Source organism: Carassius gibelio, chromosome A1, assembly GCF_023724105.1.
Source record: "Carassius gibelio isolate Cgi1373 ecotype wild population from Czech Republic chromosome A1, carGib1.2-hapl.c, whole genome shotgun sequence".
NCBI lineage: Eukaryota > Metazoa > Chordata > Actinopteri > Cypriniformes > Cyprinidae > Carassius > Carassius gibelio.
This window is the reverse complement of record NC_068371.1, coordinates 37,614,659-37,903,016: the sequence shown is the minus strand read 5'-3', so window position 1 is coordinate 37,903,016 and position 288,358 is coordinate 37,614,659. Positions and strand designations below refer to the sequence as shown.

General features: G+C 38.1%; 17 protein-coding genes, 4 long non-coding RNA genes and 1 other non-coding gene across 42 annotated transcripts in view; 17 read left to right on the top strand and 5 right to left on the bottom strand.

Annotated features, from left to right (window-relative positions):
* Nucleotides 1-46,591: 46,591 nt before the first annotated feature.
* On the top strand, nucleotides 46,592-63,291 carry LOC127947240 (integumentary mucin A.1-like; the record flags this gene model as incomplete). Its single annotated transcript, XM_052544606.1, has 6 exons — nucleotides 46,592-46,816; nucleotides 47,960-48,074; nucleotides 50,766-50,854; nucleotides 51,473-51,562; nucleotides 52,292-52,351; nucleotides 63,142-63,291. Coding segments are annotated over 6 exons (729 nt in total), but the record flags the coding sequence as incomplete, so codon positions are not given.
* LOC127947318 (mucin-5AC-like) lies at nucleotides 62,344-70,804 on the top strand. The gene is made up of 7 exons (XM_052544387.1): nucleotides 62,344-63,922; nucleotides 64,211-64,272; nucleotides 65,167-65,324; nucleotides 68,680-68,948; nucleotides 69,044-69,105; nucleotides 69,965-70,122; nucleotides 70,348-70,804. Exons 1-7 carry the CDS (start codon nucleotides 63,509-63,511, stop codon nucleotides 70,485-70,487), a joined length of 1,263 nt encoding a protein of 420 aa, XP_052400347.1. The 5' UTR covers nucleotides 62,344-63,508; the 3' UTR covers nucleotides 70,488-70,804.
* Nucleotides 70,805-77,153: 6,349 nt separating this feature from the next.
* On the top strand, nucleotides 77,154-78,840 carry LOC128020582 (uncharacterized). The gene is made up of 3 exons (XR_008185369.1): nucleotides 77,154-77,246; nucleotides 78,325-78,396; nucleotides 78,529-78,840. It is a non-coding gene; the product is annotated as an uncharacterized LOC128020582 (long non-coding RNA).
* A 1,511-nt stretch (nucleotides 78,841-80,351) lies between these two features.
* LOC127946507 (mucin-22-like) lies at nucleotides 80,352-84,504 on the top strand (the record flags this gene model as incomplete). Its single annotated transcript, XM_052543509.1, has 4 exons — nucleotides 80,352-83,138; nucleotides 83,228-83,289; nucleotides 83,874-84,031; nucleotides 84,144-84,504. Coding segments are annotated over 4 exons (3,186 nt in total), but the record flags the coding sequence as incomplete, so codon positions are not given.
* A 17,574-nt stretch (nucleotides 84,505-102,078) lies between these two features.
* Nucleotides 102,079-106,928, top strand: LOC127945854 (mucin-2-like). The gene is made up of 4 exons (XM_052542355.1): nucleotides 102,079-102,373; nucleotides 103,604-104,023; nucleotides 104,606-105,225; nucleotides 106,890-106,928. Exons 1-4 carry the CDS (start codon nucleotides 102,079-102,081, stop codon nucleotides 106,926-106,928), a joined length of 1,374 nt encoding a protein of 457 aa, XP_052398315.1.
* A 6,221-nt stretch (nucleotides 106,929-113,149) lies between these two features.
* On the top strand, nucleotides 113,150-116,214 carry LOC127947241 (uncharacterized). Its single transcript, XM_052544267.1, has 4 exons — nucleotides 113,150-113,609; nucleotides 113,734-113,795; nucleotides 115,139-115,296; nucleotides 115,754-116,214. The coding sequence occupies exons 1-4, from the start codon at nucleotides 113,283-113,285 to the stop codon at nucleotides 115,927-115,929; spliced, it is 723 nt and encodes a 240-aa protein (XP_052400227.1). The 5' UTR covers nucleotides 113,150-113,282; the 3' UTR covers nucleotides 115,930-116,214.
* A 17,144-nt stretch (nucleotides 116,215-133,358) lies between these two features.
* Nucleotides 133,359-138,173, bottom strand: LOC128020556 (coiled-coil domain-containing protein 86). The gene is made up of 5 exons (XM_052607206.1): nucleotides 137,287-138,173; nucleotides 136,123-136,252; nucleotides 135,615-135,689; nucleotides 134,501-135,504; nucleotides 133,359-134,335 (listed from the first exon to the last, which is right to left on the bottom strand). Exons 1-4 carry the CDS (start codon nucleotides 137,811-137,813, stop codon nucleotides 135,367-135,369), a joined length of 870 nt encoding a protein of 289 aa, XP_052463166.1. The 5' UTR covers nucleotides 137,814-138,173; the 3' UTR covers nucleotides 133,359-134,335; nucleotides 134,501-135,366.
* Nucleotides 138,174-138,385: 212 nt separating this feature from the next.
* Nucleotides 138,386-144,940, top strand: glb1 (galactosidase, beta 1). The gene is made up of 16 exons (XM_052607205.1): nucleotides 138,386-138,603; nucleotides 139,288-139,457; nucleotides 139,809-139,959; nucleotides 140,279-140,339; nucleotides 140,449-140,543; nucleotides 140,909-141,089; nucleotides 141,261-141,319; nucleotides 141,420-141,541; nucleotides 141,644-141,684; nucleotides 141,765-141,877; nucleotides 141,987-142,061; nucleotides 142,206-142,295; nucleotides 142,424-142,537; nucleotides 142,896-143,027; nucleotides 143,778-144,032; nucleotides 144,158-144,940. The coding sequence occupies exons 1-16, from the start codon at nucleotides 138,547-138,549 to the stop codon at nucleotides 144,425-144,427; spliced, it is 1,986 nt and encodes a 661-aa protein (XP_052463165.1). The 5' UTR covers nucleotides 138,386-138,546; the 3' UTR covers nucleotides 144,428-144,940.
* A 475-nt stretch (nucleotides 144,941-145,415) lies between these two features.
* cldnd1b (claudin domain containing 1b) lies at nucleotides 145,416-149,808 on the top strand. Its single transcript, XM_052607204.1, has 5 exons — nucleotides 145,416-145,548; nucleotides 146,371-146,886; nucleotides 146,997-147,104; nucleotides 148,017-148,154; nucleotides 148,242-149,808. Exons 2-5 carry the CDS (start codon nucleotides 146,592-146,594, stop codon nucleotides 148,460-148,462), a joined length of 762 nt encoding a protein of 253 aa, XP_052463164.1. The 5' UTR covers nucleotides 145,416-145,548; nucleotides 146,371-146,591; the 3' UTR covers nucleotides 148,463-149,808.
* On the bottom strand, nucleotides 149,567-154,940 carry LOC128020508 (N-acyl-aromatic-L-amino acid amidohydrolase (carboxylate-forming) B). Its single transcript, XM_052607203.1, has 8 exons — nucleotides 154,760-154,940; nucleotides 154,462-154,666; nucleotides 151,845-152,080; nucleotides 151,326-151,521; nucleotides 150,900-150,993; nucleotides 150,710-150,817; nucleotides 150,519-150,631; nucleotides 149,567-150,186 (listed from the first exon to the last, which is right to left on the bottom strand). The coding sequence occupies exons 3-8, from the start codon at nucleotides 152,078-152,080 to the stop codon at nucleotides 149,989-149,991; spliced, it is 945 nt and encodes a 314-aa protein (XP_052463163.1). The 5' UTR covers nucleotides 154,462-154,666; nucleotides 154,760-154,940; the 3' UTR covers nucleotides 149,567-149,988.
* Nucleotides 154,941-159,180: 4,240 nt separating this feature from the next.
* Nucleotides 159,181-162,565, top strand: LOC127947182 (uncharacterized). The gene is made up of 6 exons (XR_008151244.1): nucleotides 159,181-159,415; nucleotides 160,118-160,217; nucleotides 161,186-161,301; nucleotides 161,420-161,504; nucleotides 162,010-162,137; nucleotides 162,258-162,565. It is a non-coding gene; the product is annotated as an uncharacterized LOC127947182 (long non-coding RNA).
* A 2,081-nt stretch (nucleotides 162,566-164,646) lies between these two features.
* LOC127947134 (uncharacterized) lies at nucleotides 164,647-167,388 on the bottom strand. Its single transcript, XR_008151234.1, has 3 exons — nucleotides 166,892-167,388; nucleotides 166,090-166,189; nucleotides 164,647-165,127 (listed from the first exon to the last, which is right to left on the bottom strand). It is a non-coding gene; the product is annotated as an uncharacterized LOC127947134 (long non-coding RNA).
* A 1,037-nt stretch (nucleotides 167,389-168,425) lies between these two features.
* Nucleotides 168,426-184,285, top strand: tacr3l (tachykinin receptor 3-like). Its single transcript, XM_052607202.1, has 5 exons — nucleotides 168,426-168,989; nucleotides 170,451-170,639; nucleotides 171,132-171,282; nucleotides 174,766-174,962; nucleotides 182,833-184,285. The coding sequence occupies exons 1-5, from the start codon at nucleotides 168,622-168,624 to the stop codon at nucleotides 183,107-183,109; spliced, it is 1,182 nt and encodes a 393-aa protein (XP_052463162.1). The 5' UTR covers nucleotides 168,426-168,621; the 3' UTR covers nucleotides 183,110-184,285.
* Nucleotides 184,286-191,850: 7,565 nt separating this feature from the next.
* On the top strand, nucleotides 191,851-224,651 carry abca1a (ATP-binding cassette, sub-family A (ABC1), member 1A). Of its 2 annotated transcripts, none has more exons than XM_052607195.1 (50): nucleotides 191,851-192,046; nucleotides 193,924-194,029; nucleotides 194,733-194,826; nucleotides 195,638-195,779; nucleotides 195,871-195,989; nucleotides 199,442-199,563; nucleotides 200,474-200,665; nucleotides 201,716-201,805; nucleotides 205,139-205,382; nucleotides 205,465-205,604; nucleotides 205,811-205,927; nucleotides 206,969-207,163; nucleotides 207,289-207,494; nucleotides 207,601-207,777; nucleotides 208,972-209,194; nucleotides 209,275-209,496; nucleotides 210,145-210,349; nucleotides 210,422-210,535; nucleotides 211,198-211,369; nucleotides 211,454-211,585; nucleotides 211,669-211,808; nucleotides 212,188-212,325; nucleotides 212,406-212,638; nucleotides 212,752-212,824; nucleotides 213,698-213,900; nucleotides 213,992-214,040; nucleotides 214,119-214,232; nucleotides 215,105-215,253; nucleotides 215,339-215,463; nucleotides 215,548-215,646; nucleotides 216,297-216,486; nucleotides 216,604-216,698; nucleotides 216,805-216,837; nucleotides 216,935-217,040; nucleotides 217,135-217,209; nucleotides 217,671-217,840; nucleotides 217,929-218,106; nucleotides 218,192-218,307; nucleotides 218,895-219,039; nucleotides 219,141-219,264; nucleotides 219,567-219,696; nucleotides 219,796-219,916; nucleotides 220,248-220,310; nucleotides 220,419-220,525; nucleotides 220,699-220,840; nucleotides 220,930-221,064; nucleotides 221,461-221,564; nucleotides 221,640-221,732; nucleotides 221,825-222,068; nucleotides 223,092-224,651. In XM_052607195.1, the coding sequence occupies exons 2-50, from the start codon at nucleotides 193,964-193,966 to the stop codon at nucleotides 223,230-223,232; spliced, it is 6,807 nt and encodes a 2,268-aa protein (XP_052463155.1). In that variant the 5' UTR covers nucleotides 191,851-192,046; nucleotides 193,924-193,963; the 3' UTR covers nucleotides 223,233-224,651. The 2 variants fall into 2 exon arrangements, with proteins under 2 accessions (XP_052463155.1, XP_052463156.1); XM_052607196.1 differs by having other exon boundaries at nucleotides 191,877-192,046; nucleotides 214,119-214,223.
* Nucleotides 224,652-225,024: 373 nt separating this feature from the next.
* On the top strand, nucleotides 225,025-225,096 carry trnaa-ugc (transfer RNA alanine (anticodon UGC)). Its single transcript has one exon. It is a non-coding gene; the product is annotated as a tRNA-Ala (tRNA).
* Nucleotides 225,097-225,749: 653 nt separating this feature from the next.
* Nucleotides 225,750-235,834, top strand: slc44a1a (solute carrier family 44 member 1a). Of its 2 annotated transcripts, XM_052607198.1 has the most exons (17): nucleotides 225,750-225,898; nucleotides 225,998-226,094; nucleotides 227,404-227,490; nucleotides 227,839-227,981; nucleotides 228,089-228,225; nucleotides 228,302-228,395; nucleotides 228,873-229,042; nucleotides 229,924-230,013; nucleotides 230,124-230,263; nucleotides 230,343-230,529; nucleotides 231,521-231,689; nucleotides 231,772-231,928; nucleotides 233,032-233,115; nucleotides 233,189-233,326; nucleotides 234,008-234,244; nucleotides 234,356-234,433; nucleotides 234,907-235,834. In XM_052607198.1, exons 2-17 carry the CDS (start codon nucleotides 226,071-226,073, stop codon nucleotides 234,925-234,927), a joined length of 1,956 nt encoding a protein of 651 aa, XP_052463158.1. In that variant the 5' UTR covers nucleotides 225,750-225,898; nucleotides 225,998-226,070; the 3' UTR covers nucleotides 234,928-235,834. The 2 variants fall into 2 exon arrangements, with proteins under 2 accessions (XP_052463158.1, XP_052463157.1); XM_052607197.1 differs by having other exon boundaries at nucleotides 225,752-226,094.
* Nucleotides 235,835-235,906: 72 nt separating this feature from the next.
* On the bottom strand, nucleotides 235,907-240,184 carry aptx (aprataxin). 2 transcript variants are annotated; one of them, XM_052607199.1, is made up of 9 exons: nucleotides 240,020-240,184; nucleotides 239,787-239,920; nucleotides 239,653-239,699; nucleotides 239,479-239,532; nucleotides 238,744-239,010; nucleotides 237,632-237,691; nucleotides 237,112-237,338; nucleotides 236,917-237,020; nucleotides 235,907-236,165 (listed from the first exon to the last, which is right to left on the bottom strand). In XM_052607199.1, exons 2-9 carry the CDS (start codon nucleotides 239,914-239,916, stop codon nucleotides 236,011-236,013), a joined length of 1,044 nt encoding a protein of 347 aa, XP_052463159.1. In that variant the 5' UTR covers nucleotides 239,917-239,920; nucleotides 240,020-240,184; the 3' UTR covers nucleotides 235,907-236,010. The 2 variants fall into 2 exon arrangements, with proteins under 2 accessions (XP_052463159.1, XP_052463160.1); XM_052607200.1 differs by lacking the exon at nucleotides 240,020-240,184 and having other exon boundaries at nucleotides 238,744-239,062; nucleotides 239,787-239,889.
* Nucleotides 240,185-241,497: 1,313 nt separating this feature from the next.
* Nucleotides 241,498-259,711, top strand: osbp (oxysterol binding protein). 14 transcript variants are annotated; one of them, XM_052607158.1, is made up of 21 exons: nucleotides 241,498-241,659; nucleotides 242,627-242,796; nucleotides 246,404-246,612; nucleotides 246,715-246,871; nucleotides 247,782-247,893; nucleotides 248,021-248,219; nucleotides 249,162-249,276; nucleotides 249,449-249,512; nucleotides 250,023-250,190; nucleotides 250,274-250,519; nucleotides 250,597-250,717; nucleotides 251,452-251,555; nucleotides 251,943-252,038; nucleotides 252,191-252,378; nucleotides 253,388-253,638; nucleotides 253,745-253,783; nucleotides 254,645-254,692; nucleotides 254,787-254,825; nucleotides 255,403-255,441; nucleotides 255,808-255,837; nucleotides 256,915-259,711. In XM_052607158.1, the coding sequence occupies exons 2-21, from the start codon at nucleotides 242,663-242,665 to the stop codon at nucleotides 257,055-257,057; spliced, it is 2,502 nt and encodes an 833-aa protein (XP_052463118.1). In that variant the 5' UTR covers nucleotides 241,498-241,659; nucleotides 242,627-242,662; the 3' UTR covers nucleotides 257,058-259,711. The 14 variants fall into 14 exon arrangements, with proteins under 14 accessions (XP_052463118.1, XP_052463122.1, XP_052463137.1 ...); XM_052607146.1 differs by lacking the exon at nucleotides 241,498-241,659 and adding an exon at nucleotides 242,049-242,075; XM_052607162.1 differs by lacking the exon at nucleotides 253,745-253,783 and having other exon boundaries at nucleotides 241,499-241,659.
* A 1,097-nt stretch (nucleotides 259,712-260,808) lies between these two features.
* On the top strand, nucleotides 260,809-283,242 carry LOC128020288 (uncharacterized). Its single transcript, XM_052607135.1, has 2 exons — nucleotides 260,809-260,946; nucleotides 282,184-283,242. The coding sequence occupies exon 2, from the start codon at nucleotides 282,193-282,195 to the stop codon at nucleotides 282,769-282,771; it is 579 nt and encodes a 192-aa protein (XP_052463095.1). The 5' UTR covers nucleotides 260,809-260,946; nucleotides 282,184-282,192; the 3' UTR covers nucleotides 282,772-283,242.
* LOC128020300 (uncharacterized) lies at nucleotides 273,600-275,001 on the bottom strand. The gene is made up of 2 exons (XR_008185340.1): nucleotides 274,820-275,001; nucleotides 273,600-274,083 (listed from the first exon to the last, which is right to left on the bottom strand). It is a non-coding gene; the product is annotated as an uncharacterized LOC128020300 (long non-coding RNA).
* A 1,400-nt stretch (nucleotides 283,243-284,642) lies between the features above and the next one.
* Nucleotides 284,643-286,919, top strand: LOC127947068 (uncharacterized). Its single transcript, XM_052544036.1, has 2 exons — nucleotides 284,643-284,663; nucleotides 285,524-286,919. The coding sequence occupies exon 2, from the start codon at nucleotides 285,537-285,539 to the stop codon at nucleotides 286,590-286,592; it is 1,056 nt and encodes a 351-aa protein (XP_052399996.1). The 5' UTR covers nucleotides 284,643-284,663; nucleotides 285,524-285,536; the 3' UTR covers nucleotides 286,593-286,919.
* Nucleotides 286,920-287,558: 639 nt separating this feature from the next.
* Nucleotides 287,559-288,358, top strand: part of LOC128020238 (uncharacterized) — an 8,322-nt gene continuing 7,522 nt past the window's right edge. For 3 of the 5 annotated variants that reach the window (XM_052607052.1, XM_052607048.1, XM_052607024.1), the window contains exon 1: nucleotides 287,559-287,714. In XM_052607052.1, the coding sequence (XP_052463012.1) occupies nucleotides 287,587-287,714 (128 nt within the window). In that variant the 5' untranslated portion in view covers nucleotides 287,559-287,586. The remainder of the gene's footprint in view (nucleotides 287,715-288,358) is intronic. The other 2 variants (XM_052607042.1, XM_052607032.1) reach the window with 1 other exon arrangement.

Sequence of the window (288,358 nt, the reverse complement as noted above, 5' to 3'; positions counted from 1 at the left end):
AGTGTTGCCGAAACATCTACAACAACAGAGCCCTCCACAATCACAACAACTCCTGCTTTAACATCCACAACTATTGTAGCAGAAACATCTACAACAATAGAAATTTCGACAATTACAACAACTCCAGTTGAAACATCCACCATTATCACAGCAGAAACATCTACAACAACAGAGCCCTCCACAATCACAACAACTTCTGCAGAAACATCTATCACTAGTGCAGCAGAAACATCTACAAAAATAGAGACTTCGATAATTACAACAACTCCAGTTGAAACATCCACCATTATCACAGCAGAAACATCTACAACAACAGAGCCCTCCACAATCACAACAACTTCTGCAGAAACATCTATCACTAGTACAGCTGAAACATCTACAACAACAGAGACTTCCACAATCACAACAAATCCTGTTGAAATAACCACTTCCATTGCAGCAGAAACATCTACAACAACAGAGATCTCCACAATCACCACAACTCCTGCAGAAACATCTATCACTAGTGTAGCAGAAACATCTACAACAAAAGAGACTTTAACAATTACAACAACTCCAGTTGAAACATCCACCATTATCACAGTAGAAACATCTACAACAACAGAGCCCTCCACAATCACCACAATTCCTGCAGAAACGTCTACCACTAGTTCAGCAGAAACGTCTACAAGAACTACTGCAGAAACATCTATCACTAGTACAGCAGAAACATCTACAACAACAGAGACTTCCACAATCACAACAACTCCTGCAGAAACACCAACTTCCATTGCAGCAGAAACATCTACAACAAAAGAGACTTCAACAATTACAACAATTCCAGTTGAAACATCCACCATTATCACAGCAGAAACATCTACAACAACAGAGCCCTCCACAATCACAACAACTTCTGCAGAAACATCTATCACTAGTACAGCTGAAACATCTACAACAACAGAGATCTCCACAATCACAACAACTCCTGTTGAAACACCCACTTCCATTGCAGCAGAAACATCTACAACAATAGAAACTTCCACAATCACAACAACTCCAGTTGAAACATCCACCATTATCACAGCAGAAACATCTACGACAACAGAGCCCTCCACAATCACAACAACTCCTGCTTTAACATCCAAAACTAGTGTAGCAGAAACATCTACAACAACAGAGCCCTCCACAATCACAACAACTTCTGCAGAAACATCTATCACTAGTACAGCAGAAACATCTACAACAACAGAGACCTCCACAATCACAGCAACTACTGCAGAAACATCTACCACTAGTTCAGCAGAAACGTCTACAAGAACTACAGCAGAAATATCTACCACTAGTGCAGCAGAAACATCTACAACAATAGAGACTTCGATAATTACAACAACTCCAGTTGAATCATCCACCATTATCACAGCAGAAACATCTACTACAACAGAGCCCTTCACAATCACAACAAATTTTGCAGAAACATCTATCACTAGTACAGCAGAAACATCTACAACAACAGAGATCTCCACAATCACAACAACTCCTGTTGAAACACCCACTTCCATTGCAGCAGAAACATCTACAACAATAGAAACTTCCAAAATCACAACAACTCCAGTTGAAACATCCACCATTAAAACAGCAGAAACATATACAACAACAGAGCCCTCCACAATCACAGCAACTACTACTGCAGAAACATCTATCACTAGTGCAGCAGAAACATCTACAACAACAGAGCCCTCCACAATCACAACAACTCCTGCTTTAAAATCCAAAACTACTGTAGCAGAAACATCTACAACAACAGAGCCCTCCACAATCACAACAACTTCTGCAGAAACATCTATCACTAGTACAGCTGAAACATCTACAACAACAGAGACTTCCACAATCACAACAACTCCTGTTGAAATACACACTTCCATTGCAGCAGAAACATCTACAACAATAGAGACTTCGATAATTACAACAACTCCAGTTGAAACATCCACCATTATCACAGCAGAAACATATACAACAACAGAGCCCTCCACAATCACAATAACTACTGCAGAAACATCTACCACTAGTGCAGCAGAAACATCTATCATTAGTACAGCTGAAACATCTACAACAACAGAGCCCTCCACAATCACAGCAACTTCTGCAGAAACATCTATCACTAGTACAGCAGAAACATCTACAACAACAGAGATCTCCACAATCACCACAACTCCTGCAGAAACATCTATCACTAGTGTTGCAGAAACATCTACAACAACAGAGATCTCGACAATCACCACAATTCCTGCAGAAACGTCTACCACTAGTTCAGCAGAAACATCTACAAGAACTACAGCAGAAACATCTATCAATAGTGTTGCAGAAACATCTACAACAATAGAGACTTCAGTAATTACAACAACTCCAGTTGAAACATCCACCATTATCACAGCAGAAACATCTACAACAACAGAGCCCTCCACAATCACAATAACTACTGCAGAAACATCTACCACTAGTGCAGCAGAAACATATACAACAACAGAGACTTCCACAATCACAACAACTCCTGTTGAAATACCAACTTCCATTGCAGCAGAAACATCTACAACAATAGAGACTTCGATAATTACAACAACTCCAGTTGAAACATCCACCATTATCACAGTAGAAACATCTACTACAACAGAGCCCTCCACAATCACAACAACTTCTGCAGAAACATCTATCACTAGTACAGCAGAAACATCTACAACAACAGAGATCTCCACAATCACCACAATTCCTGCAGAAACGTCTACCACTAGTTCATCAGAAACATCTACAAGAACTACAGCAGAAACATCTATCAATAGTGTTGCAGAAACATCTACAACAATAGAGACTTCAATAATTACAACAACTCCAGTTGAAACATCCACCATTATCACAGCAGAAACATCTACAACAACAGAGCCCTCCACAATCACAATAACTCCTGCAGAAACATCTACCACTAGTGCAGCAGAAACATCTACAACAACAGAGATCTCCACAATCACCACAACTCCTGCAGAAACATCTATCACTAGTGTTGCAGAAACATATACAACAATAGAGACTTCAATAATTACAACAACTCCTGCTTTAACATCCACAACTATTGTAGCAGAAACATCTACAACAATAGAGACTTCGACAATTACAACAACTCCAGTTGAAACATCCACCATTATCACAGCAGAAACATCTACAACAACAGAGCCCTCCACAATCACAACAACTTCTGCAGAAACATCTATCACTAGTACAGCAAAAACATCTACAACAACAGAGATCTCCACAATCACCACAATTCCTGCAGAAACGTCTACCACTAGTTCATCAGAAACATCTACAAGAACTACAGCAGAAACATCTATCAATAGTGTTGCAGAAACATCTACAACAATAGAGACTTCAATAATTACAACAACTCCAGTTGAAACATCCACCATTAACACAGCAGAAACATATACAACAACAGAGCCCTCCACAATCACAACAACTTCTGCAGAAACATCTATCACTAGTACAGCTGAAACATCTACAACAACAGAGCCCTCCACAATCACAACATCTACTGCAGAAACATCTATCACTAGTGTTGCAGAAACATCTACAACAAAAGAGACTTTGACAATTACAACAACTCCAGTTGAAACATGCACCATTATCACAGCAGAAACATCTACAACAACAGAGCCCTCCACAATCACAACAACTTCTGCAGAAACATCTATCACTAGTACAGCAGAAACATCTACAACAACAGAGATCTCCACAATCACCACAACTCCTGCAGAAACATCTATCACTAGTGCAGCAGAAACATCTACAACAATAGAGACTTCGATGATTACAACAACTCCAGTTGAAACATCCACCATTATCACAGCAGAAACATCTACAACAACAGAGCCCTCCACAATCACAACAACTTCTGCAGAAACATCTATCACTAGTACAGCTGAAACATCTACAACAACAGCGACTTCCACAATCACAACAACTCCTGTTGAAATACACACTTCCATTGCAGCAGAAACATCTACAACAACAGAGATCTCCACAATCACCACAACTCCTGCAGAAACATCTATCACTAGTGCAGCAGAAACATCTACAACAAAAGAGACTTCAACAATTACAACAACTCCAGTTGAAACATCCACCATTATCACAGTAGAAACATCTACAACAACTGAGCCCTCCACAATCACAATAACTACTGCAGAAACATCTATCACTAGTAAAGCAGAAACAACTACAACAACAGAGCCCTCCACAATCACCACAACTCCTGCAGAAACATCTATCACTAGTGCAGCAGAAAAATCTACAACAATAGAGACTTCGATAATTACAACGACTCCAGTTGAAACATCCACCATTATCACAGCAGAAACATCTACAACAACAGAACCCTCCACAATCACAATAACTACTGCAGAAACATCTATCACTAGTACAGCAGAAACATCTACAACAACAGAGACTTCCACAATCACAACAACTCCTGCAGAAACACCAACTTCCATTGCAGCAGAAACATCTACAACAAAAGAAACTTCAACAATTACAACAACTCCAGTTGAAACATCCACCATTATCACAGCAGAAACATCTACAACAACAGAGCCCTCCACAATCACAACAACTTCTGCAGAAACATCTATCACTAGTACAGCTGAAACATCTACAACAACAGAGATCTCCACAATCACAACAACTCCTGTTGAAACACCCACTTCCATTGCAGCAGAAACATCTACAACAATAGAAACTTCCACAATCACAACAACTCCAGTTGAAACATCCACCATTATCACAGCAGAAACATATACAATAACAGAGCCCTCCACAATCACAACAACTCCTGCTTTAACATCCAAAACTACTGTAGCAGAAACATCTACAACAACAGAGCCCTCCACAATCACAACAACTTCTGCAGAAACATCTATCACTAGTACAGAAGAAACATCTACAACAACAGAGATCTCCACAATCACAATAACTACTGCAGAAACATCTACCACTAGTGCAGCAGAAATATATACAACAACAGAGACTTCCACAATCACAACAACTCCTGTTGAAATACCCACTTCCATTGCAGCAGAAACATCTACAACAATAGAGACTTCGATAATTACAACAACTCCAGTTGAAACATCCACCATTATCACTGTAGGAACATCTACTACAACAGAGCCCTCCACAATCACAACAACTTCTGCAGAAACATCTATCACTAGTACAACAGAAACATCTACAACAACAGAGATCTCCACAATCACCACAACTCCTGCAGAAACATCTATCACTAGTGTTGCAGAAACATCTACAACAACAGAGACTTCGACAATCACCACAATTCCTGCAGAAACGTCTACCACTAGTTCAGCAGAAACGTCTACAAGAACTACAGCAGAAACATCTATCAATAGTGTTGCAGAAACATCTACAATAATAGAGACTTCGATAATTACAACAACTCCAGTTGAAACATCCACCATTATCACAGTAGGAACATCTACTACAACAGAGCCCTCCACAATCACAACAACTTCTGCAGAAACATCTATCACTAGTACAGCAGAAACATCTACAACAACAGAGATCTCCACAATCACCACAACTCCTGCAGAAACATCTATCACTAGTATTGCAGAAACATCTACAACAATAGAGACTTCGATAATTACAACATCTCCAGTTGAAACATCCACCATTATCACAGCAGAAACATCTACAACAACAGAGCCCTCCACAATCACAACAACTTCTGCAGAAACATATATCACTAGTACAGCAGAAACATCTACAACAACAGAGCCCTCCACAATCACAACAACTTCTGCAGAAACATATATCACTAGTACAGCAGAAACATCTACAACAACAGAGCCCTCCACAATCACAACAACTTCTGCAGAAACATATATCACTAGTACAGCAGAAACATCTACAACAACAGAGATCTCCACAATCACCACAATTCCTGCAGAAACGTCTACCACTAGTTCATCAGAAACATCTACAAGAACTACAGCAGAAACATCTATCAATAGTGTTGCAGAATTATCTACAACAATAGAGACTTCAATAATTACAACAACTCCAGTTGAAACATTCACCATTATCACAGCAGAAACATCTACAACAACAGAGCCCTACACAATCACAGCAACTTCTGCTGAAACATTCACAACTATTGTAGCAGAAACATCTACAACAACAGAGCCCTCCACAATCACAACATCTACTGCAGAAACATCTATCACTAGTGTTGCAGAAACATCTACAACAAAAGAGACTTTGACAATTACAACAACTCCAGTTGAAACATCCAACATTATCACAGCAGAAACATCTATGACAACAGAGACTTCCATGATCACAACAACTCCTGCTTTAACATCCACAACGATTGTAGCAGAAACATCTACAACAATAGAGACTTCGATAATTACAACAACTCCAGTTGAAACATCAACCATTATCACAGAAGAAATATCTACAACAACAGAGCCCTCCACAATCACAATAACTACTGCAGAAACATCTATCACTAGTGTTGCCGAAACATCTACAACAACAGAGCCCTCCACAATCACAACAACTTCTGCAGAAACATCTATCACTAGTGTTGCCGAAACATCTACAACAACAGAGCCCTCCACAATCACAACAACTCCTGCTTTAACATCCACAACTATTGTAGCAGAAACATCTACAACAATAGAAATTTCGACAATTACAACAACTCCAGTTGAAACATCCACCATTATCACAGCAGAAACATCTACAACAACAGAGCCCTCCACAATCACAACAACTTCTGCAGAAACATCTATCACTAGTGCAGCAGAAACATCTACAACAATAGAGACTTCGATAATTACAACAACTCCAGTTGAAACATCCACCATTATCACAGCAGAAACATCTACAACAACAGAGCCCTCCACAATCACAACAACTTCTGCAGAAACATCTATCACTAGTGCAGCAGAAACATCTACAACAATAGAGACTTCGATAATTACAACAACTCCAGTTGAAACATCCACCATTATCACAGCAGAAACATCTACAACAACAGAGCCCTCCACAATCACAACAACTTCTGCAGAAACATCTATCACTAGTGCAGCAGAAACATCTACAACAAAAGAGACTTCAACAATTACAACAACTCCAGTTGAAACATCCACCATTATCACAGTAGAAACATCTACAACAACAGAGCCCTCCACAATCACCACAATTCCTGCAGAAACGTCTACCACTAGTTCAGCAGAAACATCTACAACAACAGAGACTTCCACAATCACAACAACTCCTGCAGAAACACCAACTTCCATTGCAGCAGAAACATCTACAACAAAAGAGACTTCAACAATTACAACAACTCCAGTTGAAACATCCACCATTATCACAGCAGAAACATCTACAACAACAGAGCCCTCCACAATCACAACAACTTCTGCAGAAACATCTATCACTAGTACAGCTGAAACATCTACAACAACAGAGATCTCCACAATCACAACAACTCCAGTTGAAACATCCACCATTATCACAGCAGAAACATATACAACAACAGAGCCCTCCACAATCACAGCAACTACTACAGCAGAAACATCTATCACTAGTGCAGCAGAAACATCTACAACAACAGAGCCCTCCACAATCACAACAACTTCTGCAGAAACATCTATCACTAGTACAGCAGAAACATCTACAACAACAGAGACCTCCACAATCACAGCAACTACTGCAGAAACATCTACCACTAGTTCAGCAGAAACGTCTATAAGAACTACAGCAGAAATATCTACCACTAGTGCAGCAGAAACATCTACAACAATAGAGACTTTGATAATTACAACAACTCCAGTTGAATCATCCACCATTATCACGGCAGAAACATCTACTACAACAGAGCCCTTCACAATCACAACAAATTCTGCAGAAACATCTATCACTAGTACAGCAGAAACATCTACAACAACAGAAGCTTCCACCACTAGTGTTGCAGAAATATCTTCAACAATAGAGACTTCCTCACTCACAACAACTGAGGCTGAAACATCCGTTACTACTGCTTCAGAAACATCTACAATGACAGTGACTTCCACATTCACAACTACTGCTGAAATATCCACTGCTAGTGTAGCAGAATCATCTACAACATTGGAGCCAGTAAATGAAGTGAAAATTAAGCTGGAATTCCACTCTAAAGATTCTTTCATAGATGACCTCAATGATCGACAGTCTCTTGCTTTCATAAACAGGGCTATGCTTGTTGAGGATATTGTGAGTTCAAACCCACATACTGTATTCACTATATAATCATTCAAATTATGAACGTATGAATTATTTACATTTAATGAATTATAAATAGTTTCATCGTAACTTTCTGTACTTTATTACAGCTTACGCTTAATTTGAAGAAGTTCCATTCCTTCCTCAGAGTCACTGTGCTAAAATTCAGGTAAATACTGAATACTTTACTGCTGATCATTTTAAATGCAATGCCTTTGTGTATGTTTTCAACTGTGAGAGATAACTCATACATGTGACTTACCCATTTATTAGTCCAATATGACAGTATTTCTAAAAATGTATTTCAGCAAGGGATCGGTCATTACCACATCAGAACTTGCTTTCAACTCTATGCAGACTGTGCCATCAGAACTCCAAATTGCAGAAGCATTACTGAGTGATGATGCAACTCTCAATGCCCTGAATATAACTTCATTTTCAGTTAATAATACAGGTTTGTCTGACAATATATTTAAAGCAAAAGGTTTGGAAAAACGTTGTATTGTTCATATGTGAGACATTGAACAGACTGTAAAAAATGTTCAGATTAGACATGGATTTACATAAACTTTGGTGTTTCAGAAATATTCTATTAAAATATGCATTCAAAATGTACACACAATTAATCTCTTTTGTTATTACTATTGAGAGTGCCTTCTAAACTGATAAGCATTTTTTATGAACCACAACAGAATACCTATCAATAACAACAACTCCTGCTACAACATCTAAAGCAACAACAGAGCTGTCCACAATCACAACTACTGCAACTGAAACATCCACTACTAGCGCAGAAGAAACATCTACAACAGCAGACACTTCCTCAATCACAATAACTCCTGAAGAAACATCTTTCACTAGTGCAGCAGAAACATCTACAACAATAGAGACTTCAACAATTACAACAACTCCAGTTGAAACATCCACCATTATCACAGCAGAAACATCTACAACAACAGAGATCTCCACAATCACAATAACTACTGCAGAAACATCTAGCACTAGAACAGCAGAAACATCTACAACAACAGAAACTTCCACATTCACAACAGCTCCTGCTGAAATATTCAACACTAGTGTAGAAGAAACATCTACAACAACAGAGCCCTCCACAATCACAAAAACTTCTGCAGAAACATCTATCACTAGTACAGCAGAAACATCTACAAAAACTGAGACTTCCACATTCACAACAGCTCCTGCTGATACATCCACCACTAGTGCAGCAGAAACATCTACAACAACAGAGACTTTGATAATTACAACAACTCCAGTTGAAAAATCCACCATTATCACAGCAGAAACATCTACAACAACAGAGACCTCCACAATCACCACAACTCCTGCAGAAACATCTATCACTAGTACAGCAGAAACATCTACAACAACAGAGATCTCCACAATCACAACAACTCCTGCTGAAACATCTATCACTAGTACAGCAGAAACATCTACAACAACAGAGATCTCCACAATCACAACAACTCCTGTTGAAACATCTATCACTAGTACAGCAGAAACATCTACAACAACAGAGATCTCCACAATCACAACAACTCCTGCTGAAACATCTATCACTAGTACAGCAGAAACATCTACAACAACAGAGATCTCCACAATCACAACAACTCCTGCTGAAACATCTATCACTAGTACAGCAGAAACAGCTACAGCAACAGAGATCTCCACAATCACAACTCCTGTTGAAACAGCCACTTCCATTGCAGCAGAAACATCTACAACAATAGAGACTTCGATAATTACAACAACTCCAGTTGAAACATCCACCATTATCACAGCAGAAACATCTACAACAACAGAGACCTCCACAATCACCACAACTCCTGCAGAAACATCTATCACCAGTGTTGCAGAAACATCTACAACAAAAGAGACTTCCACAATTACAACAACTCCAGTTGAAACATCCACCATTATCACAGCTGAAACATCTACAACAACAGAGACTTCCACAATCAAAACAACTCCTGTTGAAATACCCACTTCCATTGCAGCAGAAACATCGACAACAATAGAGACTTCGATAAGTACAACAAGTCCAATTGAAACGTCCACCATTATAACAGCAGAAACATCTACAACAACAGAGCCCTCCACAATCACAACAACTACTACTGCAGAAACACCTATCATTAGTGTTGCAGAAACATCTACAACTACAGAAATTTCCAAAATCACAACAACTCCTGTAGAAACATCTATCACTAGTGTTGCAGAAACATCTACAACAATAGAGACTTCCACATTGACAACAACTCCTGCAGAAACATTTACAACAACAGAGCCCTCCACAATCACAAGAACTCCTGCAGAAACATCTATAACAACAGAAACTTCCACGATCACAACAACTTCTGCTGAAACAATCACAACTAGTGTAGCAGAAACATCTACAACAATAGTGACTTCAATAATTACAACAACTCCAGTTGAAACATCCACCATTTTAACTGAAGAAACATATACAACAACAGAGCCCTCCACAATCACAGCAACTTCTGCAGAAACATCTATCACTAGTACATCTACAACTACAGAAACTTCCACATTCACAAAAACTCCTGCAGAAACAGCTACAACAACAGAGCCTTCCACAATCACAACAACTCCTGCAGAAACATCTATCACTAGTGCTGCAGAAACATCTACAACAACAGAGATCTCCACAATCACAACAACTCCTGTTGAAACACCCACTTCCATTGCAGCAGAAACATCTACAACAATAGAAACTTCCACAATCACAACAACTCCAGTTGAAACATCCACCATTATCACAGCAGAAACATCTACAACAACAGAGCCTTCCACAATCAAAACAACTACTACTGCAGAAACGTCTACCACTAGTTCTGCAGAAACGTCTACAAGAACTACAGCAGAAATATCTATCACTAGTGCAGCAGAAACATATACAACAACAGAGCCATCCACAATCACCACAACTCCTGCAGAAACATCTATCACTAGTGCAGCAGAAACATCTACAACAAAAGAGACTTCGACAATTACAACAATTCCTGCAGAAACATCCACAACTATTGTAGCAGAAACATCTACAACAATAGAGCCCTCCACAATCACAACAACTCATGTTGAAACACCCACTTCCATTGCAGCAGAAACATCTACAACAATAGAGACTTCGATAATTACAACAACTCCAGTTGAAACATCCACCATTATCACAGCAGAAACATCTACAACAACAGAGCCCTCCACAATCACAACAACTACTGCAGAAACATCTACCACTAGTGCAGCAGAAATGTCTACAAAAAGTACAACAGAAACATCTACCTCTAGTCTAGCCAAAACAGCTACAACAACAGAGCCTTCCACAATCACAAGAACTCCTGCAGAAACATCTATAACAACAGAAACTTCCACGATCACAACATCTTCTGCTGAAACATTCACAACTAGTACAGCAGAAACATCTACAACAACAGAGATCTCCACAATCACCACAACTCCTGCAGAAACATCTATCACTAGTATTGCAGAAACATCTACAAAAATAGAGACTTCGATAATTACAACATCTCCAGTTGAAACATCCACCATTATCACAGCAGAAACATCTACAACAACAGAGCCCTCCACAATCACAACAACTCATGTTGAAACACCCACTTCCATTGCAGCAGAAACATCTACAACAATAGAGACTTCGATAATTACAACAACTTCTGCTGAAACATTCACAACTAGTGTAGCAGAAACATCTACAACAATAGAGACTTCGATAATTACAACTCCAGTTGAAACATCCACCATTATCACAGCAGAAACATCTACAAAAACAGAGCCTTCCACAATCACAGCAACACCTGCAGAAACATCTATCACTAGTACAACAGAAACATCTACAACAACAGAGCCCTCCACAATCGTAACAACTTCTACAGAAACATATATCACTAGTACAGCAGAAACATCTACAACAACAGAGACCTCCACAATCACCACAACTCCTGCAGAAACATCCACCACTAGTGCAGCAGAAACATCTATGACAACAGAGACTTCGATAATTACAACAACTCCAGTTGAAACATCCACCATTATCACAGCAGAAACATCTACTACAACAGAGCCCTCCACAATCACAATAACTACTGCAGAAACATCTATCACTAGTACAGCAGAAACATCTACAACAACAGAGATCTCCACAATCACAACAACTCCTGCAGAAACACCCACTTCCATTGCAGCAGAAACATCTACAACAAAAGAGACTTCAACAATTACAACAACTCCAGTTGAAACATCCACCATTATAACAGCAGAAACATCTACAACAACAGAGCCCTCCACAATCACAATAACTACTGCAGAAACATCTACCACTAGTGCAGCAGAAACATCTATCACTAGTGTTCCAGAAACATCTACAACAATAGAGACTTCAATAATTACAACAACTCCAGTTGAAACATCCACCATTATCACAGCAGAAACATCTACAACAACAGAGCCCTCCACAATCACAACAATTTCTGCAGAAACATCTATCACTAGTACAGCTGAAACATCTACAACAACAGAGACTTCCACAATCACAACAACTCCTGTTGAAATACCCACTTCCATTGCAGCAGAACCATCTACAACAATAGAGACTTCGATAATTACAACAACTCCAGTTGAAACATCCACCATTATCACAGCAGAAAAATCTACAACAACAGAGCCCTCCACAATCACAATAACTACTGCAGAAACATCTATCACTAGAACAGCAGAAACATCTACAACAACAGAGCCCTCCACAATCACAACAACTTCTGCAGAAACATCTATCACTAGTACAGCAGAAACATCTACAACAACAGAGCCCTCCACAATCACAACAACTAGTGCAGAAACATCTACCACCAGTGCAGCAGAAATGTCTACAAGAACTACAGCAGAAACATCTACAACTAGTGCAGCAGAAACATCTACAACAACAGAGCCCTCCACAATCACAATAACTACTGCAGAAACATCTACCACTAGTGCAGCAGAAACATCTATCACTAGTATTGCAGAAACATCTACAACAATAGAGACTTCAATAATCACAACAACTCCAGTTGAAACATCCACAATTATCAAAGCAGAAACATCTACAACAACAGAGCCCTCCACAATCACAACAACTTCTGCAGAATCATCTATCACAAGTCCAGCAGAAACATCTACAACAACAGAGACTTCAATAATTACAACAACTCCAGTTGAAACATCCACCATTATCACAGCAGAAACATCTACAACAACAGAGCCCTCCACAATCACAACAACTCATGTTGAAACACCCACTTCCATTGCAGCAGAAACATCTACAACAATAGAGACTTCGATAATTACAACAACTCCAGTTGAAACATCCACCATTATCACAGCAGAAACATCTATAACAACAGAGCCCTCCACAATCACAACAACTTCTGCAGAAACATCTATCACAAGTACAGCTGAAACATCTACAACAACAGAGCCCTCCACAATCACAATAACTTCTGTAGAAACATCTATCACTAGTACAGCAGAAACATCTACAACAACAGAGATCTCCACAATCACCACAACTCCTGCAGAAACATCTATCACTACCGAAACTTCCACATTCACAAAAACTCCTGCAGAAACAGCTACAACAACAGAGCCCTCCACAATCACAACAATTCCTGCAGAAATATCTATCACTAGTGCAGCAGAAACATCTACAACAATAGAGACTTCGATAATTACAACAACTTCTGCTGAAACATTCACAACTAGTGTAGCAGAAACATCTACAACAATAGAGACTTCGATAATTACAACTCCAGTTGAAACATCCACCATTATCACAGCAGAAACATCTACAAAAACAGAGCCTTCCACAATCACAGCAACACCTGCAGAAACATCTATCACTAGTACAACAGAAACATCTACAACAACAGAGCCCTCCACAATCGTAACAACTTCTACAGAAACATATATCACTAGTACAGCAGAAACATCTACAACAACAGAGACCTCCACAATCACCACAACTCCTGCAGAAACATCCACCACTAGTGCAGCAGAAACATCTATGACAACAGAGACTTCGATAATTACAACAACTCCAGTTGAAACATCCACCATTATCACAGCAGAAACATCTACTACAACAGAGCCCTCCACAATCACAATAACTACTGCAGAAACATCTATCACTAGTACAGCAGAAACATCTACAACAACAGAGATCTCCACAATCACAACAACTCCTGCAGAAACACCCACTTCCATTGCAGCAGAAACATCTACAACAAAAGAGACTTCAACAATTACAACAACTCCAGTTGAAACATCCACCATTATAACAGCAGAAACATCTACAACAACAGAGCCCTCCACAATCACAATAACTACTGCAGAAACATCTACCACTAGTGCAGCAGAAACATCTATCACTAGTGTTCCAGAAACATCTACAACAATAGAGACTTCAATAATTACAACAACTCCAGTTGAAACATCCACCATTATCACAGCAGAAACATCTACAACAACAGAGCCCTCCACAATCACAACAATTTCTGCAGAAACATCTATCACTAGTACAGCTGAAACATCTACAACAACAGAGACTTCCACAATCACAACAACTCCTGTTGAAATACCCACTTCCATTGCAGCAGAACCATCTACAACAATAGAGACTTCGATAATTACAACAACTCCAGTTGAAACATCCACCATTATCACAGCAGAAAAATCTACAACAACAGAGCCCTCCACAATCACAATAACTACTGCAGAAACATCTATCACTAGAACAGCAGAAACATCTACAACAACAGAGCCCTCCACAATCACAACAACTTCTGCAGAAACATCTATCACTAGTACAGCAGAAACATCTACAACAACAGAGCCCTCCACAATCACAACAACTAGTGCAGAAACATCTACCACCAGTGCAGCACAAATGTCTACAAGAACTACAGCAGAAACATCTACAACTAGTGCAGCAGAAACATCTACAACAACAGAGCCCTCCACAATCACAATAACTACTGCAGAAACATCTACCACTAGTGCAGCAGAAACATCTATCACTAGTATTGCAGAAACATCTACAACAATAGAGACTTCAATAATCACAACAACTCCAGTTGAAACATCCACAATTATCAAAGCAGAAACATCTACAACAACAGAGCCCTCCACAATCACAACAACTTCTGCAGAATCATCTATCACAAGTCCAGCAGAAACATCTACAACAACAGAGACTTCAATAATTACAACAACTCCAGTTGAAACATCCACCATTATAACAGAAGAAACATCTACAACAACAGAGATCTCCACAATCACAACAACTCCTGCAGAAACATCCACAACTATTGTAGCAGAAACATCTACAACGATAGAGAATTCAACAATGACAACAACTCCAGTTGAAACATCCACCATTATCACAGCAGAAACATCTACAACAACAGAGCCCTCCACAATCACAACAACTCATGTTGAAACACCCACTTCCATTGCAGCAGAAACATCTACAACAATAGAGACTTCGATAATTACAACAACTCCAGTTGAAACATCCACCATTATCACAGCAGAAACATCTATAACAACAGAGCCCTCCACAATCACAACAACTTCTGCAGAAACATCTATCACAAGTACAGCTGAAACATCTACAACAACAGAGCCCTCCACAATCACAATAACTTCTGTAGAAACATCTATCACTAGTACAGCAGAAACATCTACAACAACAGAGATCTCCACAATCACCACAACTCCTGCAGAAACATCTATCACTACAGAAACTTCCACATTCACAAAAACTCCTGCAGAAACAGCTACAACAACAGAGCCCTCCACAATCACAACAATTCCTGCAGAAATATCTATCACTAGTGCAGCAGAAACATCTACAACAAAAGAGACTTCAACAATTACAACAACTCCAGTTGAAACATCCACCATTATCACAGCAGAAACATCTACAACAACAGAGCCCTCCACAATCACCACAACTCCTGCTGAAACATCTATCACTAGTGCAGCAGAAACATCTACAACAACAGAGACTTCAACAATCACAACAACTCATGTTGAAACACCCACTTCCATTGCAGCAGAAACATCTACAACAATAGAGACTTCGATAATTACAACAACTTCTGCTGAAACATTCACAACTAGTGTAGCAGAAACATCTACAACAATAGAGACTTCGATAATTACAACTCCAGTTGAAACATCCACCATTATCACAGCAGAAACATCTACAAAAACAGAGCCTTCCACAATCACAGCAACACCTGCAGAAACATCTATCACTAGTGCAGCAGAAACATCTACAACAACAGAGCCCTCCACAATCACAACAGCTTCTACAGAAACATATATCACTAGTACAGCAGAAACATCTACAACAACAGAGACCTCCACAATCACCACAACTCCTGCAGAAACATCCACCACTAGTGCAGCAGAAACATCTATGACAACAGAGACTTCGATAATTACAACAACTCCAGTTGAAACATCCACCATTATCACAGCAGAAACATCTACTACAACAGAGCCCTCCACAATCACAATAACTACTGCAGAAACATCTATCACTAGTACAGCAGAAACATCTACAACAACAGAGATCTCCACAATCACAACAACTCCTGCAGAAACACCCACTTCCATTGCAGCAGAAACATCTACAACAAAAGAGACTTCAACAATTACAACAACTCCAGTTGAAACATCCACCATTATCACAGCAGAAACATCTACAACAACAGAGCCCTCCACAATCACAATAACTACTGCAGAAACATCTACCACTAGTGCAGCAGAAACATCTATCACTAGTGTTGCAGAAACATCTACAACAATAGAGACTTCAATAATCACAACAACTCCAGTTGAAACATCCACAATTATCACAGCAGAAACATCTACAACAACAGAGCCCTCCACAATCACAACAACTTCTGCAGAAACATCTATCACAAGTCCAGCAGAAACATCTACAACAACAGAGACTTCAATAATTACAACAACTCCAGTTGAAACATCCACCATTATAACAGAAGAAACATCTACAACAACAGAGATCTCCACAATCACAACAACTCCTGTTGAAACACCCACTTCCATTGCAGCAGAAACATCTACAACAATAGAGACTTCGATAATTACAACAACTCCAATTGAAACATCCACCATTATCACAGCAGAAACATCTACAACAACAGAGCCTTCCACAATCACAACAACTCCTGTAGAAACATCTATCACTAGTACAGCAGAAACATCTACAACAACAGAGATCTCCACAATCACCACAACTCCTGCAGAAACATCTATCACTAGTGTTGCAGAAACATCTACAACAAAAGAGACTTCGACAATTACAACAATTCCTGCAGAAACATCCACAACTATTGTAGCAGAAACATCTACAACGATAGAGAATTCAACAATGACAACAACTCCAGTTGAAACATCCACCATTATCACAGCAGAAACATCTACAACAACAGAGCCCTCCACAATCACAACAACTCATGTTGAAACACCCACTTCCATTGCAGCAGAAACATCTACAACAATAGAGACTTCGATAATTACAACAACTCCAGTTGAAACATCCACCATTATCACAGCAGAAACATCTATAACAACAGAGCCCTCCACAATCACAACAACTTCTGCAGAAACATCTATCACAAGTACAGCTGAAACATCTACAACAACAGAGCCCTCCACAATCACAATAACTTCTGTAGAAACATCTATCACTAGTACAGCAGAAACATCTACAACAACAGAGATCTCCACAATCACCACAACTCCTGCAGAAACATCTATCACTACAGAAACTTCCACATTCACAAAAACTCCTGCAGAAACAGCTACAACAACAGAGCCCTCCACAATCACAACAATTCCTGCAGAAACATCTATCACTAGTGCAGCAGAAACATATACAACAAAAGAGACTTCAACAATTACAACAACTCCAGTTGAAACATCCACCATTATCACAGCAGAAACATCTACAACAACAGAGCCCTCCACAATCACAACAACTCATGTTGAAACACCCACTTCCATTGCAGCAGAAACATCTACAACAATAGAGACTTCGATAATTACAACAACTTCTGCTGAAACATTCACAACTAGTGTAGCAGAAACATCTACAACAATAGAGACTTCGATAATTACAACTCCAGTTGAAACATCCACCATTATCACAGCATCTACAAAAACAGAGCCTTCCACAATCACAGCAACACCTGCAGAAACATCTATCACTAGTGCAGCAGAAACATCTACAACAACAGAGCCCTCCACAATCACAACAGCTTCTACAGAAACATATATCACTAGTACAGCAGAAACATCTACAACAACAGAGACCTCCACAATCACCACAACTCCTGCAGAAACATCCACCACTAGTGCAGCAGAAACATCTATGACAACAGAGACTTCGATAATTACAACAACTCCAGTTGAAACATCCACCATTATCACAGCAGAAACATCTATAACAACAGAGCCCTCCACAATCACAACAACTTCTGCAGAAACATCTATCACAAGTACAGCTGAAACATCTACAACAACAGAGCCCTCCACAATCACAATAACTACTGCAGAAACATCTACCACTAGTGCAGTAGAAACATCTATCACTAGTGTTCCAGAAACATCTACAACAATAGAGACTTCCACAATCACAACAACTCCTGTTGAAATACCCACTTCCATTGCAGCAGAACCATCTACAACAATAGAGACTTCGATAATTACAACAACTCCAGTTGAAACATCCACCATTATCACAGCAGAAACATCTACAACAACAGAGCCCTCCACAATCACAATAACTACTGCAGAAACATCTATCACTAGAACAGCAGAAACATCTACAACAACAGAGCCCTCCACAATCACAACAACTTCTGCAGAAACATCTATCACTAGTACAGTAGAAACATCTACAACAACAGAGCCCTCCACAATCACAACAACTAGTGCAGAAACATCTACCACCAGTGCAGCAGAAATGTCTACAAGAACTACAGCAGAAACATCTACAACTAGTGCAGCAGAAACATCTACAACAACAGAGCCCTCCACAATCAAAACAACTCCTGCAGAAACACCCACTTCCATTGCAGCAGAAACATCTACAACAATAGAGACTTCAATAATTACAACAACTCCAGTTGAAACATCCACCATTATCACAGCAGAAACATCTACAACAACAGAGCCCTCCACAATCACAATAACTACTGCAGAAACATCTACCACTAGTGCAGCAGAAACATCTATCACTAGTGTTGCAGAAACATCTACAACAATAGAGACTTCAATAATCACAACAACTCCAGTTGAAACATCCACAATTATCACAGCAGAAACATCTACAACAACAGAGCCCTCCACAATCACAACAACTTCTGCAGAACCATCCATCACAAGTCCAGCAGAAACATCTACAACAACAGAGACTTCAATAATTACAACAACTCCAGTTGAAACATCCACCATTATCACAGCAGAAACATCTACAACAACAGAGCCCTCCACAATCACAACAACTCATGTTGAAACACCCACTTCCATTGCAGCAGAAACATCTACAACAATAGAGACTACCACAATCACAACAACTCCTGTAGAAACATCTATCACTAGTACAGCAGAAACATCTACAACAATAAAGACTTCAACAATCATAACAACTTCTGCTGAAACATTCACAACTAGTGTAGCAGAAACATCAACAACAAAAGAAACTTCCACGTTCACAACTCCTGCAGAAACATTTACAACAACAGAGCCCTCCACAATCACAACTTCTGCAGAAACATCTATCACTAGTACAGCAGAAACATCTACAACAACAGAGATCTCCACAATCACAACAACTCCTGTTGAAACACCCACTTCCATTGCAGCAGAAACATCTACAACAATAGAGACTTCGATTATTACAACAACTCCAGTTGAAACATCCACCATTATCACAGCAGAAACATCTACAACAACAGAGCCCTCCACAATCACAACAACTCATGTTGAAACACCCACTTCCATTGCAGCAGAAACATCTACAACAACAGAGCCCTCCACAATCACAGCAACTTCTGCAGAAACATCTATCACAAGTACAGCTGAAACATCTACAACAACAGAGCCCTCCACAATCACAACAACTTCTACAGAAACATCTATCACTAGTACAGCAGAAACATCTACAACAACAGAGATCTCCACAATCACCACAACTCCTGCAGAAACATCCACCACTAGTGCAGCAGAAACATCTATGACAACAGAGACTTTGATAATTACAACAACTCCAGTTGAAACATCCACCATTATCACAGCAGAAACATCTACTACAACAGAGCCCTCCACAATCACAACAACTTCTGCAGAAACATCTATCACTAGTACAGCAGAAACATCTACAACAACAGAGATCTCCACAATGACAACAACTCCTGTTGAAACACCCACTTCCATTGCAGCAGAAACATCTACAACAATAGAGACTTCGATAATTACAACAACTCCAGTTGAAACATCCACCATTTTCACAGCAGAAACATCTACAACAAAAGAGCCCTCCACAATCACAATAACTACTGCAGAAACATCTATCACTAGTGTTGCAGAATTATCTACAACAAAAGAGACTCCGACAATCACCACAACTCCTGCAAAAACATCTATCACTAGTGTTGCAGAATTATCTACAACAAAAGAGACTTCGACAATTACAACAATTCCTGCAGAAACATCCACAACTATTGTAGCACAAACATCTACAACAATAGAGACTTCGACAATTACAACAATTCCTGCAGAAACATCCACAACTATTGTAGCAGAAACATCTACAACAATAGAGCCCTCCACAATCACAACAACTCATGTTGAAACACCCACTTCCATTGCAGCAGAAACATCTACAACAATAGAGACTTCGATAATTACAACAACTCCAGTTGAAACATCCACCATTATCACAGCAGAAACATCTACAACAATAGAGCCTTCCACAATCACAACAACTCCTGTAGAAACATCTATCACTAGTACAGCAGAAACATCTACAACAACAGAGATCTCCACAATCACCACAACTCCTGCAGAAACATCTATCACTAGTGTTGCAGAAACATCTACAACAAAAGAGACTTCGACAATTACAACAATTCCTGCAGAAACATCCACAACTATTGTAGCAGAAACATCTACAACAACAGAGCCCTCCACAATCACAAAAACTCATGTTGAAACACCCACTTCCATTGCAGCAGAAACATCTACAACAATAGAGACTTCGATAATTACAACAACTCCAGTTGAAACATCCACCATTATCACAGCAGAAACATCTATAACAACAGAGCCCTCCACAATCACAACAACTTCTGCAGAAACATCTACCACTAGTACAGCAGAAACATCTACAACAACAGAGATCTCCACAATCACCACAACTCCTGCAGAAACATCTATCACTAGTATTGCAGAAACATCTACAACAATAGAGACTTCGATAATTACAACATCTCCAGTTGAAACATCCACCATTATCACAGCAGAAACATCTACAACAACAGAGCCCTCCACAATCACAACAACTCATGTTGAAACACCCACTTCCATTGCAGCAGAAACATCTACAACAATAGAGACTTCGATAATTACAACAACTTCTGCTGAAACATTCACAACTAGTGTAGCAGAAACATCTACAACAATAGAGACTTCGATAATTACAACTCCAGTTGAAACATCCACCATTATCACAGCAGAAACATCTACAAAAACAGAGCCTTCCACAATCACAGCAACACCTGCAGAAACATCTATCACTAGTACAACAGAAACATCTACAACAACAGAGCCCTCCACAATCGTAACAACTTCTACAGAAACATATATCACTAGTACAGCAGAAACATCTACAACAACAGAGACCTCCACAATCACCACAACTCCTGCAGAAACATCCACCACTAGTGCAGCAGAAACATCTATGACAACAGAGACTTCGATAATTACAACAACTCCAGTTGAAACATCCACCATTATCACAGCAGAAACATCTACTACAACAGAGCCCTCCACAATCACAATAACTACTGCAGAAACATCTATCACTAGTACAGCAGAAACATCTACAACAACAACAGAGATCTCCACAATCACAACAACTCCTGCAGAAACACCCACTTCCATTGCAGCAGAAACATCTACAACAAAAGAGACTTCAACAATTACAACAACTCCAGTTGAAACATCCACCATTATAACAGCAGAAACATCTACAACAACAGAGCCCTCCACAATCACAATAACTACTGCAGAAACATCTACCACTAGTGCAGCAGAAACATCTATCACTAGTGTTCCAGAAACATCTACAACAATAGAGACTTCAATAATTACAACAACTCCAGTTGAAACATCCACCATTATCACAGCAGAAACATCTACAACAACAGAGCCCTCCACAATCACAACAATTTCTGCAGAAACATCTATCACTAGTACAGCTGAAACATCTACAACAACAGAGACTTCCACAATCACAACAACTCCTGTTGAAATACCCACTTCCATTGCAGCAGAACCATCTACAACAATAGAGACTTCGATAATTACAACAACTCCAGTTGAAACATCCACCATTATCACAGCAGAAACATCTACAACAACAGAGCCCTCCACAATCACAATAACTACTGCAGAAACATCTATCACTAGAACAGCAGAAACATCTACAACAACAGAGCCCTCCACAATCACAACAACTTCTGCAGAAACATCTATCACTAGTACAGCAGAAACATCTACAACAACAGAGCCCTCCACAATCACAACAACTAGTGCAGAAACATCTACCACCAGTGCAGCAGAAATGTCTACAAGAACTACAGCAGAAACATCTACAACTAGTGCAGCAGAAACATCTACAACAACAGAGCCCTCCACAATCACAATAACTACTGCAGAAACATCTACCACTAGTGCAGCAGAAACATCTATCACTAGTATTGCAGAAACATCTACAACAATAGAGACTTCAATAATCACAACAACTCCAGTTGAAACATCCACAATTATCAAAGCAGAAACATCTACAACAACAGAGCCCTCCACAATCACAACAACTTCTGCAGAATCATCTATCACAAGTCCAGCAGAAACATCTACAACAACAGAGACTTCAATAATTACAACAACTCCAGTTGAAACATCCACCATTATAACAGAAGAAACATCTACAACAACAGAGATCTCCACAATCACAACAACTCCTGCAGAAACATCCACAACTATTGTAGCAGAAACATCTACAACGATAGAGAATTCAACAATGACAACAACTCCAGTTGAAACATCCACCATTATCACAGCAGAAACATCTACAACAACAGAGCCCTCCACAATCACAACAACTCATGTTGAAACACCCACTTCCATTGCAGCAGAAACATCTACAACAATAGAGACTTCGATAATTACAACAACTCCAGTTGAAACATCCACCATTATCACAGCAGAAACATCTATAACAACAGAGCCCTCCACAATCACAACAACTTCTGCAGAAACATCTGTCACAAGTACAGCTGAAACATCTACAACAACAGAGCCCTCCACAATCACAATAACTTCTGTAGAAACATCTATCACTAGTACAGCAGAAACATCTACAACAACAGAGATCTCCACAATCACCACAACTCCTGCAGAAACATCTATCACTACAGAAACTTCCACATTCACAAAAACTCCTGCAGAAACAGCTACAACAACAGAGCCCTCCACAATCACAACAATTCCTGCAGAAATATCTATCACTAGTGCAGCAAAAACATCTACAACAAAAGAGACTTCAACAATTACAACAACTCCAGTTGAAACATCCACCATTATCACAGCAGAAACATCTACAACAACAGAGCCCTCCACAATCACCACAACTCCTGCTGAAACATCTATCACTAGTGCAGCAGAAACATCTACAACAACAGAGACTTCAACAATCACAACAACTCATGTTGAAACACCCACTTCCATTGCAGCAGAAACATCTACAACAATAGAGACTTCGATAATTACAACAACTTCTGCTGAAACATTCACAACTAGTGTAGCAGAAACATCTACAACAATAGAGACTTCGATAATTACATCTCCAGTTGAAACATCCACCATTATCACAGCAGAAACATCTACAAAAACAGAGCCTTCCACAATCACAGCAACACCTGCAGAAACATCTATCACTAGTGCAGCAGAAACATCTACAACAACAGAGCCCTCCACAATCACAACAGCTTCTACAGAAACATATATCACTAGTACAGCAGAAACATCTACAACAACAGAGACCTCCACAATCACCACAACTCCTGCAGAAACATCCACCACTAGTGCAGCAGAAACATCTATGACAACAGAGACTTCGATAATTACAACAACTCCAGTTGAAACATCCACCATTATCACAGCAGAAACATCTACTACAACAGAGCCCTCCACAATCACAATAACTACTGCAGAAACATCTATCACTAGTACAGCAGAAACATCTACAACAACAGAGATCTCCACAATCACAACAACTCCTGCAGAAACACCCACTTCCATTGCAGCAGAAACATCTACAACAAAAGAGACTTCAACAATTACAACAACTCCAGTTGAAACATCCACCATTATCACAGCAGAAACATCTACAACAACAGAGCCCTCCACAATCACAATAACTACTGCAGAAACATCTACCATTAGTGCAGCAGAAACATCTATCACTAGTGTTGCAGAAACATCTACAACAATAGAGACTTCAATAATCACAACAACTCCAGTTGAAACATCCACAATTATCACAGCAGAAACATCTACAACAACAGAGCCCTCCACAATCACAACAACTTCTGCAGAAACATCTATCACAAGTCCAGCAGAAACATCTACAACAACAGAGACTTCAATAATTACAACAACTCCAGTTGAAACATCCACCATTATAACAGAAGAAACATCTACAACAACAGAGATCTCCACAATCACAACAACTCCTGTTGAAACACCCACTTCCATTGCAGCAGAAACATCTACAACAATAGAGACTTCGATAATTACAACAACTCCAATTGAAACATCCACCATTATCACAGCAGAAACATCTACAACAACAGAGCCTTCCACAATCACAACAACTCCTGTAGAAACATCTATCACTAGTACAGCAGAAACATCTACAACAACAGAGATCTCCACAATCACCACAACTCCTGCAGAAACATCTATCACTAGTGTTGCAGAAACATCTACAACAAAAGAGACTTCGACAATTACAACAATTCCTGCAGAAACATCCACAACTATTGTAGCAGAAACATCTACAACGATAGAGAATTCAACAATGACAACAACTCCAGTTGAAACATCCACCATTATCACAGCAGAAACATCTACAACAACAGAGCCCTCCACAATCACAACAACTCATGTTGAAACACCCACTTCCATTGCAGCAGAAACATCTACAACAATAGAGACTTCAAAAATTACAACAACTCCAGTTGAAACATCCACCATTATCACAGCAGAAACATCTATAACAACAGAGCCCTCCACAATCACAACAACTTCTGCAGAAACATCTATCACAAGTACAGCTGAAACATCTACAACAACAGAGCCCTCCACAATCACAATAACTTCTGTAGAAACATCTATCACTAGTACAGCAGAAACATCTACAACAACAGAGATCTCCACAATCACCACAACTCCTGCAGAAACATCTATCACTACAGAAACTTCCACATTCACAAAAAGTCCTGCAGAAACAGCTACAACAACAGAGCCCTCCACAATCACAACAATTCCTGCAGAAACATCTATCACTAGTGCAGCAGAAACATCTACAACAACAGAGCCCTCCACAATCACCACAACTCCTGCTGAAACATCTATCACTAGTGCAGCAGAAACATCTACAACAACAGAGACTTCAACAATCACAACAACTCATGTTGAAACACCCACTTCCATTGCAGCAGAAACATCTACAACAATAGAGACTTCGATAATTACAACAACTTCTGCTGAAACATTCACAACTAGTGTAGCAGAAACATCTACAACAATAGAGACTTCGATAATTACAACTCCAGTTGAAACATCCACCATTATCACAGCAGAAACATCTACAAAAACAGAGCCTTCCACAATCACAGCAACACCTGCAGAAACATCTATCACTAGTGCAGCAGAAACATCTACAACAACAGAGCCCTCCACAATCACAACAGCTTCTACAGAAACATATATCACTAGTACAGCAGAAACATCTACAACAACAGAGACCTCCACAATCACCACAACTCCTGCAGAAACATCCACCACTAGTGCAGCAGAAACATCTATGACAACAGAGACTTCGATAATTACAACAACTCCAGTTGAAACATCCACCATTATCACAGCAGAAACATCTACTACAACAGAGCCCTCCACAATCACAATAACTACTGCAGAAACATCTATCACTAGTACAGCAGAAACATCTACAACAACAGAGATCTCCACAATCACAACAACTCCTGCAGAAACACCCACTTCCATTGCAGCAGAAACATCTACAACAAAAGAGACTTCAACAATTACAACAACTCCAGTTGAAACATCCACCATTATCACAGCAGAAACATCTACAACAACAGAGCCCTCCACAATCACAATAACTACTGCAGAAACATCTACCACTAGTGCAGCAGAAACATCTATCACTAGTGTTGCAGAAACATATACAACAATAGAGACTTCAATAATCACAACAACTCCAGTTGAAACATCCACAATTATCACAGCAGAAACATCTACAACAACAGAGCCCTCCACAATCACAACAACTTGTGCAGAAACATCTATCACAAGTCCAGCAGAAACATCTACAACAACAGAGACTTCAATAATTACAACAACTCCAGTTGAAACATCCACCATTATAACAGAAGAAACATCTACAACAACAGAGATCTCCACAATCACAACAACTCCTTTTGAAACACCCACTTCCATTGCAGCAGAAACATCTACAACAATAGAGACTTCGATAATTACAACAACTCCAATTGAAACATCCACCATTATCACAGCAGAAACATCTACAACAACAGAGCCTTCCACAATCACAACAACTCCTGTAGAAACATCTATCACTAGTACAGCAGAAACATCTACAACAACAGAGATCTCCACAATCACCACAACTCCTGCAGAAACATCTATCACTAGTGTTGCAGAAACATCTACAACAAAAGAGACTTCGACAATTACAACAATTCCTGCAGAAACATCCACAACTATTGTAGCAGAAACATCTACAACGATAGAGAATTCAACAATGACAACAACTGCAGTTGAAACATCCACCATTATCACAGCAGAAACATCTACAACAACAGAGCCCTCCACAATCACAACAACTCATGTTGAAACACCCACTTCCATTGCAGCAGAAACATCTACAACAATAGAGACTTCGATAATTACAACAACTCCAGTTGAAACATCCACCATTATCACAGCAGAAACATCTATAACAACAGAGCCCTCCACAATCACAACAACTTCTGCAGAAACATCTATCACAAGTACAGCTGAAACATCTACAACAACAGAGCCCTCCACAATCACAATAACTTCTGTAGAAACATCTATCACTAGTACAGCAGAAACATCTACAACAACAGAGATCTCCACAATCACCACAACTCCTGCAGAAACATCTATCACTACAGAAACTTCCACATTCACAAAAAGTCCTGCAGAAACAGCTACAACAACAGAGCCCTCCACAATCACAACAATTCCTGCAGAAACATCTATCACTAGTGCAGCAGAAACATATACAACAAAAGAGACTTCAACAATTACAACAACTCCAGTTGAAACATCCACCATTATCACAGCAGAAACATCTACAACAACAGAGCCCTCCACAATCACAACAACTCATGTTGAAACACCCACTTCCATTGCAGCAGAAACATCTACAACAATAGAGACTTCGATAATTACAACAACTTCTGCTGAAACATTCACAACTAGTGTAGCAGAAACATCTACAACAATAGAGACTTCGATAATTACAACTCCAGTTGAAACATCCACCATTATCACAGCAGAAACATCTACAAAAACAGAGCCTTCCACAATCACAGCAACACCTGCAGAAACATCTATCACTAGTGCAGCAGAAACATCTACAACAACAGAGCCCTCCACAATCACAACAGCTTCTACAGAAACATATATCACTAGTACAGCAGAAACATCTACAACAACAGAGACCTCCACAATCACCACAACTCCTGCAGAAACATCCACCACTAGTGCAGCAGAAACATCTATGACAACAGAGACTTCGATAATTACAACAACTCCAGTTGAAACATCCACCATTATCACAGCAGAAACATCTATAACAACAGAGCCCTCCACAATCACAACAACTTCTGCAGAAACATCTATCACAAGTACAGCTGAAACATCTACAACAACAGAGCCCTCCACAATCACAATAACTACTGCAGAAACATCTACCACTAGTGCAGCAGAAACATCTATCACTAGTGTTCCAGAAACATCTACAACAATAGAGACTTCCACAATCACAACAACTCCTGTTGAAATACCCACTTCCATTGCAGCAGAACCATCTACAACAATAGAGACTTCGATAATTACAACAACTCCAGTTGAAACATCCACCATTATCACAGCAGAAACATCTACAACAACAGAGCCCTCCACAATCACAATAACTACTGCAGAAACATCTATCACTAGAACAGCAGAAACATCTACAACAACAGAGCCCTCCACAATCGCAGAAACATCTATCACTAGTACAGCAGAAACATCTACAACAACAGAGCCCTCCACAATCACAACAACTAGTGCAGAAACATCTACCACCAGTGCAGCAGAAATGTCTACAAGAACTACAGCAGAAACATCTATCACAAGTACAGCTGAAACATCTACAACAACAGAGCCCTCCACAATCACAATAACTACTGCAGAAACATCTACCACTAGTGCAGCAGAAACATCTATCACTAGTGTTGCAGAAACATCTACAACAATAGAGACTTCAATAATCACAACAACTCCAGTTGAAACATCCACAATTATCACAGCAGAAACATCTACAACAACAGAGCCCTCCACAATCACAACAACTTCTGCAGAAACATCCATCACAAGTCCAGCAGAAACATCTACAACAACAGAGACTTCAATAATTACAACAACTCCAGTTGAAACATCCACCATTATCACAGCAGAAACATCTACAACAACAGAGCCCTCCACAATCACAACAACTCATGTTGAAACACCCACTTCCATTGCAGCAGAAACATCTACAACAATAGAGACTACCACAATCACAACAACTCCTGTAGAAACATCTATCACTAGTACAGCAGAAACATCTACAACAATAAAGACTTCCACAATCATAACAACTTCTGCTGAAACATTCACAACTAGTGTAGCAGAAACATCAACAACAAAAGAAACTTCCACGTTCACAACTCCTGTAGAAACATTTACAACAACAGAGCCCTCCACAATCACAACTTCTGCAGAAACATCTATCACTAGTACAGCAGAAACATCTACAACAACAGAGATCTCCACAATCACAACAACTCCTGTTGAAACACCCACTTCCATTGCAGCAGAAACATCTACAACAATAGAGACTTCGATTATTACAACAACTCCAGTTGAAACATCCACCATTATCACAGCAGAAACATCTACAACAACAGAGCCCTCCACAATCACAACAACTCATGTTGAAACACCCACTTCCATTGCAGCAGAAACATCTACAACAACAGAGCCCTCCACAATCACAGCAACTTCTGCAGAAACATCTATCACAAGTACAGCTGAAACATCTACAACAACAGAGCCCTCCACAATCACAACAACTTCTACAGAAACATCTATCACTAGTACAGCAGAAACATCTACAACAACAGAGATCTCCACAATCACCACAACTCCTGCAGAAACATCCACCACTAGTGCAGCAGAAACATCTATGACAACAGAGACTTTGATAATTACAACAACTCCAGTTGAAACATCCACCATTATCACAGCAGAAACATCTACTACAACAGAGCCCTCCACAATCACAACAACTTCTGCAGAAACATCTATCACTAGTACAGCAGAAACATCTACAACAACAGAGATCTCCACAATGACAACAACTCCTGTTGAAACACCCACTTCCATTGCAGCAGAAACATCTACAACAATAGAGACTTCGATAATTACAACAACTCCAGTTGAAACATCCACCATTTTCACAGCAGAAACATCTACAACAAAAGAGCCCTCCACAATCACAATAACTACTGCAGAAACATCTATCACTAGTACAGCAGAAACATCTACAACAACAGAGATCTCCACAATCACCACAACTCCTGCAAAAACATCTATCACTAGTGTTGCAGAATTATCTACAACAAAAGAGACTTCGACAATTACAACAATTCCTGCAGAAACATCCACAACTATTGTAGCAGAAACATCTACAACAATAGAGACTTCAACAATTACAACAACTCCAGTTGAAACATCCACCATTATCACAGCAGAAAAATCTACAACAACAGAGCCTTCCACAATCACAACAACTTCTGCAGAAACATCTATCACTAGTACAGCAGAAACATCTACAACAACAGAGATCTCCACAATCACCACAACTCCTGCAGAAACATCTATCACTACAGAAACTTCCACATTCACAAAAACTCCTGCAGAAACAGCTACAACAACAGAGCCCTCCACAATCACAACAACTCCTGCAGAAACATCTATCACTAGTGCAGCAGAAACATATACAACAAAAGAGACTTCAACAATTACAACAACTCCAGTTGAAACATCCACCATTATCACAGCAGAAAAATCTACAACAACAGAGCCTTCCACAATCACAACAACTTCTGCAGAAACATCTATCACTAGTACAGCAGAAACATCTACAACAACAGAGATCTCCACAATCACCACAACTCCTGCAGAAACATCTATCACTACAGAAACTTCCACATTCACAAAAACTCCTGCAGAAACAGCTACAACAACAGAGCCCTCCACAATCACAACAACTCCTGCAGAAACATCTATCACTAGTGCAGCAGAAACATATACAACAAAAGAGACTTCAACAATTACAACAACTCCAGTTGAAACATCCACCATTATCACAGCAGAAACATCTACAACAACAGAGCCCTCCACAATCACAACAACTCCTGTTGAAATACCCACTTCCATTGCAGCAGAAACATCTACAACAATAGAGACTTCGATAATCACAACAACTTCTGCTGAAACATTCACAACTAGTGTAGCAGAAACATCTACAACAATAGAGACTTCGATAATAACAACTCCAGTTGAAACATCCACCATTATCACAGCAGAAACATCTACAAAAACAGAGCCTTCCACAATCACAGCAACTCCAGCAGAAACATCCACCACTAGTGCAGCAGAAACATCTATGACAACAGAGACTTCGATAATTACAACAACTCCAGTTGAAACATCCACCATTATCACAGCAGAAACATCTACTACAACAGAGCCCTCCACAATCACAACAACTTCTACAGACACATATATCACTAGTACAGCAGAAACATCTACAACACCAGAGACCTCCACAATCACCACAACTCCTGCAGAAACATCCACCACTAGTGCAGCAGAAACATCTATGACAACAGAGACTTCGATAATTACAACAACTCCAGTTGAAACATCCACCATTATCACAGCAGAAACATCTACTACAACAGAGCCCTCCACAATCACAATAACTACTGCAGAAACATCTATCACTAGTACAGCAGAAACATCTACAACAACAGAGATCTCCACAATCACAACAACTCCTGTTGAAACACCCACTTCCATTGCAGCAGAAACATCTACAACAATAGAAACTTCCACAATCACAACAACTCCAGTTGAAACATCCACCATTATCACAGCAGAAACATATACAACAACAGAGCCATCCACAATCACCACAACTCCTGCAGAAACATCTATCACTAGTGTTGCAGAAACATCTACAACAAAAGAGACTTCGACAATTACAACAATTCCTGCAGAAACATCCACAACTATTGTAGCAGAAACATCTACAACAATAGAGCCCTCCACAATCACAACAACTCATGTTGAAACACCCACTTCCATTGCAGCAGAAACATCTACAACAATAGAGACTTCGATAATTACAACAACTCCAGTTGAAACATCCACCATTATCACAGCAGAAACATATAAAACAACAAAGCCCTCCACAATCACAACAACTTCTGCAGAAACATCTATCACTAGTGCAGCAGAAACATCTACCACTAGTGCAGCAGAAATGTCTACAAAAAGTACAACAGAAACATCTACCTCTAGTCTAGCCAAAACAGCTACAACAACAGAGCCTTCCACAATCACAAGAACTCCTGCAGAAACATTCACAACTAGTGTAGCAGAAACATCTACAGCAATAGAGACTTCAATACTTACATCAACTCCAGTTGAAACATCCACCATTATAACAGAAGAAACATCTACAACAACAGAGATCTCCACAATCACAACAACTCCTGTTGAAACACCCACTTCCATTGCAGCAGAAACATCTACAACAATAGAGACTTCGATAATTACAACAACTCGAGTTGAAACATCCACCATTATCACAGCAGAAACATCTACAACAACAGAGCCCTCCACAATCACAACAACTAGTGCAGAAACATCTACCACCAGTGCAGCAGAAATGTCTACAAGAACTACAGCAGAAACATCTACAACTAGTGCAGCAGAAACATATACAACAACAGAGCCCTCCACAATCACAACAACTCCTGCAGAAACATCTACCACTAGTGTAGCAGAAACATCTACAACAACAGAGACTTCCACAATCACAAAAACTTCTGCAGAAACATCCACCACTAGTGCAGCAGAAACATCTACAACAATAGAGACTTCAATAATTACAACAACTCCTGCTTTAACATCCACAACTATTGTAGCAGAAACATCTACAACAATAGAGACTTCGACAATTACAACAACTCCAGTTGAAACATCCACCATTATCACAGCAGAAACATATCCAACAACAGAGCCCTCCACAATCACAACTACTTCTGCAGAAACATCTACCACTAGTGCAGCAGAAACATCTACAACAAAAGAGACTTCGACAATTACAACAACTCCAGTTGAAATATCCACCATTATCACAGCAGAAACATATACAACAACAGAGCCCTCCACAATCACAACAACTACTACTGCAGAAACATCTATCACAAGTCCAGCAGAAACATCTACAACAACAGAGACTTCAATAATTACAACAACTCCAGTTGAAACATCCACCATTATCACAGCAGAAATATATACAACAACAGAGCCCTCCACAATCACAACAACTTCTGCAGAAAAATCTATAACAACAGAGCCCTCCACAATCACAACAACTAGTGCAGAAACATCTACCACCAGTGCAGCAGAAATGTCTACAAGAACTACAGCAGAAACATCTACAACAACAGAGCCCTCCACAATCACAACAACTCCTGCAGAAACACCCACTTCCATTGCAGCAGAAACATCTACAACAATAGAGACTTCAATAATTACAACAACTCCAGTTGAAACATCCACCATTATCACAGCAGAAACATCTACAACAACAGAGCCCTCCACAAACACAATAACTACTGCAGAAACATCTACCACTAGTGCAGCAGAAACATCTATCACTAGTGTTGCAGAAACATCTACAACAACAGAAACTTCCACCACTAGTGTTGCAGAAATATCTTCAACAATAGAGACTTCCTCACTCACAACAACTGAGGCTGAAACATCAGTTACTACTGCTTCAGAATTATATACAATGACAGAGACTTCCACATTCACAACTACTGCTGAAATATCCACTACTAGTGTAGCAGAATCATCTACAACAGAGGAGCCAGTAAATGAAGTGAAAATTAAGCTGGAATTCCGCTCTAAAGATTCTTTCATAGATGACCTCAATGATCCACAGTCTCCTGCTTTCAAAAACAGGGCTATGCTTGTTGAGGATATTGTGAGTTCAAACCCACATACTGTATTCACTATATAATCATTCAAATTATGAACGCATGAATTATTTACATGTAATGAATTATAAATAGTTTCATCGTAACTTTCTGTACTTTATTACAGCTTACACTTAATTTGAAGAAGTTCCATTCCTTCCTTAGAGTCACTGTGCTACTATTCAGGTAAATACTGAATACTTCACTGCTGATCATTTTAAATGCAATGGCTTTGTGTATGTTTCAAATGTGAGAGATAACTCATACATGTGAATAACCCATTTATTAGTCCGATATGACAGTATTTCTAAAAATTTATTTCAGCAAGGGATCGGTCTTCACCACATCAGAACTTGCTTTCAACTCTATGCAGACTGTGCCATCAGAACTCCAAATTGCAGAAGCATTACTGAGTGATGACGCAACTCTTAATGCCCTGAACATAACTTCATTTTCAGTTAATAATACAGGTTTGTCTGACAATATATTTAAAGCAAAAGGTATGAAAAAACGTTGTATTGTACATAGGTGAGACATTGAACAGACTGTAAAAAAATTTCAGATTAGACATGGATTTACATAAACTTTGGTGTTTCAGAAATAATCTATTAAAATATGCATTCAAAATGTACACACAATTTATTTATTTTGTCATTACTTTGGAGAGTACCTTCTAAATTGATAAGCATTTTTTATGAACCACAACAGAATACCTATCAATAACAACAACTCCTGCTACAACATCTAAAGCAACAACAGAGCTGTCAACAATCACAACTACTGCAACTGAAACATCCACTACTGTCGCAGAAGAAACATCTACAACAGCAGACACTTCCTCAATCACAAAAACTTCTGCAGAAACATCCACCACTAGTGCAGCAGAAACATCTACAACAACAGAGACTTCGATAATTACAACCACTCCAGTTGAAACATCCACCATTATCACAGCAGAAACATCTACTACAACAGAGCCCTCCACAATCACCACAACTCCTGCAGAAACATCTACCACTAGTGCAGCAGAAACATCTACAACAAAAGAGACTTCGACAATTACAACAACTCCAGTTGAAACATCCAACATTATCACAACAGAAACATCTATGACAACAGAGACTTCCATGATCACAACAACTCCTGCTTTAACATCCACAACGATTGTAGCAGAAACATCTACAACAATAGAGACTTCGATAATTACAACAACTCCAGTTGAAACATCAACCATTATCACAGCAGAAATATCTACAACAACAGATCCCTCCACAATCACAATAACTACTGCAGAAACATCTATCACTAGTACAGCAGAAACAACTACAACAACAGAGCCCTCCACAATCACAACAACTTCTGCAGAAACATCTATCACTAGTGTTGCAGAAACATCTACAACAACAGAGCCCTCCACAATCACAACAACTAGTGCAGAAACATCTACCACCAGTGCAGCAGAAATGTCTACAAGAACTACAGCAGAAACATCTACAACTAGTGCAGCAGAAACATCTACAACAACAGAGCCCTCCACAATCACAACAACTCCTGCAGAAACACCCACTTCCATTGCAGCAGAAACATCTACAACAAAAGAGACTTCAACAATTACAACAACTCCAGTTGAAACATCCACCATTATCACAGCAAAAACATCTACAAAAACAGAGCCTTCCACAATCACAGCAACTCCTGCAGGAACATCCACCACTAGTGCAGCAGAAACATCTATGACAACAGAGACTTCGATAATTACAACGACTCCAGTTGAAACATCCACCATCATCACAGCAGAAACATCTACAAAAACAGAGCCTTCCACAATCACAGCAACTCCTGCAGGAACATCTATCACTAGTACAGCAGAAACATCTACAACAACAGAGCCCTCCACAATCACAACAACTAGTGCAGAAACATCTACCACCAGTGCAGCAGTAATGTCTACAAGAACTACACCAGAAACATCTACAACTAGTGCAGCAGAAACATCCACAACAACAGAGCCCTCCACAATCACAACAACTCCTGCAGAAACATCTACCACTAGTGTAGCAGAAACATCTACAACAACAGAGACTTCCACAATCACAAAAACTTCTGCAGAAACATCCACCACTAGTGCAGCAGAAACATCTACAACAATAGAGACTTCGACAATTACAACAACTCCAGTTGAAACATCCACCATTATCACAGCAGAAACATATACAACAACAGAGCCCTCCACAATCACAACTACTTCTGCAGAAATATCTATCACTAGTACAGCTGAAACATCTACAACAACAGAGCCCTCCACAATCACCACAACTCCTGCAGAAACATCTATCACTAGTGCAGCAGAAACATCTACAACCAAAGAGACTTCAACAATTACATCAACTCCAGTTGAAACATCCACCATTATCACAGCAGAAACATCTACAACAACAGAGATCTCCACAATCACCACAACTCCTGCAGAAACATCTATCACTAGTGCAGCAGAAACATCTACAACCAAAGAGACTTCAACAATTACATCAACTCCAGTTGAAACATCCACCATTATCACAGCAGAAACATCTACAACAACAGAGATCTCCACAATCACCACAACTCCTGCAGAAACATCTATCACTAGTGCAGCAGAAACATCTACAACCAAAGAGACTTCAACAATTACATCAACTCCAGTTGAAACATCCACCATTATCACAGCAGAAACATCTACAACAACAGAGAACTCCACAATTACCACAACTCCTGCAGAAACATCTAAAACAACAGAGCCCTCCACAATCACAACAACTAGTGCAGAAACATCTACCACCAGTGCAGCAGAAATGTCTACAAGAACTACAGCAGAAACATCTACAACTAGTGCAGCAGAAACATCTACAACAACAGAGCCCTCCACAATCACAACAACTCCTGCAGAAACACCCACTTCCATTGCAGCAGAAACATCTACAACAAAAGAGGCTTCAACAATTACATCAACTCCAGTTGAAACATCCACCATTATCACACCAGAAACATCTACAACAACAGAGATCTTCACAATAACCACAACTCCTGCAGAAACGTCTACCACTAGTGCAGCAGAAACATCTACCACTAGTGTTGCAGAAACATCTACAACAATAGAGCCCTCCACAATCACAACAACTTCTGCAGAAACATCTATCACTAGTACAGCAGAAAAATCTACAACAACAGAGACTTCCACAATCACCACAACTCCTGTTGAAATACCCACTTCCATTGCAGCAGAACAATCTACAACAATAGAGACTTCGATAATTACAACAACTCCAATTGAAACATCCACCATTATCACAGCAGAAACATCTACAACAACAGAGCCCTCCACAATCACAATAGCTACTGCAGAAACATCTATCACTAGTACAGCAGAAACATCTACAACAACAGAGCCCTCCACAATCACAACAACTTCTGCAGAAACATCTATCACTAGTACAGCAGAAAAATCTACAACAACAGAGCCCTCCACAATCACAACAACTAGTGCAGAAACATCTACCACCAGTGCAGCAGAAATGTCTAAAAGAACTACAGCAGAAACATCAACAACTAGTGCAGCAGAAACATCTACAACAACAGAGCCCTCCACAATCACAACAACTCCAGTTGAAACAACCACCATTATCACAGCAGAAACATATACAACAACAGAAACTTCACTGATCACAACAACTTCTGCAGAAACATCCACCACTAGAGCAGCAGAAACATCTATGACAACAGAGACTTCGATAATCACAACAGCTCCTGTTGAAACACCCACTTCCATTGCAGCAGAAACATCTACAACAAAAGAGACTTCAACAATTACAACAACTCCAGTTGAAACATCCACCATTATCACAGCAGAAACATATAAAACAACAGAGCCCTCCAAAATCAAAACAACTTCTGCAGAAACATTTCTCACTAGTACAGCAGAAACATCTACAACAATAGAGACTTCAATAATCACAACAACTCCAGTTGAAACATCCACCATTATCACAGCAGAAACATCTACAACAACAGAGCCCTCCACAATCACAACAACTCCTGCAGAAACATCTACAACAATAGAGACTTCCACATTGACAACAGCTCCTGCTTTAACATCCACAACTATTGTAGCAGAAACATCTACAACAATAGAGACTTCAATAATTACAACAACTCCAGTTGAAACATCCACCATTATCACAGCAGAAACATATACAACAACAGAGCCCTCCACAATCACAGCAACTACAGCAGAAACATCTACAACTAGTGCAGCAGAAACAGCTACCACTAGTGCAGCAGAAACATATACAACAACAGAAACTTCACCGATCACAACAACTACAGCAGAAACATCCACCACTAGTGCAGCAGAAACATCTATGACAACAGAGACTTCGATAATCACAACAGCTCCTGTTGAAACACCCACTTCCATTGCAGCAGAAACATCTACAACAAAAGAGACTTCGACAATTACAACAACTCCTGCAGAAACATCCAAAACTATTGTAGCAGAAACATCTACAACAATAGAGACTTCGATAATTACAACGACTCTGGTTGAAACATCCACCATTATCACAGCAGAAACATCAAAAACAACAGAGCCCTCCACAATCACAACAACTCCTGCTGGAACATTCACCACTAGTGCAGCAGAAACATATACAACAACAGAGATCTCCACAATCACAACAACTCCTGCAGAAACATCTACAACAATAGAGACTTCCACATTGACAACAGCTCCTGCTTTAACATCCACAACTATTGTAGCAGAAACATCTACAACAATAGAGACTTCGACAATTACAACAACTCCAGTTGAAACATCCACCATTATCACAGCAGAAACATATAAAACAACAGAGCCCACCACAATCACAACAACTACTACTGCAGAAACATCTACCACTAGTTCAGCAGAAACGTCTACAACAACAGAGCCCTCCACAATCACAACTACTACAGCAGAAACATCTACCACTAGGGTTGCAGAAACATCTACAACAAAAGAGACTTCGACAATTACAACAACTCCAGTTGAAACATCAACCATTATCACAGCAGAAACATATACAACAACAGAGCCCTCCACAATCACAACAACTACTCCAGAAACATCTATCATTAGTACAGCAGAAACATCTACAACAGCAGAAACTTCCACGATCAAAACAACTTCTTCTGAAACATTCACAACTAGTGCAGCAGAAACATATATGACAACAGAGACTTCCACAATCACAACAACTTCTGCAGAAACATCTACAACAACAGAGCCCTCCACAATCACAACAACTTCTGCAGAAACATCTATCACTATTACAGCAGAAACGTCTACAACAACAGAGCCCTCCACAATCACAACAACTTCTGCAGAAACATCTATCACTAGTACAGCAGAAACATCTACAACAACAGAGCCCTCCACAATCACAACAACTCCTGCAGAAACATCTATCACTATTGTAGCAGAAACATCTACAACAATAGAGACTTCGATAATTACAACAACTCCAGTTGAAACATCCCCCATTATCACAGCAGAAACATCTACTACAAAAGAGCCCTCCACAATCACAACTTCTGGAGAAACATCTATCACTAGTACAGCAGAAACATCTACAACAACAGAAACTTCCACATTCACAACAACTCCTGCAGAAACAGCTACAACAACAGAGCCCTCCACAATCACAACAACTCCTGCAGAAACATCTACAACTAGTACAGCAGAAACATCTACAAAAACAGAGACTTCCATCATCACAACAGCTCCTCCTGAAACATCCATTTCCATTGCAGCAGAAACATCTACAACAACAGAGCCCTCCACAATCACAGCAATTACTACTGCAGAAACATCTACCACTAGTTCAGCAGAAACATCTACAAGAACTACAGCAGAAACATCCACCACTAGTGTAGCAGAAACATCTACAACAACAGAGACTTCTGCAATTACAACAACTCCAGTTGAAACATCCACCATTATCACAGCAGAAACATATAAAACAACAGAGCCCTCCACAATCACAACAACTACTACTGCAGAAACATCTACCACTAGTTCAGCAGAAACGTCTGCAACAACAGAGACTTCTGCAATTACAACAACTCCAGTTGAAACATCCACCATTATCACAACAGAAACATCTACAACAACAGAGCCCTCCACAATCACAACTTCTGGAGAAACATCTATCACTAGTACAGCAGAAACATCTACAACAACAGAAACTTCCACATTCATAACAATTCCTGCAGAAACATCTATCACTAGTGCAGCAGAAACATCTACAACAACAGAGACTTCCACAATTACAACAACTCCAGTTGAAACATCAACCATTATCACAGCAGAAACATATACAACAACAGAGCCCTCCACAATCACAACAACTTCTGCAGAAACATCTATCACTAGTGCAGCAGAAACATCTACAACAACAGAGACTTCCACAATTACAACAACTCCAGTTGAAACATCAACCATTATCACAGCAGAAACATCTACAACAACAGAGCCCTCCACAATCACAACAACTCCAGTTGAAACAACCACCATTATCACAGCAGAAACATATACAACAACAGAAACTTCACTGATCACAACAACTTCTGCAGAAACATCCACCACTAGAGCAGCAGAAACATCTATGACAACAGAGACTTCGATAATCACAACAGCTCCTGTTGAAACACCCACTTCCATTGCAGCAGAAACATCTACAACAAAAGAGACTTCAACAATTACAACAACTCCAGTTGAAACATCCACCATTATCACAGCAGAAACATATAAAACAACAGAGCCCTCCAAAATCAAAACAACTTCTGCAGAAACATTTCTCACTAGTACAGCAGAAACATCTACAACAATAGAGACTTCAATAATCACAACAACTCCAGTTGAAACATCCACCATTATCACAGCAGAAACATCTACAACAACAGAGCCCTCCACAATCACAACAACTCCTGCAGAAACATCTACAACAATAGAGACTTCCACATTGACAACAGCTCCTGCTTTAACATCCACAACTATTGTAGCAGAAACATCTACAACAATAGAGACTTCAATAATTACAACAACTCCAGTTGAAACATCCACCATTATCACAGCAGAAACATATACAACAACAGAGCCCTCCACAATCACAGCAACTACAGCAGAAACATCTACAACTAGTGCAGCAGAAACAGCTACCACTAGTGCAGCAGAAACATATACAACAACAGAAACTTCACCGATCACAACAACTACAGCAGAAACATCCACCACTAGTGCAGCAGAAACATCTATGACAACAGAGACTTCGATAATCACAACAGCTCCTGTTGAAACACCCACTTCCATTGCAGCAGAAACATCTACAACAAAAGAGACTTCGACAATTACAACAACTCCTGCAGAAACATCCAAAACTATTGTAGCAGAAACATCTACAACAATAGAGACTTCGATAATTACAACGACTCTGGTTGAAACATCCACCATTATCACAGCAGAAACATCAAAAACAACAGAGCCCTCCACAATCACAACAACTCCTGCTGGAACATTCACCACTAGTGCAGCAGAAACATATACAACAACAGAGATCTCCACAATCACAACAACTCCTGCAGAAACATCTACAACAATAGAGACTTCCACATTGACAACAGCTCCTGCTTTAACATCCACAACTATTGTAGCAGAAACATCTACAACAATAGAGACTTCGACAATTACAACAACTCCAGTTGAAACATCCACCATTATCACAGCAGAAACATATAAAACAACAGAGCCCTCCACAATCACAACAACTACTACTGCAGAAACATCTACCACTAGTTCAGCAGAAACGTCTACAACAACAGAGCCCTCCACAATCTCAACTACTACAGCAGAAACATCTACCACTAGGGTTGCAGAAACATCTACAACAAAAGAGACTTCGACAATTACAACAACTCCAGTTGAAACATCAACCATTATCACAGCAGAAACATATACAACAACAGAGCCCTCCACAATCACAACAACTACTCCAGAAACATCTATCATTAGTACAGCAGAAACATCTACAACAGCAGAAACTTCCACGATCAAAACAACTTCTTCTGAAACATTCACAACTAGTGCAGCAGAAACATATATGACAACAGAGATTTCCACAATCACAACAACTTCTGCAGAAACATCTACAACAACAGAGCCCTCCACAATCACAACAACTTCTGCAGAAACATCTATCACTATTACAGCAGAAACGTCTACAACAACAGAGCCCTCCACAATCACAACAACTTCTGCAGAAACATCTATCACTAGTACAGCAGAAACATCTACAACAACAGAGCCCTCCACAATCACAACAACTCCTGCAGAAACATCTATCACTATTGTAGCAGAAAAATCTACAACAATAGAGACTTCGATAATTACAACAACTCCAGTTGAAACATCCCCCATTATCACAGCAGAAACATCTACTACAAAAGAGCCCTCCACAATCACAACTTCTGGAGAAACATCTATCACTAGTACAGCAGAAACATCTACAACAACAGAAACTTCCACATTCACAACAACTCCTGCAGAAACAGCTACAACAACAGAGCCCTCCACAATCACAACAACTCCTGCAGAAACATCTACAACTAGTACAGCAGAAACATCTACAAAAACAGAGACTTCCATCATCACAACAGCTCCTCCTGAAACATCCATTTCCATTGCAGCAGAAACATCTACAACAACAGAGCCCTCCACAATCACAGCAATTACTACTGCAGAAACATCTACCACTAGTTCAGCAGAAACATCTACAAGAACTACAGCAGAAACATCCACCACTAGTGTAGCAGAAACATCTACAACAACAGAGACTTCTGCAATTACAACAACTCCAGTTGAAACATCCACCATTATCACAGCAGAAACATATAAAACAACAGAGCCCTCCACAATCACAACAACTACTACTGCAGAAACATCTACCACTAGTTCAGCAGAAACGTCTGCAACAACAGAGACTTCTGCAATTACAACAACTCCAGTTGAAACATCCACCATTATCACAACAGAAACATCTACAACAACAGAGCCCTCCACAATCACAACTTCTGGAGAAACATCTATCACTAGTACAGCAGAAACATCTACAACAACAGAAACTTCCACATTCATAACAATTCCTGCAGAAACATCTATCACTAGTGCAGCAGAAACATCTACAACAACAGAGACTTCCACAATTACAACAACTCCAGTTGAAACATCAACCATTATCACAGCAGAAACATATACAACAACAGAGCCCTCCACAATCACAACAACTTCTGCAGAAACATCTATCACTAGTGCAGCAGAAACATCTACAACAACAGAGACTTCCACAATTACAACAACTCCAGTTGAAACATCAACCATTATCACAGCAGAAACATCTACAACAACAGAGCCCTCCACAATCACAACAACTCCAGTTGAAACAACCACCATTATCACAGCAGAAACATATACAACAACAGAAACTTCACTGATCACAACAACTTCTGCAGAAACATCCACCACTAGAGCAGCAGAAACATCTATGACAACAGAGACTTCGATAATCACAACAGCTCCTGTTGAAACACCCACTTCCATTGCAGCAGAAACATCTACAACAAAAGAGACTTCAACAATTACAACAACTCCAGTTGAAACATCCACCATTATCACAGCAGAAACATATAAAACAACAGAGCCCTCCAAAATCAAAACAACTTCTGCAGAAACATTTCTCACTAGTACAGCAGAAACATCTACAACAATAGAGACTTCAATAATCACAACAACTCCAGTTGAAACATCCACCATTATCACAGCAGAAACATCTACAACAACAGAGCCCTCCACAATCACAACAACTCCTGCAGAAACATCTACAACAATAGAGACTTCCACATTGACAACAGCTCCTGCTTTAACATCCACAACTATTGTAGCAGAAACATCTACAACAATAGAGACTTCAATAATTACAACAACTCCAGTTGAAACATCCACCATTATCACAGCAGAAACATATACAACAACAGAGCCCTCCACAATCACAGCAACTACAGCAGAAACATCTACAACTAGTGCAGCAGAAACAGCTACCACTAGTGCAGCAGAAACATATACAACAACAGAAACTTCACCGATCACAACAACTACAGCAGAAACATCCACCACTAGTGCAGCAGAAACATCTATGACAACAGAGACTTCGATAATCACAACAGCTCCTGTTGAAACACCCACTTCCATTGCAGCAGAAACATCTACAACAAAAGAGACTTCGACAATTACAACAACTCCTGCAGAAACATCCAAAACTATTGTAGCAGAAACATCTACAACAATAGAGACTTCGATAATTACAACGACTCTGGTTGAAACATCCACCATTATCACAGCAGAAACATCAAAAACAACAGAGCCCTCCACAATCACAACAACTCCTGCTGGAACATTCACCACTAGTGCAGCAGAAACATATACAACAACAGAGATCTCCACAATCACAACAACTCCTGCAGAAACATCTACAACAATAGAGACTTCCACATTGACAACAGCTCCTGCTTTAACATCCACAACTATTGTAGCAGAAACATCTACAACAATAGAGACTTCGACAATTACAACAACTCCAGTTGAAACATCCACCATTATCACAGCAGAAACATATAAAACAACAGAGCCCTCCACAATCACAACAACTACTACTGCAGAAACATCTACCACTAGTTCAGCAGAAACGTCTACAACAACAGAGCCCTCCACAATCTCAACTACTACAGCAGAAACATCTACCACTAGGGTTGCAGAAACATCTACAACAAAAGAGACTTCGACAATTACAACAACTCCAGTTGAAACATCAACCATTATCACAGCAGAAACATATACAACAACAGAGCCCTCCACAATCACAACAACTACTCCAGAAACATCTATCATTAGTACAGCAGAAACATCTACAACAGCAGAAACTTCCACGATCAAAACAACTTCTTCTGAAACATTCACAACTAGTGCAGCAGAAACATATATGACAACAGAGACTTCCACAATCACAACAACTTCTGCAGAAACATCTACAACAACAGAGCCCTCCACAATCACAACAACTTCTGCAGAAACATCTATCACTATTACAGCAGAAACGTCTACAACAACAGAGCCCTCCACAATCACAACAACTTCTGCAGAAACATCTATCACTAGTACAGCAGAAACATCTACAACAACAGAGCCCTCCACAATCACAACAACTCCTGCAGAAACATCTATCACTATTGTAGCAGAAACATCTACAACAATAGAGACTTCGATAATTACAACAACTCCAGTTGAAACATCCCCCATTATCACAGCAGAAACATCTACTACAAAAGAGCCCTCCACAATCACAACTTCTGGAGAAACATCTATCACTAGTACAGCAGAAACATCTACAACAACAGAAACTTCCACATTCACAACAACTCCTGCAGAAACAGCTACAACAACAGAGCCCTCCACAATCACAACAACTCCTGCAGAAACATCTACAACTAGTACAGCAGAAACATCTACAAAAACAGAGACTTCCATCATCACAACAGCTCCTCCTGAAACATCCATTTCCATTGCAGCAGAAACATCTACAACAACAGAGCCCTCCACAATCACAGCAATTACTACTGCAGAAACATCTACCACTAGTTCAGCAGAAACATCTACAAGAACTACAGCAGAAACATCCACCACTAGTGTAGCAGAAACATCTACAACAACAGAGACTTCTGCAATTACAACAACTCCAGTTGAAACATCCACCATTATCACAGCAGAAACATATAAAACAACAGAGCCCTCCACAATCACAACAACTACTACTGCAGAAACATCTACCACTAGTTCAGCAGAAACGTCTGCAACAACAGAGACTTCTGCAATTACAACAACTCCAGTTGAAACATCCACCATTATCACAACAGAAACATCTACAACAACAGAGCCCTCCACAATCACAACTTCTGGAGAAACATCTATCACTAGTACAGCAGAAACATCTACAACAACAGAAACTTCCACATTCATAACAATTCCTGCAGAAACATCTATCACTAGTGCAGCAGAAACATCTACAACAACAGAGACTTCCACAATTACAACAACTCCAGTTGAAACATCAACCATTATCACAGCAGAAACATATACAACAACAGAGCCCTCCACAATCACAACAACTTCTGCAGAAACATCTATCACTAGTGCAGCAGAAACATCTACAACAACAGAGACTTCCACAATTACAACAACTCCAGTTGAAACATCAACCATTATCACAGCAGAAACATCTACAACAACAGAGCCCTCCACAATCACAACAACTCCAGTTGAAACAACCACCATTATCACAGCAGAAACATATACAACAACAGAAACTTCACTGATCACAACAACTTCTGCAGAAACATCCACCACTAGAGCAGCAGAAACATCTATGACAACAGAGACTTCGATAATCACAACAGCTCCTGTTGAAACACCCACTTCCATTGCAGCAGAAACATCTACAACAAAAGAGACTTCAACAATTACAACAACTCCAGTTGAAACATCCACCATTATCACAGCAGAAACATATAAAACAACAGAGCCCTCCAAAATCAAAACAACTTCTGCAGAAACATTTCTCACTAGTACAGCAGAAACATCTACAACAATAGAGACTTCAATAATCACAACAACTCCAGTTGAAACATCCACCATTATCACAGCAGAAACATCTACAACAACAGAGCCCTCCACAATCACAACAACTCCTGCAGAAACATCTACAACAATAGAGACTTCCACATTGACAACAGCTCCTGCTTTAACATCCACAACTATTGTAGCAGAAACATCTACAACAATAGAGACTTCAATAATTACAACAACTCCAGTTGAAACATCCACCATTATCACAGCAGAAACATATACAACAACAGAGCCCTCCACAATCACAGCAACTACAGCAGAAACATCTACAACTAGTGCAGCAGAAACAGCTACCACTAGTGCAGCAGAAACATATACAACAACAGAAACTTCACCGATCACAACAACTACAGCAGAAACATCCACCACTAGTGCAGCAGAAACATCTATGACAACAGAGACTTCGATAATCACAACAGCTCCTGTTGAAACACCCACTTCCATTGCAGCAGAAACATCTACAACAAAAGAGACTTCGACAATTACAACAACTCCTGCAGAAACATCCAAAACTATTGTAGCAGAAACATCTACAACAATAGAGACTTCGATAATTACAACGACTCTGGTTGAAACATCCACCATTATCACAGCAGAAACATCAAAAACAACAGAGCCCTCCACAATCACAACAACTCCTGCTGGAACATTCACCACTAGTGCAGCAGAAACATATACAACAACAGAGATCTCCACAATCACAACAACTCCTGCAGAAACATCTACAACAATAGAGACTTCCACATTGACAACAGCTCCTGCTTTAACATCCACAACTATTGTAGCAGAAACATCTACAACAATAGAGACTTCGACAATTACAACAACTCCAGTTGAAACATCCACCATTATCACAGCAGAAACATATAAAACAACAGAGCCCTCCACAATCACAACAACTACTACTGCAGAAACATCTACCACTAGTTCAGCAGAAACGTCTACAACAACAGAGCCCTCCACAATCTCAACTACTACAGCAGAAACATCTACCACTAGGGTTGCAGAAACATCTACAACAAAAGAGACTTCGACAATTACAACAACTCCAGTTGAAACATCAACCATTATCACAGCAGAAACATATACAACAACAGAGCCCTCCACAATCACAACAACTACTCCAGAAACATCTATCATTAGTACAGCAGAAACATCTACAACAGCAGAAACTTCCACGATCAAAACAACTTCTTCTGAAACATTCACAACTAGTGCAGCAGAAACATATATGACAACAGAGACTTCCACAATCACAACAACTTCTGCAGAAACATCTACAACAACAGAGCCCTCCACAATCACAACAACTTCTGCAGAAACATCTATCACTATTACAGCAGAAACGTCTACAACAACAGAGCCCTCCACAATCACAACAACTTCTGCAGAAACATCTATCACTAGTACAGCAGAAACATCTACAACAACAGAGCCCTCCACAATCACAACAACTCCTGCAGAAACATCTATCACTATTGTAGCAGAAACATCTACAACAATAGAGACTTCGATAATTACAACAACTCCAGTTGAAACATCCCCCATTATCACAGCAGAAACATCTACTACAAAAGAGCCCTCCACAATCACAACTTCTGGAGAAACATCTATCACTAGTACAGCAGAAACATCTACAACAACAGAAACTTCCACATTCACAACAACTCCTGCAGAAACAGCTACAACAACAGAGCCCTCCACAATCACAACAACTCCTGCAGAAACATCTACAACTAGTACAGCAGAAACATCTACAAAAACAGAGACTTCCATCATCACAACAGCTCCTCCTGAAACATCCATTTCCATTGCAGCAGAAACATCTACAACAACAGAGCCCTCCACAATCACAGCAATTACTACTGCAGAAACATCTACCACTAGTTCAGCAGAAACATCTACAAGAACTACAGCAGAAACATCCACCACTAGTGTAGCAGAAACATCTACAACAACAGAGACTTCTGCAATTACAACAACTCCAGTTGAAACATCCACCATTATCACAGCAGAAACATATAAAACAACAGAGCCCTCCACAATCACAACAACTACTACTGCAGAAACATCTACCACTAGTTCAGCAGAAACGTCTGCAACAACAGAGACTTCTGCAATTACAACAACTCCAGTTGAAACATCCACCATTATCACAACAGAAACATCTACAACAACAGAGCCCTCCACAATCACAACTTCTGGAGAAACATCTATCACTAGTACAGCAGAAACATCTACAACAACAGAAACTTCCACATTCATAACAATTCCTGCAGAAACATCTATCACTAGTGCAGCAGAAACATCTACAACAACAGAGACTTCCACAATTACAACAACTCCAGTTGAAACATCAACCATTATCACAGCAGAAACATATACAACAACAGAGCCCTCCACAATCACAACAACTTCTGCAGAAACATCTATCACTAGTGCAGCAGAAACATCTACAACAACAGAGACTTCCACAATTACAACAACTCCAGTTGAAACATCAACCATTATCACAGCAGAAACATCTACAACAACAGAGCCCTCCACAATCACAACAACTCCAGTTGAAACAACCACCATTATCACAGCAGAAACATATACAACAACAGAAACTTCACTGATCACAACAACTTCTGCAGAAACATCCACCACTAGAGCAGCAGAAACATCTATGACAACAGAGACTTCGATAATCACAACAGCTCCTGTTGAAACACCCACTTCCATTGCAGCAGAAACATCTACAACAAAAGAGACTTCAACAATTACAACAACTCCAGTTGAAACATCCACCATTATCACAGCAGAAACATATAAAACAACAGAGCCCTCCAAAATCAAAACAACTTCTGCAGAAACATTTCTCACTAGTACAGCAGAAACATCTACAACAATAGAGACTTCAATAATCACAACAACTCCAGTTGAAACATCCACCATTATCACAGCAGAAACATCTACAACAACAGAGCCCTCCACAATCACAACAACTCCTGCAGAAACATCTACAACAATAGAGACTTCCACATTGACAACAGCTCCTGCTTTAACATCCACAACTATTGTAGCAGAAACATCTACAACAATAGAGACTTCAATAATTACAACAACTCCAGTTGAAACATCCACCATTATCACAGCAGAAACATATACAACAACAGAGCCCTCCACAATCACAGCAACTACAGCAGAAACATCTACAACTAGTGCAGCAGAAACAGCTACCACTAGTGCAGCAGAAACATATACAACAACAGAAACTTCACCGATCACAACAACTACAGCAGAAACATCCACCACTAGTGCAGCAGAAACATCTATGACAACAGAGACTTCGATAATCACAACAGCTCCTGTTGAAACACCCACTTCCATTGCAGCAGAAACATCTACAACAAAAGAGACTTCGACAATTACAACAACTCCTGCAGAAACATCCAAAACTATTGTAGCAGAAACATCTACAACAATAGAGACTTCGATAATTACAACGACTCTGGTTGAAACATCCACCATTATCACAGCAGAAACATCAAAAACAACAGAGCCCTCCACAATCACAACAACTCCTGCTGGAACATTCACCACTAGTGCAGCAGAAACATATACAACAACAGAGATCTCCACAATCACAACAACTCCTGCAGAAACATCTACAACAATAGAGACTTCCACATTGACAACAGCTCCTGCTTTAACATCCACAACTATTGTAGCAGAAACATCTACAACAATAGAGACTTCGACAATTACAACAACTCCAGTTGAAACATCCACCATTATCACAGCAGAAACATATAAAACAACAGAGCCCTCCACAATCACAACAACTACTACTGCAGAAACATCTACCACTAGTTCAGCAGAAACGTCTACAACAACAGAGCCCTCCACAATCTCAACTACTACAGCAGAAACATCTACCACTAGGGTTGCAGAAACATCTACAACAAAAGAGACTTCGACAATTACAACAACTCCAGTTGAAACATCAACCATTATCACAGCAGAAACATATACAACAACAGAGCCCTCCACAATCACAACAACTACTCCAGAAACATCTATCATTAGTACAGCAGAAACATCTACAACAGCAGAAACTTCCACGATCAAAACAACTTCTTCTGAAACATTCACAACTAGTGCAGCAGAAACATATATGACAACAGAGACTTCCACAATCACAACAACTTCTGCAGAAACATCTACAACAACAGAGCCCTCCACAATCACAACAACTTCTGCAGAAACATCTATCACTATTACAGCAGAAACGTCTACAACAACAGAGCCCTCCACAATCACAACAACTTCTGCAGAAACATCTATCACTAGTACAGCAGAAACATCTACAACAACAGAGCCCTCCACAATCACAACAACTCCTGCAGAAACATCTATCACTATTGTAGCAGAAACATCTACAACAATAGAGACTTCGATAATTACAACAACTCCAGTTGAAACATCCCCCATTATCACAGCAGAAACATCTACTACAAAAGAGCCCTCCACAATCACAACTTCTGGAGAAACATCTATCACTAGTACAGCAGAAACATCTACAACAACAGAAACTTCCACATTCACAACAACTCCTGCAGAAACAGCTACAACAACAGAGCCCTCCACAATCACAACAACTCCTGCAGAAACATCTACAACTAGTACAGCAGAAACATCTACAAAAACAGAGACTTCCATCATCACAACAGCTCCTCCTGAAACATCCATTTCCATTGCAGCAGAAACATCTACAACAATAGAGACTTCGATAATTACAACAACTCCAGTTGAAACATCCACCATTATCACAACAGAAACATCTACAACAACAGAGCCCTCCACAATCACAACTTCTGGAGAAACATCTATCACTAGTACAGCAGAAACATCTACAACAACAGAAACTTCCACATTCATAACAATTCCTGCAGAAACATCTATCACTAGTGCAGCAGAAACATCTACAACAACAGAGACTTCCACAATTACAACAACTCCAGTTGAAACATCAACCATTATCACAGCAGAAACATATACAACAACAGAGCCCTCCACAATCACAACAACTTCTGCAGAAACATCTATCACTAGTGCAGCAGAAACATCTACAACAACAGAGACTTCCACAATTACAACAACTCCAGTTGAAACATCAACCATTATCACAGCAGAAACATCTACAACAACAGAGCCCTCCACAATCACAACAACTCCAGTTGAAACAACCACCATTATCACAGCAGAAACATATACAACAACAGAAACTTCACTGATCACAACAACTTCTGCAGAAACATCCACCACTAGAGCAGCAGAAACATCTATGACAACAGAGACTTCGATAATCACAACAGCTCCTGTTGAAACACCCACTTCCATTGCAGCAGAAACATCTACAACAAAAGAGACTTCAACAATTACAACAACTCCAGTTGAAACATCCACCATTATCACAGCAGAAACATATAAAACAACAGAGCCCTCCAAAATCAAAACAACTTCTGCAGAAACATTTCTCACTAGTACAGCAGAAACATCTACAACAATAGAGACTTCAATAATCACAACAACTCCAGTTGAAACATCCACCATTATCACAGCAGAAACATCTACAACAACAGAGCCCTCCACAATCACAACAACTCCTGCAGAAACATCTACAACAATAGAGACTTCCACATTGACAACAGCTCCTGCTTTAACATCCACAACTATTGTAGCAGAAACATCTACAACAATAGAGACTTCAATAATTACAACAACTCCAGTTGAAACATCCACCATTATCACAGCAGAAACATATACAACAACAGAGCCCTCCACAATCACAGCAACTACAGCAGAAACATCTACAACTAGTGCAGCAGAAACAGCTACCACTAGTGCAGCAGAAACATATACAACAACAGAAACTTCACCGATCACAACAACTACAGCAGAAACATCCACCACTAGTGCAGCAGAAACATCTATGACAACAGAGACTTCGATAATCACAACAGCTCCTGTTGAAACACCCACTTCCATTGCAGCAGAAACATCTACAACAAAAGAGACTTCGACAATTACAACAACTCCTGCAGAAACATCCAAAACTATTGTAGCAGAAACATCTACAACAATAGAGACTTCGATAATTACAACGACTCTGGTTGAAACATCCACCATTATCACAGCAGAAACATCAAAAACAACAGAGCCCTCCACAATCACAACAACTCCTGCTGGAACATTCACCACTAGTGCAGAAGAAACATATACAACAACAGAGATCTCCACAATCACAACAACTCCTGCAGAAACATCTACAACAATAGAGACTTCCACATTGACAACAGCTCCTGCTTTAACATCCACAACTATTGTAGCAGAAACATCTACAACAATAGAGACTTCGACAATTACAACAACTCCAGTTGAAACATCCACCATTATCACAGCAGAAACATATAAAACAACAGAGCCCTCCACAATCACAACAACTACTACTGCAGAAACATCTACCACTAGTTCAGCAGAAACGTCTACAGCAACAGAGCCCTCCACAATCACAACTACTACAGCAGAAACATCTACCACTAGGGTTGCAGAAACATCTACAACAAAAGAGACTTCGACAATTACAACAACTCCAGTTGAAACATCAACCATTATCACAGCAGAAACATATACAACAACAGAGCCCTCCACAATCACAACAACTACTCCAGAAACATCTATCATTAGTACAGCAGAAACATCTACAACAGCAGAAACTTCCACGATCAAAACAACTTCTTCTGAAACATTCACAACTAGTGCAGCAGAAACATATATGACAACAGAGACTTCCACAATCACAACAACTTCTGCAGAAACATCTACAACAACAGAGCCCTCCACAATCACAACAACTTCTGCAGAAACATCTATCACTATTACAGCAGAAACGTCTACAACAACAGAGCCCTCCACAATCACAACAACTTCTGCAGAAACATCTATCACTAGTACAGCAGAAACATCTACAACAACAGAGCCCTCCACAATCACAACAACTCCTGCAGAAACATCTATCACTATTGTAGCAGAAACATCTACAACAATAGAGACTTCGATAATTACAACAACTCCAGTTGAAACATCCCCCATTATCACAGCAGAAACATCTACTACAAAAGAGCCCTCCACAATCACAACTTCTGGAGAAACATCTATCACTAGTACAGCAGAAACATCTACAACAACAGAAACTTCCACATTCACAACAACTCCTGCAGAAACAGCTACAACAACAGAGCCCTCCACAATCACAACAACTCCTGCAGAAACATCTACAACTAGTACAGCAGAAACATCTACAAAAACAGAGACTTCCATCATCACAACAGCTCCTCCTGAAACATCCATTTCCATTGCAGCAGAAACATCTACAACAACAGAGCCCTCCACAATCACAGCAATTACTACTGCAGAAACATCTACCACTAGTTCAGCAGAAACATCTACAAGAACTACAGCAGAAACATCCACCACTAGTGTAGCAGAAACATCTACAACAACAGAGACTTCTGCAATTACAACAACTCCAGTTGAAACATCCACCATTATCACAGCAGAAACATATAAAACAACAGAGCCCTCCACAATCACAACAACTACTACTGCAGAAACATCTACCACTAGTTCAGCAGAAACGTCTACAACAACAGAGACTTCTGCAATTACAACAACTCCAGTTGAAACATCCACCATTATCACAACAGAAACATCTACAACAACAGAGCCCTCCACAATCACAACTTCTGGAGAAACATCTATCACTAGTACAGCAGAAACATCTACAACAACAGAGACTTCCACAATTACAACAACTCCAGTTGAAACATCAACCATTATCACAGCAGAAATATATACAACAACAGAGCCCTCCACAATCACAACAACTTCTGCAGAAACATCTATCACTAGTAAAGCAGAAACATCTACAACAACAGAGCCCTCCACAATCACAACAACTCCTGCAGAAACAACTATCACTAGTGTTGCAGAAACATCTAAAACAATAGAGACTTCCACATTGACAACAGCTCCTGCTTTAACATCCACAACTATTGTAGCAGAAACATCTACAACAATAGAGACTTCGACAATTACAACAACTCCAGTTGAAACATCCACCATTATCACAGCAGAAACATCTACTACAACAGAGCCCTCCACAATCACAACTTCTGGAGAAACATCTATCACTAGTACAGCAGAAACATCTACAATAACAGAAACTTCCACATTCACAACAACTCCTGCAGAAACAGCTACAACAACAAAGACTTCTGCAATTACAACAACTCCAGTTGAACCATTCACCATTATCACAGCAGAAACATATACAACAACAGAGCCATCCACAATCACAACAACTCCTGCAGAAACAGCTACAACAACAAAGACTTCTGCAATTACAACAACTCCAGTTGAACCATTCACCATTATCACAGCAGAAACATATACAACAAAAGAGCCCTCCACAATCACAACAACTACTCCAGAAACATCCACTTCCATTGCAGCAGAAACATCTACAACAACAGAGCCCTCCACAATCACAACAACTACTGCAGAAACATCTATCACTAGTACAGCAGAAACAGCTACAACAACAGAAACTTCCACGATCACAACTTCTGCTGAAACATTCACAACAAGTGTAGCAGAAACATCTACAACAACAGAGCCCTCCACAATCACAACAACTTCTGCAGAAACATCTATCACTAGTACAGCAGAAAAATCTACAACAATAGAGACTTCTGCAATTACAACAACTCCAGTTGAAATATCCACCATTATCACAGCAGAAACATCTACAACAACAGAGCCCTCCACAATCACAGCAACTTCTGCAGAAACATCTATCACTAGTACAGCAGAAACATCTACAACAACAGAAACTTCCACGATCACAACAGCTCCTGCTGAAAAATCTACAACAACAGAGACTTCCACAATCACAACAACGCCTGTTGAAACACCCACTTCCATTGCAGCAGAAACATCTACAACAATAGAGACTTCGATAATTACAACAACTCCAGGTGAAACATCCACCATTATCACAGCAGAAACATCTACAACAAAAGAGACTTCGACAATCACAACAACTCCTTTTGAAACATCCACTTCCATTGCAGCAGAAACATCTACAACAACAGAGCTCTCCACAGTTACAACAACTACTGCAGAAACATCTATCACTAGTGTTGCAAAAACATCTACAACAACAGAGACTTCTGCAATTACAACAACTCCAGTTGAAACATCCACCATTATCACAGCAGAAACATCTACAACAACAGAGCCCTCCACAATCACAGCAACTACTGCAGAAACATCTATGACTAGTGTAGCAGAAATATCTACAAAAACTACTCCAGAAACAACTATCACTATTGCAGCAGAAACATCTATTACAACAGAGACTTCCATGATCACAACAGCTCCTGCTTTAACATTCACAACTATTGTAGCAGAAACATCTACAACAATAGAGACTTCAACAATTACAACAACTCCAATTGAAACATCCACCATTATCACAGCAGAAATATATACAACAACAGAGCCCTCGACAATCACAACAACTCCTGCTGAAACATCCACCACAAGAGCAGAAGAAACATCTATAACAACAGAGCCCTCCACAATCACAACAGCTCCTGCAGGAACATCTATCACTAGTACAGCAGAAATATCTCCATCAACAGAGACTTCCACAATCACAACAACTCCTGTTGAAACATCCACTTCCATTGCAGCAGAAACATCTACAACAACAGAGCTCTCCAAAATCACAACAACTACTACTGCAGAAACATCTACAACAATAGAGACTTCTGCAATTACAACAAATCCAGTTGAAAAATCCACTATTATCACAGCAGAAACATATACAACAACAGAGCCCTCCACAATCACAACAACTACTACTGCAGAAACATCTACCACTAGTGCAGCAGAAACATCTACAACAACAGAGACTTCTGCAATTACAACAACTCCAGTTGAAACATCCACCATTATCACAGCAGAAATATATACAACAACAGAAACTTCACTGATCACAACAACTTCTGCAGAAACATCCACCACTAGAGCAGCAGAAACATCTATGACAACAGAGACTTCGATAATCACAACAGCTCCTGTTGAAACACCCACTTCCATTGCAGCAGAAACATCTACAACAAAAGAGACTTCAACAATTACAACAACTCCAGTTGAAACATCCACCATTATCACAGCAGAAACATATAAAACAACAGAGCCCTCCAAAATCAAAACAACTTCTGCAGAAACATTTCTCACTAGTACAGCAGAAACATCTACAACAATAGAGACTTCAATAATCACAACAACTCCAGTTGAAACATCCACCATTATCACAGCAGAAACATCTACAACAACAGAGCCCTCCACAATCACAACAACTCCTGCAGAAACATCTACAACAATAGAGACTTCCACATTGACAACAGCTCCTGCTTTAACATCCACAACTATTGTAGCAGAAACATCTACAACAATAGAGACTTCAATAATTACAACAACTCCAGTTGAAACATCCACCATTATCACAGCAGAAACATATACAACAACAGAGCCCTCCACAATCACAGCAACTACAGCAGAAACATCTACAACTAGTGCAGCAGAAACATATACAACAACAGAAACTTCACCGATCACAACAACTACAGCAGAAACATCCACCACTAGTGCAGCAGAAACATCTATGACAACAGAGACTTCGATAATCACAACAGCTCCTGTTGAAACACCCACTTCCATTGCAGCAGAAACATCTACAACAAAAGAGACTTCGACAATTACAACAACTCCTGCAGAAACATCCAAAACTATTGTAGCAGAAACATCTACAACAATAGAGACTTTGATAATTACAACGACTCTGGTTGAAACATCCACCATTATCACAGCAGAAACATCAAAAACAACAGAGCCCTCCACAATCACAACAACTCCTGCTGGAACATTCACCACTAGTGCAGCAGAAACATATACAACAACAGAGATCTCCACAATCACAACAACTCCTGCAGAAACATCTACAACAATAGAGACTTCCACATTGACAACAGCTCCTGCTTTAACATCCACAACTATTGTAGCAGAAACATCTACAACAAAAGAGACTTCGACAATTACAACAACTCCAGTTGAAACATCCACCATTATCACAGCAGAAACATATAAAACAACAGAGCCCTCCACAATCACAACAACTACTACTGCAGAAACATCTACCACTAGTTCAGCAGAAACGTCTACAGCAACAGAGCCCTCCACAATCACAACTACTACAGCAGAAACATCTACCACTAGGGTTGCAGAAACATCTACAACAAAAGAGACTTCGACAATTACAACAACTCCAGTTGAAACATCAACCATTATCACAGCAGAAACATATACAACATCAGAGCCCTCCACAATCACAACAACTACTCCAGAAACATCTATCATTAGTACAGCAGAAACATCTACAACAGCAGAAACTTCCACGATCAAAACAACTTCTTCTGAAACATTCACAACTAGTGCAGCAGAAACATATATGACAACAGAGACTTCCACAATCACAACAACTTCTGCAGAAACATCTACAACAACAGAGCCCTCCACAATCACAACAACTTCTGCAGAAACATCTATCACTATTACAGCAGAAACGTCTACAACAACAGAGCCCTCCACAATCACAACAACTCCTGCAGAAACATCTATCACTATTGTAGCAGAAACATCTACAACAATTGAGACTTCGATAATTACAACAACTCCAGTTGAAACATCCCCCATTATCACAGCAGAAACATCTACTACAAAAGAGCCCTCCACAATCACAACTTCTGGAGAAACATCTATCACTAGTACAGCAGAAACATCTACAACAACAGAAACTTCCACATTCACAACAACTCCTGCAGAAACAGCTACAACAACAGAGCCCTCCACAATCACAACAACTCCTGCAGAAACATCTACAACTAGTACAGCAGAAACATCTACAAAAACAGAGACTTCCATCATCACAACAGCTCCTCCTGAAACATTCATTTCCATTGCAGCAGAAACATCTACAACAACAGAGCCCTCCACAATCACAGCAATTACTACTGCAGAAACATCTACCACTAGTTCAGCAGAAACATCTACAAGAACTACAGCAGAAACATCCACCACTAGTGTAGCAGAAACATCTACAACAACAGAGACTTCTGCAATTACAACAACTCCAGTTGAAACATCCACCATTATCACAGCAGAAACATATAAAACAACAGAGCCCTCCACAATCACAACAACTACTACTGCAGAAACATCTACCACTAGTTCAGCAGAAACGTCTGCAACAACAGAGACTTCTGCAATTACAACAACTCCAGTTGAAACATCCACCATTATCACAACAGAAACATCTACAACAACAGAGCCCTCCACAATCACAACTTCTGGAGAAACATCTATCACTAGTACAGCAGAAACATCTACAACAACAGAAACTTCCACATTCATAACAATTCCTGCAGAAACATCTATCACTAGTGCAGCAGAAACATCTACAACAACAGAGACTTCCACAATTACAACAACTCCAGTTGAAACATCAACCATTATCACAGCAGAAACATATACAACAACAGAGCCCTCCACAATCACAACAACTTCTGCAGAAACATCTATCACTAGTAAAGCAGAAACATCTACAACAACAGAGCCCTCCACAATCACAACAACTCCTGCAGAAACAACTATCACTAGTGTTGCAGAAACATCTAAAACAATAGAGACTTCCACATTGACAACAGCTCCTGCTTTAACATCCACAACTATTGTAGCAGAAACATCTACAACAATAGAGACTTCGACAATTACAACAACTCCAGTTGAAACATCCACCATTATCACAGCAGAAACATCTACTACAACAGAGCCCTCCACAATCACAACTTCTGGAGAAACATCTATCACTAGTACAGCAGAAACATCTACAATAACAGAAACTTCCACATTCACAACAACTCCTGCAGAAACAGCTACAACAACAGAGCCATCCACAATCACAACAACTCCTGCAGAAACAGCTACAACAACAAAGACTTCTGCAATTACAACAACTCCAGTTGAACCATTCACCATTATCACAGCAGAAACATATACAACAAAAGAGCCCTCCACAATCACAACAACTACTGTTGAAACACCCACTTCCATTGCAGCAGAAACATCTACAACAATAGAGACTTCGATAATTACAACAACTCCAGGTGAAACATCCACCATTATCACAGCAGAAACATCTACAACAAAAGAGACTTCGACAATCACAACAACTCCTTTTGAAACATCCACTTCCATTGCAGCAGAAACATCTACAACAACAGAGCTCTCCACAGTTACAACAACTACTGCAGAAACATCTATCACTAGTGTTGCAAAAACATCTACAACAACAGAGACTTCTGCAATTACAACAACTCCAGTTGAAACATCCACCATTATCACAGCAGAAACATCTACAACAACAGAGCCCTCCACAATCACAGCAACTACTGCAGAAACATCTATGACTAGTGTAGCAGAAATATCTACAAAAACTTTTCCAGAAACAACTATCACTATTGCAGCAGAAACATCTATGACAACAGAGACTTCCATGATCACAACAGCTCCTGCTTTAACATTCACAACTATTGTAGCAGAAACATCTACAACAATAGAGACTTCAACAATTACAACAACTCCAATTGAAACATCCACCATTATCACAGCAGAAATATATACAACAACAGAGCCCTCGACAATCACAACAACTCCTGTTGAAACATCCACTTCCATTGCAGCAGAAACATCTACAACAACAGAGCTCTCCAAAATCACAACAACTACTACTGCAGAAACATCTACAACAATAGCGACTTCTGCAATTACAACAAATCCAGTTGAAAAATCCACTATTATCACAGCAGAAACATATACAACAACAGAGCCCTCCACAATCACAACAACTACTACTGCAGAAACATCTACCACTAGTGCAGCAGAAACATCTACAACAACAGAGACTTCTGCAATTACAACAACTCCAGTTGAAACATCCACCATTATCACAGCAGAAATATATACAACAACAGAACCCTCCACAATCACAACAACAACTACTGCAGAAACATCTATGACAACAGAGACTTCCACGATCACAACAGCTCCTGCTGAAAAATCTACAACAACAGAGACTTCCACGATCACAACAGCTCCTGCTGAAAAATCTACAACAACAGAGACTTCCACAATCACAACAACGCCTGTTGAAACACCCACTTCCATTGCAGCAGAAACATCTACAACAATAGAGACTTCGATAATTACAACAACTCCAGGTGAAACATCCACCATTATCACAGCAGAAACATCTACAACAATAGAGACTTCGACAATTACAACAACTCCAATTGAAACATCCACCTTTATCACAGCAGAAACATATACAACAACAGAGCCCTCCACAATCACAACAGCTCCTGCTGAAACATCCACCACCAGTGCAGCAGAAACATCTATAACAACAGAGACTTCCACAATCACAGCAACTACTACTGCAGAAACATCTACCACTAGTGCAGCAGAAACATCTACAACAACTCCAGTTGAAACATCCACCATTATCACAGCAGAAACATATACAACAACAGAGCCCTCCACAATCACAACAACTACTACAGCAGAAACATCTACCACTATTGCAGCAGAAACATCTACAAAAACAGAGACTTCCACATTCACAACAGCTCCTGCTAAAACATCAACTACTAGTGTAGCAGAAACATCTACAACAACAGAGACTTCAACAATTACAACAACTCCAGTTGAAACATCCACCATTATCACAGCAGAACCATATACAATAACAGAGCACTCCACAATCACAACAACTTCTGCAGAAACATCTACCACTAGAGCATCAGAAACATCTACAACAAAAGATTCTTTCCCAATCTCATCTCCTCCTGCAAACTCCACCTTTAGTGCAACTGAAACATCAAAAACAATAGAGACTTCCACAGTCACAACACCTGCTGAAACAACCACCATTAGTGTAGCAGAAACAGCTACAACAACAGACACTCCCACAATCATAACAACTGCAGCTAAAACATCTATCACTAGTATAGCAGAAAAATCTACAACAGACACTTCCACAATCAGACCTGTAGTTGAAACTACAGGATTTTCCACAACATCTCCACAAACAACATCTACTGCAGTTACTTCTTTGATCCCCACTTCAACCACTATTGAAAGCAGCACTCTCAGTGTAGCCAAAACATCCACAACACCAACAGCTATAACAACACATTTTTCAACAGTGACATCAACTCCTGCTAGAACTACTACTGCAGTAGTTTCCACAACAGCACGACAGACAACAACTACTGCAGAATCTGTTGTGAGTGCTTCTTCAACTACTATTGAAACCACCACTGTGAGTGCAGCCACAACACCAACAGCTACAACAAATCATTCTTCAACAGTGACATCTACTGCTGCTGGAACTACTACTGCAGTAGTTTCCACAAAAGTGCCACAGACAACATCTACTACAGTTCCTTTAGTGAGTACTTCTCCAACAGCTATTGAAAGCACCACTGTCAGTACAGCCACAGCATCAACAGCTACTACAACACATCCTTCAACAGTGACATCAACTGCTTCTGGAAATACTACTGCAGGAATTTCAAGAACAGCACCTCAAACAATATCTTCTGCAGGAACTTCTGTGATTCCCTCTTCATCCACTATTGAAAGTTCTGCCGTCAGTACAATCATAACATCCACAATACCTACATATACAACAACAGGGCCAACTACCACAACAACTTTTGCTGAAACAGCCACAACCAGTGGAATATTTATCACATCAGTGCCACAAACACAAACATCTTCTCATGCCTCAGCCACTGAATTTTCAACAGTTACAACATCATTCATACCAGGTTCTGCTACTAGTGGAGCAGTAACCATGACTTCACCACCAACTTTTATTTCATTCTCTCCATCATCAAATATCTCTGACAGCTCAACTGTTAGTAGCATTGAAACATCCGCAACAACATCAACAACAAACGGATTCTCTGCACTAAAAACTGAAAGTTCTGTTTCTAATTCAGCAACTCCCTATTCAACTACCATTAACACTATGCCTGGTAGCACAGCTGGAACATCAACACATTCATTTGCATCAACCACTAAAAAAACTACTCTCTCAACCAGTAATGCAACAAGACCCTCTACATTTATAGCGCCTACGACTACAAAATTTGTACCTGTGTATCTAACAGATCTGGTGTTCCGCTCTTTGGACATATTTATAGTGGAACTCAATGATTCAAACTCGCAGGCCTTCAAGTCAAGAGCTGAGCTTGTCAGATCTCAGGTGAGTTAAAATAAACTTAAAAGATTCACAGGTGACACACAAAAATATCTTTCCTGTATTTAAGAGTACAGACAGCAGACATGTTAATCCAAAGCCAGACATATACAGTGGTTTGTTTTGGGTATTGTTATTATTTAAATGGTAATAATGGTTTACCATTAATGAATGACAGTTTATGTGCATCTCAATCAGCTCCCTCATAAAGTATAGAAATCATCAACATTAATAAATAAATATTTAATACATCTAATGATCATGGTTGTGATTGCCTGGTATTGTATGTTACAGCTTAGACCAGTCTACAGAGCAAAATATCCTTCCTTTATTGAAGTGATTGTCTTGCGTTTCAGGTAAATATGGAATGTATGTGCTTTATGTGTTTAAAAAACAAACAAACAAGATGATGCAGTACACTTATTTTATATTGGTAATATGCTCATATTAAAGGAAGACTCCACCCCAAAATGAAATTTATTTTCATTAATCACTTACCCCCATGTCATCAAAAACATTTCAAATCTGTGTTAATTTTCGGAATACAATTTAAGATATTTTGGATGAAAACCGGGAGATTTGTGACTGTCCCATAAACTGCCAAGTAAAATACACTGTCAAGGTCCAGAAAAGGATGAAAAGCATCGTCAGAATAGACCATCTGTCATCAGTGTATCAACCATAACGTTATAAAGCGATGAGAATACTTTTTGTATGTGAAGAAAACTAAAATAACAACTTTATTTGTATTCTCTGACTCTCCCCACACCATCCTAGCACCATTTTGGAGAATATGAGCTGACACAGGCTGTGTACGCTCTTCTGTGTCAGCCGCAACAGAAGACAGAAAACAGAAGGGCCTACGCTGCCTGTGTCAGCTCATATTCTACAAAATGCCACTACGGTAATGTGGGCAGAAACAGAAAAGACAAATTGTTGGATAAAGTCGTTATTTTTGTTTTCTTCTCATAATGTTCATAAAGTTACGGTTGAACCATTGATGGCAGGTTGACTATTCTGACTTTTTCATACTTTTCTGGACCTTTACAGTGTATTTTACTAGGCAGTCTGTGGGACAGTTACAAAGCCTCCTGGTTTTGATCCAAAATATCTTAAATTGTTTTCTGAAGATGAAGAAGCTTTTATTAGTTTGGAACAACATGGGGGTAATTGATTAATAACACATTTTTCTTTTAGGGTGGAGCTACCCTTTAAGGAATATTATGTGACATTCTTTCTATATTTTCCAGACCAGGGTCAATCATCACCGAAACACAACTAATTTTCAACTCCACACAATCTATTCCAACCATTCAAGAGATTTCAGACACCCTCTTTACAGCAGTGATAAAAGGAGATGTCAACCCCCTGAATATAACTCCTTATTCAATTTCAGTCAATGGTTCAGGTAAGTTTGCTTGCATTTCAGAAAACATCATGAAAATTCTGAAAGTCTTAGAAAAACTGTGCCTATCAGAGATATCACAGACCAAGTATCATCTCTGTACAAGCTTATAAATCCTTGGTGACCCTTGCCTTTAAGTCATGACCAGGACACTTAAAAGCATGTGCGGTGGATACAGTGTCAGCTTCTGGGAAATGAAGTAAGCAATCACAGGGATGCCTGAAGTATGGCACTGAAGTATGGCTTCTCATTCTCTTGGGGAAACATGGTTACATGCGTACCTTAGAGACGTTCCCCTTCAGGAACTCGAGCTGCATCAGAATGCTTTTGGATTGAGTATGCCCACGCTGCCAGACTTACAAATCCCTGCCTAGTGTAGAAGAGCACAGCTAAGGCATGAGAAAATGAACCAGGAGTGGCACAGAATGCAGGTAGGCAACTGATAAATTAAGCAGGGTGGACATCCCACAGCATCCTGAAGACCAACTTCTGAAGGACTGAGCCTTGACCTCCAAAGGAGAGGGGAGATCAGAGGACTCAAGGCTATGGAATACAATCCCGATCCACCGCTTAGCATAATTAGACCTTATGTAGGCCTTTAAGGTGGAGTGGGTCATCCCTGCAGAGAATCGGGCCTGCAGGAACTCCAGTAATGTACCATCTGGCCAGTTACTGGGTAACTGAGAAGATTTTCTCCTGGGAAAACACAAGGATCTGGTGCACCAGCCTGTAAAAGGGGTGCAAACGCAGACCTCCTTTGTGGTTGTTATAATAGACCACTGCTGTGTTGTCAGTGCGCAACAACACATGGTGATCTCTTAGGAGGAGTACAGTAAGTGTTTCAATACTTAAAACATGGCCAACATCTCCAGGCAGTTGATGTGATGGTGACCACTCCACAGACTGTGGGCCGAGCAGCTACTCGTGTGTCCGTTGCTAACATTATGCGGTGACAAGGTGCTCCCAGCATGTCTAAGCCCAGCATTTCTCCACATGTCTAAGGCACGAAGGCATAGCCACATGATTTTGAGCATGTGGAACGGGTTTCCCCTCAGGCAGAATCCCTTGGACTTGAGCCACCACTGTAGTGTCTTATGTACAGCAGGCCAAAAGGTATCATGTTTGAAGCAGCTGCCATCAGACCCAGCAGTTGTGCTTGACATTGAGTGACTGGCCTTCTCTCATTCTCCCGAGTGCAGTAAGGATCGACTCGATCCGAGCAGGAGACAGACATGCCTGCATAGTGGTCAAATCCAACACCACACCCAGATAACTGGTTCTCTTGGGCTTGAAAATGAAAAAAAAAAAAATTAATCGGTTCACTCTGAGCAGAATCGATATTGATTAATGTTTCTGTTTCTGCGTTTCTCTGATATTATTACCTTTCAGAAATCGGTTCGGGTGGAAGAAATACCGGTTAATATTGTTATTTTTGTTATATTTTCCATATAATTTGCCTAATAATAATAAAAGTACAGCATTTTCTTTACTCAAAAAGGAAAAGATAAAAAAGAGAGATCTGCTAACGTTAGCCAATAACCCTCTGATTTAAGTTACAGCCAACTCCTTCTTTTCTAGATTTTGGCCAAATGTATACAGGCTACTAAAGAAACAAACAAACAAAAAATCTCTCAACACTTTAAAGACATTAAAGTATCTGGATGCTAAAATATGATTTATTATATAGTGTTTGTACTTTCATCGACATAAAACATCGTCCTTCACATCGGCTTTATCAGCACAGTGAGGCACAGTCACGCTGGATGCATCAAATTTTGTACAACGGAGCACTGTAACTTTTTTATTTATAAAGAAAGATAGTTGAAACAGCAAGCTCTCACTCAAGGTGGAGAAGAGACTGCAGCGCGGGCTTCTGAACCTAGAGAGAGAGAGAAAGATCTAGATCTAGTGAATGTGGTTGGAGAAGGTGAACCTGTCTCCAACCCATCCAATAGATCCATGTGCGATCATGGATCTCAATCGCTGCTGTGCCTCAGCAGCAGTGGGACCGGAACTGCTAGATTACAGGCATGAACACTGCAGGACGGGCTTCCAATCCCAGACAGCGGGCACTGGATCTGGTGTGCAAGGAAGATGCACCCATCTCCATTCCCTCCACCAGATTAATCTGCAATCCCCACGAGTGCAATCGCTACTACCCCTTGACCCAAAAAGCAGGCACAGCAGTGTGAGCAATGCTAGTAAAGTCTCCCTCCTCAAATTACAATAAATGGACAAACAACACCATATTAGACTTGCAGAATTTACAGGTGCATCTCAAAAAGTTAAAATATCATGGAAAAGGTATTTATTTTTTGTAACTGGATTAAAAAAGCAAACTTTCTTATATCCTAGATTAATTGAACACCATTTTGATGGTTATGACTTATATCTTTGGGGAAAAAAAATTAAGAATCAGTATCTCAAAAAATTTGAATATTCCATTTTGAGCTTGATTAATTTGATTTTGAGTATAAATACTGGGTACCTCTTGGGCTCAAGGAGGGTAAGCCACAGAAGGTCAATGGAGAGGCACAGATTCCAGGGTCCAGTATGAAGTGTCTGAAGTCAGTGATGATTTGGGATGCCGTGACGTCTGCTGGTGTTAGTCCATTGTGTTTTATCAAGTCCAAAGTCAGTGCAGCCATCTACCAAGAGATTTTGGAGCACTTTGGAATTTCATTTTTCAGCAGGACTTTAGTACCTGCCCACAGTGCCAAAACCACTTCCAATTGGTTTACTGACCATGATATTACTGAGCTTGATTGGCCAGCCAACATGCTTGACCTGAACCTCACAGATAATTTATGGGGTATTGTGAAGAGGAAGATAAGTAACATATGACATACAACACAGAGGAGCTGAAGGCCACTTTTCAAGCAACCTGGGCTTCAAGAATGCCTCAGCAGTGCCACAGGCTGATCGCCTCCATGCCACGCCATATTGAAGAATTAATTCATGCAAAAGGAGCCCCAACCAAGTATTGATTGCAATCTTGAACATTTCTGTTTTGTAAATCTTTTATTGATTGGTCTTTGAGAAAATATTCAAATTTTTTGAGAATTTTCCTAAGCTGTAAAGTGATAACCATAAGAATTAAAAAAAACTTTTGAAATATTTCAGTTTGTGTGTAATGAATCTAGAATATAAGAACGTTTGCTTTTTTTTTTATTAAATTACAGAAAATAAAGAACTTTTCCATGATATTCAAATTTTCTGAAATGCACCTGTATAATATAGTACTAGTCTCATGTGTATAGAATGACACACAAACAACACAGTACATTAAAACTATAATGAAACAAACAAAAAGGTTTTTGACATATTTTATCAAATATTTTCATCTTCTTTATTACAGTTATAAACATGACTACTTCAACTACAGCATCAACAACAACAACAGCAAGGACAGTGATGACAACAACAACAACAACAACAACAACAACACTGATGACAAAAAGAAGACCCTTGACATCTACAACTAAAGTGCCTACAACTACAACTACACAATTTATACCCGTCTATCTAACATCTCTGGTGTTTCGCTCTTTTGACATATTTATAGTTGAACTGAGTGATGTAAACTCTCAGGCCTTCAAGTCAAGAGCTGATCTTGTCAGATCTCTGGTGAGTTAGAATAAACTTACAAGATTTACAGATGATACAGATAGAAGATATGATGACAGATGAAAATACAGACTGCCTGTTATTATACGTTTCAGCTTGAACCAATCTTCAAAGCAAAATATCCTTCCTTCATCAGAATAATTGTCTTAAGTTTCAGGTAAATATGGAATTTATGTTCATTGTTTTAGTACAAACACACGCACACACACACACACAAACATACAGTGGGGAAAATATTAATTTGATCCCCTCCTGATTTTCTAAGTTTGCTCACTTACAAAGAAATGAAGGGTCTGTAATTTTTTATGTTAGGTTTATTTTAATAGAAACAGAATACCAACCAAAAAAATCCAGAAACAATATATACAGGTTAAAAATTGATTCGCATTTCAGTGAGAGGAATAATTATTTGATCCCTGAGCAAAACATGACTTAGTACTTAGTGTAGAAACCCTTGTTGGCAAGCACAGAGGTAAGACGTTTTTTTGTAGTTGATCACCAGGTTTGCACACATCTCAGAAGGGATTTTGATCCACTCCTCTTTACAGATCCTCTCTAAATCCTTAAGGTTTCTTGGCTGTAATTTGGCAAAAAAAGGTTTTTAAGCTTCCTCCACAGATTTTCAACTTTTAAAAGTGGCAGTACTAATCTGTGTTCCACAAGGGCACATAACCAATCTGTGAGAGACAGAATTCTTGCTGGTTGGAACTGGGTCAAAAACTTATTTCTCTCACTGAAATACATGATGGGTTGATATTCTGTGTCTATCCGTTAAAATAAACCTACCATAAAAATCCCAGACCATTCATTTCTTTTTAACTGTGCAAACTTTTCCCCACTGTGTGTGTGTGTGTGTGTGTGTGTGTGTGTGTGTGTGTGTGTGTGTGTGTGTGTGTGTGTGTGTATATATATATATATATATATATATATATATATATATATATATATATATATATATATATATGATATGCTCATATTAAGGAATCCTATTTGACATGCTTTGATTTTTTTTCCAGACCTGGGTCAATCATCACGGATACAGAACTAGTTTTTAATGCCACGCAAGCTCTTCCTACCGTTCAAGACATTGCAAACGCTCTCTGGACAGCAGTGGTAACAGGATCTGTCGATCCACTGAAAATAATCCCTATAACAGTTTCAGTCAATGGTTCAGGTTAGTGTGATTGCATTTCAAATCATATCTTGCAACATGTTCTGAAAGTATTACAACAACTGCACCTAGCACTTTTGCTCAATAGATATTGTGGAATTTCTAACCTTCTTTAACATTAGTCACTAGTTGATTATATGTATATAAGAATAACAAGCAAAACATACAGTACATTTTGTCTGAATGAAACAAAACAAAAAAGTTAAATTGTTCATCTTTTTCTCTCAGTTATAGCTACGACTGCGGCTGCAACTACAACTACAATTGCAGCAACAACTACAGCTTCAAGTGGACTGAAGATTGAATCCAGCCTTCTCCAAGCAACATGGCTCATTTTTATGGCAAAAATATTAAAACTTTTCCTATAGATCCCTTAACAATGATTGCAAGTTGCGAGAAATACAAGGCATGTGCACGGCACGAATCATACTTGTAAATTAAAATATTTTTGTATTAGTATGTGTATTATGTTTATTTAGTATTGTAGCACACTCTCAAAATAATGGTGATGGCAATATAAAGTTTAAAATATGATAAAATAAAAAGGTATTTATATATAATACTGAGATATATCAGAAAGTTGTAGAAATCAATCAAAAAAGTTAATTTCCTCAGTATTTTAAATGTAATGCTTTTGTTCACTTTTCTGCAGGTTAAAGACTGTTTATACTGTTATCTTTCTTCTAGTATGTGTTAACATTGCAAGATCATAATATATCTTATTGTATTCAAATAAACATATTTATTAAGTTCATATCGTCCAATATTGCATGATTGATTGAAGTATTTACATTTATTTAAAAAGTAAAGGGTTTTCTATTAATTGAATTGAATGAAGTCTTAATGCAACTTTATCCTTCACAATTCTTCCATTGCAAACACTTTAAAGCTCATTTGTCAAAACTGGCCATTTAAAATATAATCACAAATTCAGGATAGTATGATTAATGAGGCCTATTTTGTTCTTAATTACATTGCAACATGACAAGTAATGAAGACACATTTGGTATCAATGAGTTTTACTAAACAATAACATTTTTTTTTTTTTTACTGAAATGTCACATCTGATAGCTGGGTGGCCAACATACTTTGCATAATAATATATGCAAAGTATGTTGTACAAGTTTATATGTATAGCGCTTTTCACTATACAACTGCTGCAAAGCAACTTCACAGAAAATTAAGTTTCTATAATATTTAGTAGTAGCTTATCAGAAATGACTGTCTGTTAACGTACATATCGCAGAAATGTACAGAAAATTAAAGACGTAATCACAGACAACAGACAATGAACACTATTAACAACAAATATTATATGATGCAATCAAACTTATAGCAAAATTGGGTAGTTCTGTACTTTATGTTGTTTCAGGGGCATCATCTGAGGTCCTCTGAATGGTTGGCATCATCTCTTCTCAGGTGTTCTGGATTCAGAATGAAGCATGTGTAAATCCTAGTTACCATGGGAGGTAAATGCTTGGCAAAAACAGATAAACAAATACAGACATTATTAGTGTAGCTGGTGTTCCACCCAAGCAAAATTATGCAATTTTCGTCAGCTATAACCGCAGTACAAGATTATGAGATGCATTATTTGAATGCTTGGCTGAAGAGATTTGTCTTTACCCTAGATTTGAACAGAAAAAGTGTGTCTAAACCCTGAATGTTAATTTGGGAGCCAAATACAAAAAAGTTTTACCTCCTTTTTAGTGGACTTTGCTATCCTAGGTACCACCAGAAGTCCAGAGTTTTGCGACCTAAGGAAGCGTGATGGATTGTAGCATGGTAGAAGATTAGTTAAGTATGCAGGAGATAAATCATTAAGGGCCTTTTGGGTAAGTAATAATATTTTGGAACATGGGAAATATGATTTTCAAAAGACAAGTTACTGTCTAATATAACATAACACCCAGATTTTGACTGTAAATGGGCAGTCTAATGGTTAGAGAGTTGGACTTGACCCTGAAGGTCACAGGATCAAGTCTCAGTGCTGGCAAGAGTTGAAGGTTGGGGGAGTGAATGAACAGCGCTCTCATCCACTCTCAATACCCATAGCTGAAGTTCCCTTGAGCAAGGCACTGAACTCCCAATTGCTCCCCGGGGCGCTGGAAAAAATAGCTGTCCACTGCTCTGGGTGTGTGTTCACGGTGTGTGTGTGTGTGCTCTTGTTTTTGTGACATATCAGGACACAACTCTGTATAATGACATGGGTATGACACAGGTATTAATTACAAGGAGAGGATGACTTATGAGGACAGGGATAGGATGTTGATTGTTTCCAAAAACTGGATCTAAAGCATTTTTCACTTGTCTCTCAATAAAATTTACAATATCAATGAATTTAGCTCTATGTCCACTTCTTTCTTGCAGATCACATGCAGTATTCCTCCATTTTTTTTAGTTTGTAATGAAGTTTTTAAATGATACTCCGCATGTTAGATGGTAAGTCCAGTTCCCTCATATACATTACTTGTTCTGATAGGTTTGAACATCCTCAGAGAAACAAAGAGAATGATTGTAATAATTTTACATCTTCACCTTTAACGGATGTCCAGTTAAATATTTTTTCCATGTAAGCAGATGTATTCCACCTTCAGCTTGTATTCCATCATTAATGCATCCTGTGTCGATAGATTCCTTTGGCTGTATGTATGGATAACCAGCCTTAGACAGCCACTCCTTCACATCTTCAATAAATGCATGACATGATTTCATCTTCTCCTCAAAGTTTTTAGTTTTAGTGATAAGTATTTGTTCACTGTGTCTGTATTTTCATTTAATTCTATTAAGGCATGGATTTTATCCATAAACTTTTTAGCCTTTACCGCTTTGATTCCGGCCTCTCCACATCTGACATTTTGTTGCAAACTTATAGCCTAATTGTTTATTATATCAGTGAATTTTCACAATCGGGCAACAAGGCTAGCAAAAGAAGGCAATGTTTATTGAAACAACTTAGTTTTAGAAATCAAATCCTCTTCATCCAAACAAGGGCACACTGCACTGGCTTTATATTTTTTATGAATATAGACCACCCGATGCCTCGATAATTCAACAAGTGCACAGCCAATTAAAGCAGTCCAAGTTTTAGGTTCATGTAACTTTTCATGAAACCGTTTTCCCATAAGACATTTCTAGCAGTACATACCACCTGGAGATTTCTTAGCTCAGATCCGGCCTCTGTCTCATGCCAGCAGATACTCCATGAATGCTGATTAAAACAATGCATGCTGATTTTCAATCGGGTATCCCAATAATATCCGAAACGAATTCCAAGAATATTCTCACTTGGTAAAATCAGGTTCTGCGGTACAAGCCACCTCCTACTTCCTACCTATATTTACCTTAACCTGTGCCCACTACTGCCCTCAGGTGTCTAACTCAAACATTGTAGTTATTAAATTAACCAAAAATAAAAACTAAACATATAAATAAAAACAATTAACTAAACAAACAAACAAAATAATATTACCAGAATATATATTACTAATATGAGCAAAATCATAATAGTAAGCAAATTAATTAACAGAATTACCACTACCGAAAAAACTAATGTAGCTCAAATATATAAATAAATAATGTTCAGTTTCACATCAGTGTGTCATCACAAGTCGCAGGGTTTAATTTGGTTTTATTTATTTATTTATTTTATTGTATGTTCTAGCCGTGATTCCCATCCACTTCCATTATAAGACTGACAGTCTGCAATGGTTTGAGTTCAAAATCTCTGTCTGTGTTGTGTTGTGGTGGACTATATCTGTTTCAATATCAGTGTTTCAATATCAGTATTACAGGTGCTAATAAGACATGAAAGGGTCCGGGGAAGTCATGTCCTAGTGGTTAGAGTGTTTGATGACTCCTAATCCTAAAGTTTTGGTTTTGAGTCCCAGACCAGCAATACCACGACTGAGGGGCAATGCACGGAACCCCGTGTGTGCACTTTGGATGGGTGAAATGCAGAGCATGAATTCTGAGTATGGGTCACCATACTTGGTTGTATGTCACTCACTTTCACTTTCAAGAATATGTAGTCAGGATATTTAGACAAAAGCAGCATTTTACAGCAAATTCAAGCCTGCCATCTGCCATCTTTTTTTTTAAAGCCCAAGAGTAGGACATATGAGGGACAGAGAGTCAGCGAGTAACTGGGGCATGCTGACACATTTCTGCAATTTTGTATCAAAAGTGCAAGTAGTGAATGTAATAAATAATAACACTGCTGATTAATTTAAGGCTATGTTATGGTGATATGTTAAGCTGTCACTGGGGTAGTACCCTTTAAAAAGGTACGGATATGTACCAATCAGGTATTAATATGTACAATTTAGGTACCCTTTTGAAAAGGTACTGTCCCAGTGACAGCTTTTGTGCCTTTTTGATGGAGAGTGTAGAATATTTGCTCAGAAAAGTTGCAATGATAATTTTTCTTCAGAAAATTCTAATCTAAAACGATGTTCTTTCGTTGATTAGCAATAATAGTTGATTTATTTTCTGCATTAGTTCTTACAGTCTTCCAAGTCCACCTGCACTGTGCCAATTTCGCCAGTAGATGGCCCTTTTGCTCCCTGAATCTCTTTTAATCGAGCCATGTACGTGGGTATGTTGGTGGGTGGAGCAAAACAAATTTGACCAAAAAAGAAAATTAATATAGAAAGAAAATTAAGATACAGTTTATATGAGTATACTAATCATCAAGTTTTATATTCTTCTTATTCAGTATTTATTTATTTATTTTACTATTGAGATTTTGAATCCAGGAAGGAGGAAGAAAGCCTTTTTTTTATTTGATTTGAAATGTCAGTAAATGTCTGCATTGGAATTACTATAATAAATTTAAATTAAACACCTACATCCAGAATGAGAAAGAGAAAAACTCCACATCTATTGGACAATGGCTGCCATGGATGAAAGCAAATAACTATGCTGATTAACAATCTTTTCATGCTGTTATCCAGAATCCACTGATCATTTAAATTATTTTCTTAACAAGGCAAACATGATTCCACATTTATTTCTTTGCTACAGTTTAACTATAATTAGACTGTATAAGGCTTTTTCAAAAAAAATTTTAGCATATTTCATAATACAGTTTTTATCATAAAAATCATAAAAATAATCCATTCAGACCACCAAGTAAATGCAGTAGGTGGCACTACGCCTTTTAAACGCTTACTTGCATATATTTGTTTATCAAGAGACTATGAATAAATTATAGCATCACCTGATTTTTAACCCAAGGGTGGGATAAATATAGGATAGAATATGTGTTGGGTTAATTTTACCCAGCAAATTGGTTTATTTAACCCATAATGGGTTGATGTAACCCAGCTGATGGTCTGATTCATTTTAGAACTATAGCCTAATTATTTTATTTTTCATTTTTTTATTTTTTTAACTTTATATATGAAATTATATAAATTGTATATAAATTGTAAAACAAATGACAGGATTGGTGTTTTTTGTTTGCCTGTCATTTTGTTTTGTTTTTTGTTTGTTTGTTTTTTTGTTTTTTGTTTTTTTGATTACAAGCATCACTGAACAGTTTCTGTGAATATAGTGTTATATAATGGGTTAACTTCTACCACACCACACCCAAGGATTCATTTCTTAAACTTGATTGTAATGTCGGGAATGACAACAATTTCACTTATCTTGATTATCAAAGAGGGCTCTTAAGATAAAATGACTGTACTTATGCTATAGCCTACTTATTTACTAGCATAATTATAAATAAATAAATAATATTTTGGTTTTTTTCTATTATAACAAAACACATTTCAAGAAGATTCTTTAAAAACATTAATTGTCTCTTCGATAAAGTAGCCATAATTATAATATAAATATAAATATAATTTTCTGGAAGTTGTTGAGCTCGCTGAAACCCATCCGCACCCCACAGCCACAGAAATGTTCAATAGCCATAACGATTTTATCGAAAAAAAATCCAAATAGGTCGCAACTGAAAACAAATTACGTGAAACGAGCACAGCAGCAAATGTTACTGATCAGTCATCAAAAATACACATTAAACTATTGTGTATTGAAACATCAGAAGTTCCACCGATTTGTTTTTCAAGGTTTCTACTTTTGTTAAGAAACAAAAAACCACGTATCCTTTTATTTCAAATAGTTAAGCAGATTCAAATATAGCCTATTGTCCGTCTGAATTATTATTATAGGTCTAAAATACCTATATTGTATACTATCTTTCTTTCTTGTTATTGGTATTTTTGACCTGAAACCGTTAAATTTATTATGTGATCCGCAATGCTTATCGGCAGGAAAATAAATATGTAAGGGAACAGGTTCATTCTAAATATGCGCGTCTCGGCACTACGAGTTCAGTTGTTGAGTAGGGCTAGTGACGACTGAGGCGAAACATTCTCAAAAACGTCAAAGAGGCCAGTGAAACGAAGTCTCAGTATGCAAAGAATGCATGGGAAAACCTAGTGTCTTTTGTGTCGGTCTCTTTTGACATCTAACGTGTGGTAATCATGATCAGTTGACGTAGGATTCATACGAAGATCATGAGCTATGAGCCAAATTATTAAACTCATAAGAAGCTGTATGTTTGATGTTGTAGGCTATTTTATTATTTATTTATTTTTAACTGCCATTCTATTCTCTATTGTTTCCACAAGCATCCATGAAGTAATATCTACATTAAGAGATATATTATTTATTATTAATGTGTCCTCAAAGAAATCGTTCCATCCCGCGAATTTTGGATACATTTAAAATAATTTCTTAAATTAAAACAATTATGTCATGTAAGTTGCATACGCCTATAAATTAAAAAAGTGCAACTAGGCTATGTGGCTTTATCGTTCCACTTAACAGTTTCTATAAATAAACACGCCTATAATAAATTGTTGCACGCGACAGACACTTAAGGCACAATACAAAAGATAAACGCAAAAAAAAAAAACATTCCATATACTTATCAGTGCCTATCAATGAAGTAACAAACCACAAATCAGTACGTCACTAAGTGGTATTTAAGAGGCAACGCCAGTCCTCACCATTCAAGAGAAGTGGAAGAACTGGAGCATTGAATAACTATTGGACCACTGAAACAACAGCGGATTACCGGTCAAGTTGTTGAATTATTATTTGCTCAAGGATTGGTAAGGGCGTTTTATTTCACAAAATATATTTGTTTTAATTATATGTATATGATAAAGTATTTTAATTGCTGGGAATATTGCACCTAGGGCATAATAACAAAACATTACTATTTTAATATAATTTAAATATATGATACAATTTAAATTTTTTGTCATTTTTGAAGTTGTCTGTATTCTATTACTTTTAAATTTATTTTTTTTAATGAAACGTATGTAGTCAGAATATTGAAGCAGTCACAGTAAATTGCAGTCATAGTATAACATTCTGTTCACAAAGTAATTAATAATATAATTATTTAAAATAATTCTATACTTATAATAATAAGTAATTATTTATCTATATACAGCACATTCCTATTATCAAGGACCTCAGTTCGTTTACAAAACCATTTGTGTTAAATATTAAGGAGTGATAATAAAATAATATTTAGTGGAACTTGATTTTAGTTTTGTGAAATCTCGTGATAATTTTAACTGGACTAATCATGATTTAAAAATGTATGGTGTCCAGTTTTTTCCAGATGGAGTAGATAATTTAGTTGATAACTTAAATCAAGAATGCAAGCTTTTGCATGGTACTTTGCTGAAACCATGAAAATAATGTCTGTAGATTAGGTTTATCCTCTTCCTCTTCTGATGCAGGTATGTCAATATCATTTGGATGCATTGATTGTTTATATATATGTGTATATATATATATATATATATATATATATATATATATATATATATATGAATGTTTTCTTTTCTTTTCTTTATTACTACATTATTATATAATACTGGTCAAAAGTTTGGAAATATTCCGTTTGTTCATGTTCTTGAAAGACATCTTCTATGCTTTTGAAGAATTAAGTGACACTAAAGACTTGAGTAATGGATGCAAACAGAAACTTTAGCTTTGCATTACAAAATTACTGTTTTACTGTTTTTATTATTATTATTATTATTATTTTACATTAATCAAATAAATTCAGACTTGGTGATAGGTGGCTTATCAACAACATTATAAAACGTTTACCTGATATATTCATGTATATGTGTGTGTATTTAAACTTTATGTTTATTGCTTCCTTTGCAGTTTCTAATTATCACCATTGGATTCTTTCCAGAATGGAGGGAAAAGCTTTTATTATAATGTGCATTTTTATTGGTAGGTGAATCAAATGTAAAAAACTAATCCTACAAGAACAACAACAATAATACCACATTTCACTTAAATAAAGTATATATATATGTTCAGAATAAGTACTTAAACACCACACCAATGTTTTGTCTTCTCTAGCAACAACGTATTCAACAACCACTACAACTCTTGCTGAATCATCAACTAGTACTGCAGGAGTTACCACAACAGCACAAGAAACTACTGTTACAACAGCTGAATCCTCCACAACAGCTACAACAACAGCAGTGCCCACAACAACCTCTACAACTCTTGCTGAATCATCCACTAGTACTGCAGGAGTAACAACAGCAGCACAAGAAACTACTGTTACAACAACAGAATCCTCCACAACAGCTACAACTACAGCAGTTCCCTCAACAACCTCTACAACTCTTGCTGAATCATCCACTAGTACTGCAGGAGTTACCACAACAGCACAAGAAACTACTGTTAAAACAGCCGAATCCTCCACAACAGCTACAACAACAGCAGTGCCCACAATAACCTCTACAACACTTGCCGAATCATCCACTAGTACTACAGGAGTAACCACAACAGCACAAGAAACTACTGTTACAACAACAGAATCCTCGACAACCGCTACAACAACAGCAGTGCCCACAACAACCTCTACAACACTTGCCGAATCATCCACTAGTACTGCAGGAGTTACCACAACAGCACAAGAAACTACTGTTACAACAACCGAATCCTCCACAACAGCTACAACAACAGCAGTGCCCACAACAACCTCTACAACTCTTGTTGAATCATCCACTAGTACTGCAGGAGTTACCACAACAGCACAAGAAACTACTGTTACAACAGCTGAATCCTCCACAACAGCTACAACAACAGCAGTGCCCACAATAACCTCTACAACACTTGCCGAATCATCCACTAGTACTGCAGGAGTAACCACAACAGCACAAGAAACTTCTGTTACAACAACCGAATCCTCCACAACAGCTACAACAACAGCAGTGCCCACAACAACCTCTACAACTCTTGTTGAATCATCCACTAGTACAGCAGGAGTTACCACAACAGCACAAGAAACTACTGTTTCAACAACTGAATCCTCCACAACAGCTACAACAACAGCAGTTCCCACAACAACCTCTACAACTCTTGCTGAATCATCCACAAGTACAGCAGGAGTTACCACAACAGCACAAGAAACTACTGTTACAACAACCGAATCCTCCACAACAGCTACAACAACAGCAGTGCCCACAACAACCTCTACAACTCTTGCTGAATCATCCACTAGTACAGCAGGAGTTACCACAACAGCACAAGAAACTACTGTTACAACAACCGAATCCTCCACAACAGCTACAACAACAGCAGTGCCCACAACAACCTCTACAACTCTTGTTGAATCATCCACTAGTACTGCAGGAGTTACCACAACAGCACAAGAAACTACTGTTACAACAGCTGAATCCTCCACAACAGCTACAACAACAGCAGTGCCCACAATAACCTCAACAACACTTGCCGAATCATCCACTAGTACAGCAGGAGTTACCACAACAGCACAAGAAACTACTGTTACAACAACCGAATCCTCCACAACAGCTACAACAACAGCAGTGCCCACAACAACCTCTACAACTCTTGTTGAATCATCCACTAGTACTGCAGGAGTTACCACAACAGCACAAGAAACTACTGTTACAACAACCGAATCCTCCCCAACAGCTACAACAACAGCAGTGCCCACAACAACCTCTACAACTCTTGCTGAATCATCCACTAGTACAGCAGGAGTTACCACAACAGCACAAGAAACTACTTTTACAACAACCGAATCCTCCACAACAGCTACAACAACAGCAGTGCCCACAACAACCTCTACAACTCTTGTTGAATCATCCACTAGTACTGCAGGAGTTACCACAACAGCACAAGAAACTACTGTTACAACAGCTGAATCCTCCACAACAGCTACAACAACAGCAGTGCCCACAATAACCTCTACAACACTTGCCGAATCATCCACTAGTACAGCAGGAGTTACCACAACAGCACAAGAAACTACTGTTACAACAACCGAATCCTCCACAACAGCTACAACAACAGCAGTGCCCACAACAACCTCTACAACTCTTGCTGAATCATCCACTAGTACTGCAGGAGTTACCACAACAGCACAAGAAACTACTGCTACAAGAGCGGAATCCTCCACAACAGCTACAACAACAGCAGTGCCCACAACAACCTCTACAACTCTTGCTGAATCATCCACTAGTACAGCAGGAGTTACCACAACAGCACAAGAAACTACTGTTTCAACAACTGAATCCTCCACAACAGCTACAACAACAGCAGTTCCCACAACAACCTCTACAACTATTGCTGAATCATCCACTAGTACTGCAGGAGTTACCACAACAGCACAAGAAACTACTGTTACAACATCTGAATCCTCCACAACAGCTACAACAACAGCAGTGCCCACAACAACCTCTACAACACTTGCCGAATCATCCACTAGTACTGCAGGAGTTACCACAACAGCACAAGAAACTACTGTTACAACAACCGAATCCTCCACAACAGCTACAACAACAGCAGTGCCCTTAACAACCTCTACAACACTTGCCGAATCATCCACTAGTACTGCAGGAGTTACCACAACAGCACCACAAACTACTGATTCAACAACCGAATCCTCCACAACAGCTACAACAACAGCAGTGCCCTCAACAACCTCTACAACACTTGCCGAATCATCCACTAGTACTGCAGGAGTTACCACAACAGCAGCACAAACTACTGATACAACAACCGAATCCTCCACAACAGCTACAACAACAGCAGTTCCCTCAACTACCTCTACAACTGTTGATGAATCATCCACTAGTACTGCAGGAGTTACCACAGCAGCACAAGAAACTACTGTTACAACAACAGCTACAACAACAGCAGTGCCCTCAACAATCTCTACAACTGTTGCTGAATCATCCACTAGTACAGCAGGAATTACCACAACAGCACCACAAACTACTGTTACAACAACTGAATCCTCCACAACAGCTACAACAACAGCAGTTCCCTCAACTACCTCTACAACTGTTGATGAATCATCCACTAGTACTGCAGGAGTTACCACAGCAGCACAAGAAACTACTGTTACAACAACAGAAACCTCCACAACAGCTACAACAACAGCAGTGCCCTCAACAATCTCTACAACTGTTGCTGAATCATCCACTAGTACAGCAGGAATTACCACAACAGCACCACAAACTACTGTTACAACAACTGAATCCTCCACAACAGCTACAACAACAGCAGTGCCCACAGCAACCTCTACAACTCTTGCTGAATCATCCACTAGTACTGCAGGAGTAACAACAGCAGCACAAGAAACTACTGTTACAACAACTGAATCCTCCACAACAGCTACAACAACAGCAGTGCCCTTAACAACCTCTACAACTGTTGCTAAATCATCCACTAGTACTCCAGGAGTTACCACAACAGCACAAGAAACTACTGTTACAACAACAGAAACCTCCACAACAGCTACAACAACAGCAGTGCCCTTAACAACCTCTACAACTCTTGCTGAATCATCCACTAGTACAGCAGGAGTTACCACAACAGCACCACAAACTACTGTTACAACAACAGAAACCTCCACAACAGCTACAACAACAGCAGTGCCCATAACAACCTCTACAACTCTTGCTGAATCATCCACTAGTACAGCAGGAGTTACCACAACAGCACCACAAACTACTGTTACAACAGCAGAATCCTCCACAACAGCTACAACAACAGCAGCGCCCACAACAACCTCTACAACTCTTGCCGAATCATCCACTAGTACTGCAGGAGTTACCACAACAGCACCACAAACTACTGTTACAACAACTGAATCCTCAACAACAGCTACAACAACAGCAGCGCCCACAACAACCTCTACAACTCTTGCTGAATCATCCACTAGTACAGCAGGAGTTACCACAACAGCACCACAAACTACTGTTACAACAGCGGAATCCTCCACAACAGCGGAATCCTCCACAACAGCTACAACAACAGCTACAACAACAGCAGCTCCCACAACAACCTCTACAACTCTTGCTGAATCATCCACTAGTGCTGCAGGAGTTACCACAACAGCACAAGAAACTACTGTTACAACAACAAAAACCTCCACAACAGCTACAACAACAGCAACTTCGACACCAACAGATTCATCCACAGTCTTAACATCTATAACTGGTACATCCACCAGTAGTGAGGCAGTCACCACAAATGTGACACAATCTAAACCTGTGGTGTCTACAGCTGCAATAGTTTCTAATTTATCTACCCCTTCTACAGAATCTAAAACATCTACAACCTCTACAGCATCTACAAATTCTACAACATCTATAGCCTCAACAGCATCTACAACCTCTACAGCATCAACAAACTCTACAAAATCTATAGCCTCTACAGCATCTACAACCTCTACAGCATCAACAAACTCTACAAAATCTATAGCCTCTACAGCATCTACAACCTCTACAACATCTAAAACCTCTACAACATCTATAGCCTCTACAGCATCTACAACCTCTACAACTTCCACAGCAACTACTGCAAAAATACCAACTGAAGTGCTAACAAATCTAGAGTTTAGCTCTAATGAGACATTTATCAGTGCACTCAGTAATCAAACCAGTGAGGAGTTTAAGAGTAGATCTAAACTTATCAAGGATGAGGTTAGTTAAACTAGAACACACTTTTGACAAACAACTCAACTAGATTCTCAAACTATATGATGTATCTAATTATTTGATATTTATTCCAGCTTGAGCCTGTCTACAAAACTAAGTATTCTAACTTCCTCAGATTGATTGTCCTAGGATTCAGGTAAATACAGTGTATTGCAATATTGATTATTTTCCCTGTTTGTGTGTGTGTGTGTGTGAGTGGTCCTGGTGTGCTTTAATCATGGGAACCAAATGTCCCCACAAGGAAAGTAACACCAGTAAAATTTAAACCTTTTTTGGTCCCCATCAGAAAACTGTCTTAAATCATACAGATTATTATCTGTAAAAAAAAAAAAAATAAAAAATAAAAACAACTACAATAGTAGAAAGTATTTTGTGAGGGTTCATAGTAGGGTTAGGGTAAGGTTATAGAAAAGTCTAAAAATCATAACACCTATGGAATGTCCCCAAAACATGGAAACATGTGTGTGTGTGTGTGTGTGTGTGTGTCTACTTGACCATATTTTGAAGAGTCCACTGAGTTCTTAATCCAGGCCTGCTTAGAGTTAGTTTACAGGATTAAAAACTAGCTATATTATGCTGTCCTCATTTAGATAGCTAAGTAAACGTGTGTGTGTGTGTGTGTGTGTTTGTTTGTTTGTGAAAGAGGGGGGAAAAGAAACCTGCAATAAACAGAATTTTTAAAGGTAACATTTATTAATTTTTAACTTTTTTATATTCTAGACCAGGCTCAATCATCGCATCAACACAACTAGCTTTCAGCTTGAACGAAACTATCCCATCCGTTCAAGATATTTCAAAGACTCTCTTGACAGCAGTGGCAACAGGAAATGTGACTCTATTGAAGATAATCCCCGAATCAGTGTCAGTCAATGGTTCAGGTAAGATGTACTACACACTAGATTTATAGTCTTCTATACCTGTAACTAGTCTATAGCTATGAATCTATAGGGATGTCCAGCTAATTTGCTAATGTTTTTATTAATGCTTTAGCTACAACTGTTGCTCCTGCAGCAAGTACAGCAACTACAACAACCACAGCAACCACAGCAACCACAGCAAAGACAGCAATCACAGCAACTACGGCTTCGAGCGGATTAAAGATAGAATCCACTCTTTTCCAAGCAATATGCCTCATTATTATGTCTAAAATATTAAGCTTTTTCCTATAGATCCCTTAAACATATATCAACCAAACATGAAAACTGTAACAATGTAACAAATTTATTTAACACAAAATGTATTTATTATTATTATTAAATGGTATTTAGTGTTTCCCATTTTAGCACACACAGCAGGCTGTTTTCTGGGAGGGAGAAGTAGATCTTTTCACTCATGCATTTCCTTTAAATATAAACATCATTTTTATGTTAAATACTGACTATCCTACTTCTTTTTGTTTGTCTAAGTTCTAAAATTGTAATGTGTACTATTTTACTAAATAAAAATATTTATTAAATATTACTATGTTGTTCAAAATATTTTGCTTTCATGAAAAGAAACTTCAATAAATACTATAAACCTATCTTTTTATGGCGTTCACTGCTCAATTATATTGAAAGTGACCTGACATGATATACAGCCAAGTATGGTGACCCATACTCAGAATTTGTACTCTGCAGTGAACAGCCATTTATTCTGCAACACCTGGGGAGCAGTTGGGGTTCAATGCCTTGCTCAAGGAAACTTAAGTAGTGGTGTTGCTGGCCCATGACTTGAACCCACAACCTTAAGGTTAGGAGTCATACTCTCTAACCACTAGGCCCAACTTCCCCTCAGGGCGTGTCCAAATCCACTTTTGCTATTTTAAAGTTTTTACATTTTTATATTTATGTAGCCTACAAAATCATATTCTTTTACACTGTAATCCTTTAGTTTTTAATCAGTGGTGGACAGTAACGGAGTATCTTTACTTCGTTACTGTACTTAAGTACATTTTTCAAGTATCTGTACTTTACTGGAGTAGTTTTATTTTGAGCAACTTTTACTTTTACTTCACTACATTCCAAAGCATAAAATCATACTTTTTACTTCACTACATTTCATAAAACATATCGTTACTCCCTATAATATCATGTGCTCCGACACGCAGAAGCGGTGTCTGAATCATCATGAACGAACTGAATCTTTTCAAAATAAACTTTTAAATCGGATCGCGAATCACACCAAACGATTCGTTTACGAATTAGAATGATCCGATTGCAGCTGTTCTGGAGTCTACCACTCACTGATTCAAATGAACCGTTTAGTGCGAGTCTCCAGAAGTAAGAACCGGGAGATTTTGTGAGCGCGCGTGCGTCTGACGTTGCTAAAAGTAAGTTATTAATGTCGAAATTTTGGATTAATTATTGTAACTGAAAATCATATTTAGGTCAAAACTGTCAGTGGTTTATGAACTAAATCCGTTGTAAAGAGTGATCTATTTAAGCCCACTGAAATGCTCGAGTGCAGACGATGCAGACACATCAATTCTAGGTAAAAAAAAACAACAACAACAAAAAAAAACATAAAATAACACAGATTAAATACAATAACTCGTGCACGTTCAAATTCACCGCTGCCGTAATGTTAACAGTTTAATTAAAATGTCCTATGTGACGTCTGTTTTTATATTGTTTATCGACAGTAACGTTATACATATGTATATTGTTTGGATTAACTAGACGAGTAGACAGACATGAATGTTCATCGTACTGAAAATAAGTAAATATTGTTAGCTGACGCTAACTGTCTAGCTAACAAGCTTGTTGGTGCTAAGTTGATGTAATTTTTATAAATAATGGTCAAATATTTTTATTCAGCCACATATATATATATATATATATATATATATATATATATATATATATATATATATATATATATATATATATATATCTGGTTAGAAGAGAAAGGATGTGATGTTCAGAACATGGTAACTACAGTAATTATCAGTGGGAAGAGATGCACCCCATTTGGCCAGGGGTGTTTTTAAACCACAGACAAGATTTGAGAAGGAAAAAATCATTATGAAAATTTTTTTATTATTTTTTTCCTTAAAATGTTCTTCCTAACTTCAGGCCTTATTATCATGTCATATATACAGTACAGACCAAAAGTTTGGACACACCTTCTCATTCAAAGAGTTTTCTTTATTTTCATGACTATGAAAATAGTAGATTCACGCTGAAGGCATCAAAACTATGAATTAACACATGTGGAATTATATACATAACAAAAAAGTGTTAAACAACTGAAAATATGTCATATTGTAGGTTCTTCAAAGTAGCCACCTTTAGCTTTGATTACTGCTTTGTACACTCTTGGCATTCTCTTGATGAGCTTCAAGAGGTAGTCACCTGAAATGGTCTTCCAACAGTCTTGAAGGAGTTCCCCGAGAGATGCTTAGCACTTGTTGATCCTTTTGCCTTCTGTCTGCGGTCCAGCTCACCCCTAAACCATCTCGATTGGTTTCAGGTCTGGGGACTGTGGAGGCCAGGTCATCTGGCGCAGCACCCCATCACTCTCCTTCTTGGTCAAATAGCCCTTGATGCCTTCAGTGTGACTCTACAATTTTCATAGTCATGAAAATAAAGAAAACTCTTTGAATGAGAAGGTGTGTCCAAACTTTTGGTCTGTACTGTAACTTTGATGTTCTGTAAAACAACTAACTTTAAAATACTTTGTTCTTACTGGTGAAAATCAGATGGCCATCTCTGTTTTCTCTCAGGTACATCACAGTGTAAGCTTCACAGTGAACATTACTCTCGTCAGCGTAGTCCATATCAACTACAAAAATATATCTTGACTCCATATAGTGGTTATTTTGAAAAAATCCAAGGTATTTTGAGCAGTAGGATTATAAAAAAATGTGCTAATATAAAATTAAATTAAGTAGCCTATATAAAATTGCAAACATCTATCTTGCAGTACTTTTTTACTTAAGTACATAAAAAATTGAGTACTTTTGTACTTTCACTTGAGTAAAATTGAAAAAGGAGTACTTTTACTTTTACTTGAGTAATATTTTACCATATGTATCTGTACTTTTACTCAAGTACTTGATTTGTGTACTTCGTCCACCACTGTTTTTAATATTTGGCATATTTGTGTGATGCACATTGCTGTGTGTAATAAGCAAAGTCAACGTGCTGACCCGCCCAGATGTGCATTTTTCTACCAACGCATTCTTTAAATAACAAAAAAATATTGACTTTAGACTTTAGACCAGGTTTGAGTTGGTCTATGGCGCAGTCTATTTTCAGCTCCTTAAAATAGCAATGTGCCAGCAATGTGCCTGAACACACCTCTTTTTTAGACCAGCACACCCCTGGATGCACAAATGGGCTCAAATGCATTTGCTAATTAAACGACGTGGTGCTGGATGGGAAAATGCAAATGGCGCCGGACTAAAACTAGCAAACACATTTGTGCTGCCCCTTGTGTCGCATTGCATGAGGTCCAGAATTTTGTCCAGTGGTGTGATAAACATTTCCTTAGTATTAACACAAAGAAGACAGTGGAGATGATGTTTGATCCTAAATCCACCGGAGACCACTCACCAGTGGTCATTAATCGTCAGAATATAGCCCAGGTGGACTCTTACAGATATCTGATATAGCAGCAGCTATACTGTGTGTCCAAAACAAACTTCCTTCGGGACAATAAAGTTTATCTCATCTTATCTTATTGTGCTGGTTGTATGATAGGGCCCTTTAACTGAAAACAACTAATAAAAAAGATGCAATATGGATAAACAAATGATAAAGCTTCGCTTATTGAATAGCAGATCTCTTTCTACGAAAGCACTTTTTGTAAATGATATGATCACTAATCATAATCTAGATGTGCTCTGTTTAACTGAAACCTGGTTAAAACCTGATGATTTAATTATTTTATTGTTATTATTATTATAATTATAATTATAATTATTATTTATTTTTATTCTACCCCCCAAGATTACTGTTATAAACATGAGCCGCATCCAAAAGGTAAAGGGGGAGGTGTTGCTTCAACTTTGAACTTCCACTTTATTTATTTGTAAAGCACATTTTAATATAATTTTGTTGCCCAAAGTGCTTCACAAAATAATAGAAAGCATATAAAAAGATTAAAAACAATAAAATCGAACATAATTAAGAAGAATAAACAACCAACCAATGACAACTACCCTGTATCCTTTGTGAAAAGGTCTCTACAAAAGCTAATGTAAAAAGATGAGTTTTCAACTGAGACGTAAAAACTTTTAAGGATGGAGCCTGTGGGATATGAAGTGGAAGACTCTTACACAATTTGGGGACCACAACCATAAATGCTCTATCAACTTTGGACTTTCTTTTGGAGCGAGGAACTGCCAGTAACAGTTTATCTGCTGATCTCAATGTACTAGCCGATGTATGGTACTTTAAAAGACTGGTAATATAACTTGGGGACATGTTATGAAGCACTTTATACCATCAATAAAATCAATAAAATCTGAAAATCGCTCCTGTACTGAACTGCTTCAATTTATAACAATGTACTCTGTATTTCTCAGAGGGCGGCTTCAAGTATAACTTGTTTGAAGTTATGGTGCTTCATATAACATTATCCAGAGAAACAAATGTTACTGATAAATCCCCTGTGATGTTTGTATTGGCTACTGTATACAGGCCACCGGGGCACCATACAAACCTTATTAAAGAGTTTGCTGATTTTACATCTGAGTTAGTGCTGGCTGCAGAAAAAGTTTTAATTGTTGGTGATTTTAATATCCATGTTGATAATGAAAATTTATAGAAATTCTGACAACACGTCTCAGGACCTACTCATTGTCAAAATCATACTCTAGATGTAATACTGTCACATGGAATTGATATTGATGGTGTTGAAATTATGCAGCCAAGCAATGATATCTCAGATCATTATTTAGTTTTGTGCAAATGTCATATAGCTAAAACTAAATTCTACTTCTTTTCACAAGTATGGTAGAACTAGAGCTGTAGTCATGTCCAGCTTTGTCGAGTCCAAGTCAAGTCCAAGTCCAGGACTAGTCGAGACCGAGTCAAGACCAAGTCCAAAGAGGTTCGAGTCCAAGTCAAGTCCAAGTCCAAAAGTTTCGAGTCCAAGTCAAGACCGAGTCCAAATAAGAGAAAAAAGGGTCCTCTTCAAGACCACATACTTAACTACTGATAATGTATGTGATGCGAGAGACAGCATATCTCTTATTCTAAGAAAATAATTTTACATTATTATTTGTAATGATCAAAAAGCATGTGCAAAGTAACAACTCTGTAGGACAGGGATCTCCAAACTAGATCCTGGAGGGCCAATGTCCTGAAAAGTTTAGCTCCAGCTGGCCTTAACACACCTGGAAGATTAGTGTGTCTAGTAAGAGCTTGATTAGCTGGTTCAAGTGTGTATAATTAGGGTTAAAGCTAACAGGGGCGTTACACAAGATCCCGGGCCCTATGCATAGGCAGTCCTGATGGGAATGAAAAAATATCCAGGTAAAATAAAATATATTTCAGATTCATACTTTTCAAAGGCCCTCTCTTCCTTTGGGGCCCTGGTAATGAGTACTGGTTTTACCCCCAGTCTGACCCTGGGAGCTAAACTATAAAGGACACTGGCCCTCTAGAACAAAGTTTGGAACTGTAAGGTCAAATAATTTTTATGTACTTTATTTTCATTTTATTTACTTAATAATGCTGCTTTTGCTGACATTATGTCTGTGGTCAGAAATGAATATGACTGATGCCTTGGCACAGTGCATAGACACACGCAAAGCTCGGGATATGACAAATGCACACAGCAAGGCTAGAAGGGATACGTTTGGCTCTACTGCACATGCGCACATAAATACAGCGATATTTTTGTCCTACTCTGCTAGTGCTTGCATAGACTACTTGGAGCTGTCGGAAACAATCGACTACTCCAGCATGCATAACCATAATGCATACAAAGTGTTTGCAAATACGACGTGAATTTTAGAATAACAATATTGCGTGGAGCTGTTACTAGACCTTATCTATGTTGCATGTAAAAAATAAAATATGTAATGTAATTATTAGGGTTGTGCCTGAAGCCAAATACCTTATTCGGAATGGCACGGATAATGGCTTAAAAAACGAATAACGGACAAGGAATAATTCTGCCTGAATACTCGGCTGAAGCTGACACAGTCTGGTGTTTGATAACAGTGTGATAACAGGTGAGCCAGGGGATCAGCGCCAGAAGTGAATGAATGTAAACTTTATGAATGAAAAGAGCGCAAATCAAACACCGCATTGTTGTCGCCTCTCTGTGCATCTCTCAGAAATCAGAGCATTGCAAGAGTAATTTTACCTTTAATAATACATCATACACGTTATAGTATTTGTATATATTTAAAAGGCAAATATTTAAAGCTTAGGCTACGATATGATACGAATGAATGGAATAAGCACAGCGCGCTGACCAATCAAACAGCAGTGTTGCGCGTCTCAGTCTCTCAAAAAACAAATCAGTTATCTCTCAAGAGTAGGCTAATAATCAGCTTAGATACGGATACATTGTATACTTGTCCAACATGTTTACATCTTTATGTTTTGCTGGTTTGCGCGGCACACGCACATTTGTTTAGTGAAGTTCACTTAACATTAAGACTCGCTCAAGTGTTCTGCATAATGAATATGTGCGCATTAAATGGATTCAGTCGTGTTCAAATGATCACTAAACATTTGTCATGACATCTCTCTGCTTGCATGATAAATATTATTTTAGAAATTAATAATTATTTTAGTTTAACACGACGTACTTGTTCAGCGATAACAACGAAAAAATATATTAAAAAGTCTTAACAGTCTTATCAAGTAACGATGTTGAATCCGAATGCAGATAGGAAAAATGTTGTGACTGTTACAGATACAAATAACAGATAACTGGCTGTTACATGACAATTTAAATATGTAATGTCATAATTATAAAGTTTTAAAAATTTGCATATGTAATTGTTGCATAAGGCTATACATTAATACGCGTTTATTGATAAAAAAAACTATTTAATGTGTTTTCATTTACAATAGCATGAACCACGTGTAGCCGAGTAACTCAAGGATTTTTTTATTAAAAAAATCGACTAGTAGAAATCAGTAGTCTTGCAACCCCTATACTGTACAACAATAATGAGTATTTCATTATTGTAAAGGGTACGTTTAAGGCTATCTAGGTGTAGATGTAAATAAAACACAATCTAACAGGTAGAAAATTAAATTAGAAACAATTAAACTTTTCAGGCCGCAGTAAGTGCACCGCTGGTCATGCACATCCTTTCTAGGAACAATACTGAAAGATAAAATGGAGAAACAGATGATCATAGCTGTACAAGGATAGCAATTTTTTAATGAATCTATTAGCAGAGCTACTACAAGGGATGTTTAGTACTGGAAATCAATTTATTCTTTGCTGAAACTTCTGCGTCTTCACGGAGAGCGGGTCATGGTTGCCCAGCAACAGAAGACGCCACTGGAGCACGAGCGTAGAGTGCAGGCTACAGGGCTACAGAGTGCTTTGGAAAAAAGGAGAGCGGCACGCCTAGCGTTTTCCAAACTTTTTCAGTCGCGACATCATGCAAATGTGGTTTTGTTTTGAAGGAGAATTTTTTTATTTTTTTGCTGGACTCAGTCGAGACCAACTAGAAGACTTGGCGAGTCCAATGGCCAAGTCCGAGACAAGTCCGAGTGCAACTGCAAAGAGTTCGAGACAAGTCTGAGACGACAGAAAAATGTCTCGAGTCCGGACTCGAGTCCAAGACCGGACTCGAGTACTACAGCCCTAGGTAGAACCATCACTTCTACCACAAAAGACCGCTTTGTAAGTTATCTTCCTGATGTATCCCAATTCCTAAGCACATCCAAAACCTCAGAAAAACTTGATGATGTAACAGAAACTATGAACTCTCTTTTTTAGCATTTTAAAAACAGTTGCTCTAAGGAAAACATTTTGACACCATGGTACAATAAGCACACTAGCACCCTATAGAGATCAGCCTGGAAAATGGAGCACAGCTGGAGGAAAAGAAAACTAGAGATATTTTGTATTGCTTGGCGGGAAAGTAACCTATCCTACAGAAAAGCGTTAAAAACTGCTAGATCTGATTACTTTTCATCTCTTTTAGAAGAAACCAACATAACCCCAGGTAATTATTCAATACAGTGGCTACATTAACAAAAAAGAAAGCCTCAACAAGTGTTGAGATTTCACAACATCACAGCATTAATGACTTTATGAGTTACTTTACTTTTAAGATCAATACTATTAGAGATTAAATTGTAACCATGGAGCTGTAAGCTACAGTATCGCATCAGACAGTGCATTATTGACCCCCTGAGGAACAGTTCCACTCATTCTCTACTATAGGAGAGAAGGAATTGTATAAACTTGTTAAATCATCTAAACCAACGACATGTATGTGTGACGGTGGGATGAAGGAAAGGAGGAAGCAATTGTGAGTAATGGTTATTTAATGAAATAGAATAAACAAATAAACACAAGGGAACAACACAGCTGAGAAGACGACACTCCGAGATGGTGGTGAGGAGGTGAGGAATCCAGATGATGACGGTGAGTAGGCAGCAGGAGACGATGGCACAGGAACTGCAGGGAATAGAGCCGTAGGTAAGTGTTTGTAGCTGAGTGGTGGTGCGTAGAGTGGATGAGGTTCTGGGGAAACACAGACATCCAACGTAGACGACACTAAAGCAGACAAACAGGATACATGACATTAAACAACAATCTCACAAACACTAGACGTGAGACAAGCCAATATAAAGGAAATGAGTAATGAGTGACAGCTGTTGCTGATGACAATTAGTGGAAACGCCCACAAACTAATCAGTGCAGACGCGAAACACACAGACTTCACCACAAAGTGCAAACACCCCGAGATCAGTACCCCCCCCCCCCCCCCCCCCCCCTCTAAGAACTCCTCTTGGAGTTCCCAGAAGGGCCTACCTGTTGATTGTAGTCATCAATAAGGGAGTGATCCAATATGTCCCTAGCAGGTACCCAACTCCTCTCCTCCAGACCGTAACCTTCCCAGTCCACCAGGTACTGGAATCCTCGTCCCCTCTGTCTCGAGTCCAGAATACGATTAACCGAATAAGTCGGTTCCCCATCTACGAGATGCGGCGGCAGGGGAACCGGAGTAGGCGGATTAATACCTGCATAAAACACGGGTTTAATTTTGGACACATGGTGTATCCTCTTGTATGCAGGAGGTAGTTTAAGGCGGACTGTCACCGGACTAATGGTCTTGGTGATAGTAAACGGGCCGATAAATTTGGGAGCTAATTTATTAGAAACGGAACGCAGAGGAATGTTACTAGTAGAATGCCACACCTTTTGACCCAAGACGTAAACGGGAGGCTTTGACCGGTGGCGATCGGCCTTGGCCTTAGTGCGCTCCCTCATCCAGAGCAGAGTCTCGTGGGCTCTGGTCCAGGTGCGGTGGCACCTCTGGACAAACGCGTGAGCGGAAGGGACCGCGACTTCAGATTCCAGACTGGGAAAAACTGGTGGCTGGTAACCTAAACTACACTGAAACAGAGAAATGCCCGTAGCTGACACTGGCAACGAATTGTGGGTGTACTCCACCATAGAGAGTTGTTGACTCCAGGAAGAAGGATTCTTAGAGACCAAACATTGCAATGTCCTCTCTAAATCCTGGTTGGCTCCCTCAGATTGTCCGTTACTTTGGGGATGATAACCTGAAGACAAGCTAACTGACGCTCCTAACAATTTGCAAAACTCTTTCCAAAATTTGGATATGAACTGAGATCCCCTCTCAGAAACCACGTCTAACAGGAGGCCATGAAGCCGAAAGACGTGATCTAGGACAGTGACCGCTGTCTCCTTGGCTGTAGGTAATTTGGACAAGGGAATGAAATGTGCCGCCATCGAGAACCGGTCCACTACAGTCAAAACGACCGTCATGCCATTAGAGGGCGGGAGGGCGGTAACAAAATCTAGAGCGATGTGGGACCAGGGTCTCGAAGGGACAGACAGCGGTTGAAGAAGCCCATCAGGAGGTCAGTTAGATGACTTACCATTGGCGCAAACTGAGCAAGCCAAAACAAAATCGCGGACGTCACGAGCCATACGTGGCCACCAGAATCGTTGTCTAACCAACCCATTAGTTCTACTTATCCCTCGGTGACAAGCTACATTAGAACAATGACCCCACTGGACAACCTCGGACCTCGGACCAACCTCCACCACGAACTGCTGTGTGGGATCAGGGGCCACAAGGATGGGAGCCGAAACGAAGCAGCACTTGAGATTAGCGAACGCAGCCTCAGCTGCGTCCGACCACCTGAACGGAGTACTGGGGGAGGTCAAGGCTGTCAGGGGTGAGGCTAGTTGGCTGAAATTGCGAATGAAACGCAGATAGAAATTGGCGAACCCCAGAAACCGCTGTAGGGCCTTGCAGGAATCTGGAGATGGCCAATCTATCACAGCCCTAACCTTGTCAGGGTCCATACGTATTCCCTCGGATGAGATGATATACCCTAGGAAGGGAACAGACTGTGCATTTCTCTGCCTTGACAAAAAGCCCATTCTCAAGTAACCTCTGGAGCACTCGTCTGACGTGTTGAACATGTTCCTGGAGAGATGAAGAAAAAATCAGTATGTCATCCAGGTAAACATATATAAACTGATCTACCATATCTCTCAACACGTCATTAAGGAGTGCTTGGAAAACCCCGGGCAAGTTGGAGAGCCCGAACGGAATCACCAAGTACTCAAAGTGCCCTCTAGGGGTATTAAAGGCAGTTTTCCATTCATCCCCCTTCCTGATGCGGACCAAATGATAAGCATTACGTAAATCCAGTTTTGTGAATATGGATACTCCCTGCAACCTCTCGAAAGCTGAAGACATGAGTGGTAAAGGATAGGTGTTCTTTATCGTGATGTTGTTCAGCTCTCGGTAATCAATGCAAGGTCACAGGGAACCATCCTTCTTACCCACAAAAAAGAATCCCGCCCCCACTGGAGAAAAGGAAGGACGGATGAACCCAGAGGCAATGGAATCAGAAATGTATTTCTCCATGGCCTCCCTCTCAGGAATAGACAGAGAATATAACTTGCCCTTAGGCGGAGACTTACCTGACACTAAATCTATGGCACAGTCGTAGGGACTATGCGGAGGAAGAGAAGCAGCACGGGACTTACTGAACACTTCCTTCAGGTCCAGATACTCTACGGGCACATTTGGCAACACCATGTTCACCTTCTGAAAGACAGAAACAGGGACAACAGGACAAGCAGAAACCAAACAAGACTCATGACACATTTCACTCCACAATGTGACAGTGTTTGAACCCCATTCCACTTGTGGATTATGTTTGATTAACCAGGGGTGACCTAACACAATGTGAGCAACAGGGGAGTCCATAAGAAAAAAGGATATGGTTTCGCGATGGTTTCCAGACGTGAGCGGTGTGAAGGGTTCAATATGGTGAGTGACGTGAGGCAGTTCCTGGCCATTGAGTGCAGTGACATGAATGGGGAGAGACACAAGAAGGACAGGAATGTTCAAGTGAAGTGCCAGTGAAGAATCAATGAAGTTACCTTCGGCTCCGGAGTCCAGAAGGGCGTGACATTCATGAGATTGATTCCTCCACCGCAGTTTCACCGGAAGGAGGGTCGATGATGTAGTTGAGGACTTCCCAGCGGAGATCCCACCCGATAGTAGCCTCAAGTTTACTAGCGGGCTGGCTCTTTTAACCGGGCATGAGTCGATGTTATGAGCTGAGCCTCCACAGTAGAAACACAGTCCTTGGGACCTCCGCCGTTCCCTCTCCCTCCGGGACAGCCGAGCTCTACCCACCTGCATGGGCTCGTGGTCGTCGACGGGACCGACCGCGTTCTCTCGACTCAAGTGCCCCCTGGCAGGAGAGATGGAAGACCGTGTAGGATTGGGTTGGCGACCCAGGCGGTTAATCTGTGCGTCTACTCGTAGACCCAAATCTATGAGTCCATTGAGTGTGGGGGGCAACTCTAGGAGGTAGATCTCCTTATGAACACGGTCGGCTAACCCATGCAGGAATCGATCCCACTGCGCGGCCTTGTTCCACTGGCACGCGACCGGCATATTTGTAATTTTAAGATTATAATATAAAGACAACATGCACTTGCACATTATGTGACTTTTTCTGCCAGTTGCAAACAGCAACTGAGTCCAACTGGAACAAACCCCATCTTACAAGGCACAATCTGTCATCAAAACCAAATTCATTCATAATCAGCCTGACAGTGGTTTAGTCTGTTCTCGGCTTTAGTCACACCTGTTCTGTTTCGCCTCTCACTAGTTTTGCATACCTAGTCCTCACTTTGTGCTCTAGTTTGTCCATTATTATTATTATGTTGGTTGCTCTGTTTTTGCTTGTAATAATTAGTGTTTTGTTTTCATTTGAGTTCATTCAATAAAAACTGCTGTGCCTAAATCCAGCTTTTACTACACCCTGCTGCAACCTACATGTGACACATTTACTCACCCTCATGTCATTCCAAATATATTAATTAAACCAATTAAAGTCAACTGACTCTTAAAAATACCATCCTTTGTGTTCCACAGTTTGGGTGCACTTTTTGTTTTTTTCTTTTGTGTTTTCTAATTCCCCTTGTTCAAAGTTGTGTCCCATATAACCAGTGTTGCATAAAGGAAGTTAAACTAAAGGCACTTTTTTATGAAAGGTGAATATGTATATATATATATATATACATATATATATATATATATATATATATATATATATATATATATATATATATATGTAACAGACACGCCAGGCTCCAACACCAACCAATCACAGCGCACACCCTATTTACTAATCCTAAATACTAATACTAAAGGGTGGGCTGAGTACGCACCGAACTCCCTACGACAGCCTACCACTGGACTCACTCCATTCCAGTGCGTACTTGGCTACCAGCCACAACTCTTCCCATGGTCAGGAGAACCCTCGGACATTCCTTCGGTCAACTACTGGTTCTGAGAGAGCGAGAGGGTCTGGGACGCGGCCCACCACCAGTTACATAGATGCAGGATGACAGCTGACCTTCGCCGCTCTGAAGCCCCAGCATACGAACCTGGACAGAAGGTCTCGCTGTCAACCTGAAACATCCGCCTGCGTCTACCATGCCACAAACTGAGTCCCAGATTCATTGGCCCATTCACCATCGCAGAGCAGATCAACCCAGTCACCTTCAAACTCAACCTTCCCCTTGAGTATCGGATCCACCCCAAATTCCATGTGTCACTCCTTAAACCTCACCATCCTTCTGTCTCCCTCTCCACAGAGCCTGGCATAGCCCAAGCCCCCCTGCCACTCATCCTTGATGATGGAGCTGCCTGCAAGGTTCATGACATCCTGGACTCCTGGTGTCATGGTGGACAGCTTGAGTATCTAGTGGACTGGTAAGAATATGGTCCAGAGGAACGCTCATGGGTCCCACGCAACGACATCCTGGATCCGAACCTGCTAGAAACCATCCATTCCAACCACCCTGACAGACCTGCTCCATGGGGAAGAGGACATCCACCACGTCATCGAGGTCCCCGGCCCTCAGGAGCAGGCCGTGGGGAGGGGGGTACTGTAACAGACACGCCAGGCTCCAACACCAACCAATCACAGCACACACCCTCACTGGAATACTAATCACACCCACCTGCTCCTCATCCACGTACAATCAACCACCACGAAAACCACACACACACACTCAGTCACCGTCTGGTTTCGTTCGCAACTAGGTCAGTACCTACCTGCTAAATCTAAGGACTAACCTATTACCCAGCGTCTCCATCGTGTGTGTTTGTGTGTTTGTCAGCTATCTCCAGCGTCTTGTGTTCCTACCCTCCGGATCAACTCACCTCTCCAACCTCCAGCACCATATCCTCACTATTCACTACCTGCTCCTCTGCTTGTGCCTTAATCAACCGTGTTCTCCTGTTATTCCAGTCTCCTGTCCCTGATTACCATAACAATATATATATAAGCAATAAATTATCAAAAGCACAAGTTAGTGCATAGAATAAATAATGACAGCTCAGCATAGCTGTGGCAACGTAGGCAACAGTGGTATAACATCTGGTTATGCAGGTGCATATGGGCCCGGGCAGATTGGGGGTCTGCCGAGAAGAGAGGAACTTTCCCAGCAATTCCCCAGAATTTCCCTTTTCTGTCAGTTTATCAGAATTCTCAACTATGTTTGGAACATTTTATGTTTGTTAAATTCAGGTTTTTGTTTTGACCAAGAGGCCAGCGGCAGACAGTGGGTTGAGCATGTGTTGGATCAAATCAACCTTCTTAAATCAACACACGCTTTGCCTAAAATAAACTTTATAGACATAAAAAAACTTTGTGCATTTCACAGCATTAAACATTACTTTTAAACAGAAAAAGATGGAATATTTATCTACATATTTACATCTAGTCTATTCACATGGCAATCTCTTTTTCCAGACCTTTTTCCAGAAGGTTAAACTCATTTATTCAATATTGTTACTGTGTATGCAAGTATTACAAGAACTTGTCCTATCCCTTTAAACTAGACCAAATTTTTTTAAGTAACGTCAATAATGTTTGATTGAAATTATGAAATCAATGAAAACGATAAAAGACAATCAAGAATAAAGTAAAAAATGTTCAATAATATTACATTAGACAGCTCTAAAGTGTGAGAAACAAATCCTCAAAGAATCTGCCATACGGACATTCCATTTACCTTCTCCGATTTCATTGGTGGGGGGGCGGGGGTGCCAGGACATTACTGCATGCTATTTAAGAGGTAAGCATTGCCACAGGTGATTGAGAAGAAGTGAGAAACTGGAGCAACTGAAGAAACAGCAGATTACTAGTCGTGTGTGTTCATAATAAAATACCTGCTCAAGCATTGGTAAGGACATTTCATGAGACTAAATATATTTGTAATAATTATATTTATAATGTAAATTATAGTTTAATTGCGGCAAATATTTTTGCAAGTTTTACTAAATTAAATTAAAATACTAAATGATTTGAGATGTTGCATGTTTGTGTGTGTGTGTGTGTGTGTCATAATCATAATTAGTTAATCATAATTAAATCATAATTAAAATAAAGGTATGTTTGTTTTTTAACTCTTATTTTTTATTTTATTTTCCACAAAGGAAGTGAACATAGTTTTGTAATATCCATAAAATAATATAGATAAACTCAGATTTATTCATAAACCTGTAAGCATTTTATCAAATTTTGGCCAGATTTTGAAAATTGCCATTACTGTCTGGAAATTAATGAAAACCATGAGATATAAATTGATGAATGACCTAAAACTAAGTATATATGGAAACATTTAAAGGTATGTTTAACAGTTGTGTAACTGCGCAAAACAGACAATTTAGATGGTTCTAATTCAAAAAAGAAAAGAAGTTAAAAAAAAAAGAAGTGAGAAACAAATCTTTACGGTATCTGCCATAGGACATTCCATTTAGCTTATTTTAATTCATTGAAGGGGATAAAAACACCAGGACATTACTGCATGCTATTTAAGAGGTAGAAATGCCCACAGGTGATTCAGAAGAAGTGAAAAATTGGAACCACTCAAGCAACAGTAGATTACTAATCAGTGTGTTCAGTGTAAAATACCTGCTAAAGGATTGGTTATGAGACACCATTATGCTAGTGTGATAAATATAGTAACATTGGCTTAGGAGTACTTTGGAAATCCATTGTCACTTGACACAGTCATTGCACCAAAATGCAACTTAAATCTCTGTTACACAAGGAGAAAGCCATACATCAGTGCTACGCTGAACTGCTGTCGAGTTCTCTGGGAGTTCTCATTCCACAAAATGTCCAAAATTTGCTGGAAGTGGGGTTGTTATTATTGTTCTAGAAAAGTTAATGGTTTAATGGTGTTAAAAGATTACTTATATATATATAGAAACACACATTAACTCTTCAATAATATATTGCCTTGCAGACTCTTATCACCACTGGACTCTTTCCAGGATGAACAAATATTTTTTTATTATTTTACATATTTTGTTCGGTAGGTGAATCAGTGTAATTCCTTATAAAAACAATCAACTTATGAATAAATGTATTAAGTATAATAAAATATGTCTATAAAAACAAAACAATTCTTTGATTAACCAATATGTCAAATGTTAATGTAGAAAATATAACTGTTTCAGCAACCACAGAAAATGCTGCAATTCAATCCACAACAACAGACTCAACATCATCACCATCATCTTCTTTCACAACCACTGCACTTAGAGTACCTGCCAATGTTTCTTGGAAAGTGATTGAGCTCCACTCTTCAGACACATTCATACCTGAATACAGTGATTCAAAATCTCAGGCTTTCCAGGATAGGGCTAAGCATGTTAAGGATGTTGTGAGTTAAAACCCACTTTACTGATTAACTACCAAGACATTTTACATTTACATTTTACATTAAGTTCAGTCATAAAAACACATCATATCAAATTAAATGTACTTATTGGAACTGCATGTTAATTTGTTACAGATTGAGACAATCTACAAATTGAAATATCCTTCCTTCATAGGAGTTCTTGGCTTAAGTTTCAGGTAAATATAGAATATGTTAATGTTTCATATTGTGTGTGTGTTTGATATTGATATTTGATAGTATAAATCATATTAAATTATATATTCTTTCTATAAGGGTTAGGTTTAAGAGTGGTTAGGGTTAGGAGAATTCAAAGTTTGTACAGTATGAATTTCAATATGTCGATGAAGAGTCCTCATAAAACACAAACACCCAGTATGAATACAGTATGAGATTGTTTCTGAAAATTTAATTCCAGAGCTGGGTCGGTCATTACCACAACAGACATCGTTTTCAACTCTACAGAGATTCTCCCATCAGATCTCGAAATTGCAGGAACATTACTGAATGAAATTGAAACTCTCAATGTTCTGAACATAACTTCTATCACAGTTAATGATGAAGGTATATTTTTTTTTAAATCTTGTTTTGTACATGTCTGAGACTTTGTACCAACCGGACAATGGTCAGATTAGACATGGTTTCGCTTAAACTATAGTTTTTCATAAATAATTTGTAAAAACACACATACAAAATGTACACACAGTTGTTTATTTATTTATTTATTTTTGTCATTGCTTTTGTAAGTGCCATCTAAACTGAAAAAAAAATTTCTTATGAACCAACAACAGAATATTTATCAGACATAACAATTCCTGCTTCAACAACGAGAGCAACAACAAAGACTTCCGCAATCACAATAGCTCCTGCTGAAACATCCACCACTAGTGTAGAAGAAACATATACAACAACAGAGACTTCCACAATCACAACAAGTGCTACTGAAAAATCAATGATTAGTTCAACAGAAACATCTACAACAACGGAGGCTTCCACAATCACAACAAGTGCTACCGAAACATCCACCACTAGTTCACCAGAAACATCAACAACAACAGAGACTCTCACAATCAATACAATTCCTGCGGAAACATCCACCACTAGTGCTGCAGAAACATCTTCAACAACAGAGCTCTCCACAATCACAACGAGTGCTACTGAAACATCAACGACTAGTTCACCAGAAACATCTACAACAACAGACACTTCCACAATCACAAAAACTCCTGTGGGAACATCCATCACTGTTGCTGCAGAAACCTCCTCAAACACAGGGATTTCCACAATCACAATGAGTGCTACTGAAACATCAACGACTATTTCACCAGAAACATCTTCAACAACAGAGACTCCCACAAATGCAAAAACTCCTGCGGAAACATCCATCACTGGTCCTGCAGAAATATCTTCAAGAACAGAGACTCCCACAAACGCAAAAACTATTGCGGAAACATCCATCACTAGTGCAGCAGAAACATCTACAACAACAGAGCCCTCCACAATCACAGCGAGTGCTATGGAAGCATCAATGACTAGTTCACCAGAAACATCTTCAACAACAGACACATCCACAATCACAAAAACTCCTGTGAAAATATCCATCACTAGTGCAACAGAAACCTCTTCAAACACAGAGACTCCCACAAATGCAAAAACTCCTGCGGAAAAATCCATCACTGGTGCTGCAGAAACATCTTCAACAACACAGACTTCCACAATCACAATAAGTGCAACTGAAACATCAACGACTAATTCACCAGAAACATCTTCAACAACAGAGACTCCCACAAACGCAAAAACTCCTGCGGAAACATCCATCACTGGTGCTGCAGAAACATCTTCAAAAACAGAGACTTCCACAATCACAACAACTCCTGCTGAAACATCTACCACTAGTGCTGCAGAAATATCTTCAACAACAGAGACTCTCACAAACACAAAAAGTGCTACTGAAACATCAACGACTATTTCACCAGAAACATCTACAACAACAGAGCTCTCCACAATCACAACAACTCCTGCAGAAACATCTATCACTAGTGCAGCAGAAACATCTACAACAATAGAGCTCTCCACAATCACATCAACTCCTGCTGAAACATCCACCAATGGTGTAGCAGAAACATCTACAACAACAAAGACTCCCACAATCACAACAACTCCTGCTGAAACATCCACCACTGGTGTAGCAGAAACATATACAACAACAGAGACTCCCACAATCACAACAACTCCTGCGGAAACATCCACCACTAGTGCAGCAGAAACATCTACAACAACAGAGCTCTCAACAATCACAACAACTCCTGCAGAAACATCTATCACTAGTGCAGCAGAAACATCTACAACAATAAAGCTCTTCACAATCACATCAGCTCCTGCTGAAACATCCACCACTGGTGTAGCAGAAACATCTAAAACAACAGAGACTCCCACAATCACAACAACTCCTGCTGAAACATCCACCACTGGTGTGGCAGAAACATATACATCAACAGAAACTCCCACAATCACAACAACTCCTGCTGAAACATCCACCACTGGTGTAACAGAAACATCTACAACAACAGAGACTCCCACAATCACAACACCTGCTGAAACATCCACCACTGGTGTAGCAGAAACATCTACAACAACAGAGATTTTCACTATCACAACAACTCCTGCTGAAACATCCACCACTAGTGCAGCAGAAACATCTACAACAACAAAGACTCCCACAACCACAACAACTCCTGCTGAAACATCCACCACTGGTGCAGCAGAAACATCTACAACAACAGATACTCCAACTATCACAACAACTCCTGCTGAAACATCCAGCACTGGTGTAGCAGAAACATATACAACAACAGAGACTCCCACAATCACAAAAACTCCTGCTGAAACATCCAGCACTGGTGCAGCGGAAACATCTTCAACAACAGAGACTTCCACAATCACAACAGGTGCAACTGAAACATTCACCACTAGTGCACCAGAAACATCTACAAAAACAGAGACTCCCAGAATCACAAAAAGTGTGACTGAAACATCAACAACTATTTCACCAGAAACATCTACAACAACAGAGAATCCCACAATCACAACATCTGCTGAAATATCCACCACTGGTATAGCAGAAACATCTACAACAACAGAGACTACCACAATCACAACAACTCCTGCTGAAACATCCACCACAAGTGCAGCAGAATCATCTACAACAACAGACACTCCCACAGTAACAACAACTCCTGCTGAAACATCCACCACTGGTGTAGCAGAAACATCTACAACAACAGAGACTCTCACAATCACAACAACTACTGCTGACACATCCACCACTGATGTAGCAGAAACATCTACAACAACAGAGACTCCCACAATCACAGCAACTACTGCTGAAACATCCACCACTGGTGTAGCAGAAACATCTACAACAACAGAGACTCCCACAATCACAACAACTACTGCTGAAACATCCACCACTAGTCCAGCAGAAACATCTACAACAACAAAGACTCCTACAATAACAACGACTCCTGCCGAAACATCCACCACTGGTGCAGCAGAAACATCTACAACAACAGAGACTCCCACAGTCACAACAACTCCTGCTGAAACATCCACCAGTAGTCCAGCAGAAACATCTACAACAACAGAGACTCCCACAATCACAACAACTCCTGCTAAAACATCCATCACCGGTGCAGCAGAAACATCTACAACAACAGAGACTACCAAATTCACAACAACTCCTGTTGAAACATCCATCACCGATGCAGCAGAAACATCAACAAAAACAGAGATTACCACAATCACAACAACTCCTGCTGAAACATCCACTACTGGTGCAGCAGAATCATCTACAACAACAGAGACTTCCACAATCACAACAGGTTCAACTGAAACATTCACCACTAGTGCACCAGAAACATCTACAAAAACAGAGACTCCCACAATCACAAAAAGTGTGACTGAAACATCAACGACTATTTCACCAGAAACATCTACAACTACAGAGAATCCCACAATCACAACATCTGCTGAAATATCCACCACTGGTATAGCAGAAACATCTACAACAACAGAGACTACCACAATCACAACAACTCCCGCTGAAACATCCACCACAAGTGCAACAGAATCATCTACAACAACAGACACTCCCACAGTAACAACAACTCCTGCTGAAACATCCACCACTGGTGTAGCAGAAACATCTACAAAAACAGAGACTCCCACAATCACAACAACTACTGCTGAAACATCCACCACTGATGTAGCAGAAACATCTACAACAACAGAGACTCCCACAATCACAACAACTACTGCTGAAACATCCACCACTGGTGTAGCAGAAACATCTACAACAACAGAGACTCCCACAATCACAACAACTACTGCTGAAACATCCACCACTAGTCCAGCAGAAACATCTACAACAACAGAGACTCCTACAATAACAACGACTCCTGCGGAAACATCCACCACTGGTGCAGCAGAAACATCTACAACAACAGAGACTCCCACAGTCACAACAACTCCTGCTGAAACATCCACCAGTAGTCCAGCAGAAACATCTACAACAACAGAGACTCCCACAATCACAACAACTCCTGCTAAAACATCCATCACCGGTGCAGCAGAAACATCTACAACAACAGAGACTACCAAAAACACAACAACTCCTGTTGAAACATCCATCACCGATGCAGCAGAAACATCTACAAAAACAGAGATTACCACAATCACAACAACTCCTGCTGAAACATCCACTACTGGTGCAGCAGAATCATCTACAACAACAGAGACTCCCACAATCACAACAACTACTGCTGAAACATCCACCACTGGTGCAGCAGAAACATCTACAACAACAGAGACTCCCACAATCACAACAACTCCTGCCGAAACATCCACCACTAGTCCAGCAGAAACATCTACAACAACAGAGACTCCCACAATAACAACGACTCCTGCCGAAACATCCACCACTGGTGCAGCAGAAACATCTACAACAACAGAGACTCCCACAGTCACAACAACTCCTGCCGAAACATCCACCACTAGTCCAGCAGAAACATCTACAACAACAGAGATTCCCACAATCACAACAACTCCTGCTGAAACATCCACCACTGGTGCAGCAGAAACATCTACAACAACAGAGACTCCCACAGTCACAACGACTCCTGCCGAAACATCCACCACTGGTGCAGCAGAAACATCTATAACAACAGAGACTCCCACAGTCACAACGACGCCTGCTGAAACATCCACCACTGGTGCAGCAGAAACATCTACAACAACAGAGACTCCCACAGTCACAACAACTCCTGCTGAAACATCCACCACTAGTCCAGCAGAAACATCTACAACAACAGAGACTCCCACAATCACAACAACTCCTGCTGAAACATCCACCACTAGTCCAGCAGAAACATCTACAACAACAGAGACTACCACAATCACAACAACTCCTGCTGAAACATCCACCACTGGTGCAGCAGAAACCTCTACAACAACAGGGACTCCCACAGTCACAACAACTCCTGCAGAAACATCCACCACTGGTGCAGCAGAAACATCTATAACAACAGAGACTCCCACAGTCACAACGACGCCTGCTGAAACATACACCACTGGTATAGCAGAAACATCTAAAACAACAGAGACTCCCACAATCACAACAGCTACTGATGAAACATCCACCATTGGTGTAGCAGAAATATCTACAACAACAGAGACTCCCACAATCACAACAACTCCTGCTGAAACATCCACCACTGGTGTAGCAGAAACATCTACAACAACAGAGACTCCCACAATCACAACAGCTCCTGCTGAAACATCCACCACTGGTGTAGCAGAAACATCTACAACAACTGATGGAATAGGTATGTCTTTTACAAGTTTTCCATTCAACAGGCAACCCTCTATGGACGCCATTCAGCTTGAGCAACAATTGGCTAACTATTTCACTCACCAGACGTTTTACATAATATGCATGAACAATGCAACTGAATTCAACAAAGCATATTTAATTTGTCTGAATTATTCTTTATGTTTGCATGTGTATTTATTCTACTATTTCTTAGCACATGGCTTTCTCTTTTCACTTGACTTCAGCCACCTAACCACAGTTGGTGAAACTGCTTAATCTCTTGGCCTTCTGTAGAAATAAGGTTCGGGTCTAAAAGGCGTATTATAGGACTGTATATGGGACTGCTGCAGACATCTGATTTTATACTCTTTTGGGCACTGAAGGCTCTTTTGCAGTTGGTATATCTTATTAGCACAACAAGAAGAACCTGAACCTGAGATGAAGAATTTTTGGGGATCTCTTCTCTATAGGGTAGCTCCAGCAGCATTGTCTGGTACAGGTACAGGTAGGGCTGACACAGAAGAGACTATGCTGCTTGCGTCTAACAGATATTCTCCAAAATGTTGCTACTGGGATGTGAAGAGACACAGAGGAGACGAATTGTTGAATAAAGTCATTATTTTAATTTTCTTCGCATAAAAAAGCATTCTCTCCATTTTATAACATTTTCAATTATGGGTTAACCACTGATTGCAGATGGACTGTTTTGTTGATGTATTTCATACTTTTCTAAACCTTGAAAGTGTAATTTACTTGGCAGTCAATGGGACAGTGACAAGCCTCACTGTTTTCATCCAAAATATCTTAAATTGTGTTCCAAAGATGAACAAAGCTTTATGGAACCCTTTAAGTGCCCTGTCTGAATGAGGCACCTGACATTTCCCTTTCACTGGCTTTGGTTTGTAGAACTTGGATTCAGGTTCTTCACACACTGTCCACAAAAAGTTATCTGTTGATCTTAAGGCTGAAATGGTAGATTCCTCTTCAGGAACTCGAGCTGCGTCAAGAACGAATGGGGAACGCGTCCAGCGTGACGTCTCTGAATAATGTGTATATTCAGTCCAATGGAAGGGCGAGACATCATAGGCGGGTGACGTCAGAGACCAGGAAGCATAAAAGCATGAGCGGCGAAGCCGGTAATCAGCCTTGTGTCTTCAGCAAGCACTCTCTGTGTGTGTCAGTCGCTATCTGTTTGTGAGTCTTATTTAGTGTCGTTTGTCCACTGATAAACTCCATTGTCAAAGCTTCAATCAAAAGCTTGCGAGCCTTTTCTTCACTCTCAGAAGGCTCTCTTTGAGGAGAGAGCTTTCACTGGCGTTTCTCGCAGAGCCAGCCCCGCTTTCGCAGAGGCAGAGCGGTGGTTGTGCTCGCAGGATTGCTTTCGGATCTGCTGGAAGGAATGAAAGACGGGCAAGTCCATTTCTTCTTTCTTAGCCACCAGATCCGGCGCCCGCTCTTGGGGGTTCAGAAGCCCGTGTTTGCGGTACTTTCTCCCCGATGAGAGGGCACGACGCGCTGCCTGTCTTTCTCTGAGGAGATTGATGTGGAAAGATGTCAATGAGCTCGCATGTTGCAGGAGCATCCGTTGCCAAGCACCAGTTTCACAAACATATTATGTCTAATATTATAATAAGCAGCAATGATGAAGAGTGGAGCTTGCGCAGTCGGCTCTCGGAGGGCTGATTTTGCTTTTCTCGCTGTTAAGCGCTCCGCTCTCGCCGGGCACGCTCCGAGGAATGTGTCCGTGCATGTGATCTTGCTGTTACGGTTGCACTGGTGCTGATGCACGCCGGCGACCACGATAGCGGGAATCATACATGATCTGGCAAGTGGGTTGGAGACGGCTCGTCCTATCTCCACCCGTCTTCACTAGATCTAGAGCTCGTTCTCGAGGCTTGGAAACCAGCGCTGCGGTTTCTTCACCCTCTGAGACAGCTCGCTGCTGCTGCTGCATGCTCTCTCGCTGGGCATCTCTGAGGAGTGTGTCCGTGCATGAGATCTTGTAGTTGCGGTCACGCTGTTGCTGAGGCATCTAAGGATGTAATTTATTGTGTGAGAACACATGTGTACCGCTCTTCCTCTGAGGAGGTTGAGGCGGTCAGGGGCTGCTGGGCGGAGCAGTCACAACCATGTTCCAGCCCCCCATGCCAGGGGGCTGGAACATGGTTGTGCTCCGCAGACGCTAGAGTCAGAGTGGCGCTCCCAGGCCAAAGACTTCTAGTGGAAAGCAGTTCTACGGACCATTGTTTTTGCTGGTTAGCCTTCATCATAACGTCCTGACGCTTAAGGCCTAGGACATTTTGAGGGCCAGCTCCCTCTGGGGAAGAGTGGTGTACACCCCATTACACGGTGTCCGTCCCTCCTCAGTGCCCTCAGGAGATCGTTCTGCCAACCCTGCCGGTGTTCCAGGGTGCAGCGATCTCCGGGGTGCGCTTCTCTCAGTTACCGTCCAGAAACGTAGTGGTGCTGAGAGGCTCGCTACCTCTATGTAGGCCTCAAGAGCAGCTAGTACGGTCATCCCCTGCCGGTCCGCCACTTCAGGGCACCGAGCTAGTGGCTCTAGGCACACCAGATGCCAGTCTCACGAGACTGGTTCCCTTAGGAGGTCACATGGCGGTGTGGGAGCCCCTGCCAAGTGTACTTCACTTGGTCCTGCCCCGAGCAGGCTCTGGTCTAGTCTTCCTAGCTGACGACGTTGGTCTGAGGACCGTAGTTTTAAGGAGACTTCAACTACGAGAGTCCTGATGCTGCGGATCTAGTACGGTCATCCCCTGCCGGTCCGCCGCTGAGCTAATTTACTCCAATGCCACCAGTGATCAGTCTTGAGAGGCTGATTCCCTTAGTAGACTATTTGGCAAAGTGAAAACTAGTGCCAAATGTGTCTCAGTGGGTCCTGCACACTGTAGTGAGAGGCCACAGAATCCAGTTCTGGTGGGCCCCAAACAGGCTCTGGTATATGAAACAGAAGTAGACTCTCTCTGAGGACGGAGGCAATCGACGTGGTCCCTCCTTGGGTTGCAGAGTCCGGGTCCCACAGCTGGTACTTCACTGTTCCGAGGAAGGATGAGGTGTTGTGTCATTTTTTAGATCTGTGCTTTTTGAACCGCTCAGTTCGAGAACTGGTGTGTCACGATAAGGGATGCACCGAATCCAGGATTCGGATTCGGCCGAATACTGGGCTTTTTGACGGGGTTCGGTTTCGGTCAAACCTAGTTTTTTTTTTCACCGAACCGAACCCTAGGCTTGCGCTACGCTGGTCGACGTCACGCGGCCGTTGATTGCGTGAAGGTGTTTATATGAGGAGGAACAAGGCCTGACAGTTCGCGCTAAACTAAACTGTTCAGGAATCTTGAGCGGCTGGGACGATTTATACCGTAGCAATACACAGCCAGCCAATCACATCTGGTGCTGACGTTGAGATAAGCGTTTTTTTCGGTGAGCATTTGATTCCTCTTAGAGAGGACCTCTTCAGTGGTGGAAGACAAACCACTGCTGGCAAAAATGGCAAAAATCTACCTCTGTGCCCAGTGAAAGACTTTTCAGTAGCCTACTGCTTGGGACATTCGTTCCCACACTCGCAACCGGCTGTCACCTCTTAATGCAGAACGTCTTGTTTTTTTTTAAATGAAAATCATTTTATGTGAAAGATTAGAGGGTTTCACGTTATTTTAATTATGATGCAGGAGATGTGTGTGATCTTACGTAATATTTTTCGAAATATTTGGCTACTGTTCTAATCGTAGCCTATCCTACTGTTATAAACGAAAACTAAACAGCCTGCTATACATGTTTATTGAGTTAATGTTCAATTACATTAATTTCAGTTACCAAACATATTCTGAATTTTAAAAAGAAAAAAAAACTTTTCTTTGCATTGCCGCACTTTTATTGAACGGTTTTGGTTGTTTACTTGGGTAATCATAAGCTTGGTAATTGTCAAAAAAGTTTTTCTCACTTGTCATCCTGGCATAATGTTGCCTATTCTTTTTTTTCTTTTTTTTACAGTTAAAATAAAATAAAATTAAAAATACATTGCTGTGGACATTGTTTACTTCATTAATGTGTTTTACTGTGTTAATGGAATAAGGATGTGAGTAGGATTCGGTATTCGGTTTTGGTATTCGGCTGAACCCCAAAAATCTGGATTCGGTGCATCCCTAGTCACGATCTATCAAAAACATCTTCATCGGAAGTTCCTGAGGTTTGCTTTTGAGGTCAAAAGCCTACCAATGCGGATCTTCCACTGGCCTTGCACTCTCACCCATCACTTTCACGACTCGAACACATTGACGATTGGTTGATATCAGCTCAATCTGAGCAGATGACGGTTCGGCACCGAGGTGTCGTTCTCGCTCACATGAAAGAGCTGGGGTTAAGACTTAATATCAAGAAAAGTGTTCTTTCAACAGTAAAGAGAAACACTTATCGGGGCATTGTGTGGGATTCGACCACGCTGCAGGCATGTGGATCACGTCAATCCTCACTGCAGTCGCGAGAGCGAGAGAAGGCCGGTCACCCACTGTCAAGCAGTCATGGAGATTGCTGGGTCTGTTGGCAGCTGCATCCAACGGGAATACTATTGGCCTGCTGTACATGAGACCCCTATAGTGTTGGCTTAAGACCGAGGGGCTGTTAGTACCCCTGTTCTGGCCAGGCCGGGTATGGTTCCTGGGCCTGATTTCTCTTTTTGACAGCACTCCATGGGAGGTTCCCATCAGGAGAGATCTCCTCTCGCAGCCGGAGGGTGCGCCCCGCATTGGAGCTTAGAGGCTTTAGGTGTGGTCTCTGAGGAGGCACAACTCTTAGCTCCCTCAACAAGGAAACTTTATGCCTTGAAGTGGAAGCTTTTCACTTATTGGTGCGGAGACCACCAGCTCAACCCAGTTAACTGCCCGGAGGGTACAGTGCTGGATTTCCTGCAGGCTCTCCGCAGGGTTGACCCACTCCACCCTGAAGGTCTACGTGGCGGCCATGGTGGCCTACCGTGGCCCTCTTGGTGGCCAGTAAGTGGGCAAAAACCCTCTGGTTACATGTTTCCTCCATGGTGCGCTGAGGCTGAGGCCTCCGGCCAAAAGAAGCTTATGCTAAGCGGTGAACAGGATGCTATCCTAAGCCTCGAGTAGTCTGATCTCCCCTCTCCTGGGGGTCAAGACTCACTCCTTCTGAAGTTTGGCCATTGGATGGGTTGTCCCTGATTTCTGTCAGGCTCCTTCTCCTTCTCTTGCTTTAGCTGTGCTCTTCCACACTAGGCAGAGATTTGAAAGTATGGCGGCGTGGGCATTCTCGTTCCCCATTCATTCTCGACGCAGCTCTAGTTCCTGAAGAGGAACGTCTAAGGTTACGTATGTAACCCTGGTTCCTCGAAGCAACGAGACGCTGCGTCGCAGTGCCACACTTCCGGCATCTCTGGCCAGTGCTTGCTTCATCCTTTGATGCTGATTACCTCATGCTTTTATGCTTCCTGGTCTCTGACGTCACCTGCCTATGACGTCTCGCCCTTCCATTGGACTTATTATACACGTTATTCAGAGACGTCACGCTGGACGCGTTCCCCATTCGTTCTCATCCTTAGACGTTTTCCATTTTAAGTGCAAGGTTCAATTTACACAATGTACTAAGCTCACCTCTTTCAAAACACCAAAAAGTGCTAGCTCCAGCGTGTGAGCAATACAGTGAATTTTTCTCAGTTTTGAAATGTCCATTCTCAGTTTTGCAACAACACCTAATCCAGCATCTAATCCAAATTTTGTAAATCAGTCACTGCTTTCATGTGATAAAGACTAGATTAATTACTTGCAACCCATTATATGAATACCTGACATAGGTTTATTTTCTGTCACAGAAGAATATGTTGCACCACTTATCATGACTGATATGTGACATGACATTCAGCCAAGTTTGGTGAGCCATACTCAGAATTTATGCTCTGCATTTAACCCATCCAAAGTGCACACACACAGCAGTGAACACATACCCAGAGCAGTAGTTGGACTCTTTCACTTTATTTGACTCCATGTCCTGTAAATCTTCTGCAATATTTTAAAGGAGTTCAGCACATTGGACATCATTGTCAAATATTGGGAATATGTCCAGACCATTTTTTCTTTTCTGAAGCAGAATTAGTGGCTTAACCTGAGTGTAACTCAATTCCTCCTTTGAGATGCTGCATTCAAAACAACAAATAATTTAAAACAACAGCAAAAACCACAGCACAAACAATGCTTGTCCATTTTTCCTTTCCAGTTTTATCAACTGTGAGGACAAAATGTTCACTTGATGCATAATATATCCCACCCACTAACAGGTGCCGTGATGAAGAGATACTGAGTGTTATTCACTTCACATATCAGTGGTCATAATGTTATGCCTGATTGGTGTATATATACTATATAGCTATATATAAATACTATATCAGTCTGGTGAGTAAACAAAAAAAATGCACTAGCCAATGGCGATCTTTTGCTAAGGTGTGCATAGAGGGTTGAATGTACAGTCTTACAGAAGTAATGAAAGTACAAAATAAATGTAGTATTAGCTGAACTATTAATTAACTGAACATGATACAGTGACTTAATTTATCTGTTTATTTATTTATTTATTTGTCAGTCAATGTTGACCTAACCTGAAAATCCTCAATAGTCATGACACCTCTTGCTGGAACTTCCACGACCAGTACAGCAGATACCACAAGAGCATCAGAAACAACACTGTCCACTCCGACCACTCTCTCTTCAACTGCTTTTCAAAGTACAACTATTAGTACAGTTGAAACATCCACAACACTAACAACTTCAATACCAACAGGTTCTTCCACAGTCCCAACAACTCTATCTGGAATATCCACCAGTAGTGCAGCAATTACCATGAAAGCACCACAATCAACAGCTTCTACCTTGGTTTCAGTCAATTCCTCTTCATCAACCTTTGACACATTCACCACTAGTGCTACAACGGTCATTCCTTCTACAGATTCTACAGCCTCTACACATTCTCCAGCATCTACAGCATCAACAAATGTTACAGTATCTACAGCTTCTACAACGTCTACATCTTTTGGAAAAACTTCTGCAAACTTAATATCTGGGGTGCTAACAGATCTGGAGTTTCGCTCTACAGACACATTTATAGATGCACTAAAAGATGTAAACTCTGCAGAGCACAAGAATAGGGCTAAGCTTGTCAGGGATGAGGTGAGTTAAAATCCACTAATTGTATTTACTGTAACACAAGATACTTTTTTATTAAATTAGGCATTTTATTAATTACACTGAGATATTTTTACTGATGTCTGCAATTGTTTGATATCTGATCCAGCTTGAAGCAGTCTATAGACCCAAGTACGCTAACTTCCTCAAAGTGATTGTCCAAGGATTCAGGTAAATACAGTACATTGCAATGCTGCTTACATATATATGCATGCTGTCTGCATGTGTGTGCGCGCACGTGTGCTTGTGTATTTCAGGTATTCCTTATGCTGTGGGTCCAAATGTCTCCTAAAGGATAGTAAAACCTGACGTTGCATAGACAAAATTTCAACCCTCAATGAGAATTTTTTTTTTTTTTATAAATCCCTCAACATTTTCTGAAAGGATTAGATGTAGGGTTAGAATATAGAGTTTGTACTGTACAGTTTGAAAATTATTATGTTTATGGAGCAGTGCTTTAAGTGGGCCGGTACGCACCGGTACTCAGTACGGCCACTTCCAAATATAGCTCTTGAGCGTACCGCCACCTCTTCATGCGCCCAGAACGTGCTTTTAGCATACCGGTACGCTCATTTGGACATCTGTTTTAATAGAGGTTTTAATCCTTTGCCTGCGCTTTTCAGAGCACCCTTCACAATGCACGCTTCCTAATTCGTCCCACCGAGAGCAGAGACTACATTACCCTACATTACACCCTTGAGTTTTACTAGTGAAAAGCGCATGCGTCACTTTTCCCCCTGTCAGTAACAACTCAACGTGGCCGGAGATAGTGTGTGAAATGCGCACACTCGGCTCTGTAAAAAATCAAATACAGTGAACAACACTTAACATACTCTCCTGGCTTTTGACTCTGAGTACTAAAACAATACGGTCAGAATCAGATGACTCGCTGGCTAATACCCCACCGAGCCTGAAAGAAATCGCTGCAGGTCAGACGCAAGCTAATGAAGTAATGCAGTAGCTCTTTCAGGTAGGGTGACCAGACGTTCCGAAAAATTCGGGACAGTCCCGAAATCTAAACTGCTGTCCCGAATCCCGAATCTGGCCCAAATTGTCCCGAGAATTATACTAAAGCAAAATCTTGAGTAGTTATTGTCTGATAATCATTAAAAACTGTCTGCGGAGGTTGAGTCATCCTGCAACCAGCCCCCGCCGTCTGCTCATTGGCTGCAGCATCTTTTTAAGTTTTAAAAAAATACCGTAGGCGGCTAGACATGAATTCAGATATTCATTTATCTAATTAATCTATATGCACAAAGATATATATATATATATATATATATATATATATATATATATATATATATATATATATATATATATATATATATATATATAGGCTATAATAGAGTACCGGCACCTCTTCTGGTCCACTTCAAGCACTGCTATGGAGCATCTTCGTAAAACACAAACACCCAATGTGTGTGAGAGAGAGAGAGAAAGAGAGAGAGAGAGAGCATTCAATAAACTGGATTTTTAAAGGTAACATATATAAATTTAAACATTTACTTCAGACCAGGGTCAATCATCACATCAGCACAACTAGTCTTCAGTTTCAACCAAACTATTCCATCCATTCGAGAGATTTCAACCATCCTCTTGAGAGCAGTGGAAACAGGAGAAGTCAATCAACTGAATATGATTCCTCAATCAATTTTAGTCAATGGTTCAGGTGAGCTCTAATACTCAGTTTATAATCTTCTATACCTGTTACTTTTCTATTAATATAATGATGTATGTACAAATTATGCATCAGAGAAACAAGTATGCAGTCATCTCAAGGGGCTGTTCATATTGAATGGTAACTTTTTAGTTGATGGCAACATGGCAGAGGAAGCACTGTTATTTTATGTTACTGCATCATGTCTTAAATGCACATCTTGAGACCATCATGTTCTGTGCTGTTAATTTACTTATTGTAGTTTTAACGTAAGTTATGCAGAGCATTCTAATGTTTGAAACGAAGGTCAACAAATGTAAGTAGACTAGGAACATTTTAAAATAAGCAGTTCATTCATAAATCCAGAACTACCTTCATTCTGTGGAAATACAAATCCGTAGACCAGAAGATAATGGCTACATAAGGTCTAAAGGGATATCCAGCTAATTTGATTGTGGTTTTATTACAGCTTTAGATACAACTGTCACTCCTGCAGCAGCTACAGCAAGTACTGCAAGTACATTAACTAAAGGAACCACATCAACCACAGCAACTACAACGTCAGGGGTACTAAAGATTGAATCCAGTTTGCTCCAAGCAACATGCTTCATTATCATGTCTAAAATATTAAGGCTCTTCCTATAGATCCTTTAAACATATATATCCAGCACACATGAAAGTTCCAACAAGACATGCTGTAACCAAATTAATAAACAGCAAAAAATTTTCTTATTACATGGTACATAGTATTTTCTGTCACTCAAATAATGGTATGGTGTAATATTAGCTATATATAAATATATTGCATTGTTCTTCAGTAGACAGTAGAGTATTTAAGAAAATTTGATAAATGTGTTGTATTTTGAGATACGTCTTAAGGGTAAATGCTGGTTATACTTATTTTTTATTTTTGTCTTGTATATTCTAACATTGCAATATGTCATTTTATTTTAATCAAATAAAAATATTGTCAAAAGTATTATTATGAAAAATGTATATGATTAAAAACATTTGCTTTCATCAAAATACTTCAGATTAATCAATGTTCAAATGCACCTAGACCCAGTGTACTCAGCCTTTAGTCAACATTTCTTTATCCAAAGTGTACTTTTTACCTAGGGAATGTTGAGGCACAAGTATATCCAGATGCCACTGTCTATACACCTCATAAAACAAAATATTCAGTGGCCCCTGCAAAACTGTGAGAATATCCGAACCGTGAGAACATACATTTTTGCAATACATTAATTGGATAACAAAAACACACACACACCAACGTGCAAATATTTAAACCAAGTGCAGCATATTTTAGGTTACCTGACATTTTTTGTGTTTTGTCATTTTATGCATAAAGAATTTATTAGATGCTTCACATCCTATACATTACAGCTATCTAGAGAACTTAGAAACTCCTCTTATTTTTACAGTCATAAAACCAAACTCCAGTTACTCTTCAAGTTTATGTTATGTTAAGTGTTCCGTTTATGTTGCAATTATATGATTTTATTGTGAATTGTTCTTTTTTTTTTAATTTAGCATTGTTTTACTTTACATAAGAGGTATTGTACAGGGTCAGAAACAACCCGGGAACAATGTGTGCCCTTGGCTGGGTTAAATGCAGAGCACCATACCTGAGTATGGGTCACCATATTTGACCACGTCACAAAAATATTTTATGCACATTTCTTGAGTTCTTTTTTTACGAAACTGTAAAAACAAATACATAACTTTTTACTTAATTCGTCATACTTTATATATTCGGGTTAGGGTGAAGCTCTCCACTCAAAACAACTCAATCTTACTGAAAAACCAAACGCTTCTCTCAGACATAACACACAAACCCTCAAAACACACACACACTACAACTCAGTCTTACACACTGATGAGATAAATTCAAAGCAATACTACAAAATCTAGTAATAAATTATGTTGCTTGTGGTTTCTCAAGTGTTTGAAGAATTTCATCTGAGGCTGCTTGTCTTTTTGCCCTTAGCCTATCTATTCCTCTTCCATGTTGTCATCCTCCTCCTCCTTCTTCTTTCCTCCTCCTCTGAGAAATGTAGGGTTTTGGACTAATGGTTTTGGTTTAGCTAGTGGACTAATCAGACTATAAATGTCTTCTGCCTGGGGTTAAAATCAGAGATTACAACGACAATAATCCGGGGTCAAAGAACAGTGTTAAAAATCAAAGGTGTCAACTTGTAATTTCTTTGGCATAGCATATGGCATATCTCTAGCTCTTAAACTGGCATATAATGTGTAATTCTACTGGGATACAGATTTTATAAACAAAGTGATTTTTGAATTCTTTAAGTACCGTTGAAACTAAAAAATTCTGTAACATTTTCTAGTATGAAGCCCGTATTTACAATACATTATAAGGGTTATCTTAAGGCATTACGATTAATGCATAATGCATTATAAAAATCTGATGCTACTTTACTTAAAGCAGTCAAAGACCACTTATAAGGAGTAATTATAATAATAATAATAATAATAATAAAATTGAATGATGAATGTGTAATATAACACATTTGCTTTGTATCTTTTTTATTGTAATATCAGTTTGATTATTTTGATGGTAACCTTTAGACAGCTGTTGATAAGTAACTCTGCAAATACATATCAACTAGCGGTCATTAGAGTCTGCTACTGTAAATAAATGCTAACACTGTATTATAATGGTCAATGTGTCTTTGCAAGTATGTCAACTTATTGAGCATATTCTTGAGCATACTGATATTGAGAGTTAGTTGGCATGTAGTTACAGAGTTGCTTATAGACGATTGATAAAGGGGACCATCAAAATAAAATGTCACCATATAAAACATTTAAATAATACTCAATATCTAACCACTCAGAAACTGTAGTAAGATACAGTGCAGATCTTAAATAAACAATATCAAGATATGATACAGTCCATTATACTGTAAATGAAGTAGATTTAATATGGTGTTCATTGTGTGTTAAAGATAATCATAATCTTAAACATATAACCACAAATACAAAAGTATTAAGGTGTATTATAATTGTTGTTATGATTATTCATGAGTTGTATATATATATATATATATATATATATATATATATATATATATATATATATATATATATATTTACACAACACATTATAAGGTTTTATAATGTATTATGGATTCATTATAATGCTTTAAGAATACCCTTATAAAGTATTATAAATACAGGCTTCATAGAAAGTGTTACCACAAATTCTATTAAATACACTATATCTGCTCTCTAATCACAATCAGGTAAAAATTTTGTATAGGCCTACTGTATGTTCTGTAAGAGTAGTATTGTGCTGAATATTGAATAGTTCTGGATTTTTGTATATATTCAGCACTTGGATACAGTTTTTCTTGATTGTTAACACACAGTTCATGAAACAATTCACCATTTTCTCACAACTATAAACAATCTCAAAACTACACACCAACTTGTGCAAACTTCAGACTTCCAGGTCAAAATCAAATACAATTTACAGTACAATTACAGTACAGTCTGGCTCCCACTTCCAGGATTCATTTTCCAAAACACATAATTACTTTTGCTCCTGTGCATATCATCCTAAGATTCTGACCGGTGTTTCAACAGTTTTGCAACTGAATGTTCTCACGTGGATAAATGTGTGCTGTTTGAGTTCATTTTTTGATGCTTGAGGTAATTATATTATGTATTTGAGTTTTCTGAATGGTTAAACCTGTGGAGAATGATGGCATTTTTTTGTGTAGAGTTTGGCCAATCTGTTGAAAAACTGCAAAGGCCAGAAAAAGGTAAAATAAAACTCTAAATGAATAGCATGTTACAGAACACTCTGTTATACTGTAAACAATTCTACAATAAGGGTCAATTAGAGATCCATTCATGTCTTTGGACTTGAGTCCGGCCTAACGACTGTCCATATTACAAGTAATGTTGCCTTTTTTGCTAGACAAAAAGAAAAAGACCCTGCGGTCGAACAGATCCTGCCTTGATAACACTCTCTAAACATTACTCGTTCTTTCCCCATCCTGCATTCTTACACTCTTCCTCCTCTCCCTCTCAGATAGTTTCCATCTATTGTTCGTATCATCATTCAGTCACCTGTGCCACTTGTGAACTCTGAATTGGCTCATATTTTGTACAGTCATTTTGATCACATCAATAGAAACAAGTGTGAACAATGACAACTGTGCTTAAGTTGTGTTTAACTTTTGCCACTTATGTTTAGCATTCTGCAACATAAAGTGCATCACAATATGATAAGTGTGAGAGTGTGTTTAGAGTTTTGCAAAATGAGTGCATGAGATTTGCAAACAGAGCATAGCTGCCTGAACGTATTTAAAGTTTAGCAGAAAGAGCGCTTTATTCAACAAACTGGTTAAAGCTAGTGAGAATTTGGTTCAGATATTAGTGTTTTTGCAACTAATAAAAACTGTATAACAGCCTGCATCTTTCCTGTTCAAAACCTGTTGCACAAAACTATATATAAATATAAAATATTGAAATAGGCTATATTGTGTAACTTATTATAAGGCAGTAATACATTTCAGAAAGTTTTACTACATGTATAGGTACTGAGTGTAAGTAGAAATATATAACATAGGCCATTTCTGTACAATATATATGAGAATATGAATCTATGTATTGTGATATATACATAATATTTAAATATATAAATGTTTGTGTGTGTGTGTGTGTGTGTGTGTGTGTGTGTGTGTGTGTGTGTGTGTGTGTGTGTGTGTGTGTGTGTGTGCGTGTGCGTGCGTGTGTGTGTGTGTTAGCATGACTTTAAAAGACATCCACTTGTCTACATAACCTAACATTTTTATTTTTCTTTCAGGACATTTTTATTATTCATTACACATATTTTCATAAGCCTATGAAATATTTAACTAATATGCAAGCCATAAAGTGAGATAAAATGGTATTAATATGTATCAGCTTTATGTAAACATGTTAGCTCATACAAGAGAAATAATTCAATATAGCTATTACATAAAATGAGTTTTTGTTTAAATTGCTTTATATTTTTATAGCAATATTTACATGGTCCATGCATTTATTGCAGTATATATTTAAAACTATCCCTTATATGGAAATGTATCATTAATATATTGCATTATATTTTCTAGTTTATTCTCATGTATTTTTTGTTTCCGTAAGTGCAGTGCATTCTCAGAGACTGTAGATCATAATTCAGATTGAATTACAGTAAGGTGTCTGGTGAAGTGGGAGGAGGATGACTGTCAGTTTGTTGGTTGTCACAAAAAGTGCTTTATGAGTCTCACAGCTCGAGGGAACTTTCAAAAAACAGACAAGGGTGTGAATAAACAAAGAGATCTGCTTCCTTATGCTAACTGCCATCTTTTTGCATAGTTTAGTGCAAAGAGAGAAGGCAGGAATTTTGGACATTTTGTTTTTCACTGCTGTCTCTACTTGTTGGCTGTAGTCTCATTCTTTTATTTATGATTTCCGCATTCTTGTTTATATAAATACTGTCTTATCCAGTAATCAAGGTGATATAATTTAATCAGAAATGAAACTGAAACCTGTTTGACTATTTCCTCTTTGAGGAATGCAATTCTGAAAAATATTTTGGCCACTATTTTTATGTAATTTAAATTATTTTATATAGTTTGTTAACTTTGTTTCATATAACAATATTGAATGCTAGGGTTTTCTAAATGACCATGTGGTGTAAGAACTGAGAAATGTAGGGTTTTGGACTAATGGTTTTGGTTTAGCTAATGGACTAAACAGACTATAAAGCTCTTCTGTCTGCGGTTAAAATCAGAGTTTATAATGAGGATAATCCGGTCGAAAGAACAGTTTGAAAAGACCTAGAGCGTTTACAATTTTCAGAGGTGTCAACCTATAATGTCTCTGGCATAGCCTATGGCATATCACTGACTCTTAAACTGAGATAAAAGATTTTCTAAACAAAGTGATTTTTAGTGATTTAAATACAGGTGAAACTAATAAATTCTATTAAATATGCTATATTTGATTTCCTTATCATTTAAAGGGGAATGTATGGTGTTTTTGTCACCATGACAGCAGCAGCAACCAACTGCTTCACAACAAGCTTTGGAACGCATAATATGTCATGTATAAAACACCGCACGTCACGTCTGCACTAATTATCACAGCCTGCATCATTCCTGTTCAGACCTGTTGCACAATCTGTGTCCCATGACTGACAATATTGTAATAGACTATACTGCTATATATATATATATATATATATATATATATATATATATATATATATATATATATATATATATATATATATATATATATATATATATATAATCAAAATATAAGGAATTGTCACTTTTTATGTCTTGTAAATTGTGATTATATATTTCCTTAACATCATGTATGTAGTTTTATAATCAATATAACATTTCACCAAGTTTCACTGCATGTAATACATGTAGTGTGTATGTACAAAAATATTTTAACATATGTACAATATATATGAGAACATATATGTATTGTAATAATATTTATTGTGATATGTCCACAAAATGAATATACATGTGTGTGCATGTGTGTATTTGTGTGTTATCATATCCTTAAAAGACTTAATATTTTATAACATTTTCTTATATACATGAAACATATTTTCATAAGTCTGTAAAATGTGTAACTATGCAAACAATAAAAACGAATATAAAAATGCATGAATATGTTTCAGCTTCATGTAAATGTATGTGCTAACTCATAATTCAATATAGCTATTATGTAAAAGTATAGCAGTTTTTGTTTTTAATGCTATTTATTTTTATATCAGTATTTAATTTTTTTTTCTTTTTCATAAGTGCAGTTTCATAAGTCACATAAAGTGCTTGATTAGTCTTATAGCTTGAGGAAACTTTCAAATGGCAGAAAAGTATGTGAGTAAACGTAAAGAGAGATGCTTCCTCATGCTATCTGCCATCTTTTTGCATAGTTCAGTGCAAAGAGAGAGAAGCAGGAATTTTTGACTTTTTGTTGTTGAACGCAGTCCCACTATTTTAGGATTTCTGCAGTCTTGTTGACATAAATGTTTTTTTATGGTGAATAAGGATTTGGCTGTGAACTTCCAAAATTACAACTTGTTTTTACCTATTTTATTTAATATGAAAGCATTTTATTCAGCATGTGTGCTATTTTTATTTTTATTGAATTCCTTTGAAGATATGATCGTTTTGTGAGACGCTTTGTGATGTCATTATATGTCATGAGAGAAGTATGTGAACTGATGTCTGAACAAACCGTTCTTTTTACTTTAAGCCTTTATTGTGTCATTGAAACTTTTCAATGAATCAGCTGATTTTTGTATTATTATTATTATTATTATTATTATTTAAAAAAATCAAACCTGAAAATAAAAACATGTTTATTTTGCAACTTCATAAGCCTTCATCTCAAATGAGAATATTTCTCATGTATGCCATTTAAAATATTTCACACACAAACACAGCTTTTTCACCCCTTAACTGTCAACCCCCATTTTTCTAAATAAACATGAAAGTGCACTGACCAAACTTAGAATTCATAATCCAACGCTTTGGAATACAGACACAAGTTCCATCTATTTTGAAGGAGAAAATCGGCAGATTATTGCAGAAGTCATAAAAAAAATGGAAAAATAAAAAAGTTATATAATTGATGCATTTTCCTGTCACAATTAATATTAATTGTATATATACAATTAATATATTAATATAAAATCCTGAGACTCTATGTGTCTTTTGTCAAGATTATAAAAAACTTTGTTTGTAAAAGACCATAATAAATTTTGTAATATGATACTTGACACCGCCCTGTAAGGTGGAGGAGACTGCTAAAATATTTTAATGTGCCATTTCCATGGTAAAATTAAATTTCTAAATGGTTTTCACACGATAAATTTTGAGTAATTGAATTTTCACTTAAATAGGAGGGGGGGGGGGGACAACAACAAAAATAATGCACCAAGCATCAACCACTGGGACAGTGACAGTTTAATGAGGAAAAATATTCTAATAATCATGATAACACTTTACAGCATTCATAAATTTCCTTCATTTTTTGTAAGAAATCTAACATTCCTATTTTATTTTGAAATGTCATTATGGTTAAGTTTTAACTCCCTTACAACTAGAAGAGTAATAGATTAAAATATTTATTTCTACCTATGTCCCAAGACTCTAATACAGTCCTGTCCTGTGATTATAGGACAAGCGGTTTGGGCAGTGGATGGATGGCAAATCCAGTCCAGTGCTTCCTGATTGAGAGTGCTCAGCTGTATTAAGCAATATGAGACTGTGATGTCATGTATTACACACACCTTTGCTTATCAAATCTCAAAGTACTAAAGAAAAGACCCAACAAACCACGGGCATCTATTACGTCCTTAATCTCCTGATAAGAGGTTTCTGACAGGTGGCATACTTTCAAGATCAGAGAAATGTATAAAAATACAACCATGCATGACACACCCAGTGTCTCAGTCCTCGTTGCGTCACATGACTGTACACAAACTGTCCAAACAAGCAAAACAGCAACATTCTGACCATTAGAGACATAGATTGAATTTTTTTTGTCTTGTTTTTCTTGTCATGTGCTGCTGTGACACCCTGTGTGTCATCAGGTTTCAGTTAAGGAAACAGGAAGTTTACTAAACGCTGTAATAAATATGGGTATTATATGTATCATATGGTGAGAAATTCACAAATCATATCAATCATATGACAATCATATCATTTGACTTTTCAGTCATGAAAAGGTTTTCAAATACACTAGCAACTACATAAAAAATAATTCTATAATTCTATAACTCTATTTATTATTTAAATAACATGAAATTGCTTCTATACATTGTTTTAATTGTAAATGTAATTGTACATTTTTTCCTTTTTGTAAAAAAAATAATCTTTTTTTTTTTTGCTAGATTAAACAATTCAAAAAAGCTAAACAAAACAAGTAAATAATATTTAAAATCATTTGAATTATCAATAATCATATTTTTTACACTGGTGTTATCAATGTAAAAACTTTACAAAAATTCTATGATTTATTTCCATGGTCAAAGTTCAGAATATTTGAATTCAAGTTTATTTGTACAGTGCTTTTCACGATAAAAATTTTTGCAAAGCAGCTGTACAATGCCTTTACAATATATTTAGTAGTAGCTTATCAGTGGTGACTATCAGTTAATGTACATACAGTATGGCAGAAGTGTACTTAAAGCTAAATTTGTTAATTTGGTAAAGAGATCATCATCTCTTCTCTGGTGTTCTGGATCAAGACTGACCCACTGGATGTCAATCCTGAAACAGAAACAGAGACACAAATAGAGACAAAAGAGCATAGCTGCTATTCCAAGCAAACTTGATTAGTTGAACCCAGGCTAAAGAATATTAATGTGCATATGATCAGATATAACTGCAGTCCAAGATTATGAGATGCATTATTTGAATGCTTGGCCGAAGAGAGCTTGTCTCTTTAATCTCTGTCAGTTTTGTCTTTAATCTAGATTTAAACATAGAGAATGTGTCTGAACCCTGAATGTTATCAGGAAGGCTATTCTAGAGTTTGGGAGCCAAATGCGAAAAAGCGCTACCTCCTTAAGTGGACCTTAAGTGGCTATCAAACAGGAAGTATGATAAAGCTGATGGTGATTTCCCACTGTGTTGAAGAAAACAAATAAATACTTTTTTTTGCATTGTTTTATTTAAACATATAATTGGTGTTTAAATTTAATGTTTCTGTGGAAGATTTATTTAAAAAGGATTTTGTGTTATAATATATATATATATATATGATATCAAAACCTTAAAAAAAAAAATTAGAAAATTACAAATAACGAGTTACAACCCTTTAGTTATTCATGAAAATAAAATAATGGATTAAACTCAGTTTGTCCTTCATGACAATGACAAGGTTAAGAGAAAAATCATTAATCAATTTACAAATGTCCTACATGTGTGTATTGAATAAATATTTTCTGAACGTATTAACCAGGTCACCTCATGATATCCACATGACAAGATTTTTTATTTCCTGTTCAACAGAAAAGCATGCATCTGTGTTGGAGCAATTTAATACTCTTTGGAAATCTGAAGCATTTGTGACATTTGTGACTCATCCCATAACATCAAGCTCAAATGCAGTTTCCTTATATGTGATTCCCTGCACTGTTTTTCTAGTCACGCCTGTTTAGAAATGTCCAGTTATTAACTCAATCATGCAGTGTTTACCAGCAATGCATATTTGAATTTGCATAAGAGCGAGAAGTGGCTCTGATTTATTTAACTGGGAGAATTTAGGTTTGCAGGTGAATAGCCACCATGAATGTGAGCCTGAATCATCTGCACTGGGCAAATCCCTTTTAATTAACAGGAACTTCCTTCAATTCTTTCCCATGCTAGAATCACTCTTACATACATCCACTGGTCTACTAATTTTAGAAATATGATTTAAGACATTCAAGTTAACTTTTAAATAAAAAACTTAAGATTTAAGAAACTGAACATTGCATAAATATTGCAAATGTATTTTACATTTCTAACTGCAGACGATCGAGCAAACCAAAATTAGAGAGACATGCAAATCAGAATTCACATATGCTTTGATCCTCACAAGAAAGGCATAATTGTTTATGAAATTTGTAACATAGTAAATAAATCCAAATATATACATTTCAATTTATTAAGAAAAATAACAAAAATTGAAATCACATTCATTTTAATATAAGAAATTTTCAGTTTAAAATTGAAAGTGTGTATTTGTATAAAACATTAGAAATCTATGGACTACAGACATTTGAAAAGTAGTGAACATAATTAATACTCACATAGCAGACGGACTTGATCCACATGTGGCCTCAAGGTGGCACTGCTGGCCTCCTGTCGGCAATGACATGTACCCTTTCAGCCAGAGCTGGGTCATGTGTGGCAATGATGGCACGGCTGGGATCCGGAAAACAACATGAGGGCCGCTCTCTGGTGAGAGGAGTGTGGCCCAGATCAGTCGGGTGATATGTGGCCCAAATCAGGCTAAGATCTGGCAGCATATTATGTGACCCCTGATGAACAAGATAATACAATATTGCATGATAATGGTTAAATGATCACATACATTTTAATGAAGTGTAGTATTGTCAAAAAGTAGTCTTTGGCAAGTCGAGACAGAATGAAACATTATAATTTAAAAATAAAGCAAATCAGTCAAGTGCATTAAACTGCACTTAATTATAATTGTATTAAATTTTATATTATTATTCTTGGCGCAAATAATCTTAGAATCCTTACATGAAAAGAAAGAGAGAGAGAGTATTTAACCGTTATCATGTAATATTTATTTGGTTTACTATGGGACACACACTGATCTATAACAGAGAGTGGGGACACATCATTTTTATTAGTATGCTGTCATGCACAAGCATTAAATAAAATGATCATGAAAGTATTTAATTTTTATTTAAATCCTGTATCCATTTGAGGCTTGGTGTGAGGAACAGATCCAAATTCAAATGCATTGATTGGCGATATGTATCTCCTTCCTCTGTAGCTATAGTAACTATTTAAAATGGGCCGTTAAGAAGTTTTACAAGTTTTACGGCAGCGATATCAAACGCTCATTGGCTCTCATCTACTGCTCTTTGTCACATCTGTAATAAATTATTATGATTAAGTTACATGTTTCTATCTGTTACGTTTCTCTTATAGACTGTATATTTTATACACTCACTCTTTATTGGTTGATTTGTTCTTCATAAAAAAATAAATAGAAAAACCAATGCAATACATTTTTTTATTGCACAGTATATTATGTGAGAGTTTTAAGTCTGATTTTCTATTTTATAAGTAGAAATGTATTCTATGTATATAATTACATCAATTAAACATCAATTACATCAGCCCAGATCCGGCCCACATCTGGTCCACGTGAAATCCATTCGGGCCGGATCTGGGCTGACACTGCTAGCTGTCTGGGTTGGGTCTGGGCTATTTCAGGCTCTGACTGGGGGATTCTGGTTTACTTAAGGCTGAGAATTGGCACCAATAATAAAACCTGTTTTGGGCCAGCTAAGGCTGATTAACTGGCTGAGATTCGGGCCGGTTATGGCCTATGGTTGGCCCGAGTCTTCAATCCAGTTCTGGGCCACTTCTGGGTCGTCATTCTTTGCGGTACTTGGGCAGGGGGAAAAGACATTGTGTGGCCCAGACCTGGACCGGAAGACATTTGCTATGTGGGATGATAGCATGGTTAATAATAATAATAATATTACCAATATGGTGTTAGTATTCTAAACAAGTTTAAAACTGCTAGTTCAAATAAACATAAGTGCCATTAGAAGAAACACCCACACAGAGCGTAAAAGTGTCCATAGTGTTGTACATTACTGTATGCAGCCATCTTCAGGCATGATTGTTCAGAGGTTGAGGGATATTTAGTCAGCTGTTCGTATTTGTGCCTGTATAAGAGGGACACCTTGTGGTTCAATACTTTTTTGCACAAATGTGTCATTTAGCTTTTTGATGACAGGAATCGCCCAAAATATCTTCTTGCAAGGAACTCTATATAAAGGGCTATTGCTGATTAATATTAAACCTCGGGTTAACTTAATGTATGTGGTTTTTTTATTATTATATCTATAATTCAGACTACGATACTGAATAAATTAATATTTAGATTTTAGTCAATAGGCTAAAATATTTCACATTTATAAAATCAGTGCATTTTAACAGTTTAACTGAATCAAACTGAATAAACTACAAAAAAATTACAAAGTAATCAAATTGCAGAAAGATACATCTCATCGACATTTTTGTCTTAAAATAGATTGAAAAACGAAGACAGTAACAATAGCAACAATAACGGTGAATAATACAACTTTTTATTATTTATTTATACTTTATTATTGGAATAACTGAATGATAATTTAGCGTTATCGTCTTAAGGTCATCTTAAGGACTCATATTTCACTCATTTCATTTACCGGTACGGTAGTTCATTTTTATCCAAAGAGCAATTTTGAACATTAACTGTAGAGGTCGCCCTAACATCATACTTAGTTCATTCGCAGGAAAAGAAGAGAAGTCTGTTATAATAATAAATAGTAAGACTTATCTGCACTTGTATGCTATTAGCTACACTGAATTAACAATAAACAGTACTTTAAATATACATTTAAATATACCTCAATTTGGCGTGGCATGGAGGTGATCAGTTTGTGGCACTGCTGAGCTGGTCTGGAAGCCCAGGTTTCTTTGACAGTGGCCTTCAGCTCATTTGCAGTTTTTGGTCTCTTGTTTCTCATCTTGCTCTTAACAATACTTCATAGATTCTCTGTGGGGTTCAGGTCTGGTGAGTTTGCTGGCCAGTCAAGCACACTAACACCATGGTCATTTAACCAACTTTTGGTGCTTTTGGCAGTGTGGGCAGGGGCCAAATCCTGCTGGAAAATGAGGTCAGCATCTTCAAAAAGCTGGTCAGCAGAAGGAAGCATGAAGGGCTCCAAAATTGCTTGGTATACGGGTTCAGTGATTTTGGATTTCAAAAAACACAATGGACCAACACCAGCAGATGATATTGTACCCCAAATCATCACCGACTGTGGAAACTTAACACTGGACTTCAAGCAACTTGGTCTATGATCTTCTCCACCCTTCCTCCAGACTCTAGGACCTTGGTTTCCAAATGAAATACAAAACCTGCTCTCATCTGATAAGAGGACTTTGGACCAATGGAAACAGTCCAGTTCTTCTTCTCCTTAGCCCAGGTAAGACTCCTCTGATGTTGTCTGTGGTTCAGGAGTGGCTTAACAAGAGGAATACAACAGCTGTAGTCAAATTATTTGACACGTCTGTGTGTGGTGGCTCTTGATGCCTTGACCTCAGCCTCAGTCCATTCCTTGTGAAGTTCTCTAAAATTCTTGAATCCAGTTTGCTTGACAATCCTCATGAGGCTGCGGTTCTCTCGGTTGGTTGCGCATCTTTTTCTTTCCATTTTTTTGTTCCACTCAACTTTCTGTTAACATGCTTGGATACAGCACTCTGTGAACAGCCAGCTTATTGGCAATGCATTTTTGTGACTTACGCTCCTTGTGAAGGGTGTCAATGATCGTCAGAGACCATTTTGAAGGCTCAGGAAACCTTTGCATGTGTTTTGAGTTGATTAACTGATTGGCATGTCACCATATTCTAATTTGTTGACATAATTAATTGGCGGGTTCCTGTTAAATGAGAGCCAAATTCATCACAATTAAAAAACCACAGATTTAAACTATTTTAGTCTGTGTGCATTTAATTTATTTAACACACAAGTTTCACAATTTGAGTTGATTTACTGAAATAAATAAACTTTTCCTCAACATTCTAATTTAATGAGAAGCACCTGTATCTAGCACATAACAATTCATATCACTGGAGTTGCCATGATATGTTTCTTGCTATCTGCAACCAACAAATTATACTCTGATACTGCAACCTAAAATGATCATGTGAAAGAGAAACTTTGATTTGGAATTCACCTGTCTAACCTTCTATTGTGGCACTAATAAACACACCCAGCCCTCCAGATTCTCAACAAACACATGATTTACCAGAAACGAGAGCTCAGCACTGCCACCAAACTGACCACGTGTTCACATGACCGAAATGTTAAGAGATACAGGCCTGTGAATGAAAGATTCCTTGAAATCACAGCACTTTGTCTCATTGTGCTTTACAGTGTTGATTTATTTATAGCCTGTTCGGTGCACAATGACTAAGGATCAAACTTACAGGTGATACTATGAAGTCTGATGATAATTATTAGATTAGCCATTTTGTTGTGCCGTTCATGGATAATTGTATTAGACTGGTCATGTTATCCCTTTCTCCAGAAAGCAAAAGTGGTTTGTTGTCAATATGGGCTACAACATCCATGTATTCTAGCTTCACAAACCCTTCCAGTTCAGTTACAGATCACAAGAATTTTTTTTTTATTTATTTTATTATGTTTATTTGTTGGTACAGTATTAATTGCAGTCAAGTTCAATATCTGCTCATACATTAACATGACCCAAAACACACGATTGCTTTCAGTTTATTTGCTTTTTTTACACTTATATGAGCTGGGCTTGTACAATCGTTGTTTTTTGTTGATGTTTTTCTCATTTGAATAGTAAACTTAAAACTATGAAATTACAAATAAACAAATAAAAAACAGAAACGTATAAATTACACACACAAAAAAAAGAGAGAGAAAAAAAGAATTTAGGCATCAAAATACAGTACAATGTTTCCAAAACTTTTATGATATATATATAAAATAATAATAATAATATGATACATCATATTAGCGAACGGTAGCCTAATGTAAGATGGTACATTGTAACATATAATGAAGGTGCTTTTCCTGTCCGGATTGAGAATTTTTATAAATGATAATGACAAAAGTAAACGTACTTTAGATAAGAAAGACAACAATAATAGTATTTTTTAACCTCCATGGCACTTCTGGTAGATGATGAATGTGGCTTCTGGCTTCACCTGGAGCTCAGAGAGCTTCTTGTTCAGCTGAACTGGTTTACCATTGTAGACCAGATTTCCACATCCTATAAGTTCTGGTCTGAGCTTCTGCACCTTCTTCTGTAGTTTTGCGATGGTATCGATGCTCCTCACAGTCACAGACACCTTTGTGCCATTAGAGCCATTGAAGACATTCACTGGAAAACTTTTAGTAGCTGGTGAGATTGGCTTTTGAACCTGGAGAACGACGTGGGTGTTGTTTGCCAACGGTTCAGGGAGAGGAACAGGGTCACCTTTGGGATGTTTGGGATCTCCTGTGACACACTGCTTGGGTCCACATGCTTCAGGCTGAAAAAGGATTGGAGCCTGAAAGAGAGGATATTCAGAAAATGTCACATTATAAATCACAGTATTTTCATAAGGCCATTCACCATTCCAAGGGTCTTCAAGCAGGAGTCCACCAAATTACTCTTTTTTCAAAAGTATTTTTTCTTTGAATTATTAAAACATATGTTAAAAACCATCAGTTGATACTGCAATGATATTATAGGCGAAACAGATTTAACCAACGCGTTTTTTGAGTTTTGAAGAAGGTGAAGTGTTCCTGTTTACAGTGTGTTTTGCAGCGATATATAGCCAATCACAGACTTGTTTGTTGATCTCTTGAACGCATTGTCCAATCAGAGGTGTTTATAAGGCAGAATCCGCTCACCGCAGTTCACCACAGTTTTTATTCAGTGTTGTATTATGCTCGCACTCGCGAATCCTCTCTCATTATTAACCAACAACGACACAATGTAAGCAAGAGATCCATTAGGCATTGTAGACAACTATAAATAATAGCTTACTACAAAAATATTCGAATCAATATATATTTTTTATTTCATTCCATTTTTTTTTTTTTTTTTTTTTGTAAAAGTAATGCTTCGTACAAAATCGTGAATGTCTCACTGTGCATTGCTTACACATTTTATCTGCACTTTAGTTAGTTTCTATTCGGCCATTAGGCTTAATATGTTTCTCTGTTTGGCACATTTTGAATCGGGGTCCATGCCCTGAAAAAAACAAAAACAAAAATGTTCTGTTCTTATTAAAATGTATTTTGAATTATCTTACCAGTGCTGGATAAACTTCTGTAGTCATGCTGCCTTGAGCTGCCAAGCATCCACAATCCAAACATATGATTTCTTCCCGTACAAAGACCTCCCATTTATAGTGACATTTTGGGAATGTACCTGACTTTCTGTGTGTTGTTGTTGCACTAGTAAAATGCATGCCCAGCCCTGCCAGGCTGATTTTCTTTCAACATGAGATTTACAAGAACCACCACAACATTTTGAAAGCATTCAGATATGGGAATCACCGTACTTTATCTGCGGTTCAAAACAACTATCGTTTTATTTCATTTTCATTTTAAGCAGTGATAGTTGATTAATGTGCAATATGTGGTGATGGAAACATGATTAAGGATAAGTCAAAGAATCAAACCTATATATGATAGAAGAACGTAGTTGTCTTGAGATTATTTCACACATTTTCTTGCAAAAGCAAACACTTCTTTTGTGTTGTAACCATAGACAAATATAAAATAATTAGCCAAATACATGCCCAACTACACACAGGTGTGAAAAATATAAAACACTACTCTTGTGTGCCTTTTGCTTGTTCAGAGTGCAGTTGAGTTTGTCATTGCACTTGCACACATATGCATATGCACATATACACTATATATACAGTATGTATGTACTGATTAATTTTACACAATTATGCAACTGAACTGATTAATGCTGAACTGACTTGAGCTGCAAAAAGACACTATTGACTTGTTAGAGCTGTTTTATAGCATCTGTATTGTATAAAGCGCTTTAAAATAAAGTTGACTTGGCTTTTATGCATATTTAGTGTATGTACATATATACAAACAGTATAAAATCATATATACAGTGTACACAGAAATGTAAGGGAGAAAACAATAATTTTTCTCAAAATCCTGGGTTTTGATATCTAAGTGAACAAATGATGTGTAAGTGTTTTCACCCATGATCACTGGATGTAGGTCATCAGTAAATGAGTGCCATTTAATGCTGTTAGTTTCGAATGATGTGTGTAATGTAGAGTACTATGTTTTGCATAAAGTTTGTTTTATAATAGCAAACAGTTTAAAGCACATTATGTGCTTATAGTTTTGCAGACTTGGTCTAATGATTAGATATATGAGTGAATGGTTTCACTGAGTGGGCCTCAAGTACCACTTTTAGTGTCTAAGCAATTAATAAAATAATATATATATATATATAATAGTGAGTGCTAAAATAACCCCTATTAGCTATTTAAATGTAAACAAAGAAATGGTGTAAATGTAAGAAATATTTAAAATTATGCTCTATTTCTTTGTGACATTGATCATGTGATTTTTTGTATACAGACGGTCAGATGATCTTGCTTCGAAGCTCATTATCTTCATATCCCAGAACAACATTATTATTATATTTTTCAATGCAGATTCTCAAGTGTTGGTTCTTATAACTATCCATTTAAATAACATTTAAATCTCATTGAATTAGAAAAGAATGCAAAATACCATTTATTACTAGAGGTTTAGTTATTATATTTATTTTCAATGTAACGCGAATCAAATTTACATGTAGTGCAAATAACAATTACAGTCTTTTTAAAAACATGTAAAAAAATCACATTATAAGCTGAACGGTTAACGCTTCCATTTACATATTCATTTAGGACATTTCTTTCAAAACAGCTGTTCGTACATGTTATGAGGTTGCATATGACAAAAAGTTGCATGTTTTACAAAATAAGATGCGCTAGCCAGTTTCCTCTTCTAGCTATGGTTTTGTTATTTCTGCTACTTCCGTTTAATGTTGTTTACAAATGTTGAAGATTATGTCTTGAAGTGTTCCGGTTAAAACTGAAAGCGAAATGGTTTTGTGTTTATTTCCTGAAAATACCCGTTCATTTAACCCTTCACAGCTTGTTACATTCCTGATGATTAAATCGAGTTGTGTGTGTCCTGACAGGCAACATGAATCATCAAACTAGCTAACAGTAATATATGATGTAACAAGAAAATGTTTGTATTTAAGGCACATGATGATACAGTATGATTTACAATTGAGAGTAATGACAAAATACATAGATGTAGATCTAGATCTACGTCCTTGTTAACCTCCTTGGCACTTCTGGTAGGTGATGAACATGGCTCCTGGCTTCACCTGAAGCTCGGACAGTGTCTGGCACTGCTGAACCGGTTTGCCATTGTAGACCAGATTCAGGCTTGCTCCAAGTTCTGGTCTCAGCTTCAAGACCTTCTGCTGCAGTTTCCCGATGGTATCGGTGCTCCTCACAGTCACAGGAATCGTCATACCATTGGAGCCATTGAAGACATTCACAGGAAAGTGTTTAGGACCTGGTGAAACTGACCCGTGAACCTGGAGAACGGTGTGGGTGGCGTTTTCCAGTGGCTGGAAGTGGACAGGCGCAGTGTCTTTGGGGTCTCTTTTGACACATTGCCTGGGTTCAGCTTCAAGCTGAAGGTATCGAGCCTGAAAAAGAAAACACAATAATTTATCACAATAAAACAAACACATAAGGCTGGACACAAGTGACAATTACAACACTTTTATGTTAAAAGTCTTATGTAAAATATTGTTAAATGCATATTATGTGAAATGATTGTCTCCTTTAAACTGGATTTAAAATAATCTTACCAATGCTGCATGAACAGTAGTAGCCATGCTCTCTTTCTGCTCTTCTGTGTTTCTTGTGCCTTTTCTTTTAAAGGCAGTATTTGGAAAGTACCCTTTTATATTTTTTTATAGTGACAGACTCCACCCCCTATAATCACCTCATAGCTTGATTCCCGTTGTCGAGTTCACCTCAGGTAACTGGAGATAAAACTATGATAAAACTTTAAGTAGAGGGACATCTGACAGAAATGGTTAAAAAAAAACCTGACAAGTCATAGTTATATTTTTCTCGTTTGTTTCATTTCATTTTATTTCACAAGTACAACTTTAAATCACCACTTCTGAACATTATACTTTTGCCTACTATTACTGCAGTTATAGTGTGTGTGTGTGTATATATATATATATATAAACATATAATATATATATAAAATAGTTTGGGACTGAAAAGTACCAATCACTCCACCTCACCATGTGAAAAGTACCGAAGATACCAAAAGTGCAAGCTTCCCGGCTAGATAAAGAACAAACCATATCTAACCATGAATAAAAGAGTGGAAAGTCCCAAGGTCGTAATGAAAATGAAACTTCTTTATATCATACAATAAAACAATAACAAAAAGAAAATAATTTCATGTGCATGAACCAGGAAGAAATTGATTGAAAAAATGATTTAAATCATTTTTAATGTGACAATAACATAAAAAAATTGGTGATATGTTTTTTCCATGATTACAAAACATATTTGCTTTTGAATTTACTGTACAAATATTACATCAAATCCACAGACTTTTTTCCCAGTTCATTGAACAGACACTACACACGTGTATCAACAACAGTGTGTTAAAGTCTGATGAGATTCTCTCGCATCACTGCACTGAAACTCTCTACAGGCTGCTGTTTGTTTTCCCTGCTCCCTTCTTGACACTGGGTGGTGTTTTCTGCACCGCTAACAGCGTGTCTCTTTTCTCGATCTTCCTCAGCTGTTTCTTCTTCATTCTCTTGATCTTTGCTGTATTCTTAATCTGAAAGAGGCCAAGCAGTAATGAGACATTTAAAAAGACAAACAGAACTCGACAGATAAAAAGTCTTAGTAACAACTGAATTTTTGGTGAAAATGTCATTCTGCATTTACCACTTGCACAATCTCTGCTTTTCTCTCATTTTCTGCTCGTCTTCTCAGGTTTTCTGCTCTCCTCCTCTTTTTCTCCTGCAAATACAGATTAGCAGAAAAAGCACATATGAACACTGTTCACTCTAATTTAATCTTTTCTGACATTCTCCACAGATCACAATGTCACTGTCCCAAAGCTTCTCAGAAATTAAAACTTATTTAGCAAGGAAGCATTAAATTAATCCGAAGAGAAATAAAGACAGCCTTGTGAGCATAGGAGACTTGGACGAAACTCCAAACCTTTGAAATGTAGTGTTACTACGATTACTTTTTCTCCAAAACAAAACAACTTAGACAATATTCTAAACTATAAAAATTATTCTCCGGTTTCACAGGCAAGGCTTGAGCCTAATCCCAGACTAAAATGCATGTCTGCTCTGTTTTAACTGCAAGCAACTTGCACTGACATACGGTTTCATAAAATATTTCATAAAAGACAAAAACGTGCAGTTTTGGGGCATAAACTGGCCTCTTTCTCTCTGGTCTGCTCATCTTTCAGCTGTTGTTGGTATTGCTTCACCAGCTGCTTCTCTCTCTTGGCCTCCATCTTCTTTTCCCATGAAGAACGCAGAGGTTTGTCTCTCAACAGAGCGGAGAACCTACAAAACAAAGTTAGTGCTGAACACTTCAGATAGATAACGGACAGAAAAAACACTAATGTACTACTAAATAGACAAATAGAGCCGTTTGTACTACAAAAATGAGCCAAACGACTAAAAGAAAATAATAAATTCTCGCGTTATTATGGATTAAAAGTAGACATGCTGGTATGATTATACACAATATTGTTATCGTGGGCACTTCTAAATACTGTGAATAATTATATATTACAAATTAATCTGAGTTTGGAATGCATTTTAATGCATTTTAAGAATACTTTTTTCCATCAACTGGTCAAAATGCACATCATAGCTGTATGCTGCTTGAAAGACACGCGTGTGGTCTCTGATGTAAACAAGAAGCATGAGAAGCACAAGAGGATCACATACTGAATGAAAGCACATTCACTCTCTGACAGCAGATGGCGCTAAACTTCAGAAAATGCAGCCCTTACCCTGTAAACCCCATAAATAAAGCAGCTGCCATACTTTCTAAAACACATTTCAATCATTTAAACAGCCATTCAGATTTGTGTATTCGCTATGGTGTTCTTCACAGTGCCAAATACTTTAATATTTAGAAGACTTGATAGGCTATTTATTTTCAAACTTTTTTTTTTTTCATTTTAATCTGGACTACAACATGTCCTAGATATTGTTTGAAAGTGTTTTGATTCTTTATTGTTAATTCAAATTTTATATTAGGGCTTCTTTAGTTAACATTAGTTGATTCATTAGTTAACATAAACCGCCAATGAAAAATTATTCGGAACATTCAATAATCTGAGTTATTCCAATATTTAATAACACGTTGCAACTATTATTTAATGAGCTAATATGAACTAAGACTTGTATTTTTTTTTTAACAAAGATTAATAACTTCTGTGGCAAATGTAGCTATTGCTCATTGTTAATGTTGATGGTTAACTAATGAGGTCTTACTGTAAAGTGAAAAGAACAAGATGGAAAAACTCCTAAATGAAATCATCATGTGTTATTAGGGCAGTAGTAAGAAACTTTATAATGTTAATCACCTTTGCTTATTTCTGTCTTTCCATATTCTTCCAGACTTAGGTTTCCCAAGAGGTACCATCTTACTTTTCTTCTCAATGGGTTCTGGGTGAGTCCTTTTTTTGGCCCTTTTCTCGGGGTCAGTGGGACCAGTGGATTCTGTCTCTGTGTTATTAACCACATTTTCCTTCTCACTGGCCTGATCTGACACCATCAGACCTGCAGCGTCCAGTACTGACTCTTGACTGACATCTTCTGGTGTTGATGTACACATATCAGGACACGCTGGTTCTCTCGCCGAGCTGCACTGACCGCCTTTGGTATCTGCTGTACAGTCATCGGATGGTGATTCCTGACGAGACTCGGTGTTTTCTGCCGGATCTTCTCGGACAACAGACTTTCTAGTCCGGCGGACGGGAGTTTTGGCCGCGGGGGTCCGCAGTCTGCGACCGCTCCGTGTGCGGCTCACAATGGGAGAATCCTCTTCGTTATCGAAAGCTTCTGCCTTCGCATCTCCTCCGTCTGTTTTCTTGCTTATTATCGCAGACATTATCAGCGTTGTGTCGATCAATACATTACAAGATTATTTAAACAGTAATACAATCTTCGTGTGCGGAAACACACGTGTATTCCTCCTGTGTTTCGCTGAGAGTAGAAGAAAGATCACCCAAAACGATCGCTACCTAGTGGTTGGGAGACGCGTAGCAGTGATGGGAACTCCGACTCATTTCTGTTAAGGCGGTTCACGAATCAGATTCGAAAAGGATCCGGTTCATTCATTCTTTTGCGTCCAGTTTTTGTCAGTGGCACACAATATGTTTTAAAATGATTTTTGACTACAAATTTTCTCACGAGTTACATTTGTATTTGTATTATTTTATTTATTACTTCTCGAATCGGTTGAAAACTATTTATTTTGGGTTACCTTGGTCCAGTTAAGTTGTTGGCACATTCTCTTTAAATAATTATTACGGTTTTCTATTAATAAGGGTGTTTAATGTAATCTGTGTTTAATTAAGTTTGTTGCAACATTATATTTAATTTGCTTAATGTACTTTTCATTAGATTAAAACGTTATATAAGATTAAATTCTTCTAAAAGAGACGGTTCTCAAGAGTTAAGGTGTTGTCTCGTTCAGAGCGGCTTTGTGAACCGGTTCAGCTAGTTCATTAAAAAGATCCGACTCCCAAAAATGATTCATTGGCTAGTCGTGCATCGCTCGTAGCAACCAAAACAATTCCATTTGACTTCCGCCCCGCTGTTTGTTGAATCAGTCAGACACCATGGCGCTCGGTGTCGGACTGATGTCGGTTCTCCTCCTGATCCTACCACTGCTCACGGCAAGTATTGACTTTCTCTGGTTGTTTAAATAGTGTCCTTTAAACCAAACGTAAAGCTCCGGTTACTAATTGATGCACTGGCTAGTGTGCAGACGTTTTCTCCATTAATTAACGTACTTGTTTTTATGAAATAGTGATTCCACATGCACCATTTGCTAAAAGTATCATACTTTTCCATGTTGTGTAATTCAGAAATTGCTCATAGATGAAGATTCGGTCACATTTTTGGTGTGATGTTCTGTAAGAAACGCTGATCGTTGAAGCTGACAAGCGCGTCTAGACTGCCATGACTTGCGTCTTGTGACATGTCATGTGAGGAAGTCAGTCATCAAACATAAACTCTTTACAGGATCATGACAATCACGTAGAGCTGTCATTTACTCAATGCGTTCAATGCATGAAAGGTTACTGACATTTTTATCTAAATGTGTCAGGAATCACACTCCACTGATGTGATATTATTTAAGGAAATGACATCATTTGCTTATTCACTTTCTATATAAACATAAATATTTTGCACGATCTCTACAAAGCTGCTCTGTTGACCAAAAATGTATATATATTGCCATTGTGATTTAGATCTCAAATGCCCCTTTAAATTCACTTTTTAGTTGAGTGTTTTGTTCCTTTTGCTCTCGAATTTGCATGTTTTTAAAGCACACTGTGTCTTCTTCCTTTTTTTAGTATGCCACAACACCAAGTTTCACCATCGATTACCATCAAAACTGCTTCCTTAAAGATGGAGAGCCGTTTCGCTACATCTCCGGCAGCATCCACTACAGCAGGATTCCCAGAGTCTACTGGAAGGACAGGCTACTCAAGATGTACATGGCTGGTTTGAACGCCATCCAGACGTAAGAGGAACTGACTGTGATTCAGTGTCAGCCATATGCAATATTTAGGGTTCGCCACAGCCATGGAAAATCGGTGATTTCCAAGCCTGGAAAAGTCATGGATATTAATAAAATAAAATTAATGGAAATATTTTGAGTAATATAGTTTTTTTCTGAGCTATACAAATTTAAATCACATGCTGCAGGTGCAATCAATTATGAAATTATTTTGTAATGTGTAGTAATCAATGTATATTCTTTGGCCAGAACCCTGAATATAATTATTTTTTTTACTTCTTACTTTTTATCAAATGGATAAACCTGTGATTTCGGCCCAACTTTGATTTTCCAAATTTCCAAATTGACCCACAGATATGTGCCCTGGAACTTCCACGAGCCGGTGCCGGGACGGTATGACTTCAGCGGAGATCGGGATCTAGAGCACTTCCTTCAGCTGTGCAAAGACATCGGCCTGCTGGTCATCATGAGACCAGGCCCTTACATCTGTGCAGAGTGGGATATGGTGAGAAAAGACTGAGAGACTGTTCAATTGTAGGAAGAGACAAATGCATTTTGCGTGCAAATGCGTGTCCTATATATAGTCAATCTATTACAGTTATACTTAAGGTTTTATTCAATAGAAATGCTTAATGAAACCGAACAGATGCTTTTAGAATCATTAGAAGTCGCATGTAAAGACTAATGTTTGAAATGTTATTTTAAAGTTTAAACCGTGTTCTATATTCCAATATTTCAACAAATGAGCAGTTGTGCATAATGAAAATAAAAAATGCATTGTTAATCTTTTCCGACCTCAATTTGGTCAATATTTCTTGTTTCAGGGGGGTCTGCCTTCCTGGCTGTTGAAAAAGAAAAATATTGTGCTGCGATCATCTGATCCAGGTTATACAGTTATTGCTTAACCTCAGATTGTAAAATATGCAGTGGAATGAGTGAAATGTATGGTTTATAAGATACAGTAATTCATTCTGAGCTCTTTATATTGTTCTAGATTACCTTGCAGCAGTGGATAAGTGGATGGGGCAGTTGTTGCCCATCGTAAACCGTAACCTATACCAGAAGGGAGGACCCATCATTATGGTGCAAGTAAGACTAAAATCACACTGATGAAAGTAACATCTATTTATATGTGTGTGTGTGTGTGTGTGTGTGTTTGTCACGTATTTGATCACACATTTGAATATATGTTGTTTCACACCATGTTAAACCCATTGGACTGAACAGTGATATTTCCTGTTGAACTAGTATATTCACAACTGTCCATTTCTTTTCAGCCTTATTATATAATATTCAATTGTCAGTTTAGGATTTCCAAGGGTGTGATGTGTGTGTGTGTGTTATATATATATATATATATATATATATATATATATATATATATATATATATATATATATATATATATATATATAATCCATTTATTCGTGCGTGCATTTTTTCCTCATATGCAGGTAGAGAATGAATACGGGAGTTACTTTGCCTGTGATTATAATTACATGCGGCATCTCAGGGAGCTGTTCCGCTCTCAGCTGGGAGAAGAGGTGGTGCTGTTCACCACAGATGGAGCAGGTGTGGGTTATCTCAAGTGCGGGTCCCTCCAGGGCATCTATGCCACTGTTGACTTCGGCCCAGGTCTGCATATCATATTTATCACCATTATTACTTCTATATCACCTTCACGTTCCTTAAAGTGTTTAAAAAAATGCTAATTACTGAACTTCTGACATTACAGGCTTTCAACTCTGAAATTCTGGTATTTAATAAAAAAATAATTAATAAATGTAATGTTGTATTTTTGTGCAGGTTCAAATGTGACTGCTGCTTTTAAAGCACAGAGACATGCAGAGCCACATGGGCCTTTGGTAAGATCCAAAAGCGATAAAATGAGAATTCACTCATGCATAAACATTTCTAATGTGCTCTGGGAAAAGGAAGTGAAGGTTTTTGTTTGTTTTGTTGCAGGTGAACTCTGAGTTCTACACAGGCTGGCTGGATCACTGGGGCAGCAAACATGCCGTCATTTCTACAGCTGCTGTGGTCAAGAGCCTCAATGAAATTCTGGAAATTGGAGCCAATGTCAACTTGTGAGTCTGTCGCCTATAATAACAACTGAACTGAGATATTTGACTTTTGAAAGAAGTTAATTGATTTTTGTAAATGATTTAATTTTTTGTTATGTTTTCAAGATATATGTTCATCGGTGGAACTAACTTTGGCTATTGGAATGGTAGGTTTTGGAGATTTGTACCTCAGCAAGCCAAAAACAAGTTAGAATGTGTCTCGATTCATGTTTTTATCCCATTATAGGCGCCAACTCTCCTTATGGTTCTCAACCAACCAGCTATGACTATGATGCTCCACTCACGGAAGCTGGAGACCTCACAGAAAAGTATTTCGCCATAAGAGAAGTTATCAAAATGGTAAAATTAGCTTATTTCTCAAAAGAAAAGTGATTTTTTTTAATAGAGAAATGCAACGGCTACTAATGATGCAAATTGAATGTTTTTTTTTTTTGTTTTTTTTATGCAGTACAAAGAGATCCCACAAGGACTGCTCCCTCCATCAACACCTAAATTTGCTTACGGAAAAGTGAAAATGAAGAAGGTAAATGTTTTTTGCATATTTGCCTGTCTACTGTTGTAACAGGATTTATACTATATTTATGATTTATATTTTACAATTTTTATGTATAACACCTCAGTTTTTCTTACTAACCAAAGTGACCGAATGATCTCTTTGTCCTTGTAGCTCAAGGCCGTGTCAGAGTCTTTAGATATATTATCTTTCTCTGGTCCTGTAAAAGCTCTTTACCCACCAACATTTACTGAAATGAATCAGGTATGCCCGCATCTCATCAGTTAATGTGAAGTTATGTTCATTAATGTTAAGTTATTTACATGGTTCCTCTGTGCTTATTGCTTTGTCTTATTTGTGCACTGAATATGAATGTCTCATTTTCTCGTCAGGCCTTTGGCTTTATGCTGTATCAGACTGTGTTACCTGTCAACTGTTTGAAGCCCACCCCACTGTCGTCCCCGCTAAATGGAGTCCATGATCGGGCATATATATCCATTGATGGTGTAAGCAACACTGTTTTACTATGTTGACTGTCTTACAGAAATATGAGTTACTATGAGTTACTCAATCATGAGTTACTCAATCATAATAGCTGAGATGGTGAAACAGCTCTGTAAGATTTTAACATAAGATAAAGGTTTTGCACAAATTCAAATCTAATTAAGTTTTTGCATAATGATGGTGATTTTGAAAAAGGATGCTGCAAATTCAGCTTTGCATTAATAAATAACATTTTAATTTGATTCCAATAGGAAGCAGTTCTTTCAAGAACATTTCAAAATCTTACTGACCCCAAATTTTGAAAAGGAGTGCAATTGTTTAATTTCATCCTGTGCTTAATAAATCCTTTTTACTGTTCAGATTGCTGCTGGTATTTTGGAGAGGAACAAGGCACTCACCCTCAATATAACGGGGAAAGCTGGCAGCCGTGTGGACATCCTAGTGGAAAATATGGGCAGAATCAACTACGGCAAAGAAATTAATGACTTCAAGGCAACCAAAACGTTCCTATTCTCTTACTGTTTTTCTAATTCTCAGTCTCCCAGGCCGTTCTCACAACATTCTACAAGGTCATAAATCCCACTGAAAAAATTTGACTGTACTTCCTCCTACAGCTTTCAAGCAATGTCCACAGGGTTATTATCGTCAACTAAAACAAACTACTATCTTCTATCTACAAACTTCTCAAACATTTTTGTTCATTGAAATAATGCTTAAATAAAATATAAAAATAAGATAAAACAAAAATTGGAATAAATAAAAATTTGAAAATGAAATAAATACAAATTGAAAACTACAGCACTAAAATTAAACTGGAAATAAATAAAACTAAACTGAAATAAAAATAAATTAAAACAAAGTGTAATATATATAGTAACACTTTAGAATAAGTTTCCATTTATGTTCGTTAATATATTAATTCGCATGAACAAACAATACATTTATTACTGTAGTTATTCATCTTTTTTGTTGTTAATGTTAGTTATTGAGAATACAGTTATTCATTGTTAGTTTATGCTAATTCACAGTGCATTAACTAATGTTAACAAGCACAACTATTGATTTGAATAATGCATTAGTAAATGTTGAAATTAACATCAACTAAGATTAATAAATGTTGTAGAAGGATTGTACTTGCTTAGTTCATGTTAACCAATGAACCTTATTGTAAAGTATTACCCTTTGCTTCCCTTTTCCATATATTTCTTTCTTTTTTTTTTATTTCCTCTCTCTGTTCCTCAGGGTCTGGTGTTTAATCTGACTCTGGGTGCTGATGTTCTGGGTAACTGGACGGTGTACTCTCTGAGTATAGATGAAGCCGTGCGCAAGGGGCTGTTATCGGCATCAAACGGATTCATCTCCACCTCCAACAGCTTCACCACCTCTTCTCCTCCTCCTCTTTCACCTCCAACCTTCTACGCTGGCAGCTTCATCATCCCTGATGGCATTCCTGACCTCCCTCAGGACACATACATCCAGTTTCCCAACTGGAGGAAGGTAGGAGTCTTAACTGCTGCTGCTGGTTTTGTTTAAATCCATTGATAAATGTGAAGAGATCAGAATCACCTATAGATTAGCACTGGAGCAGTTATAAAGGGATCATAACATGCTTTTTATTTCAGGGTCAAGTGTGGATTAACGGTTTTAACGTGGGCCGCTACTGGCCATCCCGTGGGCCACAGGTGACCCTCTTTGTCCCAGCCAACCTGCTCAGCACCTCCGTCCAAAACAACATAACTGTTCTGGAGTTAGAGGCGTCGCCTTGTTCCTCAGGTTCCTGCACGGTGGAGTTCACTGATACTCCTGTCATAAACAGCACTGTGAAGACAACCGGACACTTCAAGAGAAGTTCAACAGACAAGACCCTCTGGAGCAGAACGATCTTAGATTAAAACATTCGCAGCAACACGTATTTCACTGATTTGAAAGGAATCTGAAGGATGAAATGGGAATTTGTAAAGGATATGACAGTACTGTATGGAATATGCGATAACTGTGAATGTACAGTAGTATCTCGCATGTGTACAGTAACGTACAGTAATTCTCAGGTATCAGTGCTGCTCAGAAAATGAGCTGTGATCTTAATTTTAACGCATTAGATGCCTTTTAAGATGATGTTAATATTGATTTTATACTGCCAATTTGAAGTCCTCCTAGTATTTGCACTTTTAATTGTTTTAATAATACTAGAAATCTTAGTTTTTATTTTGACAGGCATGCTATGTTGTTAAGACAAGTGCCTTTTTTTTTTTCTTTTTTGCAAATTAGTGACTTTTTTTGCACCACATGCTTTGTGATATATCACTATGAAAAAAATGTTGAATGTTTTTCTATCTGTGTACTGTTAAAGCAGAAAAAAAAATCTGTGGTTGTGTGTAAAATAAACTGCATTATTTTATACAGCCTTTATCAGAGATATATTTGATTTCACATTTGTTTTATTTCAGGGGTCTAAAGCAGGGTGGTAATAATAATTTTGCATGTTCACCTTTTCATATGCTTATAATAAAAATAAAAAAAGCATGCAAAACTAATGATGGCATGCCAAAACGGGAGGATTTGATCTGCTTATGGCAGAAAGACACTGGTTGTTAAATACCCACCAAATCTTACAAATATTATGCTGCTGCTTTGTTTATAATATTTAATAATAATAATAATGTTCAGTTGAATATATGAAATAATAATAAGAATCTTATTTTCTGGGTTCCCCAAAAAAAAAAAAAATGTTGAATGGAAATGGACTGAGACCCAACTTAAATGGAGTATACGATATATAAGCCACTTTTAAGAGAATAAAACGTTTTAGTTCCTTATCTTTCTGTGTCCTTCCGTTTTGGTCAGAACGTGTAAAAATCTAAAACCAATAACACTAAAACATGCATCTCGTCGTGCACGCTGCTCGTTTCCGTGTGGATTGATGTTTTGATGTGCACGCGCATTCATTATTGTAACCGGAAATGGATGGATTCGTCGTCAGCTCGAAGGATGCTGGAAGGATGTGAGCAGTATGGTAAGTGTCAATCGCAAACAGCTTTTATTACTTTAAACACAAACTTAAATGATGTGTTTCATTGCTATATAAAGTACGGAACACTCCAAGTTTAAATACTTTGTTTTTTATTCGCGAAATCCTCGAGTATGTCGCTTAAAAAACGATTGTTAGCTCTCATGCTAGCCAACGTCAAACAACTTTAATGTACGAAATAGTGAACATTAGTCGAATGTGTCAGATAAATATATACAAATGTGCATTTTAACGCTGCGAAAATTATTGTATTATTTAGTTAACTGAATAATAATAATAACGTACTCATCGACCTGGTAAAGAGCACTTACATGAAGAGTCTTGATTTGTATTTATTGGATAAAAATTTATTTTTATTATATATATATATATATATATATATATATATATATATATATATATATATATATATATATATATATACTTTTTATTATATGACTTTTTGTTTATTGGATTGGAAATTTATTTTTATTGTATTTATTTATGTACATATATAAATAAATAAATACATAAATATATATATATATATGATATTTTTTATAAATATATCTATACCATTTGTTTTGTAGCTATGTGCTGTTTAATGGCTTTTATCTGAAATAATTATGCAACAGTAATTCATGCACTGACTAGACAGACTCATGGATGTCTAGCTGTCTGGCTAAATGCCTCCAAACTGGGAGTGTCTTTGGCAAACCTTGGCAAATCCTGGGACTTATTCCTCCTTAAAAGTGTATAAACTTGTAGCTTATGCAAACGTGACTGTTTGAATACTTTAAGAATTAATCACACTCTTCTCTGTTTCAGATGACTCACTTCATTTGATCAAGAAGGATCCTGTCCATGAGGATGAGATCTGACGTTCTGCGCTGGATAATATAGAAGAATGAAAAGCAACCTTTGTCACTAAAAAAAAAAACATACAAATGATATGACCCTTCTCCTCGCATCGCTCACCACACTCATCTAATAAAGAGTTAATTGTGAGCCGTCTACAGAAAGTCATTTTGTATTACATCATCAAAAGCATGGTGGACAACCGCTATGCCACGGCTCTGGTCATCGGCTCCGTGCTGAGCCTGCTCGCCACCGTCTATCTCTCTGTTGCGATGGGAACGCAGCACTGGTTCCAGTACCACAGCCAGCCGGCCAGCAATGACGCCAACAATGGCTCGGACCTGCAGACGCTGCGTCAGGACTTTGAAGCAGAGGACGTGGATGAGCAGATCTACAGCACCGCTCTCTTCCGGCTCAATGGCACGCTGGGTCTCTGGTGGCGCTGCATTCTGGTGCCCCAGCACTCGCACTGGTTTAAAGAGCCTGGTGAAGAGAGAATGTTCCACTTTGTAACTTATGATACTGTATTTTTATTAGTTAAAAATGGATGCTAACTACATGTTGCTCTGCCTGCTCTCTGCGTCCTTCTTTTCCAGATCCAGTAATGGTGACTAAATGTCAGGCCTTTACTTTGCCACAGCAGTGGGAACCCAAGTACAAATCTCCTGGAAATATTAACAGCGGAGAAGATCTGCTGCGTACCTGTACGTCATGAATAAATCAATCTTGAACACACACCTATCATTTTAACAGCTTTCATTAGACAATATTCAATTTAATTTACACACAACTATTTAAAATTCTGGGGTATTTCTAGATTTATATTAAGGTATTAATACTTTTATTCAGCAAGGTTGCATTAAATTGATTAAAAGTGACAGTAAAGACATTTATGGTGTTATAAAAGATTTCTGTTTCAAATAAGTGATGTTCTTTTGAACTTTCTTTTTATTAAAGAAACCTGGGGAAAATGCATCATGGTGTCCACAAAAATCTGAAGCAGCACAACTGTTTTCAACATTGATGATAATAATAATAAATGTTATAAAAAAAAAATTAACCTTAACATCACAGGAATAAATTAGTTTAAAATATATTCACATAGAAAACTTTTTTTGCTTTTACTGTATTTTTGATCAAATAAATGCAATCTTGGTGAGAAGAGTCTTCTTTCAAAAACATTTAAAAAAAATGAAAAAAAATCGTACAGTTCGCAAACTTTTGAATAGTAGTGGGTTTTTTTTCATTTATTATTATATATAAAAACATAAGTCATATTAAAGACACTGAAAATATTAAATGTATATTGCCCTGCTTTTTGATTAGCAGACATAATAAAAACCTTCTGCGATATGCCATTTAATAACTACAATGAAAACAGTTCTCAATATTGTTTTTAATGCTCACTCCATTCACCTATAAATGTTTATTGTCTAGACACAGTCCTATCAAGATGTTTCCTTTTTTAAGTAAGAATCATTCATATATTATATATGAATGATTGTTGCTCACTGCGGCTGCTAATATGATATAGTATGTCTTAACCAGTGCAAGAAGAAAAAGGATGTTTTGCCATTTTCTCTTTTTCGTGATGTGTTGAATGTTTGTGTCCACAGACCTGTGGAAGTGTCAGTTCCTGTTGCCGCTGGTCTCCGTGGGGCTGGTGTTTCTCGCGGCGTTGGTCGGGGTGTGCGCCTGTCTTTGCCGCAGTATCACTCCCACACTGTTTGTAGGGCTGCTGCATCTGCTGGCCGGTAAGACCGTAATAACAGCTAATGCCTGTATCTCCACAACACCCAGAAAAAGAGATTGTCATAATTTGACGTTTTTTGTTTTCTCAGGCCTGTGTTCCATAGCCACTGTATGCTGTTTCCTTGCGGGGATGCATTTGATACACGAAATATCCGAGCTGCCCGAGGGTATGGACTATTCTCCGGGCTGGTCCTTGTTTTTGGCCCTGGTCTCGTCACCGCTGCAGATCATGGCTGCTGCGCTCTTCATATGGGCTGCGAGGAGCCAGCGCCAACACTACACTCGAATGACAGCCTACAGGGTTGCCTAAGCAATAGAGGACTGACTATAGAGTCACCGAAGCGATCGTCCGCTCTCATAGAAAGCACACAGCCACGTTTCTTCAGCAGCTGCTTTTACCACTAACCAAGCTAAAATTATGAAGGAAACAGCCAGAATACACAAGTTAGTAGATTAACTAATGCCCCCACCCATAACACTCTCCTGTGAATATATTCATTCCTTGAAGGATCTTACTACTATATAACTTTTCAACTACTCTAGTCTGTTAGCATCTGTGTTCACCCACAGCCAATCAGACTCTACAGAAAAGCATCTATAAACACTAAACTGTAGTTATTCAGGGCTTCACCTTAGTCACACTTTAACCGCTGACCTAAACTAATTTCAACGAGTTAGGTTTAGTTTCATCTTCTCTTTTGTTTTAAGTAACACCTCTGTGTTTTTTTTAGCCTGTGTTGTAGCTACTCGGTTACATCTTGATGTGATTGCATTTTAGCGCGTAGCAATCCCAAGATGCAATAGGGTTTTGTCTCGGCCTGAAAGACTGAATGTTTGTATCCGTCAAAATCATTAACCACTTGAGCCTTTTGTGTTTTCCTGATCATTTTGTTTGCTTATTTATAATTTTTTTCTAGTGCTATGCGTTGGTTTTCCTCTGTTGTTTACAATATGGTTTCTCTTTGAGAATGTATTCTTTATGTAGTTTACAGTTGATTAGTAACTTTGTTTAGAATCCAGTATTTTGTGGTTGTTTATACTTATTTTTGTTTCATATAAACCATTTAGCTGGTGCACGTTATGTGATTTTTTTCCAACATGCTGTTTTTGTTATACTTTGCAAACTGACACTCATAATATTGGTGAAAATAATGCAACGGCTTAATGTCAAATGTTATGGACATCCAGTTACTGCTGTCATTCTTCACATATGTCATGATGTAAAAATCTGATGACGTGGCGTCCGTTTTAGATTTTACTCAAGATTTCACTGAGATTGTATATTGTGCAAAAATTGTACCAGTGGTAAAAATCATCACTGTGCATATCCAGCTTCACTTTATTCATTGTGTCATGTGGTTTATTCCGTGTGCTGTAGTATTTTGAGATCATATTTCGTTCAAGTGAATGTGCTTTTTATTTTGTCTTTTATTCCGAGCCACTGAGAGGCTCAATTTTGTTAAAGCAATCAGGCGAGAGCAACATATGAGCAATACAGTCAAGAGGATACCTCACACTCCACAGCCCACTGTGACATCATCACGATGGTGTCTGAAATACTTTAGATGGTTTTGCCTTTTTTATACAGTTTTGTACACGTTGCTGTCAAGTGAACATTTTGCTGGTCACAATAAATATCTTTTCATCCAGAACAAAGTTGCTTGTGATTTAGCAGCAGATCAAAATGAGTCTTTCATTGTCATATAGCTACAAACAAGTGTGTAATGTACCTGAGTTACAAGTCATTGTTCAAATAATTTGAGTGACATTCTTTTAAAATCATCTGATTGGTGTTGGTAATCATGCTGAGTTTCATATCTTCTCCTTTCTCATCCTTCAGTCTTTCTGCACCTGCACCGATGGAATTGTCAGCGTCATCTTTTTTCCCAAGTGAAAAGCGATTTCCTTTTCATAGTAGGCAGCTTCATTGATAAAGTAAGGATGAAGTGGCTCTTCTTCTTCATACTTCACAGTTTCTCCAGAAAATGACAAAAACAAAGGGTCTCCCCGCTTTAGGAGACAGAAGTCTCTGTCCTAGAAAAACAAAATGACAACAATAAAAAAACAGTTCAGATTTGGGATGTATGTCTCACAAACATATCTAAGTCACATTTTACCCAACATCAAGAAAATGTATAATATTTTCAAGCCCATTAAATGTGTTGCATTATGACATTCTGTAATTTGCATGTAGACATTATGCAAAATTATACATACTACCATGATAAATGAATACTTTGCCATTACTGTAATAAAAATGGATAACAAAAAAAAAAAAAACCTGGTTCTAAAATAAAGTTAATTTTCTTATCATCTGGATATGACCATGCTGATTCTGTGTAAATAAATAGCAGCATGACAGGCACCTGCAGCTGAGGATGAATAGCAGCGGTGAGACTCCGAGTCTCTGGATCTCTGGGATAATCAACACTTTTAATAAACTCAAAGGCTTCCACATCCCCGCCTTCAAACACCGTTCCTGAAAACAACATAGTTTGATATTAAACACAATTACGACACACAAATATAAACCACATCTGATTATGTCTAACAGTACCTGAGTTGAATTTGTGGATCCAGTCTATTGTCAAGTCGACGGCCTCTTTCATAATGCTATAGATGTCAGCCCTGACGACACCATGCGGCTGCGGCCCGACCTCTATTGCTACAGAAACACAGGTCATCTGAATGTGCATTTGTGGTTGAGCACACAAAACGAATGCAATGAGATGATCACCATCACTTACAAAAGCCATGCTTGGACACAGACTCCAAGGAATAAGCATCACTAATCGGGATATCCAGTACCAGCACTCTCACAGGCACTTTGGTTATCTTAGTCTTAAATGTGTACATGACAACACACAAAACATCAAAACACACGTGCACAGGCACAAAAATGGCACAAAAACAAAAACCTAGGTCAGTGGTTCTTAACTGGTTTCCTTCAGGACCCATAATTTGTAGTGCATTGAATATTGGGTATTTGTCAGTCAAACCCCTCTGGCCTAAAATATTTACTTGAAGCCCCCCTGAGTTTTTTTTTCTCAGGGGGGAGTTGTTTTTCCCATTTGTTGTCTGTCAAAATTTGGGTCAAACCTCCCACCAGTTGAGAACGACTGACCTTAGTTTCCAGTATGGTGTTTATTGAAGCACACTTGTGATGTTCTTGCCTGTAAGTATTTGCAGATGTGCAGAGTCACCCAGTCACTGGTCGTGTAATGGATCAGTGTGAGGCCCATGTTAGCCGTGGTGTTATGAAGGTCACAGATCAAGTCGATTGCATCTGTGGATCCTTTCGGACCCAGAAGTTTGTTCAGTTCCTGAGCACGCCGGACTTCATATGGGCTGCTGTCTGTAATAGGAGAACTGCAAAAAACAGGATTTTAGAGCTAGGCAGTACATATTCTGCATGTAGAAATATATTTACTTGCATTGCCATTTTTGTGGTGCTGCACGACATGTCAACTTAACTCAGGGCCATAACCACCACAGACACTAAGAGGGACCCCTAAATAAATAAGAATGATGAAAAGGTATTTTTCTAACTTTAAAAGTTGTATTATTAGGTTGGTTTGCATCAGTGGTCATAAAATGGTTGAGATGGCCAAATTCAAATCAAACCGACTTTTAGACTAGAATTTAGAACCTTCTCTGTTCCAACATTCCAAACTGCAGTTTCCACATCTCACCTCAGCGTGGCTATGTTGAAGCAGCGGTTCATATCCTGGTCAATGTATCTTCTGCACTCTTTCACAGCCCGTGGGTTCGCCAGCACAGTTTTAACGGGGATCGGCCACGCGCACTCTCCCTTCTCTTTCCGCTGTCGCTCCATCTCCTGCACCACATACACACCGGACAGCTCGTTTCCATGGGTGCCGCCACATACGGCCACACGAGCCAGTCCTGGCAGGAACAATAATGCCATCTACAACAGAAAATTAATAACACTCTTTGAGTATTCAAATGCCACAGCAGTATATTGTCTGTCCACAATAATTATTATATCATGAGCCCGTTCAGTGATTTGAATACTGAATCATAGCCTATTGCATGTTGTTATTGGTAGACGCACTGTATTAAAGGGATAGTTCACACAAAAATGAAAATTAACCCATGATTTACTCACCCTCAAGCCATCCTAGATGTATATGACATTACTCTTTCAGGTGAATACAATCGGAGTTATATTTAAAAATGTCCAGGCTAATCCATGTTTTATAATGGGAGTGTATTGTAGCCGATAATTTGAAGTCCAAAAAAAAAAAATTAAATTCACTTAGTTTCGGTTCATTTTTGTGAAACGCTCTTTTTCAAGATGAGATGGCTAAAAGCGCATCATGTTTGTTTTCTTTATTTTATAAAAGCACAACATTTGATTGATATTGTGATTGCACACAAATACAAGTAGACCCTTTACAGTTATGAATGATGTATTACTCTTACCTTTCTGAGCAAAAATAATAGTCTATCCACAAAAAAAATGCAAGTGATCACTCCATGCAAAGCGCACTAGCTTGCACTTTCCACACAACCAATTGGATATAGTGGACATTTATCTAGGTTTAATGTTTAAACATTGTTATATGCTTGAACTGTTTTATATCTATAGATTTTATTTAGGCAAGTTGTGATGAATTGAGAAAGGGTTAAATTGATCAAACGTGTTCCAAAAATGCTCCAAACTTTTTTCTAAATTAACTTAATAAAGCGGGAGAGACAGAGTTTTCCCCAATAAACACGCATACGACAGTTAGCGAAAGCTAGAGATTAAGGTCTAAATGTGTACATTTTTCTTACACGAATACATCGCTTCACTTCAGAAGGCCTTTATTAAACCCCCCCCCCCCCCCCCCCCTGAGCCATGAGGATTTCTTTTATAATTGATGGGTGTGTTTTTTATACTTTACATTTTTGGCTACCATCCACTCCCATTATGAAGCATGTATTAGCCTGGAAATGTTTTAATATAGCTCCAATTGTATTCGCCTGAAAGAGAAATGTCATTTACACCTAGGATGGCTTGAGGGTAAGTAAATCATAGGATAATTTTTGGGTGAACTATCCTTTTAAATAGATTTTATTAGCCTACCACTTTTCAATTTGCATTTGCAAATAATCTCCAGCAGTGGGTGAGAAAGAGGTGTGGCCAGTACAAATCAAGCTCTATGGCATGGTGAAAGTCACCAGTTCAATTTGTCTTCCATTAAATGCATTAGTGTAAACATGCTCTCTTTTGTTTTAAATTAATTCAAATGAACCTGCACTGAATCGATATTATTTTAAACTGATGGTATCACATTATTATGTAGTTATTATGACTGATGATTTGTAGAACTGACGAGAGAGTTAATAAATTAATTAATTATCTCATAGCGGAGGCTAACAGAACAAGGCTCACATACTGACATTTTGCATGGCTGGCACAATAGACTGAAAACTGCACTGTTAATGAGAACAAAAGACACTTGTTGGGGTTGAGAAAAACAATTTTTAACTGGACATTAATGGGTAAATGAAAATAAAGCAATGGAGGCAGGGTTTCAGTTATCAACAACTAACTAAACCTAATAAATACTTTTAAAAAACTTTTTCAACCCTAACTATTTTTAAATTGTTTTAAAGGCAACATTTCTCACTTTGGTTTAGTTTAATTGGAAGTAGCCTACTAAATTAACTAAAACACACTGATCAAAACTAGAATTAGTTATTAAAAAGCTAGCAAAATTACACACATCGAAAACAGAAGCTATTGAAATAAAAACGAATATATAGTATATCAATTGTATTAAAATAACAACTGATGTGGAAGTGTTTAACAAAAAAATGTTTATATTTAATGAATCTGAAGAATGATCCATATGTGTGTCACCACATGGAGTTTTTGAGAAAAAAATATATCATTGATCTTCATAGATGGACTTCTCTGATCACAACATAAAAGACAGAAGTTGTGCGAGTCACAAACACTTTTCTTTAGTAGACAGTTTGTATGTCTGTGGCATTCATCACATTTCTAGAATTCCATGCAAACTGTAATACTGCAGTTTCTGATAAGGTTTGGCCGATAACTATAGCCAACTTTATTATTGATTCTCATTTGGCGGGTTTTTATCAATGCGTTTATCCCTTTAAGAACACCGTGGTTTATTTAAGCTCCATTGCTAGAGGGAGTTTTGCTGTTTTCCTTCAGAATGAAGTGTTCTGTGCCTCTGTCAAACTATGAGAATTCAATGAAGCTGTCTCACATCTTACAACAACATGCAGAATATGAGAGTAAAAGCTGAAAAAGATGAAAGGTGAACCTACCGTTATTTGTAATGCAGAAGTTACGCTGTTTCACTCCTTCTTCCAGCTGCTTTCCCCCTAATAGTCGTACTGAGTGAAATTGCACAAGGTCTAGCAGACCTTTGGACACATACGGTGAGGTGTGACAGGACATGCGTGCTGACACACATTCAGTCTGTACAGGCCTAATCTAGCCTCAGGGGCCACGACACTGCAGGAGCAGCATCTGCACACACCCACAAAAACACACTTTAATAGTTTAACACATTCCTCCACTAAACACAAACACAGTCAAGTAACCTACAAAGCAATGATTTACCTTGTGCTTCAGTCAGCAGCCCTGGATCATCTTTCACACATGATGCTGATGTAACAGCAGCTCTCACTTCCACTGGCCATGAAGCTCCACACGCAGCGAGCGTTTTGCTGACTCACATATGCGCTAAAGAGAGAGAGTGTGTGTGTGTGTGTGTGTGTGTGTGTGTGTGTGTATGTGTGTGTGTGTGTGTGTGTGTGTGTGTGTGTGGAAGGAAAAACGAGGGGGAGGAGAAACATGACAACTGAGAGGACTGCAGAACCTACAATTATACCTAAACATTACAACTGACCCCCGCTAGCACTCTATAACAAACCAGAATTTCCTGTCACAATTCTCTCCCACTTCCTCGGGGCATGTAAACCTGTTGTTGCAAAATTTTGTTGCCAATTTCGAAAACATTTCTTTGGTTGCATTTCTACGCAGTTCAGATGTTGGAATTACAAGATATGGGTATTTTAGTTATTGTTGGCCACACCCAAAGACTTATCAGCCTGCATTTGCTACATGATTAAATAGGAGATGCACCAACTACCTCAGGAATAAGTGTTAAATACTTTTATTCTCAGAAAACCAGACAAGTACATAAATACAGTTTGCTCTTAGTTTTTTTCAAATAAAACAATAAGTTCTATTGATCCACTGTTTATACCCTTGATGCATGGTGTCCACTACAGTGGTCATATATGTAACTCCCTCAAAATAAAATATTTTGAAAAAATAAAATATATTGGCATGAACTTGTTTAAAAGTAAAAACAAATGTGTATATATATATATATATACAGTTTATTTGTGATTAAATAATTCATGCATGAAAGGGTTAATTCTACCATGCACTGTTCCAGAGTTATTCACAAAAGCTTAAAGTTGCTTATTACAGAGCCACCACAAACTTTTCTACACATACTCGTTCTCACATGATGAACAATTCTATCTATTTTCCTAATGGTAGGCCATCCAGACATTGTAAGCTGCAGATTTTTTAAGAATCTGAGTCATATTAGTGTACATGATGTTTTAAGGATTTTCAGTTGTAGTGTCCCTCACAGTTGCAATTGTTACACGACTTTCTGGGTTTTCTCAGAATGTCCTGTAGTTTGTGTATCAAGCTTTGTTACATTTGGACATTGCGTTCAGCAAATAAAAGTTTGTCTCTGTGGTATAGTCTCTGACTTCTAGATGTTTCACACTTTCACTCTGATCACTAGTTCGCAACTAGTTTGCTTCAAAATGTTTTTAAAACGAAGTAATTCTATTTACCATATAATGCAAAGGCCCAGCAATATGCAGAATTAATAACATGACAAAGGCTGGGAAATTGACAATTTTGTAAATCCATAGCAGCAATTACGCATTTACAGCCTTAAATTAGGAAAAAAAATTGGTAGCACTTTTTTTACAGTCCTGTTCCTCATGTACATACTATGTATATATTATAGTAATTAAAATAACTAACAACTAGGTACTAACCCTGAACCTACCCCTAAACCTAACCCTACCCCATGTAGTTACCTTGTATTACCAGAACTTTCTTAGATAAATACACTGTAAGTACACTATAAGTACATGTAAGTACACATACTGTAAAATAAAATGCAACCAAAAATTTGGACTCTAAAATATTGTATTAAATATTTTGCAGAGTGCAAAGCGTTTCCTTTTTCATAGTAGGCAGCTTCATTGATAAAGAAAGAATGAAGTGCCTCTTCTTCATATTTCACAGTTTCACAGAAAATGTAAAAATGTCTCTGTCCTAGGAGTTTTATTTTTTTATAAATAAAATTCCTCACATTTTGGATGAATTTCACATCAAATGTAAGTCGTGTTTTATGGAATTATGACAATTAAAAAGTATTTTGTAACTTACCTTAAAAAGGGCTCGCAGAAAAGAGAATCTTATTCAAAACCATGAACTTGGTAAAACTATTATTTTTTATCTTAAATATTATTCGGTTCTTCAAAGTATGTTTCAAGTCTTAATGTTTTTTTTTAACTGTTTTGCATTAAATCATCCTGGGATGTTTGCTAAATATGTTGGATGGACACCTTCCTAATTAGATAATTTTCCACCAACTGTCACTAGCCATGATTTGAAGAGATGTTGAATGGAAAAGCAATGCATTAAGATTGTTTCACAGGAAGAAAAAGAAAGAAAGAAAGAAAGAAAGAAAGAAAGAAAGAAAGAAAATAACATCATATGGTTTTGAAATGACACGAGGGTGAAAAATGATGGCTGCTGGTTTATATGGTTAAAATATCAATTCAAGACGCACTGCAATTTCAGCTTGCATTATCTGCTGCCCTCTTCTGGAAATAAAATGACATCATGTGATGTTAATCTGAATACTATTATTCCTTAAAGTAGCCTGTTCTCCCCTAATTCACGTAGCAATCAAAATGTGTACTTTTAAATTAATATTGTCAATATATTCAGGTAAAACTCTGGTTCATATGATGAATGTTTTCGCCCATAATCTCACATAATGTGTATAAATGGGTGTTGAGTCAAACTACGAAATGACCAAAAATAATATCCTATTAAAGAGCAATTCAGTCTCTTGTTCAATCAGTTTAATGTTACATCTGGGTTTTCCAGCCATTTTCTCTTTCAATCTCAGCAGCAGCAGCTGCACTCAACTCAAACTGGCAATTGCACTCAGTATGATTGAAAGGAGTAAAATAACCTAACCTAGAGTTGAATTGAAAAAAAAAAATACCCCAGACATTAAAGATGTGAGATTTCAGAGAGCTTAAATGAAATCAGGTAGTCTTTTTGAGAACTGGGTCTTTTCTTGTTGAAGCAGGAGAAAGCAATCTTTAAATTAGCTGTGTGCACAATGGATTTAATCAGAGATAGAAGGCAATGTCTGTTCTGAAGAAACATGAAGAGGAACCCTGCTGAGAGCTTTAGCAGCAAGAGTGCTGTGAAGACAGAGATGGTACTAGTGGCATGTGATGGAGGTTCATCTCATTAAACACAGCCTTGTCGAAGCTTTTCACCGAGCACCGTCAGGCAATTTTCTCTCTTCATTCTCTAGCATTGTATGTTTTCAACCTGTGGATCTCAGTTTAGTAAATGACAGTGCATTTTGATAGTAATGTCTCTGTCACTAGACTGATCAATTATAATCGATGCAGTCTGTAAAGTAAGCGCCCTTGCTAGCCTCAATAACACCTCTTTACTCAGCAACCTTCGTCTTCTTCAGGAGGCCTCGCTGCAGGATGACAGAAGTAGAAATGGAGAGAAAAGTGAGAAATGTGTATATTTTCTTGTAACTTTCCATTTAATTCATAGTTCTTGACAATGAAAGCATGTCACACAACTTTTTGTTCTATGGATGAATTTGCACTAAAAAAAACTATTATTAACATTGTTTTTGTTTTTTTTTACCTTGTTGTCCAGACCCTACCAGGAATATTTTGGGATCCCAACTAGGGCTGCATGATTATGGGAAGAAAAACCGAAGGACAAATCTAATACATTTTTAAAAATGTTGGTAACGAAACAGTTGATGGTAGCCAATGACTTCAAACTGTTTGGTTCCCAGCATTCTTCAAAATATCATCTTTTGTGCAGAAACAGAATAAATAAACTCATAGAGGTTTGGAACAACTTGCGGGTGGGTAAATTATGACAGAATTCTACATTTTGGGTGAACTGTCCCTTTAAAGCTTCTTGTTTGTTGACAACAGCTGGTTTAAAGGTTTGGGAAGATGGTTGGCACTTGTTGCATTCCCAAATGCATGTTATAAGTGCCACAAACTCAGAGCGGATGAAGAGATTAGATTGTTTGTAGCAACTTTTACTGCAACCCGAGCCACTCTGAGACACTGAAATCACTGAATCATGAGCTGCTCACAGCCTTTATTTTGCATAGTCCTGATTGCAACCCACCAATCGAGAATCGAGAACATTTACCTTGATTGGTGATTCCCCCATCAGAGTCCAAAAAACAAAACAAAAAAGGCTCACCCCACTACACAGCCACACACTTGCATTGTGCCTTTATTATCCTCCTTGTGAAGTAGAGGAAGCAACTGTTGATCTGATTCATGAAGTGTGCTTCAATCACAGTTTAATCCCTTTTAATTGGAAGAGCTTCTCCCCAGGCACTGACAGAGAGTGTGAAAGCCGGACTCCTCCGACAGGCATTAGTGGAGGTTGCCAGATCTGCATAAAAGGGCAGTGTCTACCCGGAGAGCTCAAACACCTGCAGAAGCATCAGAGGATTAATGAAATAGTTGAAGATGAAAGGTACAAAACCACCTGAACCCCGGGTGCACGGTGAGATGCGTGACATGGCCTTTCTGTGGTTAGTGCACACACAGACAAACAAAGGCATGAACATGAACACGTGTTCACAAACATGCACGTGCATCTACTGGTGAAACTGTGTACATATGTACACAACCCATTCTCACTCCAAAGGCGTCAAAAACCGAAGCATGGTCAAGCGCCCCTAGCGTCACTTTTATGACGCCAAATGTGCCTCTCGGCGTCGAATATCGAAGCACTACGACCTTCATTGCTTTCAATGGGAAACTTTTGGCGTCAGAATTCGACACGAGGACATGAGATGTTTATCGCTATGAAATCACGTTCAAGAAGTCTCATTCAGCACACATCGCGATACTTGCTATCAGTTCCACAGTTTGGGTGAGTAGTCGTATATACGCTCTTTTAATGCCTTTTATAAAATGTATTCTGTCTTATTTATTAATCAGACTAGTGCCATATGTTTAATCGCTGTATTATATCGGTCATCCGCGGCTGTCTTTGAGTTTCATTGCGTTTAAATAAATGAAAACAGCTGCTAATTAGTCTGATTAAACTGTATCTGCCACGTGACGTTTTATATTATTATTAATTTCAGGATCAATGATGTAAGTTGTATTTGTAGTAAAATCATGGTAATCACGACACTTACAATAGTAATAAATGAAATGTGAAGTTAAAACACAGTAAACAGGACATTAGTAACTGTAACTGTAGTTTTACTATGGTATATTAATAATCAATACAACAATACAATAATCACCAAACCAGCTATGTTATTATCACTGTAATGTTAGTGTTTTTATGTGCTTTTATATGACAGATATCACAGTAATCATATGTTCTCTAGCATGCTTTTAATACCTTTTAATGTAAATCCAAAAAAAAAAATCAAATTAAAAATAAATAATAAAACATGCATTTTTCCATCTTGCAGTTCTTTCATATCAGTTTATATTTATATATATATTTATATATATATATTATATCTAAATATTTTGCTCACAGATCATTATTAACATTCTGTATATAATTCAATTTTATTTACTCTCCCCTTTTTATTATTTTTATTTTTATTTTTAGCTGAAAAGACGTAAAGGCAGTCAGCCCAGTGGTGTTTCTGGAGAGGGATTCCTTCAGAAATGGAGAAGACAGAAAGCTGCGGAGGCAGATATATGCAGCAGTAAGTCTGTGATAGTTTGTCCCTTTTATCAAACACTCCTGCTGTTATAATTTGTACAGCATTTGTTGTTTCTTAAACTGTTGCACTGTCCAAATACCCACACTTGCCATCTTTGCACTTGACCACTTGATTACTTATTTGATGTCTTTCCTGTATTTGGCCTAGTGTTCAAGTGAGCATGATGACCACAAGTGTGTGTCGAACTTTTCATGACCTGATGACTGTGTTTCCCAATCCTAACCCTGGAGAACCCCAGCACTGCACGGTTTTGGTGTCTCTCTTATCTGCCTTGGAGTCTTCACTGATGAGCTGACATCTCAAATGTGCAGTGTTGGGGTTCTCCAGGACCAGGATTGGGAGCCACTGCCTTATGGGACACTTATGTGTTTACAGAGATTTTTAATATCTAATTATCAATATTTCACTGTTACTGTACATTGGACAGCTTTCCATGACCTCTTGTGAGATCTCGGCAAAAAGTCTGACGATTTATTCCAAAACATGATGCATGATGGGATACACTAAGCTTTGTATAGTGCTCCGGAGCAGTATTGGAGAGGTTTAGTGTGTGTTAAGGACGCTGTGCTTTGGCATTATTAAGACCGGGGACAGTCTCGTTCACACACTGTCATGTACACACACTCTCAAGTGGCCAAGACTGCAAGTGTATGTATCTGGACAGGGTCAAAGTCTTAAAAATGATCCCTAAACACATCACAGTCTTAATAATCCAGTTTAACACTTGTATGATATTGTACAAGTCCCAGGACGGTCTCATCTGACACTATCATAGAATTCATATGACTATAGCTTGCTATTAATTACTTGCTTTCAATAATGGATGCATTTAACATATAATTATACAGATGTGTAATGTACAAGTTGCACGTAATTAATAATATTTCCTTCTTTCTTTCTGTCTTACAGGATTTTTTGCAGATAATCCTAATGCTGTTCTTCTTTTTCAGGTCTAAAATATCAAGCTCAACAGCTCACTCAAGAGCCAACCCTCACAAACCTTCCTAAAAACTAAAAGAGCTATTACTGAGTCTCAGCGAATCTTGCCATGATCAGCTCTTCCCAGGTACATTTGTTTACTCCAAAAATGCTCTGGTCTGAATCTTACTTTAAATTAACTTAATTATATTTAATGAGCAATATTAATTGCACACAGAGTAAGTAGAGATTATCTTGTTTCACAGAAGAGAAGGAAGACCAAGGAAATGATTTGCTCAGGATGAGGAATGAAGATGGCCATCTTGAGCTCAAACAAACAGAAGTCCTCTGGTATGTGTGTGTTGAAGCAATGCTGTGTTATACAACATTTTATGATGATCTCTCACAGAACTGGTCATGTCAGCCTTGATTTCTTTTTTTACTATTACAATTACAGCATGTTATCAAAGTGTGACTGGACATTTTTAATATTATGTTTTTAAAAACACACCACCTGTTTTAAGAGTAGACAAGTATCATGAAATTGGTTTAGTTGATATAAACACCAATGTACATTATTTCATTGTTTTCTAAATGTTATGTTATAAATTGTGAATTGATAGTGGATTGGTTTGAAGCCAGGCCTTACACTGCACAGACTAAAACACGTTTGTGAGAGAAGTCAGGAACTTTGGAGAAAGATTCTAGAGGGAAAAAACACATTTACTGCAACATTAGATCAGTTCTAGAGTCTCTAAGAACTACACATGCTAATGCAGTCTCATGAGCAAGACCTTTGCCTCTGTAACTTTTTCTTAATTCTTTAATTTTTATTGCAGTATTTTAATTTGTACAGATGATCTCATCAGCCAAATGAGGGGTTTTGACCAAGTGATGCTCTTGAAAGGAGTGAAAGAAGAGGATGTGCTAAATTCTCTTCTGAGAAAAAGCTTCTCAAAAGGTCTCAAAACAGCTTGAAGAATGGTAAGTGTACAGTACTACAAGGGTCATAGTTGCTCACACTGCTAAAATCACACAGAACATAAGCTGAGCTCTCTGTCCATTAAACAACTTCATCTGGATTGTTTGTTTCACTTTGACCAGGTCTGGGATCTTAGGACTGAGAGATCCTCTGGCTGAGAACAAGCTACACCACATCAGTGCTGGATATCAACCACAAACTGTTTCCAGACACGAGAGAAGAAGAACACGATGGGGAGATGAAACCAGTTTAGATGTGATGATGGGAATCATTATTTTCTGGAACAGTATCACATGTCTTATATGTATCACATGATCTGTATCACAGTTGACTGAATGGATTATTTTTACTTTTAAGGACATTTCATCACTCATCTGTGTGAACTGATTAATTTATGATATTAATGAATTTTTGATCCATTATTATTTTCATTGAATCTTATTTGTCTTGATGCTACTTTATCAACTTTATAGTCTATGCTTCAATAAAATGAAAATGGTGAATATTGTGTTCTGAAGATTCTTGGTAAATACATCATTTTACTAGGTAGGCTCATATGTGTTTATTTTAGACTTGGAAAAACAACATATTAATTATTGGGATTATTTTTTTATTTAAGACATAAACATTTTTGATCGGATTAATAACATCTGGGACATCAGTACACCAGAAAGTAATTTTTTTATATTTTAGTAACAAATATGCACATTTTTTAGTGAAATAAAGGGAGTTACGAGATTAATTATTCTGCATTACAAGATGGTGCCATGGGCTTTATAGTTACAAACACTTGAGGGATAACTGAGAATGTAGCAGGAATGATCAACGTGGATCTTGTACTGCATTAAAACCAAGAGCAGGCACATTACTGATGTCCAGCACCTGAGGAGCAAGATACGGGGGTGAGGAGGACATTTTTACACTGATTTTTGCTAAATAGTTATATATATATATATATATATATATATATATATATATATATATATATATATATATATATATACATGAATTTGTCCTTGTGTAATAGTGAAGTATCACAATGTGTATACATTGTCCTTGATTACTGCTTTACAGGTGGGGAATAGATAAAGGCAAGTTGTTGCAGGTTCATCCATTATATTTCTTGCCATTTACTTCAAAAATCAAATAAATAATCTATTATTTTCATTATTAAATCATTTCTTTCTAATTTTTCAATGTTTCATCAGATGGCCTCACAATGTCCTGTCAAAAGGTATAATAGTCATGATGAATAGAATAGAAAACAGAGGACTATGAAAACTGTCAGATATAAATGTGACTCAGCTCAGTTTGTTGTCCATGATGAGGAGAATACATATATGTAGGTTTTACTGCCCTGCTACCCCCAGGGGCCCAGTAGCACCCCCCGGAAGAGCCCAAAACTGTACTTTTCAAATGGCTGTAAATCAGAGTCCAATTAACATATCAAAGAGAAAATGGGCAGGATTAATACTTATGCTATGCTGATAAAATAATGTTGAGCTCAGTTTTCAGAAATAAATGGAAAGCTGACATAAAGGCATTTTAAATATTGCTCACTGTAAAATACCACATTTCAGCCTGCCTCTCAAATATATCATAGAGGTTTGCACAATAAACATATTTAGATATCCAGTTTTCCTTAAAATAAATAATTTATTTAGTTTCGTTAATAAAAAGTTTTAAACTACATTACCCACAAGCCTCCGTCGTTCTATCTATAGAAAGGCAACACTAGGGGGCTGTTTTTTGTAGTTCATTGAAGATATGCTTAGGGTTAGGATTAGGATCTCGCTAAAGATGTCATTTTTGTCAAGATAGTAACACTTCATTGTTGACTTAATATATTACTAATGTGATGATAGCAGCAAAACATACTTTTTAACATGATGCGCTGTTTAATATGGGTTAAAAGATAGTCCAACCACAGACTGTCCTGAAAATTCATAGCCAATGACATCAAAGCTGAGCAGCAGCGTCACACTTCCTTATCCATGTATGACCGACGTCTTTCGTTTTTCGGCTGAAGGGATAGATTCGGTTAACAATAGATTAAGCTTGCTACTTATTAGATTCTGTTTTATTAATGTCTTCACCTTCCTCCGTTGTTCAGCTTGACAAACATTGGGCAATATTGATGTGCACATGCCCAGCAGTCGCAGTTGTATCCAACAGACAGATTCCTCTATAATAAATATAAGACACATTTTTAAGATTTGTTTTTTTTTTTTTTTTTGACCAAAGACAAATATATTTACTAATCAAATGACGTGCTTCTAAAATTTACATTGTATATTACATTGTGTTTTAAAGTTAAAATTGTTCACATTTGTGTTTCTGTGATTTACCATTCTCTACCATTTGAACTCTAGGAATAAAAACTGAAATTATAAATGAATGAATGAATGAATGAACAAATAAATACATAAAGCATAATAAACATGCATATTTTTGTAAGGATCTTCCATTATTTATTTATATGTCAAACTCATTTAAAGACAAAATGCCCAAATTACTACACTGCATCCTCTGTCACCAAGCTCGTTTTTGCCACCATAAAGAATAAAAAGGCAGTTATGTTGTAAACATTAACTATTTTCAGTATGCAAATGAAAATGCTTTTATTAAAAAACAAAACAGTAAATACAGTATGTCTTTCAGAGAACACTGGAAAAAGTGTTGTGACCAAAATGTTATACAACACAATGTAAATGTTTCAAACTCACAAAAAAACACCATGAAGACATGCATGTCAAGTGTGCAATATATTTTTAATATGGAGCGCTATTTTTAACTATTGTTTTCATCACTGGTTCTGTAATGTATTCATTATGAGCTTATAATTAAAACAAAGTTACATCTTCTGCAAAAATCAAACCACTGCAAAGTCTAATCACTGATCCAGGGACCATTTCTGTGTGTGCGGGGGATAAAGAGTTAACGAGGTGAGTCCTTGTGCATGATGGAGCTACAGCGTTATCCTCAAACAATCCTGTAAGACAGAAAGGAAGGAAATATTAAATTACATTTAACTTATACATTACACTGTGTTTTGTTTAGACCATAAAAGCAGCCTCTGTAAAGATGCTGTAAAATTAAATGTTAAATGCATCCATTATTGAAAGCAAGTAATTAATAACAAGCTATAGTCATATGAATTCTTTTGATAGTGTCAGATGAGACCGTCCTGGGACTTGTACAATATCATACAAGTGTTAAACTGGATTATTAAGACTGTGATGTGTTTAGGGATCATTTTTAAGACTTTGACCCTGTCCAGATACCCACACTTGCAGTCTTGGCCACTTGAGAGTGTGTGTACATGACAGTGTGTGAACGAGACTGTCCCCGGTCTTAATAATGCCAAAGCACAGCGTCCTTAACACACACTAAACCTCTCCAATACTGCTCCGGAGCACTATACAAAGCTTAGTGTATCCCATCATGCATCATGTTTTGGAATAAATCGTCAGACTTTTTGCCGAGATCTCACAAGAGGTCATGGGAAGCTGTCCAATGTACAGTAACAGTGAAATATTGATAATTAGATATTAAAAATCTCTGTAAACACATAAGTGTCCCATAAGGCAGTGGCTCCCAATCCTGGTCCTGGAGAACCCCAACACTGCACATTTGAGATGTCAGCTCATCAGTGAAGACTCCAAGGCAGATAAGAGAGACACCAAAACCGTGCAGTGCTGGGGTTCTCCAGGGTTAGGATTGGGAAACACAGTCATCAGGTCATGAAAAGTTCGACACACACTTGTGGTCATCATGCTCACTTGAACACTAGGCCAAATACAGGAAAGACATCAAATAAGTAATCAAGTGGTCAAGTGCAAAGATGGCAAGTGTGGGTATTTGGACAGTGCAACAGTTTAAGAAACAACAAATGCTGTACAAATTATAACAGCAGGAGTGTTTGATAAAAGGGACAAACTATCACAGACTTACTGCTGCATATATCTGCCTCCGCAGCTTTCTGTCTTCTCCATTTCTGAAGGAATCCCTCTCCAGAAACACCACTGGGCTGACTGCCTTTACGTCTTTTCAGCTAAAAATAAAAATAAAAATAATAAAAAGGGGAGAGTAAATAAAATTGAATTATATACAGAATGTTAATAATGATCTGTGAGCAAAATATTTAGATATAATATATATATATAAATATATATATAAATATAAACTGATATGAAAGAACTGCAAGATGGAAAAATGCATGTTTTATTATTTATTTTTAATTTGATTTTTTTTTTTGGATTTACATTAAAAGGTATTAAAAGCATGCTAGAGAACATATGATTACTGTGATATCTGTCATATAAAAGCACATAAAAACACTAACATTACAGTGATAATAACATAGCTGGTTTGGTGATTATTGTATTGTTGTATTGATTATTAATATACCATAGTAAAACTACAGTTACAGTTACTAATGTCCCGTTTACTGTGTTTTAACTTCACATTTCATTTATTACTATTGTAAGTGTCGTGATTACCATGATTTTACTACAAATACAACTTACATCATTGATCCTGAAATTAATAATAATATAAAACGTCACGTGGCAGATACAGTTTAATCAGACTAATTAGCAGCTGTTTTCATTTATTTAAACGCAATGAAACTCAAAGACAGCCGCGGATGACCGATATAATACAGCGATTAAACATATGGCACTAGTCTGATTAATAAATAAGACAGAATACATTTTATAAAAGGCATTAAAAGAGCGTATATACGACTACTCACCCAAACTGTGGAACTGATAGCAAGTATCGCGATGTGTGCTGAATGAGACTTCTTGAACGTGATTTCATAGCGATAAACATCTCATGTCCTCGTGTCGAATTCTGACGCCAAAAGTTTCCCATTGAAAGCAATGAAGGTCGTAGTGCTTCGATATTCGACGCCGAGAGGCACATTTGGCGTCATAAAAGTGACGCTAGGGGCGCTTGACCATGCTTCGGTTTTTGACGCCTTTGGAGTGAGAATGGGTTGATGTACAGGCTACATTTTTATCTTGGCTAATAATTTAAAGGAATAGTTTACCCACAACTGAAAACTTGCTGGAAATATACTAACCCTCAGGCCATCCTAGCATTACATCATTTGCTCAGCAGTGGCTCCTATGCAGTGAATGGGTCATGTTTTTATCAGCTGTTTGGACTCTCATTCTGACGGCACCCATTCACTGGAGAGGATCCATTGGCGAGCAAGTGATGTAATGATTTATTTCTCCAAATCTTTTCCCATGAGGAAACAAACACATTTATATCCAGGATGACATGAGGGTGAGTACATTTTCAGCTAATTTCCATTTTATTCTACTCTATCAATAGCAACAGAACACCAACAATTCCATTTATGTAATTAACTCTGATGTTTTGTTCCAAAACCCCATGTGGTAGTATGCACAAAATATGCAAGAATGAACTCTCTCACACACACACACACACACACACACACACACACACACACATCTAAATGAGTCATCCACATATCCAAAGTTTTGAAGCTGTACATTTTAATCTGTTCCTTACACAAGGCTTTGAATAGCTATTTTTAAGGTTCTTTTATAGACAATATATCTCAACAGACCTGCTTTTGTGTAGAAATGAGCTATGCGAAGATTCTTCTAATCTTGCTGTGAATATTAGTAAATAATAACAGAATTTTTGTTTTTGAATTCTATTTGACAACCTAATAGTTTCACAGTTATATTCAATCGTTGCACTGTTCTTTGACAAGATTTTCCTCTTCCTCTGAATATAAATTCACATCACACTAAGCTGTTTTGCCTCATCTGACAGCTCAGAGAGAAAGATGTAGAAAACGTTATGGAATGTTGTGACAACTCATTCACGGACACTGAATATTGTTCATTTGAGAAGAAGTGACAGAGAGCGCAGTTCAGGCTTTTAAAAAAGTTCAAAACTACTGACACTTGCCTTGCTGTTTTAGGATTGCCTTCAAAGACTGTGAATAAATGCAAGGAAGTTGGCATTATGAAGAAATTACAGTTTCTACCAGCTAGACAGCAACACAAGCTTCACTCACCTCCTTTCAGTCAGGTTGAGATGAACCTCAAAGGACTATATATCAGTCATTGTCCATGCTAATTAGCCATTACCTTTATACATTTAACACTGACTTAACCACCTCATTTGCAGTAAACATATGCATTCATGGGGCTGGAGCTATAAAGCATTTTTCAGTCCTCCATTGCAAATCTGAAACTATCCCACTTTTGCATGTCCCTCTGTTCATTTGAGCAGCAACATGTGGCAGGAGCAGCAGCATCTCCAGACGTCTGTCATATGAGGCATGACTGCGCGTCACCGCTATTTTGGACACTTTGGATGGAGCGCAGTACGATGCGCACGAGGACGTGCCAGATCTATGCTTGACACTATAGTAGAATAAATATATGCCTCTGATCAAATCCTATCTGTTTAAGGAGGATATCTAATAAGTTTATCATGGCTGGTCCTCAGAGCGGCTCAAACGTAACGCGTAATTTCACAAATCAGTTCGTGCAGCCGCCGTGGCGCGTCGCGATCTGGTCGGTCGCGTACAGCTCCGTGCTGGCGGTCGCTGTGTTCGGGAACCTCATCGTTATGTGGATCATTTTGGCTCACAAACGGATGCGCACCGTGACCAACTATTTCTTGCTCAACCTGGCGTTCTCCGACGCCTCGATGGCCGCCTTCAACACGCTCATCAACTTCATTTACGCCACGCACGGAGAGTGGTACTTTGGAGAGGTTTACTGCAAGTTCCACAACTTCTTTCCGGTGACCGCTGTGTTTGCCAGCATTTACTCCATGACTGCGATTGCAGTCGACAGGTGAGTGTATGATTCATTTGGCTGTAACATTTTGATCGTGCAGTAGCTAACCATTCATGCAAACCTCCGATGGGATACACGATCCAGGGTTCTAGTGGGAATTTAGCTACATAATAAAAGTCTATAAGTATATGATCAATTAAAAAAGCATTAAAATGTCATTGTAAATTATCTGGCAGCAATAAAATGTTTATTTCAATACTCAAACCAATAGCTATATAAGGGGACAGAGGACTGTAAAACATTTAATATGAATTATTAAAACAGTTAATATGAATTCTATGTGAAATTATGTGGAAATTGTTGATTAATTCCAAAATTGTTGGAATTACATTTAGTTTATGAAATTTTGCTAGTATCTATAATTTTTTTTTTGGTGCTAAAAAAATATTTTAATAATAATTTTTAATAATTTAATACTTTTTTTTCAATTGAATAAATCAACATGTATTTAATAAAGCTTGTTCTTTGATGTTTTAGCTACATTTATTTAGCTAAACTGATCATTTTCGGAATTACGCAGGCACCATTCATCGCATCAGTTAGTCGTGAATGCCTCTAATGAGATGAGATCTGTGATACTGATCTGCGTGATCCAGAGCATAGGGGGGCTTTTCCTTCATTAAAAGATTACAAGCTCAGTCTGTGGCTGTGTAGAGGAGCCAGAGAACATCTCTTCATCCTAACTCTGCGTAATCTTTCAGCATGCATGAGTGTTCATCCATATGCTGCCTCCCCTGTTTGTTCCTGAAAACAAAAGGTCTGACCTAAGACAGGGTTTTGCACCAATATTTGCATAATTTGAGAGAGCAAACAGGATGCAGAATTCAATTTTAAATTTAAGTGTAATTAACATTTTTAATAATGAACTGTTAAAAAAATTAACTAAGAAACAATAGCAAAGTAAATCCTATTTTTATATGACCCATAAAGATGTCATCACGCATAAACATGAGACATTATTTACTATCAGTGTTTTTTCATTTTTTTCTTTATTGTTTTCCCCTTCCTGACAATCAAATTCAACATCTCATTCTCATTAAGGGTGTCAGTTCTTCAGTTAGATTTAATTACCAACCCTTTTCACAGACTGTGATGATGCATTTTCACAGTTAATATTGCAAATCTACCAACTTTTTTTATATATTATTTTTTTTATGTACTGTATGTACATTAATAACATTACACATTGTGTTTTATTACGTTGTCATCAGATTACAGAAAACTAAGAGAGTGTGACAGTGTATTTTAACATCTTTCTCTCTTCTGACTATCGAAATGAATCTTTTGAAATGAATCTTTTGTAAGGTCATAGAAACTTAATTGTGCATATTTCTTTGAAATGGGAACACAAAAAGTATATATGTTGTAGTCTCCATTCTTTTGAAATTTACCCAACTATGATGACTTCTTTTTCTGTGTGAAAAGGGTTCATTAAAACCAAGTTTTTTCTTTATTCAGGTACATGGCCATAATTCACCCTCTGAAGCCTCGTCTGTCAGCTACCGCTACCAAAGTGGTGATTGTCTGTATTTGGGCCCTGGCTGTGATTTTGGCCTTCCCGCTGTGTTTCTACTCGACCACGAGAACTATGCCTCGCAGAACCGTCTGTTACGTTGCTTGGCCGAGACCTTCTGAGGATTCGTTCATGTAAGAGATCCATTTCCAGATGCAGATCAGTCACTAACAAGGTGGATTTCATTGAGGAATCTGTCTTAGAAGCCAGATGCGTGTGCAGAAAGCTGGGATGATTTCACACCAGCTGATTGTTTTTCTTCTGCTTGATTATAATTTCTGTACAGCCTGCGCTTCTCAGGCTTTGCTTCCACTGCTCCAATATTGGTAATGCTCTTTCTGGCTTTACATCGCCTGCTGTCTTTACACTAAGTGCAATCTGCCAGTAAGGCGAAGAAAACCAAACACGGTACCTATTTACCAGTGGCCAAATGGTGCAAACAATCTTTCTGACCCACAATCCAAATTTACTGTCTAAACACCCAAGCGCCAAGCATTAGATAGGCTTATTTGGGTTTATCATTTGGTGACATACAGAAAAAACACTTTCTGTGTGTATGTGTGTGTGTGTGTGTGTGTGTGTGTTTTCTTTTTTTACAACGGTGTCCTCTTCTCTCACCTGTGCAGGTATCATATCATAGTAACAGTGCTGGTGTACATGCTGCCCCTAGTGGTCATGGGTATCACCTACACTATAGTCGGGGTGACACTATGGGGAGGAGAGATTCCTGGAGATTCGTCGGACAATTATGTTGGACAATTACATGCTAAAAGGAAGGTAAGAGAACGTACTGACATATGTTTGTTAAAGGTCAAAAGGCTTGGAGAAACACATGCTGTGGTTTTCATCTTTAAGTTGTTCATCAGCATGACTTTCTTTCTTCTGCAGAACATGGAAGAAGGTATTTTGAAGAAACAACATTGTTATAGTAGCAAAAACAAATAAAAATGATAATGCAACTATAAAAACTATAATGTATTTGTTAATTTAAGTAAAGCTGAAATAAAAAATAAATAAAAACAAAAAAACTTAAAATTTAATTTGAATTGTTGCCATGAATGTGTTGAATATGTTTGTTAGGAACTGACTGATTTATTCTCATATAATCTCTGGTCTCTGTCCTCAGAATGAGGTGACCAAAGGACGGTGTTTAAGAAATGAGCCCATGCATTTGTAAATCATAGAAATGAATCTATGTATTTGCTGTTACCTGTACTGAGGGAATCTCACTGTATTGCTATATCTATTTGATATCTTTCCACAGATTAAGGTCATGTCTGGTTTATCCCACGGGTCAGCTCTGAGCTTTTTGTGAGTCGCACACGCGGGACAGTGATATGTCACTCTCAGGGATTAATCTGGGAGAATTCATCTCGTATTGGGCAAAAGTGTTTTTTACAGAATGGTTTTTAAGAGATTACAGAATCCTTTCAGATATAAACCGTAGGCTTGCGCTGGATTTAAGCACTTGTTAACTCACCTTCTCACAACCTCACTTTCCAAACACAATGATTGATTTAAAGAGACTGCTGATTGGCCAGAAAGGTAACAGAAAGGATTTCAGTAGGCTTCGCAGGGCGTGTGAACCCTTTCTCAGCCTCTTGATTGGAGAGAATTGCACTGGTGAATTAAAGGCATTTTCCATCTTTGTTTCATGGAACTAAAAGGAAAAATAAATCATTTTGAAATAATGTTTTCATAATTTAATGGCAATGCTACATTAAATTATGCAAATATACATATACATTTAATGTGTTTTGCGAAACAAAAAAAGTAATAATATATTTTTTAAAGTCATACTAACCTTAAGCTTTTGAATTATATTTTAAATCAAACATTTGAATACAATAATTAAATATAAGTATTAAAATAACTTCATTACATCAAGCTGGTGTTCTGTAATCCCCCCTTTTTAAACAATTAGTCAAAATTATGAAACAAAAACAAATGTTTTTGGAGTTCGTTTTCAGTTCTACTTCAAAATGTCATGTTTAATTCAAAAATAATTGTTAATGCTTGATGTTTTTTTTTTTTTTTTTTTTTTGTGCTATATGCATCAGTCTGTGTGTTTGACGTCCGAAGCTGAGACTAAACAACACCTCAGAGGACAAAGATCCCATGCCACTGGTTAGGACATTTACATGCACTTTATATCTTTCTTATTTTTGAAAATTGCACACTTAACTGGCACATCTGTTGTTAATGTAAAATTTTGTACAGCTATTAATCTATCGCTTTTGAAAACACCATTCCTTCATTCTTTTGGATCCCTTGCTAACTTTAGTGCATGACAACCTTTGAAAAGCCACTCACAATGTCTCAAATGGCTTCATTAATTTGTGCATAATTTGACACGGACCTGTTGGAAAAGACAAAGAAACACCGTCCATCATCAATCAATGAACTCTTTCATTTGCACCTTGTCTGTAAAAAAGCGACAAGAGTCTTGTACCCTGAAGAGACCCCGCTGTACTTTAATGAGTAATGGGACGCAGTGGAGCATTGCGAATAATTACTGATTGACAGTTACACAAAGCAGAGAAAGGTTAGGTATGACGTAACCCTAGCGGCGGATATGATGAGCTACGGGTGGCAGAAGTGTCAGAAAACCTGCCCTTTATGCCAGTTTGACACAGGTTTACCAAAGTTTATTAAGGTTGCAAGGGAACGTATGAATGGTGTTCAATCAGTGTGAAAGTACATTGTATTTCAGGAGGGCAGGCAAACGTGACCTGTCAAGAAGGTACAGCTCATTTTCTACTCGATGTGTGACTGAATAGACGCCGCGCAGTGTTCATCACTCTATTACAACACCATTCACGATGTTCTGCAAAAGGGATTAAATCAGACTTTCTTAAAAACTGCACTGATCAGAAGTGTAACTTTGATTTGTATATGTAAAATTATGTTGATCATCACTCCACTCTTTTTTTTACCCATTTTTTGCTCTAAATAAACAAAAAACTGAAAAAAATAAATAATTCCATCTCAGTTAGTTAGTCAAAATTGCGATAAAATCAATAAAGACAATCTATCTATCTATCTATCTATCTATCTATCTATCTATCTATCTATCTATCTATCTATCTATCTATCTATCTATCTATCTATCTATCTATCTATCTATATATATATATATATATATATATAAACTATTAAAAATGATAACAAAATTACTAATACTTTTTTAAAGAAATGTAATAATTGGATTCAGCAAGAATACATTAAATTGATGAAAATTGAGCAAATATATTTATAATGTTTAAAAAAAATATATTTCTATTACAAATAAATGTTGCACTTTCTATTTATTAAAGAAAAAAAATCCTAAAAAAATTCCTGAAATCCTGAAAAAAAAAATCTAACATGGTTTCCATAAAAATCTGAAGCAGCACAACTGTTTTCAACATTGATAAATATCAGAGATATTTCTTGAGCATCAAATCAGCATATCTGAAGGATTTCTGAAGATCATGTGACACTGAAGACTGGAGGAATAAATTCACCTTTGATCACAGGAATAAATTACATTACATTACAGTTATTTGAAATTGTAATAATTTTTCATAACATTACAGTTCAAACTGTGCTGTATATGCAGACAACACTGCTGTTCAAAATAGATTTTCAGTATCACAAGCAGTGTAAACTGAGGTTGGTCACCTCATAGTTTGGTCTGGCAGTCTCTACCTGTCTGATTCGTGTGTACTTTGTTCATTGAACTTTCTAAAATGTGCTGAACCGGGGGCCAGATGCTGTTAGTCAGATGTCATGCTGTGTGAGATGTGATGTTTAGTGTAACAATGGGATCCTGGACCCTGGAACAGTTTGCTACATTCTGTCCACCTGATTTTTTTGTCAAAAATTGTAATTTAGTTCCATTTACATATGAAATATGCAATTATGTACTTTTCAGCACACTGCAATTTACTCCGGTGCTATTCCTCCTGCTCTTTCATGATAAAAACTAGCAGGAATCATAATTGAGGTTGACGCACATGTCAGGTGACTGCTGCAAAAGCTTTCAGTGTGGTGCCAAATCACTATCTGACACGTTTCTTCTCGTCATTCATTATTGCTTTCAGCTTTGAGTTTAGTTGAATGAACAATGGCAGCAGATGGAGACTTCTAACAGACCGCGAGATGAGCCGGGACTTTTCCTGATGCTGTTTTCTTCCAGAACACAAGAAGCCGAAACCCATATGTTTTGCTGGCATGTGCTTCATGTTGTGACTGAATGATCCTTCGCTCTCTCCTCAGGTGGTGAAGATGATGATTGTGGTGGTGGTGACCTTTGCCCTCTGCTGGTTGCCCTATCACATCTATTTCATTGTGACGGGCCTAAACAAGCGTCTGAACAAGTGGAAGTCCATCCAGCAGGTGTATCTGTCCGTGTTGTGGTTGGCCATGAGCTCCACCATGTACAACCCCATCATTTACTGCTGTCTGAATGGCAGGTAATGATCACTCATGTACTAATATACACTCAAGGTGACATCACATCTGCCCACAGAGAACATTTCTGGCCATAAAGTGTTCTTGTCTGCCAAATAAAATAAGTTATATATTTTGTTATACATATATATTCCTATATATCTTTTAAATATTGTTTGCATATAAAAAGTATTTTTATTTTGAATATATAAAGTAAAAAATAGGTCAACTTACACTGTAGGCTTGCATATATATATATATATATATATATATATATATATATATATATATATATATCAGAGATGCTCACAAGTCTCTGAGCTAGAGTCCAAGTCAAGTCTCAAGTCTCTGAGCTAGAGTCCAAGTCAAGTCTCAAGTCTCTTTATTATATTAAGTCTCTGGTTATAATAAATGTTCGATCAAGTACAGCGACCCATCCAAGCTGCTTAGAACACTGCATAGCTATATATAAGGAATTCAAAGCATGTAATATGTTATTATGACAACTCTATCTATTAGCATACAATATCAACTTTGATTTTGGTATATAATCAGTGTAAACAGGCTATTGCAACATGACAAAAACACCAAGAATGCTTTACTTTTAAGTTAATATCTGTATTTTGCATTTATGGATTCAGTAATGGCCTTCTGTCTGTCCTGGCTGTATAGCTGCACACCTCTTGTCTGGCTTAAGAATGAACAAAGCTACGCTGACTTATGTTATTCATACAATACCTATTCACAAATAAATATCAAAAACAAAGCCGGCTGCAATGAATTTCTGTGCAAAACAGCTTTTACTACAAACACTTCCACACAAGAACATTGTTATCACACAAGAACATTTTGATAGAGAACCAAAAATATTTAAAGCAGATAAAATTAGAATAAATAAAATGGAAATGTCTACATACTATTACTACTGTAAACTTTGCAAATAGGACATCAGCCCCTTCAAGTCAATGAACAATAACAAAGTGGGCTGCAATGAATATCTGTGCAAAACGTCATGGCTCCGCTCCTACCCAATGACAGAGGCACGCAGGTTCCCTATCATAGGTCACTTCGATGCTGCGGTGACGTCACCACGTATGGGAACACCTCTGGTGTGACGAATGTCTGAAGCCCTATACCATCCCGCCAATCCTATTGGCCAAATGGCGCATAGCACCACCCTGCGCATGCGCGCGCATGATATACCTGGGTGCAGCGCGCCATTTCGCTCAGATTTCATTCCTTCAGGAATAGCGAATCATCTGTGCCCTATCGTCTCGCGTTCTCCAGCGATCTCTTCGAGCAGTGTTAACTCCTCTTCGCGGACGCGATGAGCTTTCGAAAATGTAAGGAGCCATGTACCAGGTACATCACGGCGGGGGACACTCATGACAGGTGCGTAGTATGTCTTGGTTTACATCACGCACAGGCGGCGCTTAGCGGCCTTTCTTCCTGTCCCCATTGTGATGGCCTGCGGCTCAGAGTACTGCGCTCCAGGGTGGAAGTTTTCTCTAATGTCGCCCTCGAGTCTAACCCCCGTCAGGTCACCTCTGCGACTGCCGAGGCACCGCACGAGGCGAGGGCCTGGGGTGACACGTGCGACATGGATTTTGTGGACAGCGCAGCGCTGGAATATTCTCCACATCGCTCGCTCTCCCCTACCCTGCTGCAGAATAAAACTTATACTGAGCCCGTCGTCTTCTCTAATGAGGATTTACTTCCCACACCGGAGGCATGCACCGCCATCTCCTTCGGTTGTGGACGCTATGACGACGATGTTTTATCCACCGCGGCCTCGGGGTCTGAGGACTTCGCGACTGACACTAGCCCTCTTCCTCCTAGCGGACAGGAGAGGCGTGTTTCCCCCTCCTACAGTGAGCTGTTGGATGTGGTTTCTCGTGCGGTGGGTAAATTGGGGCTAGACTGGGAGGTTGACAAGGCCGAGGCCCAACCTTCTTCCAAGCTGGACGACCGTTTTCTAACCAGTCGGACACCTACACAGCCCCGGAGGCCTTTGCCTTTTTTCCCGGACCTCCACCAGGAGGTTTCGAGGTCCTGGAAACAGCCATTTTCGGCGCGGATTACTAACGCCGCGGCCGCGGATTTCGCCACCGTTTCTGATATGGCGAACCATGGCTATACTATGATGCCCCCGGTGGAAGAGACTCTCGCCGAACACCTTGCGCCTAGTTCGGCCGCAGCTTGGAAGTCTCGCCCCCTTCTTCCTTCGAAGGCGTGTCGAGTCACGTCTAGATTGGTGGGTAAATCCTACATGGCGGCTGGTCAGGCGGCTGCGTCGCTCCACTCTATGGCGGTCCTTCAGGCCTACCAGGCGGAGTTATTGAAGGAATTGGATGAAGGTGAGGGCATCACACCGGAGGCAGTTAAAGAACTGCGTAGAGCTACGGATTTGGCGCTACGCGCTACCAAACATACCGCTCGTGCAGTGGGCCGTACTATGGCCGGTTTGATTTCGGTTGAGCGCCACCTCTGGCTTAATCTCACCGATATTAAGGAGAAGGATAAATCTTTCCTTATGGATGCCCCTGTCTCCAGGGATGGATTGTTCGGTGAGGCTGTCACGTCAGTAGTGGAGAAGTTCAGGGCAGCGAAACAGCAATCAGCCGCTTTCCGCCAGCTGATTCCCCGCAGACCCAGGGAGGTCGAACGCCGGCAAGCGCCCGCGCGTTCTCGCTCAACCTCCTCTCACCGCCAGCGAGCAGCCTCTCGAGAGGAACCTACACCCATGGCGCCTCCTCGTAAGGACTGGGGCCCTAGGGTTTTTCCTCCGGCGCACCAGCGTCAACGTAAGCGATTGAACCTGACCTCGACGGCTAAAGCCTCTCGTTCTCGGGTGCCGAATAGCAGCTCCTGATCTTTTTGCTGCTTGCCAGGGACTGTGCCCTCCGCTAGAGAGCGCTGTCGGACCGCTTTCGCGCATCCCACACTCTCATTGCAGTCCCCATGCTCAAACATTGATTGTCTCGCCGCTAACAGCGCCTCGAGCAACATTGGATCGAGCTGTAATGACAGACGCTCCCTCAGACACTCTGCGCAATCCTGCTTTCGGAGTTCGAGGGACGACTCAAGGACCCTACACAAACGGCCCGTTTATGACGGCTCGCACAGCCGCCGCTTTTTCGCTAGCGGCAGAGCCCGATGTTCCATCTGTTGGCCTAATTCCTGCCGTGGACACGTTTCAGGATTATACTCAACGGAACGCAACGACTCCGGCGCATACGCTTCCCCGGTGCACGAACACCACGGGTTTTTCGTGTCCGGTCGTTTTAACGCGTATGACGGCGTTGCTGGGAGCGGAAGTTTTGAAACCGTTAATATTGTTTCGGGCCGCGTGGGAACGCTTGCCCGGCATTCCTCAATGGGTGTTACGCACGGTTTGTCACGGATACACCATTCAGTTTCGGAAAGGCCCGCCTCCTTTCCGCGGAATTCTTCCCACTACGGTGAAGTCTACGGAAATGGCGGTGCTGCGACAAGAAATGTCAGCTCTGCTGAGCAAAGGGGCTATAGAAGAAGTACACCCCTCTCAGATGGAGACAGGTTTTTACAGCCGTTATTTCGTGGTACCGAAAAAAGACGGCGGGTTACGACCCATTCTGGATTTACGCCGTCTGAATCTTGCACTCAGACCGAGCAAATTCAAGATGGTGACGGTGAAATCTATTCTGTCTCAGATCCGACCAAGCGATTGGTTTATTACGATCGATCTGAAGGATGCGTATTTCCATATTCAGATCGTCAAGAGACACAGGAAGTTCCTCAGATTCGCTTTAGAGGGCAAAGCGTATCAGTACCGCGTTCTTCCCTTTGGCTTGGCTTTAGCGCCCCGTACGTTCTCAAAATGCATGGACGCAGCTCTGGCCCCGTTGCGGCTCCAGGGCGTTCGTGTGTTGAATTATTTGGACGATTGGCTGGTGCTAGCGCAATCGCGGACTCAAGCATACTCTCACCGAGATCTTGTGCTGAATCATTTAAACAGCCTGGGCTTACGAACAAATTTCAAGAAGAGTGTTTTAACTCCCTCTCAACGAATAACTTTTCTTGGAATAGATCTGGACTCTCGCGCGATGACAGCGAAGCTTTCTCTCCCGCGCGCTCAGTCGATTGCGTCATGCGTGCGGCACTTCAAAGCGGGTCGCACGGTGACGGTGAGATTGTGCCTCAGGCTCTTGGGTCTAATGGCAGCAGCATCCCCCGTGATTCGTCTGGGATTGCTTCAAATGCGCCCCTTTCAGTGGTGGACGAAAAGGCGGAATATTTCACCCCGTTGTCTCCCGCATCGCACGATTTCGGTGACACGGCGGTGTGTGATGTCGCTGAAAATTTGGATGTCAACCGAATTTCTCCTGTCAGGAGTTCGATTGGGAATTTATGCTTTCCGAGAGACTGTCACGACGGACGCGTCTTTGACTGGTTGGGGAGCTGTGTGTCGAGGGCGACCAGCCCACGGAGTGTGGACAGCGGCTCAGCGCGGCTGGCATATAAACAGACTGGAATTACTGGCAGTTTTTCTGGCTCTCCAGTATTTCGCGGATCTGCTGATCGGCCGTCATGTGCTGCTCAGATCAGACAACACAGCGGTTGTGTCTTATCTGAACCATCAAGGAGGATTGCGCTCTCGCCCCCTGTGCAGGCTGGCGAGGCGTGTTCTTCTGTGGTCTCGGGACAAGTTTCTCTCGATCCGGGCCATTCATGTCCCCGGACGATTGAATTTCGGAGCGGATCTGCTATCCAGACAGGCTCTGGAACAGGGAGAATGGCGATTACACCCCCAGACGGTGGATCTTTTATGGCGGATATTCGGCAAAGCGAAAGTGGATTTATTCGCATCGAGCATGACTACGCATTGCCCGCTATGGTTCTCCCTACGCTCCCCATCGCCCCTGGGCGTGGATGCGTTAGCTCACAGCTGGCCCAAGACCAGTCTGTATGCTTTTCCTCCGATTCGTTTGATCCCAGCGGTATTATGCAGATTACGCCGGGACAGAGTGGAACAGCTGCTGCTGGTGGCTCCGCGATGGCACACGCAGCCGTGGTTTGCGGATCTGATCAGTCTGCTAGCGGGCTCTCCGTGGGAGATTCCCATCAGACAGGATTTATTATCACAAGCACAGGGGCTGATTTGGCACCCGAGGCCAGATCTGTGGAAACTGTGGGCGTGGCCACTGAGCGGAGTGCGTTAGTATGTCCCGGTCTTTCTGCTGAAATTACTGAGACTATATTGAGTTCTAGAGCAGCTTCTACGAGACGCTTATATGCTTTCAAGTGGAGACTGTTTACAGCCTGGTGTGGTAATCATAATGTGGATCCAGTTTACTGCCCAGTGGCTTCAGTGCTGGAGTTCCTCCAGGAGCGTTTCTCGGATGGCGTTACACCAGCCACTTTAAAGGTTTACGTGGCAGCCATTTCAGCTTACCACGAATGCATAGGCGGTGCCTCTGTGGGGCGTCATCCATTAGTTTCTCGTTTCATACAGGGTGCGCGACGGCTGAGGCCTTTCCGCCCTGTGCGAGTTCCTTCATGGGATTTATCCATTGTGTTGTTAGGTTTATCAGGGCATCCGTTTGAGCCCTTGGAGACCGTATCGGATAAAATCCTGACACTGAAGACACTTCTTCTCATGGCTTTATCCTCCCTCAAGAGAGTTGGGGATTTACAGGCTCTTTCTGTTTCACCCTCATGCATGGAATTTGCACCAGGCTCTGTGAAGGTGCTGCTGCGGCCCAGGCCTAACTATGTTCCTAAGGTCGCATCTAACCCTTTTCGCTTTCAGCAAGTGGTTCTGGAAGCTTTTTCACCTGCCGAGGCCGGGTCAGGAGATCTAAGTCTTTGCCCTGTGAGAGCTTTAAAGACTTATGTGGATCGCACAGCCCCTTGGCGTGGTTCTGACCAGCTGTTTGTCTGCTTTGGACATAAAAGTAAGGGCCATGCAGTTACAAAACAGCGCATGTCCCATTGGCTGGTGGAGGCAATTTCTTTGGCCTATGAGGCGCGCGGACTCGCTTCGCCCTTAGGCTCATTCCACTCGAGCTGTAGCTTCTTCTCAAGCTTTTCTCAGTGGCTCTTCTATGGATGATATCTGTGCTGCGGCAGGATGGTCCTCACCGAGCACTTTTATCAAGTCCTACAGTCTGGATGTGAGGATGGCCCCTGGCTCCCGGGTTCTCTCCGCTTGAGCAGTTGCTTCCTCGGATCTCAGTTATCAGGTACGTCAGGCGTTTTGGTATATCGTTCCCATACGTGGTGACGTCACCGCAGCATCGAAGTGACCTATGATAGGGAACATCTCGGTTACGTATGTAACCTTGGTTCCCTGAATAGGGAACGAGATGCTGCGGTTCTGGCCGTTCCGTACCTTGATAACTCTTCATCTTCAGTCATGAAATCTGAGCGAAATGGCGCGCTGCACCCAGGTATATCATGCGCGCGCATGCGCAGGGTGGTGCTATGCGCCATTTGGCCAATAGGATTGGCGGGATGGTATAGGGCTTCAGACATTCGTCACACCAGAGGTGTTCCCATACGTGGTGACGTCACCGCAGCATCTCGTTCCCTATTCAGGGAACCAAGGTTACATACGTAACCGAGATGTTTTTTTCCACTGCAGTACTCACGTGAAGGATGCGTGCACAACTAATAACTAATATCATCACGCTATAAAGGGTTGGCCTGCGCTGGGTGCGCCCCTCCCCCTATAACTGTTCTGTCTCGCGGAGGAGCTCATTTGTGTGCATCTGTGTGAAACACGCGCTCTGAAACACGCATAGGAAAAAAGAGCGACAGAAAGAACGGCTCCCCTCCAGCCGTGACTCGGCTCCCATCGTTCATGTTTATGAGCCGTTCAAAAGAATCGGTTCGTTCGCGAACGTCACAACTCTAACAGCGAGCTCATCTGACGTTTACTAAAAATTAACATTGTTCACGAGTCCCGGAGCTCGAGTCCGAGTCGAGTCTGAAGTCTTTCGAGGACGAGTCTCAAGTCGAGTCTGAAGTCACTGTTTGTGCGACTTAAGTCGCACTCGAGTCCGAGTCTCAAACTCGAGTCCCCATCTCTGATATATATATATATATATATATATATATATATATATATATATATATATATATATATATATATATATATATATATATATATAAAATATATATATATATATATATATATAAATATATATATATATATATATATATATATAAATTTATATATATTTATTTATAATATAATTTCTATTTTTATAATAAAAAAATATAAATAATTTATTATTTTAATGTATTATTGGAATATAAAAAATATTAAATTATGTAGTTTTGCAGTCCTTAAAAAATTAATTAGTCAACTGGCAAGTTAATTAGTCTTATTTAATAATAATAATAATAATAATAATACATTTAATAAAATAAATCGTACTTTTTTTGTATTTATTTAATATTTATTTGTAAAAAATAATATACTTAAGTAGTAATATTATAATTTAGTAATATTAAATAGATTACAATAATATTTATGTATTTATATGTTATGTTTTATATTATATATATATTTTAATGTATTTTTTTATAATACATGTAATACATTTTAAATGCAGAATATATATTTTTTGTAATCAAATAAATTTTGTAATAAAATATAATTAAAAAGTATTATTCTAAGAGATATTTATACTTTATAATCTTAATAAACTTACTTTTGTTTACTTGCCAATGGTTTTTACTGACTTTGGTGCTGGTGGGTATTGATTTTGGACCATCTACACAATTGATACATACAAGATTTATTATCGTAGTTTTATTATTAAGAATAAATTAATTATGTTAATGTTATTCATTGTATTTTGAACTAGGAATCCATTTAAAAAATCATTTTTTCCAAACCACCAGGTTTCGGGCCGGTTTCAAACGGGCCTTCAGGTGGTGTCCCTTCATCCATGTGTCCAGCTATGATGAGCTCGAGCTCCGTCCCACCCGTCTCCACCCACGCAACCAGAGCAGCATGTGCACCCGCATCGACACCAGCATCCACAGCGATGACCCGCGCTGCACCAACCGCAAGAGCACCAAGTCCCAGTGTCAGGTGGAGGTCAAAGATGAAAGCACGGCAGCAACTAAACTCTGCCTTCACAGAGAGCCCACGTTTGCAGCCGAGCAGCTCAGCTGAAGGGCCCCACGTGCATCGGATTGTGGTTCTGCCATAAATATACTGTAAATAACACAATGCAAATACATCCACAGGTGTTATATAAATGACATACTGAGAGTATGCATTGAGACTAAATGCGCTCAAAACTGCAGCATGATGAGGTAATACTGCCTCCAAGTGGAGAACTTTTAGTGTTTTCAGTGTAGTGTAGCATACTACTCAGTGCATGCTGCCTACTGCAACTGACTTCTATATGTCTTTAAATAGAACACAACATAGTACAGATTATGAAATGACAAATATTTAACACATGAAAACAGTATGCTACACTACAAAGTCATGACCTCATCATGTTGCATGATTATAGGAAATTACATTTGTCATATTTGATTCAGTTTTGTTTACAAACAATGGTTAGAGTCTGTCAGATAATGCTAAAATGATTCTAAAATGAATGCTTCTGATTGATTCAGTTCAATAGAATTAGAATGCCAAACTCAAGTGTTCTATTCTATGTGTTCTATTTACATTTTAAAGGTGCATTCTGTGAATCTTGAACATATCCAGCTCTTCTCCTTCTGTGTGAAAGTGTGCTTCAGTGAGATCTTCAGTTGAGATTGACTTCAAAACTTTAATTGAATGTAAATCTCACTGTAATAATACATCTGAGCCAACAAACGTACAGGCAGATTTGAAACTTGTGCTGTCAGATGTAGCGGTGTCAGAAAATGAGTCTAAATGATTTTAAATAATGTGTGTGACAAAATAATGGACTTTATTTGAATCTCGTAAAACCATTCTCATATACACTGGTGCACAGAGCTCTTTCTGTTTTGTGAATAAGGTCTAATGAAGGTATATAAAACACTACAATAACTAAACTATACAGTTTATCTTGTTCGGGTTTGATATATTACAGTATGTGCTGTATGATGTACTGTAAATGTTAACATAATGTGCTTATGGTTTGTATTGAACATAATGTGCAAAGTTAACTTTTCATGACCTAAAATCACTAAAGTATAGTCATAAAAAGTGGATGTGGTAAAAATGCTTTTCATGTTTAACCAAATTGATTATGTTTTTCCAGTTTTTACACCTGCTTTGACTAAAAATATGTGTGATAATCTATTCATGTTGGTATGGTCACATTGTTTTGATGTTCAATGTGAAAAGAAAACTGATATATATTAAAGTGAGCATCATAAATGATTACAAACTATGTAAAAATTGTTTTCTTTGAGAAACACAATGACGTTTAAAGCAATGAACTAGCATGACAGACGTTAGCAAAGCAAACTTAATCCGTCATTAAGTTGAAATAACTGCGTATGACTTATTTGGACCATCTTTCAGCAGATCTTTCTTTTAAGCTCATGCATTGTTCATGGATGGTTGCTGGACCGTGCTACACTTGCTAAGCTTGGTGTACTGTTGACAATAATATGCTGGTGCAATTCCATTAACGTGTCTACTTTGAACTCTAGTTTGATATCAAAAATGCATTCCCATTTCCGTCAGAAAATGGTTTAGATTTAGCAAGCTGGCGATGGTTTTGAAAAAAAAAAACCCTGCTAAATGAACCAAAGCAAGCGCAATGCAAGGTCATTTTTTTGCCATATCGCATGTTGTTTTAGGTCATTGCAACCACCAGATGACGCCATTGTATTTTTAATTCTGTGAAAGCAACATTTCGGCTGGGAACTTATTGTTCCTACAACATGTTAAATTCAGTGTCAAGATATTGTTTATGTTGAATTTTGAAGGATATGTTAATTTCCTTATGTAAACCCTAAAAGCATACACCAATCCTCAACAGATACAAACTTCAATGTTATGAAGAAGATAATTGTTCATTTTTGGGATAATGCTTAATGTTAGACCGTGCGATTGCAAAATGTATTCTCATATCTCTTTTTCAGTGTGATGCAATAGGGCTGTTTCACATGACTTCCTGTTTATTGCCAGTACATCCCTTGCTCAGAATATCTCCCAAAATCTCCCTTCCTATTCCCTGTTAAATGAACCATTGCAAGCTATTGACGTCTAAACTAGTATAGACAGGAAAAACTACCCTTAACGCTACTGGGCATAGAATAATATATGTTTATGCATGCATAAAAACAACACTTGATGTAAAATACTGTCACGGAAAGAAAGAAGAACAGTAATTGTTTTAGAAGATTTTACTAGGCCCCTCATAAATGCATCTTTTTCTGTATTAACTGGCTTTATAGAGGAGTTGCTGGGTTATTTGAGTAAAGTTGATGGGTGTCCCTGGGGGGTGGTGAGTGTACACATGTACTGTGTGACCCAATCGCCTCCCATCCATACATCCAAACATAGCTCACATATAGTGCAACATAACACTCCCTTACATTAGTGTATGCCCACACAGACCATCTAGGAGGGAATTGATTTATGTGTTATTTTAGTCTCCTCTCACTAACCTTCAAGGTCTTTGCAAGGTCAGTATAATGCTCTGAAGAGTTGTTGTTATTGCCAGGGATGATCATGTAATCTCAGGGCATTTTTTTAAAAAAGACTGAGTCACTTCCTAGACCTTTGTTATTGATATTTATTTATTTATTTATTTTCTAAAAAAAATTATTTAATTGATCTTAGTATTATTAATATTAATAAAAAATAACAATACTTCATTATTTTGTTAGTATTTATTAATTTATATGTTAAAGCCCTGGCTTGAGTATTAAGCTTTGACACTTCATGGGATGATTTATGGGGAAAAAAAAGCTTAAACTTTATATTATCGTGACAGTAAAGACTGTCACATCTGTATAACCAAAAATGGTAAATATAAAAACAAATACGCAGACTTAAGCACAATATATATTGAACTGATGCTAAATATCTGACCAAATATGAGCTCTTCCCTGTACTTGTCTCTTAATCACCAACAGCGTATTTCAGTTGATTATATAATAATTATAATTTTTTTGAAATATGTGATAAAGTTAAGCCCTACGAGATCCACTGCCATGATAGAGTTGAGAAAAACTTTAATGATACAGTCGCTGGCCTGTATCCCAGAAAGCATTTGTGAGAACTCATATTACGTCTGAGCTGGAGTTTGGCCGAACCCATGGGAGACTCTCAATTTTATGATCTGATCATCTGAAAACTTCTGTGAGATCTAATCTAATAGAGCATACGACTTTACAAACAACATCCCTACACAGTCATGCAATAGTGTTGGCAGCATCGTGCTTCAGGAAAGGAGAACGATGTTAACAAAAAATGTTTGTGTACAAAATGTACTAAAGAAATAAATTAACTCCCTGAAGAGAATATGCTTCAGTCTGCATGAGCACTGGGACTGGGAAGATGAGTTTTGAGTTTCCTCTCTCAACAGGACAATGACCAGAGAAACGCCTTCAACCCTCAAAGAGGAATGTCCTGGAGAACCCAGCCAAAGTCCAGACTGTGATCCAGTTGAGCATCTGTGGAATGAGGCTTAACATAAAATATGTGGCTCACATTCAGGTCCCATCCAGTCTGATGGAGCTTGAGCACTGCTGGAATGACATGGACAAAAGTTCCACTGTCAAGATTTGCAATGAAGATAGAGATTTGAGCAAGGATAATGCAACTACTGCTTAGGTGGTCCTACCAGCTCCTGAAATTACTACTGCTAAAATTGTATTTAAATTATATACATTTTATATTTTTATATATTTATATTTTTAAATGTATTTGTAAATACTATTTGATGTAATCATATTTCTTATTGTACTTATAATCTATAAGAAAATAGCACAAAAAAAAACATAATGGAAAATTATTAAATTATGCAATGATGATGATGATGATAATAATAAAAATAAAAATAATTAATATTAGTGCAAATAATGTGGTAAATATGTAAGCAGTAAATATTTTATATTTACTGTAGTGTACTGAACTATGTGTGTGTGTGTGTGTGTGTGTGTGTGTGTGTGTGTGTGTGTGTGTGTGTGTGTGTATATATAAATATATATATATATATATATATATATATATATATATATATAATAATGCAATGACAAGGTGTTAGACCGGGGTGTCAAATAATATTAATTAAATTAAATATAAAATATGAGTAATAACTAATTATAAATTAATATGATTGATTATTGTATTATATATTACAGTAATAAATGACATCAACTCACACATATGCGTATATGTATTTATATGGACCTACTGGATTTGAACATCTGCAAACTTTGAATATATTTACCACATCTTAAACGTTAGTACCACTACATTTTTGAGTTCAGTGTAAAACACCAACCCACACAAACAGATGGTGAACTTTGTGGCATCACAAACAAACGTACACGAGGGAATCAAAGGTTCAGGAAGTAATGAATGTTCAGCGATGTAGGTCTGGTTTGCTAATGAGCCTTACTTTATCGCTCTCTAAACAATACGCTGGAATCCAGGAAAGGCTGCAGTTGATGTGAGCATGCGATCAGCACTTTTCAGCCCTGTCGAGGGGCCCTACACCAGCCCTGCTGCTTCAAAACCCACACTGATGATGATGATGATGATGGCAAAAAGCAGAGCAGGACAATCACATATGTCGTGAGCAGGGTGTTCCTGACAGCTGTTTTCCCTATGAACGTCCCTCTGTGTCTGCCACCAGCTGCTAGGCATTCAGCACAGAGAGCACACATGCCATATAGAGGCTGTCAGACAGTTTAGCCACTGTTTTAAAATCACTCTCTGTTATCATCTGAAATATGGCTGAAATGTGATGCAGATTAAAAAGGGAATGTGGTTTTATAAGAAAAAAAATAGAAGGCTTGCAAGTATCAAAAAAAAAATGAAAGTAACCACTTCCAGATTGCAGAAGTCTTACCAAAATGTGCTGTTATGATTTGACAAAGACTTTTTGCATGGTAGTAATCTTTTAACTTGCATTTGTATTGGTATAAAATATGCAAAATATGGTACAGTTATAGTTAGTACATTAAGGCCATATTTAGCTTTACTAAAAAAAAAAAAAAAAATCTGTCTTTCACATTATTTAGGTAGCTTAATTTTATTATATAACTTTATTTTATAGAAAGCACAAGCACTTTTCCCAGCAAAACATTAATCATTACTTTAAATAAAATGTATAAAAATACATTTCTGTTAGTTAGTCAGATATTTCTCATTTTGATTTAAATTTGGTACTAAAAAAATTACAATAATAAACTTAATAGAAAACTATAGACATTTTAAAAATAGTAATAAACATAAACACAACTTAATTACAAAAAATTAAGACAATAATTATAATAAAATAAAATAGAATTTCAAAATGCTGACAAAAACTATAGTAGTGTGTCTGAACTTCAGTGTCCAAAAGTGTCTACTTTTCAGTGTTGCTGTATAGTGTTTTAGGGATACACAAATATATTTTAAACAAATTTGCCTTGACCTGCTGAAGGCTATGGATCATGACAGATCTGATCAATGTTACACAGAATCAGTAAGTGGCAGATAGTTCAGGTGAGACTGTAACTTTGAGAATCCCTCTGGTGGAACAAAATTACAGGGAAATCTTCCCTCTGTGACCAGGTCAGGGACAGAAATGCTGTTTTGCCCCACAATATTATAGCCTACTGATCACTGATGAAAGACTCTAATATATATAGTGCTGTTTTTCTTTGTAACTATGTCTGTTCCTCTATCATGACGTAGTATTTTCAGCATCACCTGCAGCTGACCAATTAGGGCTCTTCCTCCAGCTCGCTGTATTAACTGGGCTGACATCAATTCAGTGGCATTCCAGGTGCTAGCTACTTGTATTTGGCGAATGCATAGCTGTAAGGATCACCACGTGTAAACCATAGACTGTATAGAAACCGTAGACTGTATACAAGTCGAGAAGGTTCGTCGCGTGTGACGTCATGTCACCTTTCACCCAGTTTCTGCTGCTCGCGCTCCGAGGAGAGGTTACTATCGGTCATTGCAGCACTGCAGCGCCGTTCTTCCCTATAAACCTGCGTATTTATACTCGGTCTTAGATTAATAATGTCATTGCTTGTGAGTTTCATACACTTGATACTGTACATTTGGTTTAACGTATAATTGTGTATGTGTAATGGTAAGAGTAGGTTCGCAAGTGGAAGAATGAAAAGATTTCGGCAAAGAAACGTCGAATAAAACGTATAATGCATGAACATATTCATTCAAAAGCAAATGTTATGATGCCCGAGTTTACAGAGCTATATTTATCCTCCCCCCTTCACGGGGTTACTATCGGACAAACCGACTCTTTGTGCTCAGATGCTGACAGGAGGCTGAAAATAAGTGATGATTTTTTCATCCCCTGGCGAAATATTGTTTGACTCCGCATAATTCTCTCATTTTAAGGCATGCTAAAACTGCTACATTTGGGACGGGAAAAAAACTCGCAGTGCAGACGCTTTTTACAAGGACCTTTTATTTTCAAATTATTTTTTTATTAGTTTTCTTTTTAGAATCGTCAGATATTTATGTAGGACGTTATAAGCATTTGATACGTTTGCTATAAGTTATAAGCAATTGGCAATCAAAGGTAACGTTTTGCTGCTGTGCAAAATAAGAATCATCGGAACCGAGGCGCGTGCTCTTAAAAGGGCAACAGCTCTCGCAGGTCATGCTGGGAAAAGTTCACCTTCTCGTTACTTATCAGTTCATAAGTCACTACACTCTGCAGACCTCTTGTCAAGTGCTGTGGCACTGCTTTACAACAACCAGGTAATATTGAACCATTAAAAAACACTGTAGCAGTACCATATAATTCTGAACATATTTGTGTGTATAGGATAATTTAGAAAATCCCCAAGGCAGCGCCATTGTTCTTTCTCTCTAGGATGAGGGTTAGTGAATAATAATCTTTCATTTTTGGATGAGCTGCTCTTTAAAGGTCCCACAAACTCAGATCACATGTCTTGTGTGTTTACCACTGTTTGAATATTAAACTTCCTCTCTCAGCTCTCAAGACCTGATTGTGGTTTCCTTTGCAAATAGTCTTCATGTCACGCTCAGATGCTTTGTTTATCTCTCTCTCTCTCTCGTTCCTCGCTCTTGTCTCTGTGTCAACAGTTCAGTGTCGACCCTGAGGCTCAACTCCACAAAACTGGCACAGGACACTGGGGCAAGAGGGGAGCGCTTTTCACTTGGCAGCCTCATGGCCTGTGTGAACACACAGAGGTGAACGGGATGAAAAACAGGATGAAATGCTGATCACATGACCAAAAATACAAAAGGCACAATGTTACCTCAGTCGAATCAGAATCACAGTGTTCTTTTGACTGTGTGGTTAGAAACAGACAGGCCAGATTATGCTTTTTTTAATGATGTTTGATTCACAGTATCACTGAATAGCAATTATCAATATATTTACTACTTTAAAAGGGTAAATGTAAACTATCCCATATGGAAATGTATCAATATCATTATCAATATATACTGTATGTCAAAAATTGATTATACATATATAAACATATTTGTATGGGCTGCAAACAGATGTTAATGTACAATTATACAATTTATATAGGTTTTATCTATGTTTTTAATTCATATGACAATATATTTTTAATATATGGAAATTTATCAAATTGGTAGTTGGCATGCATGCACGATATTTCATGAAATACGACCTACTTTGGGAAGCTGACATGCTATACTCCATCTAACACTATTTTAAAGTGCATTTTGCAATTATTTTATATTTCATTTACCTTTTATGACCTCATATTGAAAAAAATCTACATGTAATATTGCAAGACATATTACAAAACAAATGTGCTAAAAAAATGTTAATTATTAAATATATAGTTTCCTTTATGCCTAAAGTTTATCCTAAAATCATAAAGGTGAAAAAAAGGTCCAGAGAAATGTGATATGTGTGTCAGCTATACAAATGCATTTCATTAATGGATGACACTTCATGGTTATCCAGACCAGTGATGCAGAAAATCCAGGGAATGGGTAAACAGAAAGCATTTCCTGTATCTATAAGTTTAAGAATAGACAAACCGAACACAAATTAATATTGTCTGCAAAGATTCGGTATAAAATATAGAAGCTGACTTTAAATCTTTATTATGCATACTTCTGAATCTGCCACCTATGCTATGTTTTAGTACTAGACTCTGTGTGTTATATTTTGAGTGATAGGTGGATTTCTAGGGGCACCTTATCAGTTAAATGTCTAAGCTAGTGCTATATCCGTCTAGCTCAGTTCACTCAAGGCCCAGATCTGGGTTGTGTCAAGAGTTGCAGCATGCCTTCATTTCTCAGAGGTCCTGATGACCTGAAGAGAAGTTGATTTGTTATACATGCGGAAAGAAAAAACATCCTAATATACTTTGCAATCAGTTCACCAGCCTGGCCAGACTGTGAGACCATCTAAAACCAGCTAAGACCAGCAACCCATCTAAAGCTGGCTTAAGCTTTTTTTTACATCTAAACATGTCTGAAAATTAGTTACTGAACACTCCAAACATTTGTATCTTTGTAGCAACTGAACCAGTTAACCTTGTGCCAACCAATCATTGCACACCTCTATTTCATTTAGTGACGCCAGTCAAAATATATAATTATTATCAAACACATCACATCTGTAGTATAAACTTACAGCACATGTCATTAAAGATGCAAAAATAAACAATAAATTAAAATAACTGATTTTGAGTGTATCCGTGTTGCCCTTTTAAGAGCTGTTTTGGGTCCGCACGTGCTCTCCATATATGGAGGCGCGAAGACAAACAGCAGCGCGTTTGACCGACAGTAACCTCGCTCGCGCGTCGCTATAAAAGCTCGGAGGAGAGGAAAAAGGTCCGTCCATAAGAGCACAAAGCACCACCGGTACAGTATCGCTTTGAGAGATACAGGACAGCTGTTTTTTTCTTCTCAAAAGGAATTACAGTTCATATGAAATAAGGAATAATCTTTGTATCACAAGAAATAACGGTGAGTAACGTCAGTTAATAAGTCTATGCCAAGTTTAATTTTTATACAAATTTACAAATCAGTTATTTCACTTAATAATTCCACACGTTTGTTGTTGTTTTTCCACAATTTACGCGATCGACGCATTTGTTATTGATGCGTTGTTATTGATGTTATTGATGATTTATAAACACTTGGTGAGCTGCGACGCTTTGAAAGCTTCGTGTTATGACGATTACACATTGTCACGTTTTATCGATTAGATATTGCACTATATAAGTAGCTACACGAATATTCCCTCCTGCTTATTCTTTAAGCAGAAACGCGCTGTTGCTGTTTTTCTTCAAAGCGTACACGATCGTGTCTTTTGTAGTAAGCACTTGATGAGTTCTGGTGTTTTGAATGCTTTGTGGCAGGTATGCATGTTGAAAAGTTGTGTATTATTGACTGTTGTTGGCATTCGTATCGAGAAACTGATAACCTGAAGAGACAGATGAACAAAAAAGAGAGTATAACACGCGCTGCGTGTGTCTCCAGCATCTGTTCGGAAGCGAGTCTGCGCGAGATGACCGAGAGTAACCTCTCCTCTGCGGAACAATGAAAAGCACCACGAGCTCTCCAATCCAACTCTTTTGCATCTTGAAAACATCATGATTTTAAACACCTTTGTTGGTTAAACTAGCAGCCTAGGTCTGTAGCTCGGTGTCATTTCATAATTTGCTTTATAGAGGAAATTCTTGGCAGATTGTGTTTAGTAAACAAAAATATGGAGGACTGTTCTTCTTACATCGTATCTCGATCTTGCTTGAACATGTTTTAAGTCAGTAGTGATGGACAGGTTTATTTTCCATGCTTTAAGTGCAAAGTAGCTTAAGTCTAAAGCAACTGATATTCGGTGTATATGTGCCAGAATTGAGAGACTTGGCAGAGCACGACGCTAGAGAAGCTACATGATGAAGAAAATGGTAAACAAGACAAAAAAATAAGAAAATGAACGCTAGGGACGCTCTTTATGATGTTGTGTATGAGAAGCAAATGCACAAGAATCAAATTACCTTACAGAGTGCCATTATCTTGTACAAAAAGAAAAAAGAAAGAAAGAAGCAAAACACATAGGCTGCAAATGAATGAGACAGGTCTTTCTGTACAGAGACTGTAAGTGGTTCAGCGACACATAAAGATGATTATAAAAAGGGAAAACATTCACCAAGTCCACCAAGTTCTTAGAGAATGGCATCTTTAAATTCAGGTTGCCTTCAAACATAAAAAATTATAATTATAATAATAATTCTTGCCACATGATGATAACAACAACATTGTATGACACATTGTGTGATATGGTGGACAAAATTGTAAACATCAGTCAAACGTATGCATATCAGTAATAGTGTATTATTGTTATTATTTGAATAGCTTAACAGATACAGAAAATCAAAACACCAGTGGGACATCATGATATTTATGATTCAGTTGATTATGCAATGTAACAGCCCACATGCTGACACTGTGCACGGTTTTCCTCTCACTTCTGTAGCCTATTCAAGATAAGATGAATGACTCGAAGATAAGCCGAAACATTGTGTTTTAATTGTTATTTCACCTTTCTAACATTAGAGGTTATTATGAATCAATCAATTTTGTCTGTAAACTATCCAAAATCATTCTGCCGTCATAGTTATGTACATACATTACTTAATTATCCAAAATAAATCAGCTGAAATGTTAAATCTGTTGAATGTATACTCATCCTAATTACCTTAATACAACACTGTATATTATAAACTCCCATCTGGATAAAGTTGGCATGAGATATTTGCGATTATTTGACCGAGTTAGTGACTGAACAAAATGAGATCAGCATCATTAGCTTAATTGTTTGCTTCTTATTGTCCTGACAGTTGCAGAGAGGAGGCACGGACAATTCGGATCCGTGGCAAGATGGCTGTCTCCACTCAGTTGGGTTTGCTGCTGTGGAAGAACTTCACTTCCCGACGGAGACAGACTGTAAGTTCGTACCACATGCACTGAGTAACTGAGCAATCAATCAGATATCTAATATACCAATGAAAATTCAACAGAAACAAAAAGGTTTCACATACAACAAAACTAGTGCTTTTTTAAATATATGGAGTCCCCTGGCTCTCTTTTTCTGTTCGGTGATATCTGTGAGGTTCTGGAGGTCACCAACCCCAGTGTTCAAAGCGATGAATAAATACATAAATAAAAATACTAACTACTTAGGAATTTGTCATTCAGCACATTTTATTGTGAAGTGTTTTTTTAAGTTGCTCTAGAAGTAATTATCATTTAGGGAGATACTTGTCATTAAAACATTTGTATACTTAATGTAAAATGATAACAAAACAGGCAAACCGAGCAAAACAAATAGATCTCTTTCCTTATCAGCCTTTCCTTTAAAGAAATCATGTCCTGTAAGTGGATGTACTTCAAAATGCTGATTAAATGATGATGATGTTGCACTTGGCACTGAATGTATGAACAGGAAGTTCAGCAAATGAACAGGAAAGCCATCAATCGTCATGAAGAACTGGATTTTCTGGACTACACTAGAATCGTTTATTGAGGATTCTTGAATAGCAGACATGTGTTGCCGAATTCAAAGTGAAGTTCATTAGGGATGAACCAGAACAATTCAGGATGGATTATTTACAGTAAATGTGACACTATTGTGCCCTTCCTTTCCCAGGTTCAGCTGCTGATCGAGATCATATGGCCACTTTTCATCTTTTTCATCTTGATATCTGTCAGATTCCACTATCCTCCATACGAGCAACATGAATGTAAGCGGCCTAAGATCATTTTATTTGCCCAAAACAGCATTCATTTTGCTTTTTGGATTGTTTAGAATCTAAAATAACTGGAAATGCATTGTATGAAATTTGAGCAAGTTTATAGTGTCTTTCTTAATGTCTAATAATCAGAAAAAAAAAATACTAATGGTCTGGTTTATTTTATTTTTGAATTTATTTAATTTAAAGCCTATTTGTATTAACTACTTCTTAAATGCAAAATGTCTTGTGTCACCCCGTCTTACTCTTACCTCATTCGAGGGTCAATATTTGCTCCTCTTTGGAAATCACACAGTCCCCAGGGGAGGTTAAGACCAGCAAAACAGCTCCAAGAACAACATTAGATTTTATATATCACAAGATCTCTGAAACACAGATGTGTTTGTGTGTCAGTTCATTTGAACCGAAATAACTAAACGTTAACTATTTTTGACTTAGTTACAAATCAGAAAACGAGAACCAGAAGAATAGGAAGAAGAAAATGCATTGCAGTAGATGTGGTTTGAGAAAACATACGCTCTTCAAACAAACTGAAATTAATTAAGGGAAAGAATATCCACAGGGATGTTTCCAGGAATTGTTTGTGCAAACTGTAATTTTGTCTATGTGCGTAGATTGTGTAAAATACATAACCGTTGCATAATTATTCTGTGCACACTGCTCCAAATAAATTAAGCTTCATTATTGTATTAAACACATTAGATATGGATATCTGTATATTGCAAAGGGCATGACATGTTCGGTTCAAATGTGTTGAAGATTTAATATCACACATTTGTTATGAATCTGATTCCTTTTCCAGGCCACTTTCCCAATAAAGCCATGCCCTCTGCGGGGACTTTACCTTGGGTACAGGGTATAATCTGCAACGCCAACAACCCTTGCTTTCGCTACCCCACGCCTGGAGAGACCCCCGGGGTGGTGGGCAACTTCAATGACTCCATGTAAGTATATTGAGTCTGCATTAGATTTTACAGACTGTATAGACTTTAATAGAAGTCTCCCTTATATATGTGTCGCTGTCATAATTTACAGCATCTCCCGACTGTTCATCGATGCCAAGAAAATTCTCCTCTACAGCCAACATGACAAGAGCTTCGAAGGTTTCAAAGTACTCGTCCGGGCCTTGCGAAAACTGCAGAGAAACACTGAAGGTACGTCACCTTTAAACCCCTTCAAATATTAACATTCATAACACTTGGTTTGGGAGCTATTAAATTTTTTGTCTACAGTATAAATCTATAAAAATCTGACACGTTATCATTCAAAAATATGGGGTCGATAAGATCTTTTTTCTTTCTTTATGTTTTTTGAAAGAAGTCTTTAAGGATCACCAAAGCTGTACTTTATTTGATCAAAAATACGGTAGTCAGTAATACTGTATTATGAGATATTATTACAATTTTAAAAACTGGGTTCTATTTGAATATATTGTAAAATGTAATTTATTCCTGTGATGCAAAACTGAATTTTCAGCATCATTCCTCCAGTCTTCAGTGTCACATAATCTTCAGAAATCATTAAGTTGATTTGCTGCTCAAGAAACATTTCTGATTATTATGTTAGAAATGTGAAATGTTTTTTTTATTATAATGTTAAAAAACTCTTTACTGCTTGTAAACTAATACATATTTTATTTATTTATTAATTTATTTGATGAAACAAAGTTCAAAAGAACAACATTTGTTTGAAATAGAAATCCTTTTGGAGCGTCTTTAAGTCTTTTATGCATCTTTTATAAGCGATTTGCAATGCATTGAAAGTTCATTGTAAGTTCTTCTCTTGGATTCAAGTTTCAGTTTCTAAAGTCAGGCTACCACTTTATAGCTTTATGTACTCTCATAACGGTCTCAGTATAACTAGCTGGGTCAGTGTGCAATTAAGTTTAAGCAGTGTGTCGCATCAGTGTATCCAATGAAACACCAGATGGATTTGAGTTTCTTTTTCCTGTCCAACATCCAGATTAGGCATGTTCCTCATTTGAGATTCAGTGTTGAACTTCAAATAGGAAACGTTCTGTATTAGTCATCTTTTGACTAATGAAGACTACAAAAGTGGTCATTAGTATCTGCTTGTTTTTTTTTTGTTTTGTTTTTTTTTTTTTGCTTTTTCTCTTGCTTAAAATATTTGTATTATAGCATTATATAGGCCTACGGCTTTCATACTTGCTATGCAGTTGACAGGTGGTTGCATTATAGCGCCTCACAAGTTTGTATTAAATTTTGGTCTTTAGATTGAATGGTTTTTATAATTTTTTTTTTTTTTTTTGCACAATTTTTCCCAAGTATGACCACTTGTAGAAATAATACTCGCTAAAACCACTAATAAGTACACTGCCCTTGCTTATAAATGGACATCTTAGTGACCTTTATTTAGACAGATATCTCAGCGTAATGGTTGTTGAGAGAGGCTTGTGGGAGTTGCTTTTACTCAGAGTTGACAGAATTTAATTAATGTTCCCGGAGGGGCTGCTGTTTGCACCTGGGGCGAGGAATATGATGCTTGCTTTGCCCACTGTGGATTAGAAAGCCTCAAGAGTCACACTGGTTAAACATTATCATTTCATGCCACAGAGATGCTTACGATTCATATGTGTTCATACTGGGAATATGTTTTAAGAAGGTATGCTAACTCATTCCATCTAGTCAAAATTGCTCTGAGGTTATGTAAGCAGCTTTTGTTATTAAACTGTATGAAGTGATGCCTAAACTTTAAAATTTAAAGGTTCTTTATTGGTATTGATGGTTACTTGAAGAATCTTTAACATCAATGGAAACTTTCCATTCCACAATAGGTCCTTTATAGTGGATTTTTTTTTCTTAATATTATATAAAATGTTTTGCACACTTAGAAAAAATAGTTATGAAAAGAACTGTTCACTAAAAGGTTATTTTGTCACCAAATATATTGCATTGCTGATAAAAAGTAGATCGTTTTTGTTTAGCAAAGAAAAATCGCAATGAAATGTCTTTGAAATCTTAAATGTTTTTTTCTAGAAGAGTAATGCATTCGTTGGAGATTTGATCTGACTCTAATCTAAAGATCTGTTAGATTTGCCCTCTGAGGAAAAATGTTTCATATGAGTTTCAAAACTGCTTCTCGGACATGAACCAAATTTTTTAAGCTACTGTATATGTTAAGCTCATATTTTATAGGTCTGTGCTCTTAAAGGATCTTTGTGGTTCGATGAAAGACACATCCATGGAATCCATGGAATCTTTCCATTAAACAAAAAGTTTATTTATAGTGGAAAAACTTCTTTTATGTTCTTCAAATTTAAATGTTTATTTTAATTTTTTTTAAAGAAGCTTCTTTGTGAAACCACAAATTGCTGTTTTGTGACATCACTGTGAAGACACTCTTTTGGAACATCATTTTTAAAGTGCGTATGCTTTTTTAGAGCAATTGCATTCGTGGCTATTTTTACCCTTTTTTTGTTCTTTTTTTTTTTTTACGCACAAATTCTGCACCCCCTGAAATCTTGTGTCGCTCATTTCCCAGAAACGTCCTGAATAGATAAACAACAATAAGAACATCTGATGTAAAGTGTTCTGTGGTGATTTCAGAGATGTGGCCGGGGAATGTATGACCTTTAGTAACCCCAGAGGAAAGAGACTGACTCAAACCAGTTCATACCAATGACTCTTCTGGAATGTTCTGACATGAAACACAATGAGCTCTGTGAAGAACACTGCTGAAGTTGCTTTCTGGTTTTGTTGTCCCTTTGTCCTTTACCGTGGACATCTTGCATGATGAACTTGGAACTGAGAGCTAAATGAACAATTCTCTTATGACTCTAGCAGTAACCAAACACAATGGTTCAGCTGCATTACCTCACTCACTTTATCACGGAGTTGGGAATTGCAGTAGAGACACACTTTTCACAATGTTCTAAATGACACCCTTTGTTAAAAATAATATTATTCAGTTATGAATCACTGCTTTATGTAATGAAATCAATTAAAAACAGCAATTTGACCTGTGCTACTCAGTATTATTCTGACATGATGTTATTAAACTCAAGTATATCAATTATTCAAATTTGTTTACATAAATAGCTTGTATAATTTATGTTTACATATTTAAATAAACAATTTATATTATTAATAATTTATATTATTTATTTGATAAGTAATACAAATTATTGTTTACATGACATCACATATAAACAATATTTTAATAAGCTTATTTATTAGTCAGCATGATTCTAATGTGATGTTATCAAACTCAAGTATATAAATTAGGATTTGCTTGCACAATTGACATATATTTGAAAAAATTATACTATGTTTATTATTATGTATTAATATCATTATAAAACATAAACTAAAGTATACTGTAAATAGCTAGAATCTTACACACACACACACACACACACACATGTGTATATATATATATATATATATATATATATATATATATATATATATATATATATATATATATATATATATATATATATATATATATAGGACAATTTATATTAATATGTATTTATATTACTATAAAAACATTATAATTTTGTTTTCTAAATAAATATATATGGTATTTAATGCTTATATTTTTAGTCTCAAATGTTTTTTTTTTTTTTTTTTTTCTCCTATAGGGTTCAAGCTGAAGGACTTCCTCCATGATAATGAAACGCTGTCTGCGTTTCTTGAGAAAAACGCTACCCTGCCCAAGCATGCTGTGAGACAGATAGTGGAGGCTAACGTCAACTTGGAGAAGGTAAATGAACCGCACAACATGAGCTGTTCAAAACCCTTAAATGACCAAATCATTAAAAAGCCTCAAATCAACAGACTTGGGTTGCTTGCCCTGCTGGTGTTGCCTTTAATTACCTTCACACATGTATATACAGTGCTTGAAATATTTCACACAGCGTCTGGCAGAGTCATTAAATTGCAGCCTGTTATCTGTTTTGGGGCCTTTATGTAACGTGCTGTCTCATACAGATATGAAGCGATCTGTTTTTTAAAGGCATGTACTGTAGGTAGATGCGTCCGTACGCTCTCACGTGCAGATGACCTTGGTGTGGTGGGATATGACATGATGGGACAGTCAGGGGCTAGTGCTGTGGATGATGGATGTCCTGCGCAGCTGTACACGGGCTGCTGTGTGCTGGAGGGGGGTTGAAGTCACATGACTGTTCCCCTGCAGAACCACAGCCACAGGGCTATTCCTGGAAAACTGACACAGGCCGACTGATAGGGACAACCTTGATAACACCATACTTACGTTTATTGAGAATATGCCCAGCATTTCATTCTTTTCATTTCATAAATCTAAAAATAGATTAGTTCTTTATGTTGCCCTGCTTAAACCAAAACAGTTGCCCCAAAAGTATTTTTAGCTGCATATAAAATGCATCACCTTTATTGCATAAAGAAACTAACCACAAACATTTGACAACCAGAAAGTGTTAAAATACCTGATCTTAATATTGAACATCATATCTGTTTTATTTTTTAAGTGTTAAGCTTATTTGTGCTAACTTTCATTAAATGAAATCCAAGTAATAGTCACGTGACATTTATAGCTTAGATGATTGGCTTAAAAAGTGCCCCGTGAAACAAAGATGGCAGCTTGAAAATATAAGTTTGTTTAGTTGGTTTCAACTGCTATTTGTGATCCACAGGTGCTTATTAACGGCTTTGGCGTTCATCTCAGAGACCTGTGCAATACCACCTCTCTGGAGGATTTTGTGACCATTGCAGATAAGGATGTGTCTCAGCTGACGCAAAACATCATCTGTCAATCGTCTGCTGAATGGCTGAACAATGCAGAGAGCCACTTCCTGTCCAACTTGGACTTCCTGAAGCCAATACGGGTAAGCAAATACAACTGCTAAACAATAAATCCCTCTTCATAATTAACCAACATCACAAGAACTAAAATACAGGAATAAAAGCGCCCATTCAAATGATAATGATTGCTTGTCAAGATCTGTTTTATGTCCAATATACTTCAAATAAAAGTTGTTTACTGGACTACAATAATACAATAAATGTCACAAAAATAAACAAAAGATTCCACCAATTACACACAATCTAGGACAAGTGTATATTTTTGTATTTTAGACCCAGTGAACTTTATGTAAAAGCCCAACATTGTGATCACATAATGGTCACTTTTACATAATATGTTTTTGCCAATCAGAATGATTATTTCAGCATATTTGTGCATGAAAAGGGAACGGAGATGGCCATCAGCCAAGAGTCTTCACATATTGATGTCTTTGTGTATGTTGGCTTTAGAATGAATGTTTTCTTTGTCTTTGAGTAATGAGATTTCAAAGATGCCAAGTCACTGCTATCTTTGCGCTGCGATTTAGTTATGAAAGCAAGTGGACAATGAGAGCTTTGACATTTTTTCCTAAATCACAAGAATAAAGTCCAGAGTTCGAGTATGTGGCTTGCACACTAATTTATATTGCTCTACTGATAGTTTATGACTTAATGCATGTTAACACCAATGTGTATCTTCCTCCATTGTAAAACATTTCATTTTTACAGACAATTAAAAATGCTACTGTTAAAACCTGCCAAATGATTAACTGTAAGTTACTTTACCATGTTTAAAGGACTTGGCCCAGAAGTCCCAATTAATGAAATTTCACATATGGTTGTTTTGAATATTAATAATTGGTTTGGTACTTAAAGTGCCTTTTTATATTAACATTATATCACTTAATCAAATATATGGTTATAAGTTCTAAAATGTACAGGCATTCCATAATATTGGAAAAAGTATTACGTTTTGAAAGTTCATTTTTGGCAACCGCTGCTGCTATTTTTACAGTAATTTTGACATTAAAATGTGTTCAATATGATTACTTTGATAAGCTAACAATGGCTTTTTTTATATTTTGGTCGTGCAGAAGGATGTCAAGTCCGACCCAAAGATTATCCAAGATGTGTCCATAGCAACAGACAGTCTCCTGGAGAGTTTGGGAGCATTAGCGGTGGAGGTAAGAGCCCCCGAAAATATCTCTCATGCCGCTTTTAGGGACTGAACTAGACACCAGAGTGAAGAGCTGAAATCCCACCCCCAGCTTCCCAAATGTCCTTATCCCGTATTAGACCAGTGGATCTAGATTAGTCACAAAAACAGATTAAAAACAAGTCCAAAACGTGTGTTGGTATAATGCAATAAGAATCAATGAGTGTTTAAATGATCATTATGGTGATATATAATTAGTTTTAGATGTCTAATGTCGCATTATGCTATTCCTGTAAATGCTTATATTTTGTGCTTTGGGACAAAAGAGAGTCATTAAGTGTTTTGCACTGCCACAACACTCTTAAAAATAAAGGTTTTTTACTGGCATCAATGGTTTCATGAAGAACCTTACAAATTTATGGAATTACACAAAAGGTTCTTTGTTTTAGAAAAGGGTTCTATAGATTATTAAAATGTACTTTACACTAAGAAAAAAAAAAGCTAATTTAAGAACTTCACTGAAAGGTTTTTTGGGGAACCAAAATGGTTCTTCGACACCATCGCTGTGAAATCCCCTTTTAAGCATTTTTTTAAAGTGATATCTACATATAACAAGATATTTGATGTGCCTAAAGGGACAGAAAGTTCTGTTAATAAATAGCTATTTCGGTTAGCATCCCACACATCTGTGTCCCTTAGAAAAACCACAGAGCTGACGCTTCACATTTTAGCACGTACACTCAGTGTTACCACGCGCATGTCTTTGGTGTCCAGCGTTTACAAACCAAACCTGAGTGTTAAGGGAGTTAGCAGCAGTAGTTTGGCCCTTCACAAGACTCCCGGTTCCTTCCAGCAGTGGGCAAAAGCACAGACCTCAACAAATGTGAGATAGCTTGCTTTTAGTATTGAAACAGGGACACGCATCATCTCACTGGACATTTGTTCATGGAGAATGTGTCTCACAAGCAATCTCTTCCCGGTTTTATCATTCGAAACAGAAACTGAGTCAACACCACCAACGCTGCCCTGACCGGCATTAGTTCCTCTTTGTTGTCACATAAGTGCAGCAGACATGTAAGCTGAACTCCAGTAACCCTCGCTGAAGCCAGCGGCAGAGAGGGTACTCCAGGTCATGCTTTATTTCTCCAGTTACTCGGCCGTGTTTGCATGTCTATCTTGCCTTCAGGGCTTTCTCAGACACCTCACGATAGCTTACAAGGAGACAGCTATAACAATAGCTCTCTTCTGTGACTAACAATCACAGGCACAAGAGCGGGTACAGACGAATCCTTCCCTAATGAGACCCCTCGAAGATGTGGGCGAAATAACTGATCTCATTCTTCCCATAAAAATACACACTAGCTTTGCAGAAGTAAAGGATGGTGCTATTCTAGTATTGTACTGTAATAGCTTTTATTACTATCTTGAATTCGTTTTCTTGATATATATTTTCTGTTTTCATTTAAATTAATTTAAAGTTTTAAAATTCTTTTTGAATTTTTTAAATGTATATTTGAGTCTTTATTAATTTTATTTGAAAAGAAGAATATTTTGATAAAAAAAACATTTATTTCAAATAATATATTAAATAAAATATAAATACGAATATGAATAATAGATATAATAATAATAAATAATAGATTTTTTAACGATCCCTTTTGGCTGTGTTCACTCACTGTTGAAGCGAATGGAAATTGGTGTATAAGAAAATTAATTCGGCAGAAAAACTCTTTGTTTGCTTCTCAGATGTGTTGATGGGGATTTTGGGAATTGCACATGACCAAACTTTTTAACAGTCCTGTGAATCATATTGACTCATCTTTTACAAACCTGACCGACTATAACCCATTCACGCAAATGCTAGTGTAACACCACGTAAAGCCATCCATTTATCTCAAATAATGAAAACTCAAAGCTCTCATTATCATCATAATATAATTTCTCTTAGCCCACTATGCATCTATTAATATCAGAAAGTAGGTTATGGGCGTCTGTTGTGCTCTTAAGGTCTCTTTCATCAGGTGAATGACCGATAGTAACCTCGTGAGCGTGTCACAGCAGCTCCTCTGTTCTTGCTGTCGAGCAAGTATTACAAGATACAGTTTTCAGAAACTCCTATTCCTTCCCCTCCATTTACTGGATAACCCTGAAGTCACTTACTTTCATCTTCTATTTTTATACTTTTGCTAGGTTATACATTATTATATCATTATTATTTACTAACCCTCACGTCATTACTGTGGTCCATGCGCTATACTGTAAGTCATAAGATAGTGTCATGTGAGCAACTGACTGAAAGTCTTTATTCAATGAAAGTGAATGCAAATGAGAAGATTATCAACTTCCATTTAGTCTGTTCCTCACACAAAGCTGCTGTATGGTTTTAGAAAGGGTGAAATATGTGCAAATGTCTCTTTTTGTGTTTTACATTAAAACAACTGTATATATCACACCACGCAAGTGTGAGGAAATAATAACATAAAAAAAATAAAAGTACAATGACTGAACAATTGAGACATCCAGGAGAAATGAGCATGTTTCTGTATTATTATTATTATTATGTTTGGGTTTAGTCAGCATCGTTAACACCCTTCAGCTGACAGTGACAGCACTTAATAATGACACCCTTTTGACACGTAATAGAGGTATAATGTCCAAATGCAGGCAGGCACACATTAAGACTCAAGACATGGAGGTTACTTTCAAACAAGATCATGTAACGGATAGTGTGTTTCACTCTTTCCTGAAGCAGCTCTAACAATGAATGATGTACATTGAGAGAACTGAATAAACACAATCCAGGGTGCTGGGGTGTTTAAATGTGCTTTTCTCAACGTCAGACAAACAGTTTCAAGCAATTCATTAGCATAAGCAAATGTTTTGTGACGTTTGATGATCACGCGGTTCTTCGTTCATGCTTGTCCAATGCCTTTACACATTTTCAATGTTGTTGTTTTTTTTGTTTTTATTTTATCTATAATTTTCATACAAAACACAACTGGGTTTCAGAAGTAAATATTTTCTACGTGAAGAAATTTATATTTATTGTTAATGTATACGTTGTATGATGCATGAAAAAAAATTCTTGAGCAGCATATTAGAGTGATTTCTGAAGGATCGTGTGACACTGAAGACTGGAGTAATGATGTTGAAAATACAGCTTTAATATTACAGGAATAAATTACATTTTACAATATATTATAATAGAAAACAGCTAACTTTAAATGGTAATAATATTTCATAATATAAAAAAAAAAAATTATCAAATAAATGCAGCTAAAAATCTTACCAACACCAGACTTTTGAATGACTTATATTGAAAATCAAGGACCAATTTTTTATTTCTCCTATTATTTCTCAGCTTGTGAGTATGAAGAGCTGGCGGGACATGCGCAACGAGATCCAGTACCTGACGGGCAACAGCACGCAGTCCCCCAAGCACATGTATCAGGCCGTGTCCCGCATCGTCTGCGGTCACCCGGAGGGCGGAGGCCTGAAGATCAAGTCCCTCAACTGGTACGAGGACAACAACTACAAGGCCCTGTTCGGGAACTACGGCAATGACAGCGACAGCGAGCCCGTCTCCGTCTACGACAACTCCTCCAGTAAGAGAAGCTGTATTTCTCTCTTTTCCCTTACTTGAAAATGCTAAATATTTCCCATACCCTGCTAACTTCTTTTCTTTAGCGCCCTACTGCAACAGCATGATGAAGGGCCTGGAGTCGAGTCCCATATCCCGCATGATCTGGAGGGCTCTGAAGCCGCTGCTCATGGGGAAGATCCTGTACACCCCAGACACTCCTGCCACCCAGAGGATCATACAAGAGGTCAGCAGACGCTAATGAGCAATAATAAACTAATAATGCTAATCTAGTGTTGAGCAGGTTTCTGTGAGTCAAAGATTTGTACACACAAACTCTTTCTGTATTATTACTGTTTTGTTTTTAATTGTGTTTAAAGTTGTCAGTTCAGCCATCTCTAGCAGTGGACCTGGATCTAGAGGAGTATCAAACTGTCTCTCTGTTTCTCTCAGGTTAATAAGACGTTTCAGGAGTTCGGCGTGCTTAGGGATCTCGGCGGCATGTGGGAAGAGATGAGACCTAAAATCTGGGACTTTATGGAGAACAGTGAGGAGATGGACCTCGTTCGGGTACGTCACACACACACGCACGCACGCACACACACACACACACACACACACACACACAGACACACACACATTTTTCTGAAAGCAAATAACCTTCCTAAAACAAAAGACACTGTTCCTGTAAGTCACCCCCGAGCACATGATTTTGTGCTACTAGAAGCTCAAATGGTGAACTTGACACTGCCACCTTTTGGACATTAGCCATACTGCACTCTACCCTCACTTCTGAGCTCACATGGCACACAACGTGTGGGGATCTGCAGGATGCACACTTATTACTGGAGAGCTTCATATCCTCGGAGAATTCTTATGAAAAAGTGCATTACGTTAGGTGTTTTCTTGACATAGGCACAAAATGTGTAACTACTTGTCACATTGCTATGTGCTTGACTCATGCAAGGTCGTGCTGAAAAAAAAAACATTAAACAAAAAAAAATTACATTAAAATAGAAATAAATGAATAATAATTTTACAGTAAAATAAAATAATGAGTAGGAAAAAAAAATTTTATCACTTAACTTAGCAGGGATAGAAAAAATGTATGTTTTTTTTGTTTACAAATAATATTTTTGATATTTAATTATATATCTTTATAATAGTAGTTTTAACAGTATAAAGTATACAGGTATGAGTGTCTGATATCATCTTTTTGTTAATATTGTTTTGTTACTGGAAATACATTTTAATTAAAAATTAATAAAATTGGCATTAAAATAAATAAGTAAAGAAATAATCGTCTAACAGTACAGTACAATAAATCCTTAATATTTTAGACATCTTTTTTACTATTATTTTTTCACTTTATAAAGTACACTTGGGTATGTGTGTAATATTATATATATAAGTGTGTGTGTGTGTGTGTGTGTGTTTGCATTTGTTGATGCACTAATTTATAGTACCAGAATTCTTAAAAAAAAAATAATAATAAATAAATGAATAAACTATATATATATATATATATATATATATATATATATATATATATATATGCTTTGTTTTTAAAATTTATGATAACATAGTTTTGAAAATACTTCTCCTAAACAGACCCTTCTCCAGAACAATGCCAGTGCTCGCTTCTTTAACGCCAAGCTGAGCGGGACAGACTGGCGCGTGGAGGATGTGTCCAGCTTTCTGTCCAAGTCTCCAGAGGACACGCGTCCCCATGGGTCAGCGTACACATGGCGGGAAGTGTTCAATGAGACGGATCAGGCCATCCAAACCATCTCTCGGTTCATGGAGGTATGCATGTATACACACAAACCAAGACCCATACAGGACGTTCTGATGTTGACTTTAAGGTGAACACATTGGCTTGGTCTCACTGGCTTGTTCATTGTTCATTCATTTATTTTCCTCCCCTGAAGTGTGTGAACTTGGATAAGTTGGAGCCGGTGGCTAATGAGGAGCGACTGGTTAACAAGTCCATGCGTCTGCTGGATGACCGCAAGTTTTGGGCTGGGATAGTGTTTCCTGACATGCAGGCCAACACGTCTGACCTGCCGCCTAACGTCAACTACAAGATCCGCATGGACATTGATAATGTGGAGCGCACCAACAAGATCAAGGATGGGTAGGAGACATGTTTTTATAATTCTGCTACAGATTTGTGTTTCTAGAGAAAAGGAACAGAATTTCAGCCGAAGTCTTTGAGAGCTGATGATTGTGTTTTTCTGTAGGTACTGGGATCCCGGTCCTCGAGCGGACCCGTTTGAAGACCTGCGCTATATTTGGGGAGGATTCTCCTACCTGCAGGACGTGATTGAACACGGGATCATACGAGCTCTGACCGGCAGCAAGGAGAAAACCGGAGTTTACATCCAGCAGATGCCTTATCCCTGCTATGTGGACGACATGTAAGAAACAGCATCCTTCACTCTTTAAACTGAATTAAATTCTGTACATTCATGATCAGGTCGCATTCACTGTTTCATACAAAATAAAATCAGTACAATTAAGCTCTGTGTTGAGCTGCATTGCTATCTTCTGCAAGGGTTTTCAATCTTTTCAGATTCCCAAATATGATCGATCTTATACAAGGTATCCCCATCCTAAAATAATAATGTAAAAATTGATAGCCTGAATGCACTGTAAGTCGCTTTGCATAAAAGCGTCTGCTAAATGCAATAATTTAATTTAATTTAATTTAATTTAATTTAATTTAATTTAATTTAATTTTAAATACTAAAAATGCAGCTAAATATATTAATGTATATTTTCAAATTATGTGAAATTTTTTAATTATAAGTATGTTTAAAATGTTATTTGTAAAGTATGTATTTACTATTATATTCAATTATGGGTTTTTGTCCCTGCTCACAATGGTATTGTCAGATGTATTATGCATTTATTTAAATCAAAATGTATTCATTTATTTATTAAGTCTAATTTGTAGCATTTATTTATTATGTTTATTTATTTAAATTAGATTTTTTTAAAATACATTTTACTTTAATCTAATTTTCATTTATTATAATATTTATTTATTTTACTCAAATTGTTATTTATTTGTTTATTTATTTAATTTCAAGTCCGTCCATTTTATATTTTAATTTAAAGTTTAAAAATATTTATTTATCTTTTTTTTACTTTATTTAGTTTTATTATTACTATTATTATTATTATTATTATTATTATTATTATTTTGTGCTGTTTTTCTTTAAAAATGTCCCTAGCAATCCCTTACAGACCCCAGTTTGAAAACTCCTGGTCTAATGCATTTAAAGTCCGCTGACTACTAAGTTTTCTTATACCAGCTGAAGTAAATTTGATGTGCTGTTTGATTGATTTCAGTACAGTTTGGCATTCGCTTGTTGCCAAGCTAAGAATGTGATGTTATAATAAGCATACAAACACATACTGGGCAAAATGCTTAATTATTAACTACACTGAGCTTATTTCAGTGCATTATGAAATTATGAGCTACACATGATGTTGTTTTTGCCCAAAACTAGGTATCTTATCTAGATATATTTTGAAACAGACACGCTAAAGAGCCGTTGTTTATCTTGATGCTGAAGGTCTAACCCATCCTGTCTGCTCTGCCCTAGTTTCCTGCGGGTAATGAGCCGCTCCATGCCTCTGTTCATGACTCTGGCCTGGATGTACTCGGTGGCCATCATCATTAAGGGTGTGGTGTACGAGAAGGAAGCCCGGCTCAAGGAGACCATGAGGATTATGGGTTTGGATAATGGCACCTTGTGGCTGAGCTGGTTCATCAGTAGTCTGATCCCACTGCTCATCAGCGCCGCCCTGCTGGTGCTCATCCTGAAGGTACGTATTGCCACAAACTGGTGTTATAATATAAGCCTAACAACAATTTAACCTGGTTCTGTTTCTCATTTTTTGTTCAGATGGGGAATCTCTTGCCGTACAGTGATCCTGGTGTAGTCTACTTGTTCCTGGCCTCGTTTGCGGTGGTGACCATCATGCAGTGTTTCTTGATCAGCACGCTCTTCTCCCGCGCTAACCTCGCCGCGGCCTGCGGGGGCATCATATACTTCACCCTCTATCTTCCCTATGTGCTTTGCGTGGCCTGGCAGGATTACATCGGCTTTGGCGCCAAAGTAGTAGTGGTGAGTGTGAATGTTATCTGTAAATGTTAATTGCATTGCCTTTTGCAATGACTAAGAGCCAGGGTCTTCAGTCTTTTAGATGCATTCTACCACCAAATATGTTCATCCTTGTGTGAAGCACTGACCCAGTTTATACTGTGAAATTTTATAATTGATTGATTATTAATATTTTGTACTAATTGTAGTACCGTAGGTGTGTTATTTATTGATTGATTTATTAAATCAAAATTAAAAAGAAATTATATTGATCTTTTTTGCATATTTATTTGAATTCAATGTATTTATTTACATTTATTTTTATTATTGTAATAATTTGTTTTATTTTCTAGCTATTGTTTTTATTTTATCCAAATTTCTATTCATTTATCATAAAGTAATAATAATTTATTATTTTAATCTCATTATTTTAATTTACATTTTTTTATCTTTTCTTATGCATTTATTTATCTTTTTTTGTTAAATTAAAATTTGTATTCATTTATTTTAATCTATTTAGTTTTACTTTTACTATTTACTATTTGTATTATTTATTTCCATCTTATTTAAAAAATGTTTTTTTTTACATTTTAACATGTTTACAACCCTGACCTATGCTATTTCTGGATGTTTCCCATCGTGTATTGAACACCTCTGTCTGTCTTTCCTCAGAGCCTCTTGTCTCCGGTGGCGTTCGGCTTCGGCTGCGAGTACTTTGCTCTGTTCGAGGAGCAGGGAGTGGGCATCCAGTGGAGTAACCTGCTGTCCAGCCCCATGCAGGAGGACAGCTACAGTCTCACCACATCCATCTCGCTCATGCTCTTCGATTCTGTACTGTACGCCCTCATGACCTGGTACATTGAAGCTGTGTTTCCAGGTAAGTGGCTTTTGAAAAGGTGTAATTGCGAAGGCTTTGGGAAGTTTCTCATGGTGTAAAAACTTCTCACAGGTCAATATGGCATCCCACGACCCTGGTATTTCCCTTTCACCAAGTCATACTGGTGCGGAGAGAAATGTGGGGGGATTTCATCAATGCCGACCAACAAGAAAGAAAATGCTGAAGGTATGCAACGTCTAAGAAACAAAACAAAAAAGAGCATTTAGATAATTTAATATATTTATTACATTAAAGCTGCGGTAGGTAACTTTTGCCACTCTAGCGGTTAATAAACAGAACTGCTTGGGTCTTGCGGAAGAACATCGTAGCCGGAACTACTTCTCTCTGGTTATGTCTATGAAGAATCACAAAGGTACTGGGTTAATCCGCCGCGGTACCCCCGAAGCAATCTAAAATAGTCCGAATATAAACACTTATTATAGGTGCACCCTAGTGATTCAGGACAAGCTAAAAACACGGTTTGGAAAATGGATTCATGGTGTACTCGCTTATTATATACATTTTGAACACATTTTGAACACAAACAAAGTTACGGACCGCAGCTCTGATTGGTTGTTTTTTACCGGGAGCGATGGATTTCTGCAAATGGCAATAGGAGCACTGGGAGGAGCCAGAGGAGCTTGATTTTTTCACAGATTATCTGTCTCATATTCTACTGTCAGGACATAATGACACGTTTAACAAATATGTACAAAATATATTTTTACAAAAGTTACCTACTGCAGCTTTAAAGCTTACTGTATTGACCATGCAAAACGTAATTTCCTAAAAAAGCTATTTTTTACGCTTCTGGACAGTGTAAAGACTTTGAATTATTTTTTTTTTAGCTGTATGCATTGAAGAAGAACCAGCCCATCTGGAACCAGGTGTTTACATCGAGAACCTGGTGAAGGTTTACAGCAACGGCAAACTAGCGGTGGACGATTTGACGCTGGGTTTTTATGAGGGTCAGATCACCTCCTTCCTGGGGCACAACGGTGCTGGGAAAACCACAACCATGTAAGACAACGCAGGTCTTTTTACATCTGATGTTAACACTGTGATAATGTAATAAGATAAGCTCAATATTTCTTGTTTTCTTAGGTCTATCCTCACTGGCCTGTTTCCTCCCACCTCGGGCACCGCTTACATCCAGGGCAAAGATATCCGCACCAATCTGAACACTATTCGTCAAAACCTGGGCATGTGTCCGCAGCACAACGTCCTGTTTAGCATGTACGCTTCCACCAGAATCAGATTTCACAAGCTCAGTGTTTTGCGTATGCTCTGAATCTAATGTCCTCGTCCGTGTACTCTAGGCTCACCGTGGAGGAGCACATCTGGTTTTACGCACGTCTGAAGGGTTTGTCTGAGGAGAAGGTGAAATCAGAGATGGAGCAGATCGTGATGGACCTCGGCCTGCCTCATAAACGCAAATCTCGAACCAGCCAGCTCTCAGGTATGAAATATTATTACAATTTTAAATGACAGTTTACATTCCTCCAGTCTTCAGTGTCACACGATCCTTCAGAAATCAGTCTAATAAGCTGAGACATTTCTGAGTATTATAGATGAAAACAGCTGTGCTGATAAATATCTCTGCGGTTCATTTCTTCAGGATTCTTTGATGAATAGAAAGTTGAAAAAACTGCATTTAATTCAAAAATAATTATTTTTGTTAAATTACAAATGCCTTTACTGTTACTCTTGATCAATTTAATGCATCCTTATTTTTTGCACAGTAGTCTATGAACCATTTTTTGGCAGATTTTCCAGCAAAAATAACTATATTGTGGTATGAAATGACTAGAATGAAACCGTCTCTATGATCCTTACAGGAGGAATGCAGAGGAAGTTATCAGTAGCGCTGGCATTTGTTGGAGGGTCAAAGGTCGTGATCCTGGATGAGCCCACAGCTGGAGTCGATCCTTACGCTCGCCGGGGAATCTGGGACCTACTGCTGAAGTATCGTCAAGGTAAGCAGACTCTGTTTTAGCGCACACCGTCGCGTCGGTCTCCCTGAAACGATTATTAAACCGTATGGTTTTACCTTCAGGACGCACCATCATCCTCTCCACCCACCACATGGATGAAGCTGATATCCTGGGCGATCGCATTGCTATCATCTCCCACGGGAAGCTGTGCTGTGTGGGCTCCTCTCTGTTCCTCAAGACCCAGCTGGGGACGGGATATTACCTGACGCTGGTGAAGAAGGACTTCGATCTCTCGGCCAGCTCCTGCCGCACCTCCAGCAGCACCGTCTCCTACTCCAAAGGAAGTCTCAAGAAGGTACTAAAGTTTAATAGTGCCTATAAGGGAATGGCTAATCTCTATATTGATATTACTGACTCAGTCTTATGTTTTCTTGCTGCCATATTTAGTAATTTCCATTGTCTCTGCAGGAGGACAGTGTATCCGAGAGCAGTTCTGATGCTGGATTGGGCAGCGACCATGAAAGCGAAACCGCCACCATAGGTAGATAGCTGGGTTATTATCGTTAGCTATGAACTATTTTCTTAATTAAAATAAAGCTGGACTAATATAATGTAAAATTAGTATAGATGTTAGGTGGAGACTTTAACCAACCAGTTGAATCACTAAAATGATTAACTCAAATAAATAAAATCTGGACAAAGATTAAAAGTGAAATAATAAATTAAAACGAAATGTTAAACTGAAAGCAAAAATGAGTAATGTTCATGGGAAACTAACTGAAATAAGTTTAAGTTGAATCGCTGGGCTTACTAAAATTAAAACTAATACTAAAACTAAAATGAAATAAAGATAAATTAAGACCAAATATTACATGGAAAAATAAATATCAGAAATAATGCGATGAGGAATGTTAGAAATGTTTGAAATGTTGGCAACTAACGGAAATGAGATTAAGCTGAAGCACTAAAATTACCAACTAAAAGAAATCAAATGTATTTAAAACTAAATAAATTATAATAATTATAAATATTTAATTAAGTTAATTAAATTAACTAATAAAAAATCTAAAATAAAATAAAAAACTATTAAAAATGATAAAAGTACATTTGAAAATGAATCTAAAAATAAAAAGAAAAATGTAAAAAGTCCAATTTAAATATATATATATATATATATATATATATATATATATATATATATATATATAAATAATACTAAAATAACACTGACATGTATGTAGAGTTAATAAACTTTAAACTAGTTTAAAATAAATAAACTTAAAACTAGTAGATAAACTTCACCCAAAAATGATTCTTTGCTCACCTCCATATTATTCCAAGCCCATTTGTTTTGGAGCAGAGCTCTAGTCATACACACGTTTTGAATGTTTTCTCGACTCTTTCCGTGTTCCAGATGTCTCCCTGATCTCCAATGTGATTTTCAAGCACGTTCCTACAGCCAGACTGGTTGAAGACCTCGGGCACGAGATCACTTACGTTCTGCCTTACGAGTCGGCCAAAGACGGAGCGTTTGTGGAGCTCTTCCATGAGATCGACGACCGCCTCACTGACCTCGGTATTTCTAGCTACGGCATCTCTGACACAACCCTGGAGGAGGTAACATATATCATTGAAATCATCTGAATTCAGCTGATTTCGTTCTAGAACGTCAATATAACTGGTTTGTGCTTCTGATTGTTTTGAGCAGATTTTCCTCAAGGTGGCAGAGGACAATGGTGTTGATGTGGAGATATCAGGTAAAACCGAACACATCTGTCAGTGTTTCCTGTAAACATTTAGCAGTGGTGTCTTACTCTGGTTTTGTCGTGCATCAGATGGGATTATACCCGCACGCAGGAACCGCAGACATGCTTTCGGTGACCATCAGAGCTGCCTGAAGCCTTTCACTGAAGACGACTTTGACCTCAATGACTCTGAAGGTGATCCAGGTAGTTACGTTACCCATCCTTCATCCATCCCACTTACTATAGATATATTCTGAAATCTGAACCATCATCTCATGTGTTGAAGTTTTGATGTCAGTGCATTCAGATTTTTTTATTTGAGTCTGTGTTATTTTAGTATCTTTAATCTTCTGTTATAGTATTTGTAAATATTTTAATTAATTTTTATGTTCCATTTTCAATCAAATGTTTATGATGTGGTACATTTTCTGGTTTGTTTTTATTAGTAAATTTTTAATGTCTTTAAAAAAGTTTTTTTTTTATTATATATATATATATATATATATATATATATATATATATATATATTTTTTTTTTTTTTTTTTTTCACAAAAATTAGAACTATATTCGGAAATACCGCCTTGGCTATTAACCAAAATATTTTTTTTATTATTTTATTTTATTAAAGTAAATGTTTATTTTATTTAAAATCATGTTTTTATATATATATATATATATATATATATATATATATATATATATATATATATATACGTTTTTTTAATTACAAGAATTTAAATAAAATAAACATAAATTTTCTATTAAAATAAAATAATACCAAAATGTATTTAGATTTTTTCAAATCAGTATTATCAATATATAAAACATTACCGATTTTATTTTATTTTTGTTATTTTGATCATTTTTGTGGGGTATTTCAATGCTGTTATTTAGTTCAAACTGTCTGTTTAAATAAATCAGTTAATTTGCTCATTAGTTTTATTACTATGTATATTTATTTTGTATATGATGTCATATGAATGAAAATGCATTATTATTCCTTGCGCTTGGTCACTGGAAGACATGAAATATGTAAAACATTATTACTAGTTTCTCATATTTGGTAACATGTGCAGAATCTCGTGAGACGGACTGGCTGGGCGGCGCTGATGGGAAAGGCTCGTACCAGGTGAAGGGCTGGAGTCTGAAGAGACAGCAGTTTGTAGCTCTGCTCTGGAAACGCTTCCTGTACGCCCGACGCTCCCGGAAAGGTTTCTTTGCTCAGGTATGGTCTTCGCATTATATTATACAGAGCATTTCTATGTTTGCAGTTCCTTAAATGTAATGTCCTTGAAAATGTACATTTCCAGATTGTGCTTCCCGCTGTGTTCGTGTGCATCGCACTGGGGTTCAGTCTCATTGTCCCTCCATTCGGAAAGTATCCCAGTCTCGCTCTGGAGCCCAGCATGTATGGAGAGCAGTTCTCCTTCGTCAGGTACACGCTACCCTCCACCCACCTGAGCCTGCGCTTTCATTCCCATGATTCTTTGAGAGTCTAATGATTGATTTTTCACTACAGCAATGATGCGCCTGAGGACAGACACACAAACAAGTTACTCGAAGCTCTGATGGACAATCCGGCTTACAGCGAACAATGCAAAGATGAGCAAAACACTGGGTAAGTCCTCAAAGCTTTTCCCAGATTGCTCTGTTGTAAATTCTAAATATTAATAAAAAATAAAAAATAAACATTTGCAACTAAATCAGCTATGAAAATTTCTGTAATAAAAGTCCCAGTTCTTTATTTCAATTATTTATGTACAGATGTTATCGATATAGATTTTTATGGAAGCTTGTTTCCGCCACTGAATGAGAAAAAAAAGTACTTGTGACTTGCGATTATGACTTTTTATCTCAGAATTTCAAAATATTTATTAGAATCGCTTGATATAAAGACACAATTCTGATAAAAAAAGAGAAGTCAGAACTGCAGTTGTGAGTTATAAATTTTGAATTGTGAGATATAAACTCTCAATTTTAAGAAAATATTGGATTTTAAAACTCGCAATTGATATCTCACAATTCTGAGAAAAGAAGTCAGCATTGCAAGAAAAAAGAAAAAAAAGAGTTGCAAGATATAAACTTTCGCAATTCGAAGTTTATATCCCACAATTCTAACCCTATAACTTGCAATCGCAATTTTTATATATTATGCAAAAAATTCTGCTTATTTATTTGTGGTGGAAACAGGGTTCCATGTATTTGAGGATCCAATAAGTTGTTAAAAATTTGGAAGATTGAAATGTATTTTTGCGTGTGTGTGAGCAGTAGCAAATCATGCGCGATTAAAGATGGAGAGTGGATGGTTCCAGAGGTTCCTGAGAGCGTTCAGGACATATTCCTAAAAGGGAACTGGAGTATGGAAAACCCATCGCCTGTGTGTGAGTGCAGTTGTGAAGAAAGGAAAAAGATGCTTCCGGAGTGTCCTCCAGGAGCAGGTGGTCTGCCACCGCCTCAGGTAAACATATTCACCAGATATTGTACTTCTATAACAACATTATTTCATATCACATTATTATGTTTCAACGACAGCACGACATTGTGTTCACTGAACTTCTCTTTTTATTTTCCTAAGATCAAAGTCACCGTTAATGAAACCTTGCAGAATCTGACAGGCAAAAACATTTCAGACTACTTGGTCAAAACCTATGCACAGATTATTGGGAAAAGGTGAGTCACGCCAATCCAGAAATAAAGGCTTGCTTGTTAATCCTTTTTTCTTTTTAATTCTCATGACAGCACTTTAACTGTGTGTTCTGTTGTTTTGTGTGTTCAGCTTGAAGAACAAGCTCTGGGTCAACGAATTCAGGTACACCTATCAGTTCAGATCTGTTATGATGAAGAAAGTAATAATAATCAATGGATGAGCTGGGCTTCACATCTCTTTCTCATTGGCTGTTTTACAGGTATGGTGGATTCTCATTGGGTGCGAGAAGTTCACAGGCCCTCCCCCCTGGTGATGAGATCACCGATGCCATCTCTCACATTCGTAAACGCTTCAGTCTTCAAGCGGTATGTCACCTGCATTACGTTTATGACTGATTTACCGGTCAAATGTTTGAGATTTACTGGCCTTAAACCCTGTTTTTAATTTTGCAACCCGCAGGGAACCGCAGCTGACCGCTTTCTGGCCAGCCTGTCGATTTTTATCCGGGGTCTCGATACCAAGAACAATGTGAAGGTGAGTACACTGCATTCTGACTGGATGTATTTGGCTGACCATACAGACATACAGTGCATGTCATGTTTGTCATAGTTCAAGATGAAAGCTTTATACGAGTTGTGAAATAAAGACTTTACAAGACTTACAAGTGTTTGATTCTGTAAACATATCTTAGAGCAATTAATCCATCAATAGATTTACTGGCAGTGTTAACACTTTTTATGCACATATTTAGTTATTGTCCTTTAAAAAATTAGCTAAACTTAAGATGCCATTATATAAATAATTGTAACTGTAAGTTGTATATGCATGTGAATTTATATTTGCATTATATATAATAAAGGACTACAACTACATAAATAATAAAATGTAAAAAACATGTATAGTATATATATTTTAAATCTCTTTCTATTTATAAAAATATACAAATATTAATATAAAATAAGAAAGAAGAGTGACATGAATGTGTCCTATTGCAGATCTGGTTCAATAACAAGGGCTGGCACAGTATCGGAGGGTTCCTCAATGTCATGAACAATGCCGTCCTGCGTGCTAATGTGCCCCCCGGCCTGGATCGGTCCAAATTCGGCATCAAAGCGTTCAACCATCCGCTCAACCTCACCAAAGAGCAGCTCTCACAGGTGGCACTGTAAGTAACCCGGAGCGCAGATCATACTCCACTACATTTACTCACACAGTCTTGATATCTCTGACCTTTGACCCCATCTGCTTCCCAGAATGACGACCTCAGTCGACGTGCTGGTGTCCATCTGCGTCATCTTCGCCATGTCCTTTGTCCCGGCCAGCTTTGTGGTGTTCCTCATCCAGGAGAGAGTGAATAAAGCCAAACACATGCAGTTCATCAGTGGAGTGCAGCCTTTCCTCTACTGGCTGGCCAACTTTGTGTGGGACATGGTGAGGATCAAGTCAAATGTTCTTACTCTAAATGTGTCAGTATCTGTTCCAATGCTGTTTGACTGAATGCGTGTTTTTCCTTCAGTGCAACTACATTGTCCCAGCGACCCTGGTCATCATCATCTTCGTCTGTTTCCAGCAAGAGGCCTACGTGTCCTCTACCAATCTTCCTGTTCTCGCCCTCCTGCTGTTGCTCTATGGGTAAGAGGCAAAAAATCTGTCTTGTGGTTCTTATTATGTGGTACTACTTTTCAAAAGTTTGTGTCAGTAAGGTTTCTTTCAAAGCTTTCTTTCTATTTCTTTGAAGAAATGATTACTTTTATTCAGCAAGGTTGCATTGGATTGATCACAAGTGTCAGAAAATACATTTATAATGTTACAAAAATATTGTCCTTTGAACTTTCTAAACATTAAAATCCTGAAAAAAATGTAGCATGGTTTCCCAATTTATTTATTTTTTAATAATCAATGTTTCTTCAGCAGCAAATCAGCATAATAGAAGGATCATGTAACACTTTCTGAAAATTCAGATTTGCATCACAGGAATAAATTACATTTGAATTTATATTACAATAGAAAACAGTTTTTTTAAGCAGTAACACTATTTCGCAATATTTACTTTTTTTACTCTATTTTTGATGCAGCCTTGCCAAGCTTAGTAGACTTCATATGAAAACATAAATAAATCGAACCGACTCCAATCTTTAGCAGACTTTGGTAGACTACTTGTATGATATCTCCAAAAATATGTCACTAATATGAATGTGCATTTGTTTGTGTCCATCTAGGTGGTCCATAACACCCCTGATGTACCCAGCATCATTCTTCTTTAAGATTCCCAGTACAGCGTATGTGGTTTTGACCAGCGTGAACATCCTCATTGGAATAAATGGCAGCGTATCCACGTTTGTCCTGGAGCTTTTCGGAAGCAACGTAAGTTCATGTTTCTCAGCTGTGCTTGATTATAAATAATGTAATCTAACTCAAAAGAACCCCTAAATGAACTGTGGCTGTTTCTCCTCACTGTTTTCCAGGAGATTGGTGGCATCAACGACATCTTGAAGAACGTGTTCCTGATCTTCCCTCACTTCTGTCTGGGCAGAGGACTCATTGACATGGTGAAGAACCAAGCTATGGCTGAAGCTCTGGAGAGATTTGGTGTGTACCATTCTCACAAATACAACTTTTGCATTTAGAATGTTCATTTAGAATTTCCACTTCAGGTCCGAATGAAGCAAAATTTAGTCGGTAGACCTTGGTTGTTTCCAAAACCTAGTGATGTACAGTCTAATTCAATTCTGATTGAAAAAAACTATTTATATATTTAAAAAATATTTAACCCATATTTAAGTGTTCTGTGTATTTTTATGCTTGTTAAACCATTATGTCTTTAAGTCAGCCATATAAATCAGTTGTGCATGGTCTCTGGGTCTGACTTGTTGTTTCTGAATGTTGTTCAGGTGAGAACCGATTCCGCTCTCCTCTGGCGTGGGACATGGTGGGCAAGAATCTCTTTGCCATGGCCTTAGAGGGTGCGATTTTCTTCTGCATCACCATCCTTATCCAGTACCGTTTCTGCATCAAGGCCAGGTGATGATACGTTCATGCCTCACAGTGCAAAACCTTTTTAAATACGAGTAAAAAGTGTTTTTAATGCATGTAATAAATGATCTGTTTTGGTAAAACCAGGCCGTTCAGCACTAAGCTGACAGCGATCGGAGAGGAGGACGAGGATGTGGCCAGAGAGAGACAGAGGATCTTAAGCGGAGGAGGACACACTGATATCTTGGAGCTCAAACAGCTCACCAAGGTCTGTGGTCAAAAATATCTACTGTATCTATCTATCTATATATATATATATATATATATATATATATATATATATATATATATATATATATATATATATATATATATATATATACATTTTATAGCAGAATCCATACACATACAGTTTATGATATGTATATGTTAAATAAATAAACCATAAACAATAATAAACTATATACACAATTCATATTTATTAATAGATACATTTGTAATTGTGTGTGTGTGTGTGTGTGTGCGTGTATATATATATATCTCAGTGTTGTTGTTCTTTTATAATAATTATTTATATAATAATATTTCTTATTCTGCAGGTTTATAAGCGAAAGCAGAAGCCAGCTGTAGACAGACTGTGTGTGGGCATCCCACCGGGAGAGGTGAGATCAGTTTATTTGTTTTATTTGTTTAGTTTAGCCTGGTCTTGTATATGATCTGAATAAACAGATGCTGATTATGGTTTTGATAATATCATGTTCTTTCGTCAGTGTTTTGGGCTGCTCGGCGTGAACGGAGCTGGAAAGACAAGCACCTTCAAAATGCTGACAGGAGATTCTGTTGTCACTAGCGGCGAGGCCTACTTGGCAGGAAAGAGGTACACAAATTAAAACTGTAATGCTTTAAACACAGTAGTTTTTGTGACTTATACGTCATTGGTATGCTAGTGCAACCCTAAAAAACAATGCTCACATTGTGTGCCCTTACATAACATGAGTGTGTCATGACCCTTTTAATAACAGTACCAAACTCTTGGCTTGTTTACTGCAGCGTGCTGACGGAGATCGATGAAGTGCATCAGAATATGGGCTACTGTCCGCAGTTTGACGCCATCAGTGATCTGCTGACTGGTCGAGAACATCTGGAGTTTTACGCCATTCTGCGGGGCATCCCAGAGAAGGAAGTGTGCGAGGTCAGTTTTTAGCTGCCTTTAGGGAACGTCTGACTACTAATGTCGCAGCTGGTTATCGAGGGATCTGATCGGTTGCTTGTGGGTCGCAGGTGGCAGATTGGGGCATTCGTAAACTAGGCCTGATGAAGTACGTAGACAAAGCAGCAGGAAGCTACAGCGGGGGAAACATGAGGAAGCTCTCCACCGCTATGGCACTCATCGGAGGACCGCCAGTGGTGTTCTTGGTGAGTGTGCATCTAACTTTATGATCATTTCATCAATCATAATCCAAAAATTACATCGCAGGTTTGTATTGATTGGTATGGAGAGCAGGGAAAAACAACGCTACATGTAAATAATAAATTGCAAATGCATTATAAAATACAAATGCAACTATACAATTATGCATAGTTATCAAAGTCAAGCAAAATAAATGAAATCCACTCAAATATATATATTAAAAGCAAAAAAAAAAAAATATATATATATATATATATATATATATATATATATATATATATATATATATATATATATATATGAGTCAGAGTGGAGGCACATGATGACGCTCTTTCTGCTCTGTTTGTGTTTCCTGCTGAATTTGTGGGCGATGGTTAACCTGGCTGTTGTTGTGATTACAGGACGAACCCACCACTGGGATGGACCCCAAAGCCCGGCGGGCCCTGTGGAACTGCATCCTCAGCATCATTAAAGAGGGACGCTCGGTCGTCCTGACCTCACACAGGTGAGAGAGCCTCAGTCAGTGTGCATATTCTTGTAATTTGACTTCTTTGCATGACTTTGCTGGGTTTTTCTGCAGTATGGAGGAGTGTGAGGCGCTCTGCACTCGTATGGCCATCATGGTGAACGGCAGGTTCCGCTGTCTGGGCAGTGTGCAGCACTTAAAGAACAAGTAAGAGGTTACACATCAGGATTTGGAATCATTCCAGAGAATCGACTCTTTTGAATCAGTTTCATTGAACCCTTTTGCTGTGGCTGTTCCAGGTTCGGTGACGGGTACACCATCATCCTGCGGGTGGCGGGGGCCGATCCGCAGCTGGAGCCGGTGATGGAGTTCATCGAGAAGGAGCTGCCGGGCAGCACGCTGAAGGAGAAGCACAGGAACATGCTGCAGTACCAGCTGCCCTCGTCGCTGACATCCCTCGCCCGCATCTTCAACATCCTCTCCAAGAACAAAGAGCAGCTCCACATCGAGGACTACTCCATCTCACAGACCACTTTAGACCAAGTAAGAGCAGATTCAGTGTCATTCAGATTTAAAAGTGCAACAGTTTGCTAAAAGTAATTTTTGGAGTCAGAAAACACACAAATATTGCAAAATCTGCTGCACACTGCTTTGCATTTTTTTTTTTTTTTTTTTTTATGAAATCGAAACTTTTTTTCCCCCCAAGCACACATTAAATTGATCAAAAGTGCCTGTAAAGACAACTATAATGTTAAAAAAAGTTTTCTATTTCAAATAGATGCTGCTCTTTAGAACTTTCTATTCATAAAAAAAATTCTGAATAAAGCAAGTATCGTGGTTTACACAGAAATATGAAGCAACGCTGTTTTCAACATTGATAATAATCAGAAATGATTTCTGAAGAGTCTTGTGACACTGAAGACTGGAGCTGGAAATTCAGCTTTGATTCGCAGGAATAAATAGCACTTAAAAATATATTAAAATAGAAAACAAGTTACAAGTTATTTTAAATTGTAATAATATTTCAATATTTTTTTATATTACTGTTATAATAAATAGAAAATAAATCATCAAAAAATTACATGAGGAAAAAAACAGCTGTTATAAATTTCAGTTATTTTAAATTATAATAATATTTCAATATTTCATTATATTACTCTTATAATAAGCAACAATAAGCAACATTTAATAATATTGTGATGTTTAATAATATTGCTGTTATAATAAGCAAACATTAAATGAAGCAACAACAAAAATAAGCAAAAGTCTACAATAAAATAAAATTGTAAATTGCATTGTATTCTAGATATTACTGTTTTTATTGTATTTTTGATCAAATATACTCATAAAATGCTTGGTGAGCATAAAAGACAAAAATCTTACTGACTCCCAACTTTTAAGTGTTTGTCTAAATTAAAAAACTAAAACAAATGGAAGAAAGAACAAAAACAACAACTGGAATTTTGCTTGAAAAGGGCAAACAAAAATGCAAAATTAGAAATAAGATTTCAAAACTATGTAAATTCCATTGGTTGAGTCTTACATTTGTTCGTCTGTTCATTTCAGGTATTTTTCAATTTTGCCAAGGACCAAAGTGACGAGGACCACTTAAAAGACATTGCCATTAATAAAAACGATGCCGTTGTGGACATTTCTCACCTGAACGCCTTCCTCGTAGACGAGAAGGCCAAAGAGACGGTGGTGTGATCCGCCAATCAATGGATACAACAATCCACCTTCATGGGACTAATATGGCATTTTTTTGTACTACTCTTTAGTTTTTTGTTAAATTTTTCAGCTGTGTGTCTTTGTGCCCATAAGAGGGTGCTGGACCTGAAACACACTACTGAAACAAACAATGCAAATCAATGCAAAAAAGAAAGAAAACAAACACCGATGACAGCGAGGCCGAGCCTGGTGCTTGTCGCTCCGTCGCGGTGAACGCGAGGAAACTTGAAGCTGTTCGCTCGACTAGCAGTGAATGTTTGATTGACAAGACGTCTGCGAACATATCATTCAGATACTGCCAATGAGATGTCGAATTCAGGGCCAAAGTTCATCTCCTCGTTTAGCACAGGCTTCAAACTTTGCATTTCAGCAGCTACTTTACTTTTTTAGATATGCATTTTAAACTATACTCAAATGATATTTTGATGCAATGACGTGCAATGTTTCACAGTTGTTATTGTCAAGTGTTTGAAAGTGATGTGCCTTGAAACAACACTCCGCTAATGGACACAAAGCGTGGAGCACACACCGTTATCAAAGCTTCAGTGATATTTACAGCTACTGTGAAGACGGAGCGGATGACTTTAGAAGTTAATTGCATGCTTTACATGGATGCCATGTTTAGGACGCCATTGTAAGCTCAAGCATGTTCTAGCTTTGTTATCCTGAAGTATTTCTGCGTGGGTTTCAGCAGATGTTGGTTGGTGGGCGAGTTCATATTGTGTGAAACTGTACAGAAACAAATCATTTCCGTGCCAAACCAGATCAAGTGGTTTTAAATCATTGTTGGGTTTTATGATAGTGGCTCTCAGCGGGCTACTAAATGTTACATTTGGTTGTTGTTGTTGTTGTTGTTGTTGTCTACACTGTGCAATTTGAAAAGACTTTCATCGTACAGTAAGGCCTTGAGAGATGACAGCTACAGTTTTTTCCTATGACATGCAGGTCTCTGGTACAGGAGGTCATATCTCAAGATGTGCCTCCTTATACTAAATGCCTGTTTAGTTTATTATACCACTTTTATGATCTCAAACAAAGGCACCGTTGTTCTTCGCCTACAGTGTAAAGTGACCAAAAACAACGAGGTGCTACCGATTGAGTTAATTTTTTATCACAAGGTGCTTTTTAGTCAGACACCCCCTTTTAAAAATTAAGCAACAATCCTTGCTGCACATCTGAATGACATGTAAGAAGAAGAAGAAAAAACAAGTATTGTCTTTGGTCCAAAACTGAAGCACTTTATAATGTTAAACTGGACTTGACATTCACAATTCACAAACAGGACATTTTGTGTTTAACAAAAGCTTTATAGATCATTTTAGATGTCCCATCGTGGCCATTATTTTCTGTTACAATGTATGTGTTTACATTTGAAATATTAAAAATCTATTTCAGTCACTCTCGTGCCCTTTTTCTGTTCTATTCAGGTACTGTGTGTAATTTTGTCAACTGTGAGTAACAGAAAAAAAAGAATTGCAGTAAATAAATAATAGTAAAAAAAAGGACAAATTTACTGGTGATGTACTTGCATATTGAACGTTAGATGGCGTGTTTAGAAACATGCAAAAACATGAATATTTTTTTTCTACGTAAACAAAACTTTTTTTGGGGGGGGGGTCGTTATAAAAAAAATGGTTTAATGTTAACATATTTAATGTTACCCTATAAGCGACATTAGATAGAATATATAGAATGATATGTCATGTTACAACGTCAATCGCGTTATGCAAGTGAATGTTCATGAGCGCTTTTTCCTGCCTATGGAATCAATGGGGATGTAGCTCAGTGGTAGAGCGCATGCTTTGCATGTATGAGGCCCCGGGTTCAATCCCCGGCATCTCCACATTTGTTTTTGGTGTGTCGGGCAAACTTTTTGTGAATTCTTACTACGAAGGAAAATAATGGATTTTTACAAAATAATCTGTAGCTTCAGCTAACACTACCTTATGATTTTACGATTCGGTTCGTTCAAACGGTTCGTTTGAATGAACATCTTCACAGATTCTTTCCAGGTAAGTGTTTGCAGTATCCTCTGCGGTATTTACATATACGTTTACTGTTTTATTTTATTAACCACTGTTGCCGATAAGGTTCTCATAGATCACGATCGATTATTGTAACATTTTGTCAAAAACGTAATTTCCGATTTGTAATGTTAAGTTATTCAATACATATTATATTTAACAATTATTCCTATTGACATTAACAACACATTGTCATAAATTGTAGTTTTCTCCTAAACAATAACGTCTATCGCAGTTAACACTTACTGAATACTAGAGAAAAAATAAGATTACTATCTGATTCCTTGAATCATCGAATCATTACAAAAGAATCTGTACAAAAAAAGCATTTAAGACTCGTTCAATGACATAAAGCATAACATACGTGAAACGTGTCCTAATCTTGATCTATCTTCAGTTGTGGAAGGTCAGACTCGAGTAGCTCGCGAAAATGTAACACCGACAGAACTGGAGTTTGAAATGTGTGACACTGGTTTAATATTTTCTAGTGTGACAGGAGGAGGACAGGAAAGCATAGAAGCTCAGCTCCGCCCTCACCTTGTCACGGAATCCTCGAGGGAGAATTACAGCACGTCAGATCCTGAAAAAACACCATCCTAATCCATTTACTAACAACAGCGAGTGAGTTGTGTATTCATGCGCGATTCCATAGCGGACGTGTCTTTGTTGCTAAACGCATTTTTACTTATTTATTACCAATTTGCAACTTTTACATTCTAGTCTTCTGAGATTGCTGCCGACTGCCTGATTGAGCACTGTATGTGTGTTTGTGATTGTCATCAGCTCAGGAATTATGGGATGCTGCGGTAGCACACAGGTAAGAAATCACACAACAAACACCGTGTGAATGCATGCTGACTGACATCTGGGAACTTGACTCGAACACCTAACCTTACATGCGCTGCATGAAGTTATGTGCGCAAACAATCATATCACAGTCACTCATATGCAAGCAAGGCAAGGGTCTTGTATATTAATAAAACGGAAGGTCTGTGTAACGGGAGCTATTGAGCGAATCGCCTTTATTACATCCAAACAATGATGAATCAATGCAGAGCTTTGTTTGTGAGCAGTGTAAAGCTCATGTCCGGGTTTCCCTGAGAACGAGTCAGGTGGGTTCAGAAAGTCCCATTCATTTCGGTGTTTTATTCGTGCTCTGTGCAACCTTTCTCAAGAATCACATTTTAGGATAAAAAGAGAAGCTTTTAATTTTGGAAAGGGCAACTGGTCACCAGTGTTGTTATTGTTATTTTAAACTATCAAAATATTTATTGTGAATTAAAATAAAGCTGAAATAAAATATATAAATATTCGGTGGAAAACTTTAGAACATCTATATAAGTAAATAAAATGTTACCTTTGCAACGAACTGAATAAAATAAGTTGAATGAGTACTAAACAGGTTACAATAGAAATAAAGAAATGTGTGCGTGATTTTGCAAATTTCCAATTTTTTTTCCCATTCATTCCCATTAACCCTCATGGAAAATGTCCAGTCTTCAAAATTCCTGGATTTTTTTCAAGCCTATTTTCTACTGCCAATACATAAGTTGGTATGGTGCTGTGAGTATTTTTTTTTCTGCACAAATAGCATATAAAATAACCTGTTTTAGATCTATACAGGTGGAGCTGGGGAAGGTGGAGGGTTTCAGGGGAACTCTAAAGCGCACTGCAATGCTCAAGCGAATGCTAATCAGCCATTTAAATGTAAGGCGCAAGCTCATTGGCTGTGTGTGCGTGCAACATGAACCAATCAGCCTGTGACAGGTCATATAATGCTAATAATGTCTTCAGTTACATTAAGGACCCATCAGCCTGTGCTGTCTAGAGTTTCATGACAGATATATATATATATATATATATATATATGTATATGTGTGTGTGTGTGTGTGTGTATGTGTAGGTCAATTAAAAATACTAACATAATATACAAAAAATACTTAAATGACACTGTTAGTCTCTGTGTCTTTTTGTAGGTTTTCATTATTTCAATTACATTTTTGTTGTTTAGTTATGTGATGTAACATTAATATACAGTAATTATTTCTGCATGTAGTTTATTTATTTAGCAATGTTTTTTTTAAAAGTTGAAAGAGAGTTTGTGTGTGTCGACTTCCCCGTTACAGAAGAGCCGCGAGTGGAAACCCTTAGAGCAGAGGAAGTGCACAGATATCCCATGGCTGCTCCTGTTCATCCTCTTCAATGTGGGCATGGTAGGAAAACAGACATGTGAAATTAATATAAAGAAATTTGATTCACATATTTAAAAAAAAGCAACTTGGACACAATTACCAATTCAAAAACATTAAGAATGAATAATATTTATTACTAGTATAAACAATATTGTTATCATTGTCTGTTGTTATTTTGTTATTATAGTTATAAGTGTTTAAATCAAGTGTATTTAATTTCCTTCATGCTGTCTGTTTTTATATGGTAAAAATGCCGTCTCATTTAGGTAAACAATGCAGCTGAAATCAGTTCCAGGGGACAAATATTGCCTATTAATAATATCTGCTGCTGTCTACCGTGTCCTGACCATCATCTTCTTTCTATGGCAGCTCTGCATCTGTGGCTTCGCCATAGCGTCAGGGGCCGCCTCCAGACTCATATCAGGGTACGACAGCTACGGGAACACCTGCGGTCAGAGGAATGCCAAAATCCCAGGAATAGATCTCAGCGGCCGCGACCACACGTCCAGAAAGTGTGTGAGAACATGAGCTCTTTCCTTTGCAGATCTTTAGATCGAGGAGTGATTCAGGAAGATTTTACAGGTGTTGAGTGACCGATTCTTCAATGGCTCTGTCCCAGGTATGTGTTTTTCCTGGACCCCTGTAACATCGACATACTGAGAAGAAAGATGAAGTCTGTGGCTCTGTGCGTCTCAAAGTGTCCGGACGCCGAGCTGAAGACTTATGAGGATCTCACACAGTTCTCGACAGCTAACGGTGAGCTCCGTGCTGTGGTGTACAGCTGAATGTCCTGACGTTATGGGGTGTTGTTTTTCTGTATTGTTGTCTCTAGGATCTGATCTGTGCTCCTATGACGTTCAGCCAAGCATGTATTCATCTCACCCTAATCAAACAACAAAATGTCCTACACTTCCTGTCCATCCAAGGTAAAAACGTAAAAAGTTTTGTTGCTTGTAGTCCATGTGTGTTAGCTTCAAAGTTATTTTTATCCTAAAACCTGACTAAACTAATGCAGATATGTGCTACTTTACAAAAGAATGTTGTTACAATTTAAAATAATCAAAGTATCAATGTTAAAAACAGCTGCGCTGCTTCAGATTTGTGTAAACGGTGAAATGGTATTCATATATTTATGAATTTCTCTAACAATTAAAACACGACTTGTGTGTGTGTGTGTGTGTGTAATTGGATGAAATAAATGCAGAGCATTCATGATGATTCATTGCTAAAATATAACTATTGGAAATTAAAAACAAGAATAGACCCCTCAATATTTCCACCCAAGTTTCCTTTTTCTGAAGAAAGTGTGTCAACACAGCAAAGAGTATTAAACACAGAAAACATTAGGTAGATATTTTAATTGTAGGTTTGATCAATTTCCATTTGTCATTTGTTGCGTGCAGTGCGTCTTTGCCAGTGTTTCACCGCTGTATTCCCGTTGACATTTCCTGCTACGCCAAGTTTGCCGAGGCCTTCATCACTTTCGTCAGTGACAACAGCGTGGTGCACCGAGTCATCGCTGGAGTGATGACATCCAAAGAGATCATCATGAGCCTGTGTCTGCTCGCTCTCGGTCAGCTCAATTGTTTGGTTTTTTTTGGGGGTTTTTTATATTAAATTATTTCAGTTTGGGTTATTTTATCACGTCATGTTAAACTAAATGAAAATGTTACAAATGTTTCCCGGCCAACTAGCTGAAATAAATTTATTTCACCTGCTGTTTATTTTATTTCATTTTAATTTGAGTTAGTTTTAGTATTTTTGTATGTTGTTTAGTTTTTGATTTTTATTAATCATGACTATATAGTTTTTAATATTTATAATATCAGTTCAATTCAGTTCAGTATATAGCACATTTAAAAACAGCCATGGTTGACCAAAGTGCTTAAAAATGTCAGAAAAAAAATTATATATATATATATATATATATATATATATATATATATATATGTAATTTTTAGTTAATTTAGTAAATCAATTCAAACAAAATGAAAGTGTGAAGTGTTTCAGTGGAAACTTGCTCAAATTAGATTTATTTGACTTCACTTGTCGTTTTATTTTATTTGAATTTGAGTTAGATTTAACATTTAAAAAATATATATATATTTTGTTATTAAACATGAATATGTAGCTTTTAATATTTAATATCTCAGTCTTATTTAGTACCTGTAAAAAAAAAAAATTCATAATTTTATTAGTTTTAGTTTTTACTAAATATGTCTGAATAGTTTTCATTCATTACAAGATAAAGTTTTCATTTTATTTTGTTTCATTTAAAATGTAGTAATTTTGTTTTCTTTTTTTAATTAATTGTCTATAGATATTATTAATTAATAGCTGGATTAATTAAAAAATGTATTAAAATGATATGGTTTGGGGTTTAAGTTAACTGTTCTGACCGATTGGCAGAAGTTTTTCTGTTCTGAAGCGTTCTGTCTGTGCTCTGTGCTGCAGTTCTGTCTCTGATCCTGATGGCTGTGATCCGCTACATCTCCGTGGTTCTGGTCTGGATCCTCACAGCTGTCGTGGTGGTCGGGTCCATCGGTGAGACCTTGCTATATTCCATAGAGATAAAGGAAAGGACAAGCAGGCACTGTCACCAGCTGAGAGTCATAAAGAGCCGTGATGTGAGGCTGTGTTTGTGTTTGTGGCAGGTGGGACGGGGATCTTGTGGTGGCTGTATGTGGATCACAGTAAATCTGTGAACGCCAGTCTGCCGGCTCTGGAACTGGAGGTGGCCAAAGACAACCAGAAAGCCCTGCTCATCTACGCCATCGCTGCCACTGTTTTCACCGTATGTTTGGTTTTGAATACTACTATATGAAGTATTTTTATTATACAGATATGTAATCCTGAGTTCCGGCGCTCCTCAGGTGATCCTGCTGCTGCTGATGTTCTTCATGAGGAAGCGTGTGGCGCTCACCATCGCTCTGTTTCATGTGGCTGGTAAAGTCTTCACCCATCTGCCTCTGCTGGTCCTGCAGCCCTTCTGGACCTTCCTCACGCTCATGCTCTTCTGGGTTTACTGGATCACCGTGCTCCTCTTCCTCGGGTCCGCAGGTCTGTCAGAGCAAACCAATGAAGGTCTGGGGTGGGACGCATTTCTGCGAGTTAATCACAGGATTGGACCTTAAAGCTTCATATCTCAGTTATTATGTATTTGCTCCAGTAAAGCACATTTAAAAGGACACAACTTAAAAAAAATGTTGTCAGTGATATTTGAGCCTTTTCCAATTAAATGGTAGTTTGTTTGCATCACAATTCAATTATTTTAATTATTGAATATTGTTTATTACAGAGTATTATAACATTGGTACATATTTAAATATTGGTACATATATAAAAATGTTATTATAAATGTATAAATAAATAATAAATGTATTATTTATTGTACTATTTTAATATATTTCTATAATATATCTTTGTTTTTTATATATGTGTTTGTATGTGTGTGTATATATATATATATATATATATATATATATATATATATATATTATAATATATAATATATATTACATGTTTATATAGTACAGTTGTATAATCATTTTATATAGTATTAGATCTATGGTAACTGTATTTATATATAAAAAAATAATGTTAATTACATTTATTAATAACTTATTTCATGTTTTATTTAAAAAACAATTATAAAGATGTAAAGATTTATCATATAAAAATGTAATATTTATTATATATACTTTTTATAGTTTACTAACATGTAAAAAAAAAATAATAATATATATATATATATATATATATATATATATATATATAAAACATTTTGGTTTTATAATGTACTTATTAATCTACAAAAATTCATTTATCGGTACAGACAAATTAATCAAACTCCTAATGGGATTTTGCGGAAGTTTATATCTAAAACGCTATTAAAACATCTTTCTCTTTCTCTCACACACATAAAAATGATTACTGTATTCATAATTTGCTTATTTTTATAAGGAATATTGTCATAAATCATCAATATTCAATAGATTTCCTAGGCTTAATCAGATGTTTCAGTGTTTGAGAGATCAGTGTCTCCTCACAGGAAGTCCAGTGCAGAATAACCAGACGGGTCTGCTGGAGTTCAGGATGGACGGGCCGCTGCAGTACATGGTGTGGTACCACGCCGTCGGCCTCATCTGGATCAGTGAGTTCATCCTCGCCTGTCAGCAGATGACTGTAGCTGGGGCTGTCGTCACATACTACTTCACCAGGTCAGAGGTCATCTAGGAAATAGTTATCTGTCTATAAAGGACCACAGTTGTGAGTTTTCCTCCTTTTCTTTGTCTGTTGTAGAGATAAGTCTCAGATGCCCTTCACGCCCATCGTGTCGTCTGTGCTGCGTCTGATGCGCTATCATCTGGGGACCGTGGTGAAAGGAGCCTTCATCATCACTCTAGTGGAGATCCCCCGCCTCATCCTCACCTACATCCACAGTCAGCTCAAAGGAAAGGTCAGTCACTGTCAGCTGGTCTTCATCTCTGAACAGATTATTATTTCAAAAAGTAACTTCAATTTAGCTTTTGATCAATTGAATGCATCCTTTGGTGAATTAAAGAGCTGAAACTTTTAAAGAAACACTCCACTATTTTTGATAACAGGCTAGTTTGTGTTCCGTATTTTCCAGACTAAAGTCACTCTTTTTTTCATAGTCTGTCTGGTCCTGCGACTTATAGTCAGGTGCGACCTATTTATCAAAATTAATTTAACATGAACCAAGAGAAATGAACTTAGACAAATGAACCAAGAGGAAACATTACCGTCTCCAGCCGCAAGAGGGCGCTCTATGCTGCTCACTGCTCCTGTAGCCTACACTGAAGAAGGCATAGTGCGCCCTCTCTCGGCTGTAGATGGTAATGTTTTCTCCTCTGGTTCTTGGTTCTAAATAAATGCGACTTATAGTCCAGTGCGACTTATATATGTTTTTTTTCCCCATCATGACGTATTTTTGGACTGATGCGACTTATACTCTGGTGCGACTTATAGTCCGAAAAATACAGTAGTAAAAGTGCTCCTGTGGCTCAGTGGTAGAGCATTGTGTTAGCAGTGAAAAAGGTTGTGGGTTCGATTCCCACGGAACACATTAGGTAAAAAATTTTTAGCCTGAATGCACTGTAAGTCACTTTGGATAAAAGTGTCTGCTAAATGCATAAATGTAAATGTTGCAGAGTTGCTGGGGACTATTTTCAGGCGCTGTGTAATATCACCCGTGGTACGACAGTAAAGTTCCTTGATTTTTATGCGGGAATGAGAGTATAGTTCCTAGCCATATCAGCCTAGAAAATCACAACTTTTCATTTTCCGTTGGTCTTAGTATATGATGTAACTACAGAAGAGTCCTGTTTTAAATAGTAAAAATATTGAAACTCTTTGGTCATTTTTGAGCGAGATGCTAACGGTCTAATCCGATTCAATGATCTACGCTAAGCTAAGTGGTAAAACTCAACTGTTTACCTCTAGTGGAGTTAAAAAATTAACCTATTTTCAAAAATAGTGTAATGCTCCTTTAAACGGCAGTGTAGACTTTTAAAATTGAGCCCTGTTTTGTTGCTGTAGGAAAACTCCTGTGCACGCTGCATGCTGAAGGCGTGTATCTGCTGTCTGTGGTGTCTAGAAAAGTGCCTTGCTTACCTGAACATGGTGAGTCATTTATATGGCACAAATATATGAATTTATTTTAATTCGATGCATTAATCATGTGTCTTTTTTTCAGAACGCATATACGGCAACGGCCATTAACAGCACCAACTTCTGCACGTCTGCACGAGATGCTTTCTTCATCCTCGCAGAAAACGCTCTCCGTGTGGCAGCTATCAACAGTGTCGGGGACTTTGTGCTGTTTTTAGGAAAGGTATTTATTCACAGATTTGCAACTACCCTTTATATTGTTGAGAATTCATTTAGTGATATTTCTATACTGTTTATAGTAATTAATGCTTTTTATTTAGCTTTTATTTTTTAATTTTCATAGTAATTTGTGTTTTATTCATTCATTTATTAATTCTTTTTTTTATTAGTTTTTAAATATATTTCTATGTAGCCTTTTAGTAATTTTAATACTTCAACTTTATAATTTATTGCAGTTAATTGGCAATGCAACAAGTCTAATCTTTTACTTTATTTCTAGGTTTTTATATTTCAAGCTGTTTTTAAATCTAATTATTATTATTATTATTATTATTATTAATCAAAATTTAAATCTGAAGCATCGTTTATGTCTATAGCACAAATGTATGTTATATAACTTAAGCTATATTAGTTATTTTTGTTAACCAAAACCAAAAAATACAAAACAAAAAATTACCTAAAATAAAATAAAAATAATTTTATTTCTGCTAGTTGCAAGGGAGCATTTAAAAAAATTTTATGTACCAAAATGTCTAAAACACAAATTAAAAATTATATAGACTATAAAAACACACTACAAAATTTAAAACAAAATCAAGTTTACAGTAGAAATCTTTCAAAATGGTATAATAATTCATATTTTGTGATGCTAAAGTTGTCTAACAGGTGTTTCTCGTGTCTGCAGGTGTTGATCGTGTCATGTACGGCGTTTGCGGGCGTCCTTGCGTTAAACTATCAGCGTGAATACACCGTCTGGGTGCTGCCGCTCATCATCGTGTGCGTCTTCTCCTTCCTGGTGGCCCACTGCTTCCTCTCCATCTTTGAGATCGTAGTAGACGTCCTCTTCCTCTGCTTCGCCATCGACACCAAGTACAACGACGGCAGCCCGGGCAGAGAGTACTACATGGACAAGGCCCTCATGGTGAGAGGTTTTCCCATTCACATTCTCTGACCTCAAGCTCCCTTATATTAGTCTTGTTTTGGTGTTCAGCACATTAAATGTTTTTGGGTGTCTCTGCAATCGTTCATGTAGGAGTTTGTAGAAAATACCAGGAAAGCGACAGAGCGGTACAGCAAAACCGAAGGAGAGAGACAGGAAATGAAATCTATGGTAAGTAAAAAAAAAATAAATAAAAAAAATTATTTTCCCCCATTAAAAACTAATTTTTAATGCTGCATCCCAATCAAGTTGTATGCTCATCTTAAAGGGATAGTTCACCCAAAAATGAAAATTATTTACTCCGCCTCATGTTGTGTCCCAAACCTACATGTGTTTCTTACAGCTGTTGAGCACAATAGAAGATATTCTGAGGAATTCTGGTAACCAAAGAGTTGACGGCAGCCATTGACTTCCATAGTATTTTTTTTTATACATACTATGGAAGTCAATGGCTACCGTCAACTGTTTGGTTACCAACATTCTTTTAAAATATCTTCATTTATATTCGGCAGAAGAAAGAAATTAACAGAATTGTCATTTTTGGAGGAACTAACTCTATTAGACTTTTGGGAATTGGAAATTCCAGAAAAACAAGGACGGGATCAAATGTTTGTTTATTTACTCATATCAATATTACATTTCAGACTGGAGGTACACTGGCTTGATGGAGAGTAGCGTAGTATTACATCAACTGAAACTCCAAAAGAAGAGCTACTGAGATGCACAAAAGCTTCTCTTCAGGGATTATAATGTGACAGACATCTGTCATCAAGACTCCAGGGAAAAGCTCAAGGACGGTGAGCTGAGTTCATGCACAAATATAACAACACAATATGCTGGCAATATGCTTAGATGTCCACAAGCTCATGTATCTGCTCCTATTTTTTTTTTTTTTTCAAAAGCCTTGTAGGGTTTTCTGAGACTTGCATGAAAAAAGACTTTAGAGGTTGAACATTTCAGGTTATTTAAAATAAGACTGTAGGAGCCTTAATATCAGTTTTTTTTAAACTGCATTTTTATTAGTTTTTTTAGCATAGTCAATTTTATACAGAAGCTATCGACTAGCTGCCTTAGTATTTTAGATATTTTGGTTAAAAAGCAATGTTATCAAATCCTGTTTCAGTTATCTAACTTTATTTTTTGTATTTTGTATTTTATCTTATGTCTTTTGATTTTGAAAGATGTTCTTCTGTACCAGATGTGAAATACACTCCTGTCTGCAGGGACTTAAACTCTCGTTGGTTTTCTATGTGGGCAATGTTATTAGATCCCCTCAGCAAAACCTTCTAAATGGACAGCATAATGATTGTCATTTCCCTCGTGCCAATAAGCTGAAGTGTGTAATGTATACATCACAAACCACGCTTGATGGAATTGTAATATGTTCGTTTCGAGAAAAACAAGACTGTAATGACCTGTGTATCCCAGCAATCAACAAATTGTCTGAAAAGTGTTATTTGTGCAATTTCATTTAGTGCTGAAATTACACTTCAGCTTCAATCAAGTACATTTGTGTGAAAGGAAAACAGTCTTTAAACACTCCATTCAATAAAACCAAAGAGACGTGCAAAATATTATTGATTCATTACTGTATGGATGTTCATAATGCAAGTGAAGACTGAAAGAATGAATGAAAACACTGTATCCAGAACAAATTACTTTTACTGAAGGACTCAAAGGGCTGTTTACAAAAAGACTTTTAACAGATTGTATACCTGTGACTGTCCCATACAGGACCAGTAGCGTATTTAAGAAGGCAGGTGAGTTTTGAGATGTTCTTTTAGTTTAGGTATCGTCGGCTGCTCTTTATGACACAAGTGACAGCGCAGAGGCAGCTTCAGCAATTCATTAGTGCCTTCTTTCACCGTCACTTTCCCATCATGCTCCAGCATCGCAATGACATCTGTGGAAAGAGAAGCATGAATGTGTTCCTTTATTAATCAGGGAAATGCGGTTTCTGTAAACAGCTTGTATAGCTTATATAAATATATTATTTAAAGGAATAGTTCACTCTAAAAGCAAAATTATGTTTGGTGAAGAGAAAAGTTGCTTGTTTGTAAGAAACAAATCCATCAAGACATATCCATTTTACACCATTGTTTCAGGTCAAAATATGAGTCCATAATCCATAATAATGCTTCCTCCAGTGAAAAAGTCCACCCTGTCTCACATTGAGACCCACCCACATGTTTGTTCATCTGCTCATATTTCTCTCCTGATTCAGACGAGATGCAATATCATGGCTAGAGGAGTTGTATTTTAGCCAGAAGCAATGGTCAAAAATGAAAAGCATCTTTAATAATAGATTTTTTTCCTACAAATATGCAGCTTTTTTCCTTCACCAGACGTCAATTGATGGACTGGTGTATTGTGGATTATTGTGATATTTCTGACGGCACCCATTCACTGCATAAGATCAATTGGTGAACAAGTGATGCAATGCAATTAAATTTCTCCAAACCTGTTCTGATGAAGAAACAAACTTATCTACATCTTGGACGGCTTGAGAGTGAGTTTCAAGCAAATGTTCATTTTTCAACTATTCCTTTTATGATTTACATCCATGTGATGGAGCGAGTTACTAAAATCTGATTTAAGGATTTTTAAGATTCCGTTTAATTTAGAATAACAGGCCGTTTTCGTGTATAATGTACCTTGAGACTCCACAAAGTAGTCAGTGGTGAAGGAATTCCAGTGTTTCTTGTTCTTCAAACACGGCGAGTCAAAGTCCTGGCTGATTACATGCAGGTGGACGTGACTGAGAAGGAAAAAAACATTCGAATCACTTCATTCATGACAAGCCCCGCCCTCCCTGCTTCAGCAGCCAATCAGGACGCAGGTGTCAGTACCTCATGCTGGGGATGGCGTGATATCCCAGACGGAAGCTCAGTTTGTGAGCGTCAGGGCACTGCTGCACCATCTGGTCTCCCACACGCTGCATGTGTTTGAGCAGCTCCATGTGCTCCGAGCGCAGAGCCTTCAGACTGGAGATCGAGTCCCAGGGCAGCACCAGCCAATGGTAGCGCGCCTTTGGGTACTTGTCCTTGATGACCACAACCTGATCATCTTTGTACACCTGAGGACAAAAATTGGTAGCTATAAATATATATTTAAAAGAATAAATTCCTGTGATGACAAAGTTGAATTTTCAGCATCTTTCCTCCAGTCTTCAGTCACATGATCTTTCAGAAATCATTCTAATATGCTGATTTGCTGCTAAAGACATGTTTTATCAATATCATATCTTTTGTGGAAACCATGCAGTTTTACAAGATTCTCTGATGAATGGAAAGTTTAAAACAAAATTTTGAACTAAATATATAAAATGATTTCATCAGTATAAGATATACAGAAAAGAACAGCGTATACCTGCATCTTAGGGTCCTGCATGGATACTTTAAGCCCTTGGCTCCAATGGCCAGCCGATCCCTGGGAAACAAGAATCTTTTCAGTGTTTTAGTCTAAAGTCAGAACTCAATGTAGTAAACGAGGTCGACATTAAAAATGCTTTAATAAAGACCAGCTCAGAAACTTTAAAAATAGACAAAAATATCAGCACAATATAAACCTACTCCCTAAAAATCCTTAATTTCAAGTATAAACTATCATTTGTTACAATTGTATTGCAAATTATTGTAAATTCATGATTTATAGAGTCTGATTTATTTATCTATTTGTCTTGTATTTAGCCAGCAGAGTGAGAAAACTGTTGTCATACAAAATAATAAAACTATGATCAAGAAAAACACTTAAAAGTACTCAGGGATGGCAGTGTATCAAGTTTAACTACAGTTTGCAGATCTTTCTCACCCAGGTGGCATAAAAAAAGAAAATGCATATTTAACAAATTCTGAGCATACTTTTAAAACTTTAAGCCAAATAATAGAGATCTAGTACAGTAACTATTTGGAGAAAAACATTAGGAGATTCGAAATATAAGAAAGCGACTTACCTAAAAGTCCCTTAGCAATGAACATGTGACCCTGGTCCACAAAAGTGTAAATTTTTCAAAATACATCACCTGAAAGCTGAATAAATAATCTTTACATTGATGTATGGTTTATTAGGATCAGACAATATTTGGCAGAGATACAACTATTTGAAAATCTATTATATATAAAATATTACATATAAAACTATTGAAAGTTGTCCATATGAATTCTTAGCAATGCATATTACTAATCAAAAATGAAGTTGTGATATATTTACAGTAGGAAATTTATAAAAAATATCTTCATGGGACATGATCTTTACTTAATATCCTAATGATTTTTGCCATAAAAGAAAATTCGATAATTTTGACCCACACAATGGTTTTTTGGCTTTTGCAACAAATATACCCGAGCAACTTAAGACTGGTTTTGTGCTCCAGGGTCACATATACATATGCAAATTCCTCCTATGGTGTAAAGATCTCAATGCCAATGATGCATAAAGTATACACTGACAATCATGTGAATCTAGAGCCAAATGAGACTCACTGATTTATGTGATTCAGCTGGCGGTGTCTGTTTTGGAGGAGGTGAACCGTCTGACATTCTGTGCTGGTCTGTCCGGGGTGTTGATGATGTGTTTGCAGGGCTCCTGATCTTCTCTCCGTTCCCCTCAGAGCTCATCTGATGGGGTCTCTTTGAAGGTTTGCTCAAGTCTCCAGTAGATCTGGGGGTGGACGTGTCCTCAGTGAACTTTACTCTGTAAGGATACTGCTGATTGACAATGTAAAGTCTCTGGCCCGGCTTTATGGTCACCTGATTGTAGAGTTGGGCGACATGTGGTTTGTAGGATATTAAGACCAGTAACCTGTGCAATACAGCCTCAATTACAATGAAAGAACAGGACATACAAAGTTCACCAGATGCTGAATAACACATAAATGATGGTTAACAAGAGCGTGCTCTTCATTCTCTTGAAATGTTTTTGAATGGAATGTGTAAATAAATACTGCTTCTCATTACTGAGTGCTATGCACATAATTAATTATAATTCATCCTTGTGTTTATTTAGTGAAAACTATATAAAAATCCTGATTTGAATATTTTTAACCATATTTTTACTTTATATTTGTTTTTGTATTAAATGTTTAAATCTACTACACAACGATATCTATCTTACTGAAATGATTGTTCCTGATTTAAATAAAAAGTTCAGACCGATGATAAATATTGAGATACAGTATGTCGGATATTGTCAAAAAAGCTTTTTTAATGACATTGCACCTGATTGCCTTTGCCCACAACCACATCGTCCACACTTGTAGGATTCACACCCAGCTGTTAAAAAATAAGTGGTTCAAACATGCATTATTATATTTTATAAATCTGCTTCTTTAATATTTATTGTACTGCCTATTATTTGAATATTTTCCAAATATGTGTAATTTTCTAGAATACCTGTTTAACAGTGATAAATCCTCTGCTGCAATCAGCTCTCAACTCAACTGTGAGGAGAAAAACAATCATATTAGCTGTGGTTTCTTTAATGAAGCCTGCATCTCTCACTTGCTCAGATGGCATAAAATCTCTACCTTGTTCTCTTGAGCACTTTTTGTCTTTGATCTTGGTTTCTGGTCCTCGACCCAGAGTCACGGACTGTTGGTGATGTAGCTGAATGGGTTTATGTGAATCATCTTCACTTACCAGCAAACACACAGGCATCTCCCTGAAAACAGAAGAATATGGGCTGATTCGATCGTGAAACTAACAGACTAAATACTCTGTTAAAGTGCTCCTCTAAACTCACCGTTCATTCATCACTTACCTTGTAGGTCTAATATGTGTATATCTAGAACAGAGAGTGTTGAAGTTGAAAACAAAACACTGGGAGCTGAGCACTGCAGCACATGACGCACGCTCTTCTTCACGGACGTCGTCAACTAGTAAACAAGCGCGCGTGCTGCCATCTACCGGTGGATGACCAGAAGAACTACCTTCAGGAACACAAAAGCATCTAAACCTTTGAATGCATGCTCACTTTTTTGGTGTTCTTGTATACATTTTAAGTTTAATTTTATGTTTTGTATGAAATATTGTTATGTTTATTGGTATGTGATCTATTTTGTTTATTTATGTATTTAATGTTATTGTTTTAGTTGCTATTTTATTATTATTATTACTATTATTTATTTCTGTCTCTCTCTCTCTCTCCATCCTTGAACCCCTGGGTCTTTTTCTTATATGCATATGTTTTTTTCCCTTTTGTATTCCCTAGGGAAGTGTTTAATAAAAATAAAAAATAAAAAGTTTGTGGACATACCCCTACATAAACCAGAACCTAAAATCTAATATAATTTTATTACTTTATTATTTACTTTTATTACTTATTGTTTGATTGTTTTTTTTACTGTCACATTTTACATTCAATGCAAGACACAGGCATAGATAAGTACCCTTTTATTTTATTTTAAAGATTATACATAAACGTTCATTTTATTTACTTATTTGTTTATAAACTTGCATTGATTTACAGTGGCCTGAATGATGAATGAAATTCATTAGCTTATACACCTGTTAAATCAATGCAAAGATTTCAATCTTAGGAACATTTTTTGTATTATTGTTACGTGATTTTGGGATCAAATGTATAAAAATAAGTTATAAAGAACACAACAGTGGCTTTTAAATATAACAATGTCAAGTGAGGTGTTTTAATGAATATTATCTGTTAATATTTGGATTATAGGCCAGTTTTATTTACACAAATGTTGATTTGTTAAGGTTCCTCCAAGTTTTGTAACATTCAAAACATTTTTTTTTATTAAAGCTGTTGACAAAAACGACAGCCTCAAAACTCTCTAAATTATTTGATGATTAATGTTATAATGTCTCATGCTGATTAACCTCATTGCATTTTTGCATTATAAATATTTGCAAGCAATTAGTCTTATGTTTTATGTAACTATTTATCGCTATTATTTATGCTTATTTGTTTTCATTGCTGCTTTCCTTGTTTGTGTTTAATAATGCTAATGGTTATTACTTGGGAGAATTAATTCCGGTTATTATGAATAATACATGTAGATGATCATTAACTGCATTGGACTTTTGTATTTTCCACGGTTTTATAAAAGCAATAAACCACTGGAACTCATGCATGACAATGATTTTACAACAGATCATCAACTTCTTAAAATCACTGTTACTCGGGCGGTTTTATTGATCTATTATTTCACCATATCTGCCACATTTACACATTAAACACAAATCTTATTTCTACTAAAATCTCATGAAGGAGTAGGCTAAGTCTAATCATTCATGAACACGTACTGCTCAGAATCAGGACGGTGTCTGTGTTGTGTGAAAGGCGAAAAATGTAATAATGTGACTTTTACGCGAGTTAACTCACTCTACTGATCTGTCACTGACTTCCTTCTTCTTCAGACGGGATCACTGAGAGATCAGGTAAGAGCTGGCCAGCACCCACAACACACTTTAAATCATCCCAGCACCGGACATTTTGACATGTCCCCGTCCTGTCATGTCGCTTTGCATTATTTCCCCGAGGTTTCATCTGATGTTCTGCGTGAATTATCGGGATTTCTTTCATTATACACCGCTTGAAGGTTAGCACATGCTAGTTAGCTTCAGTTTAACACAGATTTCCCCGCAGGCTGAAATTATTAAAGGGCTTTTAGATGATAAACGCAGATTTTAGAGGCTTATAGCTGTCTTATATTTGTCTTCACACAAGTGTTTTATTTACATATATATTTTGGTGTTTTCGACTTTATGCGTTCATGTCTCGCGATAGCGCGTCAGTTTTATTAGCCGTTAGCTGAATTAGCCGTCAAAGTCATTTCACGTTTATGCGCATTCGTGTAAGCAAACTGGATTTTTTTTTATAAGACATTAAGAGGGTTTATATTGTATCTCGTGGCGTTTGAGTAAGCTTTGTTATTTCAGCGTTATTTGGACTCGTAGTTGTGTGTGAATGACTCCTACATACAGGCCTCGTTTATCTAAACAAAGTTTTAAATAGCCCGAGATGTGTTTGTGTTCATTTGTTACGGTCGTAAACACTTCTATTTAAAGAGTTTTGTTTTTATTCATGTCTGTAAATGTCATGCAGTGGGTTCAGAGAGTGACACGTAGGCGAAACGAGCCCGTTGACGTTATATCCACTGACTGATTATAACACGTTTAAGCCTTGATATGAAAGATTTGGGCTGTTTCTCAAAACCTAGCCTGCTGTGTGTAACCTATACACAGCTCATGAAATGCTGTCTAGGTGGGGAACGATAAAACTTGCGTGTGTAGGTCAACATTTCAGGTGCCCTGGCGTACAAGAGAAAGTCTTGTTGTCCATCCAGGTGTGATCAAACAGGCAGAATGTCAACTAACCTGTTTAACCCTTTGTGTTCACCCCTAGACCCCGTCAGACACTGTGAAGCCACGGGCTGTCGTGATGTCGGAGCCCAAAGCGCCCACCCCGGCCCCTGGGGACACTTATAAAGGCTGGCTCTTCAAATGGACTAATTACATAAAGGGATACCAAAGGCGCTGGTTCGTCCTCAGCAATGGCTTGCTGTCTTATTACAGGTGAGTTTGTGGCATGCTATACCTCTAGGGACAATAAATCGAATGAATGTTGTCAGTTTTTGTTTGCGTCAGAAAACAGGTCTGCTAAATGTTGATAGGAACGTCAGATGTCCTGATGAACCCTTTGTGATGTTGTCAAGTGTTCTTTGGCCTTTCACCGATATCTGATAAGGTGCAAAGCTTTAGATAATGAAATAACTTCATTTTCCTGGTACGACAAGCATCACTTTTGCTTGTAGTCATACAAACCCCTTAAACTTTTGCATAACCTTGCACATATTTTGTGCTTTATTGAGGATGCCTCAAATCATACAACTTACTTCAAACCGTTGAACTGAATGGACCAGTGTTGTTTTAGCATTATTTCTATACTTTTATATTTTTTATTAATATTTTAAATTAGCATACATTTTTATACCTTCAGTTTTCATTCTAAATTGAATGAAACTTTTAGAAATATTTTTTAATTACTTTTAGGTTTTTTTTTTGTAACTCTGGAATCTGCTTTAGTATTTTTTTTATTATTAGTTATTTTTAAATATTACTATTTAGTTAGAATTTTATTTCATTTGTATTTATTTGATTTCTAGTTAGTAACTTTAGTGCTTCAACTTAAACTAAACAAAAATTAGAAATGCTGCTTTGTCTACTAACTGAAATAAGTTAGTTTTTAGTCTGATATTTATACTTTATTGTATATTTCAGCTGATTTTCAACAAAAATGTTTTAATAGTTTTAGTTAAGGATAACCCTAGGGTGGATGGATGCTAAATGTGCGAACAAACTCAACACCTTCTGAGTTCGTCGGTCTGTAAGATGATGCCATTTTACGTAATTAGATTTGAGTCTGAGTTGATCTGGTGTTGAAGCCACATTCATCTCATTGTGCTCTGTCAATTATTAATGCTGCGTGTGAGAGCGTGTGTGTGTGTCTGTTTGCTCATGCGATCCTCACTGTTTGCTCATCAGTTTGAGGTTTGGAGGATAACACATTCTTTAAATAATCGGATGTTTAAATATACAATAAAAATAGCAAGGTCCAACGCCTCAACTGGCGACTACTGAGAGTATGTGCTTTATTTTTGACTACTTTACTCGTGTTGTAATTTTTTCTTGAATACAGAAATGAAATGTAAATGCCATTAAATAAATTCTGTGCTTGTGCCACACCAAAGCAAATAAAAATATCTGTAGTGCTTCATTTGACGGTGCCTTCTGGCACTTCGTGAATGAATACACCAACATTTAAAAGCTAGTGTCAGGGGACATTTTGTTTTAGGTTAAACAAGTTAATACTTTCACTTAGCAAGGATGCAAATTGATCAAAAGTGACAGTAAAGACATTTATAATGCTGTTCTTTTGAACTTTCTATTCATCGCAGAATCCTGAATTTATTTTTTATCACAAATTAGCATGTAAGATTGATTTCTGAAGGATCATGTAACACTGAAGACTGGATTAATGATGCTGAAAATGCAGCTTTGTCATTACAGGAAATGTTTTCTAACAGTTTTTTATATTGCAGTAATATTTCACAATATAACTGTTTCAGTATATTTTTATCAAATAAATGCAACTTATTTTAAAAATCTTTAAAAGTCTTCCTGCAACATTTGGACTCTGTGTGTGAATAAAAATAAAACAAAAACATGAAATTCTGTAAAAAAAAAAAAAATGTATTTGCATTAATTTTTTATATAGTAACTTCACATAAATCTAAAATAGAATGACTTCCATATTACTGCATAGAAAATATTTGATTTATTGTTCAACATACAGTCTGCTACATAGCAACTTTTAAATACTGAATTTAGTTTGAAACTGAGATATCAGTTGAACAGATGCTTGTCTCATAAACTCAGAAGTGCACTGCATAAACTGTTTGTTGTTATTAAATATACCCAGAAGTGCATTGCATTTGTTGTGTGATGTCATAATATATGAAATATTTGCACAAAATAACTTGGCCCTCTAGCATCTTACTCTAGCATTATGGTGTAAATAAAATGATCACATGATTGGCTGAATGAGTTTGGGTCACATGACCGTCTTAACAGGTCAACTCTGTTCAGGAGGATCACACGCTGGACTTAAGGCTTGATTTCAGCACTTCCTCTGCTCCTGCAGGCAGACCTCAGTGGTTCCTCATCACTCTCATTGTTTGTTTGAAAGGTGCATCAGCAAATGTAGGGGTTGAGGAAGAGATATCACAGTTTCACAGGTGACAGGTTCTGGACTGTTTTTCTCTGTTAAATCAGCTTGTGCCATGTCCAAACACAGCCCGTCCAAACTGGTTTGCCTCATGTTTTCCTTTCCTGATTATGAAGAATCCTGGAACTGGTGATTCATCAGTGTTGGCAAATTACGGTTACAGATGGAAACTTTATATTTTATAAATTTGGTACTGTTTACATATGAGCTGCTCACTTTTTCACAGCTCATGTTTATAAAGTACAACAGTGTTATTTTACTATTATTTATACAGCATACTATTATAGAATTTAGTAATTCTTTGAATTAGCTTTATTTTTTATCATTTTAGGTTTTAAAGGCATAGTTCACCCAAAAATGAAAATGCAGTAATTAATATCTCACCCTCATGTAATTCATCTAAGACTTAGGAACACAAATTAAAATATTTTTGATGAAATCCGAGAGCTTTCTGACATTTAGGTTGAACCACTAATGTCACACGGACTATTTTATCAGTGTCCTTACTGCCTTTCTGGGCCATAAATTGTTTAAGTTGATTTGCTGTCTATTCAAGGTTAGAAAGCTCTCGGATTTCATCAAAAATATCTTAATTTGTGTTCTGAAGATGAACAAAGGTCTTACAGGTTTGAAACAACATGAGGTTGAGTAATTAATTACAGAATTTGCATTTTTGGGTGAACTATCCCTTTACTTTTAATTTTAGTACATTTTGTGCTTTAGTCACTTTTAGTTTTTTTCTTTAGCTTTATTTTTATTTTAGTTTGAGTATATTTAGTACTCCTCTTTATGAATTGAGTTTATTGAATAGTTGGCAATAAACCTTTAATGTATTTGCAGTCAAAGTCTTACAGTCTTACATTTGATTTATCCGTTTTGGAGCTGGTTGGTTTGATTCATGCTGCTATTCAGAATTGTTTATTTGGGTAAATATTTTTCAGAATATCTACTAAGATCATGAACTTGAGGATCGTTTTCATTCTGATAACAGATACTGTGATAGCAGCAGTAACTCGCCGTATCATTTGACACATGAATGCTCAAGAGTGAAAGAAACTCTACCTGAAGGCATTTCTCGAATGCTTGCCTTTCAGTGCTAATTCATGAATATTGCATCAGATGCTGAAAAACAGCTGTCAGGGGGCTTTTGTTTCAGATTTGAATAGTTTAAAGAGAGCCTAATGAATGCTGCTCTAGCCTCACAGAACCAGACTTTGACTATCATTATGAAGTCTGAAACACATTGCGTTTTATTCTGGCCACCAGTTAAGTGAAGAAGGGTCTGTCTGAACGTCATGTAAACTTAGAAACCCTGTTTGAATCTAAAGTAGGATATAAATATAAGTGTTTTATCTTAAACACATCATCTAATCTTCATTCCTTTTGCTCTTCCAGGACCCAGGCGGAGATGGGTCACACATGCCGGGGCACCATAAACCTGGCCACAGCCAACATCGCCGTGGAGGACTCCTGCAATTTCGTCATCTCTAATGGTGGCACGCAGACGTATCACCTGAAGGCCAGCTCGGAGGTGGAGCGGCAGCGGTGGATCACAGCACTGGAGCTGGCCAAAGCCAAAGCTGTCCGCATGCAGCCTGAATCAGGTCAGTTGGATAGGAATGGGAAACCACATTTTCAAGAATAGCACACAGATACACACTTTGAGGTTTCGGTTTCACAGTTTTCGTTCCTCTTTTTTTCTGAAGATGAGTCTGGGGATGACTCCACTCCTCCTGCATCAGGTCAGGGTGCAGGCTCACGCAACTCAGAGGTGCAGTCCACCCTCCGGACGCTGAGCAGCAAGGTGGAGGATCTCAGCACCTGCAACGACCTCATCGCCAAACACGGCTCTGCTCTCCAACGGTCAGTCCACCTTTCTCCAACAGACTGGACACACTCATCACATTTACAACCTTTGCTTGAAATGTATTTATTATTATTTCATTCATATAGCAATATATTTTTACATTATTTTAGTATTTATATTTATTTACAAATTATGAAATTATTAAATATCTTGATTTAGCTTTTAATAATTTTGCTTTTAATAAGTTTTAGTAATTTATGTACTTAAACTTATTTTATTTCAGTTATGTGCCAAGGCAAAATTTCTTCTTTAAATATTATTTTATTTATATTTTAAGATGTTATTAATATTTTATTTATATATTTTCAGTTTTATTTTTAGCTTAAGTTTTAGTAATTTATTCCTTCAACCTCTGCTTATTTTATTTCAGTAATTTGCCGAGGCAAAATTTTTTTTTCACGTTTCTGTCTGTTTATCAGTATATCTATATAAACACTAGTCACATTTAAATCTAGACTCAAAACTCATCTGTTTAGTTGTGCATTTATTGAATGAGCACTGTGCAATGTCCGAACTGATTGCACTATATTTTTACTGTTTTTTTTTTTTTATTTTATTTTAAAATCATTTTCTAACTGTTTTTATTTTCATTTTAAAGTAAATGTTTTAATCATTTTAAAAGTTTTAAAATAGCTTGTTTTAATTTTGTTATTATTTTTCTTCATGATTATTTTACTTTTTTTTTATGTAAAGCACTTTGCATTACCATTGTGTACGAAATGTGCTATATAAATAAACTTGCCTTGCCTATATGCACACACTCTCTCTCTCTCTCTCTCTCCATTTCATAGTTTTGATGATTTTACTGTTATTTTGAATAAAAAACCCTTGATTTTCCACTCAGATTCGGCTCATATAAAGTCTCTGTATGACATCCAATTTGTTGTATATTATGCTTTCTTTCAGGTCCTTGTCTGAGCTGGAGGGAGTTCGGCTGGGAGGAGAGACGAGTGAAAAGTTTCGACAGGTGACGGAGCGAGCCACTCTCTTCCGCATCACCTCCAATGCCATGATCAACGTAAGACCACCGAGCAAAACATCTGCTTTAGGGAAAAACTGCCTCATTCACTTGTGGCTGTTTGTTTAGCACATAGAAACCACAGTTAAACGTATTCTAAACGATGCTCTAACGATCTGATACCCAGGCCTGCCAGGACTTCCTGACGTTGGCTCAGACTCACAGTAAGCGCTGGCAGAAAGCCCTGCAGTCCGAGAGAGAGCAGAGAGTGCGACTGGAGGAGACACTGGAGCAGCTCGCCAAACAACACAACCATCTGGAGAGAGCCTTCAGAGGAGCCACCGTACTGCCTTCATCCCAGAGCAACCCTTCCATAGATAGCAAAGGTACTGTACAACTCAAACCAAAAGCCTGAGTGCCACAAAATTATATGTAGACTAAGATTCCTAATATGGCGTCTTCACTAGTTGCACACAACAATGAAGTGACAACTAGTGATGTCTGATTCATTAGTGAATGACTTTTATAAGCAATTCTTTTGAATGAGTCTTTCAAAACTGATTCAGAAATCAGTTTTTAATCACAGCGATTTTTCATTAAACAAAGAAGTGCAGCACGACATAATAATAAGCAGCAATATGTACCTAAATATGGGGTTGGATGTTTTGAGTCTCTTATGTTCTCCAGGGCTGCATTTATCTGATCACAAATACAATAATAACAGTAATATTGTGAAATATTTTTACTGTTTTCTATTTGAGTATATTGTAAAATGTATTTTATTCCTGTGATGCACAGTTGTGCTGCTTTGTATTTTGGTGGGAACTTTTTGTAATGCATTATTTTAGGGTTCTTTGATGAATAACACTAATATTAATAATTTATTTGAAATAGAAATCTTTTGTAACAGTATACATCTTTATTGACACGTTTTATAAATTTAATGCATGCTTAATAAAATTATTAATTTCTTTTGAATAGTATCATTTTGATGCAATAAGGTGTATTTCACAACATTTTAATAAGTAAATTGTTTAAAAAAAAAAATTATTATGCAGATGAGTCATTAATTCAGGTTTTTGAATTGATTGAAATTTACAGTTTGAATTCAAGATACTCCTTTTCTATTCTTTAATAAACATATTGGCTACTTAAAAAAATTGCAATGAAACCTTTGCAATATTTAAAGTATTCCTTACTTTTTTAAATTCTCAGCCAAATCCTTGTGAATATTGATCATTCTAACTCATTTCTATATTTAAAAACAGCTGCTATACATTTGGATGTGACATACTGACGTCCTGTTTGTTTTATTCTCTGTCCTGTAGGCCCAGTTCCAGTAAAGGGTGATGCCAGTGACGAGGATGACGAGAATGAGTTCTTCGACGCATGCGAGGACGTTCAAGAGTTCATCACTGTACCAGCAGACCCCAAATATCACAGGTCTGTATTTACTGCCGTGCTCTTGTCGTTTACTCTCATCCCTCGCTGTCCCTTAACTCTCCTCTCATATGAGTGTTACTGGACCTAAGTGTGTGTGTCCTCTGTCTTCCCTTCCCCTTCCTTCTCTCTCTCACTCTCTGGCTCTCTCATACGCTCTTTCCATTTCTCTCAGGAGATCCGGCAGCAATGTCAGCGGAATCAGTAGCGAGCTGGGAATGGACGATGGGACGACGTCGGTAAGGCACTTTGATGTTAGTGTATATGCACACTGACAGAATAATAATGATTTTTAATGTTTTTGAAAAAAAATCTCTTAAGCTCACCAAGGTTCATCAGTTTGACCAGAAATACAGTAATAGCAGTAATGTTTTGAAATGTTTTTTTTTTTTGTATTTCTTGAGCAGCAAGTAAGCATATCAGAATGATTTCTGAAGGATCATGTGACACTGAAGACTGGAAAAATTCAGCTTTGTCCTTACAGGAATAAATTAAATTTTAAAATGAATTCATGTAGAAAGCAGTTATTTTAAATTGTAAAAATATTTCAGATTATTGCTGTTTTTACTATATTATTAATCTACTAAATGCAGCCTTGTTGAGCAGAAGAGACGAGAGAAAAAAAAACATTAAACATTTTTATTATTCCAGACTTTTGACCACCGTTTCAAATTCGACTCCATGTGATGTCTATATATCAAAAAATCCATATTGATGACTAAAGTTCATGTTTTTTTATTCTTTCACAGCTAGACGAGCAATCTCTGGCATCCAATCCCGAATCTCCACAGTCCCAGGAACTAGTGCCTGTGAGAAAGAGGCGGAGCCGAATCCCAGATAAACCAAATTACTCTCTCAATCTGTGGAGCATCATGAAGAACTGTATCGGAAAAGAGCTCTCCAAAATCCCAATGCCTGTACGTTCATCCATGTCTTTACGAGAATCCCAAACAGCCCAGATTCATCGCATTTGCTTTGAACACATGCTTTCTTTTCACAGGTAAACTTCAACGAGCCCCTGTCCATGCTGCAGCGTCTCTCCGAGGATCTGGAGTACTACGAGCTGCTGGACCGGGGCGCCAAGTGCCAGAACTCTCTGGAGCAGATGTGCTACGTGGCAGCTTTCACCGTGTCCTCTTACTCTACTACAGTTCACCGCACGGGCAAACCCTTCAACCCTCTGCTGGGCGAGACATTCGAGCTGGACCGCGTGCAGGAGAGCGGCTACAGGTCCCTCTGTGAGCAGGTGAGCCTTTGTTTATCCTGAGAGAGAGGAAGAGCTGAACTGAAGCCAATTGTGTTTGATATCAATGTGGTCTTCAGGTAAGCCATCACCCTCCGGCTGCAGCCCATCACGCGATCTCCGAGCGAGGCTGGACCCTGAGACAGGAGATCGCCCTGGCCAGCAAGTTCAGGGGAAAATATCTATCCATCATGCCCCTGGGTAACTATTTATCTTATTTTGAGCCTTACCACAATGTTCAAGTTTTAAAATGACATGCAGCTTTCATTTAACAGTGATTTTTTTTTTTAAACAAACGTATTATAAAACTGGTAGTCTAATGCAACAAATCTGGTAGAAACAATGTTGAGGGAAATAAAAAAAAATTTGGACACATAATAACATTAACTATGAACATGTTCATCTAACATTTGACATTGAACTGTGTGCCAGTGCTGTCCTTAAAATAAGTATCACATGATTTGATATTTAATTTAATGCAACAACATTCAGACATTTTTGATTGAGACTTAAATATCCAGTACTTTTTTGATATGACAATTTAAATGCAACTAGACAGGGTTGCCTAAACTAGGTTTTGTGAATCGATGATAAAAAATAAACTGAATTTGAAAATAAAAACATTAAAAATAAATACCTTTAAAATATTTATGTATTAAATACAAATAAATATTTTATTTATTTTCATGATGTCATGTGACTATTAACCAACATCAGAGAACTGTAAACGTGTTGTTAAATTATTAAATTAATCTCAGGGGGTGTTTCAAGTTAATATTTTAAGTTTTGGCTGACCAAAAAAAGTAATCGCTGCATTATTATATTAGTATATTTTGTTTATGTGAAAAACAATATTTGAATGTCTTATGCTTACATGTATGTCTTTTTTTTAAGCAAGCGTTTTCAAGCTCATTTTGAATTGCTTGTTTCTCCAGGTTCTATTCATTGTATTTTTGAGAAGAGTACCAATCACTACACCTGGAAGAAAGTCACAACCACAGTGCACAATATCATCGTCGGGAAACTCTGGATAGATCAGGTCAGAACACTTATTTAGACATGTATTTTCATATCTCAGTGTGTCTGTCACCAAATGAACTGATGGACTTCTCAGTGTCTAATGGTGCAGTCATTTCTCTAAATATTGTGTATGAAATGTGCTGACTTCATTAAAGCAATTTTTGGTACATTTCACTTTCTTATGAACATGCTTACATCATTTAAATGATAATCTTGCACAGTATATACACAAATTGACACCTAGTTTTTAGTGCATTAAATATTTCCCCAAAATCAGTAGCGTTACTGGTGGTTTTACAAGTTACATTTGCATTAAACAAATGTAGCCCTTAAATTGCAATACCTATAGTGTGACATTTCATTTACTTCATAAGTGATAACTGTGTGTCTCTCTCTCTGGATCCAGTCAGGAGAAATAGACGTTGTGAACCACAAAACAGGTGACCGCTGTCATCTCAAATTCGCACCGTACAGCTACTTCTCCAGAGACGTGGCCAGAAAGGTGAGTCAGCAGCCGTTCCACTTCTTTCTCCCAGAATGCAGTCAGTTTTTTCCCCTTTCATCAATCACCCTTTGCTGCTTTTCAGGTTCTTTTTGCCTGTTCTGGAATTTATGTCTGTTTTCACTTCCTTCTTGTGCAATGGCTCTCTCTAGGTCACGGGGGTGGTGACGGATAAAGATGGGAAAGCGCACTATGTTCTGTCTGGGACGTGGGACGAGAAGATGGAATACTCTCGTGTGATGCAGAGCAGCAGAGGGGGAGAGAACGGCGCTGAAGGACGACAGAAAACCGTCTATCAGACGCTCAAAGCCAAAGAACTGTGGAGGAAGACTCCGCTGCCGTAAGATATTCCCTGACGTTCACAATTAAAGGAATATTTCTCAATTTAAGCTCAATCGACAGCATTTGTCTTTACATTTCTTTCAGTGTTACAGTGAAGCAGACACAATGAAAGTGAATTGGGCCAATATGTAAACATTAAAATACTCACCGTTTCAAACACGCAGCCATAAGAAGTGAACATGATTTTAGAAAAAAATTAAATAAATTCTGTTATAAGTTGCATCCAATTTTAAACATTTGTTGCATTGTCAAATTATCAACATGAACCCTAAACGACTGTAAAAAAAAAAAAAAAAAAAAAATTTGATTTAAACAGCTTTAAAGCTAAAATAAAGCACAAGTTGCATCTTTTTTTTGTAATTTCCCCAACCTGAAAAGTATGATCCATGTGAATTGTGAAAATCTGAGAGAAAAAAAAATGCTGTTTTCAAACAATCTGACTTCTGACTTCACAATATTCTGAAATATTTCTCAAATTTGTAAAAAAAAAAAAAAAAAAAGTTTGAGGTCTCCTTTCTGTTTCATGCCAGAATAAAAGTTCTGTGATTTCACTTTTGGACGCAAAGAAATCAAGACAGACATAAATATTATAATAATTTTACTGTTGTTCTGTAAATGAATTATTATTATTATTTTTAAATATTACTTCTTTATTTTACAGTACAATAGTATTGCATTAGTTACATATCTTTAGTTTTTTTAATAATAAAGATATTTTGAGAATTGATGATAGAAATATAATAATAATAATACGTTGTTGTTATTATTGTATACTCAAATTTGTTTTACAAAATGATCAGCATTAGAATCCTCCAAAAATTGGTCCCACACATTACCACTGTAACCTTGAAACAAAGGATTTTTTTTTGTGGTTATTATAACACTATGCTACAAATGCTGTCAGTTTAACTTGTATTAAACTCATTAAATATTAATTTAATAAATGTATATTTCATTTAATTTATCTCTCTATAATTTCCTGCCATTTCTCTCTCTGTGCTTTGTAGGGAAGGCGCAGAAAACATGTACTACTTCTCGACCCTGGCGTTGACATTGAACGAGCCGGAGGAGGGCGTTGCTCCCACGGATAGCAGGAGGCGGCCGGACCAGCGTCTGATGGAGCAGGGCCGCTGGGAGGAGGCCAACGCTGAGAAACAAAGACTGGAGGAGAAGCAGCGCACCGTCCGCCGAGAGAGGGAACGAGAGGCCAACCGCACCGCCAGCCCTTCAGAGGAGGGTAAGGAGCCAGCGGACGGGGGTAAAGTCACCTTCTATTTATCATTCTACTCGTCTCTCCTCCTCTCTTCTGCCTTCTCGGCGTCTCTCGTTCACTCCTGTGTGTCTGTCTCTGTCTTTCCCTCAAGCTCTCATTGAGGACTCCATATCTGATTCGCCTCTAAAAAGCAAGTACTCCTGTTCTACTTCCTTTTTCTTGTCTCTTTTTAATTGTCGTTGTCGTCTTTTTCTCCCATCTCACACAAACACATATGAAATCACTGTAATAGTGCTTGTTTGCATGACGTTAAAGGAATAGTTCTCCTAAAAGGAAACATCTTGTCATTTTGTTCCAAATCCACATGGCTTTCTTTCATCCGTGGAGCTTTTTCGTGGAATTAACCAAAGGGACTAAAACAGTTGCACTCCAAATAGTGTTATTTAAATGTCATTGATATACTATTGTAGTATTTTTTAATTATATTTTTATAGGTCTGGTTTTTAAGTTTTTTTTTATTTACATATTTTAGTTTACGTTTTAAATAATTTTGTTGTGTTTGTTAGTTTTATTCGTTTTTTTTTTAAATATATCTGTTTAGATTTTATTTTATTTTTATTGTACTTTTTTATTTTTAGTTTTAATACATTTGGAACTTTCACTACACTAAATGATTTTTTTTTTTTTTTGTATTTTATTTTATTTCAGTTAACATCTTATTTCAAATAATGCATTTTTTTTTTGAGTTTAGGTTAACACTGGCTCTAAAATGACTTTAGTTTTGCAATTCTATGGTGCTATTTTTCTTAGAAAATTTACATTTTATGTTCCACGTATTAAAAAAAAAAAGTGTCATGTTGAAGTTTGGACTGACAGAAAGGTGAGTAAATGACAGGATTTGTATCTTCAGGTGAACTGTCCCTTTAATATCCAGGAGCACTTTCCCCGCCTTCATTATGCCATTCACTCATTGTACTCTTTCTTTTTTTGTTTTTGTCTTAATTTGCATCCCCCTTTTTAATTTTTGGCTGCTCGTCTCTCACCTGATCAGCCGAAGAAGTGGAGATTGCCAGTGAGCCATCTGAGACCACTTACAAAAGCAAGTACCATCCCATCCCTCTCTCCTAATCAATCTGTTCCTCACATTTATCATCCAATCATCTTCATTTTCTATCTGTCTGTCCCTCCATCAGCTGACACAGATGAAACTTCCTCCGATCTTTCGCTATCAAGCAAGTAGCAGAATCAACACTCAAGTGTTGTTTAGTTGTTTTAGGCCGTTTTCACACTTAGTTTGATTTAGTCTCAAACCAAGTTTAATTTCACCTCAACAGATTTCTTTTCTGATTGGATTTTGCTCCATTCACATAATCAAAATTGATGCATCAACGATACAGTTTTATATATTTTTTGGAATGCATTGCTTTCAAACCAATTATTAATCGTAATACTACTTATGAACCCTATCCTAGATCATGTTTTTAGGCAATTCAGGTGTTAAAACGCTGTTAAATAGAAACAAGCGAATAATTAGACTTAGTTCATTCTTGCATCATGCATCATTAAAATGTAAGCATTTTAAATCACATGCATGTGCATGTATTTCACTTCCACTAGTGGTCAGTGTGAATGCATAAATTATGACTGTATATAAGACAGTATCATAAAGCATAACTAACAGTCAGTGTTGAAGTCCATTACATGTGAATCTTTCATTTCTTCTGTTCACTCCTCCCATGCATGCTAACATCTCTCTCAATCCTCTTCTCTTTCCTACATCCCTCCGTCTTCATCTCTGTGCTTCTGCAGCTGAAACACTGCACGGCTCACACCCACCTGCATACTCAAGCAAGTACTACACACATGCTCACTTCACACACAGGCGCGTACAAAAACAGTTTGTAATGAAGTGGAATTATGTAACTGTGGGATCAAAGTTGTTAGAGCTACATTTTTACAATGTAAGGAGATCATGGTATACATTAAACAACATAACAGCACAAGATCCACAATTAATGTTAATGAATTCATAATGTACTTGTACACTGATTATCACAGACAATTATGATACACTTCCACACACATGCATAATGTTATAAATCACGCACACATTATAAATTGGCAGTCGTGGGATCAAACATTGCATTGTGCATTTGTGAGCCCCTCACTGGAAAAGACCCTCACTGTCTCGTTATCTGTTCTGTGTCACTCTAGTGGAGGGTCCTTATGGAGCTCAAGCCAAAAGCAAGTAACATTCACCCAAAACCTTCCAGCACCTCCATCTCTCAGCTTATAGGGTTAGGTGGTATGATCAAGCAGAAAATCACTGTTTAACACTTTAACTGACGTGTCATGCCACTCACATTCAGTGTGAAACAGTAGATTGTTTCCAATATATGCACCAATGAAATGTACTTTAGCTCATTTAATAAGTAAAAAAAAAAAAAAAAAAAGTGCATAACTAAATTTTGTTATAAATTATAAACATTAATGTTATGCTCTCATGTAATTATTCTCATATCATTTTTAGGTTACACTTTATTTTACAGTGTAATTATATTACATGATGTACTTACTGTATGGTTTGGATTTGCATGCAACTATGCTTAATTTTATTGTTATTATAGTACTTACATGTAATGTGTAACGAGGTCACCGTAAAAAGTTACCAATATTTAATACAGTATACTTTTTTTTTTTTTTTTGGATGCCCATTTGCTTTCACACTAATTGTAAACCATTCTAGAATCCAAATAAACCCTATCCTAAACTATTTAGGTAATTATTTGTAAAATAGGTTATATGCAGTATATATACACACACACACACACACCATAGTCAAATGTGCTGAAGTTTGTTTCATTTGTAAAGGATTTTGTGCAGAACATGTAATATATAGGTTCATTCTCCAGCAAAAAATAACTGCATTCTTTTATATCCTTCTATTGCAATATAGTGTGATATAAAATGTTGGTCATGCCACCTACCTCTAAATGTTACCAATGTATTTTTCCTCCTTTTGTTCATTATTTTTTCTCCTGAGTTGACCATGTGCTTCTCTTAGCTCGTGTTGATCTGCCTGTTGTGTAAATGTAGAGAGTGAGGTGTGTTGAATCAGAGATTGTAGGAGATTTGTGTTTAGTTAAGATTGAACAGTTTTGTCAGCATTTGTCTTGTAAGCTCCAGGCTGTATTTTAAATAGTTTCTAGCAGAAAAGACTGAAGCTTCTATTGAGTTACTTCAAACTCCTGTACCTGCTGTTCTTTAATTAAGTGACCGTTTGTATGCTTTTGTATGTTCGTGTTTGTTTTGTGCGATCAGGTGGTCATCAGGACAACTACACGCCGATGTGGTTTGAGCGGCTCGTCGACCCGATGACCGGAGAGACCACGCACATCTACAAAGGAGGATACTGGGAGGCCAAGGAGCAGGGCAGCTGGGACTCCTGCCCAGATATCTTCTGATCCCAATCACGCACATGCCCCGCCGTGCCCTCACTGTCCCGTTTCCCAGAAAAACAAAAAAATGAAAGCTCAATCAGCTGCCCCCATCTCTTTTCCCGTATCGTAGTATATTGAGATACGCGTTCTCTCTTTCACCAGCCGCGCTCTACTCAGTGGACACTAAGGAACACCGAAGTGGTTCGGGAACGTTCTCCCGCCACCATCCACTGTGTGTCTATCCGTTTTCCTCGTGTTCACAGGATTATTAAAACATAGGGTTCGTGGTTCAGTAAATGCTAGAGTTAGGAAAACATATCCTTCCGAATCCCTTTCCCGCTCACTCATCTTCCTCAAGCTGTGGACGGCACATCCTTAAACATCCGGGAAATACGAAGGCCTGTCTGTTTGCGTGTGTGTGTGTGTGTGAGTGAGTTCAGAGAAGTGCTGTATTGCTCTTTTCATTGAGCGTGTTTGTGTGAGAGATGTAGTTTGAGAGCTCACCTTAGTTTGAGGATTTTAAAGGAATGGTTTGCACAAATATGAAAGATCTGTCAGTGATTACTTACCACCTTATTTTTTTATGTGTGATGCTATATTCCAGGTCTTCCGTATCTATATGCTAGTTTTGTGCAGGAAATTTTACACAACACTTGTTTTAACTGGAACAGCAATTACGAGAGACGAGAACCAGTGATGTCTTAGTCAATAACTTGATGAGATGTCCGATCTTCAATGAAGGGGAAGATTATCACTGAATAACAATGTAAAGTTCAGTCTTTTCTTCACACTGAGCCATTGTATTACTTAAAATATAATGTACAAGTCAAGTCGTATGCATCATTTTATGGTGCTCTTAAGTCATTATTTTGGTCCATTTTGGAGCTTGACAGGCTGTAAACTGTTCTATAGAAGAGAAGAAAAATCATGAAAGTAGTCTATGTGATTTGTTATGTTAAATAATTTCTGAATCTATACAGTAGATTTGTGCATGAAATTCTCCACTTTAAACTGGTATGACAATTATGACACAAGAATCGTTGGGGTTTTGTTGAGCCAATGTCAACTTAAGTGAAATAAGTCTTTTTGGAGCTTCACAGCCTATGAATTGTTCTACAGAAAAAAGAAAACGCCATCAAAGTAGTTTCTGTGAGTTGTGCCGATATATTACAAGTCATCTGATTTTATATGATAGTTTTGTGCAAGGTATTCTTCCTGCGTTTTATAATTGGCATGCCAATTATAAAATGCAAGAACCAATAGCATTCTGGCCATCAAGCCGCACAATTTTTGAAACGCTTCACAAATGAGTTGTCACAGCTTTGGCAGATGCAGAGATTGTCAGTGAATAACAAAGTCAATTTCAGTCTTTTTATATTACTTGACATACAACACAAGTCATATGCTTACTTTTATGGTGATTTTAAGTCATTTATTTTGGACCTTTTTTTACCAACAATGTGGGTTTGAATGACCCAAAGGCGAGTAAACGGTGACATCATTTTCATTTTTGCATGAACTATTCCTTTCAATCCCATCTTATCTGTACAGTTCTCTCAATCATTCTGCTTCTAATGAGGAAAAATGTAAGCATCATTCAGATATTCTTATTAACACTTGCTAAAATCACTTAAAAGACTAATGTATTGTCCAGAGCGTGTTTATAACCTCCAGAACAGCATATCTGTTGATGCTCACGAGCGAGTGTGCTGCTTTAAGCAAGAGAGCCAGATAAAAGCATCCGTGTAGCCAGAGGAAGATGCTTCATTGCTTGAGTTTAGCTTCAGTGTTTGAAACTGACAAGTCGCTGTGACGTGTAGTGTACGTGACACCAAAGGATCTACCCGTTTGTTGATGTTCCCCTGGACAGTGTCCACAAACTGAAGAGCTTGAGTGTGTGTGTGTGAGTATGATTGTGTATGTGAGGTCAAGGGAGTATCAAACCAGTGTGTGTGATCATGAGTGACGTATTTGGGGTTTGTTGTATTTCAAAGTGAAACGAAAAAAGTAAAATCACATTTTATTTTCAAGTGTACTTAAACACATGTGTGGGGAAAAAACAATAAGAATACAGCAATGCAAAAACATTGACTATTTGTGTATATATATATCAAATAATGAAGTAGAATATTCTTACTATTAATACCAATCCTTCTTATGCTGACACTGACAGCTAGAGTTATAATTATGATGGTAATTTTGATGTAGTTTGAGGGTTCAGCACAATTATTTAGATTTTTATCTTTTTTGTCTGTTTGATATGGGAAGCCACGACACATTCTTGTTTGCTCGTTGTCCTTGAGTGGATTCAAACTAATGGAAATTTTATATATATGTATGTATATCTATCCCATCATCCTCCTGTTCCGTTAAAACAGCAGTTTTAATGTGAGTGCACAGTTCTACTGCTGTTTGTTATAACTGCAGAATCTCTTTTCTTGGTTTGCAGTCTTTTATTTGTACAACTGTTGAACTTGTTCTTTCTTCTTCATTTGATTTCTTTGACTGTCATTCTTTAAGTTGGTTGGCGTTCTTCTTTTTGTTTTGTCCTGTTGGTGTTGTCCCTCTCTTGGTCTCGGATCATTGTGTTACAGCACAGAATTGCTCTTGACTGTGGTCATGGTGCAGATGATAGTGTAATAAAAGCTGGTTTGAAAAGGAAATTATCAAACAAACAACAGTCTGTCTTTATGAATCTTTACCTTTTGCATGTTTTGCATATTTTGGAAGTGACAGTTCTCAGAGATTATCACTGAAATGCAGTTGATAAACAGTAAGTTTCAGTTTGTGCTCTAAAGCAGCACCACCCTTTTTCCCGGAAAACTTTTTTTTTCTGTTCCAAAATCAGTTATGGAATTAGAGAAATGTGCACCCTGTGGGACTATATATATACATATATAGATATATATTTGTAGTATGGAAAAGTATTGAAATGCATTGGTCAAAGTGTTTTCAAATTTTAACTGTGAAGCTCCTAAAATACATATTTAATATATTCATATTCATAATGTCTGAGCAACTTGTCAATGAAATGTGCCATGGTAAAACACTTAAATTGGTGCATATTTTTCTCCTTTTCTTTCTTATAATCTAGAAATGTATACTTATATTTAACTGATTTCTTCGTGTAAATGTTTTAAGTCCTAAAAACTACTATTGGAATTTTTTTTTGCACACTAGTGTTATTTTACAGTCTTTGATATTGTATTTAATTATATTTTGTATTAGGTTTAATACTTTTTGTCTTTTTCCAACTTAATTTTATCTATTTAGGAACAAGTTTAAACACATTGCACATTTGTTCTTACATTAGTTTTTCCATTTTCATTTATTAATTTGGCTGTCTTTTATACCTTTTTTATTAGTTTACAAGTCCGTTTTAGTCATTTTAGTACAACAAACAAAACAAAAATGTTGCCTTGGTACTTTATATTTCATTTAAATAATAATGATAATTTATATTATTTCAGTTACTTGATGTTAAAGTTCATAATAACACCTATGCACACAATGTTCACGAGTATTCACAGCAGCATAGTCATATTATGTCAGTAGCATATATATATATATATATATATATACATACATAAGCTATTTTGCTTTTCTAATGCATATTTGAACATTTGCATATATGCAAATGTTCAAAAGTGCATTAGAAAAGCAAGTGACGTGTGACGTGCCATCCTAACAAATCCATATAGGGTTTAGTATGCAGTAAATCATAAAACTATAGGCTACTCCCTTCAGTTGAGCTTAAGTTTCTATTTCCCAGCTGTGAGGTTTTCGAAAGGGGCGTGTCTTGTAGGAATCATTTTAAAAACTCCCGCAGCTTTTCAGTGAGACCCTGTGAACTCGACTCAACTCAGATCGAATAACTGCAAGAAACTTGGAGGAACAGTTTTCACCATACAAGGTAAAAAAATTAAATATTTATGTATTCCATAAGAATAGTACACAGTTATGATGCCTTAAAATCAGGTTTTTCTTGCACTGTTTTAGAAAGATGCATTGTCTGGGACAGAAATATAAAATATAAATTCACCTATAATTTCATGATAGAGAACAATTTGTATTTTTACAACATATATATATATACCCATTTCCATAGCATATTAAATAAATTATAAATAAATTTAAGCATTTAGCAGACGCTTTTATCCAAAGCGACTTACAGTGCATTCAGGCTATCAATTTTTACCTATCATGATCAGTTGGCTATAATATTGTGGGGCAAAACAGCATTTCTGTCCATGGCCTGGTCACAGAGGGAAGATTTTCCCGGTAATATTGTTGTTCCCGGGAAATCGAACCCCTAACCTTGCGCTTGATAGCACAACGCTCTACCAATTGAGCTACAGGAACAATGTATTAAGATGCAGTTTTAATAAAGAAAAGTATACTTTAAAGGTCAGCACCATTATTTATTATTATTAATATTTAGATTATTTATCTTAATAATTATGTGAAAATGTTAAAGGAGGAGCATGTGATTTTTTAAATTGCTTTACTATTTTTAGATTTTGACATCACATCTACATACATTTTAATCTCTTTTTCAATCACCATAAAAAGAGGTTTGCCTTTTGTAAACTTGAATCTATTAATGTGAAATTTACATTAAAATAAAATGTATAATAATTAGGGCCGGGACTCGATTAAAAAAATTAATCTAATTAATTAGAGGCTTTGTAATTAATTAATCGAAATTAATCGCATTTTAATCGCATATAAATATTTGTCCTGAAAACAGTGAGAAGTAATTTTTTTACACATGGATTTATAGTATACCATTGAATAATGACTGAATACATAAGCTTAAGCAACAAAATATTGTTTATTTTTGTTCAACCAAGTCTAGCAGACCAGTGCAATTTTTGCCATGAAGTGTAGCAATAGCATATTTAGAAACAATTTAGAAATAGTACATTTCAGAAATTCAGGAAGCTTATAGGTGCTGGAACCTTCTGTAAAGAGTTTTTTTAAGTAAAACACAATACTGTCAAGTACATTCAGAACATTGGAAACCCTGACTATTAGAAAACATCTCTCTGTTGCTTCAGAGGCCATAACATATGTGGCGGAGGGGAATATGCCACCGCCTTGTGGGGGAAATATTCAGCACTATACTAAGGATGACTGAGTGAGCAACAGGATCCTAGTCCCCCCACCCAATGCTTTTAGTCTTTGTACAACTGTTAGACTAGTTGTATGTTGTGTCTATCGTGTTGCAATGTGTAATGCTCAAGAATCAGCGAGGTGGGCTTCAGGATTTACTCAATACACGGCAGCCACCTGAAGTGTGTGTATGTAGAAAACTCAGGAGGTAAACCTAGTTAACTGCAAAACCCGCCCTCCCCTGAATCTAACAGGATAGGTAAGACGCCCCCACTCCTTAGTATAAGTGACTCAAAATTAGCATAAACAGTTTTCAGTTAACAAACAAATTTTACATTTATTTGTACTGCAAGATTTTAAATGATTACGTTTTCCTTGTTTTCACAAAGTTTACAAAACAATTTCAAGTGTAGACAAATCAAAGTGAAATAAAAGAAATGTTGAAAATAATAGAGATGAAAAATCAACAGATTTGTGTCAGTTACAGTTCAATCTGAGGAAAGTAAGAATCAGTGTCACTTATTGTAAGTAACCTTAAACAAAACGTTTCACAGTTAACTCAACCTTTCAAACAAAGTACACTTTGAAGTTCACTTCAATCCAGCTCAAAAATCCAAGATCCAATTCAAAAATCCAGGAAAAGAAAGGTGAAAAGTTATACTCTGTCCATATATGGAGTTCACAGTCCCAAAAAGTTCAGTTATGTACACAAAAGAAAGACTATGAATCCCTTCGCAGGAAAATTCACTGATCACAGTTCCATCAAAAATAACTGTATGATTTAACAGTTCAGATGACTCACTTACAGAAAATGGCAGTTTGCTTACCAGTTTTCAGAAGGAAAAGAGGAAAATAATTTTTAATCACCACTCTTGGTTCGTGAATGAGGTGCTGAAAGATGTCCAATGGATGGCAGGGTACTGTTTCTTCACTCACTAACCCTCAGCGATTGTCCTCGCGATCCTGACGACGGCAGCTTGATTCAACGAGGCCGCAATCCCAGCTGATGGAGGCACAATGAGAAGACAAACAACGCACGACCCTATCCGATGACTCAGCGAACCTTTTAATTCACACGATCAGTAACAGCACTCACTGTTTCAAGTTCGTTTGAACAAATGAAACAAAAACTGTTTGAAGCAAAGAAAACACGAGACTGTTTAACTCCTACGTGACTGAGACTTAATGAAACTAACAGGCCTTTTGCCAAGCTTCATGCATGAACACGGCAGAAAACTCGTTTTAACGCTTACTTCGTTAAACTTGTTCATATACACGAAGACTCAGAAGCAACGTCATGCAGCTCTTATGTATGTCGCGAGTCTAAACGGGATTTTTTCCGCGATTGAATACCCGAGATCAACATTCAATTTCAGCTCACCGCTGCTCTCCTCCGCTCTCTCCGCGCAACTCATCAAAACCTAAAAATGGCGGCGCCCACGACAAACATCAAAATAAAAGTCTCCACATATTAGAAAAATGTAAATCCCCTACACATACTAAGTCCAACTCTCAATAACCTTGGCCAAAACAATAAAGAGTTCAACATAAACTGTTGCACCAACAAAATAATACATAGTTCAACATAAAGTGTAAAGTCCACGTTAGCTGCTATATGTTTTGCGTTGAGGTGGTACTTGAGGCTCGATGTGCTGCAGTGATATGCGGAGGCATAGACATATAAATAACTAGACGCCTCATTGGCCGCTCTGAGCCGTTGCTGCGATACGTCAACGCCGCCGCCATGTTAGTGAGGGCAAGACTGCCTTAAAAATACATGGAAGTAAACGGGGAGCTCCGGTTTTTTCTGAATAAAAACACGATAACGTTCACATTTATCAACCGATTTCAGGTTTGTGATCTACGTGCAGTTAAAAACTTTGCCTCCAGTTATTTAGTTAGGTTTGGAAAATTATTAATTTTCGTAAGGAATTGTGAAAGCTCACATTTGTCTCACTTCTTGATTTCGTTTATTATTTTCGGTTTACAATTCTAATGTTAATTTAGTATAACTGTGACATATGAATGTAATTTAATTTGAATATACATTAAATTAAATGTATTTGTTTTATTGCTTTCTCTGTGTTCAATCCCAACATTTTTCTCTTTTTTCTCTTTCGTGTCTCAGATCAGAACACAGCTCATTCCCTTTGAAATTCTGTGATAAAATCTAAGTAATACATCTTTAAACACTAATAATTTACTATTTGTGATGAGGCTACAAAGGTGTTTGATTGCTCTTGACTACGCCACTCCAATTATACTTGGGTAGGAGATCCCCAATCACTCAAGGGTTTCCCCGCTCGGCTATCCAATTAAATGAATAAGCTTAAGGCCAAACTGCTATGAGAATTAAAACATCACTTTTATTAAATACATGGATTCTGGTCTCATTTGATTTCCTTCACAAGCTAACCACATTTAGTAATACAGAATGTCAGTACACTAGATTATGTTGGGTAACAATACCTCAAAAAGAAAATATACACAAAAAATAAATAAATACAATAAACCCCAAAAGAAATTACAAACTTTCTGCACCGCACACTACGTGCACAAAAACACACTCAAACTCGTTCCACACCACACTGGTGTATAAATCAAAATGAGTATCTTCCCCTCATAGTTACTCTATTAAGAGCTGTTGAAACTGACTTAGCTTGAAGTTCACAAAATAAACCATAAAGAAAATACAACGGATTAATTCTGGGCCAAAAAAAACAAAAACAAACAAAATCACAAATAAATAGAAAACCGATTACAATACCATAACCCTATAAAGAAACAAAAAAACACAAAGGTAGGGAAAAACAGTGGTCATTTACACTGGATGGATCAAATTCTATAAAGGAAAAACAATAAGGCAAAAACACATTCTTATTAAAACATACAAGTATTATCTCTAGACATAACATTAGGCCCGTACATCTATTACAAAATCAATCAATGTTAAACTATGCTAGCTATTCCAGAATTACATGAATAAATAGATACCTTATTTCAGACACCACAGGAAGTACAACCGTCGTTAATATCCACTGCTCATCTCGTTCAGCAGCCAATATAAGGGCCTTTAAGGAAACTTCTCTAAAAAGTATTTATTTATTTTAATACATACAAAAAGGTATTTCACCGCTCATTTCGGACAATAAAACAACCTGCTTTAAAAAAAAAAAGGGCAAACACTCACGTGCAGTGTACTGCAATGGTAACCCAGTGTCCACCACTCATCCAGTCAAACCTTCTCAGCATTAAGGTATTTAGAACACACGTCTAAACAAACCCACTACATAAACACAATGAATTGATCAAACACCCCATGCCCAATTAAAACAACACTAAAACCCAAAATCACCGGCTCTTGGTCAACACGTCAAACCAATCACAAAACATCACAAGTGAGCATTAAAACACTATTCTTAAGACCATAACCTCTCTTAAATAAACCTACCAGAGCTTGTTCTTCCAGCGACCAACCATGCCAAACAATTCAAACACTGCAGCCATTCCAACCAACAGGAAGTGACATATTTAAAGGGAACTTACACCCTATACTGATACCCTCAGCAGCGCCCACTACTGACCTGGCTACATACACCCCTGCTTTAATAATCACCGTCCCGGTGAACCACCCAAAGGGTAATCCCTACTGCCAAGGCCTAAAGGTGGCAGTGAGGGAACTAACTTCTGCAAAACCACTAGACCCATTCTGTGCCACAGACTGGGGAAGATTAAAAGGATTTGGATGTTGGCCTGCCGTCCTACGAGTGGAGCGTCTAATGGGGGGACACATCTCCTCTGGCTGACCGACTGACTGGTCTACAGGGTACTCTACCGTAATATCTACATTACTCACTAGATCAGACTCCTGCTCATGTTCAATGGTATGAAACTGTACTCTCATGGGTTCTCTTATACTTCTTCTAGGGGAATGGTCCCTTGAAGATTGTGCCAAGCTACCACGATGGTCTAATAGCTGGGGGCTAGAAACAACTTGGGCACCTGCTCTTGTATAGACAACAGCCACTTGTGGCTGACTTTTTACTTCTGGTTCCTCAGTACTCGTATCTCTATATGGACTAACAGTGGAAGATGAAACACTCCTAGTGGGTGAAGCAGACCTCTCTGCGCCTCGGGGAATCAACTTAAGCTCTGAACGATGCATTATTTTAATAGGGGCGCCTTTTCCCTGTGGTCTTATTCTATACAAAGTCCCCACTTCATCAGTGCAAGTTACAATTTCGAACACCGTAGAACTCCAGATATCCTGGATCTTGTGACGGCCATGAAAATGGTTTCTACAGTGTACTAACGTGCCAGGGGGCAGTATAGATATGGACTCAGGAAACGCAGCCCTACGGCGCTCGGCTGCAGACTCTAAGTGGCTACGGGCACTGGCATAAACGGAAGACAAATACTCCTGATGCTGAACAACCCAGTCTGAAGGGGTACGCTCTTCTAGTTCATCATTACGGCCTAGCAGATGGTCGACAGGCAATTTCGGCTTCTGTCCAAACATCAGTTCATAAGGGGAGTGTTGAGTCGATTGGTGCACAGTGGTATTATATGCAAAGGGGAGCTGGGACAACAGCTGCGGCCACTTCCGTTTCTGTTCCGAGGGCAAGGTACGAAGCAAATCATGCAATGTCCTATTAAATCTTTCGCATTGGCCATTACCCTCAGGGTGGTATGGGGTCGTTCTACTTTTAGTAACACCATAAAGGTCACACAAGCGCCTCAACAATTCCCCCTCAAAACTACGCCCCTGGTCAGAGTGAATCCTTGCTGGCACCCCATACACATAAAACCATTTCTCTGTCAGGATCTTAGCTACAGTACTCGCCCTTTGATCAGGTGTGGCGTAAGCTTGGGTAAACTTGGAAAAGACATCTGTTACGACAAGGACATTTTCCTGCCCGTTACTCGCTCTGTCCAACACTGTAAAATCAATTGCAATGATTTCTAATGGTCTTCTAGCTAACAAGCTTCCCAAATATGTTCTTACCTTGGGTTGTGAAGCCTTGGCCACAGTACAACGTTCACACTCAGTGCACCATTTCTTTACATCTTGCCACATGTTAGGCCAATAACACCTCTGACGTATGAGGTCTGTGGTGCGCTCGACCCCCTGGTGGCCATGGTTGTCATGGAGGCTAGTAAGCACCTCTACTTGAAGCCCCTTAGGCAGTAATAATTGCCACACCAACTCTTTTTTAGGAGGAACCTGAACTGTTCTATACAACACCCCATCTAATTCTCGCAACCTGGGCCACTGGTTTACCAACTGTCGAACATCCCTTGGCATATTCTTCAACTGAGCAACTACTGGACGCTGCCCTTGCAACCAAAATTGCATAAAGGTCTTAATACATGGATCTGCAGCCTGCAATGCTCTCAGATCAGCCTTACTCCGGGCAGGAACAGCATCCACTGTTGATGATTCCACCACCTGGGGGCTCAATCCAGACCGTTTCTCCTGCATTACAATTGATTTGGGGACTGTAATACCTGATAATGCCATTTCAGAGTGATCAACAGAGGGCAAAGGCAGCCTGGAAAGTGCATCTGCATTGCAGTTTGCACTGCCAGGTCGATATTTGATCTCATAGTTAAATAGTGCAAGCTGGGAAACCCAGCGATGTTCAACCGCCCCCAATTTTGCAGAGTCAATGTAACGCAAAGGGTTGTTATCAGTGTAGACAGTCACCTTACTACCGAGAAGATATTCTCTAAACTTTTCTGTCATTGCCCACTTAAGGGCCAGGAGCTCCAACTTCATTGCACTGTAGTTAGTCATGTTCCTCTCACTTGGCCGAAGCCCACGACTAGCAAAAGCAATAGGTCTCCGTAGCCCCCCCTGGTCTTGTGACAACACTGCCCCCAATCCTAAATGACTTGCGTCGGTCTCCAGGATAAAAGGAAGGGTAAAATCAGCATACCCCAAGACAGGAGCTTGAATGAGTCGTTCCTTTAAGTCAATAAATGACTGTTCACATACGTCATTCCAGTATTGTGCAAAGGAACCCTGCTTAATGGATATGACACGCTTTCGAGAACCCTGTAGCGCACCAACTAACTTATGCAGGGGAGCAGCTAGTCCAGCAAACCCTTCCACAAACCGACGATAATATGAGGCGAACCCGAGAAATGACCGCAACTCCTTGACAGAGTTAGGTCTACCCCATTCAACAACAGCCTGGATCTTACCTGGGTCAGTTGACACCCCAGCCGCAGATATCACATGACCCAGATAGCCAACCTCGGTCTGGAAAAATTGGCACTTTTTTTAGTTTTACCTTCAAATTCTGGGTTTGAAGCCGACTCAATACCATCTCCAACCGTTCAAGATGTTGATCAAAAGTACTGGAGAAAATTACAATATCGTCCAGATATAATAAAAGGGCATGGAGGCTCTGATCCCCAAAAATACGTTCCATAAGCCGTTGGAAGGTGCTGGGCGCATTGCACAGCCCAAAGGGCATACGGTTGAACTCAAATAGCCCAAAGGGGGTGCAAAACGCTGTCTTTTCCCTATCGTGATGGGCTACAGAAACCTGATTATAACCGCTTGCCAGATCTAATGTACTAAACAACTTAGCCCCACTAAGCGCATCTAGTGTCTCCTCTATTCGAGGCAAAGGAAAGGCATCCTTACGGGTTTTGGCATTGAGTTGACGATAGTCTACACATAAACGAATAGAACCATCCTTTTTCTGGACCACAACTATAGGCGAAGCATATGGACTACAACTGGGCTTAACTATATTCTGTTCAACCAGCTCTCGAATATGAGTCTTAACCAGATCATATTGAGAAGGTGGCAGACGACGGTATCGCTGACGCACTGGTACATCATCTAATAGCGGGATAGTATGCTGGAGTAAGTCAGTACAACCCAAGTCTCTGTCACTCTTACTAAATACATTGGCATATTTCTCCAGTAATGACTGGGCTCGTTGATGTTCTTGAAAAGACAACGTAGGCCAAGTGAGCTGGGAAAGATCAACATTTGGGCTACTCTCTACCCCAACTGACTGGATAAACGCTACTGCCTCAGAATCATCATTTTGTTCTTGGAACTGGACAGAAGATGTTAAAACAGGTGACTGAACAATATGTAATTCTCCAAGTACAGTCTTTGGCCAAAGCCAACGATCCTGATTCCCCACGTTAATGACTGGCACCTTCACTACCCCACAGGCAACAGATAAACAGGCAGATGGAACAAGGAGATCCCCAGGCAACCGTCCTTCTACAAATGATACCGGTTCCAAGAAACAAGTATTAAAGGTAGCCCCCAACCCTTGATGGCAAGTTGCTGGAACCAATTTCATGGCGCCTGCTGGTACTCTCACGGCTGGGCCCTTCTGAACTCGAGCTGGACCCACATACCCAGTCTCTAAGGCATGTTCCCAAAGTTGGCACTCAGAAAAAGCCCTCTGCCATACGTTCCCTGCATGTTTGATAGGTGGAGAGTTAAATAACCTAGTCCCATGCTCCAAAAACAGTTCTTGATAACAACTGCTAATAACATTCATTCCCAGCAGGCCAGGAACCTGTTCTCGCTTTAACTGGATAGCAGGATCAGCTGAATTTTTCACTACTAAAATGCCCATCTTGGGCAGAACCTTTCCAAGTATGTCTATAGTAGTCTCTAAATACCCCAAATAAGGGATATCAAGGCCGTTGGCTGCTTTGAGCTTAAGCCATTGGCAAGGTTGCAACTGAAACTGGGAATGTGGTTGCAAATACTGCTCAAAAAATTGTTGGGTGATCGTAGTCACCATAGATCCTGTATCCAGCAAACATGCCACAGTTACCCCACCAATAGAAATGTCTACAACTGGACATCTACCTAGGAGTTGAAACTCCTCCACAGGAGAAATGCCCAAGGATTCCCCACCCGACACATGGGCCATGCTGTCGGGGGGCATTAGTTTTCCGATGGCTGATTAGCAGATCTAGGCCCTGCAGCTACCCTCTGTGCTGTACCAAGTTCGGCTTTACAAAATCTCGCAATATGACCAGGTTGATTACAGCGCAAGCAGATAGGTCTACCATCTGAATGATAACGATACTGGGGGCTACGAGCACCACCCCTCAAGGTAGCGGGAGCTGGTGGTAGAAACGATCCTGGAGCAGCATGGGGAACAGAGGACTCTAAACGCTTCAGGATATGATCCAACTGCAACTGCTGTTTGCGAAGACTTTCTTTAACTTCCGTCAATTCATCTGGGGGTTTACCAAGAACGGCATTAGAATGGGCTGAGAGTTCTGTAATATTAGCAATATTACAAGACTGGGCACGAGGCCGCTGTACACAAGGGTTGTCACCCTCCTCTACCCAACGCAAGGCTTCCTGTCGAGCATCTAGAAAACTCAAGGTAGGATCCAGCCTAACATGACGACGTAGTTCACGACGAAGCATGCTATCTCTCACAAATTCTATAAATTGATCTCGTAAAACAGTGTCTGGGTTAGCAAAACATGCAGGATCCTTACGTTTAATCACATCCATGAGGGACATAAGAGCATGAGAATACTCTCTCAATGATTCACCTTCTAGTTGCCGTCGCTGGAAGAACTGCTTCTGAAGACTAATATAAGACTGAGAACACCCATAAACACTGGCTAATATATTAAATATTTTATCAGGGTCATCTCGTTCAGAAACTGGACGGAACCTAACCTCTGTCCTAGCTTCACCATCCAGCAAATCAAAAATGGCCAAAACCTGCTCAGAACGTAGCATTGGACGCATAGACAGATGACGTTGGGCCTCCTCAACCCAATCCTCTACAGTTATTGAGTCTTGGGATATTCTCCCAGAAAACCTAGGACACTTGCGTTCTCGTGGTACATAAACATAACGTTCTATGGCTCCCACCGGACTTGGTGTGGTAGAACCACCCACAACACTAGTACCAAAAGAATGAGGTTGTTGTTCCCTCATAGGGAGAGCACCCATGGGGACAGAGGATGAGCTCTGACTTGCCTCTGATCTAAGTTGTGCGTTTTCTACCTGGAGCTGTTTCACCAACTCAGTAAGTGTCCTAAGCTGAGCGGTCATATCCTCATCCTCCATACTAAAAAAAACAAAGAGAGAAAAAAACAAACAAAAAAAAAAAACACCACCACTCAAAACAAGGCAATTAAACTACAGGAGGCACCGTTGTCTTCAGGCTTGACCACGATGACCAGAATCCTTGACCACTGTTTTCCCACCTTTCAAAACACACACACACACAAAAAACAAAAAAAAAAAAAAGAAAAGAGACAAAAAAAAGTATATATATATATATATATATAGGCCCAGATTTTCAAAACAAATAATAGCAATAAAGCCTTTAAGCAACCCTGCCGACTACGCCAAATGTGATGAGGCTACAAAGGTGTTTGATTGCTCTTGACTACGCCACTCCAATTATACTTGGGTAGGAGATCCCCAATCACTCAAGGGTTTCCCCGCTCGGCTATCCAATTAAATGAATAAGCTTAAGGCCAAACTGCTATGAGAATTAAAACATCACTTTTATTAAATACATGGATTCTGGTCTCATTTGATTTCCTTCACAAGCTAACCACATTTAGTAATACAGAATGTCAGTACACTAGATTATGTTGGGTAACAATACCTCAAAAAGAAAATATACACAAAAAATAAATAAATACAATAAACCCCAAAAGAAATTACAAACTTTCTGCACCGCACACTACGTGCACAAAAACACACTCAAACTCGTTCCACACCACACTGGTGTATAAATCAAAATGAGTATCTTCCCCTCATAGTTACTCTATTAAGAGCTGTTGAAACTGACTTAGCTTGAAGTTCACAAAATAAACCATAAAGAAAATACAACGGATTAATTCTGGGCCAAAAAAAACAAAAACAAACAAAATCACAAATAAATAGAAAACCGATTACAATACCATAACCCTATAAAGAAACAAAAAAACACAAAGGTAGGGAAAAACAGTGGTCATTTACACTGGATGGATCAAATTCTATAAAGGAAAAACAATAAGGCAAAAACACATTCTTATTAAAACATACAAGTATTATCTCTAGACATAACATTAGGCCCGTACATCTATTACAAAATCAATCAATGTTAAACTATGCTAGCTATTCCAGAATTACATGAATAAATAGATACCTTATTTCAGACACCACAGGAAGTACAACCGTCGTTAATATCCACTGCTCATCTCGTTCAGCAGCCAATATAAGGGCCTTTAAGGAAACTTCTCTAAAAAGTATTTATTTATTTTAATACATACAAAAAGGTATTTCACCGCTCATTTCGGACAATAAAACAACCTGCTTTAAAAAAAAAAGGGCAAACACTCACGTGCAGTGTACTGCAATGGTAACCCAGTGTCCACCACTCATCCAGTCAAACCTTCTCAGCATTAAGGTATTTAGAACACACGTCTAAACAAACCAACTACATAAACACAATGAATTGATCAAACACCCCATGCCCAATTAAAACAACACTAAAACCCAAAATCACCGGCTCTTGGTCAACACGTCAAACCAATCACAAAACATCACAAGTGAGCATTAAAACACTATTCTTAAGACCATAACCTCTCTTAAATAAACCTACCAGAGCTTGTTCTTCCAGCGACCAACCATGCCAAACAATTCAAACACTGCAGCCATTCCAACCAACAGGAAGTGACATATTTAAAGGGAACTTACACCCTATACTGATACCCTCAGCAGCGCCCACTACTGACCTGGCTACATATTGTTGAGAAAATTTAATAAAACAAGTAAATACAAATCAAAAAGTGACACACTAGCCTACAGATGAACTCCACAACAAATAATAACACATGTAACTGATGAGGCTATGGATCCAGTGAAAATGAAAATATGAACTGATACAGTGCACAGTAGAAATATAGTAAAAGTGATATGTTATATTAAAAAGTACATGTAGTACAACTTAAAGTAAAGTGAATAATATGAAAAGCGAGTACAACGCTACAATAACATATTCGATATAATAGATTTATAATAGTATAAAATTATTTGTATAATATGAATAATACCATAATAAATAACTGAACAACAATAGGTTAACAATAACTGAACAACAATAGGTTAACAATAGCAAGACGAATATGTAATATCAAGGGTGGAATAATACAGAATAGACAAAAATGAAGAATAAATTAATAGTAAATTAAAGAGTAAAATAAAAAAAATTGAAATGTAATTTTAAAATACTATTTGTGTAATAATTATTAATCAAATTCAGACACAATATAAAAAAATTGTGGACATGAGTTCCAGATTGTGTTTAATTAATGAGCTCCTTAAGTAAAATATATACATGTATAATATATACATGTACACACACACACACACATATATATATATATATATATGTTCTATAATGCACATTACACACACTCATGCAGAAAACACACACATTTTGAAACAGTGATTTATTTTTCCATTTATGTTAACACATATGAATGTTTGGGTGTGAGTGTGTAAGGTTTACCTTGCACAACAAAATCTCAAAGTATAGTTGTTTATCACAGACCAGAATATGAGATGCTCCCCTCAAAAACCTGATATTAATCATAATTATAACAACATCACAATGAGTTTATCATGATATTGCAGCTGGATTCACTATGAGTTCCTGTGTTTTTCATTTCTAGGCTATTAACATCATGTAGTTTTTGTGTAAAGACACACGCAGTACATTATCAGCATTAAACAGCCTGTGCAAAGCTTTTTAAAAGCAGTCTATAGTATTAGAATATGAGCTGGTCATTCTGTCGATTCATTCAGGGCTGCTCTGGGTTTAGTACAAACACAACACAAGTCTAGGGAGGTATAGTCTTGTCTCCGAGAACAGCTTTCCTCAGCTTTCCTTAAGGCTGTCCTTGTCCTGTTTGCAAATGGCTAAAAGAGAAGAAAAAAGAATACATAGAATCAGTTCACAGTTTTATGAAAAGCAATGAAATCCTTATAATCAAGTGATGATAAACTTAACCTGTAACACTTTTGAAAAACGGTCCATTAGTTAATATTAGTTAACTACTTTAGTTAACATGATCTAAGCAAGAACAATCCTTCTACAGCATTTATTAATCTTAGTTGATGTTCATTTCAACATTTACTAATGCATTATTTAAAACAAAAGCTGTGCTTGTTAACATTAGTTAATGCACTCTGAATTAGCATGAACTAACGATGAAAAACTGTATTTTCATTAACTAACATGAACAAAGATGAATAAATACAGTAATGTATTGTTCATTGTTTGTTCATGTTAATTAATACATTAACTAACATTAACTAAAGGACTAGTATTCTAAAGTGTTACCACTTCATCTTTGTAAATAAGTAACGGTAGTGAAATTAAAGAGAGAAGCTTTAGCTCCATCATTAATCTAGACAGTCAAAGGGCTCACTCTGTATATTGTGCTCATAACACCATTTAGTTTATTATATAAATGGCAATATAAGTTAAAACGTAATAAGAATTCATTTAAACTCTGAGTTCTTATGAAGTCTCAGCCTTCACTGCTAACTACGCTAGCGATATTATTAATCGTCCGACACTGGTGGTTAATTAAGCTGTCAACATAAAGTTAAAAATGACCAAAAACATCGAGAAAGAACAGCTGAGTCTTACCTGTGAAAGATAACACCCCGAGATCTGTTTTTACTATCGTGTGACGGTTTGTAGGTGTCCAATCTGTCGATGAGTCAGATATGTTTTCTTCTGTCCTGATGTGAGAGTTATGACAGTTGCCCGCTCCAATATGGCGGCGACGTTGACGTGCGGTCGAGCGGCCAATGAGGCGTCTAGTTATTTATATGCAAGGGGCAAGGAACTCGACCGGAAGTTGAAGTCGGATGGGGGCTGCCATCTTTTAGCAGAACTTCACTTGCGTTAGCATTCCCATTGACTCCCATTCATTTTGGCGTCACTTTGACAGCGAATAACTTTACATCTGTGGCGTTTAAAGACTCTGTTTGTCCATTATTTATTTCTAAAGATATACGACAATGTATAAAGGGCTCCATTACCTTCTATGTTACATTATGGCCCCGTAAGAACAGTTTTTGTAAAAAATAGGCTAACGATTGCGTCATAACCACTCGGCTCTCTGTCACATTACCGTACAGACAGGTGGAGAAGCTCGCAGGCAATTAACTTAATATGGCGTACTGGCGTTACATTTTAAAATACTATACAAAATAATTAATCAGAATGCTTACTCCTGCTCACTCACGACAAAGAACTCCCCGCTCAAGCTCCCCGTCTCTGCAAGATTAACGATGGCAGTTTGCACGCACAGCTACTAGAACATTTACATCTGTCAGACAGGTTGCTGACGTCGTCAAGCTTCGTTTGAGTCTGCGCGTCAGAAACGGAAGTGCTAAAAAACGCTAAAACTGGGCTTCCCTATCATAGGTCACTTCGATGCTGCGGTGACGTCACCACGTATGGGAACACCTCCGGTGTGACGAATGTCTGAAGCCCTATACCATCCCGCCAATCCTATTGGCCAAATGGCGCATAGCACCACCCTACGCATGCGCACGCATGATATACCTGGGTGCAGCGCGCCATTTCGCTCAGATTTCATTCCTTCAGGAATAGCGAATCTTCTGTGCCCTATCATCTCGCGTTCTCCAGCGATTTTCTTCGAGCAGTGTTAACTCCTCTTTCGCGGACGCGATGAGTCAACGAAAGGTAAGAGCCGTATATGGGTTTATCACAGGGAGGCACTCATGAGAGATTCGTTTGCAGCCTCTCTCATGTTCTCTCTGTGATAGCCTACGGCTATGGTAAAATAAGAAAAGTATCCGCGCTCTGGAGTCTATTTCTTCAGTCGCCTCGCGTCTAACCCCCACCGTTCGCTTCTGCGGTCGCCGAGGCCCCGCACGAGGTGTTGGTTAGGGGCGATATGTGCGGCTTGACTATGAGTACAGTGATGCACTGGAGTTTTCCACTTGCTCGCTCTCCCCTACTCGAGCGCGTTGATCAGAGCAGTTTTGCTTTATACTACGTTGTCTAACCGCAGCTTCTACTCAGAGTAGGCTCTGACCTGCATAAGCGGTTCTCTCCCTCCGAGCGGACAGGAGAAACGCGCTTCCCCTTCCTCAGTGTGCTACATGGCGGACTGCTATTATATAGCGATGCCGTTTGACTACCTCTCTAGCCGAACGGATCGCGCCAAACTCCGCCGCGACCTAGTCTCGTCTAGACGTATCGAGTCGTGTCTATTTCGGCAAATTTTATTCTCTTATTACGGTTCTTACGAGAAGCCTCTCGTTCTTTCCCCACACTCTAACATTGACTGTCTCGCAGCACAAGCACTTCGAGCGTCACTGAACTGAGCTGTTATTTGAGCGCCCCCTCAGACACTGCACAATTCAGTCTTCAGAGTTTGAGGGACGGCACAAGAGACTGGCGAATTTGGCCAGTTTTATGACGGCTCACACAGCTGCCGCGTTCTCGCTAGCGGCGTGGCCCTATGTTTATCTTGTTGGATTAAATCCTGCCGTGGACACGCTTCAGGATTATACACAACGAAACACAGCGAGTTTGACGCATGCATTTCCTTCTATGTTTGCCGGGGTCTGTGCCCTCCACTGAAGAGTGCTGTTGGACTGCTAATGCACATCCAACCCTCTCACTGCAGTCCCCACGCTCTAACATTGACTGTCTCGCAGCACAAGCACTTCGAGCGTCACTGAACTGAGCTGTTATTTGAGCGCCCCCTCAGACACTCTGCACTATTCAGCCTTCAGAGTCTGAGGGACGGCACAAGAGGCTGGCAAATATGGCCAGTTTATGACGGCTCACACAGCTGCCGCGTTCTCGCTAGCGGCGTGGCCTAATGTTTTCTTGTTGGATTAAATCCTGCCGTGAACACGCTTCAGGATTATATACAACGAAACGCAGGGAGTTTGACGCATGCGCTTTACTTCATGTTTGCCAGGGTCTGTGCCCTCCACTAGAGAGTGCTGTTGGACTGCTAATGCACATCCAACCCTTTCACTGCAGTCCCCACGCTCTAGCATTGACTGTGTCGCAGCAAAGGCACCTCGAGCATCATTGGATTGAGCTATCATTTGAGCGCCCCCTCAGACACTCTGCACAATCCAGCCTTCAGAGTCTGAGGGACGCCACGAGAGACTGGCGAATATGGCCAGTTATGACGGCTCACACAGCTGCCGCTTTCTCGCTAGCGGCGTGGCCTAATGTTATCTTGTTGGATTGAATCCTGCCGTGAACACGCTTCAGGATTATACACAACGAAACGCGGCGAGTTTGACGCTTGCGCTTTCCTTCTATGTTTGCCAGGGTCTGTGCCCTCCACTAGAGAGTGCTGTTGGACTGCTAATGCACATCCAACCCTCTCACTGCAGTCCCCACGCTCTAACATTGACTGTCTCGCAGCAAGCCACCTCGAGCATCATTGGATTGAGCTATCATTTGAGCGCCCCCTCAGACACTCTGCACAATCCAGCCTTCAGAGTCTGAGGGACGGCACAAAAGGCTGGCAGAGATGGCCAGTTTATGACTGCTCATACAGCCGCCACGTTCTCGCAATGGCGACGTGGCCCGATTTTTATCTTGGTGAATTTAATCCTGCCGTGGATACGCTTCAGGATTATACACAACGAAACGCAGCAAGTTTACGCATGCGCTTTACTTCATGTTCGCCAGGGACTGTGCCCTCCACTAGAGAGTGCTGTTGGACCGCTAATGCGCATCCAACACTCTCACTGCAGTCCCTACGCTCTAACATTGACTGTCTCGCAGCAATCAGCGCTTCGAGCAGCATTGGATCGGGCTGTAACGCCAGGCGTAAATAATAAATAATAATCCCTCAGACACTGCGCAATCCAGCTTTCAGATCTTGAGGGGCGATTCAAGGGTCTTACACAGACGACCCGTTTATGACGGCTCGCACAGCCGCCGTTTTAGTTAGCGGTAGAGCCTGATGTTCAATTCGTTGGTCTAATTCCTGCCGTGGACACGTTCAGGAATATACACAACGGGACGCAATAGGTCTTATGCATACACTTTCCCTGTGCACGAATGCCGCAGGCTTTTCCGTGCATGGACATTATGTGTATGACAGCGTTGCAGAAAGCGGAAATTTGAGACTGCTAGTATCGTTTTGGGTCGCGTGGAACGCTTGCCCGGCATTTCTCAATGGGTGTTACGCACAATTGTCACGGATACACCAATTCGTTTTTTAGAGGCCCGCCTCTTTCCGCTGAATTCTTTCCACGGTGGTAGACTGATGGTAATAGCAGTGTTGTGACAGGAGATGTCAACTCTGCTGAGCAAAGGGGCTATAGAAGTCGTAGACCCCGTACTTCTCAATGCATGGATGTAGCTCTGGCCCCGTTGCGGCTCCAGGGCGTCCGTCTGTTAACCACTTGGACGATTGGCAGCGGCATTCCCCGTAATTTGTCTGGGGTTACTTCACATGCGCCCTTTTCAGTGGAAAAGTGGGCGGAAAGACGAAATATTTCACCCCGTTGTCTTCCGCATCCGACGATTTCGGTGACACGGAGTTGTGTGATGTCATTAGAGCTATGGATGCCAACCGAGTTTCTCCTACCGGGGTTCGGCTGGGGATTTGAGCTTTCCCAGAGACCGTCACGACGGATGCGTCTTTGACCGGTTGGGGAGCTGTTTGTCAAGGGCTACCAGCCCATGGAGTGTGGACAGCTGCACAACGCAGTTGGTATATAAACCGGTTGGAATTACTGGCAGTTTTCTGGCTCTCCAGTAATTCGCGAATCTGCTGATCGGCCGTCTTGTGCTGCTCAGATCAGACAACACAGCGTTTGTCTCATACATGAATCATTAGGAAGGATTACGCTCTCGCCCCCTGTGCAGGCTGGCGAGACATGTTCTTCTCTGGTCTCAGAGAAAATTTCTGTCGATCCGAGTTGTTCATGTCCCCGGACGTTTGAACTTCGGAGCAGATATGCTATCCAGACGGGCTCTGGAACAGGGAGAATGGAGATTACACCTCCAGACGGTGAATCTTTTATGGCGGATATTCGGCAAGCGAAAGTGGATTTATTCGCGTCAAACATGACTACGCATTGCCCGCTATGGTTCTCCCTATGCCCCCCATCGCCCCTGGGCGTGGATGCATTAGCTCACAGCTGGCCCACGACCAGTCTGTATGCTTTTCCTCCGATTCGTTTGATCCCAGCGGTATTATGCAGAATACGGTGGGACAGAGTGGATCAGCTGCTGCTGGTGGCTCCGCGATGGCACACGCAGCCGTGGTTTGCGGATCTGATCAGTCTGCTAGCGGGCTCTCCTTGGAGATTCCCCTCAGACAGGATTTATTATCACAAGCACAGGGGCTGATTTGGCACCCGAGGCCGGATCTGTGGAAACTGTGGGCGTGGCCACTGAGCGGAGTGCATTAGTATGTCCCAGTCTTTCTGTTGAAACCACTGAGACTATATTGAATTCTAGAGCAGCTTCTACGAGACGCTTATATGCTTTCAAGTGGAGACTGATTACAGCCTGGTGTGGCAATCGTAATGTGGATCCAGTTTACTGCCCAGTGGCTTCAGTGCTGGAGTTCCTCCAGGATTGGTTTTTCGGATGGCGTAACACCAGCCACTTTTAGGTTTACGTGGCAGCCATTTCAGCTTACCACGAATACATAGGCGGTGCCTCTATGAGGCGTCATCCACTAGTTTCTCGTTTCGTACAGCGTGCGCGACGGCTGAGGCCTTTCCGCCCTGTGCGAGTTCCTTCATGGGGTTTATCCATTGTGTTGCTAGGTTTATCAGGGCATCCGTTTGAGCCCTTGGAGACCGTATCGGATAAATTCTTGACACTGAAGACACTTCTTCTCATGGCTTTATCCTCCCTCAAGAGAGTTGGGGATTTACAGGCTCTTTCTGTTTCACCCTCATGCATGGAATTTGCACCGGGCTCTGTGAAGGTGCTGCTGCGGCCCAGGCCTAACTATGTTCCTAAGGTCGCATCTAACCTCTTTCGCTTTCAGCAAGTGTTCCTGGAAGCTTTTTCACCTGCTGAGGCTGGATCAGAAGATCTAAGTCTTTGCCCTGTGAGAGCTTTAAAGACTTATGTGGATCGTACAGCCCCTTGGCGTGAATCTGACCAGCTGTTTGTCTGTCTTGGACATAAAAGTAAGGGCCATGCGGTTCCAAAACAGCGCATGTCCCATTGGCTGGTGGAGGCAATTTCTTTGGCCTATGAGGCGCGCGGACTCGCTTCGCCCTTAGGAATTAAGGCTCATTCCACTTGAGCTGTGGCTTCTTCTCAAGCTTTTCTCAGTGGATCTTCTATGGATGATATCTGTGCTGCGGCAGGATGGTCCTCACCGAGCATTTTTATCAAGTCCTACAGTCTGGATGTGAGGATGGCTCCTGGCTCCCGGGTTCTCTCCGCTTGAGCAGATGCTTCCTCGGATCTCAGTTATCAGGTACGTCAGGCGTTTTGGTATATCGTTCCCATACGTGGTGACGTCACCGCAGCATCGAAGTGACCTATGATAGGGAACATCTCGGTTACGTATGTAACCTTGGTTCCCTGAATAGGGAACGAGATGCTGCGGTTCTGGCCGTTCCGTACCTTGATAACTACTTCATCTTCAGTCATGAAATCTGAGCGAAATGGCGCGCTGCACCCAGGTATATCATGCGTGCGCATGCGTAGGGTGGTGCTATGCGCCATTTGGCCAATAGGATTGGCGGGATGGTATAGGGCTTCAGACATTCGTCACACCGGAGGTGTTCCCATACGTGGTGACGTCACCGCAGCATCTCGTTCCCTATTCAGGGAACCAAGGTTACATACGTAACCGAGATGTTCATTTGTCTCAATTGAGTTCCAATGGGGTCGCTGTGTCCATTTCTTTTACTGTCTATGTTTATATGTCTATGTGCGGAGCGAGCGCTAGTTGGTGCTTCAGTATAATTGGTCCGCCGAAACAAATCCAGTGAGAAACGTTCCGCGGTGCAAAAATGAGTTATTAAAAATGCGGGAATTTTTTTCTGTAATTAATTAATCTTAGTTAACGCGTTATTTTTTGTGTAATTAATTAATCTCAATTAACGCGTTAAAGTCCCGTCCCTAATAATAAAACCAGCATCCTTTAGAGAGCTATCCTTGATATTATAACCCAAAATCACGTTTATAAGATGTTTATAAAAATGTTTTTAAAATATTATCAGCAATAAAAACCTCCACATTATTCCAAAAAAATATTGATAGGACCAAAACAAATGAGAAATTGTTTCAGTTGAGAATTCACAAAAAGAGCATTTTAAATCAATATCAATTTTACATTTATGTAGAAATTATTTTGTTGGATAAACAATTATTTAATTTATATGATATTTCCTTAACCTTATTTGTAAGGAGGAATTTTTGAGGTATTTTTGTGTTTATAAATAAGACTCCAAGTAGCATAGCAGCTATAGACATGACCAGACCTTTCAGGAGAAATGATCAGCTATTCATTTTTTGGGCCTCCCGAATACAGGGAATACCATTTCTAAACCACACCTCTCTCATTGGCTGGTGGAAGCCATCTCTGGCATCTGAATCTAAAGGGAGCGTGACCTCCAGAATGCCTCAGAGCTCACTCCACTTGGGGTACAGTGGCATCGTGGGCTCTGTTTCCTACGGGACATTTGTGCAACTGCAAGCTTGGCCTTTCCACATACATTTGACGTTACCCAGACCATGGTAGCTTACTCTGTTTTAGACTTGGGCTCTTTGTAGCCTTGAACTAGAAACTAGATGTGTTTGCCTTTTATTAGATTCAATACTTAAAAAATGTAATCTGCCATAAACATGACCATTGAAATAAAGTAGGCAAAAAGAGCAATTTCGAAGCAGTGGGGGAAAAATGGAAAATGCACTTTCACTTTAGGCATAAAACTGACTGACTGGTTTGTTCTGCCTCATTGTATGGTTTTACTATTATTCTAAATATGTCTTCATTGTCTCTTTCTCTCAAACAGTCATCCATCATGGTGAGCACCCTGAATGAACTGTCCTGGCTGAAACAATCAGGCTTCGGTCAGCCAGAACCGAGACATGGCCTGAACCTGTTGTACTGGTTTGCTCGTGACTATATCGATGTTAGAAATGGTGTCATTGTCCCGAGATTCAAGCCTCAGAATGGAGACTTTGGCTTTCACAAATACCAAAACAGAATTGAAGAAGATGATCACATTGTGCCTGTTCAGAATCTCCCATACTATGAGGTGGGCAACCTGAACGCTAAAGGAGCAGACAAGCTCCCAGGTTATGTCAGGGCAAATTACAGCAGCAGAAAACCAGACAACAACAAGGATCGCATTATTGTGCGGCGAGACACCGATGGCACCTTCAATAGGGTGTATGTGACTGAACACAGTGACCCGAAACGATTCGACAGGAGCAGAACCTACCGCGTGAGCCAGGGTCTTCTCACCATCATCAAGAACATGAGTCGAGAGCAGTATCTCTCTCAGCTCTCAAGCACTCAAGCAGACAATTTCAGATACACACAACATAGTCATTATGAGACGCCACCTGAAAACAACTCCTGGTGTACCATTCTTTGAGCCATTCAAAAGGCTGCTGACATTAACCTGCTTTCATTATCTCCATGATTATTATATAAATTTTATTATGTAATGGTGAATTGATTAAAGCATCGATTAACTGCTTCATGATGCTTCGAGACCTTTATGAATCTTGTTTCGAAATGAATTGGAGTACGAACCTTTAAGTTATTTCAGCAAACGAGGCTTCGCTGAAAGGTCTGTGGTTTTAAGATAGTGTTGTGTTTAAATGAATTTAAATGTGTGGTTATAAATGATCTTAGGTTATTCTTCTGTGCATTTACACGACTTTTCTCTAGCATGCATTGATTCATATTTGCGAATCAACTGGTTCGATTGAATCCCTTCTCCCGTCACTGTTATTTATGTTCCCTGTCATAATCAAATTTTGATTCATTTGCTGGGTTCCTGATTTCTATTAAATGTGTGGTTTCTCTGCGGCTTGATTTGAAATAAAATGATTTTGGGAACTCATCATTCAAACTGTTCTTTTTTCGTTTGTGCAAATTAGTCTCTTTTAGAAGCCTAGATGGCATATGTACATCTGCAAGATGTCTGTTAAAGATCGCTTCATCTGGAAAGCATCTGCTGTGTACAAACATCTGACAAACGTCTTTAAGATCTCAGTTTTACATGCATTCTAAGTCATAAGCATCTTAAAGACATCTTCTAAACATCTATTTTATATTTGATAGGAAACGTCCTGTAGATAGATGAGTAAACACTCTAAAAAATACATCTTGCTGATGTAAATGCAGATGTCTCAGTGATGTACGTGTGCTATCAGGGTAGTATCATACTTTTTGAAAACAGGTATGCCTACAAAGAATGTGAGGACTGGGGGTGGTTCACACAGTTTTCATTCCTTGTTGTGTATTTCTGAAGAAACAAGATTAAAAGGTAAGCAACAAACAGGAACAATTATTCCACTTAAGGCATTATTTCCTGCTATACATGTCTGCCATGAAGCATTGTCAGTCTCTGTTTCCAGAACTTTTCAGAGTGTGAACACTCCCATCACATCTTTAGGATAAAGTGTAGACTTCTTATTTTATGTGTTCGTGTAGCTGATTTGTATTGCTTTATTAGTTGCAACATCAGGTTACCTCACACAAGTCAATGTGGAATTACATATACAAGGAACAGCTGGACACAGCAGCTCATTGCCAGAGACATGGTAAAAGCACTGAATTGTCCCAGCTGTTCATTTATTTACTTAAAAAAATTCATTCATTTTCATTTTACCGCAAGATTCTGAGAGGATTGGTGTTTCTACTGCTACAGAAATCTTTATGATTATGTTTCTGTGTACGTTATCAATGCATGCAAATGGTCACTTCATTTAGCCGATTCTGAGAGAAAATGTTAAAAGTGAGCTGATATTACTACAATCATATTAATAGCTGAAAACCCCATCAAACGAGCCTAAATGTTTAATAAATGATCATTCAAGGATCTCCAGTACTGTAGTTATCCAACGAGGAAATGGGCTGATTTAGTGGAAGTTTGACTGCTTTTAGTAGGCTACTTGTGTTCCTTCTTAGTTTTGCATTTTGCAGTTTTTCTGTAATTGCATGTTTTATATTAAAAATATACCATTCTTTGCATTACATATGCACTTTTTGTTTGAGTAAAACTGAAGCTGTTCTTTACATTTTTTCCCTATTGACGCCAATGGTCGTATGACCGCACAGTGTGACCCCAAAAATGGATCATTTGGCTTTCATCGACTCATGAAAAATTTTGTTTTTTTGCTGTTTAATATTTAATATGAAAATCATATGTAAATATGAGTGAGACATTATAGTTTAAAATAAAGTAGCTTTGATGTACATCTCCTCATTATTTGTCTCACCTGCTCTAATGTGTTTCTGCAAGTTTCATTTTCCATAGTATGAGTTTCTATTCATCTACACAGCAACAGATACACACACAAACACGTACAACTTGTAGAACAACTAGGGTGTGTAATATAATGTAGTTACTGTCATGAGTTCAGTGACAAACATGCAATGCTGTCATGTAATGAAGCAGTCAGTGCCAGAGACCTAGTTTGGCTTCTACAAGGTAAGATGTATCATTTTTCTCTATATACTGTACACACACACACACACACAAACATATACTTTTTTATTGATTCTGAACTGTGTTTATACTTTAAATGTATATTATCTAGGTTTTTTTAGCCTGCTGCTTGGTTTTGGTTAGTCAAGGACTTTAAAGGGCAGCTTTTGAGAACCCCCCCCCCCCCCCCCCCCCCCAAAATCAAATTAGCTTTTTTTAATATAAATGACCATAAATATAGAATTGCAGTCTTAACTAATGATAAAATGAACAGATTTTAACAAAGTCCTAGGGGCGTATTACTCTAAAATCTAATCTTATCTGTTTGGTAAGCATGGAAATTCCAGTTAGGACAACATTTAGGTCAAAAATGTGTTGTTTCATCTTCATTATAGGAAGGGGGTATTACAGAAACCTCCTAACTAGACAAAAAAAAAAAAAAACTTTATGACACCCCCACAGCTGTCCTTACTTTAAAATGATCTGAATGCTAACTGAAAAACCACTTACAATTGCGCTGCCCAACAATGGTATTGCATTTACTGATTAGCTATTGGCTTTTTTCATTCAGAAGGCGGGGCTTCCTGCCATTGAGCGGCCATATTGAGTGTTGCATTTTTTCCCATTGTACATATAAATTACAATATTCTAACATTTATTGTATTTAAGTTGCACTTTTCCCCAACAGGATTGTCAGGAACATGGTGAGAATCCTGAATAATGTGTTTGATCTGAAAGAGACCAGATTTGGTCAGCCCCGTCCCAGACACGGTCTGAGCTTGCTGTGGTGGTTTGCTCATGATTGTGTTCAGATTGACTCCGATAGAGACTGTATGACTGCACAGTGTGACCCTGCAAATGGAGAATTTGGCTTTCATCGATTCTATAATAAGGAAAGAATTCTTCCTAAAATAAATCTGCCATACTATGAGGTGGGCAACCTGAGCACCCCTGGATCTCTGCCTCTTTATGTCACAAGACATTACAATAGACAGTTGGACAGCAGCAACAAAGATCGCATCATTGTTTCCTTTGACTCAATATGGAAAAGATTTGAGAAGATTTATGTGACACAACACTCAAATCAGGTGCGCTTTGACCAAAAACACACTTTCTGTATTAGCATTGATCTTTTGCGGAGCATTCAAGCATTGAGCCTAAATGACTTCTACAGAGAACCCACCAATGGTTCTGGACCTGTATCCATAAGCAAACCTAAGTCAGTGCAGACCTACACCTTTAAGAGTAAGCCTACTGGCAATGAACTCATGAAGAACATTCAAGAGTCGAGTCGTATACACTTCCACAGAGAACCCAATGGTTCTGGACCTGTATCCATAAGCAAACCTAAGTCAGTGCAGACCTACACCTTTAAGAGTAAGCCTACTGGCAATGAACTCATGAAGAACATTCAAGAGTCGAGTCGTATACACTTCCACAGAGAACCCAATGGTTCTGGACATGTATCCATAAGCATACCTCAATCAGTGCAGACTAACACCTTTCAGAGTAAGCCTACTAGCAATGAACATATGATGAACATTCAAGAGTCAAGTCGTATACACTTCCACAGAGAACCCACCAATGGTTCTGGACGTGTATCTATAAGCAGACCTCAATCAGTACCAGACGAACCTCAGTCAGTGCAAGACAACCAGACAAACTCCTGTCAGAGTATATGCTGCGCTGTGCTGATTTGCTTCATTGTGCTAATGCTGCTCGCTGCTGCAGTCTATGCTTTCTATAAAATGATATAGATTTCATCAGCTGCTGTTTGTTATTCTAGCTAATTTCAAAACTGCATATTGCAGTTTGTGTCTTTTGAGTCAGTTGCTTATATAAATTAAATGTAAAATTTATTATGTGCAATAATATACAATGTTGAGGGTTGCACGTTTATCAGCATTCTTTTAAATGGTTCAGTGCAATGATGTAAATACATTTTAAGATTTGGGATTTTAGGATTTTTTAAGATGACCACATCCCAATCATTGTCTTGATTTATAGTTATTTCTGTGATTATACTTTTTGTGCTTATTCTTTGAAATATACTCTTTGCATTACTTTGTGTTGAATAAAAAACAATCCAAAAAACATTGACTTGTGTTTTTGTGATTTCATTTTTTTATTTAACAGTGTAGTCTATAGATTTGTCTATTAACTTTGCCATAGGTTTTAACAATACATTCATTCAATGTCATTCATCATTATAAATCTGAATAAATTCTAATATATTTTAATATGAATAATATATAGTAGGCTATTATTAAATATTTTAATGTGAAATTTGAAGACATATAATTTATTAACTGTCCTGCTGTAATGTGTTTCTCTTTGCTCAACGATGAGCTTCTGTTCATCACTACAGCAGCACACATACACACACATACTAGTGTGTGTCACTACAGCTTTGTTGTTTATCACTATAGAGATGTCCTTGTCATGAGTTTGATGACATCAGCAAATATGCATTATCAATGTCACAAAAATGAGGCGGTCAGCGCCAAAGGTCCATAAAATAAATATACTAATGTCTGTGGGAGTTTTTGAATGTTTTCCTCGTCTCTCGGCTCTTTAGTTTCATTCTCTGGTTATTCCCCTTTTCCGCAGCTGTAAAAAGTAAACACTCCCTTCTGTAAAAAAAAAAAAAAAAAAATATAGGTTATCTCTGAAATATATATTAATTATACATTTTCTTTTGATTTAATAAGTAATTTAAGAGAATAGACTTTATTATTATTAATTTAATTTATGAGGTTTAGTCTTTTTGAAATGTTAGGCCCGTGTTTGTGTTGGTCACCGCCCACTGACCGAGATATGAATAATAAACGGAGCGCGTGCGCTACACAGACGCAGATCCTCCACAGCGCACGAATAAGGTACATTAGCCTATTCTGTGTCCTTTTTGAGTGAATTTGTAATGCTTTTTGTTACTAAGACCAACTTTAATTACATTATAATTATGCTGCTGTTTTAATATGCCTTAAACAGCGACAAACAGCCGTGGCGGGAATGTTTTGAGCTGATATTCTGCCTGCAGTCTGTAGTCAGCTGTGGACGAGTTTACAGAGAAACGAAACCTACTGCGTCCACTTGTTGGGCAAGTTTGGAATAAGACTAGACTGAAAATGACTGTAAAACTAATAGGCTAACTAAATGTAAACTCTAAATCAGACTATATATATATATATATATATATATATATATATATATATATATATATATATATATGCCAAGCTGAAGGCAAATATGTAAGAAACATTACTGTTTCAGTCTTAAAGAAACTGAAAATGTCAGTGCTCTATTATGATCCATTCTGAATTTAACAAAAAAATATTATATTATATTATATTATATTATATTATATTATATTATATTATATTATACATGTAATACATAATACATAAATAATATTTTTTAGATTGTATTATTTAATAAATGTTAATAAATTAAATTTTCATAGCCTATTGCACAATCATGCTTTCATTCTTTTTGAACAAGTCCTGGAATTTTGTGCAACCCA

Coding starts and splice junctions, on each gene's coding strand:
- osbp (XM_052607146.1), top strand. Junction 252,379..253,387: donor TGGAGGAAGACTCCGCTGCC/GTAAGATATTCC, acceptor TGTGCTTTGTAG/GGAAGGCGCAGAAAACATGT. Junction 253,639..253,744: donor TAAGGAGCCAGCGGACGGGG/GTAAAGTCACCT, acceptor CTTTCCCTCAAG/CTCTCATTGAGGACTCCATA.
- LOC127947068 (XM_052544036.1), top strand. CDS start 285,537: ATGGTGAGAATCCTGAATAATGTGTTTGATCTGAAAGAGACCAGATTT.
- abca1a (XM_052607195.1), top strand. CDS start 193,964: ATGGCTGTCTCCACTCAGTTGGGTTTGCTGCTGTGGAAGAACTTCACT. Junction 195,990..199,441: donor ACTGCAGAGAAACACTGAAG/GTACGTCACCTT, acceptor TTTCTCCTATAG/GGTTCAAGCTGAAGGACTTC. Junction 220,526..220,698: donor GCCTACTTGGCAGGAAAGAG/GTACACAAATTA, acceptor TGTTTACTGCAG/CGTGCTGACGGAGATCGATG.
- LOC128020556 (XM_052607206.1), bottom strand. CDS start 137,813: ATGTCTGCGATAATAAGCAAGAAAACAGACGGAGGAGATGCGAAGGCA. Junction 136,253..137,286: donor AAAGACAGAAATAAGCAAAG/GTGATTAACATT, acceptor TTTGTTTTGTAG/GTTCTCCGCTCTGTTGAGAG. Junction 135,690..136,122: donor AGCAGACCAGAGAGAAAGAG/GCCAGTTTATGC, acceptor CTGTATTTGCAG/GAGAAAAAGAGGAGGAGAGC.
- cldnd1b (XM_052607204.1), top strand. CDS start 146,592: ATGGTGGACAACCGCTATGCCACGGCTCTGGTCATCGGCTCCGTGCTG. Junction 146,887..146,996: donor GCACTGGTTTAAAGAGCCTG/GTGAAGAGAGAA, acceptor CTTCTTTTCCAG/ATCCAGTAATGGTGACTAAA. Junction 148,155..148,241: donor GCTGCTGCATCTGCTGGCCG/GTAAGACCGTAA, acceptor TTGTTTTCTCAG/GCCTGTGTTCCATAGCCACT.
- LOC127947241 (XM_052544267.1), top strand. CDS start 113,283: ATGAAAGCACCACAATCAACAGCTTCTACCTTGGTTTCAGTCAATTCC. Junction 113,610..113,733: donor CTAAGCTTGTCAGGGATGAG/GTGAGTTAAAAT, acceptor TATCTGATCCAG/CTTGAAGCAGTCTATAGACC. Junction 115,297..115,753: donor AATTTTAGTCAATGGTTCAG/GTGAGCTCTAAT, acceptor GTTTTATTACAG/CTTTAGATACAACTGTCACT.
- tacr3l (XM_052607202.1), top strand. CDS start 168,622: ATGGCTGGTCCTCAGAGCGGCTCAAACGTAACGCGTAATTTCACAAAT. Junction 170,640..171,131: donor CCTTCTGAGGATTCGTTCAT/GTAAGAGATCCA, acceptor TCACCTGTGCAG/GTATCATATCATAGTAACAG. Junction 174,963..182,832: donor TACTGCTGTCTGAATGGCAG/GTAATGATCACT, acceptor CCAAACCACCAG/GTTTCGGGCCGGTTTCAAAC.
- aptx (XM_052607199.1), bottom strand. CDS start 239,916: ATGCCTGTGTGTTTGCTGGTAAGTGAAGATGATTCACATAAACCCATT. Junction 239,533..239,652: donor GATTTATCACTGTTAAACAG/GTATTCTAGAAA, acceptor ATTTTTTAACAG/CTGGGTGTGAATCCTACAAG. Junction 236,166..236,916: donor CTACTTTGTGGAGTCTCAAG/GTACATTATACA, acceptor CTCTTTCCACAG/ATGTCATTGCGATGCTGGAG.
- LOC128020508 (XM_052607203.1), bottom strand. CDS start 152,080: ATGGCATTATTGTTCCTGCCAGGACTGGCTCGTGTGGCCGTATGTGGC. Junction 151,522..151,844: donor TTCAACATAGCCACGCTGAG/GTGAGATGTGGA, acceptor TGTTTTTTGCAG/TTCTCCTATTACAGACAGCA. Junction 150,818..150,899: donor TGTGTCCAAGCATGGCTTTT/GTAAGTGATGGT, acceptor GTGTTTCTGTAG/CAATAGAGGTCGGGCCGCAG.
- LOC127947318 (XM_052544387.1), top strand. CDS start 63,509: ATGACTTCACCACCAACTTTTATTTCATTCTCTCCATCATCAAATATC. Junction 68,949..69,043: donor CTGATCTTGTCAGATCTCTG/GTGAGTTAGAAT, acceptor TATACGTTTCAG/CTTGAACCAATCTTCAAAGC. Junction 70,123..70,347: donor AGTTTCAGTCAATGGTTCAG/GTTAGTGTGATT, acceptor TTTTTCTCTCAG/TTATAGCTACGACTGCGGCT.
- LOC128020288 (XM_052607135.1), top strand. CDS start 282,193: ATGGTGAGCACCCTGAATGAACTGTCCTGGCTGAAACAATCAGGCTTC.
- LOC127945854 (XM_052542355.1), top strand. CDS start 102,079: ATGACTAGTTCACCAGAAACATCTTCAACAACAGACACATCCACAATC. Junction 102,374..103,603: donor TGCGGAAACATCCATCACTG/GTGCTGCAGAAA, acceptor CTATTTCACCAG/AAACATCTACAACAACAGAG. Junction 104,024..104,605: donor TGCTGAAACATCCACCACTA/GTCCAGCAGAAA, acceptor CTGGTATAGCAG/AAACATCTACAACAACAGAG.
- glb1 (XM_052607205.1), top strand. CDS start 138,547: ATGGCGCTCGGTGTCGGACTGATGTCGGTTCTCCTCCTGATCCTACCA. Junction 140,544..140,908: donor GACCCATCATTATGGTGCAA/GTAAGACTAAAA, acceptor CCTCATATGCAG/GTAGAGAATGAATACGGGAG. Junction 141,542..141,643: donor ATTGGAGCCAATGTCAACTT/GTGAGTCTGTCG, acceptor TATGTTTTCAAG/ATATATGTTCATCGGTGGAA.
- slc44a1a (XM_052607198.1), top strand. CDS start 226,071: ATGGGATGCTGCGGTAGCACACAG. Junction 226,095..227,403: donor GATGCTGCGGTAGCACACAG/GTAAGAAATCAC, acceptor TCCCCGTTACAG/AAGAGCCGCGAGTGGAAACC. Junction 227,982..228,088: donor CGCGACCACACGTCCAGAAA/GTGTGTGAGAAC, acceptor GCTCTGTCCCAG/GTATGTGTTTTTCCTGGACC.